Consider the following 288358-nt stretch of genomic DNA (forward strand, 5'->3'; position numbering starts at 1 on the left):
AATCTAATTGCTTGGGGAGCTGCTTGTCATGAAACTGTTCCAAATGGCATCTGTGTAACAAGCAGGAATGGGGGGGGGGGGGTAATTTAAGGCATTTTGGCATTACATTCCTGCAATAAATACACTATGACTGTATAAGATACATTATGCTCTCTGGGTATTATTTTCTAAACATGTGAAATTTCTGCAATTGAACATGGTGACTGCAGCCTGTTGAGAGGCACTGAACATATATTCAAATAAACTCAGTATTAATTGTAACAGATACCTAGATATTACACTTATACAGGGTATCAAATGAAAATGGGTTTCTGATGGCAGCCCTGACCCCCAATCTGTTAACACATGTGGGTGTCAAAGTGCCTAAAATCTCCCCATATGCCATCTCTAATGGGAGTGAGACTTATAGTTCTAAGGCAATGGGTGTTTGGTTTACTTGTTGTTGCATTTGAAGCATTAGACAATTTTTTCTGCCTCTGCTGTAAATGCCAACGGTCATTTGCCAACTGTCATTTTCCAACGGTCGCACTCATCCTAGCAACAGTCAGTGGCCTCACCACTAGAGTAAGTGACAGTTCAGAGAGGTAGAAAGACAAGTAGCACAAATCAGAAGAATAAATGTCTCCCTTAGGATTCCTGGCATTAAGGGTGCAGGGGCACTGATCAGAACACAGCTGGTTATGGGAAGCAGGCACACTAGGTACATGCAGGGGGAAAGGGAAACCAATAGGAATATGGAGATGACCCCTGTATTAATATAACCAAGGATTCATAGAGCATGATGGGATCTCTAGTGCTGTTACAAGCTCACTCTGATCATGACATTATAAGCAATACAAATGCTACCTACCTCTTATGGTCAACCTTTATAGTGCATTGTGGGAGATGATGAAGGCCCTTTCCGCATGCCAGTGATAAAAGCCTACATCCTGATTGCCCAACATTTGTGTTAGCTAAATAGCAAACGCAACAGCAGTCAGGCTCGCTCACTTCCAATTACAGCCTTATAGTGAGTGCATTATGGGATCTGTAGTTTATGCATTAGCATACTATTTTTAATCACAGTGTAGAAGGATAAAGAGCTGACTGCCATTTAGGGCATCTGGGGCTCTAGAAGTGTCAGGGTCCACAGCTCCCATTATACTCTTGCTCACAATGTCTTATTATTTCTCCCCAAAAAGTGAAATATTCCAAGCAATTTGTGAGAGACCGATTTGAGAGAGAAAACGATTGTGAGAGAGACCGCAAAAGAAGAAGAGAGAGAGAAGCAGAGAGAAGACAAAGAAGAAAGAAGACCTTAAATGACCCCCTGCCAGAGATTAATAACATCTTCTCATTTGGGATCCTCTGGACAAAGGTACTGGTCCTGTATTCCCCCCTCTATAATATGCACTTGCAACAGTAAGGTTAGCTTATCCCTTGGCTGTAGGAGTTGCCATGCTGTTCATTATAGATGTAGCTATAGCTGTTCTTCTTTAGTCTCACCTTTGTGTGTTGGGGGATTTATCTTTAGTCTGTCCCTGCAGTCCCCCTTGGTTGGTCCCAACCCACTATTGTCCCTGAAATTCAATGTACAGTCCCCACCCCAGCAATGTACTTTATCCCACTAGTATAAACTGGACTGTATGCTTTTCTATTCCAGGGCACCCCTAACATGGGACTCCCTTGGAAAATTTCTAGGGTGGGGCAAATTATGTATTATGTAATTTAAGGCAGGTGGACAGCCAATCGGAACATTTGAATAGTTCCAGTTCAACAGGTTCAGTAGAAGCACAAAAAAGGGGCATAATATCATGGCAGATAAATAATATTAGTAAACGTGCCTGTTCCTATGTGCTGTCCCTATACATATGGCAAATGTGAAAATTTCCGCACCTCCCTCGCCTTTCCTATGACAATTCCTGCTGGATGGTGCAAAACTCTCTAGACGGTCGGCACACATCAATCATAGTAATCACAGTTGAATGGAAGAGAGCAGCACAACACCATTTTGTTGCAGGTGGGGAGCTTCCCCATTCATTTTTCACCACAAAAAAAAAACAACGTTTCGGGGGGGTTTTCACCCACCCTTCACCTGATGAAGGGTGAGTGAAAACCCCCTCGAAATGTTGATTTTTTTGTGGTGAAAAATAAATGGGGAAGCTCCCCATCTGCAACAAAATGGTGTTTTGCTGCTCTCTTCCATTCAACTGTGATTCCTATACATATGGCACCTCTCCACATTAACTCTAACCTTCCAAAATCTCTATTTTATATTGCAGGGGTGTCGGAGATGGGCTTGTGTTCAAGCAAGGACCGCCTTTACATAAAAGGCTATCGCCAGGTAAGGCTGCTCTCTAAAGTGGCTGCTGACAAAGGTACCCAAGGGGTTAAAGGGACTACTAACCCAATAGATAGATATATAGTAATATAACAGGGTTTAGCTTAGTGTTTGCCCTGAGCATTACATTTCCCATATTTAGTGTTAGAACTTATTAGTGAGAGTTGCCATGTTATTTGCTCTTTCTATAGAGATCAATGTAACAGCTCCCCTAGTGGAAATAAATACTTATTGTTTTGCTTATTGGCCTATGGGAAGAAATTGTCACTTTCATTATTACTGGGGATTAAATACAAACTGCTGGAAACCTTAATGTCTTCTTTTTTCTTACATTTCTCTAGGACTCACAATGGATCTACAGGAAGGAGGAGGGGATCTGTGAGACGATGGATTTGGAGCGCGTGAGGAAGGAAATCATAGGCGAAATCAAATGTACAAGCTATGATTATTGTATGGCCAGAGACTGCCTGGAATTCACACGCTGGTGAAAAATCAAATTGAGGGCTGAGGTCCTGCAGGACAAGATGAAGGCCAAAGCCCAACTGAAATCCCTCTACAAACAACTAGAGGAGATAAACCAGGCAATTTTTAGGAAGTTCATCGATACATATCCAGGTGCAGTATCTAATGAATATATTTGTTCAATTATTACTATTTTGTAATGGAGCTGATGTATTGAAAGCCATTGCAATGCTGCGATTTTGTGTAAAACAACCACAAAAAGAACATATAAATCCTACGCAGCTGAAACCTATTGAGATGTCATAGAAACTAATAGGAAGTGTATCTTCATCATTTTGGCAAGGAATTGGGATTGGGATCAAATAGCTTGAAAATGCAGAGAAACCTGCGATTTGCAACTTGTCCCATAATCACAGAGGGAAATGGTACATTAGCATTTAGTAATGTTAATTTGCATAACTGCCATATTTCTGATTAAAATCCCCCAAAATGTTATAGAATTTCTACAGAGATATCATTTGCTAAGGTAAAACCCTTGGGTACAAGTTTAACGTTATTTTTTTGGTTTTGCAGAGAGCCCACCAGCCACCAGCACCATCGCAGTTTACACGGTACCACGTATCGATGCACCTCTGTGTTGTTGATCTTCATGACACAGAGGTGAGTGAGCCATTCTCAATTCCACCAGCGGTGCCTCCACTCCAATACACCATGATTCCACCAGTGGTGCTCCCCCCTTAAACCTAAAATATGGTTCCATAGACAGGAGCACCCTTAGGCCACTTGGTAGACCCTGCATTCCTTTTCAATCCATCCCTCAAACTGCAGAAGCCGGGTCTGCAGTCTGCCTGGGGTCCAATGGAATGAGGAGGAATGCAGGGTTCACTTTGTAGCTTAATGGTGCTCATGTATATGCAGCCATATTCCCTTCTATTTTAGTTCCCTCCACCGCAATTCCAACCACAGTGTCCCTTATTTCCCCAATTATTTCTACCGTAATCCCACCAGCGGTGCCACACTTACACCTAAAATATGATTCCATAGACAGGAGCACCCTCAAGCCACTCGGTAATTCCTGTCCACTCCATCCCTCAGACTGTAGAAGCCAGGTCTGCAGGCTGCCTGGGGTCCAATGGAATGGAGAGGAATGCAGTGTTCACCTAGCAGCTTAAAGGCGCTCCCATGTATATGTAGCCATGTTCCCCTCTGTTTAAATTCCCTCCACTATAATTTTACCAGCGCTGCCCCCCTTACACCTAAAATATGGAGCACCTTTAAGTCACTTGGTAGACCCTGCATTCCTGTCCACTCCATCCCTCAGACTGTAGAAGCCGGGTCTACAGGCTGCGTGGGGTCCAATAGAATGGAATGTAGTGTTCACCTTGTAGCTTAAAGGTTTCCCTCACCCTGCTTCCCTTAATTTAATTTGGCGCATTGATCCTGGGAGCAAATCCGATCGCTGTTACGGGGTCAGGAAGGAATTTTTCCCTCTGGTTTTTTGCCTTTCTCTGGATCAAATAGCGCAGTTTATCTAATTACTATCAATAAAACTGTGACTTACACAGATTTAACATCAAGTTGCTTTGTGTGTGTCTTTATTCTGGGTATTGGTCACATTTTGGAGGGGTAACATATAGATGGGGTGAGAATCGAACAAATAAGAAACACTAAAAAGTTAAAGAAGAATGAAAGTGAAATCTACTCATGTTCTTGTTTTATAAGAAACCCAATCAGTGGAAACCAAGTGAGCTTCAAAGCAGGAAGTAGTTTTCTGTTCTGTTAAACATGCAGTCACTCCAGTCTTTATACATTACATTTTTGGCTAACCATATTAGAAACATGTTTTTTTTGCACAGCCTATCTATTTACCCAGTTTTTATTTTTATACTGAACAATTCCTTTAAGCTCAGCATAGCAGAGGAATTCAAGCTGCCGTCACCTTTCTACTATGGGGCACTTTGGAAGTCAGATTCAAGCTCAAGATTTTTTTAAAAAAAAATTAGAGTAAACCTGACCTCGTACTATAGCTATTTGAGGATGAATTAGGTGTTAAAAAATGTTGGTGTTACTGTTCCTTTAAAGATAAGTTCTGTCATCCCAGTGACTTTACTATAGAGACTTGACAGGGCTGGTAAACACTTGTAGGCTGCAGCTACATTTATATGCAAAATGTTTTTCAATAAGTGGGGAGAAATTATTGTGGAAAGGGTTAATACACAGGTCAGGATATGGTTAAAACTTAGCTGCACAAGGGCGATGAAGGCAAATTATAGACTAAGAAAACTGAAGGGAAAGGATAAAGTGAATGTATGTGTGCACTTTGTGGAGAACATGAGATAACATGATATCTTTGCCCTCCTATAAGTGTAATGGAACACCAAAGGTTTTGTTGAGCAAAATGTTTTTCAATTCATCCTTATGGGAACAGCTTGCAAGTGCTGGCTAATGCAATAATGTATTTACAGGCACAAGCAATTTCTACAGAAATGAATTGGGTGGGGGAGGCAATTTGGAGTGGTTTGGTGTATGTTCACAGCACTGAAAACACTCAATCGGCAAAATGCTGGGTCCATAAAGAGGGTACACATCAATGAGTGTTCCATTAAAAGAGGCTAGTATGTGTATAGGATATATTTCATTCTTTAGGCTAATCAAAAGGCTGAAGAATTTGTTGCAATTTCCCATTGACTTAAATTGGAAGTTTGTGGTCTAGGGGCACTACCAGACATGTTCTTCACACTGCTGTTACTTCATCTACTTACCTAAGAGAGCTGCAAAAATTGGAGAGTGGCTCATCTTTTAGGCCAAACTGCTTGGCAACTTCCTGCATTAGAAACTGATTGGTGGTCAAATTCTTCCGTTTGAGGGCATGGGAGCTGTAGTATGAGGGGATGTTACAGAGGGTTTACTCAGAGTCATGAGCAATTAGTCCATGAAAACTATTCTCACGAAAGAAGGATACTACCTACAGGTGATGGTTCTCCAAGCTCTGAAATACCTGGAATGCAGAAAAGAAGTTTCTGTAAAAATATTCAATACATGTTATTATATTTTAAGACTAGAAAGTCTCTGACCCTCTCCCCACTGAAGACATAAGCCTTCATGCACATGATTGACACGTTTCTCAGAAAGCACCAGCGGCCCTGTACAAGTGGAGAATGTGGATCAGCTTGTAAAATCCTGCATAGTTCACACCTCTTATCCCCCCTGCACTGTTCACACCTGTAACCCCTCTATTGTTCACACCCCTAAAGCCCTTTACTGTTCACATCTCAGACTGAAAGTGCCCACACTGTTCACACCTAATGCAAACTTCTGGAGGGGCACCAGAATTTAGTCACTGTATGTAGCACAGTATGAACTGCCAGGGCTGGATTTATAATGCAGGTGCCCCTGGGCCTGCTGCCGCTCATCACCCCCATCCCCTCCCCTTCCTTTGTGTACATGCGGAAATTTTCAGCATCGGGTCTGGAGTACTGGTGATTGGTGCACATGGCACCAATCTCCTGCAAATTCCCAGTGTATCTCCTGCAAATTCCCAGTGCTTCTGAACCAATGCGGGTGTGGTTGGGCGGCATGCCGCCCTCTAAAATTGTACCACCCTAGGCCCAGGCCTTTCTGGCCTTTCCACAAATCCGGGCCTGTGAACTGCTCATATTAGAGTCATCCTGATAGGTTTCCCTGTCTCCAGCTGTAGTCTGCCTTCCCTATGCTCCCTGTATTTGCTATACTCTGCCTGCCCCATGCGTGTCAGAGCTATGTGTCATACTCTTCTTGTAATGTTCCCACCATAAAACCCAACTAGAGCTGCCACAGATATGGAGAAATGTTTTGTGCAACAAAGTATGTTTTGTGCAACAAAGTCTTGTAAGTCTAGTGATTGTGAATCCCACTTTGGGTTGTTTGCCTTAAAGGGGTTGTTCACCTTTAAGTTAACTTTTAGTATATTATAGAATGGCTTATTCTAAGCAACTTTTCAACCTTTATTTTTTTATAGTTTTTGAATTATTTGCCTTCTTCTTCTGACCCTTTACAACTTTCAAATAGGATCACTGACCCCACGTAAAAACAAATGCTCTGCAAGACTACACATTTATAGTTATTGCCACTTTTTATTACTCATCTTTCTATCCAGGTCTCTCCTATGCATATTCCTGTTTCTTCTCTCCGGGACCTAGGGTTTTCCTGATAATTGATCATTCCGTAATTTGGATCTTCATACCTTAAGTCTACTAGAAAATCATGTAAACATTGAATAAACCCAATAGGCTGGTTTTGCTTCAAATAAGGATTCATTATATCTTTGTTTGGATCAAGTACAAGGTACTTTTTATTATTACAGAGAAAAAGGAAATTATCTTTAAAAATGTGGATTATTTGGATAAAATGGAGCCTATGGGAGAAAGTCATTCCGAAATTTGGAACTTTCAGAATAATGGGTTCCCGGATAAAGGATCCAATACCTGTACAAGTTTCTGCTATAGGTTGTTTCCCATCACCCAGTATATTTACATCCAGTTAGTAGTTAGCCAATCACAGCCCTGCAGTCACACAAGCAAAGACTGGCCTTAGTCCCCTACCAGGTCAGCCCAGCTGCTGATCCCCCAGTATCTGTCTATATTGCACTTGAGTACTTGTAATGTACTTGTAAAGAAGAATTATATCCCCTCGCAAGTGTGTTACCCCCCAAGATAAAACTGACACAATAACATTCTGCCCTCATAATTTAAATCTTCCACCAGTTTAGTTACGTACACATCTTTGCATTTTCTCCAATTATTTATATCCTTCTTAAAGGGGTGGTTCATCTTTAACTTAACTTTTGGTGTGTTATGGAATGGCTAATTCTAAGCAACTTCTCAATGGGTTTTCATTGTGTTTTTTTTTTTTAACTTATTTGCCTTCTCATAACTTTCAAATATGGGTCACTAATCCCATCTAAAATCAAATGCTCTGTAAGGCTACAAATGTATTGTTATTGCTACATTTTATTACGGGTATGGGATCCGTTATCTGGAAACCTATCATCTAGAAAGCTCCAAATTACGGAAAGGTCATCTCCCATAGACTCCATTTTATCCAAATAATCCAAATTTTTAAAATGATTTCCTTTTTCTCTGTAATAATAAAACAGTAGCTTGTACTTGACCCCAACTAAGATATAATTAATCCTTATTGGAAACAAGACAGCCTATTCGGTTTATTTAATGTTTACATGATTTTCCTTAAGGTTTGAAGATCCAAATTACGGAAAGATATCCAGAAAACCCCGGCCCCGAGTATTCTGGATAACAGTTCCCATACCTATAGTTTCCTACTGTTAGCATTATTATGGTATATTGATTTACTCATTTTCTTATGTTTTATTTTGTTTAGATTACAACCATTTCTTTTAGCCAACACTGAACTGACTGCAACATCTTACACTGATAACAATTCTTATGTTAACGCACTTTAATCAAAAGGATTGTAACTTAATGTTGCAAAACCAATAAAAATACTGAAAAATATAGTAACGAGAATAACCCCTTGCTAGCCCATTAGTTGGCATCAGAGATCAGAGAAAATCTCGAAATAAACCAACAGAGAAAGTGCCTTCAAGCAAACTTTACGATATATTTAAATTTTCCATTATGCAGAGTGAAATGTATTCAGGTGTGGAATCCATTATGGGGAAACCCGTTATCCAGAAAGCTCTGAATTACGGCAAGGGCATCTCCCATAGACTCAATTTTATTTAAATAATGCAAATTTTAAAAAATAATTTGCTTTTCCTCTGTAGTAATAAAACAGTACCTTGTACTTGATCTAAACTAAGATATAATTAATCCTTATTGGAAGCAAAACCAGCCTATTGGCTTTATTTAATGTTTACATGATTTTCTAGTAGACTTAAGATATGCAGATCCAAATTACGGAAAGATGTATTATCCACAAAACCCCAGGTCCTGAACATTTTGCATAACAGTTTCCATACCTGTTCTGGTTAATAGGTTAATAGGTCCCAAGCATTCTGGATAACAGGTCCCATACCCGTACTGGATCAGAGGTGGATAACAGGTCTCATACCTGTACTGGATAACAGGTCCCATACCTGTACATCATTTGGATCTTAATACCTACTAGAAAACCATGTAAACATTAAATAAATCCAATAGGCTTTATTATTGGATAAATGATATATGAGTTTGGATCAAATACAAGGTACTGTTTTATTATTACAGAGAAAAGGGAATCCATTAAAAAAATCTGAATTATTTGTATAAAATGTAGTCTATGGAAACGGCCTTTCTGTAATTCGAATCTTTCTGGATTTTTTTTTTTATGGCGATGTCGACCAAACGAGCGGATCTTTGCTTCTATGGCCACCTTAAGGCTGAGGGATTGCTTGAGTCAAGGAGTTCTAGTCTGCCCTGAGCCATGTCGATCGGTTGTCCACACTGAATTCAGTATCAATACAGTGTTTCTGGGGGAGCTTGGGATCACCAGGTTGTCTAATGAGGGGTGAACTGATCCAGGTTGGAAACGGAGAAGATCAAAGCCCCCATGCTGTTCAGTAGTGAGATAGCACCTGTGAATGGTCAGTGCAGATGAACATGGGTGATAAAGTGGGTCCCAACCTCTTTGGATTAATTTTTATTTCTGAACCACATAAAACCTTTTAATTTCTTATGGGGTTTCTTACTAAAAAAAACAAGTTCTCTCCTCTCTTTAGTATTTAAATTTGACCTTATCTAATAATATCCAGAATTGCCTATGCATGTGACTCTGACTCCTGCATATGGACAGAGAGAGTTTGCTGAGAGGACAATCTTTAGTGGGATAGCGCCTGTGAATGGTCAGTGCAGACCAGCCTGGGTGATAAAGTGAATTCATTTTTATTTCTGAATCGTATTAACAATTTCATATTTTTTTTCTAACAAAAATACAAATGTTTATCTTTTCTCTCTCTATAGCATTTTCATTTTACCTTATCTAATAATAACCAGAATTGGCAAAGTATGTGACTCCTGCAGGGAGCAAGTTTGCTGAGAGGAGAACACTGAAGAATAACTTGATTAATTTCAGAAAGTATACAGAATTATTAATTGATTACTGGGCCGGAACTAGGAGTAGGCAGAGGCAACTGCCTAGGGAGCAATGATAGGGGGGCAGCTACCTCTAAAATTGTCTTCTGCCTACCCCTAGTCCGTGTTCGCACCCCTCAGTCTTACTCCCCTTCCTTCCCTCTGTCACCCACCCCTCTGTTGTTCTCCCCTCCCTCCTGTCACCCTCCCTTCTGTCCCTCTTGTACCATGAAAAATTTAAATAGGGTTCTGCCAAATCACTTTATTCATGAAGAGAGTGCTGATCCTTGAATAAAATATATTAATATTTTCATCTTGCGCCTCAAATTCAAGCAAAAATAGTGCAGGCACTTTGGGACTAATATATACATGTATATTCACAGTTGTCTTCAGTCAAGGGACAAAATGTCAAACCAATGATCCTTTATTTTGCAAATGCGCAATGCTCTGTATGAAATTCCTGCATGTAGGGAGCGAGTTTGCTCTGAAAATAGCTTCATTATTTTCAGAAAGGATACAGAATGTTTAATTTATTATATTTCAGTATTTCCCTATATTCAGTTTTTCCCTGTAGGGGAGACCAAACCAGCACATATCCTTTGTTTTGCTATTGCACAAGGCTCTGTAATTCATGCTTTGGTCAGCAGGAGTCACTCGATTACCATAATGACAGAATCCACACCCATATGTCCAGATTCTAGTCACAATGAAAAGTTTTGTGTTCCTGCCGGGCACAGTGGCGCTTGCCTGTAATCCTGCTGTCTGGGAGGCTAAGGCTGTGGGATTGCTTGAGTCCAGGAGTTCTAGTCTGCCCTGAGCCTAGTTGATCGGGTGTCTGCACTAAGTTCAGTATCAATATGGTGTTCCTGGGGGAGCTTGGGATCACCAGGTTGTCTAAAGAGGGGTGAACCGATCCAGGTCGGAAACGGAGCAGGTCAAAGCCCCCGTGTTGATCAGTAGTGGGATAGCGCCTGTGAATGGTCAGTGCAGACCAGCCTGGGTGATAAAGTGAGACGCAGCCTTTTTGGTAATCACTTTTATTTCTAAATCATTTTCACCCTTTATTAATGGGTTCTTACTTTTTTTTACGAAAAAAACACAAATCTATATCTCGCCTCAGGCGGTAGCACCCCGTTGCTTAAAAGGGTGACGAAAATGCAGCTTCAGGTAATGTTAAGAGCTGAATTTCCATTTTTCAACCCTCTTTAGCACAGGGAGCAGAATTGTGCTTCTATGCACTAGCTTCCTGCCCCCCCCCCCGACCCCATCCGGTGCCTAAAAGGTAAGCACAGGTGGCTTGCTGCTGCCTACACTCCCTGTGCTTACCAGCAAAGGGACCAGGATCGCCCCTGTAGTCAACCATAAATCATACTATACTGGATCTAGTGATATCTAATGTTCCAAAACATATAGCAAATAGGCAAATAATTCAACTCCTGGGTAATATCAACCATAATGTTATCTCATTTAATGTTTGGTGCAAAAAACAAATATACGCTGGGGCAACTGAAAACCATGAGTTTCAGAAAAGCTAATTTTAGCTCCTTCAGGGCTGCTCTTCAGAGCATAGATTGGGGCATTATTTTTCCTGCTAAACACACAGAAAAGAAATGGTTGTCAATTAAAATGATATTGCATCATTACTGTTCTCAATTTATTAACTTAATAAGTAAATGTAGCAGAACCACCCTATTTGGCTTAACAGAGTAGAAAAGAAGTTAATAGGAATGAAGAGAACATTTAAAAACTACAGGTTTTCCCTGTGGGAGAACCAAATTTGAAACCAAATCCTTTCTTTTGCTAATGCATAATGCTCTATAATTCATCTTTTGGTAAGCAGGAGTCTGTCAGCATAAGGAGTTAAGCCATAATCCACCAGAGGCTCTAGTTACAGCAAAAAGATTTGTGTTCCAGCCGGGCACAGTGGCGCGTGCCTGTAATCCTGCTGTTTGGGAGGCTAAGGCTGAGGGATTGCTTGAGTCCAGGAGTTCTAGTCTGCCCTGAGCCATGTCGATCGGGTGTCTGCACTAAGTTCAGTATCAATATGGTGTTCCTGGGGGAGCTTGGGATCACCAGGTTGTCTAAAGAGGGGTGAACCGATCCAGGTCGGAAACGGAGCAGGTCAAAGCCCCCGTGCTGATCAGTAGTGGGATAGCGCCTGTGAATGGACAGTGCAGACCAGCCTGGGTGATAAAGTGAGACGCAGCCTTTTTGGCAATCACTTTTATTTCTAAATCATTTTCACCCTTTATTAATGGGTTCTTACTTTTTTTTACGTAAAAAACCCAAATCTATATCTCCGCTCTCTAATATATTTATTTGGCCATCCTATATAATAAAGTTGAAGTTTCTCTGCGTCCAGTCCCTGTTTCCGTGGGATTGCGCTACTGCGCATGTGCCCCACGGACCTTCTCTGGCGAAGCTACTGCGCATGTGCCCCACGGACCGTCTCGCGCCCGTTAATTTAACGGGCTTAATGTCTATCTAGTATTTAATAATAGCCAGAGATTGCTATGTATGTTCACTATTAGCAAAGTGCAGGTTGACAAAAATTCAACCTCCACCTGGCCCTAAGTGCCATTTGCTCCTTGCACCCAACCCAAACCTGGAGAGTGTCCATATTTATAGGCCGCACCTGCCACCCTGTGATGTCACAGAAAGGGTGGGGCACACAGATGTAAATCTTTAACAGGTAAAGCCTGGAGGCGGAAGTGGGGCGTAGTAAGGTCCCCGGAGCAGAAGGGGTGCATTGAAGGTTTCCGCCTGCAATTTCCCGCAGCATGCAAAATTTATGTGGATGTTGGCCTAAACCCGCCCAACCCATGGGTGTCAGGCCAGTATGCAAATCACTACTGATTATATATGTGTGACTCTGACCCTGCATGTAGAGAGAGTGAAAGATCACTGTAGAGGGAATACAGAAAAGTAACTTATTTTCATAAAGGGTATAGAAAGTGTAATTGATTATATGTAGAAACTTCCTTATTTCCATGAGATGAAGCTCATATTCAGTATTAAAGGAGAACTGTCTGTATTTCTGTTTGTTCGGCAGGATTTAAAAGCCAATAAAAGGGGGGTGATGTTAGAAAATGAGGGGGCTGAAGCTTCAAGAGTGGAGCGCTTCACTGATTGTAAAAGTACAGCATATTAACTGCAGGAGTATGTTGTAGACCCCCTACTGTAAGTGAAGTTCCTGATGCAAATAGAAAAGGCTGCTAGTTTGGGAAAAGTAATGATAAATCTGGGTCATTAAAAAACCCCAATTGACAAGAGCATCAGTACTGCCAGGACAGTTAATGGGAACAAGTTTATAAACTTGCTGCATGACAATTTAATGGCACAGTTTGTTGAGGAGCCAACCAGGGGCGCTGTGCCAATGAGGCGAGTTAAGCAACTCGCCTCAGGCGGTAGCACCCCGTTGCTTAAAAGGGTGACAAAAATGCAACTTCAGGTAATGTTAAGAGCTGAATTTCCATTTTTCAACCCTCTTTAGCACAGGGAGCAGAATTGTGCTTCTATGCACTAGCTTCCTGCCCGCCCCCCTGACCCCATCCGGTGCCAAAAAGGTAAGCACAGGGGAGTGTAGGCAGCAGCAAGCCACATCAAGCAGCAAAGGGGCCAGGATCGCCCCTGGAGTCAACCATAAATCATACTATACTGGATCTAGTGATATCTAATGTTCCAAAACATATAGCAAATGGGCAAGTAATTCAACTCCTGGGTAATATCAACCATAATGTTATCTCATTTAATGTTTGGTGCAAAAAACAAATATACGCTGGGGCAACTGAAAACCATGAGTTTCAGAAAAGCTAATTTTAGCTCCTTCAGGGCTGCTCTTCAGAGCATAGATTGGGGCATTATTTTTCCTGCTAAAAACACAGAACAGGTAATAAGTAAATGTAGCAGAACCACCCTATGTGGCTTAATACAGTAGAAAAGACGTTAATAGAATGAAGAGAACATTCAAAAACTACAGGTTTTCCCTGTGGGAGAACCAAATTTAAAACCAAATCCTTTATTTTGCTAATGCATAATGCTCTGTAATTCATCTTTTGGTAAGCAGGAGTCTGTCTATCAGCATAAGGAGTTAAGCCATAGTCCACCAGAGTCTCTAGTTACAGCAAAAGGGTTTGTGTTCCAGCCGGGCACAGTGGCGCGTGCCTGTAATCCTGCTGTTTGGGAGGCTAAGGCTGAGGGATTGCTTGAGTCCAGGAGTTCTAGTCTGCCCTGAGCCATGTTGATCGGGTGTCTGCACTAAGTTTAGTATCAATATGGTGTTCCTGGGGGAGCTTCGGATCACCAGGTTGTCTAAAGAGGGGTGAACCGATCCAGGTCGGAAACGGAGCAGGTCAAAGCCCCCGTGCTGATCAGTAGTGGGATAGCGCCTGTGAATGGCCAGTGCAGACCAGCCTGGGTGATAAAGTGAGACACAGCCTTTTTGGCAATCACTTTTATTTCTAAATCATTTTCACCCTTTATTAATAGGTTCTTACTTTTTTATACGAAAAAAACCCTCTCTCTAATATATGTATTTGGCCATATTTAATAATAGCCAGAGATGGCTATGTATGTTCACTATTAGCGATGTGCGGGTTGACAAAAAGTCAACCTCCACCTGGCCCTAAGTGCCATTTGCTACTTGCACTCGAGCCATGTTGATCGGGTGTCTGCACTAAGTTCAGTATCAATATGGTGTTCCTGGGGGAGCTTCGGATCACCAGGTTGTCTAAAGAGGGGTGAACTGATCCAGGTCGGAAACGGAGCAGGTCAAAGCCCCCGTGCTGATCAGTAGTGGGATAGCGCCTGTGAATGGTCAGTGCAGACCAGCCTGGCCAATAAAGTGAAACACAGCCTTTTTGGAATTCATTTTAATTTCTAAATCATATTAACCCTATATTAACATTTTTAAAAATAGTTTTCTTACTAAAAAGCAAATCTGTATCTCTTCTCCCTCTAATATATTGATTTGACCTTAGCTAATATTAACCAGAGTTGGCCATGTATGTGACTTCTGCATGTAGGGAGTGAGTTTTCTTGGAGGGGAATACTACTTGATTTTTAGAAAGGATACACAATTTTTGATTATATTTAGAAATATCCTTATTTCCATGAGATGAAGCACATATTCAATTTTAAGTTTCACGGTTGTCACCCTTTAGCCCTACAACAGCTCTCACAGACACAGCTGATGGAGACAAGAGAACACTGTGTCAGCAACTGAAAACCCATCAGCATGTGGGAACACTAGGGGCCGTAACATGATCAGTAGACACACACTTATGTGAATGTCTCTTTAAGTTATAAATGGTACTTTTAGACACTAGAACAGGATGTTTATAAGAATTTAATTTATAATATGGTCCCGTTGAACATTACTATACTGTAGATTATATATATACAGTATAATACACAAAAGCCATAAATATCCTGTAAATGATATCCTTATAAACGGTGAGTTCTGATGTCATCAGTTATAAACGGTGAGTTCTGATGTCATTTCTGTCACATGACTCACTGAAACTTGTGTTTTATAATAAAGTACCCCCAGTTGAAAAATATGAGGATATTAGAAGTTACCTTGGAGTTCCATGACCTGTATATAAACACTCGGCCTTCGGTCATGAAACTCCTCGGTAACTTATGATATCCTTATATTTTACAAGAGGGGGTACTTTATTCACTATATATTTTTATTCATTTTTTCCCTGTGGGGAGAAAAAAGTTAAACCAATACATATCTATTGTTACACTTATGCACAGTGTTCTGTAATTCCTCCTTTGGTCAGCAGAAGTCACTCAATCAGCATAAGAGAATCCATATGTCCAGATTCTAGTTTCAATAAAAAGGCCTATGGTCCTACCAGGCAAAGTGGCGTGTGCCTGTAATCCTGCTGTTTGGGAGGCTAAGGCTGAGGGATTGCTTGAGTCCAGGAGTTCTAGTCTGCCCTGAGCCATGTCGATCGGGTGTCCGCACTAAGTTCAGTATTAATATGGTGTTCCTGGGGGAGCTTGGGTTCACCAGGTTGTATAAAGAGGGGTGAACCGATCCAGGTTGGAAACGGAAGAGGTCAAATAATGGTTAGTGCAGAACAGCCTGGGCAATAAAGTAAGATGCAGCCTTTTTGGCATTCACTTTAATTTCTAGATCATTTTAACCCAATGGGTACTTATTGTTTCTTACTAAAAAAAAAAAGGTATATCTGCTCCAATATAGTAAGTTGACCTTATCTAATATTTTTTTTTTTTTTTATAAAAGGGTTGAATTCTCCTTAAAAGGGGATGTAAAGGCAAAAAAAATAAAATCCAATATTTACTTTCTTTATTAATAAAGAAACGTATCCCCATTATACTTGAATTAAAAAAAATCTGTACCGTTTTTATGAAAAATCCAATTGTAATCAGTGAAACCCCCTTTCGCTTATTTTGCTCTGACTGCTGCGGATATGAATCTCTACAGAATCGCCAGCTGCTCTACAGGGAAACAAACAGAGTGGCACATTGTTTCCCTGCTGTTCGAAAGTATGAATGTTTCCCTGCTCAAAAGTACGATCTTTTCCCTGCAGAGCAGCTAGGGACCGTCTAAAGTTTCCTATCCGCAGCAAGTAAAACATAGGGGGAATTTCACTGCATACAATCGGGTTTCTTATAAAAATGGTACACAAGTTTCAATTAAAGTATATTGGAAATAGGTTTCTTTTTCATTAAAGAAAGTAAAAATGGGATTTTAAGTTTTTGTCTTTACATCCCCTTTAGGAGTTTAATGTCACTTTTGGACATAAGAACAGGGGTACAGTTTTCTATATATATTAATATTGCTTGAATCAGTTGGTAATCTGTTGTGCATGCCCTCAGCTCAGAATATACTTTAAGTGGGACAATACAACTTGTTGAATTTTCTTTTTTTACAAGTATATATTATGTATAGCAGTGGTCCCCAATCTTTTTTGGACCGGGGACCGGTGCAAGAAATTATTATTTATTTTTTTTGCAAGGACCAGGGGTGGGGTTGGGGGTAGGGATGCACCAAATCCACTATTTGGGATTCGGTCGAATCCCCGAATCCTTGGTGAAAGCTTCCGCCGAATACCGAACCGAATCCTAATTTGCATATGCAAATTAGGGGCAGGAAAGGAAAAAGTGGAAAAAAATCTTCTTTTGTGACAAAAAGTCACATGATTTCCCCACCACCCCTAATTTACATATGCAAATTAGAATTCGGATTTGGTTCGGCCAGGCACTAGGATTTGGCCGAATCCTGCAGAAAAAGGCCGAATCCTGGCAGAATCCCGAACCAAATCCTGGATTCGGCGCATCCCTAGTTGGGGGTGGGGTCGGCAGGGTCTGGCACAAGTATATATTATATAGCAGTGGTCCCCAACCTTTTTTGGACCGGGGGTGGGGTTGGCGAGCAGGATCGGCAGGGGTCGACAGCAAGTTTGGACGTACCGTGTGGGCTGGGCTCGGCAGCCCAGTGCAGGAGTGTCCGCAGCCCGGCAGTTGGGGACCGCTGATATATATATATGTCACCTTAATGTGGTTAACAATCTTTACTATTATTTTTTAGCGAATGACCGCTTTTAATGAATTCTGATTTTAATCTTAATATACCAATTTTAATCACAGCCATGTTCTCCTTTAAATGAATGTTTAGAATGATGTAAAGTAACAATCTGAGACACTTTGCAAATGGTTTTCGTTTTTTTATTATTTGTGGTTTTTAAGATATGTAATTTATTAATTCAGCAGCTCTCCAGTTTGCAATTTCAGCAATCTAGTTGCTAGGGACCAGATTACCCTAGCAACCATCCACTGATTTGAATAGGAGAAGCCTGAATCGACAGACGAGAGTTTGGGCAAAATTTGGTAAGCGCATTCACAATGACTGTAGCTAAAAACGTAGCCGGGGATTATAGTCAAACGGTAACACAACAGCCCCAGTCGGCACGTTACACTCAAGATTTAACCTGCAACGAATTGCAGATATCCTTCCCATTTGCTGTGAGAACATTATCAGAAGCCTTTCAGTAGCCCCGCCACGGATTGACCTGGGGGGGTTATTACGTCGCCGTTTAGAAACGTGTCAACGTAATTCTCGCTGTGGGCGTGTCTATCTGTGCCGCAACTTCTTGGCTTCCTACTTCCGGCACTGTGAGCGGAACTATAGAGCGCAGGGTTGAAGGTAATTGAAACCGGGCTCAGGCCTCTTACTTGTGGTTATTGGGGTTTTTTTTTTTGGGCGGGGGGTAATTTGCCGTTATTCCGTCCTGAACTGGGGGACTACTTCCTGCTGCCTACACTATTATTTTCCCTGTTAATGGCCACAGAGTTCTCCTGCTGCATCCATAGCAATGCATCAATCTCGCATAGCTTTGCCCTAATGCATTCTCTATCTGCCCTTGGTATGAGTGCGGGCCAGTCCTATGTTTTGTTTTCATACCTTTAAATAAAGTTTCTATTTAAAAGTGCCTCTGCCATAATACACCCCACAGCCAACAGCCCTGTCTCACCTGAGTCACAGGCACATTCTAGTAGTCCTGGGGCTGTAGTACAGGATTCCAGGGACATCAGCCATCTCCAAACACTTCTATTAACAATCCCTCAGTGCTCTTCCTCCCAAGCCTCCACTCAAACATTTCACACTGTGCCACATACTAAATTCATTTGTCTAATGGTTGTGTTGACTCAAGTGTGGCCTATCTGAAGATTAGCTCATTTGTAAGTGTGATGAGTATGGCAGAATACAAGCATGGTTTGTACATATAGGACACTAAACAGGGCCGGACTGGGAGTAAAAAGCAGCCCGGGCAAAATAATCAAAGCAGCCCACATGCAAAGACAGAGGGGCAAATTCACTAAACACCGAAGCGCCTAATAATAGTGTGAATACGCTAGCGTAGTGCATTTTCGTTAATTCGCCGCTTCACTAACGAACGCTGGCGTAAATTCGCTAGTGTTACTTCGCACCCTTACGCCTGGCGAATTTGCACAACGGACGTAACTACGCAAATTCACTGACGCGCGCATTTTTCTGAACGCTACCTTTTATGCCAGACTTCCTTCGCCACCTCAGACCAGGCGAAGTGCAATAGAGTAGATAGGGATTGCTTCAAAAAAAGTTAAACATTTTTCTAAGTCCCAAAAAACGCTGGCGTTTTTTTTCTTTTTTATGGGTGATAGACTGAAAAAGATTGAAAATTTTTTGGGGCTCCCCTCCTTCCCCCCCACATTTCCTAACTCATGGCACCTTAACTATACAGTGGGCACATGTGTAGGGCAAAATAAACATTTTATTTGCTGTTTTGAAGATTTCCCAGGCTTGTGTAGTTCTGCTACATATTCCTCCATTGTAACTTTGTATGCAAATTAACCATCGCTAGCGTAACTTCACTTTGCTTGGCGAATTAACGCTAGCACAACTTCGCAACCTTACGCTACCCCTGAGCGCAACTTCGGATTTTAGTGAATTTGCGTAGCCGTTGGCGAAAATACGCCTGGCAAAGTGTGGCGAAGCGTACGCTGGCGCAACTACGAAGCTTAGTGAATTTGCCCCACTATGTTTTGTACTCATCCACACATACAGTATATTGGGGTAAAACTGCAAAAATGAAGAAAGCACTCACTGAACTAGAACTCATCAAGTCCCCCCCCCCTCAACAGTCCAGATTGTAGCTGGTACCTGCGCAGCACGAAACATTCTTAGCAATAAACAGTTAAACTGAAAAACAAAGCACTTGTTGAACTAGAACTCCCCAAACCCCCCCTCCCCCCTCCCCCCTCAAAAGGTCCAGATTGTATCAGATTGTGGCTAGTACCTGCGCAGCCAAAATATTTTTAGCAATAAAGTCAGTGATCCCTCTCCCAGGCTCCCTTCCCGTGTCTGTAGCTTTAAACTCCTCTACTGAGCAGTACCTCTTACAAGGACCTCACATGCCGACGGATTACAATGCAGAGAGGCAGGTCTAGATGAGGCGAGTCACATGACGAGCTGTGGCGTCTCCTATTCGAGCAAACAGTCCAGCCAGCCCAGCGAAGCTGCGGGGGGAGGAAGGGGGAGCGGCGTCCTGTCACAGAGCACAGCAGAAGAGTCTCTCTCCTAATAATACAGGCAACCGAGCGTTTCAAGCTGGGCCGCATGGAACTCTATTCCGGGCTGCCCTATTGGTGTGCCGTTTTTTCTTTTCTTGCCTTCATTCAAGGCGACGGAGGGGGAAACACAACTCATCTCTCTGTTCAAGAGCGGCCCATTTGAACAAGAAATAGAGAGGCCCCACGGGCAATTGCCCGAGTTGACAGGTTGCCAGTCCGGGCCTGAAACTAAATGAAGAAATATGGTAAAAAAAAAAAAGGAAAATATGATCAATGCACATTCCCTGGTCCCCTGTTTCACAAATTAATGTAGTATCAAACCTAATGCATGTATTTTGCAAAACAGGGTTTTTCTAGTTACAAAATGATCGTAAAATTGATAAGCCACCATACCGCGTCAAGGTAAACCCCATGATCATAATTTTGTAACTAAAAAAAATCCCTGTTTTGCAAAATACGTGCATTAGCTCAGATACTAAATTCATTTGTGCAACGGGAGACCAGGTAGGGTTGCCACCTTTTTTCCTTTGGGAGACTGGGCAGGGGGCAGACCCGGTGCCGTAGGGGGGGCGGGGCCGGTGCCGTTGGGGGATGGGATGGGTGATGTATAAGGCCCGGGATGTGGGGGCAGGACTGATGACTTGGCGATCAGCTATTGGCTGAGCGCCACATCATTCACTTCAATGTCCAGTCTGAATTTCCTAATTTAGAAATCCGGACAGGCATTTATCACCCGGCCAGCCCTTCCAAAAAACCGGGCTGTCCGGGTGAAATCTAGACAGTTGGCAACCCTAGGACCAGGGAATGTGCGTTGATCCATTTTTCCAGTTTTGTATGTTTGTAACTATCCTGGCCAGATCAGCTGCGCTTCCTTTGTATTTTTATTTGGCCTTGTGCTCCCACAATTCCCCCTTAAAAAAATATCACACAAAGTCTTTTTATATGGCTTTCTAGCAGAAATGTTTGTTTACTTTATTCTTCCCACCTTAAACAATCCCTAAGATTTTCATGCAAATTGCTTAGAACAGAAATAATTATGTAGGACCGTAGTAACTGGTTATAGTCTTTTTCATCTTCTTTTTATTAGCTTGTATATGTCTCTCTTCACATTCCCTTGGGCTGTTTCACATAGGGACGTTCACTGCTATAATGTAGTGCTATATTGTTATTATACCCATATCTCAAGAAACAGATTCGCCTGTATGGCATAAACACTATGGGGCAAATTCACTAAGATTCGTAGTTGCGCCAGGCGCAACTTCGCCAGGCGTAGTTTCGCCAGCGCTCCGCAAATTCACTAAAATCCGAAGTTGTGCACAGGGGTAGTGTAAGGTTGCGACGTTGAGCTAGCGTTGATTCGCTAAGTGAAGCGAAGTTACGCTAGCGAAGGTTAATTTGTATACGGCTTCAAATTTCAATGGAGGAATACGTATCAGCACTACAAATGTCTAGAAAACCTTCAAAACATCAAATAAAATTTTTATTTTGCTCTACACATGTGCCCACTGTCTAGGTAAGTTGCCATGAGTCAGGAAATGTAGGGGGGAAGGAGGGGAGCCCTAAAAATTTTTTCGATCTTTTTCAGCCTCACCCATAATGTAGAAAACAAGCCAGCGTTTTTGCGTTTTTTGGGACTTAGAAAAATTTTTGACTTTTTTTGAAGCAATCCCTATCTACTCTATTGCGCTTCGCCTGGTCTGAGGTGGCGAAGGAAGTCTAGCGTAAAAGGTAGCGTTCAGTACACTGCGCGCGTTAGTGAATTTGCGTAGTTACGTCCGTAGCGAAAATTCGCCAGGCGTAAGGGTGCGAAGTAACACTAGCGAATCTACGCCAGCGTTTGTTAGTGAATTTGCGAAGTAACGAAAATGCCCAACGCTAGCGAATTGACGTTAGCGTTCGGCGTTTCGGCGCTTAGTGAATTTGCCCCTATAACTGAAGTTCCAAAATTGTGGGGCTATTCCCATGGCACACCTAATGAAATGGACATGGGGCAGAAGCCTACATTGGTTTGTGGTGTTATTTAGCATAAATGCTTGTCTTAGATAATGTTATTGAAAGAATATCATTCTCACTGCTGTGGATTAATGCAATTCCCTTACTCTTGATTAGTAGTTAACAGTATTATCCATTTATATAAATCTATATATATTATCTGGCTGGGTTGAGGTATTCCATAAACGTATGGGTCTATCAACCCCACAATAGTTTTATAGACTTTTGCCTGCATCTGCTTATAAGTTACAGTTTTTTAGCTATTAGTAGCTTCACAGTAAACTGAAGTAGTTAGAAAATTCACTGTTTTTTTTTTTTTGTTTTGTTCTCAGGATATTAATTACACTAACCGTTCCACTGTGTGGTCTCTGTTTAAGCTGTAAACAGAAACATGGTATCCAAGCAGGCTTTCCTCTTCAGCCTTGGTTCTATCTACCTCTCTCTGCTCTTCATATTTCTCCTTATGGATGTCTATGCCAGACCTGCAAACAACTCTGCTCTTAAGGTAGAAACTAAAGAAAAGGCTGCGGACAATAAAGATGAAAATGAAATTCTGCCCCCTGACCATCTGAATGGAGTAAAGATGGAAATGGATGGTCACCTCAACAAGGAGTTCCACCAAGAGGTTTTTCTCGGTAAAGAAATAGAAGAATTTGATGAAGATTCTGAACCTCGAAGGAATAGAAGGAAACTGGCAGCTATTTTTTCCAAGTAAGTCAACCCCCCCCCAAAGAGGAGTGATGTTATCCTTTCAGGAATAAATTAACATTGATCTTTAGCCTTTCTTTATCATCTTCTTTCTACATAAATTGGTGAATGTTATTCCTAGAGATTCTCATTTATTTCCCTGTGGCAACTCCTTGTAACCCTTGAAAAGTTACTTGGTATATACTGGTGTTCTGGTATACCTAGTGTGCCTATCATGGCTCTCTCTCTCTTATATCGATAGATAGATAGATAGATATATAGATATAATAATGCACATGTTCCGCACTCCGAAATACAAAGGCTCAACCTGGGTGCTAATCCTAATAAAAATGGATACAAATGCAGGGTGGCAGCACTCCAAGGATTTTGCAACAAGATAAGGTGTCAAATATCCTTATCTTGTTGCAAAATCCTTGGAGTGCTGCCACCCTGCATTTGTATATATAGATATATATATAGATAAGTTCTCCCCATTCTATAATGTAGTGAGGTGATCAAATTACATAGGGCTTTGTGGCATGTGACTTTAAAGAGAGAAAACTTTGGTTCAATATTAATTTTGCAGAACGTTGGGCATAGAATATGATTCAAGTTTATACTAACTTCATGTCATTGCTTTATACTGTATTCTACAGCTAGCGACACACTGGTCATTTCTTAGGGATATGTGTGAAATGTAGCTGCAAGTTGCTTGGCCAGATTGCATCTTTCATCATCGGTTTATGATAATTTGTGGGTCATTCAGCTCCATTTAGCCTCGAACTTCCAATGAAGTGATGTTTGGTCCGTTTAGCAATGCAGCACAGGTATGGGACGTGTTATCTAGAATGCTCATAGCCTGGAATTTTCCTGATAACATATCTTAACGTAATTAGGATCTTCGTGCCTTAAGTCTACTAGAAAATAATGTAAACTTAAAATAAGCCCGATAGGTTTTGTTTCCAATAAGGATTCATTATATCTTTGGTGGGATCAAGTACTAGGCGCTGTTTTATTATTATAGAGAAAAAATAAATAATTTTTAAAAAGTTGGATTATTTGGATATAATGGAGTCTATTGTGAGAAGGGCATTCCGTAATTCAGAGCTTTCCAAATAATGGGTCTCCAGATAACTGATCCCATACCTGTTTATTCCCAGGGCAGATATAGCATTTACATCTACCATAGATGCCACCGCATCATTTTTTCCCTGGTGCAGGTATGGGACCTGTTATGCAGAATGATTGGGACCTGGGCCTTTCCAGACTCCCTAGACGTTCCCAGACTCTACTAGAAAGACTAGAAATCTACTAGAAAATCATGTAAACATTTAATAAACCCAATAGGCTGGTTTGGCTTCCAATAAGGATTAATAATATCTTAGTTTGGATCAAGTTAAAGGTACTGTTTTATAACTACGGATGAAAAGGAAATCATTTTTAAAAATTAGGATTATTTGGATAAAATGGGAGATGGCCTTTCCGTAATGTGTATCTTTCTGGATAACGGGTTTCAAGATAACGGATCCCACACCTGTGGTAATTTGCAGAACTGTCAATGTTGTAGAGTGCGGGGGAGCTGTGGTGCATGCCAGAGGAATACCATAAATTTCTGGTTATGTAATGTCAGCGCATGTTCATAATTACTCCTGAAGCCACAGAAACCACTCTGTGCATGCACACATTGCTCCAGTTGAAATCACTGAAATATTCTGCGCGTGCGTATACCGGATTTTCATGGAAAATCAGGAGATAACGATGGAATGTGTTAGAGTGCCAGGAGACTGGGGGATAGACCTCAAACCCAAAAAAATTGAGGGGGGGTGACCGCTCTGAATTTGTGATGCAGACTGAGTCCTGGAAAACAACATGGCAATCTTTATGGCTATAGATCTTATTTTTTAATAACATTAATTATGAAGGTGCATTTTTTTGCCTTTAGTTAATTTCTTGGGCATGAAGATATCGAGAAAATTCTATGGGACATTAACCTTTGCTTCTATTGAACTGATTTACTAGCTCTCTAGAGATAAGGGAGATTTATATTTTAAAAAAAACATCTTCTTCTCACAGTCCTTTAATATCATGTTCCACAAAATAACAAAGCTTGGGTATAAACGTGCGGTTTAGGTTACATGCATCACCTTTTACAGTATTAATAAAGATGACGGGGCATTTTTAAGAAGTGAGATGGTTTTGTGGTGAAACTCAAGCTAACTTGCTTCCTTTAGGTGTACAGTTCCTGTAAGTTTGTGCAAATGTTTTCATAATTCTTAGAGTCACATACCTTGAAACATAAGAAATAGTAAGATGACAGCTAAAATGGGGTTTACTGGGTAATGCTACTTTTTCACACACCCATTTTCATGATGTATGAGGCAAAGTCTGTTTCATTGCAGGTATTCACGCTTGTAATGAATAATATGGGTAAATAATAAAGTCTACACACTATGGGAATATGCTGTCGTAAATGCATTGTTTGGGAGTACAGCCTCTCTTGAGAAATGGGGGCTATTCTCAAATCCTTACTATAGTAAAATGGGGTTTATTCCCCACTCCTAGTATTTAGTTTTGGCAGTATTCTAGCAGAGGCAATAATTTATATAGACAACTTTTGCTAACTAGAGTTCCTGCATTTCCTATCCCTGTATTTTTTGAGGCTGAAAAGTACCAGTTCCAGTTGCTGTTATGCTTTTTCCATTACGAAAAAAAAAGCAAGAAGCATCTATGATTGATTGGAGCTCTTCATTGTATGCTGAAATCCTTAGGATGCTGATTTGGGGCAACTTACAAGTGCTTCTAAATATTGCTTGCAATATACACTCAGTTCATAGAGATGGGACTATATATATGCATTTAATCTGCAAAATTACCAGCATAATAGTCTAAAAGACAGACAATGTTTAGTCATTGTGGCTGATGTTTAATAGGTGCTTGCTCAGTTTCATACTGAATGACTTGTAAGAACAGAAAAAGGTTATAATACACAAAAGCCATGAATATCTTGTAAATTATATCCTTATTATCGGTGAGTACTGATGTCATCAGTTATAAACGGTGAGTAGTGATGTCATTTCTGTCAATTGACTCACTGAAACTTGTGTATTAAATAAAGTACCGCCTGTTGCAAAATATGAGGATATTATAAGTTACCTCAGAGTTCCATGAAACTCCCCGGTAACTTATAATATCCTTATAATTTACAAGAGGGGTACTTTATTCACTATATGATACCACACAGAGTTTCATTGCTGCATGTTTTTTAACATACTTATTGGTACTGCAGAGACAAAGCTGCTAAACTATTTCTTTTTAGAGATTTTATCGCATGACCTTTAATTGATATTAATCCTTCATGACCCTTAAAGGGATCCTGTCATCAGAAAACATGTTTTTTTCAAAACGCATCAGTTAATAGTGTTACTCCAGCAGAATTCTGCACTGAAATCCATTTCTCAAAAGAGCAAACAGATTTTTTTTTATATTCAATTTTGAAATCTGACATGGGGCTAGACATTTTGTCAATTTCCCAGCTTCCCCTGGTCACGTGACTTCTGCCTGCACTTTAGGAGAGAAATGCTTTCTGGCAGGCTGCTGTTTTTCCTTCTCAATGTAACTGAATGTGTCTCAGTGGGACATGGGTTTTTTACTATTGAGTGCTGTACTTAGATCTACCAGGCAGCTGTTATCTTGTGTTAGGGAGCTGCTATCTGGTTACCTTCCCATTGTTCTTTTGTTTGGCTGCTGGGGGGGAAAGGGAGGGGGTGATATCACTCCAACGTGCAGTACAGCAGTAAAGAGTGATTGAAGTTTATCAGAGCACAAGTCACATGACTAAGGGCAGCTGGGAAATTGACTTTGTCTAGCCCCATGTCAGATTTCAAAATTGAAATCATTAGGAATCCCTGTAAGTTTGTGGAGTGAGGAAATTTAGAGGAATCCCACATAGACAATAACATACACATACAAACCCTTTGCAGATAGTGCCTAACTTTAAATGTAATATTGGACACCAGCAAAGCAGCGCTAAATATATGCCTTGTGGCAGGTCCAAGCAAAAAGCTTATTGTTCTAGCAATTTCAAAATGGCTTATGAACTGGCACTATTAATGAAAAGCCATGTGAATAATTTATTTAGCATTTGCTGAGGGACACATTGGTGGAGGTTTTCATTCATTCAGTTCATGATATATTGGACTGTATGCCATGTAAACTATTGGAACAAGTCCTATTGTTTAAAGCAATGTAATTTTTTTATGGCATAAGAATGTGGAAAAAAAATATATATATATATATATATATATTTAATTTATTTCATTTTTTATGTTTGGATCCTTCAAAAGCAAGATTTGTTTCTGTTGCACGTTTTTTTTTTTTTTTCTACTTTCTGAGAAATGTGAACCTACATCTCCAGTAAGGATGAATGAGAAGCCTCTTCCTGCTGGAAGCAGTGATTGATGTGGTACCTTTTACAAGAAGTGACAGCTTGGTGTCAGATCAGACACCCCATCCTGAGCAAATATGCAATGGTGCTTCAAAGCTGAAATTACTGAAAGTTATCCCACGCAGTTTGCTAGGTGTTGTGTGTGTCTGACTTTGTGCTCTGAACTTCCATTGCACCAGTTCATATTGCTTGATTTTCGTGTATAATTTAACGTAAAGTATTCCACAGCTTTGACCTGTAAAAGGATATCTGCTGAAATGGATTTCTTATGAATGTGACCATTTCCTCAAATGGGCTTTTGGGTAACAGCACGAGTTTGCATGCTAGAGTCCTGCACAGAACCAATTTTTGAGACCGTGAACCCGCAGCCCGCTACCCGATGATCAAAAAAGTTTTGTAACATTTTAAAAGAAGTAAAATATAGACAATATAAGATAAGAAATATAGGTCAGACTCGCATCTATACCCGTACCCGAAAATCCTTCCCTCATCCCACAGGGTACCCGCATTTGTTAAGTGTTCTCTGCTTTCTTTTCCACATCTGCCATGTAAATGTTCACTATGAAGGGAGACTCTTGACGACCCCATGGCACAGGTGTGTTTTTGTCTGTAAAAAAAAATCTTATTTTTTAAATAAGAGGTATTAAAACTTAGGTCCAGCAAAGAGCAAACTTGTTCTGGGTTCAACTTGGTTCTGCTGCAGAGGGTGATGTTTTGTTTCAGCCGTTTCCTCACTTTTTTAAATGGACTTGCTCGGAGGTATACATGGAAATAGTGGTGTCTCATCATAGGACACCAGTGTCTCACCAGTCTCCAGTTTTACCTTGTGAACTTTAACAAAGTCCATGGCATTTTGAATGTGATGTACTGTGTTAGTAATTAATGGAGCTAAGTAATTTAACGTAATACGTCACTGAGTTGATGCTGCTGATAATTGGCCTCAGGGGGCTCCTTCCTTGTGTATATTAGGGAGTCCATATAGGCATCAAGTGGCTTTCCCTGGGTAAAGGTGATTGCATAAAGCTCGATTGATGACCTGGTACTTTTCAAGCTGTTGCAAGCAGCCTAGAACACCACTTGTCAGCAACATGCAATGGTGCTTAAACGTTTGTGAACCCTTTTATATGAATGTGACCTAAGCCTCATCTGATTTTCCTGAAACTACATGAGGAAAACCTAGTTAAATAAAAAATTACTATATTTGCTTGTGTATTTATTGAAAAAAAATGATCCAATAACCTATCAGTGTGTGGCAAAAGTAAGTAAAGGTGAAATCAGAGGCTGGAGTTTTCAGTCAATAGGATGACAATCAGGTGCGAGTGAGAGATTGGGGATCCAGCAAAGCCTTTGTGGATGTGTATCATGGCTCGAACAAAGGCGTTGTCTGAGGACCTAAAAAAAAAAAAGAGATGTTGATGCCCATAAAGCTGGAAAAAGTTACAAATCTATCTCTAAAGAGTTTGGAAAATGTTAAGACATCTGTCTGTGAACTGAATCTCAAGAGACAGTGGGTCATGTAGCAAGACAACGATCCCAAGCACACAAGTCGTTCTACCAAAGAATAAATAATAAAAATAATAAAGTGAATGTTCTGGAATGACCAAGTCAAAGTCCTGACCTTAATCCAACTGAAATGTTGTGGAAAGACCTAAAGCGAGAGATTCATGTGAGGAAACCCACCAACATCCAAGAGCTGAAGCTGTTCTGTATTGAGGAAGAGGGAGTGCTGATTTAACATCTTTGCCCCAGCAGTTTACCAACATTTCACACATCATTCCCCATATCATTCCCCATATGTAATACAATTAACTTAAGTTTGCTCAGCAGCAGTAACCTATAGCAACCAATAAGATGTTTGCTGTAAGTACCTCCCACTGAATGGTTGCTATCGGTTACTGCTCCTACACAAACTTAGTGCCTTTTATTTCATAGCCCCCTACGACTTGTAACTTTGCTCCCATTTCACATTTGCTATCTACACAACCGTTCATTATAACTTTTTGATGCCACTTTATGTTACCAGTATTTTCAGATTAATTTTATAAGAATGTAATTGTGGCGCTGTGTGGTCGTTCATTGTAAATTATGCAAAAGCAGATCACTGGTGGGAGGTATTTTCACTTTTACCAGTTACTTTTACTAGCTGTGTGGTGGGATTCATTTTACACTTACTATGAGCAGTATTAGACATGTATGTGGTTTCCTGAAAAGAGATTCTCATCTTTGTTCTAAAATCTAAGAAGTCACTCAAGAAAAGTCATTGACTTTTTGTATTGTGTCCATCAAAGCTGTTGTCTATTCATAAGTCTTGTGAAAGTTTTTACTATATTCAAGGTCTGGTAAGAGATTCTCATATTTGTTCTAAAATCTGAGAAGTCACTCAAGAGAAGTAAATGACTATTTGGTATGCCTCCATCAGAGCTATTGGCTAAGGAAAATCAGTTTAGTTGTCAATAGTCTTGTGAAAGTTAGGTTGTACTAGATTAAAGGGCAGGTCATTTTTTGTTCGTCCTACTAGTCCTGTAATATTTGCTAATTAAGGTGGCCATAAACAGGCCGATTAAACCTGCAGATGGACCACATCAGAAGCTTATCGGACTGTGCATTGGCATCTCTTAGCAGCCCACCCAAACAGTATGTGGCCTAAAATCATCCAGTTGTCAATCAGGCTGCTTTGAAAATCCTACAGGGGCAAGGACTGCATGTGCATCATTTAGATTATGTTGGGAGCCATTTAATGGTGAGTTGCTATGGGTTGTATACATACCAATAATATCATATTAACTGATGTTTTGTGTGATTACTGGTACTTGTATTGCATGAACAATCCGTACAATAGTAAGGTGGCCATACCATGTGTGGCTAGGGTTGTCAACCTTCCTATATATTTATCTTTTTTCCCTATTAATAACATTGGGATCAACCATCATTTTTTCCGGGCAGGTTGGTAAAACACCGGCCAGGTGGCAACCCTATGTGTGGTCCATCCATGTTATCCTCCATTCTGCAGAGAACATCCACAGTTGGCCCGTGTATGGCCACCTTATCTTTACAGGTATGGGACCCGTTATCTGGAAACCCATTATCCAGAAAGCTCTGAATGACGGAAAGGCCGTCTCCCATAGAATCAATTATAATCAAATAATCCACATTTCCTTTTTCTCTGTAATAAAAAACAGTACCTTGTACTTGATCCAAACTAAGATATAATTAATCCTTATTGGAAGCAGAACCAGTCTATTGGGTTTATTTAATGTTTCCATTATTTTCTAATAGACTTAAGCTATGAAAACCCCAGGTCCTGAGCATTCTCCCAGGTCCCATACCTCTGCTAGATCTTTTTGCTTAAAAATGGGCTCTATGGGAGATGGTCTTCCTGTTATCGTAGTTTTCTGGGTATTGGGTTTCCAGAGTACCTGTGCAATATTCTTTTATACAGTTCTGCAATATACAGTATAAATATATGTTAATAATAACTCTAGACTTTCCTATTCAGAATAGTTTGATATAACTTCCCCACTGGCTTCCCCACTGATCCTGCTGTTCATTTGCTGTTTAATTCACTTCCTCGTTCCCTTCCAGTTCCTGACCTGAACCTAAATTATCATCAAAGTATTTATGTCTATAGTTCATATTTCTGATCTACCCTACAGCTGGCCATAGCTGCAAAGATCCGATCGTTCGAATCTTCAAACGATCGGACTTTCCCATCTCCCGACCTGCCACTAACCATTCTGAGGACAAAAAGTATAAAAAGAACAGATCAGCCAACGTTCTGCCCCTGACAGCAATCTTATGAAAGTTATGTCTGACAAAGATAGTGACGGTCTCCCACTGAAAATCGTATGATCGGCAATACACGCAGAGAAATTATTGGCAGCCGACAGAAATTTTCTAACCTGTCCGATCGAACAAACGACCGATCTCCATGGGACAATGTCGGGACTCTCCACACACAATCCAAGAATAGTACAAATTCTTGATTCGTACGATTGGATCTTTGCGTCTATGGCCAGCTTTACAATCAGCCTCTCTGGTTTATTTGCAGTGCAGTTGCATTTCAGGCTGTGAATGATAGTGGGGTCGGGGGATAGTGAGTACTGTGCAGGGGAGTACTGTGTGGGACAACTCAAGGGGATCATTGTGTCATTACTTATGGGGAACCATGGTCCTATTAGTTGCTGAGATATAAGGTTAGCTTATCAAAGCACAATTGATAAAGTTGCTGGGAGCATGAGGAAACAGGTGAATGGCTTGCCGGATACATTCATGTAATTTTTTGCAAAAGAAAATGTTGTTTTCTCTTTTGAATATATGATTTCAGCACAGTTCTATTATTGTGGCATATGGGTAATGTTGGCAGGGCAAGTCCTTGCTAGTTTATTGGATAGTGCAAGACCTATTTGTCAAGCATTGGAGCGCCAGGGTGTGCGAGTGTGAATCACTATTTTCACCATCACTTTGCACAGAGTAAATTTTACCTAAAGTTAGAATTAGTATGTTCCTTTAGCTGATTAAAAATATTGCAATATTACAATTTAAAAAAAAAAAAAAGACGTTGCTAGTCAGCAGGGCCACGTTCAATTTGTAAAAGAAAGAGAAATGTAGTGATAATGCTTAATGACATTGTTCTGTAATAAATACATCAGGAGGGGGTGGTTTCCCTTTAACAGCGCACCATCCGATCTCAGCACCGAATGTGTAGATATAAAGGTGGCTAGTCTGGGCTATAAAGGCACAACACTCTACCTACTAACATTGTGCCTAGAAATATATCATTCATTTCAGTAATCCTTCATGTCAGGATATATTTAAAGCGGCGTTCCACCTTTATGTTAACTTTTGGTATGTTGTAGAATGGCCAATTCTAAGCAACTTTTCAAGTTGTTGTCATTATTATTTTTTTTTTGTTTTTTAATTATTTGCCTTCTTCTGGCTCTTTCTTGATATGAAGTCTCTTCTTAATGTGAAGTCGTGATGTGCTCATCTACTAAAATTCATCCCGCACCTGACCCTAACCCAGCCACTACCTGCATTTATAGACCCACGCCTGGCCGCCCATCTCAGATGTCACAAAAGGGGGCGGAGCACATGTGTGCCTATAAATGGAGGCTGCCAGAGCCAAACACTGGCAGAGTATGGCCGTAGGCAGGGTGAGAATATGAAGAGGCCAACCCAAACTCGCCCACGAGAATGCTCAGAACTTCAGAAGTGCTTAGTGTAACATTTCTAATCTGATCCTTGAGTAAACCACAGGGTCCAGACACAAGACAAATACCATTCTGGCCAGTGGAGGGGTCTGTCTGCCGAGCTGGAACTCATGTGAGTGGCAGTAATGTATGGCAGAATACCTGTTTGACATTGCCCTAAGTATGTTGGAATATTATGAAGCCTACTTGTAATAAACCATAGTGTTTGCTGTTAAGTAACCATTCTGTCCCTAAATTAAACACCTTTAAATAATGACTTCATAAGTGTTATTAACAAGCAGCAGGAGAACTGATAGTGATACCAGCTTTGTGGCATTGGCCCCTTTTTTGTGCTTGTGTGTGTGTGGGCTTTGTGACCCTGTTTGTGGCCATTTGCAGGCCCACAAATAGTAGTGTCTAGCCCTGTCTACAGTTTTTCAATAAAGCTTACATAGTACCGCACTGAACGGGAATACTTTAAAAATAAATCAAGATTTATTGAAAAAATCCAGATATAATATAATATGGTTACCTTCATGGTATAAAACCGATGATATTGTTTATGAGAAACATACATTAAATAAACTCCCACTTTTACTACACAAAATGTATGATTTGTAATTTCCACATGCTCTGGCTATAGTTCATGAAACAGTAAAAAATATGCTTTATTATGAGGTTCTACCTCTGTGAGTAATAAAAAGTAAGTATGCTGGCCATGGACAGTCGCCCTACTTCTGTGTGCCTTTAGCAGAAAGTACATGTCCCGAGTGTAAAGATGACCATATATGGAAACATCCACTTGACTGGTGAGGTAGCCATCAGAGCAGATCTATACACAATTTGGCCACCCATGTTCAGTGCTGGATTAGAGCAATTCAGTCATTGGCTCAGGAGCCGAGATTAGAATTTAACGTGGTTCTATGAAGGTCCGTCAGGAGAGAATCGCACAATGTTCCAATGCAGCCCTTGTCCGATATTTAGGCAGGCTGTTGGAAAGGGACCCCTTTTTGGGCCACTAACTTGGTCTGAAGGAACCAAAAGAGCTTTTAGCAGCCGGTGTATGGCCAGCTTTAGGGTAGTGGCACACTGGGCTATTCGGGGACATTTAGTCGCCTGGCGACTAATCGCCTCGTCTTTGTGGCGACCAATCCCCCCAATGCCTGCCCTCTGTCTTGCGCCGGCTATGATGAAAAGTCGCCTGCGGCATGGCACACACGGTGCTTTGGGGTGAGGCAACTTTGGGCGACTTCGGAATACAAAGCGCCTCGTGTGCCATGCTGCAGGAGACTTTTCATTATAGCCGGCGCAAGACAGAGGCAAGGCGTTTGGGAGATTAATCGCCGCAAAGACGAGGCGATTAGTCGCCAGGCGACTAAATTTTCCCGAATTGCCCAGTGTGCCCCTACCCTTAGGCAGTGGACACTTTAATGTAACTGCGGCAGGGACAATAAGCAGCTAAAGTAGCATATGATGTTTTTGTTCTGCTCAGCTACAATCTGATCAGGGGAAAGCACGTACTGCAAAGAGTGTGCCTACACAAAACCAGCATTTTCATAGTCACCACATTTCGAAGTGAATGTAAAAAAGTAGCTCTGCCGTCTTGCCAAATGCCAACTAAATGTCACTTAACAGTAAAACAACTTCTGCTCTATCTCCCATACAAAATTTACAGCGCGCTTACTCTTTCGACATGAAGGCGGCAGCTCGATAGACTGTAATAACCTGATGAATGTAGATGGCTTAATGCCCGAGTTAATGACATTCTAAAGTATCATAAAAATACAGACTATTACATAACATTGAGAATATACAGAATACATATAGAAAGTTTACAGTGTGCACATGTATTGTATTGCTCATACATGAACTATAATAAAGTGCCTGGGACATGTCTTGCATCACTTAGGTCATTTGTTAACACTGGCAACCAATCAGCACTTAGAATAACAGCAAATCTGTGATTGGTTGTTATGGGGAACTGCAGTAGACAAGTAGATTCGCAGCATCTCATAGAATTGGGATATAACCCGCCTAGATGAGTAGCACATCCATAATAGTATACATAATACTAATTACATAATCCACCACCTCTAATGATGGTGTGAACTTCTTCACTATCTCATAACAACCAATCAGCAGAGTTGGTGAGTTACTTGCTGTTCTATATATATATATATATATATATATATATATATATATATATATATATGTATATATGTGTGTGTGTGTGTTTATATATATATATATATATGTATACACACATATACCACCTCCATCTCTAGTGGCATAAACTAATTTATCAATGCTGGGCAAATTTGCCCATGGGCAGTAACCTATGGCAACCAATCAAAATGCTGCATTCATTGTTCTACTTACAGCTGGCTTTAAAAAGCTAATCACTAATTGGTTGCTATAGGTAACTGCCCATGGGCAAATTTGCCCAATGTTGATAAATGAGCCCCCTTGTCTGAGCTATTCCTCCTGTGCAACTGCAGTGACCAATGGAGAGATGAAGGATAGCTGAGATGCAGTGTGGGCCAGATACACTTCACAGAACACTGCCTGTTTGGCTAATACATGTATGAGATCCATTATCCAGAACGCTTGGGACCTGGGGTTTTCTGGATACGTGGCTTTCCCAGACAATAAATACCATACCCTAATTCTTTTAGAAAACATTTAAAATAATGTTTAAATTATTAGTGCTTCATTTTATTTTCCAGGGTGGATAGAAATGAGGACAAACAAATTAGTGCGAGTGAAATGCAGAGGTGGATCATGGAGAAAACAGAAGAGCATTTCCAAGAGGCTGTGAACGAGAACAAGCTTCACTTCCGTGCCGTGGATCCAGATGGTGACGGTAGGAAAGAGAATCTGTGCTGACATAGAATATACAAACCAATAAAAAAAAAATCTCCTAGTATTTGTATTGTAAGGGGAAGGAATGCCTTCACCAATGTAGTCTGCTGAGAACAAGAATGTTGGCATTCATATTGCCTCCACTCACTTCCTATTTATATGAATGGTAAATGTCTATTGCTGATTGGCACTGGCATGCAACAAGAGGTCCATGAATGTCTGTGTTAGGGATGCACCAAATGCACTATTTTGGATTCGGCCAAACCCCTGAATGCTTCGCAAAAGATTTGGCCGAATACTAAACCGAATCCAAATCCTAATTTGCATATGCAAATTAGGGGTTGGAAGAGGAAAGCATTTTTTACTTCCTTGTTTTGTGACAAAAAGTCAAAAAATTCGATCCCTATTGTGAATATGCAAATTAGGATTCGGGTTTGGCCGGGCAAAAGGATTCAGCCGAATCCTGCTGACAAAGGCCGAATCGCGAACCGAATCCTGGGTTCGGTGCATCCCTAGTCTGTGCCAGATTTTCTTATTTCAATAAAAATATCTCCTATCAAATCTGCGTTGCAATTAGAGATTGAGATGTGTATAATACACAAGAATATCTTGTAAACTATATCCTTATAACCGTGCTCAGTGATGTCACAAGACTCAATGAAACTTAGTGTAGGTTCAGCTGAACCTAACAAATGGCAAAACCCTAGATTTACTGTATTTCTACAGGTAACACTGTATATTAACTGAACACTCGGACTAATTATCATTGCCAGACTGTCATATTACCCTCCACGGTACCCACCAAAACCTTATGCCAACAGTAGACAGGTGGTTGGTCACAACTGACTTCTATCCTGGCACTATGGTCAGACTGTTAACAGATTTCAAGTGTGTCATACACTGATTCTTAGCAGTTTACTATTAAGAGAAAACATATTTTTGCTTACAAATGAAATGGTATCTCATCATTAGAATATTTTGCCTACAATGTTGGTGTTGCTCTGCAGGGCACGTGTCGTGGGATGAATACAAAATCAAGTTTTTAGCCAGTAAAGGCTTCAATGAGAAAGAGGTTGCGGAAAAACTGAAGAATAATGAGGATTTGAAGATTGACGAAGAGAGTAAGTTCCTTGCCTTCTCACCGAATATTCTCACACAGGCCACTTTATCTTCATGTCTTTACCCAAGAGCAGTAGCAACAATAACACACGTGGTGTTTACGTGGGTGATTCCAAGTAACTCACCACCTCTGCTGAAACCACCTTTCCTTAGTCGCTTAGTCGCTTCCTATTTCTTTCATGGTTTCCCATTTCTCAAGAAGTGCAGAATTAGCTGTAACAAACATGTCCAGCATTTATCAGTATAGAGTGTTTTTTTTTTCTAGAAAGATGAATTGATTGCAAATATTTAGAATGTGAATAGTGTATTTTAGTTTATAAGGGGAATTTGTAGTTGCTGATCTGATTTGTGATTGTCTGAATTTAAATAGCACAAGAAGTGCTGGATAACTTGAAGGATCGTTGGTTCCAAGCAGACAACCCCCCTGCAGACCAGCTCTTGAATGAAGAGGAGTTTCTGTCCTTCTTGCATCCGGAGCACAGTCGAGGCATGCTTAAATTTATGGTGAAGGAGATTATACGTGACCTAGGTGAGCAAAAGCAACTACACGGTTAATAAATACTTTTGTGCCTGCATTTTAGGCACAGTACTTGGGATTAATGACCTCGTTTGCTGGAAACAAACAGTGTTATGTCAATATTTCAACATCTTCTAAGGATAAAACTGCTGCGGTTGTGCCATCCATAATTTGTTTAATTTTACTAGATATCTTGCTTTCCCGTGTCTGTGCATTATTTTATGTTCCAGGGAAATACCGAATTACCTACCCAAGGGTATGTTAAGATTTAACATTTTATGATGTAACACTCACCAGCCTGTGTTACCTATGGGAGGGTACATAGATGAACCAATTGGATGCCAGACGAAGCAGCTGCTACTCCATGCTTTTGTACTCTGACTAGTCTGCATTGATGTTGACCTGGTACTAGTATTAAGAACCAGTGCAAATATTACTTCTCTTAGTACTTCTCCTTCCTATAAAAATAGTATATCCCTATTTAGTGCGTCAAACTTAGGTTGACAGGTGCCCCACCCCTAATGGGCAGGGTTACCACCCCTAATGGGTGGGGCTAAGTTTGAGCTGATCTTCGTGACCTGGTATAGCCACGCCCACTGCAGCAAAGCATTCCCTGCCCGCCATTTTTTGAAATGAAGCCGCCATTTTGTAAAATACCCATAAACCTTAGTTAGCCTTTACTGTGAGCACCACCATATGGTATTTGGTATTTTGGTATTTTTATTTACAAGTCCTATTTAGACATATGCTCCAGACTGGTCTAGACATGCCAGGCATGTAGGATCACTTCTAAAGACCTTCCCAGAGACACTATAAAATACCAAAAGTCATGTCTGGACATGTTTTTTTTGGTATTCCGCTGCAGTTATAGCAATAACCGTATGATGGCCCTGGCAGTTACTCTTGACCACAAATGGATCTGGTAATATCAAACATAACCATATGGAAATCCCATAAGGATATCATTTTTAAAAAGTTGGATTAATTGGAGTCTATGGGATACTGCTTTCTGTAATTTGGAGCTTTCCAAATAATGGGTTTCCAGATAACAGATCCCATACCTGTTTATCCCAGGGCAGATAAAGCATTTACACCTTAGATAACTGGGCAGTGAAACTGCTTCAAAATCTGAAAATGCACAAACCTACAGGTGGGTTAAATGGCCACTGATAAAATGTGTTGTGTAAATGTGATAGGGGCCTTAGATTGTAAGCTCCACTGAGGCAGGGACTGATGGGTTTGATGCATAATCAAAGTGCTGAAAATATGTGATATTTAGAGAATAAGTTTAGCTTATGTCAGATCTTAGTAGGAATTTTGTCATACATCTATATTTAACCAATCATGAACTGCAACAACCAGTGACACTTTATAAATGTTTTCTTTTAGATCAGGATGGTGATAAGAAGTTGACTCTGTCTGAATTTATTTCTCTTCCTGTGGGCACTGTTGAAAACCAGCAGGCCCAGGATATCGATGATGACTGGGTACGGGAAAGGAAAAAGGAATATGAAGAAGTCATTGATGCCGACCATGATGGTATTGTGACAATGGAGGAACTGGAGGTAAGAAGACTAAAATAGTGAATTTGAGAAGGCACAATACTAAACTTTTCTAATAGGGATGCACCGAATCCAGGATTCGGTTCGGGATTCGGCCAGGATTCGGCCTTTTTCAGTAGGATTCTGATTCGGCCGAATCCTTCTGCCTGGCCAGACCTAATCCAAATCCTAATTTGCATATGCAAATCAGGGGAGGGAGATTGCATGACTTTTTGTCACAAAACAAGGAAGTAAAAAAGTTTCCCCCTTCCACCCCTAATTTGCATATGCAAATTAGGATTCGGTTCAGTATTCGGCCGAATCCAAGATAGTGGATTCGGTGCATCCCTAATTATAAATAAAGAGGTAAAGATTTTACAAGGTTGTGCCGTTTCGAAGATTAATGTATATACAAGTTATATATATGCACCCCAATATATAAAAATACATTTTGGCCTTTGGAGTGCAAATTAGGGGTGGGGAGGGAAATTGCATGACTTTTTGTCACAAAACGAGGAAGTAAAAAATGTTTTCCCCTTCCCAACACCTAATTTGTATATGTAAATCAGGATTCGGTTCTGTATTCGGTCGAATCTTTCACAAAGGATTTGGGGGTTCGGCCGAATCCAAAATAGGGGGTTTGCCCGAATCCAAAATAGTGGATTCGGTGCATCCCTAATTTCTAAGCATTGATCTTTCATCTTGTCGTTGACTGTAGCCTTTCATTGTATTTAAAACGTTGTCCTTTAAGTGTAGTCAATACATAGAACAGAATTGAGTGGGTCAACTTCGCGTCCCTTTTATACTTTACTTTAAAGATACTCTAGCCGTCACAAATTCTAGCCATTCTGTTGTTCATGCATCACAACACTAAAGCTTGAATTAAGGTAAGGCAGGGATTCTGTCATGATTTTTATGATGTAGTTTTTATTTCTAAATTACACTGTTTACACTGCAAATAATTCACTCTACCATATAAAATGTCATTCCTGAACCAGCAAGTGTATTTTTTTTAGTTGTAATATTGGTGTGTAGGCAGCCATCTCAGGTCATTTTGCCTGGTCATGTGCCTTCATAAAGAGCCAGCACTTTAGGATGGAACTACTTTCTGGCAGGCTGTTCTTAGATCTACCAGGTTATCTTGAGTTAGGGGGCTGTTATCTGGTTACCTTCCCATTGTTCTTTTGTTAGGCTGCTGGGGGGGGGGGAAAGGGAGGGGGGTGATATCACTCCAACTTGCAGTACAGCAGTAAAGATTCACTGAAGTTTATCAGAGCACAAGTCACATGACTGGGGGCAGCTGAGAAACTCACAATATGTTAAGCCCCATGTCAGATTTCAAATTAAATATAAAAAAATCTGTTTGCTCTTTTGATAAATGGATTTCAGTGCAGAATTCTACTGGAGCAGCACTATTAACTGATTCATTTTGGAAACGTTTTCCCATGACAGTATCCCTTTAAGTAAATGTGCTCATTATGTTTTGCTTCCAGGAATACATGGATCCTATGAATGAATACAATGCTCTCAATGAAGCCAAGCAGATGATTGCAGTCGCTGATGAAAATCAGGACCATCACTTGAGTTTAGAAGAAATACTGAAGTACAGCGAGTATTTCACGGGCAGCAAATTGATGGATTACGCCCGCAATGTCCACGAAGAATTCTGAGTCTCTTGTGTCCTAAAATTCACCCAGACTGCACCTCTCCACATAGTCTACAGCAGTGTCGGTTATGATCAACTGATCCCTCTTGCATTGGAACGAGGAGAGGCGCTTGTACCAGTTTCTGCTGCTATTTTACCTGTGTGTTCTTAGTGTGTGTCATTGTGTGGGGCTTCTGCCTTCCCCACCAAGATCTACTTTCATCGCTGGATTTGTACATAATTACTTGCCTTTATTCACCTCCGTTCCAGACATATATATTTTTACATCCGCCGTTCGCACATTTGCGCTTAAATCATATCTATAAAGGAGGTTGTCTAGGACTCCTCTAGATAAAACGTGCCGTCCACGTAATACGTGTTATTAGCAAAGTAATAGCTGCTTCTTAATGGGGGAAGGGGTAAACATTGGCAGATATGCATCTCGGTTTTATTCTGTGGTTGCAGTCGCGGTGCCATCTTATGGCATAATCATGGCATTCATTTGTTTATAAACGAAATTCAAATTTAATACGTGTATAATTCTATGAGCTGAAGGTCTTTTTCTTTGTGGTGAGAGGACAACAAAAAAAGTTTCCAGCGTTTCTTGTTTCCTCTTTTGTTTCCTGAAGTCTAGCCAACAGTGAGCAAAAGCAGTGTTACTTTCCCCTCCATGTACATTTGTTAGGCAGTCCCAGTTTGCATAACTTCGTTTCTACAGGGTAAACTCCTAAGGGAAGTCCCACGAATGACCCAGGCTCTGAGCCACCGTATTTCTCTCATCTGCTGGGATTCTCAAGCCTCATTTACCAAATACTGCCATTTAGGGAGATCAGGGAGGCCGCTCAGGGCTCACCAGTGTTGTCTCTGTAAAGCTTCTCCGTCTCACAGCAGTATCATACAGTATCTGTGTGTTCGTATAAAAGAACTGGAACCCTCAGGTATAAGGCTTAACTGAGAGCAGGTGGAAAACATAAGCATTTGCTAAATATGCTGCAAGATGAATATCCCCAAATGAGCTTGGCTAGAATTCTTTTCACTGTTATTTTTTTTATAATTGTGTAATATTTCATTTCTATGCATAAATATTCTATGTAGGATTACGGATTTAACCAGTATCATATGCTTAACTTATATCCTTGCCATGCTTTGTGTCAAGAGTCTGCTTTGTAAATAAACTTAAATTATTCTGAAACTGTATGCTTGCGATCTATGTAAAGATTCTTTAACAGGCCAGCGCATACGATCTAAACTATCTGTTCATTGCGGGGGTAAAGTTTTCCTTTGAGAGATACCAGTCATACACACACATTCGTTTTACACGTAGGGGGTGTAAGTCCAAATGCCAAAAACTATTCGAATTACTATAAAACCCAAATTTTTAGTTGGGGGGAAAAAAAAGCTGAATTTTTCAAGATTTATTAAACCCCCAAGGATAGAATAAGTCAGAATTGGAAAATCCAGCATCTCGGACCTACCGAAGTTGTATATAAGTCAATGAGAGAGGTCCCTATACTATTCGGAAGTTTCTGTGTTCTGCACTGGAATAAGCCCGAAAATCCGACTATTTTGGACTTTTCGGGCAAAAGTCAGAAAAAAAATTGGGGTTTCAGGAAAAAATCTCAAAAAAAATCTGATTTTTCATGTTTGTCCCCTATCCGATTCAATCGTGATTTTTTTTTTTTAATTAAATGTTTTTTAGCAGCACCAAAAAGAAACATGCTATACAGTCATGAATGGGGTTACATATTTAAATTGGAGTAGGTCTGCACACATTCATCCACCTACCCCAATGGTTAAGTCACACATTAATCTTCAAAACCATCATTAGAGAAGTTCTACTTCCCGCCCCCCGGAGCTACTCCCAGTACCACGTGGATTTACAATAGGATATGACCCAAAACTGTTGAATCAAAGAACAGGACCATAGACAGTGGTAGAGATCTGCTTTTAGGACCCCACTTTTTGGGCAGAGTCAGACCAGCCCACTTTTTTACGCAGTGCAGGGGAGAAGTAGTTTCTAATATATTTAGAAACATAATGTGGGTACAGTAAATCGTGATTTCTTTAATAATAAATAAGGTCCATACATGGAGTCTATTTTGGTAAGACTTTTTTTGATTAAAATAATCCAGTAAATTTGGATTTTGTAAAATAATGCCCCAAATGTAACTGCCAAGACTGAATGTGAAAATAACTTGTTTGACTTGGGAAACGAGAGAGTGAAATGAAGAATACGTTTGTGAGCTTTAGAAAGTCACGCTTCACCAGGCAACCTTAGCTGGGTTTCTCTTTCAGGATTAGCTTTGACTGTTCTACCAACCCAGTCTGGTTTATTGAGCAGACTCTGAGCTAATGACCACTGTGCCTGAATGGAAACTACTCTCATGAAAACAGGAGACTTCTCAGTTTCCATTTCTGGCTGTAAGTTTGAGTTGATTCACTTCTCTGATCGAACGAGTCACCTCTGTCCATTCCATTCTCATGTTTAATATTGAGGGAACTAACGGCTTATTAGAAGGAGTACACTTGTTTCGTTTATTCAAAGCATGAAAAAAAGATCTGGCCTCTTTTGATCTGTAACAAAGCTAGCAGTTTGAATTGCACACTTTTACAGGAGAAGGAAAGGCTCGATTTAATTGGGTGTCAGCAGAAAACTGCACCGGTCCAGGGGTTCTCCCAGCGAGTACCACAGAGCAATCGGCTTCCTCCTTCTTTCTTCATGCAGGTGTGCAAGGCAAGTAGTGCTGAAAGCCAAACTTTAACAAAGAAGTCGGCTATTTCATTCTACTGGGCATGCATCTGCCCAGGGAAATTTGAAGCCTAAAATTTGGCTGCTATTCTGCCAAACCAGTTAACTTTATATAGGGTGTCATAAGATGAGTGAGGTGAATTTCTAGATATGCTAAGGATTTTTTCCCCTCAAAGTTGAGTTGAAGTAGTTTCAATTCTAGCTCGGACATTTTCGGTGGCAGTGCATGTGACGTTGTGGTGTTAATTTTGTACCCGGGTATCCAGTGGAACCGGAGAACCAGGGGTTCCAATTATGGATGGCAAATTTTTTCGCCTTGTTTCGCCTCAAAAATGACGCCCATAGAAAAAAAAAAAGACAACATTTTTTTGACGCCCAAAGACTTTAATGGGCGCCCATCCCTAGTTCCAATGATAGAGCAAATATTAATGGTGACAATGGGCATCCCTGCTGTGTCCCTCCTCTTATCTCAATATGTTTGGATTAGAGACCCATGCTTGAGTGCCTGTGCTTCATATAGTTGTCTGAGTCCCATTAGGAATGGTTGTGGTATTTTCAGTTTTTCCAGAACTGCGAACCTATAGTTCCAGTCTATCCTATCAAACGCTTTTTGCGCATCTGGGCACAGGAGAAGGGAGGAAACCAGTCGTTTTGGTGCCTTTCAGATGCTATCTGCTGCTTGGTGAACGCGGCAGCTTTTAGATGCTGAAGTGTACATTCAATTTTTTTCATAAATAAATATTGTACATTTCCATTTGGAAACGCAGCAAGGTTGGTAAATCATCCCCTTGGTGTATCTTTAGATATTACACTTGAGATTATTGGGCAAGTGGAGGATGTCTTCCAGCTAATGGTTTGGAGTTTAGAGGAGAGAATAAGCAATCTATGGTCATTTGCATTTTTATCTGGTTGAGAAATAGTAACAGTATGGAATCCGTTTTCTAGAAACCGATTATCCAGAAAGATCCGAATTATAGGAAGATCCTCTCCCATAGACTCCATTTTATCCAAAGAATCCATCTTTTTAAAAAATAATTTCCTTTTTCTCTGTAATAATAAAACAGTACCTTGTACTTGATCCAAACTAAGATACAATTAATTCTTATTGGAAGCAAAACCAGCCTACTAGTACTATGTTTAAGTGCCTTTTTTTTAAACAGACAATCTAAATTATGGAAAGGTCCCTTATTCGGAGCATTCTAGATGGAAGGTTCCATACCTGTATTTAGCTTTTCAAGTGCTTTTGATTATCGTCCGTCCTGATCAACCATTGTTCATGGTTTTGTAGTAGGGAGTTCAACTTGTTCTACCTTTTCAATAATTGTCCATTTCAATTTTTTGCTTTCTTGCATTCTGTTTCTTCAACGGGTCTTTGCATTTAAATGGGGAATTTCTATGGGGAAATTCCTCTGTTTTTTACACACTTGTATATTCGGCTGTACTTTGCCGCAACTGACCCTGGTATATAGTAGTTGGGAAACATGTGACTTTCCCTAGACAGCACCAGCTGTGAGCTCCCTTGGGGAAAATCAATTAAAATGAACATTAAAGGATTCCTCTTATTTTAGTTTAGTAATTGTAGTTTTCGCCATCAGGCACATTTTTGTTTTATGGGTAAATCTAAATAAAGAGATGATAAGAAAGACAAACCGAATAAGGAACAATAAATTTTGGTTTCTCTCTTTTAATATTATTCAGAGTTATAACAAACCTGTGACTGCTTTTTTAAAGTCCAAAGAAAAACCTACATTTATATTAAAGCCATTGCTTAGTAACATATTTACCACTATTCTTTGAATTGGGGGGTGTTTGTTTTATTTTACCAAGCCCTCGGCCACTGGATGACTTCCCCCCCATCTGTCTGATGAACCCTTAATAATATCCGGTTTTGTTCAGAATAATAGCAGTTCAACATCACTAACCTGATCAATCACTGTTTTAGGTAGAAATTATATTTCTACATGGCAAATAATTTACTAGTAGGTGTAGTAGAGTAATAGATAACCAACAGACCCAACAGTCATGACATGCTGCTGATTCTGTGTAAGGGCTCTTACACACAGTCGTTTTTTGCTGCGCTCCCCTGCGTTCCACTTTCTTCTATTCAGCCGCAGGGAAGTACAGTAGTAAACGCACTCACACAGACCCTTGTGAGCGCCAAACGCAGGTGGGACACAGTATGTTGTGTGAGTACAGCCCCCTTGACAATAATGGAGTGCGCTTACTCCTGCGCTTATTCCTGCGCTCCCCTGCAGAAGCAACCAGAACGCAGGGGAGCGCAGCAGAAAACACCTATGTGTAAGAGCCCTTAATAAATCATTCATTGAGGCTTGTTCCAAAATAATAGCAGTGTGGAGTTCAATTAGTGACGTCATTTATTCTGGGAAAAAACAGGTGTCAATTACGGACGTTATTTAAGGAAGGAAGGCAGCAAATGTTGTGCATTCTGATTATAGTGTATTTCTCTCTGAAAATCTGCAAATGAGTAAAACCTAGAAATGCAGAAGAATTGTGGAATGTAACAGGTGCCAGAAGTTGGTGGACTCCATGTAACACAGATGTGCAGCAGTTCTCAGAAACACTCATTATACAACTAAATATTAGTTCTGTGATTCAAAGGAAAGCAAAATATTGAGACAGTATACAGTAAGGGGCAGATATATCAAGAGTGGAATTGAAAATTCGAATTCTTTTTATGGTCAAAACTGTCAAATTCGAGCAGGGAGTTTTCCAAATTTGATTTGAGTTTTTCTTAAAAAAATCAAGGAAAGGCCGTCTGCCGTTGTTTCCATTTTATCCAAATTATCCAGATTTTTCCTTTTTCTCTGTAATAATAAAACAGTAGTTTGTACTTGATCCCAACTAAGATATAATTAATCCTTATTGGAAGCAAAACCAGCCTATTGGGGTTATATAATGTTTACATGATTCTCTAGTAGACTTAAGGGATGAAGATCCAAATTACAGAAAGATCCATTATCCGGAAAGCCCCAGGTCCTGAGCATTCTGGATAACAGGTCTCATACCTGTAGTTTGAGCTTTATTCACTTTTTTAAACACTGTAGCTACACAGAGATATGATTATCTGCCGCTGCTCTGCAAAGCAGAACCCTATGATTATGATGGTTATGATCTGGTTTTAGTTTCACCTGTAGCTTGGATTGTGTCTCTGCCATTTCCTGCAGTTATTAGTCATGCGGCTATCAGTCTGAGACGCAAAATCACTGGTGAAATTCCATCTAGTGACAAACCACCACCCCAGCTTCTTTCCATGGATCAATATGCTCTGCAAATGAAAACTGGCTTTACTTAGCAAAATTATTTTTCCCAATAATAAAGAGCTATAGAATTTCTAGGTGAAATAAGAATTTAGAGTATATAAAAGGTTATAAAAATGGTCAAGTGGATTTCAATCTGGATTCATAGAAGGTCTAATACAGTATGACACGTTTTGCCCTCATTACTAGTGAGCTTACATTCTATTCCCCTAGACACATGATTATCCATAATGCTGGAAGAGAATAATGAATTGATTCAACATATTGTGATACAGTAGTACAGGTATGGGCTCTGTTATCTGGAAACCCGTTATCCAGAAAGGCTGTCTCCTACACACTCGTTTATCCAAATAATCAAAGATTTTTAAAATTATTTCCTTTTTCTCTGTAATAATAATGTAATGTACGGCTATGGTTTTCCACAGCGGTTAGCGTCGTGGTTTTAAAAAATGCCAACGGCTGCTTAGTGGTTTCAGGCTTCAGCTATGGCACTTCCACTAACGTATTTGAGCAGTGGTCGGCTTTTTTAAACCCCTACATGTATATATGGACTCCCTAAGATGCACAAGGAAGGGGCCCCTCTCAGACCCATTCTCAGCAGCGTTAACTCTGTGACCTACAACGTGGCAAAATACCTAGCCAAAATCCAAGGGCTGGTACTGGGCACAGAAGAAACAATGGTATCCTATGATGTTACTTCTCGTTTTACGTGCATTCCCATCACAGAGGCAGTTAAAACAGTGAGAAAACGGTTGCTAAATGACAACAGAACGAAGCTTAACCCAGAGCAAGTATGTTCCTTACTGTTCCTATGCCTAAGTACTACCTATTTCAAGTACAAGAATAAGTTCTACAGGCAGAAGCATGGCTGTGCCGTGGGATCGCCAGTTTCGCCCATTGTGGCAAACCTGTACATGGAGAAAGTGGAAAGAAAGGCCCTCGATTACTTCAAAGGAATCACTCCCAGTCATTGGTTCTGTTATGTGGATGACACATGGGTTAAAATACACACACAGGAGGTACAGATTTTTACTGAACACATCAAATTTACACGAGAAGATGTGCAAGATAACACACTGGCTTTTTTGGACTGTTTGGTAAGAGTCAGAGAGGGTGGAAAGCTGGAAATAGAGGTCTACAGGGAACCTACCCACACAGACCAGTACTTGCTGTTTGACTCCCACTAGATCACAAACTGGGGGCCACCAAAACTCTACATCACAGAGCAGACAAGATCCACACCAGCACAGAGGCTAAGTTGAAAGAGAGGGAACATCTCAGTGGGGCCCTGAAGACATGTGGGTATCCAGATTGGGCTTTTGGAAAAACCGGTAGAAAAAGAAGCAATAACACCAAGACTACCAGTGAAGGTGGAAAACAGGACAGGAGAAAGAACTTGGTCCTACCATATGTAGCTGGGGTGTCGGAAAAATTTAGAAGGATTTTTAATTAACACCACATCCCTATCTGCTTTAAACCCAGCAACACACTGAGGCAGCAACTAGTTCACCCAAAAGTCCCAACCCCAAAACACAAGAAGAGTAACATTGTGTGTGTGGTGCGATGCAGTGAGGATTGCTCGGATTTGTATGTGGGGGAAACCAAACAACAGTTACACCAGCATATGGCGTAGCACAGAAGAGCCAGCTCCTCTTGTCAGAACTCAGCCGTGTACCTACATCTTAAAGAAAAAGGACACACGTTTGAAGACTGTGTCCTGTCGGGAGAGCGACTGGTTCAAAAGGGGTGTAATATATGTAAAAACTGAAAAACCAAGTCTGAATAGAGACGGGGGATGCGACATCTATTGTCTGCCACATACAATACTGTTTTGGTACCTCTCCCTGGAAGGTTTAATAACACATCAAAGCTCCAATCTTGCTAATACAATCAACACCTCATTTAATGACATCATTGTGGATTATGATAAACAGATTATGCTGATTGGAGCAACATTGCAGACTCCAAAGGATATATATTCTTAAAGGAAGATTTACAAGTTATTCTGAATTGAGAAAGCCAGTTGGATGACTGGTGAAATGTTTATTTCTACAGATATTGTATGCCATCTTTTTTTATACAATGTATCATTCATACCTCCAAAGTGCTCCACATTGGTCATTTCCAATTCATATTGTTTTCCCATCTCAAACTGGGGTGCCACATTTACTGCATTAGGGTCTGAATCTGACATTCTATAAAATGATTAAGTAACACAACTTAATATTCCTTTTGTTGTTTTTTTTTTACTGCAGAAATGCCTTTGTCTTTGTTAAGCAGGTCTGGATTTTTGGAAAGGCCACCAAGGCCCGGGCCTAGGGCGGCAGGATTTTAGTGGGAGGCATGAAGCCGAACGACACCCACATTGGTTCAGAAGCTCTGGGGCTGATCATGAGATACAATCGTTTTTTAAATTTCCCATGTGCCAATCCCCAGTGCTCCCAACCTGATGATGAAAATTTGTGCATGTGCACAACAGCGGGCCTAGGGGTGCCGCTATGTAAATCCGACCCTGCTGTTAAGGTATTAGGTCAACCACAACATTAAAGAGTTTCTGATGCCTCTCACTCCAGGATAAAATACGTTAATCCCACAGTGAAGGTGCCAATACTGGGGCAGACACTCAACAGAGTCAATGTCGGACTATTGGTCCATGTTTGGGTCAACACAATCCTCTTCCCAATTTATTATCTGTTTGTTCAGACATTGGTCTGTCAACATGAGAAAGCCACATGGCAAACTATCACATGAATGCACTCTAGCTCTACAGCCAATAGTTTTGCACAGCCCCCCTCCCATGTATAACAATAAAATTGGAATAATAACAATTGAAGCCTTTAAGTCAAACTGATTATATCTCTTATCCCCCTTTAGGCTCTTTATGGGGTCTGTACAGCTGGCTAATACCAATATACTGACCACCCTACCTTTGGTTACTCATTCTACAGAGCTCTGTATGTCACAAAAAAAAAGGAAAAACGTTGTCATTGTCTAGGCCATTTTAACATAGACTCTTTACTAGTGCCTCCTACATAGCTCTTCACCTCCGTCACCTTAGTGGGGTATCCAGGAAAGTGACTGTAACTCCTCCCATACTTTATACCCTACCAAGGGCTTGTCTAATCCTCTCTGTCACAACCAAGGGCTGCCCCAAGCACAGGGTATTTACTAAAAATATGTTAGTTACATTTTTTTCTTAGACCAGTGTAAAAAAAACCCTTCCTTTGCGCACGTCCTTCGTTTATGTCACAATCGGCAGGTACTTTTTTCTTTTACATGTCGTCAGTAGATATAAACAATAACCTTTCATGGGCTCCAGAAAATACAGCTCATTATTTCTACAACTGGTTGTTTTTTTTCTTTTTAGGTGAATGGATTCATGGAAAAAGTGCACGCATGAACCTACGCTATATATTTCTGCTTCCTGTGATCAAAACCTACCACAAAATTTCTTCTTTCCGTGCTTTAAACTGCTTCGTAAGCAGAGAAGAAACTTTGAAGAAAACCTTCCCAGGTGCAACTCTCTTGCTGTTGGTGGCCTGTATAGAGACACATCTGCATAGTAGCAATGCACAAGTTCTGCAAAGGCTTTACACATGTTAATGGTTACTGTCGAATGTCCAAAATGGGTCAACTCGTAAATCACTTGGATGTTTAAGAACTAAACATAACCAAGGCCCCTAGGCTGCCCAAAACCACTCTAGACTTTATTGCAAGACATCATTGTTCTATTATAATTCAGCCCACAAAGGTGAAGTAGTGGATAATCAGCCAGTGGCATGGAAGATATATCTATATATATAGACAGCACCAACCTATGGTATCTCTTTGCACATGCTGCATGAACACGTAGGAACTTTCCATGTTATGAGGAGTGCCTGAAACAGGTCTTTCACCAACAGCCCTTGTGAGACATGTGGTGGCTCCTGTACCTTTATTGCCCATGAGCTGTGGAGAGCTACTACTTACTGCACATATTGCATCATCACATTCTGCAAACTAATGGCCTGGTACTTTACTCCCACTTAAAGGGCATGTAAAGGCAAAAAAATAAAATCCCATTTTTACTTTCTTTAATGAAAAAGAAACATATCTCCAATATACTTTAATTAAAAAATGTGTACCGTTTTTATAAGAAACCTGACTGTATGCAGTGAAATTCTCCCTTCATTTACTGCTGTGGATAGGAATTGTCAGACTGTCCCTAACTGCTGAGCAGGGAAACCATCATACTTATGAACAGCAGGGGGAGCCCCCGCCTTACTTCCCAGCCATGCAGAACTCAAGCAGCTTTGTTTATGACGATCCCTAAGCAGCCCAGACCGCACTGAGCATGTGCACAGTCTTAGTCTTGCAAAGATGTTTAATTTGAAAGTATAGGAAACAGACCAGGAACAGGCAGTACTTTAGTCTGCAAGCACCCTTTATTGGTGTATTTTCACTCACGACATGTTTCGGGAACTTAGTCTTGCAAAGATGTATAACAAAGTTACAAGATGGTGACCCCCTGTAGCCAACTTTGAAAGCATAAATTATTTGTTTGATTAGGCTTGTGGTGCAGTAAGTTCATGTTTATATTTAGTATACAAAATACAGCATTTCTAGCCTTATTCTATTTTAGACTTTACTTGCCCTTTAATAAAACATAGGTTGTTGCTTACATAGACTGATACTTCTGCATAGTATTTAGTTGTGAGCTTGATTCAAGAGATGTCCTATCTAGATGCCCACTAAGGGATGTGTGTGTTGGCACCCATGTAGGGAGACGGTTTATGGTGGTATAATATTTTATAATAATATAATATTTTTCCCAGATGTTGCTCAGGTTCAGAAGTACACATGCATGGGGCTTCTGAGATCTATAGGGTTACTGCTACAAATATAGTTTTCAGGATTCTACTACTTAGAATAGTTACTACTTACTGCACATGTTGCAACACAAGGTCCGGATTTGTGGAAAGGCCACCAAGGCCCGGGACTGATGCACAGTATTTAGGATGTGTGTGTTGGCACTCAAGTAAGTAGAAAGTTTATGGTGGTATATTAATATTTTCCCAGATGCTGCTCAGGTGCAGAAGTATACATTGCATGGGGCTTCTGAGATCTATAGCGTTCTTGCTAGGAATATTGTTTTCAAGATTCAAAAAGCATGTGGATGACTGTAAAGGTCAAAGCTATGCAGACATTATCTGCCTAGCTTTCCCTCATTGGTAATAAAAAGAAAAGGCTCGTTTATGGAGCAAATGGAAAAGGCATGACAAAATGTATGCTTTTTTTTACCCATAATGCAGCAGTATTGAGTTCTGAGTGGAGTTGCGAGCAACTGTAGCCAAGGCAACAACCTGCATTTCACTTTGACAATAATTTTTTTCCAAAAACATGTGTTAGCACAAGAAGCAAATAGAGCACTGGAAGTAACACCTCCTCAAGAGTGTGTTTATCCCAGGGTGTGTTCTGACTCATGTACCTTTAATTGCATGCAATTTTGTACTTTGTAACCTTGGGTTCCTTAATGAGCCCCACAGTCCAGATATAACAGAGTTAATTTGTGGGGTATATATTATCGAAATCCCAAATAGTTTTTTTCCCCCTCTTTCTCCATCTTTCTTTGTGGGACATATTTAAAATAGAGGGAATTAGAGCTCATCACAGTCTGCCAGAGAGATTCCACTGCTCTCAATTCTTATGGGATTTTTAGAGGCATATTTATCATTATTAACATCTTCTTTGGACTCTTCCGTCTTTTCTTTGTTCCAGTCCTGGCGGTTGCATGTACAGCAGAGTCAAAGTCAAACTCATCTGTCAAAATGTGACTCTCTTGAGAGCCTATGTCACAGCGATACTCCCCCGAAACGGGTGATCTCTATGATATATGACATGCAAAGACTAGAGGGTGGGAGGAAACAATTTCCTTTTATAAGGGCATGGGAATTAGGCCTAGGTCTAGATATTCCAGAGGAGAATCTTACTAAAGGCATTGCTAACTTATTATTTAGCTCCAGGTGCTGTAAAATGCAGGAATTAAATTATAAATTACTGAGTAGATGGAATTATTAATTTCACAAACTGAAATTGATTTACCCGACCCTGAGCAATACATGCTGGAGATGCAAAGCGGACACTGGCACACTCCTCCACGTTTTTTGGTCCTGCCCGGATCTCAATAGCTACTGGTCAAGAATTCTCCAGCTCAGCTCGCAGACATTAGGTCGAATAATACACAATACTCCAGAGCAGGTTCTTTTGTTCTGGGACAGAGGCCCCATAGAGGAGGTCTCTGATTTGACTCTAGAAAGGCACTTACTTAATGCGGCCAAGATACTTATCCCGAGATTATGGAAGTCCCCTACGGCTCCCAAATTAAAAGATTGGGTAGAAAAAGTAAATGAAACATTTGAAGAACTTTCCTCATCTACAGAAAAGCAACACACCACTTTTAGGAACACGTGGGTACGTTGGTTCTTGTTCAGGGACTCAACTGAATATAAGCGAATCATGAGTTCTTAGCCATCGGGATAATTTATAGGAATTCCTCAGGATACCCTCACTAATTACCTACATATCTGGTTACACTTATATTTACTGCATATCTAGAGATGTATGAATCTTGTGCTAAATGCTATGTATATTGAATCTCCCCCTCCCCCCCCCTTCTTTTCTGTACCCCTTACCCTTTGCCATTTTGAAAACTTTATAAAAATCTATTATACAAAAAAAAAAAAAAAAGTGGAAAAAGAGGCCAGAAGCGGAAAAAGATTGCAGCAAATCAGTTTCTACAACAACAGGGGTTCTACAGGGTCGGAGATTATCATCACGGGCAGGGGGTACCTAAGATTTCTCACCCCCAGTCATTATACCTTTCCTTTTATGTAACGTAAAGGGGCTTCTTTATCAATATTTAAACAAGTTTAAAAAATATTTCATGTGTAGTTATGAAAAGTTTTCATTGAGGAGGCAAAAAACATGATCGCAATCCCATTTTGGATTATTTCAAATCATTTTCAAGCAGGCTGGAAAACACGGCCACCATAAAAATTGTGCAAAAAAAAAGAAGAATATCAACGTGCCTGAATGTAACATATTAATGTCATATAATAGTATTGTAAAATAATAAAATTATATATTCCCATTTTTTGGCAGAAGTTAAGCAATAAAAAAAGGTGGATGAAGAAACAACGCTATTAAAAGCTTATGAATAAAGCGTCACTTGAGAATCAGACGCGTCGCTTTCAGGAGAATATTTAAACATGTTTTATTTTTTTTAAATTTAGCACTTAAAAACATTTCCTTTAATCCACCGCATAAAAAAAGGAGAAAACACTTGATTGGTTGGTGACGAGCTTCTCCCCTCCCCTGAGACATAAAATGGAATGTTTGAGCATGGTATGACTTTAGCAGAAGTGGGTTATTTCTCCTCCCGGATGAATCAAGGCACCAAGACTACAGCTGAGCTCTGCCTCCTCATGGCACTTTGGTATCTAGCGCTGCTCACTACCAGCCATGCCCTGTGTCCAAGTCACCAGAGATCTTACACCCCAGCAGATGGCAAAGAGATCTGCTGTGATTCCTGTGCTGAAGGTAGGAGGGACTGCCCTGAAATAGTGTGTGACACTTGCAGCTTCAGTGTCATTTCACTTGTTCCTTATTTGCCTTCTTCAATTGCTTCCCCATAGTGGAGTTTTATTTCTGGCAGATAGGTACAGTGGCTTAAGTAGATATTACTGGGCCCCACAGAAAATTATTTTTTTAGGCCCACAAAATGCTTAGCGGTTGACTTGTTTTACCAATATTTAATGAAATTGTATATGAATTAGGGCCTCATGGGGCCCCTATACCTCTTGGGCCCTCCAGCAGCCGCAGGGTCTGCTTCCTCTGTCGTTACCCCCCTGCACACTGTAATACAGCTATAATGACTTCTTCAAAGCAGATCAGACAACACAGATCATAACTGAATCCATTACAAAATGCAATTTCCTTACAATTCAAATGAGGACTGACACTTTATTCATTATTTCAGTTATTTCTCAGCTGATTGTGCTAATAGGTGTCGTACTTTCACGTCATATTTAATTAATTGCATTAACAGGGTTGTTCACCTTTAAATTAGCTTTTAGTATGATGTAGAGAGTGATAATCTCAGACAATTTCCATTTGGTTTTCATTTTCTATTGTTTGTGGTTTTTGAGTCATTTAGCTTTATAAACAGCAGCTCTCCAGTTTTGCAATTTCAGCAATCTGGTTGCTAGGCTCCAGATTACCATAGCAACCACACATTGCTTTGAATGAGAAGAAGGAATATGAATAGGAGAGGGTCTAAATAGAAAGAGGAGTAATAAAAAGTAGCAATAACCAAGAATGTGTAACCTTCAAGAGCAGTTGTTTTTTTAGATGGGTCAGTGACCCCCTTCTGAGAGTCAGAAGAAGAAAGTAAATAATTCAAACACTATTAAAAGACCAGTTGACAAGTTACTTAGATGTAGCCATTCTTTAACATACTAAAAATTAATTTTAAGGTGAACCTCCCTTTAACTCAAGGCTACATGTGCCTATAGGGTTATGTCATCTCCTCTATATAACAAGGCTTGGTAGTAAACTATAGAACAGCGCCAAAGTGTTGTGTGATGGTTAAAAAAAGGGACATTTGAATGAAACTCCTACAGTATTTTTATTAATACAGAGAGGATAGAGCCCCTTGAACAGGAGAATGTAGAGCCATTGTCACATATCACTTAGGGGCAGATTTATCAAGGGTCGAATTTCAAGTTCATGGGAGTTTCTAAAAACTCCCATCAACTCCCATAAACTGGAAATTCAGAAAAAAAAACATCCAATCGAAATTTATTTAAAAAATTTGAGTTTTTTTAAATCGGGTCAATAGGAATGACCCTGAAACGTGAATCAAATTCAATTAGAGTTTTTTCAAAAAAAAATTGATTTTCAAAAGTCCACCAAATTAATCCATATGACCCACTTAGGCTAAAACACCAATTTTTAAAGGGACAGTACGTGATAAATTTAGAATTTCTAAAAAAAAATTCCATTGTTGTGCAGCTGCTAAAGAGGGTCCTTAAAGGAATACTGCTGTGGAAAAACATTTTTTCTTTTCAAAATACATCAGTTAATAGTGTTGCTCCAGCAGACTTCTGCACGTTTTTTAAAAGAGCAAATACATTTTGTTATATTTAATTTTGAAAATTGGCACAGGGCTAGACATAAGCGCTTGGGTATTATTCTCAAGTCTACCACTAGGTGGGGCTAGGGAGCAAAACCCAGGACAAGGTAAAATACAATGGGAAGGGAAGAAACAATAGTTGTCTCAAAGCAGTTCCATCCTGAAGTGTTGGCTCCTTCTCAAAGCTCAGAATCAGGCACAAGGCACTGAGATGGCTTCCTCCACACCAGTATTACAGCTAAAAAAATGACCTCTGTTCTCAGTGCTATGACTCAATATTACTCTTAGGGGTTATCCTGTTAATTAGACAGACGATAAGGCAAAATATCTTCTATGGTGATGGTCTGCAGCCTGTGCCTCTCTGGCTGTTATTAAACTACAGCTCCCAGAATTTAAGCCACAGCTACAAGTCAATTATCACTATTAAAGAGCAACAGTACATGTGTATGGATACGGTAACAGTGCATCGCTACCTGTGGGGAATCCTAATCAGCCTTATAAAAATGAATAATTAAATTATATATCTGTCTGGTATTCAAGGGCTAATTCACCTTAAAATGAACACTTAGGGGCCGATTCACTAACTTCGAGTGAAGGATTCAAAGCAAAAAAAACTTCGAATTTCAAAGTTTTTTTTGGGCTACTTCGACCTTCGACTACGACTTTGAATCGAAGGATTCGAACTAAAAATCGTTTGACTATTCGACCATTCGATAGTCGAAGTACTGTCTCTTTAAAAAAAACTTCGACCCCCTAGTTCGGCATCTAAAAGCTACCGAAGTCAACGTTAGCCTATGGGGAAGGTCCTCATAGGCTTGGCTAACTTTTTTTGATCGAAGGATATTCCTTCGATCGTTGGAGTTAAATCCTTCGAATCGTTCGATTCGAAGGATTTAATCGTTCGATCGTACTATCTGCGCTAAATCCTTCGACTTCGATATTCGAAGTCGAAGGATTTTAGTTCCTAGTCGAATATCGAGGGTTAATTATTAACCCTCGATATTCGACCCTTAGTGAATCAGCCCCTCAGTATGCAATTAGTCTTAATTTTTTCATGCCTTTTAAAACAGAATAATTTTGTTCTGCATCGTTCAGGCTTGACATTTCAAGTGCTGTCTGGTTGCTAGGGCACAACCTCCCTATGAACCATACAAGTCAGAATGGAACAGGAGATTTATGACAAGCAATAAAATGAAGTATGACAATAAAATTGAAACTTCCCGGTTGAATGAGATAATCGGTGACCCTACAGCCAGGCATTTGATTTGCAGACTAGAAATTAGAAGGATTAGGGTGTCAATAATTAAAAATCACATACCAAATAAATAACAAAATTTCCCAACTGACAAGTTACTAGACAATATATGTCTATCCATCTATTTTACTAAATGTTAAACAGATGAGGCAACAAATAAATATGATTTGTGTTCAGGGTCATTATCTGATCTTAAAGATGAAATAAACTGACAATCCGATCCCTCAAAGCACTGCAGTTCTTCCATCTGACAGTTAGGCAGTTAGGGCTCAATCACCATCTGTTCACTCCAATAAACAATCCCAAATGTCAGGAACTGCAACAGTAATGTAACTATTGGGGGTGCAGACCCAATGGCTGTGGTGGTACCTTGGGGAATGACCTGCAAATGGGGGTCTAACATTGAATAAATTCTTATGGGGAATCGCAGTCTGGGAGTTGGCGTTCAGCAACTACCTATATCTTACATATGATTACATTAGTTAGCAGAGAAATCCCATCTTTTAAAAACACCTGCAACATGTGTATTTCCCCTTTTTTGCTCCTATGAGAATGAAACAGGTTTTTTTCTGAAAGTGCTCTTTTCCTTTTGAAGGCGATAAATATGTAACATTCGTGAACAGAAGCAGAGAAAGCGTTTACTTCCTGAAGCAGCTGAGACTGCACACGATAGGGGAAATTTGGCAAAGACCTGGGGAGCTGCAGCACATGAAAGCCAAGGAGATGAAAAGCCCATGTCAGGGTTTATGATCAGAAAAGAGCGTCCCAGTCAGTCATTCAGTTATTAAAAGCTACATTTTTACCCTTTAATATGTTTGATTATTTTGGACCAACAACCCAATATCTACTCGACTGGCTCTTCTTTCTTTTCACAAGTGTCCATGTGTTGCCTTGCACTAAGTGATAGCACCAGCCAGAATACCAGTAATGATATGATTCTCAATCACAGGTCAAGACAAATCACCCAAACACCCACTCACTTCTCAACATTGTAAGTGAGTGCTGAGGTGCTACTCTGGAAGGAAAAGTTCAAGCCTGGACAATGCTGCCACTTTATTCCAAAAACAAAAGTGTTAAAATGTTCTTCGGGACAGAATTACCCAACAAGTCTTATGGAAGATGTGACAATAACCGAATATGGAAAACCTGTATGAATACTGCGATAGATTTTGGGACCTTAACCCAAAAACCTCTTAGAGTAAGAACTCTAATCATTGTTATCTACAGCCCTACTGGCTAGATCAGTGATCCCCAAACAGTGACTCAAAAACAACATGTTGCTCCCCAACCCCTTCGATGTTTCTCCCAGTGGCCTTTAAGCAGGTGCTTATTTTTGAATTCCAGGCTTGGAGGAAAGTTTTGGTTGCATAAAAAATAGGTGTACTGCCAAACAGAGTCTCCTGTAGGCTGCCAGTCCACATAGTTGCTACCAATAGTTAATCACATCTCTTATTTGGCATCCCTGGAAATATTTGCAATTGTATGTAGCTCTTCAAATTTTATTTACAACTGGATGTGGTTCGCAGGTCAAAAAAGGTTGGGGATTTATTTGGTACAGATACATGGCTAATCCCTTTACTATATTCTGTCTGGAGAGTACTCTTCAGTTTGAATTTTGAGTACTGACCAGAAACAATTAAATAAAGTGGCAGGGAACAGATGCTGGAACAATAATATTTGGAAACGTTGGAGTGGGTTATCATTAAGAACAGAATTTAAACATGAGCAGAGTATGTACCCCATGTAAGAGTACAGAAACCAAATCTTTCTATATGGTGACCCCTAGCTGTATAAATTTGTATTCATGGTCAAATGATCCTTCAACTGAAGGTCATATATGGGTTGACATTGGTTACCTACTCAGCCAGCAATTTATTGGTCTGTGTATGGGATGTAAATAGATATCTAGTTGATACTAAAACAGATTTCGATTTCGATTCTAGCGGGTGGAAAGGCAGTTCAGGGAGATTAGTCGCCCGAAGAAGAGGATATTTGTCGCCGAGTCTCCACTTGTGTCTCTGCCCTAAAGGTGGTCTTACACAATAAGATTCGCTCGTTTGGCGAGGTTGCCAAATGATCGGATCTTTCCCCGATATGCCGACTAACTGCAGGGTGACATAGGGTTATTCCAAACGTTAGGTCCTAGGGCTGAACGATTGGATTACAAGGAAAAAATGGGCACCGATGCGGTCCTTGATCAAACAACATTTCAAACCTACCCGATAGATATCAAGTCGATTTTTGGCCTGGTATTGATCGGGGAGACCAGCATCTACACATGGGCAGATAAACTGCCAAACCTAAAAGGTCTAAAGGGCCGATATTGGCAGTTTTATGCGGCCACCTTAAGGGTCACGGTGAGCCACGGTTACAGTCCTCTCCCAAAGGAATCTGCACTGTGATCCAGTCTGTTGCTAGAAGCCACAAGTTATGAAGAAGAATGTTCCAGTAGGACTCCAGCAGGTGTTTCTAAGAAGAGTGCAAGCCTACTCACACTTTCTCATCACTCATACAGTAGCTCATAACTGTGTACGAGCAATGTGCTGCCAGGAATGGGGTTTGTGATACGGTCTACAACTGAAGGAAACTGTTGCGGTTCTTGTAACACCTGCACAGCTGAAGCCTTGACTGAAACTCAGACTTTCTGGGTGAATATACCACAACTGCTTAGGATTCTCACCACGCTCAGTAGCAGCAAGAGCTGAACCAACCTAAGCAGGAATAACACCTTTAGTCAAGAAAAAATTGTTTATTATTTTTTCATGTGAAATAACAGACAATGTATCAGTGGCCCAGTTGCATACAAATGCAATATTAAGTACAAAGTGCACTTTTTGTATTCAAATTTTGATTACCCATAATGCCTTAATTTTTTTCCAGAATTCCAGCATAATTGAGAGAACCAGTATATTAGCTCCCAATGCAGCACATAGTGTCAGTAATGGCATTAACTTTTAACCAATTAAATTGCCCACAAGGCAGTTGCATTTATGGGCACCGACCACTAGAAGAACAAAGGAACTACTGGCAAGTCCCAAGTGGTAGTAAGCCCAGGGTTCCCTAGTGTAGATGCACAGAACAAGAACAAGGGGCACATTGGGGCACCATTGTGTGTATACAAATAATGATGGCAATGCAATATTTCCTCTATTTGAAATGTTTAGTAGATTAGAATTGTCTAGTCAGTGTGAATCATTGTTCTCTGCAATTTTTCTTTTTCATTAACTTTGACCTTTTCAGTTTTTTAGCCCGAAATATTGTACTTCCGCATAAACAGGAAAAATTCCAGTTTCCTCTTTCAGCACGGCTCACAGACTTTCTGCAGCGATGTATTGATGTAACCAAGAAATTTTCCCTCCCCAAGATATAATGTTACAAATGTAATTACTTTTGTTATTTCTAAAAGCACCTTTTTTTTCTGCTTTTCCAGGTGAGGAAATGAGAGAACGTTGCACCAGCGCTAATCCTAAACCAACATGTGCACCGTGCCCAGAAGGATTCTATAACCCACCAAGAACAATTTACAAATGCAAGGTCTGCAATCCTTGTGATAAAGGTAAGAGATACTCTGGTGGTGGTGGTGGGAATTTTAATTGGCACGAATACTCAGCGATTCATAAGGAAGCCCAGGAAAAGACAACAAGAAAAAATGATAGAAATATAGTGTAGTATATCTTAAATATATTTGCCACCTCTCTGTGTGATCACTCAGTTTTTCGTGGAATCCACTCCAACATTCACCAAACCGTTATTTATCCTTAATTTTTAGTGGGCCACCATCAAGGGAAGGTGGAAAAATGCAAATCCTTAGCAAATCCGGACTGGAATTCGTACAAGGGCATTGAGAGAACCCCCAGACAGGCGCATAACCATTTTTTAAACGTTTGTGAGTACCCACCTTCCCTTGATGGTGGCCCACTAAAAAAAAATTAAGGATAATAACGGTTTGGTGAATGTTGGAGTGGGTTCCACGAAAAATTGATATCACATCCCTAGTATATCTTATATATATTTGCCACCTCTCTGTGATCACACAGAGAGGTGGCAAATATATATAAGATATACTAGGGATGCACCAAATCCAGGATTCGGTTCGGGATTCGGCCAGGATTCGGCCTTTTTCAGCAGGAATCCGATTTGGCCGAATCCTTCAGCCCAGCCGAACCGAATCCTAATTTGCATATGCAAATTAGGGGTGGGGAGGGAAATTGCGTGACTTTTTGTCACAAAACAAGGAAGTAAAAAATGATTTCCCCTTCCCACCCATAATTTGTATATGCAAATTAGGATTCGGATTCGGTTAGGTATTCGGCTGAATCTTTCACAAAGGATTCGGGGATTTGGCCGAATCCAAAATAGTGGATTCGGTGCATCCTTAAGATATACTACACTATATTTCTATAGTTTTTTCTTGTTGCCTTTTCCTGGCCTTCCTTGTGAAGCGCTTTTTCACCGATTATTGCATCCGTTGCGTGTAACGCACAATTACGGATGCAAATGAGAGTCCATTTTTTCAAATCAAACACAAGTTTTTCCCTGCATTTGTGCTCATGAAGAAATGAGAAAACAATGTGCTGTGATGTTGCGCTGCTACGAAAATTAAAGGGGAACTATCACAAAAATAAAAATGGTATATAAGCTTTGACATATTGAAATAAGAAATAATCTAATAATCAGTTTTAAATGTTGTCCCATTTCTGATATTGTCAAGTTCGTCTACAACATTAACCCCCTCTCAGCATCTGTGACTATTTATTCTCTATTTATACAGGAGCCAGAAGTCGGATTTGATTTACAGGTCTGATATTGCCTTTGGGGGGGTCCCTTTATCTAATAGATGTACAGTATTAGAGCTCACTCTTTTAAAATCACCATAAATGACGTCCCTCTACATGTAGGATTTGTGCCAAAGTTATTTTGTTAGATTTTGTTTGTGCTGGAATCAGTTACAATATTTAAGTTAGAGCTAATACAGCTGCTAGAAAAGGGAACCACCCTAAAATATATTGGATGCACAGTATATCTGACACCCAACTCCTGCATAAAGAGAGAATTAAGAAAAACAGGTTGCTGATAGGGAAACAACTTGGATACCCTGATTATTTCAGAAACGGTACAAAATGTTAAACTGATTAGATTTAGAAAGTTTCTTATTTCAGTGTGATGAAGCTTATATTAAATTCTCCTTTAAAAGGGTCACTGATGATTCTCTGGACAGACAGTGTCGGCAGCTTATTGGCCCCCCGTCGGGCTTCACCGATCGAGATCTGGCCGAAAGTCAGCCAGATCTCGATCGGCTGGGACGAAAAATCCCGTCGGATTGCAGCCGCATCTATTCTTTGGTGCAGTCCCGCGATCCGACCACCCATTATTATTCATTAGGATCCGATTACTAGGGCCCACGATGGGATCAGCCCGATATTGCCCACCTCAAGGTGGGCATATCGGGGAGAGATCCACTCGTTTGGCAACATCACCAAACGAGCGGATCTCTCCGTGTATGGCCACCTATAGCAATATTACAACAAGTTTTGTTTCTCAGACTTTTTTCCTGCCTGTAGGTCATTGGTCACTAAACCAGTAATGTGTTTGTCCACTTTTCAGGAAGCATTGAAGTGAAACCATGTGACAAATCCTCTGATGCTGTCTGCAAATGCCCAACTGGAAGTGAATCAAAAAATAACATGGAGACAGCATGTCTGTGCAAAAAAGGGAATCACATAGTAGCAAATCGTAAGTTCATTTTTAAATATGCCTTGGCTTTTGTTTAACACAACATCCAGTGTCTCATACTGCAGTTCACTGATACAATAAAACTACCAGAAGAAATTATGCATCATTATATTATGAATATACTTCCTGAAGCTAATAATATTTATCAGGGATACATTGAGTTTATTATTTTACAGTTTAATTGAATGCCAAATCACCCACAAAAGACAATTCCATATTAAAAAAATAACCTGCATGTTTCAGTTTGAACAAATTGCCGCAAAAAAAACCCCGGTAGAACAGCCCTATGCCTCCATAGAACAGAGGATGCCTTAGATAAGCGGTCTGTCATCATGGTTTCATGCACAAACTGGTCTTATACATTCAATTACCTTGGATCAAGAGCATGGTATAAATTGTTTGTACCATGCCGGAATCCTCTAGTGGCCAAACAGAGGTATAACTATATATAATACACAAAAGCCATGAATATCTTGTAAATTATATCCTTATAAACGGTGAGTTCTGATGTCATCAGTTATAAACGGTGAGTTCTGATGTCATTTCTGTCACATGACTCACTGAAACTTGTGTATTATAATAAATAAAGTAACCCCAGTTGTAAAATATGAGGATATTAGAAGTTACCTCGGAATTCCATGACCTGTATCGGCCTCGTATTTTTATATGGTCATGAAACTCCTCGGTAACTTATAATATCCTTATAATTTACAAGAGGGGGTACTTTATTCACTATATCTTGACAAATGTTCCCAAGGCATGCTAGTAAGTTAAAATATAAATTTTATTACATGTTATTAAAATTCAAACATTCCCCTCATGGTGCCTAATGCGTTTCATGCTTACCTAGTATTTAAGGATCAAAAAGTAACTGATTTGTTAGAGATTGCCTATGACTAAGTAGTCATAGGCAATCTCTAACAAATCAGTTACTTTTTGATCCTTAAATACTAGCTCTCATAGACCCTCCCCACAATAAAACCAATCACAGTCTACCACATATGTTGCATATAACATTCATTAGAACCAGGGCCATTGGCTCAGTTTTTTTGTTAGTTGTCATAATATGATCTACACAATCCATGTTTTGGGCTATTACAAAAAGATATAAATACACAGTATAAAAAGTCATAAAAAATAGTAAATATCAATAGTAAGTTACATCAAAAGCATAGTTTAATCCAAGTGGCAACCTGGTTTGTAAGTGGAATATCCAGTATACTTCTCTTTTTCACAATTTTGTCACGAAATCTCCTCCTCTGACCCCTATTCTGATCTTGACAGACTAATTGTTTTGAGATAAGGTGATTGTATGAGAAGGTGAGCAGGGACCTTGACTCTGGGATGGCAGTGGATGTGATCTGCATTTGATACAGTGCTGCACAGAAAGTTACTGGTTAAATTAAGAAATATTGGCCTAGAGAACTGATTGGGTTCGATAATACAAGTACAAATATTATGAATAGATTACAAAGAGTGGTCATAACTGAAAACTGTACATTTTTTAATTGAACCAGTGTTGTTATTGGAGCACCACATGGGTCTGTCCTTTGGCTTTACTTTTTAATTTGATTATTAATGGACATCCCATTGCTGGTATAACAGTCTATACTCTTATTAAAAGGTCTTTCACAAGATGTTGGAACATTGTTGGGGGAATGCTTCCATTTTGCCTCAAGTGCATTGGTGAGGAAGGGGAGTCCACTTATTTTGGCCATGTAGTTTAGACCCACACTGTTTTTATTACTCCACTCCTGAGTGGGTGTTCTTGAGATAACATACAGTATATATAAAAAATGAAAATTTAGATGTAAAACAATATCTGAAAGAAAACTGTAACCCTTCCCACCCCATACACCTTTAAAAGTCAATACTGCAAGATGTTTGACCATGAAACAGCATTACAGTGACTTTTCTTATATCTCTATAGAATTATCATGGCATAAAGGCTGAGGCAAATCTGAATATTCTTATCCAATGTCATTTAAACACACAAATTTGGAAAGATATTAACAGTTATCATACATTACATTGACACTGCAGGAGTTCTCTTTGCTGCTGTTGAAGGGCCAAAATATTGCTGTTGTACTAGTGTATAGTGAAAAGAAAATATATTTGACATCTCCATGCCGAAATAGAATGAATCCATTGAAATGTCCATGTTTATGACATTGTGTTGTTGAGTTAACTTGTGCAGAGCTTTTACTTCTCTCCTTACACATTTCAGAATGTGTTCCCTGCCCACAAGGACACTTCTCAAGTGACGACAACAGCAAATGCCGCCCATGGACCAAGTAAGTGAGGCATAACAAGACATTTCCATATAATTAATTGTTTCTTCTATAAAATGCATGATCTTATGAAATGTTATTAAATGTTTATTCATTTTGAATTAAGATCTGTTACATGTTTCTAGGTAGACTTGCTGCTATGCATTGTTAAGGAGCTTCAAGGTGTTCCCCTAAAGAGCACATGATTAGTATGGGGACACCATTCATTATTTTTCCATCTTCTTTAAATCCATAAATAAGCAGAATGGGTAGTGGCTGGGAACAACTAAGGTTTCCACTGCTAAGGTGCCTTTAAGTATAACGTTAGCATTAAGGTCTCTAATTGACCCAGGTCAATGGTGCATAGTAAAGGGAGATCATTTTGCATTAGACAATTGGTCTTAGACTACCCTAATACCCAAACAAGATCACATCCTTTACCTCATCTGTGCAAAGGACTGTGAAATCTAACACTGGATTCCCTAAAGCTAGTGCCATTCCTGGCTGGAAAACAGCCCATCCACTGGCCTCCACATGCTTGTGTGTCTGCATGGACACTGGCACATGGAGTGGATTTCAGTGTGAAAATGCAAGAGTATGAAGCCTAAGGGTAATTTATGGCTAGGTCCGAGACTAGGCTAGATATTGGAAAGCCTCATTTAAGGAAGAACTAAAGCTTAACTAAAGAAATAGGGTAGAAATGTTGTACATTATGTTTTGGGCTTCTGTACCAGCCCAAGGCAAACACAGCCCTTTAGCAGGATATGTGTCTCCAAAGATGCCCCAGTAGCTCCCCATCTTCTTTTTTGCTGATTCACTGCACATGCTCTGTGCTGCTGTCACTTACTGAGCTTAGGGACCCACTCACAATATACAGTACACATAGCCTTGTAGCATCAGCTTATATTCTCAACAGCTGCTCAGAGCCCACTGAGCATGTGAGTGTCGCAGACACTTTCCAAGATGGTGACCCCCTGTGACAAGTTTGAAGTCCTGGATCATTGCTGCTATTGAGAAGCTGAAACTTTAAGCTGGTGCAATAAGTTCAGTATAAAAAATATGGCATTTTTAACCACATTCATTTATATGGTTTAGTTCTCCTGTAAGACAATTCAAATCAGAGGCACTGGTCAATCTGAGAATCCTAGCACATATAGCTGCATCCCCCCTCTTCAACGTCCTACATGACCAACATCAACCTACATTTGCCGAACACAAGGGCTGATTTTTGTTTTCGCCTTTTTAGCTAAATAGGGTAAAAACATTATTTGTGTATGACTAGAGACTAGATGTACCAAATCTTACTAGCATGAAAATAAATCCAAGCCAGCCAACACAATAAAATGGTTCAAGTATACATTTCCCTCTTTAATAGATGATTATCCCTTTATTCATTTCCTTCTTATTTGCCTAATGAACAGAATGTGTTTGGATTTCCTAGCTGCACTAAATGTGTTGCTGACTCAATTCCAATTATGTGGCAAATGTGGTGAGTTAACTTGTTTATTAAAGCAGATGAATTTGTCAATTCATCAGAATGTGTGCAACTGCTCTGAGCAGCCAGACACCAATATACTTGTGTGGCAGCACTGAGCTCTAATAAGCCCCTGCATCTACAATGTGGAGTTTTTAGATGCAGACCGGCTTTTTTTGAGCTGGAAACAAAATCTGAGCAAATCTCTCCATAATGCTGTTATTAATGCTGCTCTCTTTGGGGTGCCAAAAGTGACACCATGACTGCAGCTTCTTGAATTGCATTTATGCTTGAATTTTTGGAAATATGCTGCACAATAGGAAGCCTACACACAGCCTCACTATAGTATTAAAACTCCCTTGCAAAGAGTCAGTAGCACATGACCTAGAGACCTGGGACCAATGGGCAGTGTGATATTGTATTGTGGTTTATAATGCAACACTGCAAGCATAGCACTAGCAAGAACAGCTCTCAGCTGCTAGAACAGTTTTCTGATAGACTGTATAGAGATATTCCATCAAACCTTCCAGTATATAATATTTAAGTTATTTACTAAACAATCAAGTTACTTACAGATTCTCCAGAAATAAGGCACTACAGTGCATATTTCAACCCTTATGGTGCATGCACTAACACGCTGAACCTTGGACTTTGTGGTTTGGGTAGTTTGCACTCTGCACCTTGAGGTGGACATTGGTGCTTCTGGGACTTATTCCACCTTGTACCCCTCAGACAAGTGCTCCCAGCTTGCACATCTGTATAGCATGCAAGCTAGGGGGGGTTTAAGAGGACACCCTTGTGCCACACACTCCCCTCCTAGTATGAATCCCATACTGCCGATTGCAAGCTCTTGTACAGCTCTTTGTGCTTTATTCTTGAGCAAAGGGCAATAAAGTACCTGTTTTTGTTTGTTTCTGCTCATTACAACCTGTAAAGTGTTGAATAACTGAGCCCAAATGCATTTATATCTTCAGAGAATGAAAATAAAGAACAGAATTTTTTGTATTTCCCATTTTCTCTATGTAATTCCTCTTCTACTGATTAAAGTTGCAGTGCAACAGGTGAAGAACAGAAGGAACCCGGTTCCTCAACTAAAGATGTAGAATGCGCCAGGACCAAAACCTCACCCAGCCAAGTTTTTCGAAGCCTTCCGTCAACAATGGCTCCTGTTCCAGGCAATACAACCACTAGTCACCCAAGGGCCACTGAGAGGAAATTTGTCGTTAATAATGCTACACCTGACAATAACAGCTCTGCCAATTGGAGTAAGTTAAACTTTACTAAATTTCTTTAAAACCTCAGTTTTACATATCCTGATTTTAAGTTTCCCTTCATTTTACACTGCTTTTCTGTGGCCTGTCAGTATACTGTATTATGCATAATACTTTTCCTGGATTTTATATTTTTTTTTTTCTGGTCCTCTGAAAAATGCAGTCCCTTTAAACTTCTCAGGCTTTTAATCCTTACCTATTTTTTATGTGTAACGCTCTAGAAATGGAAATGGCTCTTAGAAGTGTTTGTAACATTCTGTACGTTTCAGGAGCACTGTGGTTAAGCACACATTGAATATTAATTCAACCAGGGGTCTACCTTTTATATGGGGACAGACTTCACACACTTTGTATTGGATGCATTGATGCAGGGGGGCTGGAATAGAAGCCTGCATAGAGGAGCTTTTAATTCCGGGGCTTCCCTTTGTATCTATACACACAATCAACTAATGCTATATCTGCTCGCACAAGCATCTCCTTACAATTTGCACACACATTGATGCCAGCAATACATGAAAGCAACTTGCACACCATTTACCTGTGTGTTTGCACTGGTTAATCAACCACAATTTGCGGCATGCGCTACTTAGTGGGGACCTAAAATTAGGAGGGTAGAGGAGGGGGATGCAGGATGTTGCATCATGGGAGGAATAATGGCAGTTTACCTGATCTGTTGATACACTTGGCAAATTGCTCTTGTGTTAAGGTGGCCATAGATGTTAAGATTTTTAAAAGATATTTTCTTTATTGTAAGATCAAGCTCATCTTGAAACGATCATTCCAATGTATGATTTGTCCATCAACTAAAAAGAACATTTCAAGTGATATTGTCAAGTTAAACCTAGGAAAACTCTGGTTAGCTGCCTGTTTGGCCCTGCAAACAATTGGACAATGGACACATTTCACTGTGAACAATGAAAATTTTCTTACCTGCCTGATCGATTTTGTAACTGATGTCGGACGAAAAATTGTTAGGTGCCCGCTAACCTTACGATAATTTGACGGATTTGTTGGATCGCACTAAAATCACCTGTTAAAGGAGAACCAAACCCTTAATAAAACCCCTACCCTACATAGACCCCCTCCCTGCTCCCCCCCAGCCTAGGTGGTACCTTTGGTAAATGCCCCTAACTCTTTACTTACCCCTCGGTGCAGATTCAGGGCGCCATCTTCTTCTTTTTGGTAATCCTCGGATCTTCTTCCGGCACTTCAGCAATTTCTGTGACTTTCAGCGCATGCGCAGTTGTTGCGAGACAGAAAATTGCTCCAACTGCGCATGCGCCGTTACGACGCTCTGTTCCCGAAGATTACTGAAGAGAAGAAGATGGCGTCTGTGAACTCCGATGCCTTGAATCTGCACAGGGGGTAAGTAAAGAGTTAGGGGTCCTTCAGATGTTACAAAGTGCATCTAAATCCTTTGGGCAAAGGACCTCATTTATTAATGTCCCAGATGTAAGTGCTAGAGCAGGTAATAACTGATGACATCACTAAACAATGCTCATAAAGATATCATTCGTTTATGTGGTTATATATATTACAGACATGGCTCTGGTGCGTTATAGAATGTGCGCGGGTGTGTACAATTATTCTAAATGCCCCATTTCTTATTTGTGATACAGAGTTCCTGTCCTTGATCCTCATTGCAGTCATCCTGCTTATGGTCTCTGCCACCGTCTTTTTAATCATGTCTATTCATATGTGTCAAAGAAAGGAAAAGAAAAAATTCAATGGTAAGAATAAGTATTGCTAATGGCAGAGAAATATAAAAAGAGATATGAGGACACGCAGAATGATGATTTTATTGCAAAAACATCTTGATACTCAACAGGGATATTTCATTTCCTGTGATTCCATTTTGAATATTCTTCATCATCCTATTGTGTGTCCCTACCCCACCCCTCCTTTCTGCCATCACCCTATTTTCTTCATAACAGCCTTCTTTCTTCCCCTTGCATATTCTTTTTTTATATCCCTGCCATGCTTTCATCTCTCTCCAGCTCTGGAATGGAGGGTCGGAGACCCACCAGGGCTTCTGCCACAGGGTCCCTACCCTCCTCTATAGTTATCTATAGGTCATGTTGATCGTTTTTTCTCTGATAGATCTACTTTTGTAAGTATTTGTTAGTTTAAGTTTCGAAACCTGACTGTTTTGCCAACCTGACTGTCCCTTCTTAAGCTGTCAGTTAGAGTTTCTAAAACAGACTCCTGCTGCACAAATATGGCAGCCCCCTCTTAAAGTGGGGGGTAAGAAAGCTAATGTAAAAGCATCAGGCAAATACTTTTATGGCAACATTTTAAATAGCATTCAAAGATAATGTTATGATAGATATTAAAAAAAGGTTATTTTCTGATGTCAGTATCTCTTTAAGGCAACTTTTAGTATGATATAGAATGGCCAATGCTAAGCTACTTTTCAGTTAGTTTTCATTATTTATTATGTATAGTTTTATACTCTTGACTTTTTGTAGCTTTTAAATGGTCGCCATTGACTCCCTTCTAAAAAGCAAATGTCAGTAAGGCTACAAATGTATTATTATTTCTACTTGATAATCCTGATCTTTTTATTCAGCTCCTCTCCTATTCATATTTCAGTCACTTATTCAAATCACTGCATGGTTGCTAGGGGAATTTGCACCCTAGCAACCAGATTGCTCAAAATGCAAAATGAAGAGCTGCTGAATAAAAATCCAAACAACTCAAAAACCACAAATAATCAAAAATGAAAACCAACTGCAAATTGTCTCAGAATATCACTCTCTACATCATACTAAAAGTTTTCTCAAAGGTGAACCACCCCTTTAAGAAGAGACAGTCCGGTTGGCAAAAGAGTCAGGTTTATGAACTTCAAGTGACAATTACTTACAAAAGCAGAACAATCAGTGATAAATGATCAGCATGACCTATAGGTAACATTTAAGGGCACATTTACTAAGCTCGAGTCAAGGATTCGAATGATAAAAAATTCGAATTTCGAAGTATTTTTTTGTGTACTTCGACCATCGAATTGATCGAATTCAATCGAATCGAATGATTCGAACGATTCGAAGTAAAAATCGTTTGACTATTTGACAGTAGAAGTACTGTCTCTTTAAAAAATACTTTGATTACATACTTTGCCACTTTAAACCTACAGAGGTGTAATGTTATCCTATGGGGACCTTCCCCAGCACTTTTCTAAAAATAGTTTGGTCAAAGAAAAATCCTTCGATCAAACGCATAAAATAGTTTGAATTGTTCGATTCGAAGGATTTTATCGTTCGATCGAACGATTTTTACTTTGATCGATCTGCGCTTAATCCTTCGAATTCGATATTCGAAGGATTTAACTTCGAGGGTCGAATTCGAGGGTTTATTAACCCTCGAAATTCGACCCTTGATAAATGTGCCTCCCCATGTAGATTAATATGAAAATAATTTTTTTTTAGCATCAGTTTAACTCACATATAGGGAAAAAGTAGGATTTCACAGCAGAAATTAGTCAAATATAAAAAAAATCTGCACCATGCAGGTCTGAATATCAAAATAGGCCCTGGCATTTCAAGTACACAGAGGCCCAAACATCCTCCTACCAGCCTAATAAATAGTGACTGTCTATGGCATCTTACAGCAGTCTCTCTGGCATTCGCTAGAACCCACCAATTGCCAGTTGGGGTCTGGCACCATGATTGTGATTAGGGGGATCTCAAGGGGGCATTGTTATCAAAAAGTGGAATAGAGCAGAGATTGTCCGAGGGATACTTCATTGCTCTCGATCACTTTTATATTGGCAGGTTTATCAAAGGCTGAGCTCTCACTGTCACTGAAGCTAAAATTCTGAACGTACACAAGCTAAACAAAGGCAAAGCAAATAAAGTTTGACCATATGTACATCACGAAAACTAGATTTATTGTGTAACGGAAGAATGAACAGCATTTTTTTTTTACCAAAAATATAAAACAAATAGAAACGTTTTTCTTTGTATCTCCACAGGTTGCAAAATTCCTATACAAGAGGAGACGGAACCCTGTCTTACCAAGCAAATCACAGTGTAACGGGCAGCTGGGAAACCCATACCCAGTGTTAAACACACACTATAAATACCTGCTGGCATCCAGCAATACTTTAATATATTAGGACCCGACAAACTGCTGTCTCCTTTGCAAGATGCACCTGTAGAGAAACAGACAAATGGGTTCGTGAACACAGAACCTCAGCTTTTTCTGCCGTCTTTATTCATGAAGAACTCAGACTTTTTTCCGTTTACAGACATTTACACTTTTACTGGCCATTCTGGGACAAGATTAAGGAGCAATGTCTTGCACAATAAGGGTATTTGTTTCACAGGTTATATTTGTTTGACCCCACTTCCTACACGACTATGGGCAATAACGCTGATCACATTTCTATTTTAAAAGAAAAGAGCAACTGAGAAAATGCATAAAAAATGTGTTCAGATATATGGCATGTAATAAGCACTAAGTAGGAAAAAAATGTGTAATATGTTGTATATACCGTATATACTCGAGTATAAGCCGTCCAGAGTATAAGCCGAGGTACCTAATTTTACCTCCAAAAACTGGGAAAGCTTATTGACTCGAGTATAAGCCGAGGGTGAGAAATGCAGCAGCTTCTGGTAAGTTTCAATCAAAAAATTGAGGGTTTCTGCTCCCATTGGAGGTGCCGGCGTCTCGTTTTTGGATGCCGGCGAATATTCTTGGAGACTATTCTTGGACGCCAGCGACTATTCTTGGACGCTGGCGACTATTCTTAGGCGCTGGCGACTATTCTCAGATGCCGGCGACCGTTTTTGCGCTTGACCCGCGTATAAGCTGAGGTAGAGTTTCTCAGCATATTTTGGGGGCTGAAAAACTCGGCTTATACTCGAGTATATACGGTAATTTAATATTCACTGCATTTACATGACATTAGCATGACTGACAGGGACCAATTTAGCCAAGAGTATCTAATTTTTTTAGGGATGCACTGAATCCAGGAATTGTTTCAGGATTAGGCCAACATTCTGCCTTTTTAAACAGGATTTGGATTCACCCGACTCCAAGTGCCTGGCCAAACTGAATTCTTAAAATCACATGACTTTTCATCACACAAACACTGTGCTAACAGTTCTCTTTCACCCTCCCTGGGCCAAATTTTCATATGTAAATTAGGGTTCAGTATTCGGCCAACTCTTTCACAAAGGATTTGGAATTCGCCCAAAATCCCAAAATAGTGGATTTAAGCATGCCTATTTTTTTTTATGATTTATGGAAGTATGAAAGCATAGGTTAATGTGTGCATAGAACATTGCCTCTCTCAACATTTACATTTTGGAATGGGCAGGACCATAATGGGCACCTTAGCTGAGCCATGCTACAGAGTAATAGGACCACATGATGTATATATGATGCAGTTTATTGACGACTATAACAAAAGCCTCTTCTGGTGCTAGTAAGTCAATAGTTCCCTCTACCTCATTATAAAAATATATCTGCAGAGCTGATCTGTGCATATAGTAAGTTACTCCTTAATGCAGTCTACTTAAGGAAAATAAAGAACGATAAACAACACTTGTAAGGTATGTGTTTCCTTCTTACGACAATAAATTGCAAGTTTGTGCTTATGTATTACTGATAACGTAGTTTATGCTCTGGGGAATTGCACCAAGTAAGAGATTATTTACCCCCATAACTTTAATGAAGGGGTCCCCAACCTTTTTTAACTGTGAGCCACATTTAAATATGAAAAAGTTGGGGAGCAACACAAACATGAGAAACGTTCCTAATGGGTGCCGCTTTTGGTAGCCCCTATGTGGACTGGCAGCCTACAGGAGGCTCTATTCAGCAGTACACTTGGTTTTTATGCAACCAAAACTTGCCTCCAAGTCAGAAATCCAAAAATGAGCACCTGCTGTGAGGCCACTAGGAGCAACATCACAGGGCTTGGTGAGCAACATGTTGTGGATTTTTTAACCTGCCCAGACATCGGCCAAGCAGGCCATCATTCATGACAACAAGCAGTTGGCCTGTTGTGGTCAAGTCAACATCTTAAGTTGGTTCTTGGTCAGCTCCAAGTTTCTGTTATGCATCCAGCAACCCATGGCAAAAAAAGCCATGCCAAATTTTATAAGGGCACTTCTACATTTAAAGGGCATCTATCACAGCCAAAATCAAACACATATTAACAATCTGACCAGTACAAGCTAAACACATTTAATCAAACTACATATATAGTTTTTTGAAAAAACTGCAGGTTTTAAAAAAATCCCTTACTTTGTCAAATGGGTTCTTTCACTGAGGGAGACCATACTGTGACTATAACAGAGACTATAATATGCAAATTTCAGGAGCATGCTCAGATTGTAACACTGCTTTGAGTATTCTACCCAGAATGCCTTGTTTTAGTAAACTCCTCCACTAGAAGTATCAGGAGATTTCCCTATCTTGTCCCCGGCTGGTGATGTTATTATGCAAATGAAGGGCACACAGTAACTTCCAGCAGGTGGCAGCACTACTGAACAGCAGCTAACACAGAGGTTTGGCTGATATGAAAATAGCTTAGAAGGGTTGATCAGCAAGCAAGGAATTTCAACTGAGCATGTGCGAGATTTCAGAGCTGCAGTTGGCTAGGAAGATATATGTAGGAGGAGCCAGTGAAATCCAAGATGGCTGCCTCAGATAGAACTGCAGGGGAGATCTTGCAGAAGGTATAGTGAGCTGATCATTTACATTATACAAACAATTCTAACTGTTTTAGAAATTGGATCTCTTGAACTTTCACATAGTGCATTTACTTAGTAAATGATTTTGGTCATGATCGGTGCCCTTTAAGAATGTGCATCTTAAACCCCATCTTATAGTGTGCCATAGGTCTTGCTTAGTTGATAAGTATAGCTTATTTGACAAACTTTGCAGCAGTTATAACATTCCCAACACTGACTACTATGAAGTATAAACTGCTAATATTCTAAGATGTATATCCACTACCTTCAGTCTTTGGCCAGGGCCAGAAGGGGCTAAAACCAGTCTGATGAAATCCACAGTCTGATTTCAGCCCCCTCACCACAAGCAGTATTTTCTTTCTTCTTTGTGTCTGGATGCCATATGTCAGCTCTGGGGTAAACACACTGGGCGAATTTCATCATGAAATGCAAAGTGTTGCATTTCTTCACTAAAATCCCCCAAATGTGTTTGCGTTGGAGCTGACACAAAGCTTCCGGACACAAAAGAAGATACTGCTTGCTGCAAACTGATTTCTGGCCCCATCTGGCCCTAGCCTTAGGCTAATGCTAGACATGTAAGATTATCAGCCTGCAGATACACTATGATTGAGAATCAGCCCCTTCCTTGGCTGCAACTGGAAACGCAGTGTCGGCCCTGGTGCAAACACTTGAAGCAGATTTTGGTGCCAAAAAGTGTGAGTAGGCATCCAACCGACGTAGTGCTTCAGGGTGCAGACAAGGAAGGGGCTGATTTTATCTACAAGCCAAGCTAAGCTATGACACATCTCCAAACATTTGTCTAGGTGTAATCACTTCTGTGCACATTACTGTGAAGTAATAAACCAAAGCAAGCATGTTAAAAAGGAAACCTCCACATCCCTGCCGAAACCCGGGATCGAACCAGGGACCTTTAGATCTTCAGTCTAACGCTCTCCCAACTGAGCTATTTCGGCTGTGGTTAACCATTGCCCCTCCCCCCTGCATACAATCACTTCTGCTCCAAGCCATGCAGACTGAGTGAAGGTCGGTATTGCGTTACATGGCAAACACTTTAATCCTTTCACTGCCAGACAAATTTCCCCTTTAGTTACACTTACCGAGTGACAATTTTTGACCATTTTGTGTTCGTTTTTAGATTACCTGGGAAAATATCTTTCTTTCTCTTTTTTTGGACAATCTAAGATATCAAAATCTTCTGGAATATGTTGGGCTTATTTACTGTCAGTCAGTAGAAATTAAACTACATATTATGTAGTACTGAGGGAATGACACGATGATTGACGGGGTTCTCCAGTTAAATTTGTGCTGACTTGTAAAGTTTTGGTGGTCCGACTGTACCATTTCTCTGATGGAGATAAACAAGCTGAATTTTGGGAGTGCATCACCAGGTTTGCAATAAGACCTTATTTACTACCAGTGCAATTTTGAGTGGAATTACCTCTGGTAACAGCTTCTTCATTCTTCTTTGGCGCATATTCTTCATTCGTCTCCAGTGATGCTTGCTACTTCCTTCTCTGTCGATTCTTGCTTTATCCTACTCAGCTGACACTAGCTTTGTTCTTTTCTGGCTGCTTATCTGTCAGCAGATTGTCCTACTCCTGGAAAACAGGGCCCGGCTAATCCATTAAGTACAGCATGGCCTGGCCCTGCTTAAGACCCCCAGAAAACAATTAGTTGTAGATAGGAGTTCTGTTGGTCCAATAGCAAAAGCTGATGATCCACAGGTTACTGTTATTGTTAATTCCAAATTAGCAGAAGTGAATATTTCAGGTGCTGCCCAATTATCCTAAGGCAGTGATCCCCAATCAGTGGCTCACAAGCAACATGTTGGATGTTGCTGACAGTGGCCTCAAAGTAGGTGCTATTTTTGAACTGCTGTTTAAAAGCAAGCTTTAGTTGCATTAAAAATCAGGTGTACTGCCAAATAGTCCAATAGCCAATCACAGCCCTTATCTGGCATCCCCAGCAACTGTTTCCATGCTTATGTTGCACTCCAGCTTTTTTTTCATTTGAATGTGGCTTAGTGGTAAAAACAAAAAAGGGTTGCGGACCCCTGTCTTATATAAGGAATACACCCCCATAGACCTAAAAAGTATAGAGGGGAGCAAACAATATATAAGACAATAGACGCCTCCCAGAATTCTACCATCTATAGTTCTGGATTGATATAAGAAATACCCACAACTGCAGTTCAGTGTATGGTCCTTAGGTAAGTAAGCTGACCAGTCCATTGGCGAGATGATATAACTACATTTTAAGGGTAACCAGCAAAAATTATGCCTCTAGCAAAGGCTCAAACAAAGGGCTTTGAGAACCATAGGAAGATCCCATGAAGGAGACAAAGTCCTATTCGGAGGGCAAATCTTAATCATAGCTGAAAAGAAACATTTCACTAATGGATCTTCTGCCCATTTTATCTCTGTCATAGCCAAGAGTGCTGAGTCATGAACTTTAAGAGTTCTGTATTGCAGCCCTTTATTTAACCCTTCCTGCAGGAATTCCAGAACCTGAGGTAGAGGTGGTGGAAATATGGGAGTTGCCTTCTCAAACTGCCATAGCAGAAATTTTCCCCAAATTTCATAGTATGTGCTGGACGTGGAGTGCTTCCTTGCTTTAAGCAGTGTAGCCCCCCGTCTGAGAAAAACACAAGACTACAAGTCTCTTGCACTCAGTCTCCGTGCCATCAATGAAAGAGGGTCCAGATGCAAAAATGGGCTTTGGGTCAGTAGACTTTCCTTCACTGGAATCGGCCACGGGTCCGCTATTGCCATTCTCCAGAGCTGTGGAAACCATGGGCAACGAGGCCAGCAGAATCACATCAGTTTCCTCTTGGACTACCTTTAGGAGGTAGTGGCTGTGCCTGGTACACTAGAGATTGAATCGGCTGCAACTGACTTTTCTCCCAGTTGACTAGCCAACCATGTGATTGAAGAAAAGAAACAGCAATTTCTCTGTGCACTTCAGAATCTCTGGAGACTTTGTGGACAGAAAAATATTGTCCAGGTAATGCCAGATAGCCAAACCTTGCTTTCTTAACTTTGCAATCAAGGTGACCAGAACCTTGGTAAAAGTATGTGGAGAGGTTGAAATGGCAAATTAAAGGGTCTGAAACTGAAAATGTCTGTGGCCCACTGCAAATCGTAGAAAACGCTAAAGCCGCTTCACATTCAGGAGGTGGAGATATGCATCCTTCAAATTGATTGATAAGAGCCAGTCTCCTACCTGTACGGCTGCAATAATGGTGTTGATTGACTCCATCTTGAATGTTTAACGGTGCACAAAGGTGCAGTTTCTTTAAATCTAATACAGTGGCCTCAGCCTACCTTTGGTGGCAACATAGCAAATATCTGTGAATATCGAGGTGGGTACATAAGCAGTATAAAGATATATCAAATTATTTTTAAAGGGCGTCTGTTACCTTTAAATATTTTCCCCTACCAGTTGGGGGTAGCAGTGTTTTAAAAACAAAAACAAAACAGGCCCTGGAGATAGGAGCTCCCAGTGAAAGTAGCCATGTTGAGAACATAATGACCGTCTGACATTACACGCATGTGCATAAAGAGCAAATTGCGGGATTTGCTTATTATGTGTATGCATGTGCCCCAGCATGGCCGCTCATTACCCCCCAATCGGAGTGCAGCTCTATTAGCCCGCACATTTGGTGGAGAATAATATTTTAGTCTTTATCAGGAACATAAGTAAATTCAAATTAGAAATTATTAATGGTACTAAATAATGTTGGGCGAATGCGACACATTTCCCTTCACGAAAAACTCGCAAAACGGTGAAAATTTAGCCAAATTCACTGTCGTGCAGCAATTTTTTTCACCCATTGGCAGGGTCGGACTGGGAGGCATGGGGCCCACCGGGGCTACTGCCCCAGGGCCCCCTCCAGCCGCCACTGCCGCTCCGGAGTGCTGCAGGCGGCTAGTGCGCATGCGCGCGGCGCCGCGTTTGTGCGCATGCGCGCGGCGCCGCGTTTGTGCGCATGCGCAGCCCTTCTAGTCTACCGCGACCCCAAACAAAGTGGGGTCGCGCCGCCCCACTAAGTAGCGGAACTGGGCCGGCGGGGCCCACAAGAGCCCGGGGCCCACCGGGGTTTTTCCCGGTGTCCCGCCGGCCCAGTCCGACACTGCCCATTGGAGTCTATGGGTGTCTTTTTGCAGAGGATCCTGGTGAAAAAATTTCGCTCATCACAGGTACTGAAAATGCCTCCTGATCATTAATGGCTTCAATCTCCTACAAAAGGGGCTCCTCTCCCACTTGCCTCTCAAGATAAGTGGTTCAACACTAGTTTTGCTTTATGAACCCCCCCCCTCCTTTCAGTCACAATCAACTCACTTAACTGCATTGGAAATAGCTCATAACATGTTGAGAAAGGGTCAATGTTGTGGCAGCTAGGTTCAATATCTGAAAATAAAGGACAAATGTGCAGAATAATCATAAAACAAACACCAACCACCCCAGATGGGACTCGAACCCACAATCCCTGGCTTAGGAGGCCAGTGCCTTATCCATTAGGCCACTGGGGCTGCTCAGCAAATACTTCCCTAAACACGTATTTCACGTCCATTGTTAACACAAATAGCCAAAACAAAAGAAGTATGTGAAAGCTAGCTAGGGATAAGTAGTATACAGCTTCATCTTTTTTTCTCCTCTGACATATTCAGGAATAAAAATAAATTATTTCCAATATTAAACATTACATTTAAATGAGGATAGTACATAACATATGGGCAATTAGAATCCACTAGGAATCGCGACTATTGCCATTATTAAAGGGATTCGGTCATGATTTTTATGATGCAGTTTTTATTTCTAAATTACACTGCAAATAATTCACTCTACCATATAAAATGTAATTACTGAACCAGCAAGTGTATTTTTTTTAGTTGTAATATTGGTGTGTACACAGCCATCTCAGGTCATTTTGCCTGGTCATGTGCCTTCAGAAAGAGCCAGCTGGAACTGCTTTCTGGCAGGCTGTTGTTTCTTTTACTCAATGTAACTGAATGTGTCTCAGTGGGACCTGGATTTTACTATTGAGTGCTGTCCTTAGATCTACCAGGGAGCTGTTATCTTGTGTCAGGGAGTTGCTATCTGGTTACCTTCCCATTGTTAGATTTCAAAATAAAAGATAAAAAAAAACATCAGTGCAGAATTCTGGTGGAACAGCACTATTAACTGATGCGTTTGACAGTATCCCTTTAATCATATTTTATATTATTTACTTAATGCATGCATTAAGAACTGCAGGATGAGAATTATGGAGTTAAATTGTCAGAAAACATCGTTACTCCATTTTAATGTTAAAAAAAAGAAAGTTGGTGTGAAAAATCTGGAGCTAGCATTAAAATGATAGTTGATTTGTTGTTAAATATGGTCTGGTTTTGACTATTGTGCAAACGCAATTCTGGCTTAACTGCACTTTTGTGGATTTCCCCCATGCTTGCCTTTTGACATTCTTATAAATTATACTTCATCTATAATTTATGTACACATTTATGTACACAGGACTTTTGGGTGCAGGCCATGCCAGTAAAACTCTGGTTCATTGACTCATATCAAATAGTGACTTTGTTAACTGGCCTTCCCCCTTCAGGGACTGTAACCTCTCCAATCCATAATTACAGGAATTGTTCAGTGTAAAAATAAAAACTGGGTAAATAGATAGGCTGTGCAAAATAAAAAATGTATCTAATATAGTTAGGCACAAATGTAATGTATAAAGGCTGGAGTGATTTGATGTATAACAAGCCAGTCAGAACACTACTTCCTGCTTTTCAGCTCTATTGGTTTACACTGACTGGTTACCTTGGTTACCAGGCAGTAACCAATCAGAGACTTGAGGAGGGGCCACATGGGTCATACCTGTTGCTTTTGAATCTGAGCTGAATGCTGAGGATCAATTACAAACTCACTGAACAGAAATGTACCATGTGGCCCCCCTTCAAGTCGCTGACTAACTCAGAGTTATAGAGCTGAAAAGCAGGAAGTTGGATTCTGGCTGTTTTATTAGACATCTGTTCACTCCAGCCTTTATATATTACATTTTTGGCTAACTACCGTATATACTCGAGTATAAGCCGAGTTTTTCAGCCCCCAAAATATGCTGAGAAACTCTACCTCGGCTTATACGCGGGTCAAGCGCAAAAACGGTCGCCGGCATCTAAGAATAGTCCCCGGCGCCTAAGAATAGTCGCCAGCGTCCAAGAATAGTCGCTGGTGTCCAAGAATAGTCTCCAAGAATATTCGCCGGCGTCCAACAATGGTCGCCGCATCCAAAAACGAGACGCCGGCACATCCAATGGGAGCAGAAACCCTCAATTTTTTGATTGAAACTTACCAGAAGCTGCTGCATTTCTCACCCTCGGCTTATACTCGAGTCAATAAGCTTTCCCAGTTTTTGGAGGTAAAATTAGGTATCTCGGTTTATACTCGGGACGGCTTATACTCGTGTATATACGGTAACTATATTAGAAACATTTTTTATTTTGCACAGCCTATTTATTTACACAGTTTTTATTTTCACACTGAACTGTTCCTTTAATGTGGCCACCAGCTTCACAGCATTGTGAGTGTACTCTGTCTTACCTCACTCTACCCTGCTTTCGGCTACAATTCAGGATAAAATTGAAACCAATGACCCTCCCATTCAGTGCAATTCACAACTCTGAGAGTGGTAGTACACGGGAAGATTAATCGCCAATTGACAAATCTTCTCTACTGCAGATGACTAATCTCCCCGAGATGCCTTCCCGCCAGCAAAAATACCAATCACCGCTGGCAACTTTGGAAAACTGAAGCTACGTGTATGCCACCCTGCCGGCAATTCGTATTCTTGCCCTCGGGAAGGCATTTGGGGAGATCAGTCGCCCGTAAAAGAGATTTGTCGCTGGGTGACTAATCTCCCTGTGTGCCACCACCCTGATGAGTACCTGGAGATCATCCCAAAGATACATAGAGCTTGTTACAGTGTTTTGTGTTCTATTAAACTACTCAAAGTGGACCAGATTTTTGCGTCTGGTCACCCAGACACAAAAATCTGTATAATAAAAGTCCTTTTCAAATTAAACATGAAATCCAATTTCTATTTATTATTAAAGTATTCATAGCTGCTGTAAGCTCATTTAAAAATCTCAGTTGTCAATCAAATATTGTCTGCCCCTCCTCTATGCCCTGGGCATAGAGGTGGGGCAGACAATTATTTTCATTTTCCATTCAGCACTTCCTACATGTCACTGTTCTCCCCAAATCCCACGTTCTCTTTACCATTTCATTGAGTAGCCAGGACATGGGGATGGACATCAGGTCCCCCATTTTGGTGCACAAACAATATTTTGAGATGATGGAAGGCTTTCCTTAAAAAGTGTCCACAATATGGCTCCTGCCTGCTTGCTAGAATTTTGAATTCCCAGACTGAAGGAAACAGGATTCAAATAATTTATATAGTGTAATTAAAGTTCATTTTGCTTGACTCTGATAATATAGGATTTTAAATATTTAGCCAAATTCACTGTTGTGCAGCAATTTTTTTCACCCATTGGAGTCTATGGGTGTCTTTTTGCAGAGGATCCTGGTGAAAAAAATTCGCTCATCACAGGTACTGAAAATGCCTCCTGATCATTAATGGCTTCAGTCTCCTACAAAAGGGGCTCCTCTCCCACTTGCCTCTCAAGATAAGTGGTTCAACACTAGTTTTGCTTTATGAACCCCCCCCTCCTTTCAGTCACAATCAACTCACTTAACTGCATTGCAAAATAGCTCATAACATGTTGAGAAAGAAGGGTCAATGTTGGGGCAGAGAACGTGGGAGAGCCAGTGCATGGGGATGGATATCGGGTCACCCATTTTGGTGCACAAAAGATGTTACAAGACTTGTCTTAATAACAGTGTCCACAAAATGGCTCCTGCCTGCTTGCTATAATTATGAATTCCCAGACTGAAGCAAACAGGATTCAAATAATTTATATAGTGTAATTAAAGTTCATTTTTGCGTGACTATGATAAAATAGGATTTTAAATATTTTTTGGGGTGACAGGTCCCCTTTAATACAGCTCAACATAACCACCATCAAGACTTTGTTTGAGCAGCAGATCTAAAAAACCCTGTGTTTCATCTGACTTTCTACTATCACTTGATCTTGGAATTAACCAACCATAGGAGCTACCATTTGCATAGCAAATAAGTTACGATGTTTAAAGGGGAATGCCACAAAAACAAATTAAGCTTTTTGAAAAGTAAACAATTTCAAGTAACTTTGCAATATACATCAATTAAAAAAAAAAAAAGACCATGATTTTAATGGTTTCTGACAGTTGCCTAAGCCTAGCCCCCTGCTCTGCTGCTGATCTTTCTTACTACTTTGCTGAGCTGGCTGACTACTGTTACTTTGTATCAACAGCCATCTGTCCTTAGCCTGCATCCTCCAAACCCCACAATTCCCTGCACATGTGATTTCAATGAGGTACGGAACATCACAGTGCAATGCATTGTGGGTTATGTAGTTCCTACACGCCGTCTGTAAGCTGTGGAGAAATTGTTACAATCTGTAACATCAGTGTTTACTCTCCTTCCCTGCCAGGATTTCATATGATGCAGAAAGAGAAGAACTATAAAACCAGCTGAATTTCAGCATAGAAAATTCATATTTTTTGAAGAAACAGGTAACGGCAATGTGTATATCAGGGTTTTCTGTATTATGTGGGCCTCTATCAAATTTTGGTTTGGAAGTTTCAAAATGTCTGTGGATAAAAAGAAAACCCACACACCCTTATGTACATATAAAACCACATGACTCAAGTCATACCAAAGTAAAAAATCTTTATTCAGTAGAAAATGAGAATTAATACAAAAAACAAACATTTTTCAATGGGTAGAGGAATAACCGGAGAGAGAGATCAAACTTGAAATACCTAGGAGAGGGGAGAAGAAAAGAAAAGTGAAAAACTGCAAAGTACAATGCAGATAAATAGACAGAATAGAGATAAAACTGCTGGTGAGGTTGGTGGTGCCACACCTCCAATAAACCGTCCAACTTTAACCCCTTAACTCCACCCCCAAAAAGCTGGTATTCGCCTCTGTCTGGACTCCAATACAGATATACCCTTTGATCTCTTCACCATAGCCCTAAAGTCAGCAGGATTTTCCCAGAAGTCTAAGCTGGGGATGTGTGCAGTAGTATACATGAGCATCAGACACTGGGAGAAGCTCACACCTGTATCTGCACAGGCAGCTCATGGAAGAGTTCAACCTGGTGCTTTCTCTAGGTCTGGGAAAAGCACATTTGGTACAGACTGACAGACACTGAAGCTGCAGAACCAAAGAGCTAGACCCGTGACCAACACTTGCTGAAGATGTGATCCAAGATGCATTTCATAAACTGCCATATCTCACCTTTGTGTTGTGAAGGCAACAGAGGATACTTGGACCTAAAAGAATAAAGCAACGGGATTAAAATAGAGTTGAGCAAGTTTAAACATGTGACTAAAGAACACCAAAACCTGCTGGATTGTAAGATCTCAGACAGGGACATGGCATATTTACAAACATTGGAGATAAAAATCTGGAGATGTTGCCCATGGCAACCAATCAGCAATAAGATTTAAACAGCCACTTATAAACCAGAAAACAAAAGCAAAGATCTGATTGGCTGCTATGGGCAACATCTCCAGAAATGTATACAGATAATTTTTCTCCAGTACTGAAATGCAGGCAACTCACTGGCACCATCACTCTCCCACCACGTGTGTGCGCCATACATGATGTCATTTATAGCCTGTAATGGAACAGGAGTGATGGGGAAAGCGCTACTGTACAGCTGCTGAACATACACGCACGATACCAGGGATAATAGAAGTATTCAACTTCATAAACAGCAATTTAGAGCGCAAAAATCACATCCTTGGAGACAAGACTTCCTTACCCAGAAGGCTAAGCAACACACGCAAGAAAAAGGAAACAGTGGGTGTTAGAAAACAACAAAGTGCGCGGGTCGAAAGCTTTAGTTTAAGACTCCCAAGCGCAGCACACTCTTCACGTTAGTTAACATAGCGCAGAAAACCACTCACTACCACACGGCCCGCTTTCCTCCAAACAGGCCGCAGCCTCGCAATGCCTTCAATGGATGGCTTTTGGGATCCGCCATCATAGGCCTCATCTCGCGAGATATTGGCGTCGCAACTACATCTATATAGGCGCGGTGACGCAATACGTAGTCGTCAGGGGAGTGGCTCCCGTAGTCGTCTGGGGAGTGGCTCCCACCCCCCCCTCGATTGTACATAGTCTGCTTCCTCGCAGTGTTTTTTTTTTAGTTTAATGGAAGAAATAGAGAAACACTTGTTTCTTGCTGATTATCAATAAAACCACAAATATTTGCAGCCACCAAACACTTTGCTCCTGATAAGGCTGACAAGTGCCTGGTCAATTATTTATCTAGTTAATGTGTGCTCTGAGCGGTCCAGTGCATACCTCCCAACTGTCCCTTTTTCGGAGGGACAGTCCCTCTTTTGACAGCTCAACCCGCAGTCCCTCATTTGTACTGGAAAGTCCCTCTTTTCTCTGCACTGAACAGCCAGAAAAAGAAACAAAGTTTCTCACTTAATTGGCTTTTAGCAGAGAGCCCAGAACAGCTAACAGGTGCAAATAAGATACTTTGTAACAATTTTGAGACACAAAAACACATTTTAGATAAAGAGAAATATTTTCAAACTTTCATAACCTGCCAAATTTTGTAAAACAAACATGGTAATTAAGGGTTGTGGCCACAGAAAGGGGTGTGGTCAAAAAATTGCTGCGCTATGTGCGAAAAAAAAACTTTGTCCCTCTTTTTACTTCCAAAATGTTGGGAGGTATGGAGTGGTTTCTTCATGCAGTCAGATTTATTTGTTCACAACTTGGCTGCAAAACAATGGCTAATTTAGTACAAGGCAAACGTAATCTTCATTTTTTTAGGGATTATTGTTTAAATGTGACGTCAAAAGGCGTCAGTATTTTATACAGGGCAGATTTTATACAATTTAGGGACATAAATGCTTATTTAGGATTATATGGTTGAAATGTACCAGAAATCTTGTCTTTTGACTGGGCCATAACTATGAATAGACAGGAGCCTCTGGTATGTTTAGAAGGAGCACAGTTTAGCTATGGTCTTTTTCTGGTATCAGTCAAATAGAATCCATAGGAAGCATGGATATTGTGAATAAAGGGACAAGCTTTCCATGTTGGGTCCAGGTGCTCATGCCCCAGACCTTCAGCGAAGGGGAGCAACACACAGAAAGCTTAAGTAGCGGACAGGCACCACTCCGGAACACCAAAAATCAGTCAGTCAGTAGAATCCAGGAGCCCAGATTTTTGAAATAGTACAAAAAGTCTTTATTTACATCATGTATAAAAGATAAAAGCCTGACGCGTTTCGTGTCCCCCAAGGATACTTAATCATAGGCTCAAATTTTGGATATTTGGCTAATTTAGTAGAAATCAATTGGTTAAATTGACCAAAGGTGAAATTAAGTTTATTGGGTTTTTTTCTTTGCTCATTGTGCCATCAAAGGGTGCCAGGGATTTTGTGTTTCACAGTTTAGGGGCAGCTTATTTAGAGGCCTGGGTGAAATCGACGAAAACGTATTATTTAGGCTGCTCTTAACTTAAGATTTTAGGTTCCCTATCGGTCTCAGCAGAAAGTTCAGGAGCCCCAGCTCTCATCCATAGTTACCGAAAATAGTGATGTAGGGGCCGACCCTACAGGGGCGGGTTTGGGTCAACTTCGCACTGTTCCTCGCGGATGGCGGACCACCTTCAAATGGCGGCTTCTGACTTCCGGTTTTATAGTCTCGCGTCTGCTCGCCCCTTTTGTGACGTCATCGGCCGGGTGGCGCAGGTCTATAAAAGGACCCCGGAAGCGTGGGTGCGGGCAGGCTGGAGCAGGGCGGATTAGGGTCGGGTGCGGGTCCCAAAAGGGCATTTGTGAAGGCGACACCAGCCATTACCCACAGTTATTTCAAAAACAGACATAAAATAAAGTATGACCTAATTTAGGAGAATTTAATGGTGGAATATACAAACAGCAATCTCTAGTTTTTAGAGGCAAGCTTTATTGTCAGTTCTATGTCATCCATGATTACAGGGTTTCAGCTCTGTAAAAGGGAGTCAGTAGCTGCATATACTAGACAGTCTCTACTGTGCGATTGTTTTCTGGTCTGTTTGCAGCCATGTTTTATTGTATGTTAGAGTTTATTTTAGCAATGAGCTGTTCGTATGACGAGATACCTGTTTTTTCCCCATGTTCTGGCTATTGATCTCTATTAAGACCTAGTGGTTCCACTATTAAAACAATCTATTACCATTAAGTAATTGCATAGTTTTCCAAATTTCTACCATTTATGAAACATTGTCCTTTGTTCATACATTTTAGTAGCTCCCACTCCCAGTCATACAGCTGTTTATCTTGCAGGGGTGCACTACTGTACAAGTAGTCTGAGTATCATTTGTTTCTCATCTCACTTTAATATCTCTCCAAATCTCCACTTTCTATATTACACACCCATACATGCAGCAACACTGGGTAATTGTCCAAAATTATGCAAGGAGGTATTTTTAAGTAATTCCCAAGGATCTCTGGAGGAGAGAATAGATTTCCTTCCAGACGGTGAAGCATCTTGTGTGAAACAGACTGAGAAACAGCCCCTGCACTAGGGTTGCCACCTGGCCGGTATTTTACTGGCCTGGCCAGTAAAAATTATACTTGATGCCAATGTTATTAATAGGAAAAAACAGCACGAATATAGGAAGCCCAGTATTTTTTTTCCCAGAAAAGGTGGCAGCCCTACCCTCCACTCAGGGCTGCCATCAGAAATCGCAGGGCCCCATACAACAAAATTTCCTGGCCCCACCGCAAGCCCCACCTACAGGTCCACCCCCCACAACAGTTAAAAAAAGAAAACATTTGTTGGTAGGGTTCCCACATGTTTATAAAATATAAAAAAAACAATTGTGGTCAGGGCCCCCCCCATTAAAAAAACATTTGTGGTCAGGCCCCCCCATTAAAAATATTTCTGGTCAGGCCCCCCCCATTAAAAAAAACATTTGTGGTCAGGCCCCCCATAAAAAAAATTGTGGTCAGGGCCCCCCATTAAAAAATATTGGTAGCTAGGACCCCACATGGTAAAAAAGAAAATTGGTGGCCAGCCCCCCCCCCCCCACATTATAAGAAAATTGGTGGCCAGAGCCCCCCTTAAACGTCCATGTAAAAAAAACTTGCCCCAGAAGTTTAAAAAAAATTGGTGCCCAGCCATCCCCACACAACAGGGACCACAAAGGGTTACCTTTAGGGGGCCCTGCATGTTACACTTTCTTCATTAGTGTGGCCCACCTGCTGTAAGTGAGCCGCCAACTACAGAAGGGAGGAGGGGAGCATAGGTGGCTGCATCTTCTTCCCTTATTGGTCACAGAATTTCAAGTCCCGGTAAAGCTGCATGGTGATTGGATGAGCTGGAGGGGAAGTTTCAAACCTCAGCTATCCAATCCCTGAGCAGCTCAACCGGGACTTAAACTCTGTGACCCATAAAAGGAAAGTAATGGACAGAAGATTCCTCCCCCTGTGCTCCCGCCATGCCTTCCCAAAGGTGGCAGCTCTCAGAAAGCAGGGGGCCGGCTAATCAAGTAAGTGCGGAGTGGCGGGGCCCCCCTTACCTCCGGGTCCCATACAACTCTCCCCCCTGATGGCGGCCCTGCCTCCACTCATATCTGCTCTCTTCTGTGTCTGTACTAGCCTTAGAGTTGGCCCGGGTGCAGACACACTGAGTGGATTTCAGTGCCAAAATGCCTACTCACAGATTGGACGGCATCAATGAGTTGATATTGTTCTTGTCCCAACAGGAATTTTAAATCTGCCCGATAGATATGTGGCAACTAACTATATTAGAAACATTATTTATTTTGCACAACCTATCTATTTACCCAGTTTTTATTTATACACTGAACTGTTCCTTTAAGAAGCAACATATGGATTCCCTTAACCAGAAACCTGTTATCCAAAGAGCTCCAAATTACAAAAAGGCCATCTTCCTTAGAGGAAATTATCCAAATTATTTAAATGTTTTCTGTTTTCTTTGTACAGGTAATTGTCCAACATTTACCTTGAACTTGTTGGTAACTAAGCTGTATGAATCCATATTGATGGAAAAACAATTACTATTGGGTTTATTTAATGCTGAAATGTTTTTTTAGCAGACTTATAGTAGGATTATGCAAATTACAGAAGATTTTATGACCAGAAAACCATAGGATCCAAGCATTCTGCATAATAGATCCTGTATAATATGAGTAAAGCTCCCCATAGACACGACGATTCTTCTTGCCGAACGACCGATTTTAGGGAAGTCCAACCAGTCCTTCGAAATTATCGTGCGGATAGTGGGATTCGAACGATCGAACATCTTAAGATTTTTCGGCCGACATCTGTCAGGAAATTGATCGGCCAGGTCAAAAATTCTTTGTCGGTCTCAGTGCAATGTATCTATGTTTGCAGGGCCAAGCAGGCAGCTCCCCTTTATTTTCCTGGCAAATTGGTCTTTTTAGTTGATGGTAAATTCGTACGATCGTTCTGAGAAGATCGTGGTCTCACGATCAGGATCTGATCTTTTAAAAATCTCAACATCTATGGCCAGCTAAAGTTGGAGAGAGTTGGGGATCTGTTCCACCTGCACCCACATGTTAGTGTAACCTTGCACCAGAGCATATATTAGGAGAAATGTGCAATAAATAAACTTTTCTATTTTTTTTTTTTTAAAAAAAGCATCACCGGAAGGTTGGTTGTAGTGTCAGGATGGCCGAGCGGTCTAAGGCGCTGCGTTCAGGTCGCAGTCTCCTCTGGAGGCGTGGGTTCGAATCCCACTTCTGACATCTAATTTATTTTTTTATTTTTTTTAAAAAATGTATTTACCAGTTGACACTGATTATGTTAAAAGCTTTACAATTCCAGTTCGTACCTATATTGTCCTGATAGCAAGAGCTGAACACTATAATTAGCATTTTTCACTTATTAGCATTCTAAGTATGTAAGCTGATCCCCAACCAGTAGCTCGTGAGCAACATGTTGCTCTCCAACCCCTTGGATGTTGCTCCCAGTGGCCTCAAAGCAGGTGCTTATTTTTGAATACCAGGCTTGGAGGCAAGTTTTGGTTGTATAAAAACCAGGTGCACTGCCATACAGAGCCTCAATGTAGGTTGACAATCCACATAGGACTAATAAATGGCCAATCACAGCCCTTATTTGGCACCCTGGGAACATTTTTCATGGTAGTGTTGCACCCCAACTCCTTTTACTTCTGAATGTTGCTCACGGGTTCGAAAGGTTGGGGATCCCTGATGTAAGGCAACAAATGGCAAAAAAGCCTGCCGAAACCCGGGATCGAACCAGGGACCTTTAGATCTTCAGTCTAACGCTCTCCCAACTGAGCTATTTCGGCCTCCCATATTTGGAGGGGTTGTAAATATTTACTGATAGTAATTTCTTTAACCCTCTTAGATAATCAAGAGTCAACTAAACATGGTGGTCCCCGACTATTTACCTCCAGTCATAGTCTTCAAAGGCTGGCACCTACCAGCTTGCTAGCATTTCTTGGGATGTGTCTCCTGACCTAGGCATTGGTTTCAGTCAGAGGGCTTAAGGTGGCCATAGACGTAGAAATCCGCTTGTTTGGCGATGTTGCCAAACGAGTGGATCTCTCCCCGATATGCCCACATTGAAGTGGCCGATATTGGACTGATCCGATCATGGGCCCTAGGGCCCAACAATTGGATCAGAATGGAGGCCAAACGGGCAGTCGGATCGCGGGACCACATCAACGAAAAGATGCGGCCACAATCCGACTGGATTTTCTAACCTGCCCAATCGGCATCTGCCCGACTTTCGCCCAGATATCGATCGGGAAATCCCTTAGGCGGGCTCTACACACGGGCTGATAAGCTGCCGACTTGGGTCTGTCGGCAGCTTTTATCAGCCCCTGTATGGGGGCCTTTAGTGCTCTCTCATCTAATAGCGGGGAGGACTAAGCCCTCTGAGTGAAACCAATGCCAAGGTCAGGAGACACTTATCCCAAGAAATGCTAGCATGCCGGGAGGTGCCAGCCTTTGAATACTATGACTGGAGGTAAATAGTTAGGGACCTCCACATGGGGTTTACCTTGGTGTGATATGGTGGCTTACTAATTTTATGACCATAACTTTTTAATGAAAAACCCCTTTTGTAATGCACTTCCATAGATACTAGATTACTTATGAGACAGGGGACAAGGGAATGTTCATTAATCAATTGTTCCTCCTATTTGTATGTTTGTAGTTAATCTCACTTCCATTATATTTATATATTTTTACTTGGCTTTGAAGTGCTCCCACAACCCTTCTTTTTAAAACTAAAAAACCCTGTGTTTCATCTGACTTTCTACTATCACTTGATCTTGGAATTAACCAACCATAGGAGCTACCATTTGCATAGCAAATAAGTTACGATGTTTAAAGGGGAATGCTACAAAAACAAATTAAGCTTTTTGAAAAGTAAACAATTTCAAGTAACTTTGCAATATACATCAATTAAAAAAAAAGACCATGATTTTAATGGTTTCTGACAGTTGCCTAAGCCTAGCCCCCTGCTCTGCTGCGGATCTTTCTTACTACTTTGCTGAGCTGGCTGACTACTGTTACTTTGTATCAACAGCCATCTGTCCTTAGCCTGCATCCTCCAAACCCCACAATTCCCTGCACATGTGATTTCAATAAGGAACTGAACATCATAGTGCAATGCATTGTGGGTTATGTAGTTCCTACATGCTGTCTGTAAGCTGTGGATAAATTGTTATAATCTGTAACATCAGTGTTTAGTCCCTCCTTCCCTGCCAGGATTTCATATGATGCAGAAAGAGAAGAACTGTAAAACCAGCTGAATTTCAGCATAGAAAATTCATACTTTTTGAAGAAACAGGTAACGACAATGTGTATATCAGGGTTTTCTGTATTATGTGGGCCTCTATCGAATTTTGGTTTGGAAGTTTCAAAATGTCTGTGGATAAAAAGAAAACCCACACACCCTTATGTACATATGAAACCACATGACTCAAGTCATACCAAAGTATAAAATCTTTATTCAGTAGAAAATGAGAATTAAGACAAAAAACAAACATTTTTCAATGGGTAGAGGAATAACCGGAGAGAGAGATCAAACTTGAAATACCTAGGAGAGGGGAGAAGAAAAGAAGTGAAAAACTGCAAAGTACAATGCAGATAAATAGACAGAATAGAGATAAAACTGCTGGTGAGGTTGGTGGTGCCTCACCTCCAATAAACCGTCCAAATTTAACCCCTTAAAGGACCAGTAACATCAATTTTTTTTTTACAAAAATTCATTAGTAAACATCAAAAAATAAACACAAATTAAACTTTTAAATTGTAAAGCCTTTATTATAAAATAACTTACTGAAACTCCACTTCCGTTCTTCTGGAGAAAAGGCGAAAGGGCGACCATCCGTTCTGCAGCAGTTGATTTCTCCTCCCTGGCTATCTCTCCCGGCCGCTCTGCCGGCAAGATGGGGCAGCAGTTCTAAGCGATACACATACATGTATCCTCCAGCCGACGTCGCCATTGCCTGCCAGTTGCTCCACACCACTTCACAGTATTGCTCCTCCGTCTCACCCTGACTTTTTTTTCCCCGCACCTTGCAGCTTCTTGCCTTGCCGCTCGACCAGCCCGGCTCCGCCTCCAGGAAAGAGCTGCAGTCATTTCCCTGCACCTGCCGCCCTGACATTTGCTCGTCTGCCCGCTGAAGTGAAAAATCCTTGTTGCTAATTGCCAACTTTTGCCTTCTTCTCCCCATGCTGCCTACACTGCTCCAGGGGGGCAGCGCAGTGCGGGGCTGGGGTGCGGGAAGAAAATGAAAGCGCATTAGTGTAACTGCACTGTATTGAGCGCTATGTTGTGCTGGGGAACTGCGCTTTCAGTACAAAGACATTTCTACCTCTGTACCTTCTGCGAATTTGCCTCTGAAAAGTTTCCAGTATGATTGGCAAGAGTCGGAACTTGCAACACGCACTAGTCATGGTGCGATCGCGCACAGCACTGCGCACAGCATCTACTGACACGGGTGTGCACAACTTGTTGAGAAGCAAGCCAAGAAGCTGCAAGGTGCGGGAAAAAAAAAGTCAGTGTGAGACGGAGGAGCAATACTGTGAAGTGGTGTGGAGCAACTGGCAGGCAATGGCGACGTCGGCTGGAGGATACATGTCTGTGTATCGCTTAGAAGTGCTGCCCCATCTTGCCGGCAGAGCAGAGCGGCCGGGAGAGATAGCCAGGGAGGAGAAATCAACTGCTGCAGAACGGATGGTCGCCCTTTCGCCTTTTCTCCAGAAGAACGGAAGTGGAGTTTCAGTAAGTTATTTTTTAATAAAGGCTTTACAATTTAAAAGTTTAATTTGTGTTGGTGTTTATTTTTTGATGTTTACTAATGAATTTTTGTAAAAAAAAATTTGATGTTACTGGTCCTTTAACTCCACCCCCAAAAAGCTGGTATTCGCCTCTGTCTGGACTCCAATACAGATATACCCTTTGATCTCTTCACCATAGCCCTAAAGTCAGCAGGATTTTCCCAGAAGTCTAAGCTGGGGATGTGTGCAGTAGTATACATGAGCATCAGACACTGGGAGATGCTCACACCTGTATCTGCACAGGGCAGCTCATGGAAGAGTTCAACCTGGTTGCTTTCTCTAGGTCTGGGAAAAGCACATTTGGTACAGACTGACAGACACTGAAGCTGCAGAACCAAAGAGCTAGACCCGTGACCAACACTTGCTGAAGATGTGATCCAAGATGCATTTCATAAACTGCCATATCTCACCTTTGTGTTGTGAAGGCAACAGAGGATACTTGGACCTAAAAGAATAAAGCAACGGGATTAAAATAGAGTTGAGCAAGTTTAAACATGTGACTAAAGAACACCAAAACCTGCTGGATTGTAAGATCTCAGCCAGGGACATGGCATATTTACAAACATTGGAGATAAAAAATCTGGAGATGTTGCCCATGGCAACCAATCAGCAATAAGATTTAAACAGCCACCTATAAACCAGAAAACAAAAGCAAAGATCTGATTGGCTGCTATGGGCAACATCTCCAGAAATGTATACAGATAATTTTTCTCCAATGCTGAAATGCAGGCAACTCACTGGCACCATCACTCTCCCACCACGTGTGTGCGCCATATATGATGTCATTTATAGCCTGTAATGGAACAGGACTGATGGGAATAGCTGTACTGCGGAACATACAGCACTATAATAGAAGTATTCAACTTCATAAACAGCCATTAAGAGCGCAAAAATCACATCCTTGGAGACAAGACTTCCTTACCCAGAAGGCTAAGCAAGAAAAGAGAAACAGTGGGGTATTAGAAAACAACAAAGTGCGCGGGTCGAAAGCTTTAGCTCAAGACTCCCAACCAATAACAAAGCGCAGCACACTCTTCACGTTAGTTAACATAGCGCAGAAAACCACTCACCACCAAACGGGCCGCTTTCTTCCAAACAGGCCACAGCGTCGCAATGCCTGGGATCCGCCATCATAGGCCTCATCTCGCGAGATGTTGGCGTCGCAACTACATCTATATAGGCGCGGTGACGCAATACGTAGTCGTCAGGGGAGCGGCTCCCACACCCCCCCCCGTCGATTGTACATAGTCTGCTTCCTCGCAGTGTTTTTTTTTTTAGTTTAATGGAAGAAATAGAGAAACACTTGTTTCTTGCTGATTATCAATAAAACCACAAATATTTGCAGCCACCAAAGACTTTGCTCCTGATAAGGCTGACAAGTGCCTGGTATTTATCTAGTTAATGTGTGCTCTGAGCGGTCCAGTGCATACCTCCCAACTGTCCCTTTTTCGGAGGGACAGTCCCTCTTTTGACAGCTCAACCCGCAGTCCCTCATTTGTACTGGAAAGTCCCTCTTTTCTCTGCACTGAACAGCCAGAAAAAGAAACAAAGTTTCTCACTTAATTGGCTTTTAGCAGAGAGCCCAGAACAGCTAACAGGTGCAAATAAGATACTTTGCAACAATTTTGAGACACAAAAACACATTTTAGATAAAGAGAAATATTTTCAAACTTTCATAACCTGCCAAATTTTGTAAAACAAACATGGTAATTAAGGGGTGTGGCCACAGAAAGGGGTGTGGTCAAAAAAATTGCTGCGCTATGTGCGAAAAAAAACTTTGTTCTTCTTTTTACTTCCAAAATGTTGGGAGGTATGGAGTGGTTTCTTCATGCAGTCAGATTTATTTGTTCACAACTTGGCTGCAAAACAATGGCTAATTTAGTACAAGGCAAACGTAATCTTCATTTTTTTAGGGATTATTGTTTAAATGTGACATCAGAAGTCGTCAGTATTTTATACAGGGCAGATTTTATACAATTTAGGGACATAAATGCTTATTTAGGATTATATGGTTGAAATGTACCAGAAATCTTGTCTTTTGACTAGGCCATAACTATGAATAGACAGGAGCCTCTGGTATGTTTAGAAGGAGCACAGTTTAGCTATGGTCTTTTTCTGGTATCAGTCAAATAGAATCCATAGGAAGCATGGATATTGTGAATAAAGGGACAAGCTTTCCATGTTGGGTCCAGGTGCTCATGCCCCAGACCTTCAGCAAAGGGGACCAACACACAGAAAGCTTAAGTAGCGGACAGGCACCACTCCGGAACACCAAAAATCAGTCAGTCAGTAGAATCCAGGAGCCCAGATTTTTGAAATAGTACAAAAAGTCTTTATTTACATCATGTATAAAAGATAAAAGCCTGACGCGTTTCGTGTCCCCCAAGGATACTTAATCATAGGCTCAAATTTTGGATATTTGGTAGAATTTAGTAGAAATCAATTGGTTAAATTGACCAAAGGTGAAATAGAGAATTTTACTTACCTACTTGACGTAAATTCCTTTTCTTCTAGTCCCGACATGTCAGTATACATGGGGCATTGCCCCTCCCAGACCTGGAGGTAGGACCTATAACATAGCCAATCAAAATGAATCATGACCTATAAGACCACATGACTTCCTCCTCACCACAGTTATACTTTTGCCATAGCAGTACAGTAACCAAAATAAATAATTGGGATGGGAAACCCTGTACTGACATGTCGGGACTAGAAGAAAAGGAATTTACGTCAAGTAGGTAAGTAAAATTCTCTATTTCTTCTACGTCCCTCCATGTCAGTACACATGGGATCTACCAAGCCATGCACCGAAAACAAGGGGTGGGAATAACCAACATAATGCAAAAACCAAACTGATGCTAAGGAGGCCCTGAGAAAAGGCCAGCATCACATCCATCCAACAGGGGAGCTGATAAAATGTATATCTCCTGAAAAGGGTAGATAAAAGGCACAAGAACAACATGTCCTAGGACATGGTAAACGATTAACAAGAGCTACAAAATCAACCACAAAATTACAGAGACCGGTACTTGAGGATCAAGCATTGCAGATTAAGAATAAACATATTCTGTTTAAAAAGGTTCCCTCAGTGACTAGAGGGATACCTGCAATATGGTTATCTGACAAAACCCCACCTGGGGAAGAACAAAAATCCTGAAACTGTTAAAACAAAAAAGGTGCCTTAGGACAAAACCAGAATGATGGCAATAGCCATCTCAGAACTAAAACACCCTAGAAACCACCAGGAAATCAATCAGATCAGAAACTAAACACAACTTGAATGCATCTATCACCAGTGCTGGAGAAATACACGATCCTCAGCAATAGCAAGTGGCCCTAAAAAGACTTGGCCCACATTAGCCTGGTCCTGCATCTTAATGGAAAGCAGCTCAAACCAGTGCTGACCGGAGTCACCTCTACACCAGAGATCAGTCCAAGATCCACTAACTCCATGCTAATAATACCTAATGAAGACTTAACTAAATGAACACCCAACTCTGGGTTATCATAAATCATGCTGGTACAGCCCAGTAGCTCCACCAACCACCAAATCTAAACTGGGTATACAACAGCACAAGGATAAGCTGCTGAACCAACCAATGTGACTTAAGCCATTCTACCAGTAAGCTATGCTGTTGCCCCAGCCAACTGCTACACAAGCAAGCAATGGGACCCAAGCCAATTACAGTTCTAGAAAACACCCACAAAAGCCGAGGCCACTACAGCTCAAGCTGCACAATGCTACTGAACCAAACCTGTGACCATACATAGAAGCTTCTGAACCAGCCAACAGCTGGGATCACAATCCAAAATCAGGCATGCCAGAACCTTATAGCCTACAAAAACTGGTACCAACCAGCAATGATCCCACAATCCACTGGCAGAGAGCCAGCCACCATACATGCAACCAGTGGTGGACCAGCCAGCTATTATGTATTCCAACATAGATGTGCAAGGCCATTGTCACACTAGCAGGCCAAGATGCCCGTCAGCTGAAGTGTTTGCAAAAAACCAGAGTGGAATTCGAATACACAAGCAATAGTAAATAAGCCAGCTATTGTGAATGCCACCCTTTAGGGACAAGGTAACCAACTGCACTGGCACCTGACACAAAAGTCAATTTCCAAACATGCAACAACGGAGCACGTCAGTTGTTGAACTTGCAAAACCCTGGTCCACAAGCCAGCCTTATTGATAATAAGCAGTGGCATACAAGACAAAAACAATGCATGTAAGGCAGAAGAAAAGGTTAGCTGTAAGCCAACATATGACCAACATCAGCTGCTGAATACTAATCAGCAACAAAATTAGCTATGGGCTGTGAAACTCAGAGCAAACACCAGCTGATGGTACAACCCATGCTAGATCCAACCAAATAGTCAATTATGCCTACTGCTGGTGTAACCAGAACCATACCTGCCAGGATTGCAGACAAGACAATACCAATGGCTGTTGTCCTGCCAAAGATTTCCGCAAGGCAAACAGACATGCCCACCAAGAGCCACAGCAAGAATAGTAACCATGCCTATCAGCCGCCACAGCCTGGCTGGTGACCTATGCACCATAGGTCACAGCCAAGACTGGCAGCCAACAAGCCCACAAGGACTATAATAAAAAACTAGTGGCCACCTTAGCCAGGGGCCATGAAGTTAAGGGCCATGAAAACAGGCCCGCAGCCATAATAACCCAGGTAAAAGGACAACCAAACAAATGTGCCAAGGGTAAAAGACCACATGAGCCAAAGGCTCATGCAACAGGCCAGCAGAACAAGGGCCCTTGTAAAAGGCCAGCAGACCAGGAGCCGAGGACCATGGTAAAAAGCCATGGACCAAAACAAGACTCTAACCCAAGCCAAGGGCCATATTGAAAGCCAGAGGCCACACAAACCCAGCTCCCTGGCGAGATGCCCGAGGCCACACAAAGTGCCATAGACTACAAGCTGGCTTCAAGCATGTTAAGGTGCCAATAGACATAACAGTAAGTGCCCTTTAATCTACCAACAATTAAAGAAAGGAAACCTACAGTCACAAAAACTCAGTAGATGTAGTATAACTACAACTGAGGTCCCAACAAAAGCCACCAGATGGGAATAGAATATCTAAGAGAAGGCCTACATCACACACCATATAACTCGGAACACTGCCTGTTAAGTGTGGAAACATCATAGGAAAAAATGGGGCACAATGCTGCTAGAGCAGAACAAACCCCTAGCCAGTCCTGGAAATACCAGGTGTAATAAGAGCACACTTGCCTACCGAGGAGGGAGATCCTACCTCCCTGTCCAGTAGGACAAAAAATAACTGTGGTGAGGAGGAAGTCATGTGGTCTTATAGGTCATGATTCATTTTGATTGGCTATGTTATAGGTCCTACCTCCAGGTCTGGGAGGGGCAATGCCCCATGTGTACTGACATGGAGGGACGTAGAAGAAATTAAGTTTATTGGGTTTTTTTCTTTGCTCATTGTGCCATCAAAGGGTGCCAGGGATTTTGTGTTTCACAGTTTAGGGGCAGCTTATTTAGAGGCCTGGGTGAAATCGACGAAAACGTATTATTTAGGCTGCTCTTAACTTAAGATTTTAGGTTCCCTATCGGTCTCAGCAGAAAGTTCAGGAGCCCCAGCTCTCATCCATAGTTACCCAAAATAGTGATGTAGGGGCCGACCCTACAGGGGCGGGTTTGGGTCAACTTCGCACTGTTCCTCGCGGATGGCGGACCACCTTCAAATGGCGGCTTCTGACTTCCGGTTTTATAGTCTCGCGTCTGCTCGCCCCTTTTGTGACGTCATCGGCCGGGTGGCGCAGGTCTATAAAAGGACCCCGGAAGCGTGGGTGCGGGCAGGCTGGAGCAGGGCGGATTAGGGTCGGGTGCGGGTCCCAAAAGGGGCATTTGTGAAGGCGACACCAGCCATTACCCACAGTTATTCAAAAACAGACATAAAATAAAGTATGACCTAATTTAGGAGAATTTAATGGGTGGAATATACAAACAGCAATCTCTAGTTTTTAGAGGCAAGCTTTATTGTCAGTTCTATGTCATCCATGATTACAGGGTTTCAGCTCTGTAAAAGGAAGTCAGTAGCTGCATATACTAGACAGTCTCTACTGTGCGATTGTTTTCTGGTCTGTTTGCAGCCATGTTTTATTGTATGTTAGAGTTTATTTTAGCAATGAGCTGTTCATATGACGAGATACCTGTTTTTTCCCCATGTTCTGGCTATTGATCTCTATTAAGACCTAGTGGTTCCACTATTAAAACAATCTATTACCATTAAGTAATTGCATAGTTTTCCAAATTTCTACCATTTATGAAACATTGTCCCTTTGTTCATACATTTTAGTAGCTCCCACTCCCAGTCATACAGCTGTTTATCTTGCAGGGGTGCACTACTGTACCAAGTAGTCTGAGTATCATTTGTTTCTCATCTCACTTTAATATCTCTCCAAATCTCCACTTTCTATATTACACACCCATACATGCAGCAACACTGGGTAATTGTCCAAAATTATGCAAGGAGGTATTTTTAAGTAATTCCCAAGGATCTCTGGAGGAGAGAAGAGATTTCCTTCCAGACGGTGAAGCATCTTGTGTGAAACAGACTGAGAAACAGCCCCTGCACTAGGGTTGCCACCTGGCCGGTATTTTACCGGCCTGGCCAGTAAAAATTATGCTTGATGCCAATGTTATTAATAGGAAAAAACAGCACGAATATAGGAAGCCCAGTATTTTTTTTCCAGAAAAGGTGCCAGCCCTACCCTCCACTCAGGGCCGCCATCAGAAATCGCAGGGCCCCATACAACAAAATTTCCTGGCCCCACCGCAAGCCCCACCTACAGGTCCACCCCCCACAACACAGTTAAAAAAACAAAACATTTGTTGGTAGGGTTCCCACATGTTTATAAAATATAAAAAAAAACAATTGTGGTCAGGTACCCCCCATTAAAAAACATTTGTGGTCAGGCCCCCCCATTAAAAATATTTCTGGTCAGGCCCCCCCATTAAAAAAAACATTTGTGGTCAGGCCCCCCCATAAAAAAAATTGTGGTCAGGGCCCCCATTAAAAAATATTGGTAGCTAGGACCCCACATGGTAAAAAAGAAAATTGGTGGCCAGCCCCCCCCCACATTATAAGAAAATTGGTGGCCAGAGCCCCCCTTAAACGTCCATGTAAAAAAAACTTGCCCCCCAGAAGTTTAAAAAAAATTGGTGCCCAGCCATCCCCACACAACAGGGACCACAAAGGGTTACCTTTAGGGGGCCCTGCCATGTTACACTTTCTTCATTAGTGTGGCCCACCTGCTGTAAGTGAGCCGCCAACTACAGAAGGGAGGAGGGGAGCATAGGTGGCTGCATCTTCTTCCCTTATTGGTCACAGAATTTCAAGTCCCGGTAAAGCTGCATGGTGATTGGATGAGCTGGAGGGGAAGTTCAAACCTCAGCTATCCAATCCCTGAGCAGCTCAACCGGGACTTAAACTCTGTGACCAAAAAAGGAAAGTAATGGACAGAAGATTCCTCCCCCTGTGCTCCCGCCATGCCTTCCCGAAGGTGGCAGCTCTCAGAAAGCAGGGGGCCGGCTAATCAAGTAAGTGCGGAGTGGCGGGGCCCCCCTTACCTCTGGGTCCCATACAACTCTCCCCCCTGATGGCGGGCCCTGCCTCCACTCATATCTGCTCTCTTCTGTGTCTGTACTAGCTATAGAGTTGGCCCGGGTGCAGACACACTGAGTGGATTTCAGTGCCAAAATGCCTACTCACAGATTGGACGGCATCAATGAGTTGATATTGTTCTTGTCCCAACAGGAATTTTAAATCTGCCCGATAGATATGTGGCAACTAACTATATTAGAAACATTATTTATTTTGCACAGACTATCTATTTACCCAGTTTTTATTTTTACACTGAACTGTTCCTTTAAGAAGCAACATATGGATTCCCTTAACCAGAAACCTGTTATCCAAAGAGCTCCAAATTACAAAAAGGCCATCTTCCTTAGAGGAAATTATCCAAATTATTTAAATGTTTTCTGTTTTCTTTGTACAGGTAATTGTCCAACAGTACCTTGAACTTGTTGGTAACTAAGCTGTATGAATCCATATTGATGGAAAAACAATACTATTGGGTTTATTTAATGCTGAAATGTTTTTTTTAGCAGACTTATAGTAGGATTATGCAAATTACAGAAGATTTTATGACCAGAAAACCATAGGATCCAAGCATTCTGCATAATAGATCCTGTATAATATGAGTAAAGCTCCCCATAGACGTGACTATTCTTCTTGCCGAACGACCGATTTTAGGGAAGTCCAACCAATCCTTCGAAATTATCGTGTGGATAGTGGGATTCGAACGATCGAACATCTTAAGATTTTTCGGCCGACATCTGTCAGGAAATTGATCGGCCAGGTCAAAAATTCTTTGTCGGTCTCAGTGCAATGTATCTATGTTTGCAGGGCCAAGCAGGCAGCTCCCCTTTATTTTCCTGGCAAATTGGTCTTTTTAGTTGATGGTAAATTCGTACGATCGTTCTGAGAAGATCGTGGTCTCACGATCAGGATCTGATCTTTTAAAAATCTCAACATCTATGGCCAGCTAAAGTTGGAGAGAGTTGGGGATCTGTTCCACCTACACCCACACGTTAGTGTAACCTTGCACCAGAGAATATATTAGGATAAATGTGCAATAAATAAACTTTTCTATTTTTTTTTTTTTAAAAAAAAGCATCACCGGAAGGTTCGTTGTAGTGTCAGGATGGCCGAGCGGTCTAAGGCGCTGCGTTCAGGTCGCAGTCTCCTCTGGAGGCGTGGGTTCGAATCCCACTTCTGACATCTAATTTATTTTTTTATTTTTTTAAAAAAATGTATTTACCAGTTGACACTGATTATGTTAAAAGCTTTACAATTCCAGTTCATACCTATATTGTCCTGATAGCAAGAGCTGAACACTATAATTAGCATTTTTCACTTATTAGCAATCTAAGTATGTAAGGCAACAAATGGCAAAAAAGCCTGCCGAAACCCGGGATCGAACCAGGGACCTTTAGATCTTCAGTCTAACGCTCTCCCAACTGAGCTATTTCGGCCTCCCATATTTGGAGGGGTTGTAAATATTTACTGATAGTAATTTCTTTAACCCTCTTAGATAATCAAGAGTCAACTAAACATGGTGGTCCCCGACTATTTACCTCCAGTCATAGTCTTCAAAGGCTGGCACCTACCAGCTTGCTAGCATTTCTTGGGATGTGTCTCCTGACCTAGGCATTGGTTTCAGTCAGAGGGCTTAAGGTGGCCATAGACGTAGAAATCCGCTTGTTTGGCGATGTTGCCAAACGAGTGGATCTCTCCCCGATATGCCCACATTGAAGTGGCCGATATTGGACTGATCCGATCATGGGCCCTAGGGCCCAACAATTGGATCAGAATGGAGGCCAAACGGGCAGTCGGATCGCGGGACCACATCAACGAAAAGATGCGGCCACAATCCGACTGGATTTTCTAACCTGCCCAATCGGCATCTGCCCGACTTTCGCCCAGATATCGATCGGGAAATCCCTTAGGCGGGCTCTACACACGGGCTGATAAGCTGCCGACTTGGGTCTGTCGGCAGCTTTTATCAGCCCCTGTATGGGGGCCTTTAGTGCTCTCTCATCTAATAGCGGGGAGGACTAAGCCCTCTGAGTGAAACCAATGCCAAGGTCAGGAGACACTTATCCCAAGAAATGCTAGCATGCCGGGAGGTGCCAGCCTTTGAATACTATGACTGGAGGTAAATAGTTAGGGACCTCCACATGGGGGTTTACCTTGGTGTGATATGGTGGCTTACTAATTTTATGACCATAACTTTTTAATGAAAAACCCCTTTTGTAATGCACTTCCATAGATACTAGATTACTTATGAGACAGGGGACAAGGGAATGTTCATTAATCAATTGTTCCTCCTTTTTGTATGTTTGTAGTTAATCTCACTTCCATTATATTTATATATTTTTACTTGGCTTTGAAGTGCTCCCACAACCCTTCTTTTTAAAACTAAAAAACCCTGTGTTTCATCTGACTTTCTACTATCACTTGATCTTGGAATTAACCAACCATAGGAGCTACCATTTGCATAGCAAATAAGTTACGATGTTTAAAGGGGAATGCCACAAAAACAAATTAAGCTTTTTGAAAAGTAAACAATTTCAAGTAACTTTGCAATATACATCAATTAAAAAAAAAAAAGACCATGATTTTAATGGTTTCTGTTGCCTAAGCCTAGCCCCCTGCTCTGCTGCTGATCTTTCTTACTACTTTGCTGAGCTGGCTGACTACTGTTACTTTGTATCAACAGCCATCTGTCCTTAGCCTGCATCCTCCAAACCCCACAATTGCCTGCACATGTGATTTCAATAAGGAACTGAACATCATAGTGCAATGCATTGTGGGTTATGTAGTTCATTCATGCTGTCTGTAAACTGTGGATAAATTGTTACAATCTGTAACATCAGTGTTTACTCTCCTTCCCTGCCAAGATTTCAAATGATGCAGAAAGAGAAGAACTGTAAAACCAGCTGAATTTCAGCATAGAAAATTCATACTTTTTGAAGAAACAGGTAACGGTAATGTGTATATCAGGGTTTTCTGTATTATGTGGGCCTCTATCAAATTTTGGTTTGGAAGTTTCAAAATGTCTGTGGATAAAAAGAAAACCCACACACCCTTATGTACATATGAAACCACATGACTCAAGTCATACCAAAGTATAAAATCTTTATTCAGTAGAAAATGAGAATTAAGACAAAAAACAAACATTTTTCAATGGGTAGAGGAATAACCGGAGAGAGAGATCAAACTTGAAATACCTAGGAGAGGGGAGAAGAAAAGAAAAGTGAAAAACTGCAAAGTACAATGCAGATAAATAGACAGAATAGAGATAAAACTGCTGGTGAGGTTGGTGGTGCCACACCTCCAATAAACCGTCCAAATTTAACCCCTTAACTCCACCCCCAAAAAGCTGGTATTCGCCTCTGTCTGGACTCCAATACAGATATACCCTTTGATCTCTTCACCATAGCCCTAAAGTCAGCAGGATTTTCCCAGAAGTCTAAGCTGGGGATGTGTGCAGTAGTATACATGAGCATCAGACACTGGGAGATGCTCACACCTGTATCTGCACAGGCAGCTCATGGAAGAGTTCAACCTGGTGCTTTCTCTAGGTCTGGGAAAAGCACATTTGGTACAGACTGACAGACACTGAAGCTGCAGAACCAAAGAGCTAGACCCGTGACCAACACTTGCTGAAGATGTGATCCAAGATGCATTTCATAAACTGCCATATCTCACCTTTGTGTTGTGAAGGCAACAGAGGATACTTGGACCTAAAAGAATAAAGCAACGGGATTAAAATAGAGTTGAGCAAGTTTAAACATAAGACTAAAGAACACCAAAACCTGCTGGATTGTAATATCTCAGACAGGGACATGGCATATTTACAAACATTGGAGATAAAAATCTAGAGATGTTGCCCATGGCAACCAATCAGCAATAAGATTTAAACAGCCACCTATAAGGGCTAGTCCACACGGGGAGATAGCCCTGCGTTTGCGGTCGCGCTGACAAAGCGCCGCGCCAGTCGCCGCGACCGGCGCAGGCGACAGTTTTGTATGGGCGCCTATGTAAAAACGCCTGTGCTAACCACACGAGGCGATGCGCTTTTCAACAGTCGCCTGAAAAAGCCTGGCGAAGCATTTTCAGGCGACTGTTGAAAAGCGCATCGCCTCGTGTGGTTAGCACAGGCGTTTTTACATAGGCGCCCATACAAAACTGTCGCCTGCGCCGGTCGCGGCGACTGGCGCGGCGCTTTGTCGCCGCGACCGCAAACGCAAGGCTATCTCCCCGTGTGGAATAGCCCTAAACCAGAAAACAAAAGCAAAGATCTGATTGGCTGCTATGGGCAACATCTCCAGAAATGTATACAGATAATTTTTCTCCAATGCTGAAATGCAGGCAACTCACTGGCACCAACACTCTCCCACCACGTGTGTGCGCCATAGATTATATCATTTATAGCCTGTAACGGAACAGGACTGATGGGGAAAGCGCTACTGTACAGCTGCGGAACATACATGCACGATACCAGGGATTATAGAAGTATTCAACTTCATAAACAGCAATTTAGAGCGCAAAAATCACATCCTTGGAGACAAGACTTCCTTACCCAGAAGGCTAAGCAACACACGCAAGAAAAAGGAAACAGTGGGTGTTAGAAAACAACAAAGTGCGCTGGTCGAAAGCTTTAGTTCAAGATTCCCAACCAATAACGAAGCGCAGCACACTCTTCACGTTAGTTAACATAGCGCAGAAAACCACACACCACCAAATGGGCCGCTTTCCTCCAACCAGGCCGCAGCCTCGCAATGCCTTCTACGCATGGCTTTGAGGATCCGCCATTATAGGCCTCATCTCGCGAGAAGTTGGTGTCGCAAGTACATCTATATAGGCGCGGTGACGCAATACGTAGTCGTCAGGGGAGTGGCTTCCCCCCCCGTGGAGTGTACATTGTCCGCTTCCTCGCAGTGTTTTTTTTTTTAGTTTAATGGAAGAAATAGAGAGAAACACTTGTTTCTTGCTGGTTATCAATAAAACCACAAATATTTGCAGCCACCAAACACTTTGCTCCTGATAAGGCTGACAAGCACCTGGTCAATTATTTATCTAGTTAATGTGTGCTCTGAGGGGTCCAGGGGTTTCTTCATGCAATCAGATTTATTTGTTCACAACTTGGCTGCAAAACAATGGCTAATTTAGTACAAGGCAAACGTAATCTTCATTTTTTTAGGGATTATTGTTTAAATGTGACGTCAAAAGGCGTCAGTATTTTATACAGGGCAGATTTTATACAATTTAGGGACATAAATGCTTATTTAGGATTATATGGTTGAAATGTACCAGAAATCTTGTCTTTTGACTGGGCCATAACTATGAATAGACAGGAGCCTCTGGTATGTTTAGAAGGAGCACAGTTTAGCTATGGTCTTTTTCTGGTATCAGTCAAATTGAAACCATAGGAAGCATGGATATTGTGAATAAAGGGACAAGCTTTCCATGTTGGGTCCAGGTGCTCATGCCCCAGACCTTCAGCAAAGGGGAGCAACACACAGAAAGCTTAAGTAGCGGACAGGCACCACTCCGGAACACCAAAAATCAGTCAGTCAGTAGAATCCAGGAGCCCAGATTTTTGAAATAGTACAAAAAGTCTTTATTTACATCATGTATAAAAGATAAAAGCCTGACGCGTTTCGTGTCCCCCAAGGCCACTTAATCATAGGCTCAAATTTCAGATATTTGGCTAATTTAGTAGAAATCAATTGGTTAAATTGACCAAAGGTGAAATCAAGTTTATTGGGTTTTTTTCTTTGCTCATTGTGCCATCAAAGGGTGCCAGGGATTTTGTGTTTCACATTTTAGGGGCAGCTTATTTAGAGGCCTGGGTGAAATTGACTAAAACGTATTATTTAGGCTGCTCTTAACTTAAGATTTTACAGGTTCCCTATCGGTCTCAGCAGAAAGTTCAGGAGCCCCAGCTCTCATCCATAGTTACCGAAAATAGTGATGTAGGGGCCGACCCTACAGGGGCGGGTTTGGGTCGACCTCGCACTGTTCCTCGCGGGTGGCGGACCACCTTCAAATGGCGGCTTCCGAATTCCGGTTTTATAGTCTCGCGTCTGCTCGCCCCTTTTGTGATGTCATCGGCCGGGTGGCGCAGGTCTATAAAAGGACCCCGGAAGCGTGGGTGCGGGCAGGCTGGAGCAGGGCAGATTAGGGTCGGGTGCGGGTCAGGAAAACCCTGACCCTCCACCACTAACCCAAAAACAGTTCTGAGTTCTGGTGCAGTGTTTTATGTGACGGCTAGGGCAATATTTTTCACAATTTAGGAATACAATGGACTAATATAGGAAAATATAGTGGGAGAAATATAGCCTAAATCTTTAGTGTTTAGGCTATTTTGGTAATAATAGAGTTGAAGGCTTCCAGAGTTTCAAACCAGGGCCAGATACTTCAGAGTTTAAGGATAAAACGAGGGCTAATTTAAGAGAAGAAAGATTGCAATCAAGCAAAAGTAATATTTGACACCTTACTCTCATTCTAAATTTGGATTGTGTTGGCTCTGCAGCAAAAAAGTTATGGGGTCCCAAAAGGGGCATTTGTGAAGGCGACACCAGCCATTACCCACAGTTATTCAAAAACAGACATAAAATAAAGTATGACCTAATTTAAGAGAATTTAATGGGTGGAATATACAAACAGCAATCTCTAGTTTTTAGAGGCAAGCTTTATTGTTCTATGTCATCCATGATTACAGGGTTTCAGCTCTGTAAAAGGGAGTCAGTAACTGCATATACTAGACAGTCTCTACTGTGCGATTGATTTCTGGTCTGTTTGCAGCCATGTTTTATTGTATGTTAGAGTTTATTTTAGCAATGAGCTGTTCGTATGATGAGATAGTTTTTTCCCCATGCTCTGGCTATTGATCTCTATTAAGACCTAGTGGTTCCACTATTATAAAAATCTATTACCATTAAGTAATTGCATAGTTTTCCAAATTTCTACCATTTATGAAACATTGTCCCTTTGTTCATACATTTTAGTAGCTCCCAGTCATACAGCTGTTTACCTTGCAGGGGTGCACTACTGTACCAAGTAGTCTACTGTACCAAGTAGCATTTGTTTCTCACCTCACTTTAATATCTCTCCAAATCTCGACTTTCTATATTACACACCCATACATGCAGCAATACTGGGTAATTGTCCAAAATTATGCAAGGAGGTATTTTTAAGTAATTCCCAAGGATCTCTTTAGGAGAGAAGAGATTTCCCTCCAGACGGTGAAGCATCTTGTGTGAAACAGACTGAGAAACAGCCCCTGCATTAGGGTTGCCACCTGGCCGGTATTTTACTGGCCTGGCCAGTAAAAATTATGCTTGATGCCAATGTTATAAATAGGAAAAAACAGCACGGATATAGGAAGCCCAGTATTTGTTTTCCAGAAAAGGTGCCAGCCCTACCCTCCACTCAGGGCCGCCATCAGAAATCGCAGGGCCCCATACGTCAAAATTCCCTGACCCCACCGCAAGCCCCACCTACAGGTCCACCCCCCACAACACAGTAAAAAAAAAACATTTGTGGGTAGGGTTCCCACATGTTTATAAAAAATAAAAAAACATTTGTGGTCAGGGCCCCCCCATTAAAAAAACATTTGTGGTCAGGGCCCCCCATTAAAAAACATTTGTGGTCAGGGCCCCCCCATTAAAAAAAACATTTGTGGTCAGGCCCCCCCATAAAAAAAATTGTGGTCAGGCCCCCCATAAAAAAAATTGTGGTCAGGGCCCCCCATTAAAAAATATTGGTAGCTAGGACCCCACATGGTAAAAAAGAAAATTGGTGGCCAGCCCCCCCCCACATTATAAGAAAATAGTTTATAGAGGAGCAGTGACCAGCTCCATGTTGTAGCTCCCACCCTTCCCAGCTATAGTCAGGTGATCCCACTGGTGTCTAATAAAAGGGCAGCCAAGTATGGAGGTTTACTTTGAAAGCAGCAAGTAAGTTGCAGGTAATACCTAGTCCCTTTGTAAAATGTATAATTAAGCAATTGAATTCTTAATGAATCAGATGAAAATTAAGCATAGGACTGGCCAGATATGGGATGACTTTGACGTAGTTGGCCAGCTTAAATATATTGCAATATATGGACAAACAATCCCTGTGTTGTTTAAAGGGTAAGGCATTTTTTAGTAGCAGTATGCACAAAATGTCGCTGTCTTAAATATATTGATAATGGGTTGAGTGCAGAGGACTCTTGTAGTTGACTATATGTATTTTGTGGTCACAGCCTCATTGCACCCCCGCTTAATGGTTTTAAAAAATAGTGGTGAGCACAACTTTCCCTTGTTTGTTACAGGGCCCCCCTTAAACATCCATGTAAAAAAACTTGCCCCCTCCAGAAGTTTAAAAAAAAATTGGTGCCCAGGCCCCCCCACACAACAGGGACCACAAAGGGTTACCTTTAGGGGGCCCTGCCATGTTACATTTACTTCATTAGTGTGGCCCACCTGCTGTAAGTGAGCCGCCAACTACAGAAGGGAGCACAGGTGGCTGCATCTTCTTCCCTTATTGGTCACAGAATTTCAAGTCCTGGTAAAGCTGCATGGTGATTGGATGAGCTGGAGGGGAAGTTCAAACCTCAGCTATCCAATCCCTGAGCAGCTTAACCGGGACTTAAACTCTGTGACCAAAAAGGGAAAGTAATGGACAGAAGATTCCTCCCCCTGTGCTCCCGCCATGCCTTCCCGAAGGTGGCAGCTCTCAGAAAGCAGGGGGCCGGCTAATCAAGTAAGTGCGGAGTGGCGGGGCCCCCCTTACCTCTGGGTCCCATACAACTCTCCCCCCTGATGGCGGCCCTGCCTCCACTCATATCTGCTCTCTTCTGTGTCTGTACTAGCCATAGAGTTGGCCCGGGTGCAGACACACTGAGTGGATTTCAGTGCCAAAATGCCTACTCACAGATTGGACTGCATCAATGAGTTGATATTGTTCTTGTCCCAACAGGAATTTTAAATCTGCCCAATAGATATGTGGCAATTTTTATTTTGGCCAGATATCTGTTGAGGATGGCCCATTTAAGAGCAATAAGTTGCTGACTTGGTCTGTGCTTCAGAGTGAGACAAAATTGAATTTTGCAACATAGGTGTATGACTTTGCTCTTCTAACACTGATTGGTTACTGCCTGGTAACCAATCAGTGGAAACCAAGAGGGCTGAAAAGCAGGAAGTAGTGTTCTGGCTATTATGTTAGACATCCAGTCACTCCAGCCTTTAAACATTCAATTTTTGGCTAACTAACTATATTAGAAACATTATTTATTTTGCACAGCCTATCTATTTACCCAGTTTTTATTTTTACACTGAACTGTTCCTTTAAGAAGCAACATATGGATTCCCTTAGCCAGAAACCTGTTATCCAAAGAGCTCCAAATTACAAAAAGGCCATCTTTCTTAGAGGAAATAATTCAAATTATTTAAATGTTTTCTGTTTTCTTTGTACAGGTAATTGTCCAACAGTACCTTGAACTTGTTGGTAACTAAGCTGTATGAATCCATATTGATGGAAAAACAATACTATTGGGTTTATTTAATGCTGAAATGTTTTTTAGCAGACTTATAGTATGATTATGCAAATTACAGATTTTTTGACCAGAAAACCATAGGATCCAAGCATTCTGCATAATAGATCCTGTATAACATGAGTAAAGCTCCCCATAGACGTGACTATTCTTCTTGCCGAACGACCGATTTTAGGGAAGCCCGACCAATCCTTCGAAATTATCGTGCGGTTAGTGGTATTCAAACGATCGTACATCTTACGATTTTTCGGCCGACATCTGTCAGGAAATTGATCGGCCAGGTCAAAAAATCTTTGTCGGCCCCAGTGCAATCTATCTATGTTTGCAGGGCCAAGCAGGCAGCTCCCCTTTGTTTTTCTGGCAAATTGGTCTTTTTAGTTGATGGTAAATTCGTGCGATCGTTCCGAGAAGATCGTGGTCTCACGATCAGGATCTGATCTTTTAAAAATCTCAACATCTATGGCCAGCTTAAGTTGGAGAGTGTTGGGGATCTGTTCCACCTGCACCCACACGTTAGTGTAACCTTGCACCAGAGCATATGTTAGGATAAATGTGCTATAAATAAACTTTTCTATTTTTTTTTTTTAAAAAAAAAGCATCGCTGGAAGGGTGGTTGTAGTGTCAGGATGGCCGAGCGGTCTAAGGCGCTGCGTTCAGGTCGCAGTCTCCTCTGGAGGCGTGGGTTCGAATCCCACTTCTGACATCTTTTTTTTTTTTTAAAAAAAATGTATTTATCTATTGACACTGATTATGTTAAAAGTTTTAAAATTCCAGTTCATACCTATATTGTCCTGATAGCAAGAGCTGAACACTATAATTAGTTTTTTAGATGTATGCACTGCATTTTTCACTTATTAGCAATCTAAGTATGTAAGGCAACAAATGGCAAAAACGCCTGCCGAAACCCGGGATCGAACCAGGGACCTTTAGATCTTCAGTCTAACGCTCTCCCAACTGAGCTATTTCGGCCTCCCATAGTTGGTTAGGTTGTAAATATTTATGGATAGTGATTTATTTAACCCTCTGAGATAATCAAGAGTCAACTTAACATGGTGGTCCCTGACTAGTTAATCTCACTTCCATTATATTTATATATTTTTACTTAGCGTTGAAGTGCTCCCACAACCCTTCTTTTAAAACTAATCTTGCCATAAGAGTAAATAAATCTTGTATTGTGCTACTGCATGTTTTCGGCCAACAGCCCTTTTTCTCTTGAGAATGGGCTGTTGGCCCGAAACATATAGCCACAATATGATACTCTTTAAGAGTCCAAGCCACAATCCCCTTATATATTGATATAGTACTATACATCAGGATGGGCTAAAGCCATGTGCCTAGCAAGCCCCAAACAATGGATGTAATATCAATGGTGTGTCTTTAATATCATAAAATCGTTCAAATGTTTTTGTTGTAGAAAAAACTTTTGCAAGAGTGGTAGCGTGGCCGAGCGGTCTAAGGCGCTGGATTTAGGCTCCAGTCTCTCTGGAGGCGTGGGTTCGAATCCCACCGCTGCCATTAATTGTTTTCCTTCAGTTAACTAGATGTCATATCTTAGTTTTCCACTAGGTGGCAGTCAATTCTCTCTTAAACGATTCTACGTTATTTATGATAGATTTGTATAAAGTGTTTTGGCACTACACATCTGTTCAGTATTTTCTAATATAAAGAAATATCACTTTTTTCATGTGCTAGTGATACCACACACATGTGTCACTTATAAAGTGTTTCCACATTGCCCATGTTTTGCTAACCTGCCTGGTGCCAGCACTATGATAGAACCTGGTGAGAAAAGTAATGACATTTAGGGGGCATATTTATTATGTGATGTAAAATTATTGATATAAAAATTGTGTAATTTTTTTAATGTGCGTTTTCGTTAAGCATCTTCTCGTCAGAACTTACTTACAAAGGTCTGAAGCAGTGTAAAATAACGTCAGAAAAATCTGGCGTTCGTATGACCAAAAAAAAAAAAACACCTTGATAAATTCACCATTTATTTATATAAATCACTGGTGGGATGGCACTCGGCGCGATTCGTTTTCCGAAGTTTCCTCGTGAGGTGACTTTGGAAAATGAAGTGCCGCAAGTGCCATCCCACCGGCGATTTTTCATTATAGCTGGCGGGAAGGTAGGGGAAGGCAATTCGGAGAGATTGTCACCCCAAAGAAGAATCTCCCCCAATCTGCCCATGTGTCCTTACCCTTAGAAGAAAACTGATGAATCATGGTCACATTGCTACTTCCTAATTACTCTTCCAGACAGAAGGTGATTAGTATTAGTACCATGGCTGAAGCACTGGTGCACAAATTGCTAGCTTTTCCATGGACACCATAGCTTCTTGGCTTGGTTTTGACAATAAGTAAGCATACTTGCTAACATAGCCATGGCTGTTTTTTTGTTCTTCTCTTTTCATATTATAGAAACTCTGAGTGTGCCATGCGCTCTCTCTTTAAATATATACACACACGCGCGCTAAAGGACAGCTGATAACAATGAATGTTTAGATTCCATTAAAGAGATACTGACACCTGAAATTAAACTTTTTTTTACATCTATTATAATATTGGCTTTGCAAGCTACTTCTAACTTTGCATAAAGTATTTGCATGATGCTTTTACATTACCTGTCTGATCCCCCATGTTCCTGTATGAGGGGGCTGCCATATTTGTGCAGCAGGAGTCCGTTAGCATTAGAAACTGTAACTAACAGGCTGAGATGGGACAGTCAGGTTGGCAAAGTCAGAGTGTCAGAGAGTCAGGCGTAGGAACTTCAACTAACAATTATATACAAAAACAAACCTCTCAGCAAAAAATGATCAACATGGCCTATAGGTAACATTTAATGTACATTCATATGCTAAAATTCATTTTTTAGTGTCAGTATCACTTTAAATTAACACAAATGAACTGGAAGCACTAACAATAGTGTTCAGCTTTGGACATGCTCACAGCCGAAATAGCTCAGTTGGGAGAGCGTTAGACTGAAGATCTAAAGGTCCCTGGTTCGATCCCGGGTTTCGGCAGATTGTTTTTCTGCCACTACACAAAATTGTAACGAGGGAAATTTCTGAAAATGTCTTTGTTATTAATATATGAAATAACATTAAGAAATAAGTTCTTAATTCCCAAACCTTATACATTTAAATAAAAAAAAAAAAAAAGACAGAAATAGCTGTTCTATACTATTAGTCAACAATAAATCATTATCCCCCATATGTAATAAAAGGCACTAAGTTTGCCGAGGAGCAGTAACCCATAGCGACCAATACAAAGTTTGCTTTTAAACAGGTGACCAGGAAATCCTACTTGCTGATTGGTTGCTAAGGGTTACTGCTCCTGGGCAAACTTAGTGCCTTTTATTACATTACCCAACTCCTGGCAGAAATGCAGTCACTTCCACAAGTCCCATTAAAAAAAACAATTCCCTGACTTTAATTAACATATTGTATAACAGATTTATTCATATAAAAAATGTACAGATTAAGTATGACACACAGAAGTGGCTGATGGGAGAATGGAAAATCTGGTTCTGAAAAACCCACTGACTCTGGTGAATATCCGCACTCCAAGGGCCAAAATGTATTTTTATATATTGGGGTGCACAGCTGTAACTTGTATGTAACATGTAACTTGTATATACACATTAATCTGCGAACATGGCACAACCTTGTAAAATCTTTACCTCTTTATTTATAATTAGGGATGCACCGAATCCACTATCTTGGATTAGGCCGAACCCCCGAATCCTTCACAAAAGATTCAGCCGAATACCGAACCTAATCCTAATTTGCATATGCAAATTAGGGGTGGAAGGGGAAAACTCTTTTTACTTCCTTGTTTTGTGACAAAAAGTCATGCGATTTCCCTCCCCACCCCTAATTTGCATATGCAAATTAGGATCCGGTCCGTCCAGGCAGAAGGATTCGGCCGAATCCTGCTTGAAAAGGCAGAATTCTGGCCGAAATCCCAAATCGAATCATGGATTCTGTGCATCCCTATTTATAATACATTGTATAAGAGTCCAATGTTTCTGTCCTCATTAGGACCTTTCTCATCCTTGAGAAAGTTCCTAATGAGGAGCAAAACGTTGGACTCTTATACAATGTATTATTAATGAAGAGGTAAAGATTTTACAAGGGGGTGCCGGTTTGAAGATTCGTATACATTATACATACATATGTATGTCTGATCAAGAGACATATTATAGACTACCCTCACATTATACTTCAGTGTATGAATGCACTTTGTAACAATCTTTAATATAATCAACATTCAAGAACTAACAAAGTACAGAAAGCGCTGTATATATATATATTAAAAGAGAGTTGTCAGAAGTGGGATTCGAACCCACGCCTCCAGAGGAGACTGCGACCTGAACGCAGCGCCTTAGACCGCTCGGCCATCCTGACAAACATACAGAAGTTGCAGCACAGTTATGAGAAGTAGATATGCATTTAAGACTATACTTTTCATTTTAAATCTTTACTTCTTTTTACTGTTCATCTGATTCAGCAGTCATTCTGTCATTCTGCCATTGCACCACACGGTTGAGACGTTTTGCAGCACAGCTAAAATAAATCATGCCTAATTGGTTGTTGCAAATGCCATTCATTCTCATTCAATGTATGCCAGTGTAAAACATTCCACATATTTATAGCCTTATTTCACATTTTATTTCTTTCACTGCGGATTGCGAAAGGACACAGACAAGTATTACATCTCAGTAATAAAGGATTACATTCCAGTCCTGCCTCAGAGACACAGAAGGAAAACTTTGCAGGATTACCATTAAGCAAAGCCACATTACCTCCAGCCTAATCAGCACCTGGTATATATGCTCATAAGAACACACGTAGTTTCAAATGGAGAGGCCTCCGTATATGATCTTGGACTCTAGGCTCCCAGAACACTTTGCTTCTCCCATACGTTCCGTGGAACGTGCTTTTCTGGAGTTTATTACAACGGCGGCTGCTTATAAAAGTACCTCACAGAGAGGTCATATCCAATGAAGCGGCGCCAGGGAGAGCTGGGAACATGGCTTCGACGTTTCACAAGCAAACGACACAGTCTGGTAATTGGGGTCCAAGTTCAGTTATCGAAGCCCTGCGATATCTTGAGACTTCCCACTGTAGTCACATACCTCCAGCGACTTCACATTAGCGCGCCTTTTTTTTCCTCAGCCTATTTAGCGACACTTCCGGGACGGACGCGCAGTTACACGCAATTCCTTCATATATCTCTAGCAAGCAAAAACTTAATGGTGTCGTCATTCCTATCGGAGAAATCAAAGCGTGTAGCTGCCAGAGGCTAAGCCTTTCATAAGATTGGAACGAGCAGTTTAATCGAGTATAAAAGAATCTCCACACCCCAGATGGGACTCGAACCCACAATCCCTGGCTTAGGAGGCCAGTGCCTTATCCATTAGGCCACTGGGGCAGCTGTGAACGTCATCTATCAGTATTTCAGCTCATCTAAATGCGCGTGAAATGGCTCAGAGAACAGACGTGCTGCTTTGTACAGTCATTTGTGGGCGGAAGAGGCAACAGAGGAAGGAGCGCTTAGCAGTTGTTACGTTACGCACGTGCAGGTGACAAGGAAACATGACGCCATAATGGAGCGCAGTGGCCGTGGTATTTTACACGTTCCCTAGAAATGTGAATGCGTTAGTATATTCGGAGGCATCTAGCGCTCTTATAGTAGGCGGCCTGAAACACCATTTACACTAATGAAAACGGAAACCAAACTATAGGAAACAATTACATTTTACTAATAGCAGGAAGGTAATACAAGTAGTCAGGATGGCCGAGCGGTCTAAGGCGCTGCGTTCAGGTCGCAGTCTCCTCTGGAGGCGTGGGTTCGAATCCCACTTCTGACACAACTACTTTTCTTGCCCAAATTCGTCCCTTTTGTTTTACAGGCTATAGCCATTATCATTAAGATGAGGCAGCAATTAGAAAATCGCCTATGTGCATTTATTTTGCACTTAAACCTGCCTGCTGGTTATTTGGAAACACATAACATGTAGCACTGACCTCATATAAGGATTCTCCATAATAAAGATCCATATCTCTATAAGGTCTTCATAAAAACCCAACCTTTTTGAAATCCAACATTCAACTCAGCCCTAACACATTTGGGTGCAGTTAGACTTATTCTGAAGCCAAAGTGTCCTCTGCAGATGCCACGCCAAGGGGCCCCGTGGAATAAAAAAAATGTCCCTCGTATGTGGAACCATATCTTGCTTTAGTTAATCATCAGGTAGAACCCAGTTACATTAAGATTCCCTCTTTCTCCTGGGCCCTTTGAGTTAAGTGGTGTTGTAGAACTACAATTCGCAACTGCACAATCAGGATTTTAGGACACCAATAGAGGACAGGGAACCACTCTTAATCCTCACTAATACATAGGTTACAGTGCTTACAATAGTTACATGCCTTGTGTGACAATGCACTCAGTGCAATATGTTGTAATCTACATGCGTGAAGCTCTGCCAGGGTGCCATGGAATCCTACACACAGACAGGGGGTGTATACAATACACAGGCGGGAGTACATACAATATACAGAGAGGGATGAATATTATTATTATTAACATATATTTATAAAGCGCCGACATATTGTGCAGCACTGTAAAGTATGTGTTTATGCAGCTAAATCACATGAATTACATACATAGAACATATGGAGTTACATACATACATCACAACCAGTACCGGTACAAATTGTGATGAAGGCCCTGTGCAAAAGAGCTTACAATCTAAAGGGAAGGGAATAAGACACAAGGGGGCATATTTATCACAAATTTAGCAGGTTTTAGATGACTAATGGTCGAAGTAGAATTTTTAAAGAGACACTACAGGATACAGTAAATTTCTATATTCAAATTTTTTGCAAATTCGAATAGAATTTGGACTATTCCCTAGTCGAAGTACTCAAAAATAGCTCAAAATTCAAATTTTTTCAATTCGAAAATTCACCTCGACCTTTGATAAATCTGCCCCAAGGTGTGGGAGTGGGCAAGATCAGAATTGGGTGAGAGAGCATGTAGTACTGTATGTGGTATTGCATTTGGTAGTTAAGCAGAGTGAGGGTAGGCTTTTCTAAAGAAGTGCGTTTTAAGAAATCTTTTGAAAGCAGAAAGGTTGGGAGAAAGTGGGAGGAGAGTTCCAGAGGAGGGGTGCAGCCCCTGCAAAGTCTTGAATGCGAGTATGTGAAGAGGTAATGAGAGAAGAGTTGAGTAGCAGGTCAGTAGAGGAGCGTAGTAAGTGGTTGGGTGAGTATCTAGAGAGGAGTTCACAGATGTAGGGTGGGGCAGAGTTATGAAGTGCTTTGAATGTCAGGGTCATTCATTTGAATTTTATTCTGAAAGGTAGCAGAAGCCAGTGTAGGAATTGGCAGAGTGGTGTGGCAGAGGAGGAGCGGTTGCTGAGGTGTATAAGCCTCGCAGCAGTGTTCATTATGGACTGGAGAGGTGTGGAAGGCAGAGAGGGGTGCATGCAATATGATGATAACTAAATGACAGTCTTATGCTAAACAAAAGACATTCTGGAATAAAATATAAAAGAAAAGATCTTGAAGCAACATCCCTTCAGATCCCATGACAATCCAGACAATTAAATCCTATTTCTAAACAGAGTAATAACTGGGGACCTGTCTGCTCCTAAGTCTCACGGTCACAGTTATATGTACAGGGTTTAGGCAGAGGGCACACAGTGTTGACTCCCCACCTCTTTGCCTGCATTTTTTTTGAGAGAAGCAGATCCGCTCTCTAATGCACCTCAGTAAAACTGCACTAAGTACAACTTCCTCCTCCACTTGGCTGCATGAAGCGGAGCCTAACGAGGATCGACAGCAAAATGCTTTGGTTTTTTGGGCTGATCTCCATTTGGCTCCAATTCAAATCTGCTTCCCTCAGCCTGCAAAAAGCCACAGAGGGAGATCAGTGAAGCCAACACGGAGGAAACACTGAGATGGACTAATGAGCCCCCCAGTTCCTAAACTGAACAGGACATTAGTGTAGCAAAAGATTCAAACAATTTTTTTGACTCGGATCAGGCCCAGACTAGCGATCTATACAGTCACTGCTGTGTAGATTGCATTAGACAATCACTATGTAGTGAGCCTAAGAGTTGAATGTAGGGAAAATTCGCATCCAGGATTCGGTTTGTGATTCGGCCTTTTTTAGCAGGATTCGGATTGCACCACATCCAGGATTCGGGATTCGGCCTTTTTTAGCAGGATTCAGATTTGGCCAAATCCTTGTGTCTGGCCAATCCGAATCCTAATTTGCATATGTAAATTAGGAGCAAGTAGGGAAATCACATGACTATTCGTCACAAAAGAAGAATTTTTTCCACTTTTTCCTTTCCCGCCCCTAATTTGCATATGCAAATTAGGGTTCGGCCGAATCTTTCATGCAGGATTCAGCCGAATAGTGGATTCGGTGCATCCCTAATTGAAAGCAATAAAAACGATTGGTGCTGCAGGTATTAGGGCAGAGACACGCTCAGATTCGGGGAGATTAGTTGGCTGGCGACAAATCCCCTCTTCCTCGGGGCGACTAATCTCCCCGAACTGCCTCCCTCTGGCGATTTACATTTCCGAAGGTGCCTGAAGATGCCTCACGAGGAAACTTCGGAAAATGAAGCGCTCAGAGTGCCATCCCGCCAGCGGTTTACATTCTAGCCGGCGGGAAGGCAGTTTGGGAAGATTAGTCACCCCGAGGAAGAGATTTGTCGCCGGGTGACTAATCTCCCTGAATCTGAGCATATGTCTCTGCCCTTAAAGAGCATGGAGGGTGCCTCAGCCAAGCCAAATAATATGGAATGTGCCACTCACATGTATACAAAATATAGCCAGAGAAAAGATGTTGTGTGTGAAGAGAAAGTCATAACAGCATTCTGAATGGAAAATAAAAAGTAAGCAAAGATCATACTTTTCCATTATTGCTGATGGGGAGGAACTTTCTGTGGAATGTATGAACTATAATCCCCTCTGCACATCCAGTCTCTCCCTGGCACACAAACAAGGACACAAAATAGCTGGAAATATTTTATTCATAAGGTCACATTGTTTATAACCGGCAAACCATAATGCTATGCATTAAACACATTAAATACTGAATGCTGCTGCACTGTCCTCAAAATGCTGTACAATATTTATATATTGTCACCCTAAACTTACAATATACACATTTTACATAAAAGTGAAGAGCAGATCAGTTCTATAATTGTAGATGAATTCTGCAGATTCCCAGAGTCCCTTGCGTGTGTGTCCAGGCGATGGGAGGCTCTATAGTCTGTAAAAGGCCACAGCATAGATCACAATACACAGTCTAATGGGTCATTAAAGTGGTAGTTCAGCTTTAGCTTAACTTTCAATATGATGCAATATTCTGGGACAATTTGCAATTGGTCTTCTTCTTTCTTTTTTTACTGTTTTTGAATTTAGCTTTATGTATAGCAGCTCCCCAGTTTAGAATTTCAGCAGCATCTGGTTCCTAGGACTCAATGTACCTTAGTAGCCAGGCAGTGGCTTGAATGAGGGACTGTAATATGAATAGTAGGTGGTTTAGATAAAAAGTTAAAGGAGTAGGAAAGTAGTTAACCACTTGGGGGTGCCAAATGTTAGGCACCCCCAAGTGAATGTTTTTACTTACCTGAAACCCCAGGCCGGTGCTCCTATTAGTGCTTCTCTTATGGCTTCTTCTATCTCCAAATTTACAGCGGCAGACGCATGCGCAGTAGAATGAAAAAGCCGAATTTTTAGCTAAAGTTCGGTTTTTAACTCTAATGGAAATGCGCAGCCGCGGGAAGACAGAAGAAGAGGATCACTCCGTGGTGCTCACTGGTATAACCCCAGGCCGGTGCAGTTTTCTGCTGATAGGAGCACCAGCCCGGGGTTTCAGGTAAGTAAATACATTCACTTGGGGGTGCCTAACATTTGGCACCCACAAGTGATTAACAACTTTCCTTCTCCTTTAAGCAATACAAAGTTGCAATAACTTTGTAGCCTCACAGAGCAATATTTTTTTGCCACCAGGGTCAGTCTGAGAGCTAAAATGAGGCAGAAAAGGAAAAGAACTCAGAAACTATACAAACATTGCTGAGAATTGGCCATACTCTTATCATACTAAAACTAAATGTCAAGATGAACTACCGCTTTAATAAATAATTAAACAGGTATTTATAAATTGGCAACATATGTGGAAGTGCAGTACAATCGGAGGGTTTCACCAAACATGCGCATTCTATACAAGCACTGACTGATACAGGCAAGCTCTGCTCACTAGTCACCTCAGTACAACTTGCAGGGTCTGTTAAAGAAACTACATGCATGAAAATCCAACCACACATTAAATTCCAAATGCATTATTGTTTTGCATGGGAGGGCTGTGCAGAACACTGGGGGGCTAAACAAGGCAAGTGCGGCTGCCTGTAGCAATCTATTATAAGTTCTGATCAGTCTCCTCCAAGTTAGAACATAAGAGCAACAATCTTCAGATCGCTTTACTTAGGGAGGAACTCCATGATGCGTTTAGTGCCAACACGTTGCCATGCGACGAAACGAATGAATGAAAAAACAGGTAGTGAAGGAGAATCACATGTAACTACTAAATGTAGTTCTTACATGCGATTCTCCTTCACTTCGGGTTTCTTCACAACATCCGACATGTCGCATGGCGACGTGCCGGCACCAAACGCATCGTGGAGTTCCTCCCTATCGTGCAGATGTAAGAAGGAGATGATGAAGGCATTACACACATTATTTTTTGCCAAAAAAACCAAAATGCTTAATTAAAAAATGCAAAGGCGAGTTACAGATGGTACTGAACACGTCATACTAGGCAAACAGCAATGGCAAAAACAGCGTTGTACCAACTATGCACCTAGCCCCCCCCCTGCAAAAAAAAAAACTTAAGAGGGGCCCGGCACCAGCAGTAACCTACCTGCCCCCATGCTTGCTTATGCATGCACCCATCTGCTTGCTGGAGGGGCCTGCAAACGTCTAGGAAAGAGAGCTGCTATAGAGAAAGCAGACCATGAAGTCCAGGTCCCCCACAACAGCAGGGTCTGCTTCCTCTAGTTACACTACTGGGTATCAGGGACAATTTTAAGTGTTGCCCCACACAGATTAGGAGATTAGTATCTGTATGGGCAAGGGACAAGACATATGAAATTGGAGCTGGTTTGTTCCTAGGGAACATGCCAGTCAGCATTATGTTTTTTGTGTTATTTGACTTTTTATTCAGCAATCTGGTTGCTAGGGTCCAAATTTCCCAAGTAACCACATATTAATCTGAATAGGAGAGGGCCTGAATAGAAAGATGGGTATTAAAAAGTAACAATGAATCTGGAGCAGGCACTCAAATAAAGGCAATCTTCCATCAAATAGTTGAAATCAAGTAAAAAAGATTTATTGTGTCCTCTGCCTTACGTGTTTCATGTTACAAACACTTCATCAGAGGCTATGATTAAGTGTTTGTAACACAAAACGCGTAAGATTGCCTTAATTTGAGTGCCTGCTCCAGATTCATTTGCAGTTGTCCGCTCCCCATGCTGAGGGCTGAGGGCTCGGGGCGGTGCACCTGGGCCACTTCCCTAATGTGGTGAGTAAAACATTCTACTTTATGGAGACCCCCTCCTTCATCTAATTATAAAGTAACAATAACAATACAACTGTAGCCTTACAGAGCATTTTTTTTTTAGATGGGGTCAGTGAGTCCCATTTGAAAGCTAGAAAGAGTCAGAAGAAGAAGGCAAATCATTTAAAAACTATAAAAAAGAAATAATGAAAACCAATTAAAACGTTGCTTAGAATTGGCAGTTCTATAACATACTAAAAGTTAACTTAAAGGGGGTTGTTCACCTTCCAAACCCTTTTTTTCAATGCAGTTGTTTTTAGATTGTTCCCCAGGAATAAAGACTTTTTTCAACTACTTTCCATTATTTATTTTAATCTGTATCTCCAAAATCTAAGTTTAAAGTGTAATGTCCCTGTCCCTAGTGTTTGAGTCTGGCAGCTCAGTAATTCAGGTACAGACTCTAAACTGTTACAATTTTGCTACATTTACTTGATACATTTCTCAGCAGCATCTCTGGAATATTAGCAACGATTGTATCAATTCTAACAGCTGTCTTTAATGAAAACCAGAGATGGGACAAAGATAAGAAATGTATCAACTAAATGTATTCATTTATAACAGTTTACAGGGTCGACGACCCCCCCTCCAAGAGCTGCTTTAGAAGGTGAAAAAATTACACTTCAATATTAGAAACACGGTCACACATAGAAAATCATTGGACCAGATGGCTTCACTGGCCTATACTATAAGAAACTGACAACCTTACTAAGTCCACACCTCACCGAAATGTTCAATTCGATCAGATCAGGGGAATCCTGTAACGAAGAGTCGCTGAAAGCTCAGCTTTCATTTATCCCCAAACCAAGAAAAGATCATTTAGATTGCTCAAATTACCGACCCATTTCGGTTATGAATATCGACATCAAACTCCTTACAAAAATTCTAGCAGACAGGCTTAACAGGCTCCTCCCTGATCTGATCGAACCAGATCAAACGGGATTTACCCCTAACAGACAAGCCACAGACAACATTAGGAAAACCCTACAGCTCATAGATATATTACATAAAACTAACCAACAGGGGATGCTACTATCTATAGACATACATAAGGCCTTCGACTCTATTTCGTGGGACTATTTGTATTTTATACTAAATAAATGGGGCATCGGACCCTACTTCATTAAGATTATACAGACTCTGTACCATTCCCCCAAGGCAATCCCCAAATGGGGGTCGTACACAGCTGAACCCATTCACATCGAGCGAGGGACGAGACAGGGGTGCCCTCTATCCCCTATACTATTCATTTTGGCCATAGAGCCCTTGGCGGAACTCATCCGACAAGACAAAAATATCTCAGGGATCTCTCAACAAGATCATACTCATAAATTGGGTCTCTATGCCGACGACATTCTAATGACCATAACAAGACCTCTTACTTCCTTACCCAACTTAATCCATTTATTAGACACATTTGGGAAGATTTCCGGACTCACAATAAACCATACTAAATCAGAGGCCCTTAATATCTCATTACCCCATCATACAGTTAAGTTACTACAGCTTAACTTCGATTTCAAATGGCAAGACGTAGCCATCCATTACCTAGGAGTAGATATCCCTCGAGACACCAGCAGGTTGTATCGCCAGAACTACCCTAGATTATGGACAATGACAGAGGAAACCTTACAAAGATGGTCGAAAATGGACCTCTCATGGTTCGGTCGGATCCAGGCATTTAAAATGACACTTTTACCTAAAATTCTCTACTACTTTAGGGCACTACCCGTTCCCGTACCAGAAAATGTCCTTCGAACTATACAAAGGAAGGTTTTCCAATTTATCTGGGCAGACAAACACCCCAGGATTCCTCGACGAACCATGTACAGCCCCAAAACTCAAGGAGGCCTAAATGTCCCCAATCTGCGCTATTATTATGCAGCAGCTCAACTGGTGCCACTTATCCATATGCATGCTACCATACCACCCAAATGGGCTACAATGTTGAAACATCAATTAAACCCGGTCACCCCACAGGCGTTGGTATGGTGTCCCCCTGTATTACGTCCTGACGCCATTGACCCTTCCTTGGCCCACTCCCTCAAAGTTTGGGACAGATATAAACATCCAGCTAAACTTATTTCATCTACACTCCCAGCAGCCCCTATATTGGGGAATCCATCCTTCCCCCCTGGCTTATCGGCTAAACCATTCCACAGGTGGTCATCCAACGGCTTCCGATATATATATCATTTCTATTCCATCTCGGGACTCAAAAGTTGGTCCTCTATACAGGAATCTTTCCATTTCCCATTGTCTGAACAGTTCAGATACCGGCAGATATGCCATTTTCTCCATTCGCACAACAAAGAAAAAATATCCTTGACTACTACCTACTTTGAAAATGCCTGTATTAAATATCCATACTCACGAGGATTGATTTCCTATCTATATCGTCTCCTGCTAGATATGGACTCCCAGGTCCCCTTGTCATATACGACAGCTTGGGATAAAGATCTCAATGTTACCATTGACAAGGAAACCTGGGACAAGATTTGGGAAACTACAGCCCACTGTTCCAGAAATGTCTCGTTACTAGAAACTGCCTATAAAGTCCTTACTCGATGGTACATGGTCCCGACTCGTTTACATAAAATTAATCCTCAATTTAGCCAGGATTGTTTTAGGGGCTGTGGTCAGAGTGGGACCGTCATGCATATTTGGTGGACCTGCCCTCATGTTCATAGATTCTGGATTCGGATCTATACTATTATATATTCAGTGACACGGGTTAATCTTAAGAAAGATCCGATTCAGGCTTTATTGAACCAGAAGATCTCCAATGTTCATAGTAATACAAAGTCCCTAATTACTTTTATGTTCCTTGCTGCGAAAATTACAATAGCCAAACATTGGAAATCGTCTCAGATCCCAATACTGCATTTTAAAGAGAAACTAAATTGGATCATGGTCAATGAAAGGTTAACTAGCATACTTGTGGACAAATATCAAAAATTCAAGGAAATCTGGGAACCATGGTACAGATATTCCTTTCCATTGGCAGAAACCCCTTCTATTCTCTGGTAATCCCCTCTGAATGTAAAGTGTTTATAATCATTAGACAGTACCTGACGTGACCTGAGGTAATGGGCACTTGATACTATTGTTTGGATAAGCATTGGTTTTTTCCTGAGCCGTGAGCCAACGAAAATGAATCCATCTCATCAAGATATTCTACATAGTCAAGGGACCCCGCTGAAGTCGCCAACATCTCTGCTTCACATATACAGTTAAGCATACGTCAACTGTACCATGTCATCTAAAGTTAGTACTATCATTGTTGTAGCTCGTCTCTTTCCCACTTCTGACAGAGTGTCTGGAGGGGGGGAGGATGAGCTCGTTTCATTATCTTTCTCTCTTCTCTGTTTTCCTCTGTTTGAAAATACCTGACGACACTGCTTGATTGTATAACCTTTTTCTTTTCTTGGAAAATCAATAAAAAACTATTGAAAAGAAAATCATTGGAAAAAGTCGTTATTTCTGGTTATCTATCTGAAAACAACTAGTTTTTTGGAGGTGAACCACCCCTTTAAAGGTGAACTCCTTTAACAGAATTATTTTATAAATAATGACTTTGGAGAAATCTTAGTTACTATTCATACTCTTTAGAAAGCAGCATTCTCTAACAAGTTAGACTGTACCATCAGCCTTTTAGATCTGCATATGTATACTTATTTGGGAAGCAGATGCCACACTTCTTGCTCTGATGGGATAAATGCCATTGAAACATTGTTCAATATTTTTCATTTTTTAATATGAAAACTTCCCATACTGTTAAATCAGTAGATGACTGAAATGCTGCCTAGACGACGAGAAGAACTGAACTATGCAGCATCCAGAAGTGGGAGTGCCAGTGTTTGATAGACGTAGAAAAAAAAAAAAAGGCAAATATAACTTCTATTGTTTCCAAAATCCATAAATATTTAGTATAATGTACCATAAAAGCATCCAGTTTGGCACTTTATTCAACACACTCAACATAATAGCACGGATATATCATAGAAGATCCAGGTATTGTTCGTCAGTACCGCTTGTATCATCTGTTTTAGTCACTCCCATGGTTACAAACTCAGTTATTTACGATTTCAAAACTATATTTAATCTTTTTACGTGGTTCCATGCATGTAGGAGGCAGCGTATCAGTAAAATGCAGACACATTTCTTAGTTGTAGATGTGAGGATTGTGATAAGATACACAAATCCTTTTAGGACCACTCTAAATTTTAGGAATAAGACATTAACGATTAAACTGCCCAATGAGGGCTGTGTCCTTCAGAGCTACGTCCCTGATTTTGATACCCATAAACTGCCATCTGACTGTACATGACTTATTACTGTTGTGAGATTGGCTTGTGTTACTGCAGTTCAATTTATTAAAGCAGCTTCCAATAAAAGGAAATGTAGTCAATATCCTCAGCAAGGCGACGTTTAACCGAAACCTGTGCAAATATCTTACATTAACAATCATATTTTAGCAAGTGTGTCTTAAGGCGGGGAGCAGCATCCACGTAACACCCCAAAAGCAAGGCTCATTGCTTCTCAGAATTTGTCTTCCCGCTCTCTACAGGGTCTACTTTATGAACTCGTTTGTGCTGAATGAGACTTGTGTTATAACTGAAGCTTTTGCCACATTCTACACAGATGTACGGCTTCTCCCCTGTGTGTGTGCGGTGGTGCCTGACTAGGTTGGAACTGTTTGTAAAGCTTTTGTCACAGTAACAGCAGACATATGGTTTCTCTCCGGTATGAATGCGCTGATGCTTCATGTAAGTAGCATACTGAATAAAACCCTTTTCACATATGGTGCATTTGTACGGCGTCTCGCCTGTGTGTATTTTCTGGTGGACTTTTAAATTCCAGTTGTCACGAAAGCTTTTCCCACATTCATTACACTGATATGGTCTGACATAAGTGTGCGTTTTCATATGGACGTTAAGAATACCTATGGCTTTGAAAGTTTTTTCACATATGTTACATCTGTAGGGTTTGTCTACTTCATCAATGGGTTGGAATCCGGGCATAGACTTCACCGACTGAAAACTGCTAAGAATTTCATTACTTTTTGATGTCTGCACACTTGACACGTTAGTACTGCAAAACGTCTCTTTTTCAGCAATTCTTGGGATGCCTTTGATGTATTCGGAGCATTTATAGTTATTAAAATAGATGTAATTTGGTGGATATAGACTTCCTGCATTCGCCCTCTTAAGCACGATGGAGAGAAGGCTTTCTTCCCCTTTTGTATTGCTTTCTGGTCTGTTAACTGTAGGAAGATTTTGTTGTCCAAACAGCAACTTGTCCTCATTAGAATTTTCCTTGTTTGAGAAGTAGGTTTTCTGTATTGGCAGCTTGAGTGAAGCTGTTGTGCCATTCCCCTCTTTTCTGATTGAATCATCAACTCCTGCAGGACGAAAGCACATCTAATTATACGCCGAAAAATATCTACCCATTTTCAAACAATAAAAATAAATGATTATTACTTTTTATAAGATGTTTTAATATAAAGGCTGCACTTATGTCACACATCTGTATAGCAGGTCACATAGTGGGGTTTATATGACATTACAGTCACAGACTGTGCACCTCTCTTCTTGCTTTACAATACATATTGGAAGGTGTAAAACTGCTAAGTTGACTATTTCTCCCTTAGTAGGGACACGATCTGTCATCTTACAAGTAGCTGAAAAGTTGTGTAGAAGAGTATAGAGAGGTCTCGGGCCTGCACCAGGTATATTGGATGAGGTTGGGTGTAGTAAAAAGGCCAGTGCACAGCCTAAGGGGTAAATGGTTGGGATTGGGAAATGGTTCATATGAGAATCATAGTTGTTCAATCTGTGGAATAAGGTATGTCGTGTAAAAAACACATTAATATGTATGTCTGGAAGTTCAGTTAGTGTTTTTGCACCTGTTCTATGTAAGCCCAACTGAATGAGCTAATTATATATATTTTTCCTTTAAGTCTGGGTAGAAGGTAAAAGATAAACAAGGGAAAGTTGTTCTCACCACTGATTTTTAAAAACATTAAGCAGGGGTGCAATGAGGTAGAAAAATACAAGAGGTCCTCTGCACTCCACCAATTATCAATATATTCAGGACATTGAAACATGTGGTGCCTTCTTTATCCATATATTGCAATATATTTAAGATGGCCAACTACGTCAAAGGCATCCCCGGTATGGCCAGTTCTACGCTCAACTTTAATCTAATTCTCTGGAGTTTCAGCAACTATTGTATCAAGTCTAACAGCTGCCTGTAATGAAACCCAGAGATTCTGCTCAGCAGGGACAAAGATAAGAAATGTATCAACTAAATGTATCAATTTAAAACAGTTTACAGGGTCAGCGACCCCCCCTCCCAGAGCTGCTTTAGAAGGTGAAAAATTACAATTTACACTTCAATATTAGAAAAACGGTGACACAGAAAATAGTAAGTAATGGGAAAAAGTCATTATTTATGGTGATCTATCTGAAAACAAATAGTTATTTGAAGGTGAACTACCCATTTAAGGCACAAAATGTTTCAATGTCCTTAATATATTGATAATGGGTTGAGTGCAGAGGACCTCTTGTAGTATTCTGTATAGAAGGTAAAAGAGCCTATTTTTTTGTATTGTGTTAAAAGCAAAATCACATTTACAAAAATAACACACTGGTGTAACTGGTGTAACACCACAGCCACTGCTCTGACTAGACTAGTGTTCCCAGTTGTGATGTTGATAAATAAAATGTAATTTAATAACAATAACACCATGTACATCAAATCTAACAACCAATAGCATCCAATAAAATGTTTCAAACAGAAAAAATGAAGCACATCACCTGCCAGATACTTAGGCCCCTTAAAATTTATCTCAAACTTGTTTTGCTTGGTAATATCTATAACTTACCGACACAAGAATTTTGTAGATCTTGGGATTCTGAAGGCTCATCCACATGTTTTATCCAGAGAGATAAATTTGGATTGAAGATCAGCTGATTTACTGGAAAATAATTCATACTTATAATCCACAGCATAAATAATGGCATTGACCATAACCCAAAACGCAAGATAATAATACATACAGTCTCCTGCTTTGGAATTAGCACTTTCTTCATCATCATCTTTGCCATCATCATCACGATTTTCCTGGTCACTGTTATAGTCTTCTTCTTTTACAGAAATGGTAGTATTTTCCATCAGAGAGCCTTCTATAAAGACAATTATTTGTGCTGTTGTTTTTTTTTTGCTTATTTACACATTGTACTGTATAACATCAAAATCTCTTTTGCTGGATTCTCACCAAAACCAGGAGGGATTTCCTTCATGTTTGGCAACTTCTGGGCAGATACAGGTTCTTCTGATACTATATAAAAAATAACATATTTATATGTTACATAGAGCTTGGATCACAGTACATTCTTAAAAAGTTTTATTCAAGTGCAGCTTCTGAATTATGCCTCTCAAAAGCAAAGCTATGGCCACATTAATTATCATTTATCATTTGCAAATGTATTGCTTTTTAAACCTGAATAACTAAACAGTACAACCATATTTGTGATTGTAAACACAGGCACTCATTACATTGTCTTTCAGACACCTAAATCCACCAATAAAAGGTGGATTCAATATAATTCCAAATATATCAATGCCATTTTTCCATATTTTACCCTAACTGCTTACATGTGCTTACATAACGGAACACTACTTCCTGATTTTCAGCTCTCTAACCTTGAGTTACTCAGCGACTATAAGCGAGGCCACATGGGACATAACTGTTCAGTAAGTGTGCTTTTGATCCTTAGCATGCAACTCAGATTCAAAAGCAAACAGTTATCACCCGTATCACTGATTGGTCACTGACTGGTAACCAATAAGAGTGCTGCAAAGCAGGAAGTAGTGACATCTGGTCACTCCAGACTCTAAAGATTACATGTTTGGCTAACAAACTGTTTTGGAAACATTTTTCATTTTGCACATCCTATGTATTTACCCAGTTTTTATTTTTATACTGAACCATTCCTTTAAACCATTCTGCTCCCCCGTATCAGAAAAAAACACAGGATCCATGCATTCCAAATATTAGAACCCATACCAGTATTTGAATATAAACCCACACATGCGGTGTAGGAAAACATTCTGGTTTTCTTACTTGTTTTATACTCATCTAAGTCAACAGATAAAAAAATTGAGTCATATAACACACACATGCATAACTTGTACATATGCAAATAAGAACTGACAGTAAACAAACTCTGTGCATGAAAACATGATATGATAAGAAAGAAGACACCTATTGACATTTACATTGTAGCAATGTTCAATAAACTCATATTTACTAGGGTAAGTTTCTGTTGCATTTTCATCTTCAAAGCAACTAGGAACTTCATTATACTTGATCCTGAATAAGATGTCTGGACTAAGAACCGAAGAACCTGGTGTGAACAAAAGTAGTGTTTAAATGCAATGAGCCATTATTTTTTTTATTTATTTAAAAGTTGATTTGTATTATTTATTAATACACAAAACAAACAGTAAAACAGTGGTTTCCAGGTCACAGTGTTATATAGTGGGTAGAGCAGGGTAATACAGAAAGTTTTGTACATACTACAGAGTGTGGAAACTGGTGCAGATGAGGATAATGCATTGTTATTAAAGCCCCAAATCCAACCATGATGTCCAAATACATAAAAATTTGGTCTGAGTACCTCTGATTTCTGATGTAAGCTTAATGTGGGGTATTGCTTTATTGACCAACTGTTGCCAAGCAGAGAAGCTAGGTGGGGTTGCCCCCATCCAATGCATTGCTATGTATTTTCTGGCATAAATAGTAAGGAGTCCAATATCGGTTATTGTGTGGATAGTAGAAATGATGTCATCTAAAATGCACAAGAGGCAAATTTTTGGTAACATAATATTAGGGAACTCTAGTTTGTTTACCAGGACATTGATGACATTTCGCCAAAAGTTGGCTGTTGGCTGACAGGCCCAAATCATATAAAACAAAATTTGCATTTGCTTGACCACAATGGGGGCAAGAGTCATCTGTCTTTCTCCCCATTTAAAAGGTCTACTGGGAGTGATATAGATCTGGTTTAGGATTTTGTATTGAATAAGCCTATCCTTGGTGGAAATTAGGAATTTGTAACAATTTTCTGTTGCTTTCTCCCAGTCCTCCGAATCATATGTGGTATCGCCTGGAGCCATTTGTCCATCATGAGGGCAAAGGGTTAGGGGACAAGGTTAAGGAGAATCTGATATATCCTTGAAATCAGTTTAGAAGTTTCAGGTGAGTGTAATGTGCCTTCTGGGGCTGTGGTATATAGTGTAAGTTGAAGTGATGAAAATTGTGCCCAGAATGCAAAAACTCAAAAAGATGCGCCTTTGGATCGATTCATCAAAATACTCAACCAAATTTCCATAAAGATAGGTGAAACTTTATTATTCAATTTAAACACATACAACACATACAAATGGATGAAGCGGGCAGGGGAGAGCAAGGCTTTACGTGTTTCGTGAAAGTGAATGACAATGAAGGAAAAATAGTTTGGAGAGTGGGCCTATGGCCATTGGTTTTCTGGTGGGCCCCAGGCATCCCAGTCCAACACTGACCTCTTGTCTCATACCCTTCTATCTTGCTGCTTCTTACCTCTGGAATTCCATCCCTGAATTTCGCAGCAAGGAACCCTCTCTCAATCACTTCAAGAAAAAACTAGGCGTCTACCTTTTGGATCACTAGAACACAGGTCCGGACTGAGCATTAAAATAGGCCCTGGCATTTCAGGTACACAGAGGCCCAATCAGCCCACATAGTGGCCCAAACAGCCCCTACCAGCCCACTAAATACTGACTTTCTATGGGACCTTATAGCAGCCCCTCTGGCATTTGCCAGAACCCACAGATTGCCAGTCCGGGCCTGCTAGAACATTAACCTAGACCTGTGCCTACTGACTATGCCTTACCTTGTGCACTTTTCATCTCCAATTTGTGCCTGTATGTTAGCTTTTTATCCACTTAAGACTGTAAGCTCTGTCTAAAGTTACTAATCTGTCTGCTGTTTATAGACTAAATGCTACTATGGCTCACCAACATCACATAAAAAAAATACTAACTCTGTTTGTCAGACCAACCTGAACAATTATTTATACATCTACATTGAGAGATAAGGTGTGATTTACTAATGTACTGACTATAAAATGTATCCAACTGTATCACCCAATGCCTGTAGCAAAGGTATGCATGCACAACCATATAAATATATGAATAAGCATCTGGATTTAACATGCATTTCATACATACTAACCATTGAAAATAATGGAGTGCAGTATGCACTGCCTATACCAGGGATCCTCTGTCTGTTTATCTCTGTTTGGCTGCCTCTTAAAATTAATTGTAAAATACTTACATTTGGTAGAGCAATCACCCATAAGGCTTTCATTATTTGTGCTACAAGAATCATCATCAGGTTTGATCCTGCACAGGATGTCAGAACTCAAAATGGAGGAACCTGGTGTGAAAATGGAATAAATGGCAGAATTAACTTAAAAATGAGGCGAGGGACACAAAAATAACTTTTATTTGGCATGAAACCAAAGTGTGTTGTATTTGACAATACTTCAGAATGGCTGTTTTACACTGCTAGACCTACAGCAAACATTGTCCCTTAGATCTCAAACTGGCCTGCCAGTCAGGGTCCAGCACAGCATTAAAAAACAAGGCAGGATATTTACTAAAGTATGAAATTTTAAAATTGACAAACTATTAGCAAATCGAAAAATTCACCAAAACATTGTCCAATATTAACATTGCATTAAAGAACTTTCTTTTCTTTTTTGCAAGGCATAATTCTGCCATTGTGAAACTTAAAATTTTGGACATCAGCAGTAATACAGGTAATTAAAAACATGGTTCTTACTGGTAGAGGGAAAACATGATGTTTTCCTTTCTTCTTCCAGGCTACTTATATATGGATCTTGATCTTTTCTAATTCGGCAAAGAACATCAGGATGATCAATAGTATAACCTGTAATGAAGATGTTCATTGCAAACAACATTACATATATCTATTACCATTACAGTTTTTAAATCAACGGCATGTTTAACATTGTTGCAGCTGGAAAAATGGGTAAGAATAAAAAAACCTAAGGATCAGAGTCCTAGCTAATGGTAAAATATACTCTAGGGCTGTCCAACAAAACAAAGCGATACAGTAAGGATTGCATAGACTTACTAATATAACCGTTCTTTTGACATTATTTGACCTTTTAACATGTGTACATGGGTATATTGCATTACTGGCATACTAAACTAACTAAACCTGAGCATATAAACTACAGGTATGGGATCCATTATCCGGAAACCTGTTATCCGGAAAGGATGTCTTCTCTGTAATAATGAATCAGTATCTTGTACTTGATCCCAACTAAGATTTGATTAATCCTTATTGGAAGCAAAACCAGCCTATTGGGTTTATTTAATGGTTATGTGATTTTTTTTAGTAGACTTAAAGTATGAAGATCCAAATTACAGAAAGATCCTGTATCCGGAAAATCCCAGGTCCCGAGCATTCTGCACAACAGTTCCCATACCTGTATAAGATCCGTTTGCTTGGTGAAGTTGCCAAACCAGCAAACCTTTAACAAATGGCTTGGACACAGGACAAACAACTGGATGACAACAGAGACCTAGGAATACCCATTGGAAAGAACCACATTAAAATGTCAAGCAAAAGGATTTTTTAACCTGCCTGAAATTTTGGACCAGATATAGGCTGAGCAGGACGTCAAGAAGACCCCATACATGTTAACTTGGTCAACAGCATTTATTGTCAATAAATGTCCAACTTAAAGGCATTCTGTCATGATTTTTATGGTGTTGTTTTTATTTCTAAATTAAACTGTTTACACTGCAAAGAATTCACTCTACCATATAAAATTTAATTCCTGAACCAATAAGTGTATTTTTATTTAGTTTTTTTGCCTGGTCACGTGCTTTCAGAAAGAGCCAGCAGGATGGAACTGCTTTCTGACAGGCTGTTGTTATTCCTACTCAATGTAACTGAAGGAGTCACAGTGGGACCTGGATTTTACTATTGAGCGCTATTCTTGAATCTATCAAGGAGCTTATATCTTGTGTTAGGGGGCTGCAGTTCAAAAAAAAACCCGTTTTCTCATGACAGTATCCATTTAAGTTGGCCAGGACTGATCTACTCTGTCAACAGCATTCATGAAAAATGTGGCGTGAATTTGAAACAGTGCTAGAGACAAATTAGAGATTGGCAGACAGACTGCAACTTTTAGTTTAAGGCAGAGCTGATTATGGAAATCCATAATGAACTTACGAGTATAAGAAGGTGTGGTAAAAAAATCAGTGGTCTCCGAGACATCTATCCTTCAGGTATATCATCCAAACATGCAGTAACAAGGTCAGCGTATCCTTTCATCCACACAGCAGTGTCTATATCCTTTAGCCTTTTTTTAGCTAGTAGTGGGTGCCTCTAAGCAACTGATATGCCACTGCATTCCCATTCATCTCACTGGATATGCATGCCATTGTCACATATGCTTAGTCACATATGATCATACAATTTCCTTTTTCCCTGTAAGAACTGGATTATATGCAACTAAATAAAAAAAAAACAAGCAGTTATATTATATGACTATACCTAGTGAGATTAGAGTAGTGTGAATTTCCCTCATCACATTGCTGTACAGCTCTTTTTGCCATAATTCTAAATTCCTCCATTCCTCTTCAGAAAAGTAGACGGCAACTTCATTAAAACCGATTGATGTCTAAAATGAGATGATTAAAAAACTATTATTTAAGAAGTATGGATCTTAAAAGATCACATATTAAAATAAATGTTCTATTTTTCTATTTTTAATATCTTTAAAGGGGTGGTTCACCTTTAAGTAGACTTTTAGTATGTAATAGAATGGCCAATTCTAAGCAACTTTTGCATTGGGTTTCATTATTTATTTTTTATAGTTTTACAATTATTTGCCTTTTTCTTCTGACTCTTTCCAGCTTTCAAATGGGCGTCGCTGACCCCCATCTAAAAAGCAAATACTCTGTAAGGCTGCACATTTATTCATATTGCTAATTTGTATTTCTCATCGTTCTAGTAAGGTCCTTTTTATATTCCAGTCTCTTATTCAAATAAATGCATAGTTGCTAGGGTATTATGACCCTAGCAACCAGATTGTTGAACGTACAAACTGCAGAAATGCTGAATAAAAAGCTAAATAACTCAAAAACCACAAATAATAAAAAATGAAAACCAATTGCAAATTGTCTCAGAATATCACTCTCTACATTATACTTAAAGTTAACTCAGAGGTGAACAAGCCCCTTAATATAATTTTAATATCTTCCTTCAATCTCTTGCATGAAATGAGCTTTACTATGGCTTGTCAAGCGACTATCACAAAACAAAAATTTTTTTAACTAGAAAATGCAAACACTAGTAAGCTATAGAAGTAAATCATATTTACCAACCGTTGCCTCAATCATCACAGGGGAGGGACTCCGCTTTACTGACGCAGTACAAGTCTTCATTTTTCCTTTGATCTAAAATGACCCAACAAAAACCTATGATGATACATTTAAATAAACAAAGCAAAGAGATGGAACATGCAGCAGACATTTTTTAACTACACTGCTATAAGTTGAGCCAACAAAAAGTGTAACAGAAACGGTGGGCATATTTATAATTATGTATTATTAATTGATGTATTATAAGGCGTATTTGCTTACATAAATGAGCAGAGTTTGCCAAGTTCAGTTTTCATATGCAAATCACCACTCCCCCCCAACAAACTTTCCCATAATTTTCCCATAATTCTAGTGTCACCGAAGCCTCTTGTTGGTTTGCATCAACTACAGTTGCGTGTGATGCTCGAAAACAATAGCTTTTGCACTTAAATGTGTAAACTGTGAAGACGTCCTTGAGCTATATTATTCAAAACAACAAACACTTGTACTGCCAGTATTCAGAATATCACACTACCTTATTTCTTTTAGAGATTTCTCTGCTATCCATAGTCGGTGCCATGTCTTAATTGCTAGATGTGTTACGGAGTCTGTTTTTCCTTTAAATAAAAAGGGTGAAATCAACATATATATATAAATGTACATATACAGTACATTTACAATAGCAAAGCAATAACCCAACAACAGTTAAGCTGGCCATACATAAGCGCTTCTGATGAGCTTCTTCAGACCAAGTTAGCAGCTTATTTGCGCATGTAAAGGCCCTCCCCAACAGACATCTGGCTCAGTCAAAAAATTGGACCAGCCTTATAGAGCCCAGCACATACTGTAGGTGAACTTGCCTAATTTCTTAAACAGTTAACAACATGAAGCTCTGGAAGGGGCTTATTCTTATACAGGCGACCAAATGTGCAGGGAATGCTTTAGGTGGTGTTCTTAAATTGGACCTTATTGTGGGGGGGGGAGGATTTTATTTTTTTTCTTTTCTTAAAGGGATAATGTCATGGGAATAAAAAAATTTACAAAATGAATCAGTTAATAGTGCTGCTCCAGCAGAATTCTGCACTGTAATCCATTTCTCAAAAGAGCAAACAGATTTTATTATATTCAATTTTGAAATCTGACATGGGGCTAGACATTTTGTCAATTTCCCAGCTGCCACATGTCATGTGACTTGTGCTCTGATAAACTTCAATCACTCTTTACTGCTGTACTGCAAGTTGGAGTGATTATCACCCCCTCCCTTTTTCCCCCCAGCAGCCAAACAAAAGAACAATGGGAAGGTAACCAGATAACAGCTCCCTAACACAAGATAACAGCTGCCTGGTAGATCTAAGAACAACACTCAATAGTAAAAACCCATGTCTCACTGAGACACATTCAGTTACATTGAGAAGGAAAAACAGCAGCCTGCCAGAAAGCATTTCTCTTCTGAAGTGCAGGCACAAGTCACATGACATGGGGCAGCTGGGAAATTGACAAAATGTCTAGCCCCATGTCAGATTTCAAAATTGAATATAAAAAAATCTGTTTGCTCTTTTGAGAAATGTATTTCAGTGCAGAATTCTGCTGGAGCAGCACTATTAACTGATTCATTTTGAAAAATTTTTTTTTTCCCATGACAGTATCCCTTTAAAGAGACAATATACTGGCCAAGAAAAGACTATTTAACAATACCTGTTTTGCCGAGTTAAAGTAGAACTAAACCCTAAAGTTTTAAAAAAAACCCCTACCCTACATAGACCCTCTCCCTCCTCCAGCCTAAGTGTTACCCCTAAATGCCCCTATGTCTTTAATAACCCCTCTGGGCAGACTCTGTCCAGCGGAGTTCACGGGCGCCATCTTCAGCCGCTTTGGTAATCTTTGGTATGACAGCAGCACTTCAGCAATTTCCGTGAGTTTCAGCACATAAGCACGAAACTAAAAATTTTCACCAACTGCTCATGCGTCTATAGGCCAGTCTCATTCCGAAGATTACCAAAGCGGCGGAAGATGGCGTCAGTGAACTCCGCTGGACAGAATCTGCATGGAGGTGTAAGTAAAGATTTAGGGGCATTTAGGGGTAACACTTAGGCTGGGGGGGAGGAGGGAGGGGGTCAATGTAGGTTAGGGGGGTAGGGGTTTTTTAACTTTAGAGTTTGGACCTACACCAAAGTAAGATTTTCAGTATGTATACAATATGTATGGTGGCTTGCCCAGCCTGAACATTTTTTATGTACAGGTATGGGATCTGTAATCTGGAAACCTGTTATTCGAAAAGTTCCGTAAAGCCCCCGTGGGGGGGCTACTATAGTAGTCTTTCTGAAGCAAACACAGAACCTTTACCAGCGCAGGGTAACAGTACATTATATTTGAATTACTTTAAAATACTTTCTTGCTGTTACAGTTCCTTTAAGTTTCACTTAAGCTTCAAGAAAAATATAAGTTTTTTGTTTATTCTTGACCTATACAGGGCAAACGAGATCACTAAAGTCCCAGTGGACCAGAACTAGGGGTAGGCACAGGAGACACGGCCTAGGGAACAACACAGGGGGGAGCAAGGCACGGACCTCAACTACCTCTAGTTTGGCTCATCAACTGAACTAGAGGTAGGCAGGTAGTTGAGGTATGTGCCTAGCGCCCCCCTGTGTTGTGCCCTAGGCAGGTGTCTCCTTTGCCTACCGATTCCTGACCATTGCTCATTGCCACTCCTGTTTGTCAAACCCCTACCCTTGTCAAGTCACTTCCCCCCCCCCATCTCTTGTCACCTTGCTGTGGCTGGCGAGGTGATCAGCAGCAGGGCTTGCCCAGGGCATCCAATAGATTTGGCAGGCTCTACTTCTGCTTATCTGTATGCCTAAGCTGTAACAACAAAGTTGTTTAGTAGCATTATTATTATCATTTCACTAATTATATACTCCAAAAGAACCAAACACAAGAGTACCTTCAGTTTCCCTGTTTAAATATGAGAGGTGAAGCCCAAAGTAAACATTGTGAAGCAATCCAGTGTAGCTGGAGCACATTTAAAGTAACAGTAATATCAAAAAATGAAACTGTTTTAAAGTAATAAAAATATAATGCAGCATTGTCCTGCACCGGTAAAACTGCTGTGTTTGCTTCACAGCAGCTTGTTCATATAAACTGTAGTAATGTTTCTGAAGCAAACAGATCAGTTTTACCAGTGCTGGGCAACAAACAGTTCATGATATTTTCATTACACTTTCATTTTTTGAATGAACTAGTGATTACTTTAAAGGAGAAGGAAAGCTCCAAGACAGTTTATTGCCAATAGAATAGCCACAATAGTGCAAGCTAGAACGCTATATTTATTCTTTAGAATGCTTTACCATACAGAGTAAACAGCTCTAGACACTGTCTCTGTTTGTTTAGGATAGAAGCTGCCATATAAACTTGGTGTGACATCACTTCCTGCCTGAGTCTCTCCCTGCTCACTTACAGCTCTGAGCTCAGATTACAGCAGGGATGGGAGGAGGGAGGGGGAGAGGAGCAAACTGAGCATGCTCAAGCCCTGCCCTCAAGGTTTATGCTGAAAACAGGAAGTCTGATACAGAAGTCCATGTGTACACAATAGAAGGAAAGAAATGTGGTGTTTCTTTTGACAGAGGACTCAGAGCAGCATTACATTGAGGGTTTACTGGTGTATTTATATAGACCTTTCAGATAAAGTTTACTTAATTTTAGCCTTTCCTACTCCTTTAAGACTTCACCCATAACAAAAGAAGATGTACTTCTAAGCAACTTCCCAATACACAAATATTTCATATTGGTAAATGCAACTGTATTTGTTTACCACCAAACAATTGTGCATTCCTTTCTGGTCTGACTTCTACATTGTTTCGGGAGCTAGCCAGAGACTGCTTTTTATAGCAATTGCATTTACAAGTACCTTCACAAACCACTGAAAATGAGCCATGAATGTGTACTGGAGAGTAGCTTCCCAGGGGAATGTCATTTTCTTTTGTCATCGGATAAAACAAAAATCAGCTTTAAGGAAGATCTCCTTAAAGCTGCACAAGGAAGCCAGAGTACATGGAAAAAGAAATGCACAACAAGCAAAGCTACTGAGCACCTAATTTTTTTTGTATTTTGTATAGTTTTTGAATTATTTGCAGTCTTTTTCTGACTCTTTTCAAAAGCCAAAAATAACTGTTATTGTTATTTTTTTTATTACTTATGTTTCTATTTAGGCTCTCTCCTATTCATATTCCAGTGGCTTATTCAAATCAGTGCATGGTTGCTAGAGTAATTGGTCGCTAGAGTAATTTGGACCCAGTGTCGGACTGGGCCAACGGGAAAAAAACAGGTGGGCACCAGCACTTGTGGGGTCCTCTGGCCCACATAGCCTGAGCTCTGAACACTTCAACCCCGTCTGACACGCACTGGTACATGCTTGCAGGGGAGGCGGCAGGGGGATTCGACAGAGGGGCGAACTTGATTTACTGCTGGGGAGGGAGGCGAGGGCCTTGTTCCGCCAGCTCTCCTGGCCCAGACCCATCCAAACAGCATGTGCTCTGAACACTTCACCCCCGCCTGACGCGCACTGGTATGCGCTGGAGGGGGGGCAGATGTGATTTACAGCTGGGGAGTGAGGGCCTTGATTCGCCAGCTCTCCTGGCCCAGACCCACTTCTCACAGCCTGCCTGCCCCCCCCTCCTCCCCGCCTGATCGAAAAAATAGCGTGCACAGGTGGGCGGGGGTGATTTTCAGCTTAACAGGGGGGCCTGAACGGGTCGGGGGGCCCTGATGCGGCAGCCCCAGTGTGCCCAGACCCCCCAGTCCAACATTGTTTGGACCCTAGCAACAAGATAACAACATTTCCAAATTTGTGAACAGAAAAATCAAAATAATTCAAAAATAAATATGAAGCTGAATTGCAAATGATCTCAGAATATCACTCTGTACATCATACTAACAGTTAAGACAAATGTGAACAAGCCCTTTAGTGACAGGCCAGCAGTGCAGCACTATATCCAGCAGCAGCCTATAGAGCCCCTGTACTGGAGCCTGGCAGCTGCCTGAGTCTGACCTTACTCACAGTGTCTGTGTCAGGATAGGAAGAGGGGGAGGGACTTCTTTCACAATCTGCCCTGACATTGAGCTGCACCAAAAGGGTGGCTCCTTCCCAGTCACACAGTTGTACTTGAGCGGCAGCAGACAAGGCAATCCCATTGCAGTCACGTCCCTCCACACAAAAGCCTTACACCTGTGTCAGTGCGCAATGGGCATTACTGTGTATAGCGGGCATAGGCCAAAAAGTGCTCCCCACCCCCGTAACACTCAGATTCAGCGACAAAACTCACCCACAGACTCCTTTTGGGCGCTGCCAGTGCGGCTGTAACCCCGTCACAGGTGACTGCTGTAAAGACAAACAGCGCGCCAGTTCCACTAGGTCAGGAGTCTAACAACTGACAGGACTACACTGGAACAAAACCCCCCGAAATCCATAGAACTACAAATCCCGACAAGCCCCGCGCGACTGCTTTGCTGAACAACAACTTTATTGCGCATCAAATCTCACACTCGTCACAAAGCTGATTGCGCCATCTTGTGGTGGAGGTGTAAAATGGCTGAATCTTATCCGGCTCCTTGTGTTATTCCTTGCTAGCGTTCCCTTCTGTAAGCCCACTCGTTATCCAAAAGAATGAGTCTACAGTCGGCTCACTGACGTAACGACGGAGCTCTCGACGCAAAGTATTTGCTGCAAAGGATTGTGGGTGAGTTGATATCTGCTTACGGGCAGGTTCATTCCGTGTATCATAATAAAAGCTTCCTGATAGTGCTGGTAGGGGAGCTGGTACAGGTTCTTCTATGAACTGTGTTGGTACCGAGTATTGGACCGCTGTACAGCAGGAACACGCCTCTTGTGTGCTTAAATGGAAAAGTGTTGCACAGATGTGTGCTTTGTGTAGTTCTGCAGCACCAGTGCTTTTATGGGATGCCAATTTTTACTTTATTTAAAGGGATACTGTCATGGGAAAACATGTTTTTTTCAAAACGCATCAGTTAATAGTGCTGCTCCAGCAGAATTCTGCATTGAAATCCATTTTTCAAAAGAGCAAACAGATTTTGTTATTTTCAATTTTGAAATCTGACATGGGGCTAAACATATTGTCAATTTCCCAGCTGCCCCAAGTCATGTGACTTGTGCTCTGATAAACTTCAGTCACTCTTTACTGCTGTACTGCAAGTTGGAGTGATATCACCCCCCCCCCCAGCAGCCAAACAAAAGAACAATGGGAAGGTAACCAGATAACAGCTCCCTAACACAAGATAACAGCTGCCTGGTAGATCTAAGAACAACACTCAATAGTAAAAGCCAAGTCCCACTGAGACTGATTCAGTTACATTAAGTAGGAGAAATAACAGCCTGCCAGAAAATAATTCCACCCTAAAGTGCAGGCACAAGTCACATGACTGGGGGCAGCTGGGAAACTGACAAAATGTTTAGCCCCATGTCAGATTTCAAAATTGAATATAAAAAAATCTGTTTGCTCTTTTGAGAAATGGATTTCAGTGCAGAATTCTGCTGGAGAAGCACTATTAACTGATGTGTTTTGTAAAAACATGTTTTTCCATGACAGTATCCCTTTAATGAGAAAGAACTCTATCTCCAATATACTTTAATTAAAAAATGTGTACTGTTTTTATAAGAAACCTGTATGCATTGAAATCCCCCTTTGTTTTACTTGCTCTGAGTGCTGCGGATAGGAAACTTCAGACAGTCCCTCACTGCTCTGCAGGGAAACAATCATACTTTCAAATGGCAGGGAGGAGCCGTTCCACTTTACTTCCAAGAAGTCTCGCAGCTTAGTTTGTTTTCCTGTAGAGCGGCCGGCGACTGTGTAGAGATTTGTATCAGTAGACCCAGTGCAGTCTGTATATTGTGATTATTAATCAATCTTGCTGTATCGGCTTGTATGGCAGAAATTATTTGACTTGTGCTGTTTTGATACTTTATGACGATCCCTAAGCTTAACCTCCAGACGGAATCCCAGACCACACTGAGCATGTGCGTCGTCTTGGTCTTGCAAAGATGTTTAACATTGTTACAAGATGACAGCCCCCTGCTGCCAACTTTGGAAAAATAAATAATTTGTTCAATTGGGCTTCTGGTGCTGTAAGATCATGTTTATGTTTAGTATTCAAAATACAGTATGTCTAGCATTATTCTATTCCAAACTTAAGTTCCCCTTTAAAGCACCAGTAACATCAAGATTTTTTTAAAAAAAATAGTTTGTATAAAACAAAAAAAAAACCCACAAGACATATTTAACTTTAAAATCGCAAAGTCTTTATAAAAAAATTACTTACAGAAACTCTGCTTGCGCTCCTCTTCAGAAAAAGTGACAATCCATCATGCGGCGCTTGATTTCTCCTCCCTGGCTATCTCTTATAGAAGGCAGGGAGGAGAAATCGAGCGCCACACAATGGTTCATCGCCCTGTCTGCTTTTCTGAAGAGAAGCGCAAGCGAAGTTTCCGTGAGTTATTATTTAATAAAGACTTTGTGATTTTAAAGTAAAATATGTCTTGGTCGGTTTTTTGACGTTACTGGTCCTTTAAGGATTTGGAGGTTGCTGGCTGGCAGATTGCTCTGGACTGGGGTTCTAAAGAGACCCTGGCATTTCGAATGCAGATTGCATCATTTCTATGTGTAGTTGCCCTCACTAGTGGTACCACAGATCCATTGTGCTTAGCAGGAGCCGGTCACATTGAGGTAGTTTGCTTAAGAAACACTACTCTGTGGGAGCAGCACAGGTTACATAGCGGATAACAAGGGAACTCTGTGGAGCACCATTGTATTCTATTATAGAACTTATCTTTTTTTTGCTAAGTATCCTGTGCCTTTTCTCCTTTCTCCTCCTCAGCTTGAGTGACTGTTCCTATCGCTACACGGCAGCCTATTTATATAAACTACAGTAGTGTTTCTAGAGCAAACACACACTAGCAATACAGGGCAACAGTACATTATAGTTTATTTTTTTTAATGCTTTTATGTTTTGGTGTTACTGTTCCTTTTAGCCCACAGGGCCAATGATTATAATGGGTAGCCTACAGCAACATGCAAACATGATCAAACTTGATTTCAAACTTGTCTAATAGATATCTTGCCAATTTTGGATCACATATCTGTTGGGCAGGCCATTTTAAGGGCCCCATGCACAAACTGCTTACTTAGTTTTAAAGGGAAAATAATACCCCTGAACACTGTATGTCTCTATATAAAGATATTGCATAAAACATCTCATATGTAAAACCCTGCTTCCTGTTAATAAACCATTTTCATAATAATATACTTTTTTTAGTAGTATGTGCCATTGGATAAATCCTCAAAAGAAAATTGGCATTTTAAAAAATAAGGGCCACCCCTGGGATCATAGGATTCACGGTGCACACAAACAAACGATACATGTTAGGTCACACGAGCCAACTTCATCCAGTTACCGATAGAGTTGTAGTATTTCTGGACAGGTGATCTCTGAGGCAGCACAGAGACAATCACGAAATCGGTGTTCAAAGCAAGAGATGTAAAGGGAGATATATATATATATATATATATATATATATATATATATATATATATATATATATATATATATATATATATAAATATATATATATATTTATATATAACTGTTGCTCAAGTATTCATTTTGGGGGTACAGTTTTCCTTTAAGGGACTGGGTGGCATATTTTTTGGCCAGCTTCCTTGTCTCTCCCAGTGACTTGTATTGTGTTTATCTACCCGTAGACTTCACTTAGGGCGAAGGTGGTTCCTGCCAAGTACTCGTTCATAACTTTGCTGGTCAAATTACAGTTTCAGAAAGCCATGGCTGAAATTTCTATGCAGGTATCACTTTTCAATTACAATTTAAAATAAAGTTCTTGTTGGTTTGATATATCCCACTTGAAGAAAAAACAGAGGAGTTTTGCTTGCAAGAAAAGAGAATAAAGTCAAATTCAAATACAGGTATGGGATCTGTTATCCAAAGGCTCCATTTTATCTCAATAATTCACATTTTCCTCCACAACTCCTATCTAACCCCCGAAAGGCGCTATAAAATGGGTAGTCTCCCCTCAGACAGTTGTATTCGATGTCAAGGCCCCAAAGCGGATCTCTTACACATGTTTTGGTCTTGCCCTAAAATTTCTGACTTTTGGCGTGATGTCTCCTCTTACTGGACGCAAATGACTAATACATTGATTCACCCTACTTTAGAATGGGCACTATTTAGCTTGGTGAAATCTTTCAATACCTTTACTAAAGAGGAGAACCATTTGGCGACCCGATTGGCAGCGGCGTCTCGAAAGGCAATCTTACATCAATGGCTCTCTGCGGACAGCCCGTCCCTTTTATTGACCAAACAAAAACTACATTACATTTTTCACATGGACTGGCTCGAGGCCATGACCAAGAAAGAACGACAGGTAGACAAATTCTTCTCTATTTGGGGCGCATATATCAATAGCCTTCCATCTCCACTAAAATATTTGACTACGTATACCTTTCAACACAGTACTTGGTACGATTTAGAAACGCTTAGGGATAATCCACTATTACGTGACACTTTTCAGTACATTCAGACCACTCTCTGTGGTAATACGGCTGTTCCAACTTCGCCCCCCAGGACTCGGCAAACCAACCGGCTTTTAGCCTCTTATATGCGGTAATTGACCTTGACCTAAGGAAATGTTTGGATTTTGTTTCTATTTTCTTATCTTTTATTTACTTTTCTCTATCAGAGCATATATTCCCTGCATGTTAGTTTGTTTTTTCTTTTCTTTTGGTTTGTCACTGATTCTTCGTTGATGTTTATGATATGCATACATGTATCTATTTGTTACTCTGCTCATTAACATGGGCCTCTGGTAGGCCCGAATGTTTTCATGCTTATACATGTTTAACTTGTAATAAAAACAATTTGAAAAAAAAAAAATAAATAATTCACATTTTCTAAAAATGATTTCCTTTTTATCTGTAATAAAAAAACCAGTACCTTGTACTTGATCCCAGCTAAGATATAATTAATCCTTACTACAAGCAAAACCAGCCTATTTGGTTTAATTAATGTTTACTTGATTCTCTAGTAGACTTAAAGTATGAAGATCAAAATTACGGAAAGATCCTTTATCTGGAAAACCCCAGGTCCTGAGCATTCTGGATAACAGGTCCCATACCCATACAGGGAAAAGAGTTCTGCTCAACCAACAAAACATTTATAAACTAACCTTGGAAAAGCCCATTTGATCATACTTGTTATTTATCATTGTGCTTATATAGATTACCGTATATACTCGCGTATAAGCCGAGTTTTTCAGCCCCCAAAATATGCTGAAAAACGCTCCCTCGGCTTATACTCGGTTCAAGCGCAAAAACGGTCTCCGGCGTCTAAGAATAGTCGCCAGCGTCCAAGAATAGTCTCCAAGAATATCCGCCGGCGTCCAAGAATGGTCGCCGGCATCTAAAAACAAGACGCCGGCACCTCCAATGGGAGCAGAAACCCTCAATTTTTTGATTGAAACTTACCAGAAGCTGCTGTATTTCTCACCCTCGGCTTATACTCGAGTCAATAAGCTTTCCCAGTTTTTGGAGGTAAAATAAGGTACCTCGGCTTATACTCGAGACGACTTATACTCAAGTATATACGGTATATATTAGAAATCAGGTCCCCAGAAAAAAAGACTCATCAACTCCCATAGGAGGCTATGGGTAATCTTGTTTTCCAGTTCATTTTATTAGTAATGAATTGATATTAATTGGGCTAAACCTCAGACACACTTCCCTAGGTGATCAGTCTGAATCAACTATATTCTTTAAATAGTCTGATACATTTTAGTACAACCTTATGGGACTTCAGGACATTTATATGCAGATATATTTTTCCCTTAAAGAGGTTGTTCACAATTGACTATGATGTAGATTGATATTCTGAGACAATTTGCAATTGGTTATAATTTTTTATAATTTGTGTTTTTTTTAGTTAACGTTTTATTCAGCAGCTCTCCAGTTTGCAGTTTCAGCAATCTGGTTGCTAAGGTCCATAATACCCTAGCAACTATGCATTGATTTGAATAAGATACTTGAATACGAATAGGGGAGGCCTGAATCAATAGAGGAGTAAAAAAAGTAGCAATAACAATAAATATGTAGCATTTGTTTTTAGATGGGGTCAGTGACCCCCATTTGAAAGCTGGGAAGAGTTAGAAAACAAAGGCAAATAATTCAAAAACTATAAAATAAATAATGAAGACCAATTGAAAAGTTGCTTCGAATTGGCTATTCTATAATATACTAAGGGGGTTATATAGTCCAAATTTATCTATAAAAATATTTTCTGAAAAAAACCACGACCAAATCTGCAGTTTTTTTGGGCTTATTTATTAATACACTTTTCCGAAAATTTTGTTTGCGGGAAAAAATCCACAAAAATTGTGAAAAATCAGATTTTCACGATTTTTTCGGATTTCACGATTCTTTTGGATTTTTCACCCGAAAACTGATATTTTCCAGAAAACTCTGAAAAGTTTGGGGTATTGCCAAAAACCCAGCGCACATCAAAAAATCAGTGGGACTTCTCCCATTGACTTATATGCAACCACAACAGGTCTGAGATACCGGATTTTCTGATTCAGACTTTTCCATCCTCTGGGTTTAATAAATTCCGAAAAACTCATGATTTTTTTTAAAAGTCCGATTTTATTAAAAAAAAAAACCTAAAAAAAACACAATTTTTTTGTGATTTTTGCATTCCGAGTTTAGTAAGTAACCCCCTAAAAGTTAACTTTTATTTTAACAATAAATATACTATAACAAGACACCTATACAAGTGCTGAATTTGACTTCCATATTATATATGATGTTTTGTAGGTAGCTATGAAGTTGCACAGATATGCTTATGTTTGCATGAAATCACCCAGTTTAAATAAGAACATTCATGTCTTTTTTTCAGACCTTCGTGACATTTGATGATGTTGCAGCGTACTTCTCTGAAGATGACTGGCAATGTCTAGAAGAATGGCAGCAAGAACTGTACCAAAATGCCATGCAAGAAATTCATGGAGTTCTTCTTGCCATGGGTAACTGCCATCTCTAAACAAATGTGGACATGTGTGGCTATCACTAGGTAGCTGCTCCCTCCTCACTCATGTCTGTATGCTATAAAGGAAAGAAGTAAGGTCTAGCGTTCAAATCCAACACATGAAGTATGCTTTGTTTTTTAAAGGGGATGTAAAGGCAAAAAAATATTCTTTAATGAAAAAGAAATCGAGATAGCAGCCCCCTAACACAAGATAACTGCTCCCTGGAAGATCTAAGAACTGCACTTAATAGTAAAAGCCAAGTCCCACTGAGAGTGATTCAGTTACATTAAGTAGGAGAAATAGCCTGCCAGAAAGTAATTCCATCCTAAAGTGCAGGCACAAGTCACATGACATGGGGCAGCTGGGAAACTGACAATATGTCTAGCCCCATGTCAGATTTCAAAATTGAATATAAGAAAATCTGTTTGCTCTTTTGAGAAATGGATTTCAGTGCAGAATTCTGCTGGGGCAGCACTATTAACTGATACGTTTTGTAAAAAAACCCCATGTTTTTCGATGATGAAAAAGAAACCTATCTCCAATATACTTTAATTAAAAAATGTGTACCGTTTTTACAAGAAACCTGATTGTATGCAGCGTACATCCCCCTTCGTTTAACTTGCTCTGACTGCTGTAGATCGGAAACTTCAGACGGTCCCTAACTGCCCTGCAGCGAAAGGATCATACTTTCAAACGGCAGGTACTTCGCAGAACTCGAGCAGCTTGTTTGTTTCCTTGTAGAGCAGCCGGTGACTGTGTAGAGATTTCTATCCGTAGACCCAGTGCATATTCTGATTATTAATTAGTCTCGCTGTATAGGCTTTTATGGCAGAAATTATTTGACTTGTGCTGTTTTGATAATTTATGACGATCCCTAAGCTTAGCCTCCCAACAGAAGCCCAGACCACACTGAGCATGTGCATAGTCTTGGTCTTACAAAGATAGTTTAACATAGTTACAAGATGATGACTCCCTGCAGACAACTTTAAAAGCATAAATCATTTGTTTTATTAAGCTTCTGATGCAGTAAGTTCATGTTTATGTTTCTTATACAAAATACAGCATTTCTAGCATTATTCTATTTTAGACTTTAGTTTCCCTTTAAGTACAGTTTAAACCCTTTTATATTTCAGAGTAACATCAGAACAGATCTGTTTTACTGAACATATCTATGGCTTACATTTTTTTCTGACTCTTTCTGACTCTTTCCAGATTTCAGATAGGGGTCACTGACCCCATCCAAATAGCAAATGTCCTGTAAGGGTATACATTTATTGTTATTGCTACTCTTTATTTCTCATCTTTCTGTTCAAGTTCTCTCTCCTATTCATATTCCAGTTTCTCATTCAAACCAGTTACAAACTGGAGAACTGCTGAATAAAAAATGACTGTTATGTTTTGGTAGCTGAGGATGAGTAGAGTATAAAAGTGCCTTATTACAAGTCCTTTATAGCAGTAAGAGCAGTTTCATAAGTCTCATCAGGTAATGGTAATGTAAAGAATATACGCTGTCCCTCTGCTCCCAGGCAGTGAATAAGTAAAGCACGCTTTCTAGCAGCAGAAATCTCTCCTTGGTCAGCAGCAATAATGTTGTTTTCAAACATATGAATCCAAGCAGTAAAAGGTATGGTAGGCTCACCAGGGTTTGGAAGAAAAACTGCAGGCTGCTGCAGAGGCAGAAGAGACATCTTGTCGCCAATATGTTATGTTTTGGTAGCCGAGGATGAGTAGAGTATAACAGTGCTTTATTAGCAGGTTCATGCAGCCATTACACAACAGTAAGCAACTCTAACGCCACAAGCTGTATAGAAAGTATGCACAGTACAAGTCTTGAGCACAGTGACATCTACAGGCCATTTGTATAAACACCACATGCATAACTTGATAACCACAAATAAAAAATGAAAAACAATTGCAAATCGTCTCAGAATATCACTATCTACATCGTACTCAAAGTTAATTTCAAGGTGATCAGCCCCTTTAAGGTTTACTTATCCTTTAAATAGCATAGTACAAGGGCATGCCATACACTACACCTGCTGATGTGTTTTTCCCACAAACATTCATTTAATAGCACCCACCAGAGGTCATCATTTACTATGGATGCACCGAATCCAGTATTCGGTACAGGATTCGGCCTTTTTCAGCAGGATTCATATTCGGCCGAATCCTTGTGCCTGGCCGAACCGAATCCTAATTTGCATATGTAAATTAGGGGCAGGTAGGGAAATCACGTGACTTTTCATCACAAAAGAAGATTTTTTTTCCAATTTTTCCTTCCCTGCCCCTAATTTGCATATGCAAATTAGGATTTGGTTTTGCTAGGCACAAATAGTAGATTCGGTGCATCCCTATCATTTACAGTAACTTATTTACAGTTCTGCTTAGTTCGGTGGTGAGTGGTTTGACCAAGGGCAACACTGTGGTTCTTTATACACAAAATATTCTGTTATTTTTACATTTACCACCCTAGTGTATAATAAAATAATCTTGCCATTTGTTCTTTTTAACAGGTTATACTATCAGTAACCCTGATGTCCTGGTTAGGATCAAAAATGTAGGAACATCTAATTTCAGTGATAATCCAGATTCATCTAAAAGTAAAAAGTGTTGTAATTTCACTCATGGTGAGTAACTGCGATCACAATTATGTGATGTGTGGGAGGGTAGTACAGGTATAGGACCTGTATCCTGGAAACCCATTAACCAGAAAGCTTCAAATTATGGAAAGACTGTCTTCCATAGACTCCATTATATCCAAATATTCCAAATTTTAAAATATGATTTCATTTTTCTCAACAGTATATTGTACTGGATCCAAACTAAGATAATTTATCCAGCCTATTAGGTTATTTTGGACATGTTTATCAAGGGTCGATTTACGAATTGAAAAAACTTAAAAATTCGTATTCAAAAAGACCAATCGAAATTAAGTCGTTTTTTTTTTTTTTTTGGTCGAATAGGTGCGTTTTCAATCGAATAGGTGCGTATTCGGCCGAATTCCAATCGTATGAATCGAAGGAATAGCGCATTTGATCGAATTCGATTAGAAGTTTTTCCCAAAAAAAACGTTGATTTTTCAAAGTCCACCAATTGACTCCAAATGGGTTCTAGGAGGTCCCCCATAGGCTAAAACAGGAATTCGGCAGGTTTTAGATGGTGAATGGTCGAAGTCGAATTTTTAAAGAGAAAGTGCATGATAAAATTCGATATTCGAATTTTCTAATTTTTTTCAAAATCGAATCGAATATGGACTAGTTGAAGTAAACAAAAAATAGCTTGAAATTCGAATTTTTTTTCACCTCGAAAATTCACCTCGACCTTTGATATATCTGCCCCATAATGTTTATAGGATTTTCTAATAGACCTAAGGTATGAGGATCCAAATTACGGAAAGATCCCTTATCCGGAAAACCTCAGGTCCTGAGCATTCTGGATAACAGGTCCCATACCTGTATAGTAAAATGGTATAAAATGTTTCAAAAAATGTTTTAAAACATCAGTTTCACTGTTATACCTTGCCAAATGAGCAGATTTTTATTTGTACTGCCATCTTTAGAGGCCCCCCCGGTTATCATAATGTGCTAACCCCTTTCCTCCCACAAAGCCTCAAAGAAAAAGAGAATTAGGGCACATAGCATTCTCCATTTGCATATGCAGTGTTTTATGTTACTATTGTCCTGGAATTTGGGAACTGCATAGGAAAAACTCTAATAATATCCCAAAGATATCAGAGAATTTGGACTCTAATGCTGTTTGTGATACCAATGGGGCACAAATGCATTTGGAAAAACAACAACGAAGCATACAACTTAAAGTGATTTGGCAAAACTAACGATAATTTGAGTCCATTGGGCATATTTATCAAAGTTAGTTACAAATTAGAGCTCACCACAGTAAAATTCCACCACTTTTGGGGGCAGATTTATCAAGGGTCGAAGTGAATTCGAGGGAATTTTCGAAGTAAAAAAATTCGAAGTAATTTTTTGGATACTTCAACCATCTAATAGGATACTACAACTTTGAATTTACTTCGAATTCGATTTGAAGTAAAATAGTTTGAATATTCGAATATTCGGTAATCTAAGGGGCAAATTCATCAAGGGTCGAATATCGAGGGTTAATAAACCCTCGATATTCGACTGGGAATGAAAATCCTTCGACTTCGAAAATCTAAGTCGAAGGATTTTGCGCAAATACTGCGATCGAACGATTCGTAGGATTTTATTCCAATGATCGAAGGATTATCCTTCGACCAAAAAAACTTAGCCAAGCCTATGGGGACCTTCCCCATAGACTAACATTGAGTGCGGTAGCTTTTAGGTGGCGAACTAGGGGGTCGAAGTTCTTTCTTAAAGAGACAGTACTTAGACTATCAAATGGTCGAATAGTCAAACGATTTTAAGTTCGAATCATTCGATTCAAAGTCGTAGTCGAAGGTCGAAGTAGCCCATTCGATGGTCGAAGTAGCCAAAAAATTCAACGTTTTTTTACTTCGAATCCTTCACTCCAAGTTAATGAATTGGCCCCTAAGTATTGTCTCTTTAAAAAAACTTCGACTTCAATACTTCGCCAAATTAAACCTGCTGAAGTGCTATGTAAGCCTATGGGGACCTTCTATAGCATTTTTCTATGTTTTTGAAGTCGAAGTAAAAATCGTTCGATCGTACGATAAAATCGTTTCGATTGTTCGATGGCCAAATTCGGTGAAAAATCCTTCGACTTCATTATTTTAAGTCTATTGTCAAATTTCGAAGTATTTTTTACTTCGAAATTCGATCCTTGATAAATCTGCCCCTTAGAGTTTTCATAAGCCAACCTCAGTGACTGAAAAGAAACTGCAGGAATTGACAAGCGATGATAAATTCATGTATACTAGAGAACGGCAAGTAGAATATATTTGATATGGTGCATCAGGATACTGTTATCTAATTCCATGTGCTTTCCCTCCCAAGATTTTCCTTCACATCATCCGGATATTCTATTACGAGTTAAGCAGCAGACACACACTCTATCAAGTGATCAGCTTGAACTTCAAGAACAAAGCTGTACAACATCCACATTAGGTATGTAATGCATTAGGTATATATACTGTATATGTTATTTACAGGTTATTGTTTAGGTGAAGTTTCTACTCTGCAATGTTTCTTTTTTATATTTGGTATGTTAATTGTACACAATTACTTATTTACACGTAGGTGGTGGTTTTATTTTATTCTACTTTGTTTGTGGCACGTCACTTATTTTTGTTTCCAGCACTGGTTTTCCAGCCAAGACACTATTAGAGCGGGGTGATATTCACTTTGAGAAAGGCTGGTGTTCCAGCCAAAACGTGTTTTTTTGCCTACTATTAAAGTGCAGGTATGGGACCTGTTATCCAGAATGCTCGGGACCTGGTGTTTTCCGGATAATGGATCTTTCCGTAATTTGGGTCTTCATGCCTTCTAGAAATTCCAACCCAATCGGCTGGTTTTGCTTCCAATAAGGATTAATTAGATCTTAGTTGGGATCAAGTACAAACTATTGTTTTATTATTACAGAGAAAAAGGAAATCATTTTTAAAAATTCGGATTATCTGGATAAAATGGAGTCTATGGGAGACAGCCATTCCGTAATTTGGAGCTTTCTGGATATTGGGTTTCCGGATAAGGGATCCTATACCTGTATTTATTTTTTGATATAAGTCCTATATATATATATATATATATATATATATATATATATATATATATATATATATATATATATATATATATATATATATATATATATATATATATATATATATATATATATATATATATATATATAATACACATTTTTTTTTTAACTTGTCTTTCACTGGATGTTACTGATACTGACTACCAGCAGCCTCAGCCAGCCACCCCCAACCCTCCAGTGAGTGACTCCAAAGTCTGCTTGTTGAACACTGCAAACATTAACTTGTCACTGAGGACAGCCTATTGGATTTTCTAGTAGCCTTCAGGTATAAAGATCCAAATTACAGAAAGATCCGTCCTGAGCACTCTGGATAACAGGTCCCATACCGGTTCTTGAAACATATCATTGATGACATTATTTTTTTTTAAAGAAAACTAAATATTTAACAATAAACTGCAAATATTAGAAAAAAAGACATATATATTGGTATAAAGCCCCCTCGTTGGCACAGCATTTTCTCCGGCTCATAACTAAACATAAAATAAAAACTTGGTCAAAACAGTAACCCTACTGTAGTAGCCAATACAACAAATAAAATAGTCTTCTTGTACTGGTTACAGTACATATAGATCTCTTGTATTTGTCTATATGAATTTTGTAGTCACAACCTCATTGCACCCCCACTTAATGTTTGTAAAAACTAGTGGTCAGCACAACTTGTTTGTTATAGAATTATTGGTCCAGGAGCATATAGGGGAGTAAATTAAAAGTTAACCTGGCTGGTTTTGCTAAATCTCTCATTAATTGCAGTGCTAGTTTGTTGTTCGTTCCAATGACTGTATAGTCAATAGCATGTAATTCCGTAGGCTAAATGAGCACGTTGGCATTCACTGTAAAGAGTTAAAGAATGTATATGTAAGGTCCTATTTTAGTGTCCATTTTTAAGCTTATTTGTAAATAAGGCTTCATATATTCTAATACAAATGGTTTTCTATAGAACTAAATAAAAAAATGGCAACAGTCTTTACCCTGTATGTTTATCTTTATTCATTTATGAAACTGCTATATACGGTATGTAGATGTCATACCAAGGAGTCAGACTGGACACCATATAATACCATGGAGGGCCATGACTTTATCATGTAATCCTTATATTTTTATATTATTAAAGATGATGACGATAAATGTTCCAACAACTCCTTGGCCTCTACCCATCAAGAAAGCACAAGCTCTTCCAAGTTGGGTAAGAAAAACTGTTTTATATGCTTTAGTGTACTGTTGGCCTGCCCACTGGTGGTATTTATTTTTACAGACAGTATTAAAATACCACAATTGTAAATTGGCATGTTGTGAACTGTTAAAGTATCTTAACAGGTGTGCTAGACATTGACGCAAAATGTAGCTATGTTTTTTTTCCCCAAAACGCATCCGTTAATAGTGCTACTCCAGCAGAATTCTGCACTGAAACCTGTTTCTCAAAAGAGCAAACAGATTTTTTTAATATTCAATTTTGAAATCTGATATGGGGCTAGACATATTGTCAGTTTCCCAGCTGCCCCCAGTCATGTGACTTGTGCTCTGATAAACTTCAGGCACTGCTGTACTGCAAGTTGGAGTGATATCACCCCCTCCCTTTTCCCCCCCAGCAGCCTAACAACAGAACAATGGGAAGGTAACCAGATAGCAGCTCCCTAACACAAGATAACAGCTCCCTGGTAGATCTAAGAACAACACTCAACAGTAAAATCCAGGTCCCACTGCAACTCCTTCAGTTACATTGAGTAGGAGTAACAATAGTCTGAAAGCAGTTCCATCCTAAAGTGCTGGCTCTTTCTTGAAAGCATTTGGCCAGGCAAAATTACCTAAAATGGCTGCCTACACACCAAAATTACAACTAAAAAATACACTTGCTGGTTTAGGAATGAAATTTTATATTGTATAGTGATTTATTTGCAGTGTAAACAGTGTAATTTATAAATAAAAACAACATCATAAAAATCACAACAGAATCCCTTTAAACTGATTGGAAGCAGTGAAGTAGTGTTCCATGGCCTTCTCGAATTAACTACTAACTTATTCCTTACATAAATATAAGTGCTTGTAGGTCAAGCTTCATTCAACATCTATGCAAGGATAAGATTTCTCTTCAATAAATCACATTATTAATATAAATGTTTTCTTAGCTTTTTTCTTTAAACTTATTCCATTCCACTCACAGTAACATTTTGATTTAACAGGAGACAGAGCATCAGGAGATACCTTGGAGGATCATAACCACAAAGAACAGCTGCCTGAAAAGGTGAAGCACAATATTGTTTGCTGGGAAGACATCGTTGAAAAAAATGAACCAAAATCTGTTCCAAAGGAGAGACCAAATGAAAGTGAAAGAGATGACGGAGTGGCTTCTACAAATTCAGCTGAAATGGATGAGAAAATATCAGTCTCAAAGGAGAGGCTATTTATTTGTTCTGTATGTGGAAAAAGCTTTGGTGGCAACTCGCTGCTGGTCAGGCACATGAGAATCCATACAGGAGAGAAGCCATTTGCTTGTAATCATTGTGACAAAAGCTTCAATGATAAATCTTATCTTCTCCGCCATCTAAGAACCCATACAGGAGAAAAACCCTATTCCTGCTCAGTGTGTTTGAAATGCTTTAGTCAGAATTCCAGTGTCATGGCACACATGAGAATCCACACGGGGGAAAGGCCTTTCCAGTGCCCAGAGTGTGAGAAACGATTTAGCGATAAATCCTATTTTGTACGGCACATGAGAACTCATAGCGGAGAAAAACCCTACAAGTGTATTCAATGTGAAAAATGCTTCAGCCAAACCTCAAGCCTCACTTCCCACATGAGGATCCACACAGGAGAAAAACCATATAAATGTTCTGTTTGTGGTAAATGTTTCAGTCAAAATTCAAGTCTTGCTATACATAAAAGATTACACAAACCAGAAGATCTGCTCTAGGACAATGGTTGTCAGACTTTTTTAGTCAAAGCCTCTTTTTAAGGTTCAACATGTCAGCCCCCCAGGGGCGATCGTGGGGCTCCTGCTGCCTGAAGATTATAACGGTCACATTCTGCAGCCAAATATAATAGAATTATTAAGGTATTTATGTTACACTGACCTGATCTACTTTAATCTCTTTGTACTAAAGGCAAGAGCTCATCATTGTCTGCCTTCACCACAGACATCAAAAATGAGCCCATGGCTCAAGTACATATAATATAATGTAACATACCTTGGTGGTCTAGTGGGCCGGCGGGGACGCCTGCCGTGCAGTGCCTCTTCTGTGGTTGCCGTTGATTCCTAGGTGCGAACGTCCGGGTTTTACATGCTATGCGTGTGATGTCATCACACCCTGTGGCGTGAAATTCGAATATTTAAAGGGGCTTTGAGCCCAAACTCATTGCCTGTTGTTAGGTCTAATTCGTTCGTATCTGGGTGTGATTTTGTCTTGTTTTGATTCCGGTTTTGATCCTTGTCTTGCAAAAGTTAGGAGAGACATGGTGCTCCAGAATAATTTGTAAATGACTCACCAAGTAGTGAATGTGGTCCAGGTGCTCCAGCCCCAGACCCCCAGCTTTAGGCAACGGTACAGCAAAGGATAAGTAGGAACAGGGCCGACCGGCACTCAAACGGATCCACAAGACCAGAGAGGATTAGTTAAATATTAAAAAATATTACAAATATTTTTTAACTAATCCTCTCTGGTCCTGTGGATCCATTTGAGTGCCAGTCGGCCCTGTTCCTACTTATCCTTTGATCCTTGCCTGCCTGACTATTCTGAACTCTACTGATATTGGCCCTGCCTGCCTGACTATTCTTTGAACACTGCCTGTACCGACCACTGCCTGTCTGACCCTGCTTGAACTCCACCTGTACTGACCCTGGCCTGCCTGACTACACTTTTCATCTACTCCCTGAGCTGTTGCCTTCCATCCAAAACCTTGGAAACGCACGTGCCCCTTTGCTTGTTCAGAACATAAGCTTTGCTCCTCTCAAGTGAAGACCTGGCAGCATCTGAGTAGCTGAGGGCTCCTCCCGAGGCCAAAGGCGGCTGCTACAGGCGGAAGATTGTGCCATGACTAGGGAGCTTAGCACTTGTTCTTAATTGAGGGAGCCGTACGTAATATATACCTTGGATTAATATGCTCTGTATTTCATGCATGTTAATTTAAGGAATACTCCGGTCACATTTTATCATTACTTTTAATTCCATTGTAATTTTATACAGGCTTTTCATAATGTTGTGCAGCTTTCTATGCGAATTAAAACAACATTGGGTCTATTGCTGTTTCGTTTGTTTAACTTTGTTAACTTTCCCACTGTATTAAGGCAGTGCATTAGAAACATTGATAGGGCAAATTTTGAATGCCCCAAGCACAAGTGTTAAGTCACTAAGGGGTGCAAAAATCCCACCCGTGAAAATCCAGAAACAGCTGCAGAGAGCAGTTCTGTCAGGTTCAAGGAAACTCTCTCTTTACTGCTTGTCATGGAACATGAGGTAAGGACAAGGCTTCTTTATACCCTGCACCAGAGCTCCCTAACTTGTATGTCTGAATGATACGCAAGTTCTTATCCCTGACAGACCCTTATAAATACAGTGCTGACAAACACAGGAATACTGTATTCATCCAAAAACTACAGGTCCTTGCACAAAACATGGCAACTTTTTGAGCCATTGAAGCTTTTAAATTGTGGCTTCTTTATTTTTGTGATTTGGAGAGATCCTTTCTGTCACACGGATCACCTACCGCAAGTAACTATCCAGTCCATTCACCGAACAAACAAAACAGTCACTCATATACTGATGACTGGCCTAATAGTTTTTTGAAGGACTCCAAACAGGGACCCTATTTTTGCACAGTGAAAGAAAATGCTATTCTAAGCAACTTTTCAGCATACATTAAGGGGTGATTCACTAAATTCGAGTGAAGGATTCAAAGTAAAAAAACTTTGAATTTCGAAGGTTTTTTTGGGCTACTTCGACCATCGAATGGGCTACTTCGACCACGACTTCAAATCGAAGGATTCAAGTAAAAATCGTTCGACTATTCGATAGTCGAAGTCCTGTTTCTTTAAAAAAAACTTCGACCCCCTAGTTCGGCAGATAAAAGCTACCGAAGTCAATGTTAGCCTAAGGGGAAGGTTCCCATAGGCTTGCCTAAGTTTTTTTGATCGAAGGATATTCCTTCGATCGTTGGATTAAAATCCTTCGAATCATTCGATTCGAAGGATTTAATCGTTCGAATGAAGGAATAATCCTTCGATCGAATTTTCTGCGCTAAATCCTTCCACTTCGATATTCGAAGTATTTCAATTCCTAGTCAGATATTTGACCCATAGTGAATCAGCCCCTAAGTGGTTTAAGATTTGCAACTAGAAGTGCTGCAGCTTGTATTGGCGCATTTACACGGCTGCAGTGATCCATAGGAACAAATCAGATGTTTTCTTGTATTATTATTATTGCATTATTTTATGTAATTTAGTCTGATCAAAGCAAACTGATAATTGGTTTGCACAAGTAACTGGAGGAGATTATGGCATATCCCATTCATTTTCTGAGTATGTAGGAAGTTATACGCTCATGTTGTACTTTAAAAGGTAAGAATACGATATGTCCCAGTCATATGCACAGGTCAAAATATATTAAAATTCTCTGCACACAATTGAAATCTGGCCTAACATCCATTTTATAAGACCACCGGCAATCTTGAATGATTGTACCAGTGCTTATCCAAAGCCAGTTAGTGCTTCAGTATTCTATTCAATTTGAAGAAATCACCACTTTTGTCATACAAAACAATGAAAGATGGCACTTTTACTATAATATGCACACAAACACATATGTATTCAGATGAATCCCTAGACCTAGTTTTCTATCACAAAATAAACAGTCAAGAAAGGAGAATGTGTTTTATTAGTTACAAAAGTTTTCATCAAAGATATATATATTTAAAACACAAAAGAACCACTAATCCAGTGCCATGTCGGAGGCTGCATAATCGTAAATCTTCATGAATCCTCTATTAATTTCTTCGGGATAAGGTAAAAAGGTTCGCACAATGTTGACCACACATGCTGGAATGGGCTTACCTTTTGGAGGGTGCAAAGATCCATGTGCCCATGCTATGAAGGCCCTGTATGCAGTCTTTCTTAGCTGACTGCAAGGAAAGTTGAAAAACAGAATTAAATCCCAAAAGGGACAGGCCTTAAACATAAATCGGTTAACATAAATAGCTATCAATCACAGATGTACAAAATAAATTCAGTAATTGTGCCCTTCCAGTGTGACAGATACACTACCTACACCAGCATTGAAATCAGTCACTAACAAAACGATATACATGATAAACAAATTGCACGTACAACAAGAACAACTGAAAGCACAGATTTTCTGTTTAATGTGCCAATATGGCAATCACAGCCATCATGAACACAAAAGTAAACAATAATAGTGCCCTTCAATGCATAAGATCCTCAATTCAAAAATTATTTCTTACAAAGCCATATTTCAAACATGGGGGTGTCACTGCTTATTTGGAGCCTTTGTTTATTTCAGAAGAGCATCAATACAAATAGAATTTCAAATATGTAGCCTTCTTCTTCTTAGAATTCTTAATTTTTTTTTTAAAACAAACCTGTATTTATTAAAATTATTTTACATTTGGCCTCTTCAGCCAATATGTGAATATATATCCTTTCAACGCTTAAACCAAACAATGTCTCACAGACAGAAGTGAGAGGCATTATCATAACGGAGTCTTCGCTTAGTTTGTTTCCTAAGCTGATGTACCTAATTTTGCGGTAAATGAATCCACATACAGCCAAAAATGATACTATTGTAAAATTTAAAAAAAAATCAAAAACACAATACTATCAGAGATGACTTACTGAATATAGTCAAGGTATGCTTCTTTTTTTGTAGTGCGTCCCCCTAAAAAGCGATACATCAAATCAAGGCGATCATCATCCAGACATAGTTGATGGAAGATAGGGTGGTTTATAATGCAAAAACAGTCACTTCCTAGGAGCTTATTTACATTTGGAATCTCCTGGCAACAAGTACACTCCTCAATGGTTGGCAGCACACAGCAGTGTGTACATGTACACCAGGCAGTGTTTGCAGAACGCAAGTGGGCTTCTTCAGAGATTTGATCATCATCTTCCTGGACATCAGAAATGGGATCATAAATGAACGATTGTGCCATTTCTTCTAGCTTGGGTCTCTAAGCAGAAGGAAAAAACATCTTTTAGGTTTAATGCCACACTAAAAACCATCAGATAGAGAAATAGACATGCTTCACATGATTAGGATTATAAATATATAATGTAACATCTAAAATTGGCAATAGGCAGGCAAAAACCTGTTTGGACAGTATGCTTTAATGGGACAGTATTCCTCTTGTCAACACGAGTTTAAAGGGATACTGTCATGGGAAAAAACATTTTTTTCAAAATGAATCAGTTAATAGTGCTGCCCCAGCAGAATTCTGCACTGAAATCCATTCAAAAGAGCAAACAAATTTTTTTATATTCAATTTTGAAATATGACATGGGGCTAGACATATTGTCAATTTCCCAGCTGCCCCAAGTCATGTGACTTGTGCTCTGATAAACTTCAATCACTCTTTACTGCCGTACTGCAAGTTGGAGTGATGTCACCCCCCTCCCTTCCCCCCCCAGCAGCCAAACAAAAGAACAATGGGAAGGTAACCAGATAACAGCCCCCTAACATAAGATAACAGCTGCCTGGTAGATCTGAGAACAGCACTCAATAGTAAAAACCCATGTCCCACTGAGACACATTCAGTTACATTGAGAAGGAAAAACAGCAGCCTGCCAGAAAGCATTTCTCTCCTAAAGTGCAGGCACAAGTCACGTGACCAGGGGCAGCTGGGAAATTGACAAAATGTCTAGCCCCATGTCAGATTTTTAAATTGGATATAAAAAAAATCTGTTTGCTCTTTTGAGAAATGGATTTCAGTGCAGAATTCTGCTGGAGCAGCACTATTAACTGATTCATTTTGAAAAAATTTTTTTTCCTGTGACAATATCCCTTTAATGAACTGGGCTTGTGCTCAATATACTTTAGAGGTAGATACTTAGATTACCAGTGCATAATGGACTCCTGCTTATCTGTGTACAGGTCGTTGTACAAAAAAAAACCAAAACAGAGTAGCTTTAGTTTCCCCGTTTTTCCTGATTAAAATAATAGGAAGAAGGTATGCTCAGCATATCTTGCGGAAAAAGCAAACTGCTAATTTTTTATACTTAGCAGCTTTAGGGTATTGTGCATAATAGTTATGGAGAGACCCATCTTATCGAGAAAACTTCAGGATCTAAGCATTCTGGATATTAGACCTCATACAGGACTGATCTAGCAGTTTCCATATGATGGATAATTTAAAGAACTTGACATGCACACAAAGCAGTGAACAGGAGCACAAGCACTACACCGCAATTCTGTGCACCCTCACAAACAGGCCAATAAAGTAGATATAATGCTGAAGGGGAACCCTCCTGTTCACTATTCCTACACATACCATTAATTCTGGATGCGGAGGGGATTACTACTTAAAGGGTACTACAAATAAAAACAATTTTGGCTTAGTGAAAGAATTCTAAGCAAACCTCCAATATGCACTGATTAAATAGGTTATTGGTTGTAAAGTTATTTGTAACTGCAATGAAAAGCAGTATCTGTCCAGCAGTTAACATTCACTGCTTTGCTCATTCTGAATCCAGAATCAATTTTGCATACCAGCTAATTAAACTGAAAGACCCATAGTAGACCTGATTCCTTAATTCAAGCTGAAAGACAAAGAAGAGATCTGACTCTAATTGCATTGTTGAGTTACACCTAAACAGAAGGGGATATACATTTGCTGCTTTCAGATGCAATGACAATGTACAAATAACAGAAATGGCAACATTTTTAATGAATATTGGAAAGTTGTTTAGAATAACATTTCCTTTCATTATGCAAAAAAATTTTTTTGAATCACCATCCACTTTACATGCACAAATATGGCATCTAGTCAGTATAAGGTATGTCACCTGCATGTTATCAGTAGGGCAGTAGGGTTGCACTCAAACTTAAAGGGGACCCGTCACCCAAAACAATTATTCAAAATCCTATTTTATTACATCGGTCAAGCAAAATGAACTTTAATCACACTGTATAAATTATTTGAATCTTGTTTCCTTCAGTCTGGGAATTCATAATTACAGCAAGCAGCCAGGAGCCATTTTGTGGACACTGTTATTAAGACAAGTCTTGCATCATCTCAGAATCTTGTTTGTTTATCAGAATGGGGGACCTGATGTCCATTCCCATGCCCTGGCTACACAATTAAATGGTGAAGAGAGAGGGGGGAATGTGGGGAGAGCAGTGACATCTAGGAAGTGCTGAATGGAAAGTGAAAATGAAAAGCTGAGATTTTTAAATGAGCTTACAACAGCTATGAATGCTTTAATAAAAAATAGAAATTGGATTTCATGTTTAATTTGAAAAGGACTTATACAGATTTGTGTGTCTGGGTGACATGTCCACTTTAAATAGATAAACTAGATTTGAATTAATGTCCTTTGGCTACCTGAACGTCTGTCAGTGTCAAATAGGTGCTGTAGGTGTAGCAGTTCAGTAGTGGGGTAAGATCTCAAGGATAACACGGGATTCAAATAACCAATGTTCCTAAAATCTTTCTTCTGGGCCCAAGCTTTTAGAGAATAAATTAATTACAGGTTTCACTTCTTTGACTCCACTCCTGAATTCAGTGAACACTTGTCCAGAAGCAGAGTATTCTTTAAAACAGGGATTCCCACTCTTATTTAATGGGGAGCCATAATCAAATGTAAAAAGATTTGGGGAGCAAACAAGTAGGAAAAAAGGCAATGCCAAATAATGGCACTGATTGACTATTTGGCAGCACCATGTGGACTGGCAGCTTGTAGAAGGCTCCGTTTGGTAGTGCACATTGCCTTTGCGCCTTAAAACCTTGCCTACAAAGCATGAATTCAAAAAAAAGGAACCTGCTTTGAGGGCCCTGGGAACAACATCAAATGGGTCGGTGGGCAACATGTTGCTTATGAGCCACTGGTTGGAGATCACAGATATTTATGTTTGGCTAGTACTCGGTCTTGAATTTCAGCAAGCTGCCTTTATCTCCCTTTTATGTACATATCCCAAAAGTAGCCTTACTAACATAAAACTTTCAAATAAATCAATATTGTTAAAAGACATATGGCTGACTGGATTTAAAAGCAAGTATCTCATTTTAATGACTTTCCACAGAAGTCAGCAAAACTCTTTATGTAATGTAAGGCAATGCAAGTAAGACTGCTGTATAAAAAGTAAAGAAAAAAATCAAGAAGGCTATACAATATTTGGCTATACAATATTTGGCTATACAATATTTAGAAACAGACAGGACTAGAAAATATGCAAAATGGAAATATAATGTATCATTAATCCATACAATTGTACTGGCAGCAAGAACAGATGATTAAAGGAATACTGTAATGACTTGACAGCAAGCATTAAGGATATTCTACATTACTAAAGTGTTTCATGCTTCATGTATTTTTACAAACATTGTGTCTTGTAATATTTACCTAAAAATTCTGAGAAAAAATAAATACAAACATGCCTTATAATTAGCATATTTTATTAACCAATAAGAGAATTATTAAAACATCTTATCAGGTCAGATGTTAATCAGAGTCCGAAACACACATAATTTTAGCGCGTTTGTTTGGTGGTTCATTTGTAACCGACTCACTATAAACTTTTAATGCCGTTTCGTCCGAGTCAGAAGTAAAATTGTGTCCAACTATGGAGTCCAGCATAATTCTACCGTTGATATTTTCTTGTACATTACAAAACAGCGTTGGTGCTGCAGCACCGCCAGCGGATGTGGCAGTTTCAAGTTGGTTTTCACTGTCGTTTTTGAAATGATATAACAAAGTTTGTTGTATTTGTTCACTCACTACAGAGTAGTTGTTTATGCAGTCAATATCCACGTGTCCACTCAGTTGCTCAGCTTCTGTAAGTGATAATTGATGGAAAGTCCGATTCTGCAGGATTGTTTCTCTGATTAAATTGCTTTTCATTCTTCTAGATTCTGGCAGTGAGGCCTTTATTTTCATACTGGTCATCATTAATCTCATTTTGTGGATTCCAATTTTCATGGCACGGTACCAAAGAGAATATCCTGGGTTGTATTTTGTGTTCAGAGCCAGGTAGAAGGGGGAATCCGGTGCCAACATTGAAGGTGGTCGGTTGTTTTTAAATTTAATATATGCAGTGATTGGATCTCGTTCAGGTGGTTCTGGTGTACCATACATCCGTGGCTTGACCACCTTTACATTTTGGGGGTTTTCTGCAGTCATGGCTCGCCTTTCGTTGTACTCTAAATACTGATTGCCTTTATTGTCGATTTTCAGTGTAATGTCTCCCCATTGTAGATCATATTGTTCTTTGGTTCGGAGTGCAAAATGGATGCCATTGTTAAAAAACAGTACGTTTAACAAGCTTGAAGGGTTGTGCAAGGACAAAATTTCTGTTTTATAGAGATTTTCTATATCTTCGTCTGTTAACGCTTCCCCCTTATTAGGGCGATTGCTTTTACCTTGTTTCTTAAGGTATTTTATCTTTGCAGAAAGAGTTTTATTAGTTAGTGGAAATTCACGGTTGTTTCCATGTAATATCGGCTGATGGTAATTTTGATCTTTTAGGTATCGGTCAATACTACCTATTAAGCAGCGCACTGTGTGGGCTTCATATTCTTTGCCATCTTTTCTTTTCAATGCAAGAATAAACTTCGACAGAAGTAAATCAAGTTCTTCATGAGGGATATCTTCAATTTGTCTTTTCTCCTTAACCTGCAGAGTGAAGCTTAACAGAGTAGAAATATCGGATTTTGTTTTCCTCATAGTATTCTTGTTTTTTTGCTCTTGAATAAAACTATCTCGCTCTTCACATGTGGGTATTCTAAAGCGTGGTAAAAAGGTTTCCTTTTTATTTATTGGGGAGACCTACATAAAAAGATATTACAAATTAGTAGTAGTCTGACAGACTAAATCGACTATTTTGTGTTTTATTGGTAAACAAATGGCAACTTAAGGTGTCAGAAAAAAATACTTTGATGCTTTTATACAAATGCATTTGGCTTTGTAATATCATTTAGAAGGTCTGAAGAGGCACTACAGTGTGTATTGTGAGTTTTGTTTAGTTTTTGTCAAACTTTCATTTTTGGGGTCAGTTCAGTTAAATTCCAGGATGTTTGACACTTTGAAGGCGACATCATTGTCCCCACATATTTAGCGGCCGATTCACTAAGGGTCGAATATCGAGGGTTAATTAACCCTCGATATTCGACTAGGAACTAAAATCCTTCGACTTCGAATATCGAAGTCGAAGGATTTAGCGCAGATAGTTTGATCGAAGGATAATTCCTTCGATCGAAAAAAGTTAGCCAAGCCTATGGGGACCTTTCCCATAGGCCAACATTGACTTCGGTAGCTTTTAGATGGCGCACTAGGGGGTCGAAGTTTTTTTTAAAGAGACAGTACTTCGACTATCGAATGGTCGAACGATTTTTAGTTCGAATCCTTCGATAGTCGTAGTCTAAGGTCGAAGTAGCCCAAAAAAAACTTCGAAATTCGAAGTTTTTTACCTTCGAATCCTTCACTCGAAGTTAGTGAATCGGCCCCTTAGTGTCATGAGACGCAGTTGACAAAAGTTCGTAGGGCAAATGAGACTTTAGGTTTGATGTGATTTTTACATACTAGGCAAGAAACTATTTTATTATATTGTTACTGTATGTTGGGACATGGTCAGCTCTTTTTGCAACATTCTTTTCTTCACCGTGAAATACTTGTTTGTAAATGCAATTTCAGATTACAACATTTTATCATACCAGGAAAACAAGAGGAAATAAGTGACGTATGCACAAAGCAGTGTTCATTGTATTAGAAGTGCATGCTTTTGCACCAGGTGCTGTCAAAACTCTGTTATCACCCAAAAGTAACTATTGCAATTTATTAGATTCCAACCAGTGTTTACTTTACAGTAAAACAAATACAAGATCACTTACGAGGCTCATCCTCACTAGAAACTTAAGAACATGTGATACATTCAAATGTAAAAGTAGAAACAGCCTTAAATATTAAAAAAAAGCACTGTTACGCTAAATCTCTTTAATTTTATGTAAATGACTGGTTTTGTGTTGATTCAAAACACAAATGCAACAAATTGTTTTGTTTACATGAAACCTTATTGAGATACCCACGGCATAAAGGCATACATACCTTAGCAGCAATTGCTTCCACGGTAAGTTGATCTTCATGTACCTCTGAAGCAATATTGCTCCATTTGGGTACAATAGCCTATATAAAGTAAGGAAAACACAGATTACTTTATATATAAAGAAACATTTGGAAAATAAAGCTGCAAAAAGGAAAACTATAGGTATATTTACTGTAAAATATCAGGTTATAACAGAACATGAATGAACTATAACAATTAAATGCATAATGATTTGTTTGTAAAAACAACTTTCCCTGTTAAGTACAGTACTATGTTGTTTGCATGGCGGTTAAATTCCTGCCAACAACATGGAGTCTTAAAGGGAGTCATGGGGAAAAACATTTTTTTCAAAATGAATCCGTTAATAGTGCTGCTCCAGCAGAATTCTGCACTGAAATCCATTTTTCAAAAGAGCAAACAGATTTTTTTATATTCAATTTTGAAATCTGACATGGGGCTAGACATATTGTCAATTTCCCAGCTGCCCCAAGTCATGTGACTTGTGCTCTGATAAACTTCAATCACTCTTTACTGCTGTAATGCAAGTTGGAGTGATATCACCCCCTCCCTTTTCCCCCCCCAGCAGCCAAACAAAAGAACAATGGGAAGGTAACCAGATAGCAGCTCCCTAACACAAGATAACAGCTGCCTGGTAGATCTAAGAACAGCACTCAATAGTAAAAACACATGTCCCACTGAGACACATTCAGTTACATTGAGACGGAAAAACAGCAGCCTGCCAGAAAGCATTTCTCTCCTAAAGTGCAGGCACACGTCACATGACATGGGGCAGCTGGGAAATTGACAAAATGTCTAGCCCCATGTCAGATTTCAAAATTGAATATAAAAAAAAATGTTGGCTCTTTTGAGAAATGGATTTCAGTGCAGAATTCTGCTGGAGTAGCACTATTAACTGATGTGTTTTGAAAAAAACATGTTTTCCGATGACAGGATCCCTTTAAGCTGGCCATAACTGGTACAGATTTCACCCTTGTATTGGTCGATCATTGTATCGGATGTCCCAATCTTCTGACCTGCCACTAACCATTCAAATTAAATAAAGTAGTAATATAACAAATCAATATTCTGGCTGTGACAGCAATTGTACAGAAGTTATGTCCAACAAATTCTAGTGAAAGTCACCCACTGATATCGTCAGATAGGCAATACACGCAGAAAAATTATTGTTAGCTGAAAGAAATCTTATAACCCGTCCAATCAACTAAATGACTGATCGGCATGGTATGGAAATATTGAGACGATCCACAGACTGTCTGAAAATCACCGGAAACTTTGATCTTTATGACTATATCTTTGCGTCTATGGCTAGCTTAAGTCTTACTCCCTGTTCTATGCTATAGGAAGAAAGGCAACACCATGCTTCTGGAGTGGTGTAAATGTGGACAGGGAAGAAGTCAAATGCCACATTTTTGGCATTTACTACACATGCAAAGTATAAAAAAATATATATTTAGTCTACCGTTTTTTTTTTGTCAGCCACCACAAATTGGGGCAAAATGTTACACCTGAAAATATAAGTGAAATAAATGTAGGGGCAGTTATTAAATGGTGCAGAATTTCCATCATGACAACAATGGCATCATACAAATGAGACATGGGCCTGTAATATTTCTTTTCAGAATTATACTCACTACAGAGACCCCTAATTTTGTGTTCAATCCACTGTTCCCATCAAGCTACATCACCCTCATCAAACTGGAATACCATACGACAGAGCAGTATACTGCAGAGTAGTGTTTTTCAAATAATGTTTTTATTTACCTTTGAATTGCAAAATAATTACATGTAACAACAAAATTAAACAATTGTCAAGTACAAGTCAAAGAATGGAAGTCAAGAATAAGACGTAGCAGTTCAAATCTTATCAAGTTAGCCATCAGAACTTTTCTAGTATACCTCTAAGTTCTTGGAAATATGACCATCTTTGGTTTGTGTAAAATAGGTAGTATGCAGAAATAACTGGAATCCTTATTGTAACATGGGATGACTAGTTAGCATTCTATTGAGGTAGTGACTCCTGGGGGGTTCCACTGTATTTGATTGTAGATTTTCTATATTCAAGAGGGATTGTTCCGCTTCCAGGACAGGTCCAGTGCCCCTCAATAATTCAGTTTTGTACCACATGGTTTGGTGAAAGATTTGTATGGTTAGTTTTCTAGTTGTAAGTGGTAGAGGGTTTATAGGTTAGCCAGTATCAAAAATGTTTGTGTTTTTTTTTCATTAGTTAAAGGGGTTGTTCACCTTCCAAACACTTTTTCCAATTCAGTTGTTTTTAGATTGTTCCCCAGAAATAATGACTTTTTTCAATTAGTTTCCATTATTTACTTTTTCCCATTATTAGTTTTTCCAAAATCTAAGTTTAACGTTGAATGTTCGTGTGTCACTGGTGTTTGAGTCTGGCAGCTCAGTAATTCAGGTGGACTCTAAACTGTTACAATTTTGCAACATTTAGTTTCTCAGAAACATCTCAGCAGTATTAGTAACTATTGTATCAATTTTAACAGCTGCCTATAATGAAACCCAGTGATTATGCTCAGCAGGGACAAAGATAAGAAATGTATCAACTAAATGTATCAATTTAGAACAGTTTACAGGGTCGGCGACCCCCCCTCCCAGAGCTGCCTCAGAAGGTGAAAAATTACACTTCACACTTCAATATTAGAAAACGGCCACACACAGAAAATCATTAGAAAAAGTCTTTATTACTGGTGATCTATCTGAAAACAATTAGTTGTTTGAAGGTGAACCACCCCTTCAAAGTTTCTATCCAGTCTTATTGTCTACATCTATTGTTGTTCTGATCGGTCTGTAAATTTGTGCGGTCGATTTAACGGTGTCGTGTCTATAAAGAGTCTATGGGGTTGTTTTTGTCCTTTTCTGTAAGTTTAGCTAATTGTTGGTTGATGAAATGCATTAATTGGTTTAGGGAAAATTGCTGAGTTTGTATGAACGGATATTTTTGTATTAAGTCTGAGATTGATTGCGGTGTGTGTTTGTCTGTGATGATGTATTTTATATTCCGTATGCCTTGTGTCTGCCATGTTTGAAATATTGTGTTATTGAGACCTGGGATAAAATTTTTGTTTCTTATCCACGTTACGTGTATGGAATTAAAAGGAGATTTTAAAAGGAGTCTTTTAGGATAATACAGGTAACATATTTGTTATGCTAGCAGCAACCTTTGGTGGGTTAGACATGCAAAAGATATTTACGTTTTTATTATTTATAGGTTTGCATTTGTCCGAAAAGTAATTTTTCATTCAGTGCATCTTGATTTTAACATCAGCTGGAGGCTGCTTTTATACAGCAAAGTGTGATTTAAAGCACATTGCCTAGAGAGGTATCTTAAAATATTAGGTACATGCACTTTAAGAGACCGTTACTGTTGCATAAACATTACATTTATAAAATGTAATTTAGTTTAACCGTATAGCCACAGAGTATTTAGGATAATGGCACTTTCTCCATCAGAGACACAGCCAGTGTGTGCACTAACAGCAAAAATGCTAAACCCTTAATTGCTGCTGCAACACAGGGTAGATTTGAGACTGAAGTCCTGCATTTCTTCATGATGAATGAAAACATGCAACTCTGTGTTATTGCCTGCATGCTTAACTTGAACTTCCTGCATAGTTTGGAAGCAGCCTAAATACCCAAATTAAGTACTGTGGGTGCGGTGTTATACTGTGCTTGTTATAAGTCTGGAAGTCTGTCCAATCATTTTTATTTATTTATTTACATTTTTTCTGCTGTATGCTTTTTTTTTAACCTCTCTTCTAATGACCTAAGATAAATTCAAACTATGCTTTTACTTATAAATGAATGGACTGTTTAGTATTACTGAAAAATGAGTTCTTATTTCATTGCATTGTCATACTGCATAAAAATACTGCATTATCCATTCCCCTGTAGATTGTAGTTAGTAGAGGGGAATACTTATTTTATGATATTTCTCTGTGCAAGCTATTATAAACACAGCCAGGGAATTGTCTTAGCTAGGGTGAGGTCCAGTTGTGGACTGGATTACATGGCAACAGTCTCAAGATGCCAAAAGCACGGATTCTGAATGGGTATGTTTTATCAATTTACCATTTTTAAACAAACCAGGAAGGTGTGGAAATAGGAAAATATTGTCAACTATACCGTTAGATACAAAGAAAAAAAAATAGTATATGGTTTAAGAAGTGCTGTTGTGTAGTTTTAAAGAGAAAATAGGCATAATCAAATAAAGGGAGTAGGGTGTTCTGTCTTCTTAACTGTATCAGACTAGAGAGAATTAAATAATGAAGATACATACTGTAAGCTGTAAAAAACAAAAGTTGACAGACTATTATTTATATATTTATCATTTTTATTAGAAAAAAATAAATACATTTTTATGAAACACAAAACAGAAAAAAAAACACTGATAAAAACTATTTATATATCAGCAGCCATGTCAATAACACAGTACTCGTCAATTTTAATAAAAAATGGCCAAAGCGTGTACTATAGTAATGTGCTGGCTGGCCCAATACCCACGGGTTTACCTCCCCCCGCTATTCGCAGGTGGCAGGCGGGTCTGAGTTGAGCCTTTCCCCGCCCACCACCATACACTGCCTGCTTCCAAGCTTTTCTTTTATAGACGCGCGCCTGCTCACCTCGTCCTGCACTTTTTGTGACGTTATCAGTGGGGCGGGTCAGCGAGGGTCTATAAGAAATCCAAACGAGTATATATATATTTGCAAAGAAATATATATAGGGAGATCAGCGGGTCTATAAGGAAGCCAGTAGGCGGGCACGGGTGGAGGGTGGGTGCGGGTCTGGAAAAACCCAACCTGCACATCATTAGTGTACCACACATGATGGAATAGGTCTTCTGCTTCTCTTCCCAAGAAATGCATGCACCCAAATGATTAAAGCATGATAGGCAGTCATCCTCATATCAATCAAAGATGTTATTCCATATATACAGTAAATAATTGACCAGGTTTCTTTTTGGTACAAAAGAAATAAGTTCCTGTTGTGCTGTGCCTCCCATCTCTGCAAAATTATGGAGTACAATCGCAGTTGAATTAACATCATGTAATCTTGCTCATGCACACGGAGAACCGAGAGGGAAGGACTTTTTCTCAGGTATTTCTCAAATGTATTAAATGTGCTATATGTAGAATTATTCAATGCCCAGGCGCTCAAGTTAAATATATATTGCTCACTTGGAAGTGATTTTGGCCCATTATGCCACCTTCATATACAGGACAATGATATGCAGAGCCCTTGACATAGTTGACCAGTATCTAAAGTGGCATACAGTGTGGGTTTATCATGCTGTGGGGTGGCGATTCAGCAGTAGGGAACGGCAATATGAAAATAACCCAAGTCAATCCTGATCTCAGCCAAATGAAACACTAATGGGTTTATTTATCAAAAATCCAATTTGTGAGGGTTTTTTTCTTGCAAGTTTTTGTGCTTAATAAATACCAAACACTCGAGATTTTGAAAATAGAAATTACATTTGTGAGTTTTTGTGCAAAAACTTGAATTGTTGCACAAATGCAAATTTGAACGTTGATACATCACCCCCTAAATACGTGACACAAAAGTGAAATAATGTTAAATCTCTATATGTTTGATTTATTTACCTTATTATTATTCAAACATGAACAATGCATTTCTCAGCAATACACTTGCTACATCTGTGCTCTGACATTCTAAACTTCTGCCCAACATCGCAGTTCACCAACAAATGACAATAGAATCCGTGGCATAACTAGATGTTATTGTGCCCCACAGCAAAATAATTTAAGAGCACCCAAATAAGCAGAGGTTGTCCTGTTTTACCAATATATATTAAAACGGCTCATTAATTAGGGTTTCACGTGGCCCCCTATACCTCCTGGGCCCCCCAGCAGCCGCAGGGTCTGCTTCCTCTGTAGATACACCCTTGAATGCAATGCAGTAGCCACGAGTGCACCATTTGGTATTTTCCATTATTAGATGTTCTTCATGGCTATCATCATCTAGTTTACAGGTATTTGACTCAACCGTTTCATTTAGTCTGCAAAAAAAAAAAAATATTAAGGATTAATTAGTACCAGCTCTTTTAAAAGGAACAAATGCTTCTTGGTATTTATTAATATGTAAAAAATCTTACAGTTATACCCACCTTTTCTTTATTTGAAAGTCCAAACATCTTTCTTCTTAAGTTTGGATTGTGATCCATAATTGCCAGGCATTATCTTATATTAAAAATCACAATTGGTGAAATAATAAAACCTTGAAAAATTAATATTAAAATAGCTGACACATTTTTGCAAGGCTTTACATTAAACTGAATTAGTTGAAGCAGGAGGGTTTTTTTGTACGTCGTAATTTAGTTAAAATACAGAACCAGACTATCCTGTCTGTGGTGTGTAGACAGAATAGTAGTATCAACTTTAATTTTAAAGGGTCAGTAATGTCCAATCTTCGTTTCATCCTATGTAAGAAAGTTGGTTGGCAGCATATTAAACCTCAATTTCTGCAGAGCAAAATCTATTACTATCACATGCCCCTTAGTGACATTAGATTGCTATGCATAGCATCAAGAGAAAATCAAAAGAAGCGTGTTAGCCTCTCCTGACTAGTACTGTCATAATTATGATTGATCCTTCCCCTGTTGTTGTCCAGCACATAGCTGCTGCAGGGACATGTTGCACACTGTTGTTGCTGTAGCTGTTTTAACGGTCAATATGTTGCTCTCTTTTTGTGCTGTGATTTAAGCCTTTATTAATGAATACAATTGTATTTTACAATAACATTAAAGGAGAAGGAAAGTATTTTTGCACTTGGGGGTGCCAAATGTTAGGCACCCCCAAGTGATTTTATTGACTTACCTGAAACCCCAGGCCAGTGCTCCTATCAGCAGAAAACTGCACCGGCCCGGAGTTATTCCAGCGAGCACCACAGAGCGATCATCCTCCGACTCCGTCTCTTCCCGACAGAAGAGGAGCGCTACTTGGTGCTCACTGGTGTAACCCTGGGCCGGTGCAGTTTTCTGCTGATAGAAGCACTGGCTTGGGGTTTCAGGTAAGTCAAAACAATCACTTGGGGGTGCCTAACATTTGGCACCCCAAGTGCAAGAACACTTTCCTTCTCTTTTAAGGTTTGTTGAATGTCTATCTAATTTTTCATAGGATATAAAATAATGTGAATTACTGGTACCAATCTGACAGATTATGTTTGCATTCTATTTTTTTAAAAAAAAGAAGTCCTAATATACATATATTTGCCACAAAGTCTTACTCTTTAATACTTTTGAGCATTATGAAAGTTTACACATATAAATAATTTGGGGCTCATAGATTGAACTGGATTATAGTGTTACACAAAAAATGTGTATTTAGGTTTGTGTGTCTATCTTTTTCCATTATATCTGCAAATTCAATTGAGTGGTTATAGATGCGGTTTGTGGGTAATGCCAAGGGGCCCTAAGAAAACCTCCAGTCCTGTAGCATTTACGGTTATGTGTGAATGATGCTCTTATGATTTATTTGGATATATTCCAGCGGTCGATAATGAAGTACCCCCGAAATTCAATAAAAGCCAAAAAAAAATAAAAGTGCAGATTTTCTTGAAGTCTGCATAGTTATTTTGTTTGTATATATTAACACGAGTAACAAGCTTTTTTTTTTTGCTTAAATGTTGAATATAACTTTTTCCTTCTTTTCCGGCATCAAAAACATCATATAAACATGAGCAGTCACAGAGTCGAACACTCTGTGAGAGTTTTTTTTTAGTAGGGATGCACCAAATGCAGAATATAGTTCAGGAATGAGCCAAATCACATTTGGTGTTCAGCTGAAATCATAAAAGTTATGTGACTGGATAATTAAAAGTAAAATCTAAATTAGAATTTGGTAAAGCATTTAGCCAAATATTTTGTAGAAGGTTCCAAAATTATGCATTTGGCTCATTCCCAATTAATTGATTTTATGATGGCAGAGTGTATAAGGGGATGCGGAGATGGTTTTGGTTAACCATTTGGTAATCATGTGACATTAGTGGGGTACTTTAACAATGGCTTAAGCTGGAGAAAAAAGGCTTTTGATGTACACCTAAACTGTATAGTATCCAAAACAGATACTGTAGTGTGTGACGTTTAATGTACCCCAAATTAATGTGGGTTACATTATGAGCATTCTCAAGTTGAAAGTACCAAATGTATTTAAAATTATCTTGATACATTCAGGTAACGTGTGTGTTGTAATAGTAATGTTTATAAATTTTAGATATACACCAATATGAATAATACTTCCATAAAACACATTTTTAAAAGCAGTAAAGCTAACAGACCTCTCAACATAAGATAACCAAAAAGCTAGGTTAATTAAAAAAGTAAAAACATTTGATCAGACCAAAAATTTGTTTATTTCGCTTCAATCATGTTTATATATGCTAGAGCCAAAGACGCAACATCTTCAACTGCACTTCTGGCTTTGTAATGTTCAAAGGCTTGGTTTGACTACACTGAATTTCACACAAGAGCCGAAGTCATCATCGTTTATTTATATAGTGCAGGCAAATTACAATACATTAAATTAAAGCAATTCTGACACCCTTTAAACCTCCCATTGTGTTGCTATTGCTATTAGCTTTTAAACTGTGGTGTAAAAAATTCCTAACAATAAGTTGCATAACCAGAACGATGCACATGAACTTTACTTCAACGATGCAGCCATCTTTGCTCTTCACTTACGGCTACTAAGCTTTGTTAATCAAATGCATTTGAGAATATTAGTTTCATCATACCTGTCCATATAGACTATTCAATTTTCATGATAGTCCCCCCCCCTTAAGAATCTTCGAATGGTTTTACTTAGAAACACAGACATGTGTCAACTAACGTGACATATAGATTATTTCTCATGTAGATCCGTATTTTGATTAATAGTGGTTTGGGTGCAAGTATCACTTTGATGTTTGTGTGACCTTTAAACAAAACAGGAGTGGTGTACACTTTCTAATGTATTCCACAAAGGAACCTGAGAAGGTATGCCCAGCACAGAATGTCACCACCCTTTTCTTCACAATTCATTAAAGGTATAGCTGTGCATGTCAAACAGGCATAGAGTTTTAGATCTTATTGGTCTTTAATAAATGTCTAACATTTTTCACAAATATATTTGGCACAAATATTTAATCCAGTATTGGAACCATGGCACTTCAATGGCAAAGTGTGCAGCTCCTAAAAGGAGCACATTTTCTTGAGAGTTCACAGTAGCCCATTGAAGAGGTTAAACTTCGTCACATAATGACAAATGACCCCCATTTCAAAATTCTGCTCATCAGGTGAGAAAGTGGGTTTAAGATGAACCCCACTGAAAGCCTTGTAACACCCCAAAATGCAAGGCAGGCGATAAAGGTAGTTAAAGGTTTACCCAAACAATATTTCTACTCTGAGATTCTGCCTTAAGCTTCTGTTAAACAATAAGACAGTCAGTAATATAAAACCTCAACTTCAAAATCAGTCAGGATTAAGATAGATACAGATATTCTAGAAGCTGTAAATATGAGCGTGAATGAGATGCAGTAAAGTCAATATTCTAAACTTAAAGTGCTCAAAATACTGACCAAACTAAAACAAACCCCAAAGTATGTTTAACAGAAACAAATACAGGGAAACCTCAATTACATTGCCTGATTTAAGTTCTCTCATTTATACACTGCTTTTTTGAGGTCCCACCTCTATATTATACATAATACATTGCCTTAATTTTACATTTTTCCAGATTTTATACCTTTTTTTCTGGTCCCCTCCTGAAAAAACTAAAATGCGGGGTTCTACTGTACTATAATGGTTTAGCAGACAAATGAGGTTTATGGTCATAAAAATATACAGTAGTTTCTACCCTGTAGCAAATGAAATAGACTAATGATTTATTTAAGCCTCAGATATAAAACTCACCATGTTTAATGTTGGGCCTTGCTGAGTTCCCTCACTATTTGCTTGGTCACCTGAAAGAAGCATTCTATTTTAGAACATATACAAGTTATGAAAATAGGTTTAAGATGGTGAAGCACAGATTATTTGTTTGGATTAACTGACAAATAACTTCTCAGATAATCATGTTTTACACATCAGAGCACCTCTGTTTTTTGTCAGCATGAAAACATATTTTTTGCTTTCAAAATACAGTGCAATACCTCTTAAAGATTGCATGCAATGACGAGCAGTAATAAAGAATAGGAAAATATACGTACATAATCTATAATATCCTACAGGTTCTGTATCCTCAAATGCATGACTGCTGGAATCATCTTCTTGCTTTACCACAACTGGAACTGTGAAAAAATACAGTATATTTATTACACAGTGTAGTGTACATTTCAAGTAGGGATGCACCGAATCCACTATTTTGGATTTGGCCAAACCCCCGAATCCTTCACGAAAGATTCGGCTGAATACTGAACCAAATCCTAATTTGCATATGCAAATTAGAGGCGGGAAGGGTAAAACATTTTTTACTTCCTTGTATTGTGACAAAAATTCACGAGATTTTATTCCCCATCCCTAATTAGCATCTGCAAATTAGGATTCTGACAAAAATGTCAATCTTGCTGAAAAAGACTGAATCCTTGCAGAATCACGAACCGAATCCTGGATTCGGAGCATCCCTAATTTCAAGTGGACATAAAAAGATGAGATTTTAGGCTTAGCTTGCCTTAATAACATTGTTCACAAAATGGCTGCTGCCGGCTTGATGTGATTGTGAATTCCAAGATTAAAGAAACAAGGTTGAAATAATATATATACTGCAAGACAAGATTATTTCTATTCAGGCCTCTCCTATTCATATTCCAGTTTCTTATTCAAATCAATGCATGGTTGCTAAGGTAATTTAGCAATCACACTACTGAAATTGCAAAAAAGAGAGCTACTGAATGAAAAGCTAAATAATTTAAAAAAAAACAATAAAAAAATGAAAATCAATAGCAAATTGTCTAAGAATATCACTCTCTACATAACACTAAAAGTTAATGCAAAGATGAACAACCTCTTCAAGAAAATAATGAACGCTGTGCAAAAAATCCCTTTTCCGTTGAAAGGATCCTTCCATCTTCATATTGGCAAGCTTTGTAAAGTATAATGTCTTAAATAGCAGGGGCTTTATACACTATTTATATTTTATAAGTTTGTTGATTTGTGCTCCTTATGTTTTGTTACACTTTACCCAGTGCCTTTAGTCCTTCACAAGAGAACCTAGTTTTAATATTTATTAAATTGTCTGCATAGTTTCTAGTGCTTGGAAAGTAAATTCTATACTACTAGGGTAAATGATTAACTTAATAAGTATGCATAGCAAGCAAACCTGAATTTACTGGCAAATCCAAAGCCATATTTACAATTTGCCCCTTAAATATTGTATACAAATACATTACTTTGCTACTTGCCTTTATTGTTACTTAATCAGAAGTTACATTGGTATAGTAGTAGTACAGATATGGGACCTGTTTTCTAGAATGCTTGGGACTTTCAGGATAGATGGGATTTCAAGATAATGGGTATTTCCATAATTTGGATCTTTATACCTTTAGTCTACTAGAAAATAATGTCAATAATAAATATTAAATATTAAAAATAGCCTGGTTTTGCTTTCATTAAGGATACATTATATCTTAGTTTGGATCAGGTAGAAGGCACTGGTTTATGATTACAGAGAAAAGCAAATCGTTTCTAAAAATTTGGATTATTTAAATAACATCGAGACTACGGGAGACGGCCTTTCCATAGTTCGGAGTTTCCAGGAGAACAGGTTTCCGGAAAATGGATGCCATACCTGTACTGTCTATTCGGCATGGGGGGCTTATATCTGTATCTTTTTTAGGAGCCTAGAAAACGCCAGACTGTATCAGCAATAGTTTAAAAAATATCTTGGAATGCAAATAAGCATTAACCCCAATATACTGGAGTTCCAGGAATATGTATAAGAGCCAATGGCAAGGTCTTCTAGTCTCAAGCTAACTGGATCTCAAAGACTGCAACCTACTGATTAACAGAATACATTTTAACTAGGAAATGGAGACATACTTACTTATATTGTCAAAATTGTTAGCATCATCACTTGTGTGTTCAGATTCCTGCTTAATTTCCACTGGCCCTGTCACAAAAAAAAAAAAATAGACCATGTGTGAGCTGAACCAATGTATTACAAGAACATTAAATTATTTAAAAAAAACATGCAGGGACCAGTTTTAAAAATAAAGCACAAACAATATTATAATGTAAAGTTGAAAATACATCACTAGTAAAGTCAGCCAATATCGTGGATGTTGATAGGTTAAAAACAGTAACGACTTTTCAAAGCAATATGACACTTTTCAAAAGAAAGCTGGAAGATCCAACACATTCTTGAACACAATATATGACATATGTATGACTAACATATTTGATGTCAACATCATTATAACATTTTTGACATGCATTAAATATATTAAATATACTCCTAAGCAATCTTTAAAACTATATTACATATATTTATTTAAAGCCACCATTAGGCAGAGGTTAATTTTACTTAATAAAGAATGCTTTATCTAGCTACTTTATATTTATCAATAGAAATATTAAATAAAAAAACAGCCCAGTAGCAGCCATTGATAAGAGTCTCAAGGCTATAAATAAGATTTGTTTTGTGTTTATCACATCTTACCAGCAGTGGAGCCATCAGATTGAACAAATCCAGAATTATAATGGTCTATCGAATAACTTTCTTCTTCGGTTTTAACAAAGATCGGATTTCTACCACCAATATCTTCTTGAGAAGCTGCAACAATATAAATATAAATTATCTTTAATTCAAGAACCATTTCTCTTCTGTGATGTTGAAATAAGGCTCATAATCAGAATCATTCTGCCATGCTCTTTACAACAGCTTGCCTATTATATTCACTACCAATGCTTCTTATTTATTCATTTTTACTAGTGTTTTACATATCACTTTGCATCAATTTTGTGATAATACACAAATACTTTTAGCAATCAGAATCTAAAAAAAACAAAACAATACAGTCTTCCTACACTATACAACACCTACCCCATCACACAACAACATTCTTAAAGGAACAGTTCAGTGTGAAAATAAATACTGGGTAAATAGACAGACAGGCTGTGCAAAAAAAAAATGTTTCTAACATAGTAAGTTAGCCAAAAATGTAATGTATAAAGGCTGGAGTGACTAGAGATCTAACATAATAGCCAGAACACTATTTCCTGCTTTTCAGCTCTATAACTCTGAGCTAGTCAGCGACTTGAAGGGGGCCTCATGGTACAAATCTGTTCAGTGAGTTTGTAATTGATCCTCAGCATTCAGCTCAGATTCAAAAGCAAAAGATGGCCCTCCCTCAAGTCTCTGATTGGTTACTGCCCGGTAACCAGTCAGTGTAAACCAAGAGAGCTTAAAAGCAGGAAGAAGTGCTCTGGCTATTATGTTACACATCCAGTCACTCCAGCCTTTATACATTACATTTTTGGCTAACTAACTATATTAGAAACATTTTTTATTTTGCACAGCCTATCTATTTACCCAGTTTTTATTTTTACACTGAACAATTCATTTAACCAGTTCTAATTCCAGATTAACATCTGCTAAACTTACTTTTATGGATTCATTGTAAGCAAGGAAATCTTCCTAGAAATTCACTTTCAAACCTGACACCACAACAGGTGAAGAATATGTTTGCTGTGCACAGAATGTCAGTCTTTCAGCTTCTCATCAATTAACAGGATTTTCTCTAGTAGCCACCTATCTATAGCTGGCACTTTCCAGTATTTATAAAACACTGCCATACTACATTTAATCCAATTAACAGATCTTTAAACAAGTAAGATGTGCAAAACCATCTCCTTGCTTGATTAATGCTTCCTTAAAAGAATAATGCTACAAATGTGATTTGATAAAATAATATAAATGAAGAGGAAAACAACGTTTACTGTTTACACCTGTCTGACTTTTAGGGTAATGTCACACAGAGATTTAGTCGCCCGCAGAACTGCTTCCCCCTGCTAGAATGAAAAATCGCCTGCAGCATGACACTTGCGGCACTTTGTTTTCCGAAGTCGCCCGAAGTTTCCTTGTAAGGCAATTTCGGAAAATGAAGTGCCGCGAGTGCCATGCCGCAGTCGATTTTTCATTCTAGCAGGCAGAAGACAGGGGGAAACCGTTCGGGGGGGATTAGTCACCCCAAGGAAGAGGCGATTAGTGGCCAGGCGACAAAATCTCCCCGAATCTCCCAGTGTGACCTTATCCTTACAAGATGGAACTTCAGTATGAGGCTGCTCCTCCTTTATGTTCAAGGAAATAGCTGATGTGATTAAAAGAAATGCTGTAATACAGAAAAGTAGAATCTTAAACATAAGAAGATACCAAAATAATAATAATTATAATAATAAATAAAATGCAACTGGTTGGATTGGTAATAGAAATAAGCCACCATAACATATCTGTATTTGCTTGTGTGAAAGAGAAAGGGGAGCTTTTGCATTTCACAGGTGTGAAACTTTGACACTAAAACATTCTCACATTGGGCTGGTGAATCTGTATTCTGGTTCTCTTTGAAACTTTTTCTCTCTTTGGTGCAAGGAAGCAGAGTTTGCTCTTTTATTCTTACTACTACATCAGGAAGATCTGCAAAAAATAAAACCACACATTTTTTCACTTAGTAAATTAATGAAAGTTTAAGATATCATAGACACGAATAAAAACAAGATTTTTTTTAATCAATCGTGTTTTTTTCAACGGCTACAAAAAACAAAATAAGGCACGTATGGACTGGGTCAGCAATAAGACTTCATTATATAATATGCTTAATCCAAACTAAAATATAATTAATCCTTATTAGAAGCAAAAACAGCCTATTTGATTGATTTAATGTTTACATGATTTTCTAGTAGACTTAAGGTATGATCCAAATTGCATAAAGATCCGTTATCCGGAAAACCAGCATTCTGGATAACAGGTCCGATACCTGTACTTTGTTATGAACAGAGATGGTGAATTAAATCATAAATTGCATCAGGCAAATTATTTAGAAAAAAAAAAATTCTTACCTTTACTTTTAATATTTTCTCTTTCTTGGGAATTAATATCAATGCGCACACAAGTTTTATCTGCAATTTTGATTTTGAACAAAATTTCTGGATTTTCAATTTTGTAACCTGATAAAAGAGAATTATTAGCACTAAAATTAAATTTACATTTTAAACTCCATCCATTTGTATCAATGTTACATGTAAAAAAGAATTGTGAAAAAAGATGCTTTAGTTATGGCACTATTTTATTACACTGGTGATAAACATTGATATATAAAAATGCCCAAAATTGACAAATGCATAAATTACAAATTTAAAAGGCACGGATTACATAAAGACTGCTTCCCCCACCGTCAGTTATTAGAAATAATAGTATTTCTTCAAGAAATAACCCCTCACAAGCATCAGTGTGCAAACACTTGCACATGCATGGGCCACAAAATGCTGCCTGCACTAGAAGCTTTTCCCCAAGGAAAGAAATATTTTTGTTTCTCCCAACTGGAGTGCAGACACTGTTAGCCCACTCTCCAGTGGGGAAAATGTAGATGGGATAGGTGCCCTTTAACGTGTGTAAAATACTGTCAAGCTTCCCTTACACATAACTCTTTGGGTAAAAGCACTTTTGCATTCCTGCCAACTGTCCTGTTTTTAGAGGGACAATCCCTCTTTTGACTCAACCTGCAGTCCCTCATTTGTACTGGAAAGTCCAGTTTTTCTCTGCACTGAACAGCCAGAAAAAGAAACAAAGGTCAGAATTAATACAACATTTTGTGTTTTCAGACAAAATTCTTTGTGCGCACCACAATTTGTTGTATGCGCTGGCCTCACAATTTGAGCACAGGCACACACCTTAGAGGGAACATTGCTCAGGGGCGCCAATCTAAGTACCCCAAGCCAAACTCGGGGTACTTAGGAAATGTATCAGACATGGCAGTGTAGTGCTTCAGAAGAAAGTAGCAAGATTGGTGAGATTTTTATGAGACATCCACTGGTACCAGGAGGTTAGAGATTTTCTGCAGGGGGGGGGGGTGTCCAGCACATGGGCAAAACCCTTGGCCTTCTTATTTTCCTTTTAATTAAACAGTAGGGAGACTTAATTTGTTTCCCTTTATCACCCTTGACATACTGTATAATCTGGGGTTCCTATGGCGTTGTGTCTGAAAGTGAGATAATACATACCGTAGTTACACAATTCTGACCTGAACACACAGTTTTTAAATACTGCATGCACAAGTATAAAATGTGTGCATAAAATAATTTTTTTGCTCATGTAGCCGAGAATGCATTCGAGAGAATCTAACACAATATAACACCATGCAATGACACTAATAAAGAATTTTTACCTAGTGTAGTTAAAGCTCCATGGAGTTCTTTCATCACATTTCGATAAAGCTCTTTCTGCCAAGCCTCCAATCGGGACCACTGCTCCTCTGAAAATGAGGCAGCAACGTCGAAAAATGTTACAGGCATCTGAAAAGAAATAATTGTACAATCACAGTTCTAGTATTATATTAAGAATATTTTACATACTAAAAATATATTGTCTTCACTGTTGACAAATTTTACAGATTTAGTTCACAGAACAAACATTAAGAAAGGTCAAGCTTCAGCTTAATGCAATGAAGAAACATTTTTTTTTTTTTTTTTTTTTTTTTTTTTATATCAACCCAGCACAGAAGGTGGTAGACCCAGATATCTTAAATTGAACTTACCTGATAAAACATTTCTCAGACCTATCCAAGATGTTAGAGGTCGGTTTCAACAGAGCTCATTTAGGTGAAACAAAAGAGCCGATGAATAGCTGGAGCTTGAAATGAACGATCCAGGTTCAGTTTATACTAAAAATAAAAACAAATAGTTCCATAATTCAACTGTAACAAGAGTTTTCAGATGTATATTTTCCGCATGTTTATACAAAATAAACATAAATGTAGTTCAGTATTTTCCTCTAGCTGGGTGGGGAAAACTCACCTTACCTGCCCTAACAGAAAAGGTTTTACAGAAGCAGATACTGTATGACGGTGTTGTTTGGCTAATACAGAATGCAGTTCTTTTAGGTTCTGTAAAAAGTATTGTATTATGGCATTGCTATCCAACTTCTGTGGTACTGAGGGCTGGAATTTTTCTGGTGTACATGGTGGAGGGATGATGATGGAAGCCAGTGTTGACCATTCCCTGTTTTTAAAACTACACCTACGTTAGCGCAAGAACTTTTAAGACCATGTCCGTATTAATGGTGTTAATACATCAAAAATCCAAATGGTTCATGCTCACTGCAGGGATATCACTTATGAGTCATTTGTGAAAATTTCAAGTCATATTAAAACACACACTTAAATCCATATGCCTCCTCCTCCCCTGTGGATAACACAGCACCCCCAGCACATGATTAACACCTTTGGAGCCCCTAACAATAATTTCCAAATGCTAACAAACCCCCAGAACAAACCCTACCAGACTGGTGTCGAATGGGTAGAAGGCAGAAGGAGCATTGGGCAGACAGAGTATGGTACACACAGGGAGCATAGGGCAGGCAGAGTATGGTACACACAGGGAATATAGGGAAGGCAGAGTATGGTACACACAGGGAATATAGGGAAGGCAGAGTAGGGCACATGCTGAACTCAAACCATCTGATTTGATTTGTCAACAGAATTGGCCCAAACAAATGCAGCAGAAACAGTGCCACATACAAGATGCAAATATTTAGAAGTAAAAGGCTATCTTTATTACCCACAATGGTGTTTTTTTCCCCAGAAGTGTTCCTGTGGTTCCAGTTTGGCACACAAATGCAGACACACATTAGCACCTATTTTGGCAAATCAAAAGCAAGTTGCTGCACACTACTATAATTGTGCTGGGATGGTGATATGTCTGGCACATGGTTTAAGCAAATACATTGACATTCTATTCACTTGATACAAGTCAGTTGTGGCTATGAAAATAACTGCTAAGCAGGGTCACCAAGATTTTTTACCCATTAAGCTACATTCAGTTCCTGGGTGGAGCAAAATACGGAGGCTCTGTTTGGACGTATAGTTATGGGATATGGGGATTCCAAATTACAGAAAGGCCGTATTAATTAAACAGTACCTTGTACTCCAAACTAAGATATAACGAATCCCAAGGCTACGGACACACATGCAGATCTTCACATTATTTTCGGCGCGGTTTACACATGGTTTTAAAAAAAACGAACGCCGCATAGATACAGCTAGTGGTTTAAGCTAAGGCAATGTTAAGGCTATGGCAACTTACGCTACAGATACGCGGTGGTCAGCTTTGTTAAAAAAAAACTCGGAGTGAACCGCGCCAAAGATCCGCATGTGTGTCCATAGCCTTATTGGAAGTAAAACCAGCCATTTGGGTTAATTTAAAGGAAAACTATACCCCCCAAACAATGTAGGTCTCTATTAAAAGATACTGAGTAAAACAGCTCATGGGTAAAACCCTGCTTCATGTAAATGAACCATTATCATAATAATATACTTTTCTAGTAGTATGTGCCATTGGGTAATCATAAATAGAAAATTGCCATTTTAAAAAATAAGGGCCGCCCCCTGAGATCGTACGATTCACTGTGCACACATACAAACCACATGTAAGGTCACATGAGCCAATTAACAGACAGAGTTCTGCCTTTTGCTTCCTCACTTCTTCCTGTTACAGTTAGTGTTGTAGTATTTCTGGTCAGGTGATCTCTGAGGCAGCACAGATAGAGTCACGAAATGGTGGTTCAAGGCAAGAGATGTAAAAGGGCAAGATTTATGGAAATATATATTCCAGTTTGGTAAGATTCTTTAATATGTCATTCAATTTGATATAAACTATCTGTTGCTTAAGTATTCATTTTGGGGGTATAGTTTTCCTTTAATGTGTATACAATTTTCTAGCAGACTTAAGGTATGAAGATTCATATTACCGAAAGTTCCATTATCGGGAAAACCTCAGGTCCTGAGCATTCTGGATAACCGGTCCCATACCTGGTTTCTATGCAACCAAAACTTGCTTCCAAACCAGAAATCTAAAAATAAGCACTTGCTTTGAGAAGAAACATCCAACAGGTTGGTGGGCGACATATTGCTCACAAGCTACTAGTTTGGGACCTACTGATGGGAAATCAAGGGTCATCAAGGCATGCACTTGCACACTATTCTTACAGCAGGTTGGGCAGATGCACTGGTGCTAGGAGCATTTACTAGCACAAGTACCTTTTTATGAACAGAACCACTGTACACTATTAATATTTTAATATTCATCAATTAGCTCAATCACGTATCTTGCAATTTAAAGGATACCACTCACCAATAATTACTGCTACATTACTATTCTGAGAGAAAAGAAAAACTATTTTTTTTTCCTTAGGGAGCACAACCGTGCCAATCACTCTGAGCTACATGTGCTTCACTTGTTAATAGTGCCTTTTAAGCAAGGGAGGGAATACAGGGTTATGGAAGAGAGCTCATAATACAAATTGATCCAGGGACTGGTCCAATTGCCATCATGAAGTTAGAAAATATATTTTTCCCCTCTGAGACAAATTGAAGAGGCCTCTGGATCAATTAGCGGTTAGGCAGCTTATTATAGAAATAAAAGTTTGAACTTGATGGACTTGTAGCTGGCTTTAAAAAGCTAATCACTGATTGGTTGCTATAGGTAACTGCCCAAGGACAAATTTGCCCAGTGTTGATAAATGAGCCCCACTGTGTCTACAACACTCCTGCATATTTATTTTTTTTAATTAATGAATGCAGGTACGGTATGGGACCTGTTATCCAGAATGCTTGGGACCTGGGGTTTTACAGATAATGGATCTTTCGTTAATTCGGATCTTCATACCTTAAGTCTACTAGAAATTCATTTAAACATTAAATAAACGCAATAGGCTGGTTTTGCTTCCAATAAGGATTAATTATATCTTAGTTGGGATCAAGTACAAGATACTGTTTTAATATTACAGAGAAAAAGGAAATCATTTTTAAAAATTTGGATTATTTGGATAAAATGGAGTCTATGGGAGACAGCCATTCCGTAATTCGGAGATTTCTGGATATCGGGTTTCCGGATAAGGGATCTTATACCTGTACCACTGTATCAAGTCAAGCACCCCATCAGACTTAAAGGAAAAAGAGTCCTACATACTGGTGAGAATTAAACAACGGGTATCCAGCTAGGAATCAATGCATCCATAATAAGCAAGAATTTCTTCCCGGAACTGCAAAGAATACAATTTGCATTTTTACACAGTACATTTCCTACCCATGCTCCCATCCGCTATGTACATAATCCTTCACACAATATTTTGTTCCTGAGTAGTTATATTCCATTTCCAATATCATTTTTCCCCCCCCAATAACCAACGTAGTGCCTCAATTCTAAAGACTATAGCCATTTTTATTTTGAACACTATTTGGAACATCATATAGGAAATAAAAGTTCTTAAAAAGTAAACCCTTAATCACAATCATTTATCCATTCAGACAATAATATAATAATTTAGCTACAAAAGGCTACCTTATACAATAGCGGGAGATAATAGCAAAAATATTCATGATCATTTTAGGATTTCTTTAGGCACAACACAATGAAAATGTGTGTACTTAGGCTGAGAAAGACAAAAAGAGCCTGCCTGAATGCAGGGCTTTATTTTTGTACCCAGAATTATGGATTATTATGGAATTATGTTTCAGCTCACTCCATTTAAGGAGCAATGCAGCGCAATGAATGGGCACCAGACATACACACAGGCCACAGACACAGCATTACAGAAGCATGAAAATTACAGAACTTTGAGATTCTAGCTATGGGATATCTAATGAATTAGTAATTAAAATCAAAATGACTGCTGGTAAAAAAGGAAGCAGACTTGGCTGCATAACAGTACAGTAATTTGTGCATGCAAAATACATATACAGTAGATTACACATTTTACGTTTTTCAGGAGTCCAGGAAAAAATTTAGTAAAATCTGTGAAAATGTAAAATCAGGGAAATGTGTTAAAGTAACTTTTTCTACTAGTACTGAAAGGATATAAGCATAGGAGTCCATTTTACTTACAATATTTACTGTGTTAATAAGGATTAAATTAACGTTAATGTTACACTATGGGGGGGCATGTGCAAGGCCTATCTGTTAGTCACATACACAAGCTAAAGCAATAAGTGATTGGTGCAGGACTGTATAAGGGGCAGACTAATTGGAATTGACCATTTACAGGCAGAACCATGGCAAAATATACATCTGGTTAGTATTTTAAAACTTTTTATTTCACTAATAATATCATTCATGGAGGGAAACAATGCAGTTTAAATCATGTACAGGTATGGGATCCGTTATCCGGAAACCAGTTATCCAAAGAAAGGCTGCCTACCATAGACTCCATTTTATCCAAATAGTCCAGTTTTTTAAAAAAATATTTCCTTTTTCTCCGTAATAATAAAACAGTACTTTGTAATTGATCCCAACTAAGATATAATTAATCTTTATTGGAAGCAAAGACAGCCCATTGGTTTTATTTAATGTTTACATGATTTTCTAGTAGACTTAAGGTATGAAAATCCAAATTATGGAAAGATCCATTTTCCAGAAAACCTCAGGTCCCGAGAATTCTATATAAAAGGTCCCACACCTGTAAATAAAACACTAGGGCCCGGATTAAAAACAGGCTGCATTTATTTGTCATAACAATGGGAAATGGGACATTCTCTACTTGGAGTAAAATTCTTAGTGGGGTCCCCCAGGGCTCAGTATTGGGTCCACTTTTATTTAACTTGTTCATTAATGACTTAGGGGAGGGTGTTGTAAGTAATGTATCAGTGTTTGCAGATGACACAAAATTATCCATACGTTAGAAAAATAGGATGGCACTCACATTTGCAAACGTGCTTGAATTAAAGTGCTTTTATTGTGATCTCAAACACAACGTTTCAGAGGCACAACCTCCTTTATCAAGTGTTCTCTAAAGGAGGTTGTGCCTCTGAAATGTTGTGTTTGAGATCACAATAAAAGCACTTTAATTCAAGCACGTTTGCAAATGTGAGTGCCATCCTATTTTTCTAACGTATGGATATTGGAACCCAGTTGAGCAGCAAGGTTTCTGGATAGAGCACCACAGCGATACAGCTGCAGTCTTTCGGACTATTGTATGTCACAAAATTATCCAATTAATTCCATCCAGGATGTGGCATCCTTGTAACATGATCTTGACAAACTGGCAATCTGGGCAGCTAAGTGGCAAATGAGATTCAATGTTGCTAAATGTAAAGTCATGCACCTGGGATGTAAAAATATCCAAGCCACTTATATACCCTTAATGGGACTGCACTAGGCAAATCCATTATGGAAAAGGACCTCGGAGTCCTTGTAGATGATAAACTTGGCTGTAGCAAGCAATGCCAGTCTGCAGCATCAAGGGCAAATAAGGTCTTGAGCTGTATTAAAAGGGGCATAGAGTCACGGGAGGAGGGGGTCATTCTTTCACTTTATAGAGCACTGGTAAGGCCCCATCTAGAATATGCCGTACAGTTTTGGTCTCCATCACTCAAACAGGACATTATTGTATTAGAGAGGGTACAGAGAAGGGCAACTAAGCTGGTAAAAGGAATGGAAATCTTAGCTATGAGGAAAGACTGGCCAAATTGGGGATGTTCACGCTGGAGAAGAGGCGCTTAAGGGGTGATATGATAACTATGTATAAATATATAAGGGGATCATATAATAATCTCTCTAATGCTTTATTTACCAGTAGGTCTTTCCAGCTGACACAAGGTCACCCATTCCGATTAGAAGAAAAGAGGTTCCGCCTAAATATTCGGAAGGGGTTTTTTACAGTGAGAGCTGTGAAGATGTGGAATTCTCTCCCTGAATCAGTTGTACAGGCTGATACATTAGATACATTTAAGAAGGGGTTGGATGGTGTTTAGCAAGTGAGGGAATACAGGGTTATGGGAAATAGCTCATAGTCCAAGTGGATTCAGGGACTAGTCCGATTGCCATTTTGGAGTCAGGAAGGAATTTTTCCCCCTCTAAGGCAAATTGGAGAGGCTTCAGATGGTTTTTTTGCCTTCCTCTGGATCAACTGGCAGATAGGTAGTTAAAAAAAAAAAAAAAGTTGAACTCGATGGACGTGTCTTTTTTCAACCTTACTTACTATGTTACTTACTATGTAATGCGTAACAAGTTCTCTGAGGCAGTTTACCATGAATACTTTATCGTGCTATGGAATATGCTGAACAACAAGAATAACAACATTGTTAGACAAATCAATTTAGTGGCATTTTTATAAGGGCTCTTACACATGAGCGTTCTGACCTGCGCTCCCCTGCGTTCCGTTTTTTGGCGTTCAGCCGCAGGGGAGCGCAGGAATAGACGCAAGTCATTATTTGAAATGGGGCTGTACTCACTCAGGCGCGTGTAGGCGCCGAACGCAGGTTCATACGCAACATGCTGCATTTTTCCTGCGTTCGGCGCCTACACGCGCTTGAGTGAGTACAGCCCCATTTCAAATAATGACTTGCGTCTATTCCTGCGCTCCCCTGCGGCTGAACGCCAAAAAACGGAACGCAGGGGAGCGCAGGTCAGAACGCTCATGTGTAAGAGCCCTAAGTGTGTGTAAAAAGACTTGTGCAAAAGTGCCAAAATGCCATTTAAAACCATGCCTTGCGATTGTGAAAAAGAACATTACAAAGAGATAATGACAGTATTTATAAATAGCATTTATTTTACATCACAAAACAGCTTCATTTAGAGCATGACTTGAGACTTCCTAAGATCTTATGTAAGACAAATTCAGGAGGCACAGAAATTCTGTTGTAAAAAGTGACAGCTTTTTCTAAAACATTTTTCTCCACCAGAATATCAAACCCTGTTACGCATATAACCAAATGAACTACAGATTTACAACTACGTGTGAATATTGTAGCATTAGGGACAACATTTGGTGTATTTCAATAATTCATTTATAAGCAAATCCTCCTAGGCACCTATATGGGCCAAGCATAGTTCTATGCAGCTTGACAGTGGAGAGCCACTGGCTTCACCAACAATGATCCAACTGTACAGGCTGATATTTGGACCCTGTGGTCAATAACACACGTGGGGGAATGTAATATTGGTCACTAACACAAAAACCATTGCAATTATTTCGCAATGCAAATAGTGAACAATTTTGGTTTTGAAAACACTTTGTCCTTCACACGACAGTAGGATAGTGATCCTGAATGTTATCGTTTGCAATAGTGCACAGTGTATAAAATAAAACTTCTTCATAAAAAAGTGGTCTGCTCCAAAAGTTTACGCCACCTTCTAGCAGGTGTTAAAGGTTCACAAAGCGCCATTTCGTTTTGCAATGCAATAAAAGCCTGATAAAAGAATATTACATTGCAACATGCAAATTTTTATTTGCAAATTTGTTCTCTTTGCAAATTGTATTACATTCCCCCCCCCCATGGAATATATAGCAGCAAACTGTGCATACACTTAAACGGCACCTGTAGGCCACAAATATTATCCCCAACCAAAGGTGTTCACCAATAGATCCCGCGCTCCGGGGGCATCAGTAGTTTTTTTTGTTTGTTTTAAATTGCCTCCTGCCTGCACTCCCTCCTGGTGCAAGTGGCCATATCGTGTGTAATGCATTAGCATAATGCACTTCTGACATCACATGCATGTGCATAATGAGCAAGTTGCGACATTCTCTCATTATGCGCATTCCCAAACATGGCCTCTCATACTGGGAGCTACCTCCTGGTGCAGGTGACCTAGCGCTGGTGGGGGCAATTTAAAAAAAAGAAACTACTGTTACCCCCAACTGGAGTGCAGGCTCTATTAGCCTGCAAATTTGGTTGGAGAAAATGTTTTTTGCCAACAAGTGCCCTTTAGGACCTGCTCAAATATCAAGGTCTCCAAATGAGTGGACACAGTCTGGCCAACACACACATTCTGGGTGAAATCAGGATCATCTTGTGGATTGGCCCCTAAGTCTATCAAAAGAGGACAACAGGAAGCCTAAATAGACCTTGGGACAGAGGAATACACCAATGTGCTGATAAGGTCCTCATAGAATGGGATTTTCTTAGCTGCCTCATCAATATCTGCTTATTTACGGCAACTTTAAGGGGAGAAAGGGGGCCAGATCAGCAACAGCCAAAAGGTCAAATGGTGAAGATCATAGAACCATGGAAGATATCATTAACTGCAATGTGCTGCTGTATATAGAAATTAGTAGTAGTAACTAATAAGAAACTGTAAAACAATCATTCTAGTTCCAATGTACATTAGAGAGTTAATCAAGACAACATATCCATGTTCGTACTCTGGCATCACTGTACCATTCAAAGAAAGTGGTTGTTTATCAGTCGCTCTAAGTTACTGCACTTGCTCCATTTTGCACTTCTGTTAAGAACCAAATCCAGAATATGTTTAAATCATAAGAATCCATTTAAGTCCAACCACCACGGTCATCATTAATTTACATAAAGTCAGCAAGTTATAGAGCACTTTAAAGTAACAGCCAGCAAACTAGAGTCTTACAATAATAATAAAAAAAAAAAATACTAGGGTTGCAGAATAAAAATAAGAGAATGTCTTTGCTCCTTTCAGTTATATGGAAAGATTGGGGCTACAGAGGCAGACACAGTGTTTTAAGTGCTTTTACAATCGAATGGTCACCCACTAACAGCTGCATGGAGGGTAAATATGTCACAATAACATTTATCCAGAAACCGCTTAGCCAGAAAGCTCCGAATTACAGAAAGGCTGTCTCCCATAGACTACATTATAATCAAACAATCCAAATTTTTAAAAACAATTTCCTTTTTCTCTGTAATAATAAAACACTTTATACTTAATCCAAACAAAGATATAATTAATCCGTATTTGAAGCAAAACCAACCTATTGGCATTATTTAATGTAATTTAACAGTAGGCTTAATGGAACAGTTCAGTGTGAAAATAAAAACTGTGTAAATAGAGAGATAAAATGTTTCTCATATAGTTAGTTAGCCAAAAATGTAATGTATAAAGGCTGGAGCGACTGGATGTCTAATATAATAGCCAGAACACTACTTCCTACTTTTCAGCTCTATAACTCAGAGCTAGTCAGCGACTTGAAGGGGGGCCACATGGGACATATCCGTTCAGTGAGTTTGCAATTGATTATCAGCATTAAACTCAAGATTCAAAAGCAACAGATATGACCCACGTGCCCCCCCCCTAGTCTCTGATTGGTTACTGCCTGGTAACCAGGGTAACCAGTCAGTGTAAAGCAAGAGAGCTGAAAAGTAGGAAGTAGTGTTCTGGCTATTATATTAGACATCCAGTCACTCCAGCCTTTATACATTACATTTTTGGCTAACTAACTATTTTAGAAACATTTTTTATTTTGCACAGCCTATTTACCCAGGTTTTATTTTTACACTGAACAATTCCTTGAAGGTATGAAGATAAAAAAAGATAAAGTAAACGTAAAGATCGGTCAACTGAAAACACCAAAGCCCTGAGCTTTGTGGAGAAAAGGTCCCATAGCTGTACATTATGGTAAAAGTAAACGTCAGCAATAACAGAAGTATTTGGCCAAAATTGAGTGTATACTACTTGTTTTCTCTACATGCAACTGTCACTGAGACACATTCTGGATATACTATGATGGACCCGAGTTATTCTAGTATTCCATTTACATTTATATCACACAGAACACCTCCTGCCCCGTAAACAAGTGCCCATTTGTACATGTCTTTAGAGTTGGACTGTCCTTAGTAGATGGAGCCCTCCAGCTATTGCTGAAATGCATCTCTCAGCTGTGGCTGAATTGCATCTCTCAGCAGTTCGTGGAAGAGAAGAGTTGCAGTTTGCCAATACAGAGGTCAAGGACACATAGACAGCAACTAGACAAAACACAAGACCTTGCCTATTAGCTAATGTATCAGATGTAGTGCTCAGCATGGCAGTGTCACCTCATATGTATATATGAAATACACAGGGGAATCAGACACGTGACTTGCCTCAGGTTGGGCGCTCACATTCTAGATAAAAGCTGACAGGAAATATAAAACAGAAATCCTCGTTAGATGTCGGACACAGTTCTCTTTGTTCCACCACAGATGCATAATTGAAGGCTAGTCCCTACCTCATCCAAATGGCTTGTGGCCCACACGTCGCTCACTCGCGGTATCTCCCGTTTCTTTCCTACTGAGCCCCAAGTTCACGGGCTGCTATTCCAAACCAACCCCCGACACACCCACTTGGAATCTTCTCATCAATAAGGCCTAGTTCGCATGCGCAATAGTGCAACAAAAACTCGCAGCGATTTGCGCATGCGCACAATGAGGCCCAGTGATTGCGTTAAGTCTTACAGTGTGGGGAAGTAATTCACCTGAATAACGTTGTTCGTCCTTTAGCGAACACAACCAAATTCTCCTACTCCGCTTTCCATGCTGTATCTCGCTGTCCCGAATTGTTCTGTAGATTTCTAGCTTTTCGGCTCTTCTCAGCCTCACCAATCGGCTTTTTCCGTAGACAGTCTCGCGAGATGAGACTGACGTCACGACGAAATATATAATGGTAGCTTTCCTCTGAAAGGACTTGACGTCACGGTCATGTGATCCTACCATGTGATCGCTCTACTGAAGATTATCTATTAGTGAGCGGCAAATTCAAACATGGGAAAGTGTTAATGGGTTCTAGTGGGTGGCTGTGGACTCTTGACAGGACCTGCAACTAAATTCCCAGGGTCGCCAACTTGTATTGTAGGTTTGGTACAGGTTCTAACCTCTACCTCAGGTTTTGGGGCAGTTCATTGTGTCTCTGGATGATTGAAGGGATCACTGCCTCTGAATTTCTGTGGAGTGAGGGGGGATCACAGTAAATTAATGTCAGCTAGACTCTATTCAATATTTACACACCCAAATGCAGCTACAAGATTGTTGTTGGAGCTGGGGTTTTTTTTACCATTACTCTCGCACAATTACAGTGCAACAATGGCAAGATAAAAATGAAAGGCGAGACATACTGACACAGCTATAATAATATCATATTCATTAACCATAAACAGCTTTGCTTTTCTACCAGGCACTGAAAGTCTCCCTTAAAGGAGAAGGAAAGCCCCAGGGCGCAAAACCCCTCCCCCTCCCCTGTGTTGCCCCCCTCCCTCCTCCCCCCTGGCCTACCTGTCCCCCTGGGCAAATGCCCCTAACTTGTTACTCACCCCTCTGCGCAGGTTCTGTCCACGGAGTTCACAGTCGCCATCTTCTCCCACGCGCGTCTTCTTCCTGCTCTGACCGGCGTCTTCTGGCGCATGCGCAGTAGGAACAGGTACCGGTACAGCTCTACTGCGCATGCGCCGAATGTCACGAAGTTTTCCAACTTTTTCCCTTCCTGCTCCTAATTTGCATTTGCAAATTAGGATTCGGTTTGGTATTTGGCCGAATCTTTCACCAAGGATTTGGGGATTCTGCCGAATCCCAAATAGAGGATTTGGTGCATCCCTAATCAGAACACAGCTGGTTATGGGAAGCAGGCACACTAGGTACATGCAGGGGGAAAGGGAAACCAATAGGAATATGGAGATGACCCCTGTATTAATATAACCAAGGATTCATAGAGCATGATGGGATCTGTAGTGCTGTTACAAGCCCACCCTGATCATGACATTATAAGCAATACAAATGCTACCTACCTCTTATGGTCAACCCTTATAGTGCATCATGGGAGATGATGAAGGCCCTTTCCACATGCCAGTGATAAAAGCCTACATCCTGATTGCCCAACGTTTTTGTTAGCTAAATAGCAAACGCAACAGCAGTCAGGCTCCCTCACTTCCAATTACAGGCTTATAGTGAGTGCATTATGGGATCTGTAGTTTATGCATTGGCATACTATTTTTAATCACAGTGTAGAAGGATAAAGAGCTGACTGCCATGTAGGGCATCTGGGGCTCTAGAAGTGTCAGGGTCCACAGCCCCCATTATGCTCCTGCTCACAATCTCTTATTATTTCTCCCCAAAAAGTGAAATATTCTGAGCGATTTGCGAGAGACCGATTTGAGAGAGAAAGTGATTGTGAGAGAGACAGCAAAAGAAGAAGAGAGAGAGAGAAGCAAAGAGAAGAGTGAAGACAAAGAGGAAAGAAGACCTTGAGTGACCCCCTGCCAGAGAATAATAACATCTTCTCATTTGGGATCCTCTGGAGAAAGGTACTGGTCCTGTATTTCCCCCTCTATAATATGCGCTTGCACCAGTAAGGTGAGCTTATACCTTGGCTGTAGGAGTTGCCATGCTGCTCATTATAGATGTAGCTATAGCTTATTTAGTCTCACCTTTGTGAGTTGGGGGATTTAGCTTTAGTCTGTCCCTGCAGTCCCCCTTGGTTGGTCCCAACCCACTATTGTCCCTGAAATTCAATGTACAGTCCCCACCCCAGCAATGTACTTTATCCCACTAGTATAAACTGGACTGTATGCTTTTCTATTCCAGGGCACCCCTAACATGGGACTCCCTTGGAAAATTTCCAGGGTGGGGCAAATAATGTATTATGTAATTTAAGGCAGGTGGGCAGCCAATCGGAACATTTGAATAGTTCCAGTTCAACAGGTTCAGTAGAAGCACAAAAAAAGGGGCATAATATCATGGCAGATATATCATATTAGTAAACGTGCTTGTTCCTATGTGCTGTCCCTATACATATAGCACCTCTCCACATTAACTCTAACCTTCCCAAATCTCTATTTTATATTGCAGGGGTGTCGGAGATGGGCTTGTGTTCAAGCAAGGACCACCTTTACATAAAAGGCTATCGCCAGGTAAGGCTGCTCTCTAAAGTGGCTGCTGACAAAGGTACCCAAGGGGTTAAAGGGACTACTAACCCAATAGATAGATATATAGTAATATAACAGGGTTTAGCTTAGTGTTTGCTCTGAGCGTTACATTTCCCATATTTAGTGTTAGAACTTATTAGTGAGAGTTGCCATGTTATTTGCTCTTTCTATAGAGATCAATGTAACAGCTCCCCTAGTGGAAATAAATAAATATTGTTTTGCTTATTGGCCTATGGGAAGAAATTGTCACTTTCATTATTACTGGGGATTAAACACAAACTGCTGGAAACCTTAATGTCTTCTTTTTTCTTACATTTCTCTAGGACTCACAGTGGATCTACAGGAAGGAGGAGGGGATCTGTGAGATGATGGATTTGGAGCGCGTGAGGAAGGAAATCATAGGCGAAATCAAATGGACAAGCTATGATTATTGTATGGCCAGAGACTGCCTGGAATTCACACGGTGGTGGAAAATCAAATTGAGGGCTGAGGTCCTGCAGGACAAGATGAAGGCCAAAGCCCAACTGAAATCCCTCTACAAACAACTAGAGGAGATAAACCAGGCAATTTTTATTAAGTTCATCGATACATATCCAGGTGCAGTATCTAATGAATATATTTGTTCAATTATTACTATTTTGTAATGGGGCTGATGTATTGAAAGCCATTGCAATGCTGCGATTTTGTGTAAAACAACCACAAAAAGAACATATAAATCCTGCGCAGCTGAAACCTATTGAGATGCCATAGAAACTAATAGGAAGTGTATCTTCATCATTTTGGCAAGGAATTGGGATTGGGATCAAATGGCTTGAAAATGCAGAGAAACCTGCGATTTGCAACTTGTCCCATAATCACAGAGGGAAATGGTACATTAGCATTTAGTAATGTTAATTTGCATAACTGCCATATTTCTGATTAAAATCCCCCAAAATGTTATAGAATTTCTACAGAGATATCATTTGCTAAGGTAAAACCCTTGGGTACAAGTTTAACGTTATTTTGTTTGGTTTTGCAGAGAGCCCACCAGCCACCAGCACCGTCGCAGTTTACACGGTACCACGTATCTATGCACCTCTGTGTAGTTGATCTTCATGACACAGAGGTGAGTGAGCCATTCTCAATTCCACCAGCGGTGCCTCCACTCCAGTACACCATGATTCCACCAGTGGTGCTCCCCCCTTACACCTAAAATATGGTTCCATAGACAGGAGCACCCTTAGGCCACTTGGTAGACCCTGCATTCCTTTTCAACCCATCCCTCAAACTGCAGAAGCCGGGTCTGCAGTCTGCCTGGGGTCCAATGGAATGAGGAGGAATGCAGGGTTCACTTTGTAGCTTAATGGTGCCTATGTATATGCAGCCATATTCCCTTCTATTTTAGTTCCCTCCACCGCAATTCCAACCACAGTGTCCCTTATTTCCCCAATTATTTCTACCGTAATTCCACCAGCGGTGCCACACTTACACCTAAAATATGGTTCCATAGACAGGAGCACCCTCAAGCCACTCGGTAGACCCTGCATTGCTTTTCACTCCCTCAGACTGTAGAAGCCGGGTCTGCAGGCTGCCTGGGGTCCAATGGAATGGAGAGGAATGCAGTGTTCACCTAGCAGCTTAAAGGCGCTCCCATGTATATGTAGCCATATTCCCCTCTGTTTCAATTCCCTCCACTATAATTTTACCAGCGCTGCCCCCCTTACACCTAAAATATGGAGCACCTTTAAGTCACTGGGTAGACCCTGCATTCCTGTCCACTCCATCCCTCAGACTGTAGAAGCCGGGTCTACAGGCTGCGTGGGGTCCAATAGAATGAAATGTAGTGTTCACATTGTAGCTTAAAGGCGCTCATGTGTATGCTGCTATATTCCTCTCTGTTTCCCTCACCCTGCTTCCCTTGATTTAATTTGGCGCATTGATCCTGGGAGCAAATCCGATCGCCGTTAAGGGGTCAGGAAGGAATTTTTCCCTCTAGTAAGCCGATTTTTCCAAGCTTGCCAGAGGTTTTTTGCCTTCCTCTGGATCAAATAGCGCAGTTTATCTAATTACTATCAATAAAACTGTGACTTACACAGATTTAACATCAAGTTGCTTTGTGTGTGTCTTTATTCTGGGTATTGGTCACATTTTGGAGGGGTAACATATAGATGGGGTGAGAATCGAACAAATAAGAAAAACTAAAAAGTTAGAAGAAGAATGAAAGTGAAACCTACTCATGTTCTTGTTTTATAAGAAACCCAATCAGTGGAAACCAAGTGAGCTTCAAAGCAGGAAGTAGTTTTCTGTTCTGTTAAACATGCAGTCACTCCAGTCTTTATACTTACATTTTTGGCTAACTAACCATATTAGAAACATGTTTTTTTGCACAGCTTATCTATTTACCCAGTTTTTATTTTTATACAATTCCTTTAAGCTTAGCATAGCAGAGGAATTCAAGCTGCCGTCATCTTTCTACTATTGAGCACTTTGGAAGTCAGATTCAAGCTCAAGATTTTTTTTAAAAAAAATTAGAGTAAACCTGACCTCGTACTATAGCTATTTGAGGATGAATTAGGTGTTAAAAAATGTTGGTGTTACTGTTCCTTTAAAGATAAGTTCTGTCATCCCAGTGACTTTACTATAGAGACTTGACAGGGCTGGTAAACACTTGTAGGCTGCAGCTACATTTATATGCAAAATGTTTTTCAATAAGTGGGGAGAAATTATTGTGGAAAGGGTTAATACACAGGTCAGGATATGGTTAAAACTTAGCTGCACAAGGGCGATGAAGGCAAATTATAGACTAAGAAAACTGAAGGGAAAGGATAAAGTGAATGTATGTGTGCACTTTGTGGAGAACATGAGATAACATGATATCTTTGCCCTCCTATAAGTGTAATGGAACACCAAAGGTTTTGTTGAGCAAAATGTTTGTCAATTCATTCTTATGGGAACAGCTTGCAAGTGCTAGCTAATGCAATAATGTATTTACAGGCACAAGCAATTTCTACAGAAATGGGTGGGGGAGGCAATTTGGAGTGGTTTGGTGTATGTTCACAGCACTGAAAACACTCAATCGGCAAAATGCTGGGTCCATAAAGAGGGTACACATCAATGAGTGTTCCATTAAAAGAGGCTAGTATGTGTATAGGATATATTTCATTCTTTAGGCTAATCAAAAGGCTGAAGAATTTGTTGCAATTTCCCATTGACTTAAATTGGAAGTTTGTGGTCTAGGGGCACTACCAGACATGTTCTTCACACTGCTGTTACTTCATCTACTTACCTAAGAGAGCTGCAAAAATTGGAAAGTGGCTCATCTTTTTTGGCAACTTCCTGCATTAGAAACTGATTGGTGGTCAAATTCTTCCATTTGAGGGCATGGGAGCTGTAGTATGAGGGGATGTTACAGAGGGTTTACTCAGAGTCATGAGCAATTAGTCCATGAAAACTATTCTCACGAAAGAAGGATACTACCTACAGGTGATTAAGAGTCTCTGACCCTCTCCCCACTCAAGACATAAGCCTTCATGCACATGATTGACACGTTTCTCAGAAAGCACCAGCGGCCCTGTACAAGTGGAGAATGTTGATCAGATTGTAAAATCCTGCATAGTTCACACCTCTTATCCCCCCTGCACTGTTCACACCTGTAACCCCTCTATTGTTCACACCCCTAAAGCCCTTTACTGTTCACATCTCAGACTGAAAGTGCCCACACTGTTCACACCTAATGCAAACTGCTGGAGGGGCACCAGAATTTAGTCACTGTATGTAGCACAGTATGAACTGCCAGGGCTGGATTTATAATGCAGGTGCCCCTGGGCCTGCTGCCGCTCATCACCCCCATCCCCTCCCCTTCCTTTGTGTACATGCGGAAATTTTCAGCATCGGGTCTGGAGTACTGGTGATTGGTGCACATGGCACCAATCTCCTGCAAATTCCCAGTGTATCTCCTGCAAATTCCCAGTGCTTCTGAACCAATGCGGGTGTGGTTGGGCGGCATGCCGCCCTCTAAAATTGTGCCACCCTAGGCCCAGGCCTATCTGGCCATTCCACAAATCCAGGCCTGTGAACTGCTCATATTAGAGTCATCCTGATAGGTTTCCCTGTCTCCAGCTGTAGTCTGCCTTCCCTATGCTCCCTGTATTTGCTATACTCTGCCTGCCCTATGCGTCCTGTGTGTGCAATTCTCTGATTTCCCTATGCTCCCTGTGTGTGCCATACACTGCCTGCCCTATGCTCCTTGTGTGTGCCATACTCTGCCTTCCATATGCTCCCTGTGTGTGCCATACTCTGCCTGCTCCATGCGTGTCGGAGCTATGTGTCATACTCTTCTTGTAATGTTCCCACCATAAAACCCAACTAGAGCTGCCACAGATATGGAGAAATGTTTTGTGCAACAAAGTATGCCCTTGTATTTCAAAGTCTTGTAAGTCTAGTGATTGTGAATCCCACTTTGGGTTGTTTGCATTAAAGGGGTTGTTCACCTTTAAGTTAACTTTTAGTATATTATAGAATGGCTTATTCTAAGCAACTTTTCAACCTTTATTTTTTTATAGTTTTTGAATTATTTGCCTTCTTCTTCTGACCCTTTACAACTTTCAAATAGGATCACTGACCCCATGTAAAAACAAATGCTCTGCAAGACTACACATTTATAGTTATTGCCACTTTTTATTACTCATCTTTCTATCCAGGTCTCTCCTATGCATATTCCAGTTTCTTCTCTCCGGGACCTAGGGTTTTCCTGATAATTGATCATTCCGTAATTTGGATCTTCATACCTTAAGTCTACTAGAAAATCATGTAAACATTGAATAAACCCAATAGGCTGGTTTTGCTTCAAATAAGGATTCATTATATATTTGTTTGGATCAAGTACAAGGTACTTTTTATTATTACAGAGAAAAAGGAAATTATCTTTAAAAATGTGGATTATTTGGATAAAATGGAGCCTATGGGAGAAAGTCATTCCGAAATTTGGAACTTTCAGAATAATGGGTTCCCGGATAAAGGATCCAATACCTGTACAAGTTTCTGCTATAGGTTGTTTCCCATCACCCAGTATATTTACATCCAGTTAGTAGTTAGCCAATCACAGCCCTGCAGTTACACAAGCAAAGACTGGCCTTAGTCCCCTACCAGGTCAGCCCAGCTGCTGATCCCCTAGTATCTGTCTATATTGCACTTGAGTACTTGTAATGTACTTGTAAAGAAGAATTATATCCCCTCGCAAGTGTGTTACCCCCCAAGATAAAACTGACACAATAACATTCTGCCCTCATAATTTAAATCTTCCACCAGTTTAGTTACGTACACATCTTTGCATTTTCTCCAATTATTTATATCCTTCTTAAAGGGGTGGTTCATCTTTAACTTAACTTTTGGTGTGTTATAGAATGGCTAATTCTAAGCAACTTCTCAATGGGTTTTCATTGTGGTTTTTTTTTTTTAACTTATTTGCCTTCTCACAGCTTTCAAATATGGGTCACTGATCCCATCTAAAATCAAATGCTCTGTAAGGCTACAAATGTATTGTTATTGCTACATTTTATTACGGGTATGGGATCCGTTATCTGGAAACCTATCATCTAGAAAGCTCCAAATTACGGAAAGGTCATCTCCCATAGACTCCATTTTATCCAAATAATCCAAATTTTTAAAATGATTTCCTTTTTCTCTGTAATAATAAAACAGTAGCTTGTACTTGACCCCAACTAAGATATAATTAATCCTTATTGGAAACAAGACAGCCTATTCGGTTTATTTAATGTTTACATGATTTTCCTTAAGGTTTGAAGATCCAAATTACGGAAAGATATCCAGAAAACCCCGGCCCCGAGTATTCTGGATAACAGTTCCCATACCTATAGTTTCCTACTGTTAGCATTATTATGGTATATTGATTTACTCATTTCCTTATGTTTTATTTTGTTTAGATTACAACCATTTCTTTTAGCCAACACTGAACTGACTGCAACATCTTACACTGATAACAATTCTTATGTTAACGCACTTTAATCAAAAGGATTGTAACTTAATATGTTGCAAAACCAATAAAAATACTGGAAAATATAGTAACGAGAATAACCCCTTGCTAGCCCATTAGTTGGCATCAGAGATCAGAGAAAATCTCGAAATAAACCAACAGAGAAAGTGCCTTCAAGCAAACTTTACGATATATTAAAAATTTCCATTATGCAGAGTGAAATGTATTCAGGTGTGGAATCCATTATCGGGAAACCCGTTATCCAGAAAGCTCTGAATTACGGCAAGGGCATCTCCCATAGACTCAATTTTATTTAAATAATGCAAATTTAAAAAAATAATTTGCTTTTCCTCTGTAGTAATAAAACAGTACCTTGTACTTGATCCCAACTAAGATATAATTAATCCTTATTGGAAGCAAAACCAGCCTATTGGCTTTATTTAATGTTTACATGATTTTCTAGTAGACTTAAGATATGCAGATCCAAATTACGGAAAGATGTATTATCCACAAAACCCCAGGTCCTGAACATTTTGCATAACAGTTTCCATACCTATTCTGGTTAATAGGTCCCAAGCATTCTGGATAACAGGTCCCATACCCGTACTGGATCAGAGGTGGATAACAGGTCTCATACCTGTACTGGATATCAGGTCCCATACCTGTACATGATTTGGATCTTAATACCTACTAGGATTAATAAGGAGTAATTATATCTTAGTTTGGATCAAGTACAATGTACTGTTTTATTATTAGAGAGAAAAGGGAATTCATTAAAAATCTGGATTATTTGTAAAAAAATGGATTCTATGGGAAACGGCCTTTCCGTAATTCTAATCTTTCTGAAGAATGGGTTTCCGGATAACTGATCCCATAACTGTACCATAATTATAGTAACTTAAAATTCAATGGAGCACTTACATCTTACTATTATCTGTAACTTGATGTTATATCTGCAGAAGCCCCCCCCTAAATGCAATTTCAAAACTCATGAATACCCAGGTATAACCCAAAAGACCAGGCCTAAACCTACACAAACTAGAGACCGCGTTACTATACACCAGGCATATGTAGCAAATATATTCCATTTCAATGTAGTGTCTTTGCTTTATTCGTATTAAAGTATAAGCTTATGGGAACATGACTTGGGGCAGCTGGGAAATTGCCAATATGTCTAGCCCCATGTCAGATTTCAAAATTGAATATAAAAAAATCTGTTTGCTCTTTTGAGAAATGGATTTCAGTGCAGAATTCTGCTGGAGCAGCACTATTAACTGATTCATTTTGAAAATAAAATGTTTTTTCCCATGACAGTGGGATACTGTCATGGGGAAAAACATTTTTTTTCAAAAAAAAGATCCATTATCCGGAAAACATCCGTTTTCGACTATTCTGGATAACAGGTCCCATACCTGTACCTTGCACTTGATCCAAACTAAGATATTATTAATCCTTATTGGAAGGAAAACCAGCCTATTTGGTTTATTTAATATTTATGTGATTTTCTAGTAGACTTAAGGTAGGAAGAACCAAATTAGGGAAAGATCCCTTATCCGGTATACCCCAGGTCCTGACCATTCTGGATAACAGATCCCACACCTGTACCTTGCACTTGATCCAAACTAAAATATAATTAATCCTTATTGAAAGCAAAACCAGCCTACTCTGTTTATTTAATGTTTACGTGATTTTCTAGTAGACTTAAGGTACAAAGACCCAAATTAGGGAAAGATCCCTTATCCGGAAAACCCCAGGTCCTGAGCATTCTGGATAACAGGTCCCATACCTATACTTTCCCTTTAGAACACCAACACAATGAATTGTGAAACACTAAATATTTTATGTAGGGGGAACCACTTGCTAAAATATGCATAGGGCCCGCAGCAATACAGAGGGTTGTACCGGGTATTCTACTCAGGAGGCCATATTCATGGTTACAAGGGACAGCTGCTAGTGCCAGTCTGATAAGAGACTCATCAGAAAACTCATATGAAACAGAATATCTATGTTTTACCTTTAGTACAAAGCAGCACTGCGGTGCGGGATTTGTGGTCGTCTCTCAGGCATGAAACTGGCCCATAAAACATGTATTATTGCCTAAATCTATAAGCTGGTCACAATAATGTGCTTTAATAGTTTTTTATATGACCCATGTAGGATAAGTCGCATTGCAGGGTGCTGGCCTGGTTAGAAAAAGCTCTCAGCAGTGATTATGAAATGAATAAAGGGGAAATAAAATATAATATAAAATATGTGAAGCAGAGCACATTTCATTTCATTTGGGGGCTTATTGAAAAAATAAGTGTTAGCAAATAGATCCGCTACACAAGCCAAGGGCAACAGCACATACATAACAATATCAAGTGCAGATTGGTCACTAAGAGGTTAAAAAAAAAATATGATTGACACTCAGGGTAACCCTTCCCCAATAATGCCGAATGAGAAAGTGCATCAGCTCTTACAGAACTAAAACTGAAGAGGGTGCAGCAAGGCTGACGGGCCCCAATTTTGAGTCTCTGCAGAGCAAGAGGACAGCAACAACAGTGCCAATATGCCCTTCCGTGGCTATAAAGGGTGCACTGCTTTTTTTTTTTTAAACAAGTGCAGGCCATTTGCCCTTTCCTTAGTAATTAGATGCAGCCTATTTTGCTGTTCATGAAGCCAGTACATTGCTAATCAGCAGATACATTTTTGAAGGCACAGAATAGATCTGGCAGCCCATTTCTGGCTATGTAGAAAATTAGCCGAACAACACAAGCTAGTATAGCGGGGATCTCCCCTGCACGTTTATTAGGTCAAGTGATGTAACGTTTCGGGGGCGTGCCCCTTCATCAGACATGTCTGATGAAGGGGCACGCCCCCGAAACGTTACATCACTTGACCTAATAAACGTGCAGGGGAGATCCCCGCTATACTAGCTTGTGTTGTTCGGCTAATTTTCTACATAGATACGATTGGGAGAGGTGCCGACCCCTCCAGCCAACACCGGGCTTCGACTATCAGGAGAGACTCTGGGGAAATTAGGTAATTATATTCGCTTTCCGAGCCCATTTCTGGCCCCAGCATTTAAAGGTGTTGTTCACCTTTAATTGAACATTTAGTATGATGAGAGATATTCTGAGACAATTTGCAATTGGTTTTCATTTTTTATGATTTATGATTTGTGGTATTTTTTTAGTTATTTAGATTTTTAGTCAGCAGCTCTCCAGTTTGCAGTTTCAGTAATCTGGTTGCTAGGGTACAAATTACCATAGCAACCATGCACTGATTTGAATATGAATAGGAGAGTGCCTGTATAGAAAAGAGAAATAATAAAAAGCAGCAATAACGGTAAAATGTGAAGCCTTGCAGAGCATTTGTTTTTTAGATGGGGTCAGTGACCCCTGTTTGAAAACTGGAAAGTTTCAGAAGAAGGAGGCAAATAATTCAAAAATTCCCCTATGGACCTATTCCTTTCCCATGAGCCCCTACATGTTACCCAGCTCAGCTTCCCCCTATAATAAAGGGCTAATGAGTTGTACTCCGGTAACATCCGGGTCTCATGGTTACCAGTGAAGGGACCTATGGGGAGGCTGGTGGCGGGTACTAGAGAGTGGGGGCCCTGTGTGAGAGCGGATTTGGGGCCCTGTGTATGAAGGCGGGTATGGGGCCCTGTGTGAGAGGGGGTACTACAGAGTGAAGGCCCTGTGTGAGGGTGGGTTTGGGGCCCTATGTGAAGGTGGGGTTGGGGCCCTGTGTGAGGGCTGGTTTGGGGCCACTGCACAGTCCTGGTTACCTTCACACGGAAGCAGATCATGGCCAGGCGGATGCAGTGAGTGAGACATGCGGGTGGAAAAAACCAGGCCAGGGGGGCAGGGTGCGCTTGTTCCCGACATGGCTGACTATAAGCTGAGATGTCTGCCTCTCTCCTTGCACTTTTCGTGCCCATTCTGGTAGCCTTTCTTTTGGTAGCGTGCCATTGAACATGGCTACCAACTCTAGGCCGTCCTGGTGCAAACATGCCTGAGACAGCACTGCCAAGTAGCCCAGCATGGCGTTGCACTGCTCCCTACACACCCAGTCAGTCTGGTAGCCACCATAGAGATGCTGCAAGGAAGAATCCGCGTCCACCAAGACTCGACAGAGCGGGGGAGCAGCCGGGGAAGGGGGATGTGGGGGAAGCGGCAGAGGAGCAGGTGGGTAACCCCTGGGCGACAGGCCGGCCCTGTGCTGTTGTCTGGCTACGGTCCTGGCCAACTTCAACAAGTCCACGGGCACCACGGCCCCCGGGCAGTGCTTCTCCAGGAACTCCTGCACCCCCGTGATGCTGCTGGGGGGTGAAGAGAAGCACTGAGACAGCTGGGGGGGGGGCAAGAAGAAGAAACCTCTCCTCAAATTGTGCGGAAATACAGAAGGGGTCCTGCTATGGACTTGTGGATCCTTCCTCATAGTAGTCTGACAGTGGGTGAGGGTCCCTGCGCGGCATAGGCCGCCATCTTAATTGACGTCTTCTTCAGTAGCGGCTAGTTCCTATCCTTGGAAATTACCTGACGTCATGGTCATGTGATCTTACCATGTGACCTTTCCACTGTGGATTACCTATTAGTGAGCGGCGATTTCAAACATGGCAAAGCAGTAATGGGTTCTAGTGTCGGGCTGTGATTGGTGTGGTGGAAATATGGCTGAATGAGTCGCATGACTGGGCAGTAAATATCAGTGGCTATACTATGTTTCGGAGGGACAGAGGCAATAGAAAAGGAGGAGGGGTATGTCTGTTTGTTAGGCAGGATTTAAAAGCTTATATAAAGGAGGAGGTTATGTTAGAAAATGAGGGGGCAGAAGTCTTATGGGTGGAGCTCTTCACCAATTATAAAGAGTCCAGCAAATTAATTGTAGGAGTCGCTATAGACCCCCCTAATGTAAGTGAGGAGGAAGAGACAAAGCTCCTGATGCAAATAGAAAAGGCTGCTAGTTTAGGTAAAGTAATGATAATGGGGGATTTTAATTACCCAGATATTGACTGGAGCAACAGTACTGCCAGATCAGTTAATGGGAACAAATTTATAGACTTGTTGCATGACAATTTTTTAGCACAGGTTGTTGAGGAGCCTACCAGAAAAAATGCTATTCTTGATTTAGTGATCTCTAATGCAAATGTGCAAGTCATTGTACCCCTGGGTAATAGTGACCATAATGTTATATCATTTAATGTCTGGTGCAAAAAACAAATATACACTGGTGCAACAAAAACCATGAATTTCAGAAAAGCTAATTTTAGCTTTAGCTTAAGTTCACCAGTGCTTGCTTTCTTTCTTTCTTTCTTTCTTTCTTTCTTTCTTTCTTTCTCAGGATGTACCAGACTGTAGATGTTGCCACTCCTAATATTGTAGCAATTTCTTGGATGGGTTTTTTCTGTTTTTGCAGCTTAAGACTGGCTTGTTTCACCTGCATGGAGAGCTCCTTTGATTGCATGCTGTCTGTTCACAGCAACATCTTACACATGCAAGCACCCCCCCCCCTCAAATCAACTCCAGGGCTTTTATCTGCTTCATTGATAATGACATAAAGGAATAGCCCACACCTGCCCATGAAATAGTCTTTGAGTCAATTGTCCAATTACTTTTGAGCCCCTGAAATGAAGTGATTGTGTTAAAAAAGGCTTTAGTTCCTCACATTTTTATGCAAACTTTTTGTTTAACCCACTGAATTAAGGGCTCTTACAGACAAGCGTTATTACCTGCGCTCCCCTGCGTTCCGTTTTTCTCCGTTCAGCCGCAGGGGAGCGCAGGAATAGACGCATTACATTTTTTCCAATGGGGCTGTACTCACACAGACACGTGTAGGCGCCGAACGCAGGTTGAGACGCAACATGCTGCATTTTTCCTGCAATCGGCGCCTACACGCGCCTGTGTGAGTACAGCCCCATTGGAAAAAATGTAATGCGTCTATTCCTGCGCTCCCCTGCGGCTGAACGCAGAAAAACGGAACGCAGGGGAGCGCAGGTAAAAACGCTCGTCAGTAAGAGCCCTAAAGCTGAAAGTCTGCAGTTCAAGTGCATCTGAGTTGTTTCATTTAAAATTCATTGTGGTAATGTACAGAACCAAGATTAGAAAAAAGTTGTCTCTGTCCAAAGATTTATGGACCCAACTGTACCGTCTCATGTTATTATTATTTAAATCTACTGTTGCGCACTAAGACATAGTCAGTATGATAGTTACATGAACGATGTTAGTGCAGAAAGAATAAATTGATAATAGATATATTGTCAGTGTATTTCTATAAATGTTTTTAATCAGATCCTATTTCTGGTTCATTAGTAGCAGGAATTTGGAAACCACTGGTGACTTGAACACATGCTCTTGGGCTTTCAATTTCTCAGTGGGATGCTGCATAATATTATTTTGTAAATATCGACAGAGAAGTAGCCTCATCATTAGAGAAAAATGTTTACAAACATCACCATTTCCAGAGAGGATTTCATTCATTAGAAGAGACCATGTAACATTAAGATATCTTGAGAATTGTGCATTCATTAAATCATAATCCCTGTTAGTCCCAGAACAAATTGAAATTGGTTTTGCTGTCAGTAACAACCTATTATGTTTCATTGTATTGAATTGTAGAGCAATGTACAGATACACCTTCTGCAGCAAGATGTTCTTGCAGGTCTTTGGAGGTGATCTTTGGGTTTTCTCTCTCACTCTCACAATCCTCCGCATATGGCGCTCCTGTATTTTTCCTGGTCTGCCAGACCTGGGTTTTACAGCAACTGTGCCTGTGGCCTTCCATTTCCTGATTACATTCCGTGCAGTTGAAACCCCTGAGATTTTTGTAGCCTTCCCCTAAACCAGGATACTGAACAATCTTTGTTTTCAGATCTTTTGAGAGTTGCTTTGAGGATCCCATGCTGTCACTCTTCAGAGGAGAGTCAAAAAGAAGCACAACTTGCAATTGGTCCCCTTAAATACCTTTTCTCATGATTGGACACACCTGCCTATGAAGTTCAAGGCTTAATGAGCTAATCCAACCAATTTAGTTTTACCAGCAATCAATATTGATGCATTCAAATTAGCAAAATGTTTGCACAGCCAGTTTTTCCCATTTGATTTAATTTCATACAACGGAATACTGCTTCACTAAAAATCTTTGTTCAGAAAACACCCCAGTACTCAGATATTCCTGGGAAATGAAAGACATACCACGGTTATCTTTTTTGTTGAAAGTGGAGTAAATTATTATGCAGGCTGAGATGGGTTCTCAAACCTTTTTATTTGACTGTGTATAGCTTAAGGAACAATTACATTTAAAAATATCTAAACAAACATGCATTTTCTCATTATTCAGTTTTAGGTTTACATATTGTTCTGAAATAATTTAGTAAAGTTACAAATAAAAAAACAGAAAGCCAAGTTATCAATGAATTTCAAATGAAAAGGTTTTGCGTCTTTAGCATTTTTCAGACATGCAAGAATTGATGTAAAGGTATGCTAAATCATCAAGCTGCAATATAGTAATGCATATTAAAATGTTATAAATAAATTAGATGCAGTTTGCATCGGAGCTCATTGTGCATTGGGTGCGCTTGACTTGCGTATTTCTTGCCTAGATACTCGGTACTTCCTCAGAGACTCAGGCACTCAAAAATTCCACAGAGCCACAAAAGTAAAAAAAAAATCTTTATTGGAAGTTGAATTAGCCTTATGCATTTTGTGCCTCAATGGCACTTAATCATAGGCTGTGATTATGGGCCATTGAGACACTTCAGCTATATGCAGCTGCGCAAGTAGCCCAAGCTTAATCCTCCAACAAGCATATCAAGCTTGATGCTACTACACTGTAAACCAGCCTACAACATAAAATCATAATCAGTCTCCTTTTTCCTTTATATCAAACATTGTGACATTGTGCAACCAGAAATGACTTCTCTGCCAACATAAATGGTCACAGACAGGGCTGCCATCAGGGGGGCATAGGAGGTAAGTAGTACCAGGCCCGAACCTAAAGAGGTCTGGCTATACTGCACTTTCCGTATTAGCTGTGCCTCCTTTAACTGCGTGCAAACTGAACCTGAAGCGTCAAAATCCCGAATTGCAGAAGGCCCACGGCCACCAATGTGTTTTAAAAATATTCTATGGGACCACTTACCACTTTTCAGAGGGGGCCCTGGCCACCAATGTTTTTTTTAACTTGTATGGGGGGGGGGCTAGCCACCAATGTGTTTTTTATACCTTGTAGGGGGGCCCCTGACCGCCAATTTTTGTTTTAACTTGTAGGGGGACCCTGGCCCACCAATCATTTTTTTTTACTTGTGGGGGGTGCTTGCCACCAGTGCATTTTTGTTTTTTAACTATTACGGGGGGGGGCATGACTACCAATGGGTTTTTAGGGTCCATGTTTGTGTGACTTTTCTCTTACTGTGGTGTGGGGTCTAGGGCGGACCCAGAAATTGTCATACAGGGGCCCTGCGATTTCTGATGGTGGCCCTGGTCACAGTCAGGACAGCTCAGATTTAAGCCAGGAGCACTGGAGGGGAAGAACAGCTCCGCCCATCAATCAAAAGAAAAACATATTCAGTATCAAATTTCTCTGTTCCTATGACTCCAGAAAGGCTCCGCTATATGAATCTGTTAAATAATGGCAAGTACACTAGGTGCAGGGGACACCCTGGTACATGGTTTCATATTATTCGTCTGGGACTGTGCAATTATTGGACAGATTTTTTACTTTATTTCCGAGGTCATAGCGCTCCCATTGCAAGCTGACCCAGTCATGGCACTGTTGCTATGGATGTGCGGGTAGACAAAGTCAACCAGCACCCAATCTGTACTCGACCTGAACCAGCCCTTCTATTTATAGGTCTGCCCACCTCTGATGCCACCGGTGGGGAGAACGGAAAGAGTTCAACCTGAACCCGTCCAAGACCCGCAAACTTTTGAGGGGAAGCTGGCCCAATCTGTGGGTATACTTGCGGGCCCCATGTGTTTCGGGTCAGCTCACAAATCACTAAGGGGCATATTTATCAAGGATCAAATTTCGTATTGAAAAAACGTCAAAATTCGAATTCAAAAAGACCAACCGAAATTAAGTCTAAGTTTTTTTTTTGTCGAACAGGTCCATTTTTGATCTGTATTCGGCCGAATTAGAATCGTACGAATTGAAGGAATATCGCATTAGATCGAATTCGATTTCCCATAAAAACTTTGTTTTTTCAAAGTCCACCAATTGACTCCAAATTGGAGGTACCCCCATAGGCTAAAACAGCAATTTGGCAGGTTTTAGATGGTGAATGGTTGGTTGAATTTTTAAAGAGACAGTACATGATGAATTTCGATATTCAAATTTTTGATTTTTTTTCAAATTTGAATTGAATTTGGACTATTCCCTAGTCGAAGTACACAAAAAATAGCTCGAAATCCACCTCGACCTTTGATAAATCTGCCCCAGCTATCAGGTCTTGTGGAACGGTAACTTCCAAAGAAAGCAGAACTGCACTAATACCGTAATACTGTATTATGCCAAAAAACAGATAATTATCAATTTCTCATAGTTTGGAGGACTGGGAATATTTCCTTCTCATCTCAATTCTCCTTTTTATGTTGGTTTTCCTGGAGTTGTAATGCTGATCTTATACTGTACACTGAAAACTTAAAATCCAGTGACCTAAAAAAAAAAAAAAAGATGGCCAGTGCCAACCTCAAATGTACCATAACAGTGAAACATTGGTGGACCTACTGTACTTGGCTTTTAGGAAGCAATGATTTCTATACTCCTACCTCATACTGTATCAGTTGTACATTCAGAGTTTTTTTTCACAGCCAATTACCAGTTTTAAAGCAAATTAATGAGGAGTTTACCACTTTGGGAAATTATGTCCCAAATTCCCACCTCTAAACGTATTTAAGAAGAGAAATATTCAATGTTCTATGCAGCAACCCTGCTACTAACAGAAAGGTACAAACTTGCTGCTATGCACCATGCCGGATTAGAAATAGAAATGTAGCTGGCGTCTCAAACATGCATTATTTTCATGGCACTTCTTTAATTATAATACAGTGGAACCTCAATTTTACATCCGCTGATTTTAAGTTTCCCCTCATTTTACATTGTTGTTTTGTGGTCCCACCTAAATATTATGCATAATACATTTTCCTGGAAAGTTATAGTTATACAGGAGCAGTGACCAGCTCTATGTTGTAGCTCCCACCCCTCCCAGCTATAGTCAGGTGATCCCACTGGTGTCTAATAAAAGGGCAGCCAAGTTTGGGAGTTTTACTTTGAAAGCAGCAAGTAAGTTGCAGGTAAAACTTAGTCCCTTTGTAAAATGTATAATTAAGCAATTGAATTCTTAATGAATCAGATGAAAATTGAGTATAGGACTGGCCAGATATGGGATGACTTTGACGTAGTTGGCCAGCTTAAATATATTGCAATATATGGACAAACAATCCCTGTGTTGTTTAAAGGGTAAGGCATTTTTCAGTAGCAGTATGCACAAAATGTCGCTGTCTTAAATATATTGATAATGGGTTGAGTGCAGAGGAATCTTGTATTTGTCTATATGTATTTTGTGGTCACACCCTCATTGCACCCCCGCCTAATGGTTTTAAAAATTAGTGGTGAGCACAACTTTCCCTTGTTTGTTATAGTTATACAGGAGCAGTGACCAGCTCTATGTTGTAGCTCCCACCCCTCCCAGTTATAGTCAGGTGATCCCACTGGTGTCTAATAAAAGGGCAGCCAAGTTTGGGAGTTTTACTTTGAAAGCAGCAAGTAAGTTGCAGGTAAAACTTGGTCCCTTTGTAAAATGTATAAGCAATTAAATTCTTAATGAATCAGATGAAAATTAAGCGTAGGACTGGCCAGATATGGGATGACTTTGACGTAGTTGGCCAGCTTAAATATATTGCAATATATGGACAAACAATCCCTGTGTTGTTTAAAGGGTAAGGCATTTTTCAGTAGCAGTATGCACAAAATGTCTCTGTCTTAAATATATTGATAATGGGTTGAGTGCAGAGGACTCTTGTATTTGTCTATATGTATTTTGTGATCACACCCTCATTGCACCCCCGCCTAATGGTTTTAAAAAATAGTGGTGAGCACAACCTTCCCTTGTTTGTTATATATATATATAGTTATATATATATATATATATATATATATATAATACACAAAAGCCATGAATATCCTGTAAATTATATCCTTATAAACTGTGAGTTCTGATGTCATCAGTTATAAACGTTGAGTTCTGATGTCATTTCTGTCACATGACTCACTGAAACTTGTGTATTGGAGTTCCATTACCTGTATAAAAACACTCGGCCTTCGGCCTCGTGTTTTTATATGGTCATGAAACTCCTCGGTAACTTATAATATCCTTATATTTTACAAGAGGGGGTACTTTATTCACTATATATATACCTTTACATTCCACTTTTCCTTCCATGTCCCGCCCAGACTTTAATAGTGCAACTACAATATATTTAAGGATGGACCAAGCTCAAGCACCAATTTACTGCAAAGCGATTTTATTCGCACAACATGTTTCGGGTGTAGAACCCTTTTTCAAGTGTTTCCAGCATTCTGTAGAAACTTGGTTCTACTGTTAAATCCTTTAAATGGCAGAATGGAATCAAGGCAGCCATTGTGGCACTTTTATCTCCCAGTATAGGGTTTTGGGTGGCAAGGATTATATACATGATGCACAGACTAAACACAAGAAAGCACAAGAGAGACTGATTGTGTTAAGGAGGGACTGCATATTTAAATCTATTTATGCATTGGAATAGACTTCATCTGATCCGCAAAGCTTGTAATGAGTAGGGATGCACCGAATCCACGTTTTTGGATTTGGCCTAACCCCCGAATCCTTCTTGAAAGATTCGGCCAAATACCAAACCCTAATTTGCATATGGGAAGGGAAAAACATTTTCTACTTCCTTGTTTTGTGACAAAAAGTCACGCAATTTCCCTCCCCGCCCCTAATTTGCATATGCAAATTAGGATTTGGATTCAGTTCGGCTGAGCAGAAGGATTTGGCCGAATCCTGGATTAGGTGCATCCCTATTAATGAGTGGAACCTTAACATTCTAGCTTTCAGTTGTAGGATTTGTCTAGTCAACTTTAGCTGGCAGTTTAAGTTCAGATAAATCGAAGGCCTATGTCTATTACAGGGCTCCGTCTTTGTATGATGGAAGGTCATGTGTAGGTATTCTCCTTTAGTCCCAATAACTCAGCACACAGTAAATACAGTGCAGGAGACAGTTGACCAACTGTTTTACAGTAGATGGTAACAGGGCACACAGATATTATTAGAAGACAACACAAATTTTTTTTCCCCTTACAGGGTATTATTTCACCTGTGTCCTATTTTTTATTTCTGCAGTGTGAAGATCTACAATGGGGTTGAATAGTTCAGAGAGATCAGAATTCATTCTTGTCGGCATATCTGACCACAAGAGCTACCCCATGCTCCTGTTCCTGGCATTTGCTACAATATATACGGTAGCCCTCGTGGGGAATTCTCTATTAGTTGCAGTAACCATATTCACATCTAAGCTTCACTCTCCAATGTATTTTTTTTCTTTGCAACCTCTCGCTTGTGGACATGTGTCTGACATCTGTGGTGGTGCCTCGCGTGCTCTTCAACCTGCTGCTGAACAAGCAAAGCATTTCATTTGCAGGCTGCATCGCACAAGTCTATTTCTTTATTTCCTTTGCAGGAGCCGAGTGCTTTCTCCTTACAGCAATGGCCTATGATCGATACGTAGCGGTGTGTAAACCTCTGTATTACATGATAATAATGAATAGGAGAATGTGTATTTCGCTGGTAGTTGCTTCCTGGACAATAAACTTCATCAATTCTGTCCTGCACACTCTGCTGATCTCTAGACTGTCTTTCTGTCGCAGCCGCACGATCCAACACTTCTTTTGCGACCTTACTCCTCTCTTTAAACTTTCCTGCTCAGACACATCTCTCAATGAGTTGTTCATCTTTACAGAGGGATCACTGGTTGTTGCATTGCCTTTTCTGGTGACCTTGGTTTCTTAGGTTCACATTATATGTACCATACTGAAAATCCGCTCTATAACTGGAAATAAAACGGCATTTTCCACCTGTTCAGCTCATGTGACTGCAGTGATACTCTTTTACGGGACAATGATTTGTGTGTACTTTCGCCCATCGTCTGCCTACTCCCTGACTCAATATAAACTTGCAGCTGTTATGTATACAGTCATCACCCCTATGCTCAACCCCTTCATATACAGTTTGAGAAATAAGGACGGGAAGAGGGCATTCAATAAAATAATGTATTCTAAAATGTTTGCATGAATGGTCTGAGTGCTTTAGTTATTTTGGATATAGACAATGTCAGTCTTGTTTCTTTGTTTTCAGTTCTGAAAGTGTATCATCTCTAGAAGAGTATTTTATTTCCCCTCACTTAACATAACCAGGTATCAAGACCAAGATCAACTAAGCTCTTAAAGAAACACAATATAACCAATAATATTCAGATTGTAGCTTTTCTAACATCTCCTTATAAAAACTAGGGGTATTAATGTGACCTTAGCCCTCCCTTTACCTCTGTAACCACCTCTACTCTTCTGTAAAGACTTCCCATTTGATAATAGAATGTTCATTTACTGAATTAGTAATCACAATTAGGCTTGCAGGCAGCATTGCCTTCATCTCATAGGTGTTAAGCTGGGCCAAGTCTGGCTCTGTTCAGAACAGTCTAGTCTAGTGTGTCTAACTTAATCTCAGCAAACCGATTCTGTACAGACCTTGATTGTGCATGGGGCATTAAAATGCTGAAATATGAACTTTCCTTCCTCAACATGTTGCCACAAAATGGAAAGCACAGGATTTTCAAGAATGCAATTTCAATGTAGTAGAAAGATTTGATTTTACTGGAACCAAGTGCCATATTCAGGTTTTAGATTCTGGCAATGTCAGATGAGCTGCTGTTACATGCCGTAGACAGTCATTGGGCCTCTGTGTACTTGAAATGTCAGGGCTAATTTTTAATCTCAGTCTGGATCTTGTCATAGCCCCAACCATTCTTTTTTGTATTTGCTGGGAGCTTTGGCTAAGCTCCATGTGGTTTGTTGCACCCTCATACCCACCCTTTTAGATTTTTGGTGGTCCTATTGTCCCTTTAACATTGTGCTTTGGTTTGTGCAATCACTCTCCCTTAAAAGCCGAAAATGCTAGCGGCATGGGAGGATCTAGCCTGATGGCAGTCTCTCCCACTTAAAAGCCACATAGCAGTTGGCGGCGGAGGATTTAGCTCACAGTTTGAAACCAAGGCACAGGAGTTTTTCATATAAATGCTATTAAGAAGAGAGGTAAGATACCTATTTTACTATGATTAAAGGTAAACAAGTTAGGGACCACCGTATGGGGTTTACCTTGACGCGGTATGGTGGCTTATCAATTTTATGATCATAACTTTGTAACTAAACAACCCTGTTTCAAAACTATATGCACTAGCATTTTTACTTGAATTACTGAGACAGGGAATTAGACTTTTTTGAAATTGGCCTCAGGTGTGCACCCACAACCATTCTTTTTTGTATAGCCCGAACCATGACAAACAGATGGCATTACACCTTTAGATAGCAGTACCACTCTCCAGTCCCACTACAAGATAATGAAGGGGGATTCATCACTCCAGAAAAAGTATTTCTGGGACCTTTACTCTTCTCCAGTCGATGATCAGTTTTGGACATGGTGATATTAGGCTTGGGTGCGGCTGTACTTATTGCCATGTAGTATATATGAATCTAAAAGGAAAATATTAAGTCGTAGAGCTGATGTAATATTGGGCCGATCAGAGATACCATATTGTAGTAAATTATTCAGCCTAACCCCTTCCTAGTCTTTAGGTATGATACAAGAAAAACTCTTTAACATATAGTTAAAATACAGAATGCTCTTATTTTACAAAAATTTTGATCATACTCCCAAAAGTGAACAATTCATTCATTAACTGAAAATTTAAATACAAGGCGTATGACAGGACATTATAAAAGGATGACTGATTGTGTTTCAAACAAGCATAACAATGGCAACATTACCAATAAAAGGTGCACCATTCTGCTCATTCATGAGGTTCTTCTTTAATATCTTTATAGATAACGGGGGCACACACATATTTTTCCTAATGCGCATATCTGCCATAAAGATAGAACTCTCTCGTTAAATAGAAATATATACATTTTAATCATTTCAATATTATTTTATAGACTACTTCAATGCTTCAGAATAATGTGAGGGCATAATTACATAACAGTACTAGGACTCGTTCATTAATGCATAATTGTAACAAAAACAATTATATCCTGTAAACAGATTTTTTTATTATGCAAATTAAGTGGCATATCGGAGAGGCCGCCTAAAACACTGAGAGCGGGATGAAAACATTATCTAGGGCACTATATTGTACTCTGTGTGATGTAAAATCGATTCAATTTGGAAGAGCTGTGTGTAGGCAATACCTTGACTATGCAGATCATTCTCACTTGTAGTCACGTGAACAGGTCACTTTTTTGGTTTTCAGTTTCTTTACAAATAAATAGAGACGTATTACTTTAAAGGAGAAGGAAAGCTCCAAGACAGTTTATTGCCAACAGATCAGCCACAATAGTGCAAGCTAGAACGCTTTATTTATTCTGCAGAATGCTTTACCATACCTGAGTAAACAGCTCTAGACACTGTCTCTGTTTGTTTAGGATAGAAGCTGCCATATAAGCTTGGTGTGACATCACTTCCTGCCTCAGTCTCTCCCTGCTCACTTACAGCTCTGAACTCAGATTACAGCAGGGATGGGAGGAGGGAGGAGCAAACTGAGCATGCTCAAGCCCTGCCCTGGAGGTTTAAGCTGAAAACAGGAAGTCTGATACAGAAGCCCATGTGTACACAATAGAAGGAAAGAAATGCTGTGTTGCTTTTGACAGAGGACTCAGAGCAGCACTACTTTGAGGGTTTACTGGTGTATTTAAATAGACCTTTCTGATAAAGCTTACTTAATTTTAGCCTTTCCTTCTCCTTTAAGAGTGTCAGATATAGCCCTTTCTTTTACAAAATCAGCTAAATTTGCCAAGGAAACTGAAAAATACAATTAAAACGGTATATAAGCTAGAACATAAGTGATGTCTAATATATGTTATTTTAACTTATTTCTAAATCTCAAATGAACACAAAGTTTTTCCGAAGGAAAGAGAAATGCTTAGGACGGTGGTTGACATCCATGAGCTGTTTCACTCTAAGCTAAACAATGAGATATGTGAACTTTACTTTGTGCATTTTTATAGACTCTTCTGTGTATTGCGTTACTCCTCACAGAGGATTATTAAATGACTGCTGCAATGATAAAATAAGTACCTATTTTAAAATGTGCCTAAACATAGTGCAGAGGACAAAAAAAAAAAGTTCTATTTTTGTTTCATCCAACTTGACCATGTGCAGACTCTTGCTTGGAAAAAGAAAAATCAGGTACAGGGACCAATCCCCATAAAAAAAAGTAGCAAATTTATAGTTAAGGGGGGAAAAAAATCAATAACGATCTCAAATTGAAATTCTAAGAAAAAACAAAACAAAAAAACAAGTGGCACGGCAATGAATCAATGCTCTGCAAGTGGTATAAAAGTAGTCCAGATCTGCAATGTGGATATATTACATTTATCCTAACTTTGAGTTCTTTGTGGTAATTCTGTTACTGGATCTGAACAAATTAGAGTGACTGTACCATCCAAAAAGTCCTCCATGCTGACAGCTACCAGTTCTGTAGTCGTCTGATTGACCTGAGTATCTGGTAGAGCTACTATCACTTGGGAACCTGCCAGATGAGATTCATCCAAAGTTATCACTTGCTCTGCGGACGCTGCTTGGTCCTGTGTCTGAATAACCTACAGAAATGAGATTTAGAAACATCAGAGTTGCTAAGATCTAAACAGCATTTCAGCACATTATTCCAAGTCAACCAACTTATTTTATTTACATTCAAGGGAAGAAATACTGGCTTATAACTATTTTTTTCAAGAGTTTTAAGAGTAATACAGAAACCGATCCATACTGGTCCTGTGGAATCCCGACATATTTTAAAGGGATACAGACTTGATATCAATATCTGAGCAGTGTCTTTCTCAAGAAGATAATTTTGTAGATATAGCAGCCCATACATTCTAATCAACTACTTAAAGGAAAACTATACCCCCCAAACAATGTAGGTCTCTATTAAAAGATACTGAGTAAAACAGCTCATGTGTAAAACCCAGCTTCATGTAAATGAACCATTATCATAATAATATACTTTTTTATTAGTATGTGCCATTGGGTAATCATAAATAGAAAATTGCCATTTTAAAAAATAAGGGCCGCCCCCTGAGATCGTAAGATTCACTGTGCACACATACAAACCACATGTAAGGTCACATGAGCCAATTAACAGACAGAGTTCTGCCTTTTGCTTCCTCACTTCTTCCTGTTACAGTTAGTGTTGTAGTATTTCTGGTCAGGTGATCTCTGAGGCAGCACAGATAGAGTCACGAAATGGTGGTTCAAGGCAAGAGATGTAAAAGGGCAATATTTATGTAAATATATATTCCAGTTTGGTAAGATTCTTTAATATGTCATTCAATTTGATATAAACTATCTGTTGCTTAAGTATTCATTTTGGGGGTATAGTTTTCCTTTAAAAGAACAGTAACATCTAAAAATGAAAGTGTTTTAAAGCAATACAAATATAATGCAGTGCTGCCCTGCACTGGTAAAACTGCTGTGTTTGCTTTAGAAACACTATTATTGTTTATATAAATAAGATGCTGTGTAGCCATTAGGGATGCACCGAATCCACTATTTCCTTTGCGAAAGATTCGTCCGAATACCAAATCGAATCCTAATCTGCATATGAAAATTAGGGGTGGGAAGGTGGAAAAAACATATTTTACTTTCTTGTTTTGTTACAAAAAGTCACGCAATTCGGTTCGGCCAGGCAGAAGGATTCGGCCAAATCCCGCTGAAAAAGGCAGAATCCCAAACCGAATGCTGGATTCGGTGAATCCCTGGTAGCAATGGGGGCAGCCATTCAAAGGAGAAAAGACTTGGGTAACACAGCAGATAAGCTCTGTAGAACATAATTTCTGCCATTGCTACACAGCAGCTTGTTTATATAAACTATAATAGTGTTTCTGAAGCAAACAAATCAGTTTTACCAGTGCAGGGCAACAGTACATGACATTTTCATTACTTGTTTCTTTAAGGAGCCTTTTAGGCAGCCAGGTAACTCCATGCTCCGGCATCAACCCTATTTTTGCTGAGCCATAGTCACTGTGGACTGACTGTAGGCTATGAGTTTAGGGGTGTCATCCCTGAATATAGGGCATTTTTTAACGGTGATGTTCCTCCAGAGAAGTTATAGCAGAACCCGTGATAGCATGAACATCAGTTGATGATTTTATCAAATCAGTTGATCTTATGTATCTTGCAGGAGACATAAAAATACATATTTCACCCCCTTTTATAAGATTAGTTGACAGCTAAAACATATGGAAACACTAGGTAAGGCTTGGTGCACAGTGATGGAGTATTCGGCAACATCTTGAAACTTATGCAATAAGAAATTCACTGGTACACAAGATTTGTAGTTGCGGGGCGAACCCTTGCTAGTTTATTAATGCAGAAGTGCAGAGTTTCAGGGGCAACGCCCCTTTGTCAAGCATCGTTTTATAAAAATATTGACATTGCTCTCCAATGAAAAGAATGACTAATAGTAATTAAAGATGCACCAAATCGACTATTTTGGATTCGACCGAAGCCCCGAATCCTTTGCGAAAGATTCAGTCAAATACCAATCTGCATATTAGAGGTTAGAAGGGGAAACACTACCTTGTTTTGTGACAAAAAGATACGCAATTTTCCTCCCCGTCCCTAATTTGCATATGCGAATTAGGATCTGGATTCGGTTCGACCAGACAGAAGGATTTTGTTCATCCCTTACAGTAATAAGTCATATCAGTCGCTCAGCAGGACTGTTTGTGGACCTAGTCCAGAGTGAAACACTCCAGTACATAGAAAATAAAAAGGAAATTACCTGTACCATTTGTGTATCAGCTGTTTGAGTTTCTGTGAGCACTACTTCAGGGTGATCCGTTTCATAGTGTCTTTCTAGCTGAGAGTGAACGGTAAAGAGCTCCCCGCAAATTTCACAGCCAAACGTGTTTTCGCTCTCATGGAAATGTTCCGTGGCAACATGGTGCTGTAAGGCTCCAGGGAACTGAAAACTATCAGTACAATAAAGGCACAGGAATGGCTGTGTCCCTGAAAGGTGAAAAGATTAGGACATAGTAGGTGAGAGGATGATAATGAAAGGATAGGGAGGGGGTTTGTATTGGAGCAAAGTATGGATCTCTGCATGGAATTTTATACATTTATAAGTGATATATAACTGGTAGCCCAATCTGCTGCACTATCCTTGTAGGACAGCTGCCCTGTGACAGTACAGAAATAGTACAAAAGTCATATGAACAATGTATATGAATAGGAAACATATTGTTGAAGCTTAACCTAGCCTTTAAGTACCCCCTTATCATTAGCTCATGGAACATTTCTGCCAGCAAACCATGTCACATGGAACCCAAACTATAGTTCACTTTTTCGCTCATTTCAATTCTGTTTCTTTGCTTTGCACAAAGCATGGGGTTGCCAAGTCCTCCGTCCTGCCACATATATTTGTGTTTTATTCCTTAATTACAGGGATCCAATAAAACCCTGTCACATAGAATGGACATGGCCTCCAATGATCATGCACACATCTTGCTGAATGTAATGGTGCTTGATGAATAAACGATAGTACCAACGATAGTTATTACACTACTTACCTGAGTGTTTGCACTTGATGTGTACTTGCAATGCTGCAGAAGTTGGGTATGTCTGTTTGCACTTATCACATTCATATACTTTACCATCTACAACCAAAGATAGGAAAATAAAAGCAGAAAACATCAGCTATAACAAATACCACAACAAAAAGAAAACAAATCCACTTATCTAGTTACCATGATTAATTATGGGCAACTCCGACCTGTTAGCTACTCTGAAAATTTGCGGCAATGGCAAAAATTCACAGACATGCATTGAAGTTTATGGGCGACAAATTGCATGTAAAATTTTTGACGCACAACAATTTATTTTATGAAACTTGGCGAAAATTTTCGCTCATCGCTAAACCATCATCAAACACATTGTTGTCACTTTGTAATTTCTCTGCATTTTATGGCTGCAGCTGAAGCATTATTTTAAAGGGACATTTTATTCTTGCAGAATTAACATTGGAATACCTATGCTGGCATAGCTGTATGGTATCTCTATGTAATAGAGATTCTGTTGGTGGCAGAATCAATGTTTGCTATCTCTATGTACTGGCTATGGAAGTACCGTGTGCCCTTTTATTCTGCAGGTACTTTCTAGCTGACCACTCCCTGGTAACAGAAGATTAGCCCCCTTCTTGCTGCATACATCTAAGGAGATAGTGAGACTACATACAGAAGGGATATAGGGAATAATGCACCTCTTATTGTAAACTATAAGGGTATTCAAGCACATTAAGGAGTTCCATAGGGGTAACCTATGTACCCCTCTGCAACAGTGAAAGTGAGGCCATTCTTGCACAGGTTCTAATATTAGTAGTATTGTGTCCAGAGCAATGTCAAAGAATCATGTGCTGGGAATATAACACAATGTGGGATCTATCTCAGTATGAATAGACAAATACAATATATCAATATATTTAAGACAGAGACATTTTGTGCATACTAATTTAAGCTGGCTAACTACGTAGTTGTTGTATATTGCAATATATGACAAACAATCCCTGTTTTGTTTAAAGGGTAAGGCATTTTTCAGAAGCAGTATGCACAAAAATAATGGGTTGAGTCTTGTATTTGTCTATATGTATTTTGTGGTCACACCCTCATTGCACCCCCGCCTAATGATTTTAAAAATTAGTGGTGAGCACAACTTTCCCTTGTTTGTTATAGCTATCTCAGTATGAGACCACCGTGATATTTTCTGCTTCCCTCTTTCAAGACTGCACTCTTGTTACACAAGGTAGAAAAACAAGCTTTGTGAACATCGGTTGTGAGATCACCTGGCCCTGTATACCCACCGGGATGCTCAGCTTTCATATGTTTCTGTAGTAGTGCTGTGTTTGGAAAGGTCTGGTCACAGGAACCGCACTGTGTTGAGAATTTGTAGGAACGATGATTCTGAGCAGCAAACAGATCCGGATGATGGGTGCGATTGTGATACCACAAGCCAGACAATTGCTGAGCAAAGTAAACATGCCTCAGGTTAGCATAGTAATATCACAAGTACATGTGTATGAGGTCTTGGCAGGACAAATTAAGGTACCTGATAAGCTTTATCACAGATCTCACAATTATAGGGTTTCCCTCCTACGTGGGAGACAACATGACGCTCGAGCAGGGAAGGAGCACTGAAGATTTTATCACATGTTGGGCACGGGTGGTACTCCTTGGAATGCACAACTTGTATATGTTGCCTATTCTCTTCCAAGGTAGGAAAACTCATTCTACATTTCTGGCAGTCATAAGGATCTTCAATATCTGTGGAAAGCAACAAACTGGTTGATATACAGGCATGGGAACCGTTATACAGAATGCTCGGTACCTGAAGTTTTCTGGATCACGGAATCTTTATGTAATTTGGATCTCCATGCCTTAAGTTTACTAAAAAAATTATTTAACCATTAATTAAACCTAAAAGAACGGTTTTGCCTCCAGTTAGGATCAATTATATTTTAGTTGGGTTCAAGCCGTTTTATTATTACAGAGAAAAAGGAAATCATTTTTAAAAATTATTTGATTAAAATAAAGTCTATGGGAGATGGCCTTCCAGTAATGCGGAGATTTTCATAGAACAGTTCCTATACCTGTATATCTAGACAAACAGTGAAACAACAACCGAGCAAGAAAAACACACATTTTTTACATATTTGTATCAAAAAAATGTTTATGTATTTAAGGAGATTAGGTGGAAAGTAAATGAGGACAGAATCTTATGCACACAGTATGTAACTGTAACAGGTCATAGGAGAACAAGGAAAAGAAAGAACAGTGTAGTAAACAGAAAAAGAAACAGGACAAGCTCACACAGACCTGCCTGACAAGGCTTGCAATTAAGTGGCATGGCACAGAAGTGATTAATGGGCTACGGGTTTATGGCAGCGTTGAACATTATTATGCAGTCTTACACATTATTATATACAATATTATCAGAAGTTTGGAAACAAGACACTTTCTGAAAAAAACAAGTACAAATACTTCTGAAATACTGCAGATTGTTAGTAACCCTATACAAGAATTTAGAGAACAATAATACAAGGTACAGTAAACAGGTAACCAGACCAGTTAAAAAAAAGAATAAAAAATAATTAATTATATTAAAGCGATACTTGAACATTTATGCATATAACGAAGCCTGTATAAGTAGTTAAAAAATCACTTTATTTAGCATAAATATTAAAAAGTAGGCATACAGACCAAATGATGCTCCGCCTTACGCGTTTCGCACCCACAGGCACTTATTCATAGGCATTATATGAATAAGTGCCTGTGGGTGCGAAACGCGTAAGGCGGAGCATCAATTGGTCTGTATGCCTACTTTTTAATATTTATGCTAAATAAAGACACTTGTTACTCAGCTGCTGCAGTCTACACAGGCCTGTCAAAAAAGGGCCAAAAATGCTGCAATATAGCCCCCAACTCCAAAGGGCACCCAAATCAAAAGTCCAAAAATATATTCCTAGTCAATACTCTCAAAGTTAAAAAATCACTCTTTTGTATAAGTAGTAAGGCTGGAAGGGGCAGCCAGTTAATTTTACTTTCGTTTTTAAAGGGGAGCTATCGCAAAAATGAAAATTTCATACTGAAATAAGAAACTTTGTAAATACAATCAATTAAATATGCTGTATCTTTCTGAAATAATCAAGTTTAGGTTCACTATTCCCCTCTCAGCATCTGTTTCTCTTCTTTCTGTCTTCATGCAGGAGTTGGGTGTCAGATATTCATTGACAGTTAGATCTAATATATCTTATAGGGGGACTTCCTTTCCTAGCAGATGTATTACAGTAGCTATTCAAATAACGGATTCCAGTACAAACAAGATCTAACAAAATAACTGCCTTTTACACAAATTCTGCATGTAGAGAGACAGGATTTTAATCCGACACCCAACACCTCAATGAAGAGAGAAACAGATGCTGAGAGCGGGATAGTGAAGATAAACTTGAATTTTTCAGAAACAGTACAGAATTTTTAATTGATTGTATTTAGAGAGTTTCTTATTTTGGTATGCTGAATGCTCCCTTTAAAAGGTATCCTGTTAACTGCTATTTGGACTTGCATCATTAATCCATGCCTGCTGACAGACTGACCAAGCTGAGAAAACCGTAAATGCTACTTACTATGGAATGTTCTTAGGTGTATAGAAAGACCATTGGCTTGGCTAAAACCCTTCCCACATTCTCGACAGACGTATGGCTTGTCTCCTGTGTGTGTCCGAACGTGTCGGGTGAGTTCAATGGATTGTGCAAAGACAGCATCGCAATATTGGCACGCATACATCTTTCCTGTGAAAATAAAAAGCGGTATTACAACAACTACTAAAGAAAAACTCACAGGCCAAATGGTCAGTAATTGTGCTTTGTAAACAAATCGTATTCAAATAGTAGGGATGCACCGAATCCAGGATTCTGCCTTTTTTGGGCAGGATTCAGATTCGCCTACCAGGCTGAACCGAATCCTAATTTGCATATACAAATTAGGGGAAGTAAAAAATGGTCTTCCCCTTCCCACACCCAACGTGCTTTAGGATTTGGCCGAATCTTTAGAGAAGGATTCGGGGGTTAGGCCAAAGCCAAAATAGTAGATTCAGTGCATCCATATTAAATAGATATAAGTACTCTAGGCTAAAACATATCACTTAATTTTTATGTATTGCAAAAAAGCTTTGTGTTTGTCACTGTTAAAGTAGATGTTAACTCATCTAGTAGTGGTAATTTGAAATCAGCTGACCATGCTTAGTAATTGTAAAGGTATTTACTTATTTATTGTGTGCAAAGTTAATGTCCACTTGCTGATGTTAAATATATATGTATTAACAAGTGTGTACACTGAAGAATGTTGCATTATTACAAGTGCAGTTTTTAGCAGGAGCAAAACAAAGTTCTTGAGCAGAATTTAAAATAATGAAGACACATTTAAATAATGTTCACCTATTTATATTGCACCGATCTGCCATGCAGCACAGAAATTAACTATAATTTAGTCATTCATTCTCATTCCAGTTTGCTGCAGAAAAAATCCTTTTTTTCCTCTACACCTTTTCAGTGTAAAACTACTTTATTGGGTACCTTCAGAATGTTTCTTCTTTGTATGGTAGGAAAGTGCAGCTGCCTGGGTAAAGGTCATGTGACAATGTTTGCAGACAAAAGGCCGCTCCCCTGTATGAAGACGTTGATGGTTTTTAAGTGTGGAATTGGCAGCAAACTTGGCTCCACATTCCTCACAGGAGAAAGGCTTCTCATCAAAATGCTCCGTCCTTTTGTGATACTGAAGCCCTGTAAGACACAAATATTTTAAGGACAAAGTAACTAAGATTGGACTAAAATTAGCTCTCACTGCTTTAAGGAGTACAGCAGAGCATAAAATCAATCCTTTAAAGGAACAGTAGAACAGTAGAAAAAAAAAGTGATTATAATATACTGTACTGTTGGCTTGCATTGGCAATAGTTATGCGTTTGCTTCAGAAAGACTATTATAAGTTTATAAACAGGCTGCTGTGTAGCCATGGGGGCAGTAATTTAAGATGGAAAAGGATAAAAAGGTTACGTAGCAGATAACGGATAAGCTCTGTCATAGAATACAATGATTTTCTACAGAGTGCATCTGTTATCTTCTATATAACCTGTTCCTTGAATGGCTGCACAGCAGCTTGTTTATATAAACTATAGTAGCGTTTCTACTTTTACCTGTGCTAACAGTACATTAAATTATAATCATTTTGAAATGCTTTTATTTTTTAGTGTTACTGTTCCTTTAATACACTGTAAAAGGTAAGCAGCTTTTTTTCTATAAAGAATCTTTTTTTCCTGGCAATCATGAGATTATATACAGCCCCATTCATATTTCATCCAAGAAAAGACCTGTGGCCTCAAAAGCGAAAGAAAAGCAGGTAAATACAACAAAACTTCACCGGGTGCAGCTACAGATTAAAGGGCACCTGTTGGGTAAATATGATATCCCCAACCAAAGGTGAGGGCTAATAGAGCCCACATTCCGGTTGGGGATAACAGTACTATTTAAAAAAAAAAAAAAAAAAGCCCCCGCCAGGAGGGAGCGCTCGGTGCGAGCAGCCATGTCTGGTCACACACATGCGCACGTGATTGCCTTTTAACCCAACAGGTGCCCTTTAAGAAACATTTGTTTTGCGTTCATTTGGTGCACTAGCATTTAAATCAATAGAAAATGTTATGATAATGGACAGCATAACTCAAATGATATGACGACACCCTAGATACAGGTACTTTCTGTACATTCATGGACATCCTAGGCTAAGTCTGAAAATATAATAAAATTAATTAATATCTTTTGGAAAGAAGATGCTACACGTTGGCCTGGTCTGCTCTTTCGTCCCCCACTCTCAGACATGACCTAGGATTTGTATACGGACTAAACCAAATTGGTTTGGAAAAGCTTTTCTTTCCCTGTTGGTCCAGTGTGAAACTACTCAATTTGTAAGGCAAGTCCTGAGTGTCCTGCACCCTGGTGTACACAGACTGCATTGCTGCAAGATTAGTTGGTGAGAACGTCAGATAAAGCGGTAGTTTACTACATACAAGGCTTTAACCTGTTTTTCACTTAAAGGCACAGTAACACATATTTTACATCACAAATATTGCTTCTAAACACTTTAATTTGTGTGTATGTATCTCATATAAAAATTTCAATATTATAAGTAGATTTTTAAATAAATAAATAATATTAACTTGGATTAATAAGGCTCAGGCACCAAGTCTCAGCCAGCATGCTCCCTTGACACAGACTTGCAATTGCAGAAACAGCAGGAGATAAGAAGGCCTCCATCACCCACACCACACCCTGAACCGACAAGAAATAAATGCCATTTATCACTTGCAAACAGACTCTGAAGAATGCAGATAGGTCAATAGGTTGCCACATGGCCTTTTTTCACTTTGCCCTGTACATCCATGGTAATGTTATTTTTTCAAAACCCTGTTATAATATTGCAATTTCTAGAATATATATATATATATGTGTTAAAGATGTCTAGAATGGATATATTTAATGCTAAATATTGGTGTTACTGTTCCTTTAAACAGCATGAAACAAAACATGTTTGAGCCAGGACTTGAGTCCTGCAGGGTTTCAGCAAATGGAACCACATTATTACGAACACACTGCCATTTAAATGAGAGAATTTGACATTTTAAAGATTCTGCAGTTAGGCCACTGCCATCATGATGCAAGGCAGGTAAATGTTTAAACAAACACAATCTCATAAAAAAACTACAAACTCTGCAGCATAACTATCAGCCCAGCAATGAAAATAAGCCCTTTCCCAGACAAGCAAATCTTTGGAGCCTGTAATATTTAACAGAAAATGCCAGTTTTACAGAATCTTCACAACTATTGCACAGCACATTTTAGGGTGGTGGCACACGCTGCTATTTAGGGAGATTATTCGCCAGCAACAAATTTCTTCTTCTTCAAGTGACTAATCTCTCCCGAAATGCCTTCCTGCAGGCAAGAATGTGAATCGCCGGTGGGATGGCACTCTGATCGCTTTGGCTTTCCAAAGTCGCCTAAAGTTTACTCATGAGGCAACTTCAGGCGACTAACCTCCCCGAATAGCAGCGTGTGCCACCACCCTTAGTGTTTCATGGCCACACAATCCTGCATTATATTACTACATGTTACCTGAAGGATGTGCAAACTCTTTGCCACAGATATCGCATGTAACAAGCAATCTCCTCCTTCCTTTATTTGTACGAGGAGATACCAAGCAGCCATGGGCGACTTCTCGATGCTGGTCGAGTTCCTTTCTAGAAGACTGAATCTCATTACAATCTTTGCATTGTAAAGGATTTCGCTTTGCCATTCGACATCGCTTCATGTGCACTTCAAGACGGCAACGGAAAAGGAAAATCTTGCCACAGGACTTGCAGATAAAGTTCTTTTTGGAGGAACCCTTTTCCTGCACAGAGTCTTTGCTTTCCTTACTGGAATCTCTTTCCTCATTTTCATCATCTTTTGTCTCTTCTTCTTCTTCTTCATCATCATCATTTCCTTCAGCACTACCATCAACAACTTGCTGGCATTCACTGTTAACATTCCACCTGCTTACATCTTGGAAATCTTCTTCTTCTTCTTCTTCCACAAGTATTTCTGAGGAGAGAAACAGACCTAAAGTTAAGTTAGTCTTATAAAAGACAGGTAGCTGTAAGAAAGAAATTTAAAAAAACCTGTAGTTTAGAACAGTTGCATATACTGTTGCTTGCTGCAGATGGATGTACATTTTCAAACTGGGCAGTGCAAGTTAGCTACGAAACTTAGCTGAAAGTGTCTCTCTATTATTGGTATGTGTTTGGGGCCACACGAATCCCAACCAATGGTGATCGGGATTGTATGATTAATGTGCTGATGAACAATGTTAATCACTGCATTGGCAGATGAGAAAGTAAAAACGTAAAACGTATTCGTCCCTTTTATAAAATGTATAATTAAACCATAGAATTCTTAATGAATCAGATGAAAATTGAGCATAGGACTGGCCAGATATGGGATGACTTTGACGTAGTTGGCCAGCTTAAATATATTGCAATATATGGACAAACAATCCCTGTGTTGTTTAAAGGGTAAGGCATTTTTCAGTAGCAGTATGCACAAAATGTCTCTGTCTTAAATATATTGATAATGGGTTGAGTGCAGAGGAATCTTGTATTTGTCTATATGTATTTTGTGGTCACACCCTCATTGCACCCCCGCCTAATGGTTTTAAAAACTAGTGGTGAGCACAACTTTCCCTTGTTTGTTATAGTTCTACAAGAGCAGTGACCAGCTCCATGTTGTAGCTCCCACCCCCTCCAACTATAGTCAGGTGATCCCACTGGTGTCTAATAAAAGGGCAGCCAAGTTTGGGAGTTTTACTTTGAAAGCAGCTAGTAAGTTGCAGGTAAAACGTATTCGTCCCTTTTATAAAATGTATAATTAAACCATAGAATTCTTAATGAATCAGATGAAAATTGAGCATAGGACTGGCCAGATATGGGATGACTTTGACGTAGTTGGCCAGCTTAAATATATTGCAATATATGGACAAACAATCCCTGTGTTGTTTAAAGGGTAAGGCATTTTTCAGTAGCAGTATGCACAAAATGTCTCTGTCTTAAATATATTGATAATGGGTTGAGTGCAGAGGAATCTTGTATTTGTCTATATGTATTTTGTGGTCACACCCTCATTGCACCCCCGCCTAATGATTTTAAAAACTAGTGGTGAGCACAACTTTCCCTTGTTTGTTATAGTTCTACAAGAGCAGTGACCAGCTCCATGTTGTAGCTCTCACCCCCTCCAACTATAGTCAGGTGATCCCACTGGTGTCTAATAAAAGGGCAGCCAAGTTTGGGAGTTTTACTTTGAAAGCAGCTAGTAAGTTGCAGGTAAAACGTATTCGTCCCTTTTATAAAATGTATAATTAAACCATAGAATTCTTAATGAATCAGATGAAAATTGAGCATAGGACTGGCCAGATATGGGATGACTTTGACGTAGTTGGCCAGCTTAAATATATTGCAATATATGGACAAACAATCCCTGTGTTGTTTAAAGGGTAAGGCATTTTTCAGTAGCAGTATGCACAAAATGTCTCTGTCTTAAATATATTGATAATGGGTTGAGTGCAGAGGAATCTTGTATTTGTCTAGATGAGAAAGTAAAGACAGGGGAATGATCAGAACAACAGAAAAGCAGTCATACTGTTTATGCACTGCCAGAGAGTCTGTTTCCAGTCACCACACATGGATGCCACATTTAGAAAACAGTACCATTTTGTATTAAGTGCTTATTTATTTATTTTACCAACAGGAGTGCTAAATACTGCACCTTTTAAAATAAAAATAATCAGATTGGATGCACTGGGTAACTGCCCTGCGCAAAACTACTAGTTAATAAATCAGCCCCATGTTAGTACGGTTTACCTCTGTACAGTGAAAGCTGGATTTTAAGTCGCCTGATTTTAAGTTTTCACACATTTTACATATATTTGTGGTCCCAACAATTTATAATGCATTTCAATGGGTGCATTTCCCGGATTTTACAACAAATTTTTGTCATGATGTTCCCAAAAAAACTTCTTTTTTTCCTCTATGGATGTTATTATTTGTGAAATACAGAGGTTTAAAATACTAACCAGATGTATATTTTGCCATGGTTCTGCCTGTAAATGATCAATTCAAATTAGTCGGCCCCTCATACAGTCCTGCACCAATTACTTATTGATTTAGGTTCTGTATTTGACTGGCAGAAAGGCCTTGCATATGAACCCCATAGTGTAACTATTAAATTTATTAAAAATAAAAACTGTTTCTAATATAGTTAGTTAGGCAAAAATGTAATGTATAAAGACTGGAGTGACTGGGTGTCTAACATAATAGCCAGAACACTACTTCCTGCTTTTCAGCTCTCTTGGTTTACACTGATTGGTTACCAGGCAGTAACCAATCAGTGACTTGAGGGGGGCCACATGGGTCATAACTGTTGCTTTTGAATCTGAGCTGAATGCTAAGGATCAATTACAAACTCACTGAACAGTTATGTCCCATGTGGCCCCCCTTCAAGTCGCTGACTGACGAGTTAGAGAGCTGAAAAGCAGGAAGTAGTGTTTTTTTATGTTAGACATCTGTTCACTCCAGCCTTTATAAATTACATTTTTGGGTAACTATATTAGAAAATTTTTTTATTTTTAATTTTATCTATTCACCCAGTTTTTATTTTTACACTGAACTGTTCCTTTAATGCTGCAATGCTTAATCCTTGTTATTAACATAGTAAATATTAGGGATGCACCGAATCCAGGATTTGTTTCAGGATTCGGCCGAATCCTTGTGCCTGGCCGAACCGAATCCTAATTTGCATATGTATATTAGGGGCGGCTAAGGAAATCACGTGACTTTTTGTCACTAAAGAAGAATTTTTTTCACTTTTTCCTTTCATGTCCCTAATTTGCATATGCAAATTAGGATTCAGATTTGGTTCGGTATTCGGCCCAATCTTTCACCTAAGTTTCGGGGGTTCCGGCCGAATCCCAAATAGTGGATTTGGTGCATCCCTAGTAAATATTGTATCTCAAAGTAAAACAGACTCCTGTGCTATATCCTTTCAGTACTTGAAGAAACAGTTACTTTAACACATTTCCCTGATTTTACATTTTCCCGTATTTTACAGAATTTTTTCCTGCTCCCCTGAAAAACGTAAAATGATGGGATTCTACTGTATTGTACATAATTCCTTCATTGAGTTTTGTTTTTGCTGTGATGTTTTTCATCTCCTTTCTTGTAGTGCGGGTTCAGGGTTACTATTTGAAGAAGCGCACTTTACATTCATGGGTATGGACAGCTGTGTGTGGCAACAAGCCATGTTTGATATTTAGCCTGTTCATTCGGAGAATATATTTTACAGCTTAACCATTTGGTCCATAAATAGAATAAGTACATTACAAAAGCCACACATATAATTTAACTAGACTGACACATAATTACTCAGGTTTTACCTAGCTGCTTTAATTCCTTTATCACTGGCTGAAGATGTGGAGAAGAACTTTTAACAGCGCAGAGCAAACTGCAGAATGACATGGCAGGTACAGTGTGCTCCAGTGCTGAACTCAAAAGCGTCTTTGAAGGCAGCTCACAGTCTTCACTCTGCTGTGGAACCTTTAGAAGCTGAATAAACTAAAAGATTAGTATTCATGAAATATAAAACATACTATTGACCACATACAGATGTGGCTATGAATTATAGCAATATAAAGCACAACTGATGTGACAGCTATTTATCCATGCAAAAGTCACTGCAATAAACTGCCTTTATTTGAGGATGACTATATTTCTATTCTCACTGATCAGTAATAAAAAGTAACACTAAGCCTGTAGCCTTACAAGGCATTATTTTTTTTTAGAAGGGAGTCCGCGACACCCATTTTTTTTTTGCAAAACTAAATTATCAATAAACTGTGTTGGAAAGTATGTAATGCAGCATAGTGAAAAGTGAAATAGGTTACCTCCTTAACCAAATTTGTCAAAGCGGAGTCTTCTGGGGGTACATTACTGAGAATATCACACTGTCCAAAGGCCTTTGTGATTAATTCACTGTAGCGCACTAGTACTTCTGCAGTTTTATTTCCTCTGTTGATTACTGCAACAAAATTAACAGTACATGCATGTAAGATAGTTTTTGACTCAATGACATAATATACTTGTCCCCTTATTACATTCTAAACCCGCTGATACAGGGACAATTTCTACAAAACAGACAATCTATTGAAAATGCATCAAACTTCTATAAGAAATAATTGTTCTCAGAGTATTTAAAGCACAAATCCTAAACTATACGGTGGAACCTCAATTTTACATCCCCTGATTTTAAGTTTTCCCTCATTGTACATTGTTGTTTTGGGATCCCACCTATATATTATGCATAATACATTTTCCTGATTTTACACTATTTTTTATGGTCCCCTGAAAAATTTAAAATGAGATTCTACTCAAAGGCTCACTGTTTTTAACTGGAGGGGCATGAGCACTATGACAAAGTCTAAAGCTGCACTGGTATCAGTGTTACAAATGGTTTATTTGTGTCGGTTCAGAATACACAAATTTCAAAAGTTAAAAAATATATATTTTTTAATTTATATTGTTATTGGTCCTTTAAATCTCTGAACTACTATAATGGTTCCTTCCAATGTGCAGAAAGTGTTTTGATCAGAAGTTGCAAATGTGCAGTAAACTGAGCAGACATCTATGTGGCACTAGCAAAGCAAATGAAGAATGTTGCACATAAAGAAGATACAAAAATGAAGATGAGATTAATAGTGTGTAATAAGGTCTTTATACCCCCATGGACACACACAGCAGCAATTTGGCCATAACTTTTGTCTCGTTTTAGCTTATTGGTCCATATGGCCATATATCTATCCGCCAGGTTGAAAATCCTACTGAAAAAATGCTGCATAGGTGCATTCTGTATGCTGATCGCTGACCAAAAATCAGATCAGTCAGATTTGGCCCAGTGCACTGGCGGCCAAATCATGCAGAGATATGAAATGAGCAGATCTCAGTGCGCATGATTTGCCCTGTTTGGATCTTAGGGGAAAAAAAAAAATTAAAAAAAAAAAGTTTGTTGAGTCTGAATATTACGAATCCTGAATTAGGTGCATTACAAAAAGAGCAACTTTAGTCATATACATTTCTTTGAAAACAGATTTTACAAATGGCTTGTGCGTAGTTTTGCTCTCATATACTTACCACTCTGAAAGAAAACATCTGCTCCAGGCTCTTTGCGAATCTCTTCCATCAGTGACTTCAGAGATGGATTGGACTCTTGCATTGCTAGGAGCAGCAGCCAAAGAGCAACGACTGCCAACGTTTGCTCATCCACAACCATGGACGTAAGAGTGCTAAATATCTTTGAGGTGGTATTTTTCTTCACAACCTGTTCCATTACCTTAAAATTAAAGGGATACTGTCATGGGAAAACATGTTTTTTTTCCAAAACGCATCAGTCAATAGTGCTGCTGCTCCAGCAGAATTCTGCACTGAAATAAGTTTCTCAAGAGTATTTTTTTTTATATTCTTTTTTGAAATCTGACATGTGGCTAGACATACTGTCAGTTTCCCAGCTGCCCCCAGTCATGTGCTGAGTCACTCAATGCTGTACTGCAAGTGGAGTGATATCACCCCCCCCCCCAGCAGCCTAACAACAGAATAATGGGAAGGTAACCAGATAGCAGCTCCCCAACACAAGATAAAAGCTGCCTGGTAGCTCTAAGAACAGCACTCAATAGTAAAATCCAGGTCTCACTGCGACACATTCAGCTACATTGAGTAGAAGAAACCACATCCTGCCAGAAAGCAGTTCCATCCTAAAATGCTGGCTCTTTCGGAAAGCACATGACCAGGCAAAATGACCTGAGATGGCTGCCTACACACCAATATTACAACTTAAAAAAAAAACCCCTTTAAATGATGCACAAGCATTCTTCATCAGTTTTAATGCATTGTATGTACAAAGATATACCAATTTACCATACCTCTCTTTCATGGGTAGTTAAATTAACAGCTGTTATGATGGCACTGAGCATTAACTCAGAATCTGTTACCACCTCAGAGAAATTTTCCTGATATTGTCTCAATAACTCTGCTCCATAATCAGTTCTGGTCAATTTGTCTGCAAAGGTAAAAAGCACTTATATCACAATGAGACTTAATAATGAGATACTTTACTTTGCTGGTCACTCATGCTGGGGGATACATTAAAGGGCTGAACTTGATGGACAACCCAAATCAACTACGTAACTTTAAAGGAAGATTTTAGGGGACATAAAAGGGAGATTTGGGTAAATACTTTAGCATAACATTTTGCAAATAATTTATTATAACGATCATAGGAGAAAGTGCTCAGGTAGATTGCCAATAAGTCATGAGGATTAAGCTTTTATCAAGGGTTTTATGATGACAAGGTATTTAGTCCTTGTGGATGCAGACAAGACTTTTTTTTTTAGGTTAAAACAGGAGCGACCATACTTTACTAATGCGTTGTCTACTTTTAGTAATTATGTCCCATTATGATCTACATCCATAAAAGCAGTTAGCATTATGTTCCATGGAAAATGTTACTTAAATATTATATTGATTTGAGAGAATTTATATTGATATACTTAACAAAGCTATTTCTAAGTAACCGTAACATAATAAATATCTGAATGAAAAGCATGAAATAAGACAGTGATTTAGACAAGCTGTTTGTTGACAGTGTCTTGAGATCTACTGATCACCAGCTAAGGGCACACGGGCAGATTTGGGGAGATTAGTCGACCCAGCGACAAATCTTCGGGGCGACAATCTCCCGAACTGCCTTCCCGCCAGCTATAATGAAAAATCGCTAGCGGGATGGCACTCAAGGCCCTTCTTTTTCCGAAGTCGCCCTGAAGTTTCCTCATTGTCGCCCTGAAGAAGAGAGGATTTGTCGCTGGGGCGACTAATCTCCCCGAATATGGCCATGTGCCCTTACCCTTAACGTCTACTGGTATATCCCGATCTACCTCTTAGGCACCCCTGGGTTAAAACAAACAAGAAACATGTGTTTGGGAGTTCACTTGAAGGTCGTAGCACAAGTTTCACTTTTTTCGGCAATTGTTTTCACTATTTTCTGCTAATGAGACTTTTCCTTTAACTTAACCGCAACAAGCATCCTTTTAGTTTTTAGAGGGGGGTATTTTCACCCTGATAATCCAAAACATTTGAAGGTTTTGTATGTACCGTAGTCAAGAAAAAATTTACCATAATGGAAAAATAAGCAAACTTGGGAATTGCTTAGTTTATGAAGCTGAGAACTAGATTGGTTGAAGCCCATTGCAATCAATTACTGTGACTGGTCTGAAGTCACTGAGGCTGGCAACTGTGGTTTTCCTGGATATTGGGATTATTGTGAACCTTTTGTAACTGTGTGATACCATTGCTTTTGCCAGTGACACAATGAACATGGCTGAGTAGACCTCTGCAACATTTTTTTTTGCTTTTAAGACACCATGTGATCATCAACTTTTGGGACTTGATATATTCCTTCATCTGGTTCCATGTTAAGGCCAATGCCAGTATCATATTTTTTTTACACGTCAAAAATTAAGCTTGACTGGGAGCAATGTGAATTATAGCTATACAGGAGAACAAAATGACCATTGGATATTGTCCAAATAATTTAAATAGGCACTTATCAAAATGTTAGAATGTGATCATTTAAATAAAAAGGATTAAAAATTAATGCTCTACAAATGTAAGATTATAAAAACTGGGAATCCAATAGGCACAAACACAAACTGAAAAAAATGTCAAATAAAATCTGAAGAATATGTGGTAACTAATCATTTTTACACCTATTAATGGTTTAACCTTAAGTACCTCCTCTCGTTATATAAACAAATGCATAGTACAGAAGTCCTAGCTTTGAATCTACAGCTAATAATGTTCTCTTCATGTCAGTGATTTTGGTGGCACAAAAAGGATTCAATTAGAGAGAAACTTTTGTACCTTTTAAACAGGGATCTCTACTTTGTGGCTCCAGCATCTCAAGCAAAGCGTGCAGATCAGGAAATGCTTCCCTCACAGCTTGTAGAAGTTTTACCAGGCTATTAGGACTCAATGTCTTTGTTTCTGATGCTTTCCTCACTAGCCTCTCCATGGCTTTTCGATGTGATCCACCTTCACAGCAATCAAGAATCACCTTATTAAACAAAGGAAAACAAGCAATCAAAAAAAAAAATAAATAAAAAAAAATCAGCTGCAAACCTCACTCATTTTGCAAAAAAAAAATTCAAAAACAAAAAACTTTTTAACCCTAAATGGTTTAAACTCTTTGTTGTGAAATCTAGTAATTCCGCATTATTATGTAGCTCTAGAAAGCGTTTTGGCTACATTGCCATGCATTTCCCACGCAAGCCAATAGGAGTTGCTGATGAGTGCTAGACACTTTTCCGCAGGCACAACTAAGCATCTTTGTAATTGATTTGTTTAATTAATACATTTTTAGAAAACACGGTCGTAAAAGCTTATCTTTTTCAACAGCTTAAGCAGTTATGAAAGGCCACTGCAGGGAGGGTAGTACAGGAGTTATTTTGCTATACAGGATGCTTCTTAAATCAGTAGCTTTCAGACACAGAACAGGCCCATCTAGTCTATTTCTCAGAAGGCTAGGTCAGAAGGCTATTACAAGTATTTCCTTGGATTGAAGAGACCAAAACATAACTATTTGCTTTGAATGAAAAGCGTTATACTAGAATGCAGTTTTTTTGCCTTTCACCAAATATAAGAACCTATCCCACCTATAAGGGTAAGGTCACACTGGGCGATTCGGGGAGACCAATCTCCCTGAACGCCTTCCCTCACTCTGCGCTGGCTAAAACAAAAAATCGCCGGCTCTAATCACACGCGGCGATTCATTTTCCGAAGTCTTCCGAAGTTGACAGGCGATTAAATCTCCACGAATCGCCCAGTGTGCTCTTACCCTAAGGGGGTTATATATTAAAAACTGATTTTTTCTGGTCGGCCTTTAAGAGAGGAAAACACGTTTTTTTCATTAAATAAAACTCAAATTTTTTGTGATTTATTAAACCCTGATGGTGTTAAAAATCCAAATAAAAATGTACTCCAGCTCAGATCTGTCAAATTAATGTAGAAGTCAAGGGCAGATGTCCTGTTGACATTATGATGATATCCTGATCTGCGCTGGGTTTCGTTCAATAATCCAAAGATTTTGTGGGTTTGGGTGTCAAATTCGAAAAAAATCATACGAAAATCATGATTTTATCTAGTCTTTTCCAGCACAAGAAATTTTTGTGAAATATTGATAAATGGGGGGGGGGGGGGGGGGTCGGGAAGGCAGTGTGGATTTGGTTGCAGTGGTTTTCAGAAAATAGTGAGAAAATTTGTGATTTTGATAAATAACCCTTACTTTCACAGGAAATCAAGATGATTTTCCTCAATAAAAGAACAAGCATTATGTTTTTATGCTTGATCACATTTACATCATTTTGATGCAGAATTAGCAAAAGGATTTACAAACTGTCAATAGCAGTGTATGTGATCATGCTTTTTGAAAGTGGCAGCATCCCTTTAAGTAATACCACTCCAAATAGAATTTCTTTTTAATTCTTTCATGCAGTGGGTTGCTAATACTAACCTCCATGGGTATGCTTGGGGCCATAAAATTCCCTTGAAGACTACATTTAGTTTGCAACCTTTTTTGGACGGGCACTTCATCTTAGTCAACAATAAGACCCATAGAAGTCTCAACCAACATATACCTGTTTCTCAAGTGTGCTGATAAATCCTTCTTCTGCTGTGTCCAAACACTCAATAATAGGACTAAGCTCTGTAATGCACTGTATAAGATCTTCTTTATGTTCCAACAATAGTTCAAATAAAGATTTTCCCTTTTCTTCAGTGACAGGTGCTGTTAAACAAAACGTCAAAGGGGAAAATCAATACTTCTATCCCTTGAAGGAAAGAATAATCAAATGGGATATGGTCATCACATTATATTTGCCTTTTAATATAATATTACATTATTTTTACACAAGCTTTCAGAGCTATGATATATTCAGTCCAGGGGTTCAGATATAAAAAACCACATACACACAAATCCATTTACTCTGCATCAGCTAAGTCTCCTAATCTCCTCCACTTTCACTTACTTATGCAGTGCAGTAAATGTTAAAGGGATACTGTCATGGGAAAAAATTTTTTTTTTCAAAATGAATCAGTTAATAGTGCTGCTCCAGCAGAATTCTGCACTGAAATCCATTTCTCAAAAGAGCAAACAGATTTTTTTAGATTCAATTTTGAAATCTGACATGAGGCTAGACATATCAATTTCCCAGCTGCCCCAATTCATGTGACTTGTGCTCTGATAAACTTCAATCACTCTTTACTGCTGTACTGCAAGTTGGAATGGTATCCCCCCCCCCCCCCTCAGCAGCCAAACAAAAGAACAACGGGAAAGTAACCAGATAGCAGCTCCCTAACACAAGTTAACAGCTGCCTGGTAGATCTAAGAACAACATTCAATAGTAAAAACCCATGTCTCACTGAGACACATTCAGTTACATTGAGAAGGAAAAACAGCAGCCTGCCAGAAAGCATTTCTCTCCTAAAGTGCAGGCACAAGTCACATGACCAGGGGCAGCTGGGAAATTGACAAAATGTCTAGCCTCATGTCAGATTTCAAAATTGAATATAAAAAAATCTGTTTGTTCTTTTGAGAAATAGATTTCAGTGCAGAAGTCTGCTGGAGTAGCACTATTAACTGATGCGTTTTGGAAAAAAAAACATGTTTTCTGATGACAGGATCCCTTTAAGGGAGAACTAAACCCTAGCCCATCCACAGCCCCTCCCCACAACATTTATTCTGTTGAAAAAGAACAAAAATAAAGTGTCCATGACCTTTACAACAGTAAAAAAAACAAAAAACAGTATCCGTTCAATGGAAATTTTCACAGACACACAGGCTTGTTATTTGCTATATTTACCTTCTTTTACCAACAATTCTTTTTGTACTGGTTCTTTCTCTAAGAGTGCTTTATTAACACTTGGATTTGTATGCCTGCACAATTTCAGCAAAGCCAGAACGGTATCGACAACAATGCTTTGCCCATCTTTAACTTTTTCTAAAAGCTTTGCAAAAGTTGAACTACCTTCTTCTGCTTGGCAACACTCCATCACTGCCTACAAAACAAGAAGGATTCAGAATGCAGGAAAAACTTGAGCAATAAAAGTTATTTAATAGAAAACAAAATAAACTGTGAATGCATAGGGGGTTAATCACGGTTACTTGAGATTGTAATACTTCACTGGGGGTTGAGACTGCAGCATATATTATAAAGAAAAATTATCGAGCTGCAGTGTACATTGCACAAGTCTGACCAAAACTTCCTGCCACTTCATAAAGGTAGATTTCTCTGCACTATTTACCAAAGGAATATCTTCTGGCAAGAGTCATTAAATACTTTAAAGCATGCACAATCCATATGGTTTAAATAACCTGAAACATGGATATTGTACCTACTGGCACAATAATTAGCAACCAATGTGTAAAAGAAACGGATCCGCACATACACCGATTAGTGCAGTTGGGGATTATCCCCTTTTATTCAGCCACCAAACATCAACGTTTCGGGGGGGAACACCCACCCTTCATCAGGAAGAAAAACTGTTTATAACCTTCTTGCATGTTTTTATTCATTTCTTACAGATAAGAACTGCTGAATGATCACATATAATGTTAAGGGTTATTAGAAAATCCCAAGGGCAGTAAGGTATTATAATACAACACATGGATTTTTGCAATATGGTGTTTAATGTATGTGGTTTTTTAGAAAAAGTTGTTTAAAATAATGTTTTGATACCATATTTTATAATAATTATTGCACATGGGCACTTTGAGAAAGAAAAAGATCATTTTGTGGACTGTCGTACCAAATTGATTGCTTTATTGTATGTAACATATAGGTCGAATTTCCTGTATCCCACATAAGGGTTAATTTTTATGGCAAATTGCATGATGGGAAAAGAAGGCGTGGGAAGTTGGGTTTAAATGGGTGACTGCACAAATAATTGTATCCTGATGAAGGGTGGGTGTTTCCCCCCCGAAACGTTGATGTTTGGTGGCTGAATAAAAGGGGATAATCCCCAACTGCACTAATCGGTGTATGTGCGGATCCGTTTCTTTTACACATTGGTTGCTAAGGGACCCGGCCGGGTCAACGGAAGGAACGCACCACCAGCTTGCAGGATTGGTGAACTACAGGTGTGCAGTAGGATAATTACATTACAATAATTAGCAAAACATTCTTTGTACTGAACAGTATTTCGCTGGTTAACTCCAGCACCTGAAATTGCATTAGCGAGTAACACTAGGTGCAAGGAAGATGCGTGTCTAGTGAAGCCTGGAATTAACACTTAAAGGAGAACTAAACCCTAAAAATAAATATGGCTAAAACTGCAATGTTTTATATACTGAATTTATTGCACCAGCCTAAAGTTTCAGCTTCTCAATAGCAGCAATGATCCAGGACTTCAAACTTGTCATAGGGGGAAGTGTCTGTGACACACCTGCTCAGTGGGCTCTGAGCAGCTGTTGAGAAGCTAAGCTTAGGGGTTGTCACAAATTATCAAGCAGAACATTAGCTTGGACTGTAATATAAGCCGATGCTACAGGGCTGATTCTGATACTAGTTGCACTGGTTTCTGTGCTGCCATGTAGTAATTATCCATATTAATTACTAATCAGACTTATATTGTGACATTTATATTCTATTTGTACTGTATATTTTGAGTCTGTCCCTAAGCTCAGTAAGTGACAGCAGCACAGAGCATGAGCAGTGAATCAGCAGAAATGAATATGGGAAGCTACTGGGGCATCTTTAGAGGCAAAGATCTTCCCTGCTAAATGGCTGTGGTTGCCTTGGGCTGGTACAGAAGACCAAACCACAATGTACAACATTTCTAGCTTACTTCTTTAGTTTAACTTTCCTTGTCCTTTAAGGCAGGTATTCATTTTGCACAATTAATTAAAGCCTGTTAAGCCAGGGACCTGGCAATAGGTGCAATTTTTAATATGTGTGTATAGGCATAAATACCTAGGTAAACCACATTTAAATGTGTACAATTATGAGCTAAAAAGCTCTCATGTATAGCATGCCACAACAAACTAGAGAAGTGTTTTTGCTGTTGTGGTTATCAATATCGCAGCATGTTTAAAAAAAACATTCCTCTGGAAGTGCCTTCAGCTTAAATATGGCCCACTAATAATTTTTTGAGATAAAGTGCAGAGTTTTGATAATGAGGGGATGTATGCAAATATTACATTTATCAAAACACTGCATGTGCCAAAGTAGTCCAATCGCCCACCCAAACTGCCTGAAAAGAAGAGAACTGGACAGCCATAGATATAAGGGGTAGGTGGTAGAGAGAAAGTAGGTGGTAGAGAGAAACAAAAATTGTATTTATAAGCATGGAAAGTTGGGTGGGTTCAACAGAGGTATAGAGCATTGTGTATTACTCACTATCCCTTACCGGTATAATGTGGCGAACTATGGCCTAATGCAAAAACATCTTTTAAGGCTCTTAAGGTGACCACATGTTGATGATGTCGCCAAACGAGCGGATCTCTCCCCAATTTGCCCACATTGAGGTGGGCGATATTGGGCTGATCCGATCGTGGGCCCTAGGGGGATGCCAGTCGGATGGCCCCACACACGAGCCATTACACATAACTGCACTCCTGTGAAGTATATATAGTTGTTCCACCGCAAAGGGTAGTAGATTAACTGACCTGAGCCTTCAATATGGGAACTATATAGAAGGGAATTCATGAGAATGCTAAATGCATATAAAATTGGGCATGTAACTGTATCTGAATTTAATAGTTACATGCATTCCTGTGCGTACTTTTTGGATCATGTTAGTTAACAGATTTCCAGAAAAAAGACTTGGGTCTGTATAAAACACTGACCTGTTTTTCAGCTTCTTTAATTTCTTGACACCGTTGGAGATTTTCTATTACACTCTGAGGGTCTGAAAGGGCCTCACTGAAGATACTTTCATAGCGTATTAGAAAATCCAATTCATCAGAAGTTCCATCTGTTTCTGTATTTGCAAAAGAGCAGATTGTCAACACATTCAAAGTAGTTACACATTATGTTTTGTCAAGTAAAAACTATTCTGTACATATAAAGATATCTTAAATGGTGTCTTTCCGCTAGAATCTGATTTTCCAGACAGAGCATAGAGCACATGGGAATCAGTGCAGTCTCTTCTACCTTAGAACACACTTAACCCCCCCCTTAAACTTACTGAAATATTACTGATGTAATTTGTATCATGACTCAGGGAAAGTTGTGTATTACAAAAAAATATAAGGATTTTATCAGTCACATCAGTCACACTTGGCCTTCAGCCTCAGGCTTTTTTATGGCCATGGAACTCCTTAGTGACAATAGAGGTTAAATGATTCCCTACTACTATGAAGCATTATGAATTTAGGGAGTCACAGGCAATACATCAAAAAAACCAGAGCAAATATGGTGTCTACCTGGTTCATTTAATCTTCTTTTCTTCATAGCAGGTTCAGCTTCCTCCTCTATTTCAACTGGTTTATCAGTTTGGATAGGGGAGCATAACATTGCTGTGATGCAAGAATCCTTTGATATTAAGTCAGACTCTGTAACCTTTTCTTTACTTTCTTCCTCAACACTTTCAGGACTGTTATCTTGCACTTCGGAAACAGATGATACAATTTCAGTTTCCAGAAGGCTTGCTATATTGTCAGCTCCATCTGTATCGGAAACTTCAGCTAATTTTTCTGGAACATTCTCAGTTTCGGGAGTTACGGACAGACTCTCTAATATCTGTGAGGAAATATTGTTTTCCAAGATTTCTGAAGAAGACGCCATCTCGGTGGTTGTTTCAGCAAAAAAATTGCTGGCTGTGTGCAAATCAGCTTCAGTCTCGAGCTTTGTTGCAACTGGGGGGGTGTCTGGACATTTGTCCGGGTTTGATTTTTCAGCAGGAGAAACAAAAGGAGCGGCTGTTGAAACTGGAGAAACTTTATGCTCGGCAGGTGTAAGTTCACTAGAAATATTTTTTACATTCAAGGAATTCTGTTTAGAGTAAATTTCAATTTTATTTACAGTTAATGACTGGACTGAACTCTCTTTTAACTTCTGACTTTGAGTGGAGTGACTCATAAGTTCGGTCAGGAGGTTTTTACAGCTGACAGCCACATCGAACATTTGCAGACTATCTGCAACCGAAATGATTTTTGTCAAATTGTGTTTTCCAGGAGGCAGCTTCCCTGAGTACATCATTTCCATTAGTAAGGAAAATTCATCTGCAGTCACAACTGAAGCATCTATGGATATAGTGTCAGTACTTTCCAGCAACGACTTAAACAGTAAGCTGGCAGCAGCGAGCACAAGCTTTTGAGCTCGGAACTGAAAAGTACCAATAAAAATTGTGCAGTCGCAGAACTTTTGCTCTTTACACAATGTGTGTAGTTGCAGAAGTAACTGTCTGCTGTAATTTGGAAGCTCCATTTCATAAATAGCAATCAAAAGTAATCTGACTGTAGGTTATTCTCTCTTTACGGAATACCTGCAACAAGACACAATGAAACAATTAATACCTTGAGGTCAGTCTCACCACGGTGTAGATGATTTTAAGTTCTTATTTTATACTTGGCTGAGGTTGGTGTAATGCGGTTTGCATTGCAATGTATCTCCAGCCCCAAAGTGGCAACAACACCAGCATAAAAAAACCCCATAAAAATTACATTTATCATAAAAGGGCACTGATACCCAGAGATGAGCTTAGCCTGTAGTGAGGGAAAGAGGCAGTAAAGAAAAAACAAACAAAACTAAATCAGTTCTGAGCAGTACTTAACTATAAGTGCAATGGCACACCAGGAGATTAATCGCCAGCGATAAATCTCTCCTTCTCCAGGTTACTAATCCCCTGTAAAAGCTTTCCCACCAGCTATAATTTGAATCACTGGTGTTAAAACTCATGTGTTGATTCAGTCTCCCAAAATCTCTTTGGGTGGTGGCAACCGAAGTCGCCCGAAGTTGCCTCACAAGGAAACTTCAGAATTCCGAAACTATACATTTGCTATTCCAACGGCGATTCACATTCTTTCTGGCGGGAAGGCATTTGGGGAGACTAGTCGTCTGCAGTAGAGAAGATTTGTCGATGGGCGACTAATCTCCCCATCTGCCACCACCCTTAAAGTTGCCTCAAGAGGAAACATCAAGCGATTTTTGAAGACTGAATCGACAAATGGGTTTTACCATCAGCAATTCACATTATTGCCGGTGGGGAAGCTTTTACAGGAGATTAGTCAGAAACAGAGATTTATCGCTGACGATTAATCTTCTGATGTGCTATTGCCCTAAGGGTAAGGGGAACACCTGGCGATTCGGGGAGATTTAGTCTCCTGGCGACTAATCGCCTCTCTTTTGGGGCAAATAATCTTCCCAAACGACTTCCCCCTGTCTTCCACCGGCTATAATGAAAAATCGCCTATGGCATGGCGCACGCGGCTCTTCGTATTCCAAAGTCGCCAAAGTTTCCTGGTGAGGCAACTTCGGAAAACAAAGCGCCAATGAGTCGCCCCAAAGAAAAGGCGATTAGTCGACAGGTGACTAAATCTCCCCGAATCGCCAGGTGTGCCCCTTACCCTAACATGAGGCATACTTATCAAACAGTTAAACTCAGCAGAAAGATAGCCGGAGAGCACGTGATTCTTCAGTTAAAGTCATCTCTTTATTCGCAGACATTTACTGCACATGTGCAGTAAATGTCTTTGACTAAAGAGATGACTTTTTAACTGAAGAATCACGTGCTCTCCGGCTATCTCTTTTCTCATTAGTAACCTTTTGCACTCCAGCACGGGATTGCAGCGAGTTGAGAAGCACATTCACAAGGATGAATACATAAAGGACTTTTTCTATTTATAGTTGGTAAACTCAACAGACTTGTATATATCACACTGAGCATCACAGCAGTACATATTACACCATGATCCCAGAAACGTAACTAGAGGGGGGCGGGCCCTGGCGCAGGACGCGCAGCCGGGCCCCCTCCGTACACCCGGAACCGGCCGTAGCAAAGCGGCGTGCAAACTGCCGGGGGGCCCTGAGGGGGTGCGGGCCCTGGCCTGCTCGCACCCCCTGCTCCCCCGGTAGTTCCGCCACTGCATGATCCCCCCCAGCAGACTTGCATATATCACACTGAGGATCACAGCAGTACATATTACACCATGCTCCCCCCCCCAGCAGACTTGTATATATATCACACTGAGCATCACAGCAGTACATATTACACCATGCTCCCCCCCAGCAGACTTGTATATATCACACTGAGGATCACAGCAGTTCATATTACAACATGCCCCCCCCCCCAGCAGACTTGTATATATCACACTGAGCATCACCAGTAACCTTGAACACATCACATTGTACTCCCAAAGCAGACTGACAAAGATCACACTACACTTCACAGAAGCACTGTATAAGTGTATATATCACTGCTATTTATTGCTCGCTTTTACAGTCAGCACCATCTCACACCATAAGGAAAAGTCTTTGTCCCAGACACGCAGGCTGTGTAAGGACAACATCCCCACAGGAGCACAAGTCCCTTCCTTCTCTAGATGAGCCGCAGCTGCAACATAGAGTGGCTTTGAGAAAGTCCTGAAGTCACAGCCATGCGACCAAAATGTGGGCGGGAGGTTGTGAAGTCACACATGGGAGTGTCTAGCTCGTACGCCTGCTAAAGAGAAGCCCCTGGCATGTCACAGCAGAACATGTTAGTAAAGGGAAAGAGTTACTATCCAGTGTGTAGTGGCAAGAATGAAGTGCTTCAAGGAGGTTCTCCCTGTTGGGCAGTTTGTAAACTGTGGTATTGGCTCCCAAGGGTATACAATTTGCAGAGTGTCTATATGTTCTCTTACATATTACTGCAAGCACAGCCTGAAGGTCATGAACAGCGAGGTTTGTGGTGAAAGTCCAACTATCACTGCTGTAAAATGAACGCAACACTCAACGGTGTACAATGGAGTTTTAACTGCAGCCCTTTCTATTTAACTCTATATAGGACAGGATACAGTGGAGTTGTCAGACACAACAGATAACCCTTCCCACAGCCAGCAGCCCTATACACATCTCTGAGCTCCCCTCATACATAATCCCCAACATCAGCCCTGTACAAATCTCTGTGTTCCCCTCATGCACTCCCCCCCCCCAAGCCCTTGGAACAGCCCTTTGGACCCTGTAGCAGCGGCCCAGTGCAAATCACAATGTACTCCCGTGGCAGTTCTGTAGATATCATATTGTAGCACCCACATCAGCCATAAGCAAATCACACTTACAGGTTGTAGGTCCTGTACAAGTCGCAACATATCTAATAAGCATAAGTGTCAGTGTCACTATGCGGAATTACAGTGTCTGAGAGTAAAGATTTCCTGCTCCCCTCAAACACAGCCCTGCCCCCTCACCTCTTGCAAACCCTTCCTTGGGTAGTGCTACAACCTTCTGGCATTTAATCCCTGTGCCAGCACAGCTCTACATGCGCATCTCCTGCTTCCGGCTTTGCTTGGGCCGCAGCAGCTTCACAGACAAGCTTTCCGGAAGTTGTAATATCACAACCATGTGACCAAGATGCGGGCAGGAGACCGTGATGTCACGTAGGGGAGTGTCTAACACATCACGACTAGGGGAAGGGGGGATTGGCTGCTGGTGTGTTTGGAAAGAAGCAATGTTATTGGTTAAGGCAGTTTGGCATTGCACTGTGTCAGTACAATTTGGCTGCTATAAGTATTCCATATATTATGTCAGAAGAGCAGGAGTTCTTTGTCAGGGAACACGAGATATTGCAGTGTTACACTTTGCCAGGCGTAGATTCGCCAGGACAACACTAACTCACTAAAATCCGAAGTTGTGTCCAGGGCGCCGACCGCTGACGAAGTTGCGCTAAGCTAAAGTAAATTAAAGGAATTTAAAGTACAATGGACGTATATGTTGCAGCAAATACATTACACTACACAAGCCCGGGAAACCTTAATAAAATAAAATAAAGTTGTTATATTGCCCTATACATGAGCCCAGTGTATAGTTTATGTGCCATATGTAAGGAAATGTAGGGGGGGAAGCCGGTTATCCCCCCAAAAAAAATTTACGATCTTTTGCAGCCTATCACCCTGAAAAATGAAAAATCGCCAGTGTTTTTTGGGACTTAGAAAAATGTTCAACTATTTTTTGAGGAATTCCTATCTACTCTATTGCACTTCGCTCATGTTGTCACTTGCAAGAAAAAAAATATCCCCAAGAAAAAAATATAACTTTCCTATACTTATTATCAGAATATATGTCTTTCAGATGAAATACTTTTTCTACAATTTTTTTTAATTTTAAATATTGAAGAATGCTGGCAATCTTGTTATTGTGTTTTCCCATCAGTTCTAATGCTTAATGCCAACTCAGAGCTTGAAAGCACACATTTTATTGTTTGTGGTTTTTTTTTAGTTGTTTAGCTTTTTATTCAGCAGCTCTCCAGTTTGCAATTACAGCAATCTTGTTGCTAGGGTCCAGATTACCCTAACAACCACGCACCAATTTGAATGAGAGGTTGGAATATGAATAGGAGAGGTCCTGAATAGGAAGATACCTAGATGCCTAGAGTCGGAAGAAGAAGGCAAATAGTTAAAAAAACTATAAAAAGAAAAAATAAAGGCCAATTGAAATGTTGCAAAGAATTAGCCATTCTATAACACTTTTCAATTGGACTACAATTGGAGCCAATCAGATTGAACTCTGTGGGGAAAAAACTTGAAATGAATTTGGAGAAAAGTGTTTTCTCCTCGAATTGAATCTTGTTCATGAGTATTCATGTGATAATCAATGAGTACTTTTTCTCACTGAATTGAATCTGGCCCTGTATTTTATATACTGTACATATTATAAAATATAAAGAAATTTGCCAAAAAATGTATTGTTTGAATAAACATTGTTAATCCTTAGTTAAGATGGTTACAATCATTTTTCTACTTTTTTAAATCATTTTAAACTAATACTTGATAAGTAATATACTGTGGTTATCACTACATTATGAGTGTCAGAACTAGGTCACATGCTACAGTATGTTTGTGCCCCCCAAAAGGTAGACTTTGGGGCATACTGTATATTTCAAAGTGTGAAATTAGTGAATCACCACATAAAACTCACTTTCTATTCATTCGTAATGGATTTTTTTTTTGAATTGTATGTATCGATGGGTGAAAGTTGAGTGGTAAATGGATGTAATGGTTGATAAATATACTTCTAAATATCCCATGGGAATGAATAGAAAGTGGGTGACTTTTTCTGTAATGAACTTCATTTTTAAACATTAAACCAGCCCCTTTGTGTTTACTTTTATAGTGATTGTGTAATGTGTTTCTCCAGAGGAATTCAGGGATGGCATTCCCAATGCAAGAAGCAGCAAGAAGTTCAGTGTCTTGTTCAGGTGGGAAACAGCAGTAGTAGTGGAGGGTGCAACCAAATATTGCTCTGAGAGGAGCTGAGGATATGACCAGGAACACATGGAGACACAAAAGAAGCAATGTAGTTGGGTGCATAGAAAGGGCTTTGAAGGTTAGGAGAAAGACTTTATAAGCAATGAATTGCTTTATGGGAAGCCATGATGAGGACTTCAGCAGTGGATGAGCCTGTACCATGTTGGATGGGTCGGACTGGAGCATTGGAGGCCCACTGGGGCTGCGACAACAAGGCCCTCCTAGCAGTCACCCGGGGCCCCCATCCGGACATCCAAACTCCTGTGCCCCCCCCCCAGTGGGAACGCTGGGCTGCCATGTGCATGCATGAATGCGGGCACATTGTTGCTAATCTTTTCCTTTAGGGGGCTGCAGTGCGGGAGAGCAGGTCTGGGTTGGCAGGGGCCCACCGGTTTTTCCTTGGATGAAAGGAGGATAATTCTGGCAACAGTATTTAATACAAACTATAGTGGGGAGTGATGGGAGTTAAGGAGGCCAGTTAGAAGAAGGTTATAGAAGTTGAGGTAAGATAGGATGAGAGCATGCATGTGCATCTTAACTGTTGCTTTTTAAAGAAAGGGATGGATTTTGGCAATATTGTATGTATTGTAAGAAGAAGACACAGATTTTGAGAGTTGTGTGAGAGGAGTTAAAAAGGATCCCAGACAATATGCTAAGTTGACAAGTTTGAAAAGCATGCTATCAATAGAAGTAGTAAAGGGGAGAAGGACCAGGATTAGGTGGAAAGGGGAGTTTCAAAAACACAAAAGGAGGCATCTTCGGTCTGACCTCAGCTTTAGGAGACCTGCTCCCCTGATCTGCCGAGCCAAAAGAAATACTGCACGGTGCGCGTCGTTGTTTGCTCATGCGTGGTTGCGCTCTGCCCCCCCGGAAGTTTGGAACCCGGTGGGCCCCAATTGCACCAGTCTGACCCTGTTTAGCTCTGCTGTGTGCATTCAAATAATTGGAGCAGGGGCACTGATCAGATCTATTTCTCTCAGCAGCAGAAATACACAGGCTGACAGTGTCAACAGGACCGGATTTAGGGAAAGGCCCCCTAGGCCCGGGCCTAGGGCGGCAAGATGTTAGGGGCGGCACGAAGGCGCCCCCTAACATCTTGTGTAAATCGGCTGTTCCTGATAGATCCGGCTGGCTTTAGGACCGCTCCTCCAGCTGTGGCTCCGCCCCCTCCCACTCCTCTCTGTGCTCGTGCTGCTGCTGCCTCTGCTGTGCTGCGTGTGTCCCAGCAAGGTGATCTGTTCCTGGTATGTACATTTAATATTTCCCCTGCAGATCTGCTGTATATCGGCCATGTAGAGAAATATGTCATAGTCAACTTGCAGATTTGCTGGAGGTGCAGAATCACAAGTGTTCTAACTTATAAACCTGTTACAGATTTTTTTATGTCCCTTTCGTGCTTCCTACAAAATGAAAACCATTTCAGTTCTTGTATTATAAGGGATAATGTACCCCCTACTGTAAATGATAAGGATATTAGAAGTCACTGAGGGGTTCTATGGCCATATAAAGGCACAAGGCTGCAGGCTGAGTTATACAGGGAACTCTGAGTATCACTTATGTATTATAATGGATAATGTACCCCCTACTGTAAATGATAAGGATATTAGAAGTTACTGACGGGGTTGTTCTGTGACCATATAAAGGCACAAGGCTGCAGGCTGAGTTATACAGGGAACTCGGAGTATCATCATGTATTATAAGGGATAATGTACCCCCTACTGTAAATGATAAGGATATTAGAAGTCACTGAGGGGTCCAGTGACCATATAAAGGCACAAGGCTGCAGGCTAAGTTATACAGGGAACTCGGAGTATCACTCATGTATTATAAGGGATAATGTACCCCCTACTGTAAATGATAAGGATATTAGGAGTCACTGAGGGGTTGTTCTGTGACCATATAAAGGCACAAGGCTGCAGGCTGAGTTACACAGGGAACTCGGAGTATCACTCATGTATTATAAGGGATAATGTCTGCTGAGAAATAGGAACTACAAAGATTATGATGCTGCCAAGATTTGACTTTTTTATTTTATAATAAATATTTAACTGATGCTGCGGCTGCCCACTGTAGCACAATTGACAAACTTATCAAAACAAGGGACACATCTCTCTCTGCATCTATGTATAAAAAGGTGTCTATATATAGAGAATATATATAGATATATCTCAAACAAGCCTAACTGCTAGTTGATCCATCTGATCCACTTTTGCATAAATGTCCTGATTGGAAAAAGATTCACATCCAGAAAATGCGTGCGGGGGGGCGGCACAGTAGCTGGGCCTAGGGGGGCAAGGAGGGTAAATCCGGCCCTGAGTGTCAAGTGTAGCCTGCTTACATTTTCATTCAATGAAACATTGTCAGACAAAGAGAGGTTGTGTGAATGTATATACATATACAAATACACCTTCTGTGACCTTATATTTATATTATTTTGTTCAATTTGCTAGTAAAGAAAACTCACTCTCTTTCTTTTTTGGTATTACCTGTATGGCACCTTTTATCAGGAATGCTCTGGACTTAGGGGTTTCCGGATAACGGATCTTTCTGTAATTTGGATCTTTATACCTTAAGTCTACTAGAAAATCATGTAATAATTAAGTAAATCAAAAAAGGCTGGTTTTGGTTCCAACAAGGATTAATTTTATCTTAGTTTGGATCAAGTACAAGGTACTGTTTTGTTAGCACAGAAAAAAAGAATCAGTTTTTAAAAATATAGATTATTTGGATAAAATGGAGCCTACTGAGCTTTCTGAATAGCGGGTTTCCGGATAACAGATCCCATACCATGTTACTACTATTCTTACATTAAAATGATTTGCTTCAAGCTGGAAGACTTTAGGCACTAGAGTGCTATATTCTTCATGAGGGTCACAGTGTAAGCTAAAACTTGCTGTACATTTTTGTTAGTTATCACATTAGAATGATGTACATTTACTGTGTAAATGTTTCTTTGTATAACAATTGTGTCTTTCTGGATTGTATCACAAAATGTGTCTTCCTCTGTGCATAAATAATTTGGAACAGCAGAGGGCAGTATTGACATGTACAAAGCACAAATACAAAATTGCCAATGTCATTATTCTCAATACATTAACATATACTATATCGGGATACTATCTGAATATATATCACTTGATGAACCAAATTAATTTAAGCAGTTAAGTATGAATACCATACCATTATAATACTGTACGGTGCAGGAAATAAATATATATATATATATATAAATATATATATATATATATAAATATATATATATATATATATATATATATATATATATATATATATATATATATGAATCTGCATGTTTTTGCATTATACTAGTATATGTATTATTATTATTATTATTATATGGTCCCAGGTATGGGATCCATTATTTAGAAACCTGTTATCCATAAAGCTCCGAATTACAGAAAGGCCGTCTCCCATAGACCCTATTTTATCCAAATAATCCATATTTTTAAAAAATGATTTCCTTTTTCTCTGTTATAATAAAACAGTAACATTATACAAAAACCCGTTATCCAGAAAGTTCCAAATTATGGAAATGCCATCTCCCATAGACTCAATTTCATCCAAATAATCCAAAATTTTCGGCGCATGCGCAGTTGCTGCGTACGGGAAGATTGCTCCAACTCCTCCTACTGGTGACTGTATGATCAAATGTGATCTTCTAATCATTTTTATGACCACTAGCTTGTCCACAGATGCCATGTATTTCGTCTTATGCTATAACCCTTTTTTTTAATATAATCTGGCCCCTTATAATCGGTAAAATACATAACTACAAAGTATGTAAAGTTAATAAAAGGCATGCCATCAAGTTCAACATTTTGCCTGAAGCCTACATAATTTCTATTTGAAAAAGACATGGAAAAAGATAGGCAGCATTGAGACAGAGATTGTAACTGATTGCTCTGATGGACCAGTGTAAGCACATGCAATTTAATTCACTTAATAACAATTTATTAAAATTTCCCCCTTTAAGCATACACATTTAGTGCTTCTACTGGTAATTACTCAAACAAGACTTTCAGTGCAGTTGCCTCCAATTCACATCCAAACCAAAGCACAACTGTATAAATCGTGATGCATCAGCTTCAACTTGATCAGACTCATCTCCCCCAGTGGCCAAAATTATGCTGGAATCATGGAGGGGAAATGCTGCATTGGGGGTTTAAAACATGTTGATTACTCATTTCTTTGCACTTAGCCCACTGCACTTGTGTTAGTAAATGACCATTTTCTTTCTGTTTTTCCAGCATTCAGTTGCAGTTGTCATATTTTGATCACCAGTTGATACACACTGACATTTAATTAATGGTTATGTGTATGTTTCTCTAGTGGTCATCAGCTGGCAGGAAATTTGGTTCTTAGATATAAATGGTGAAAGTGGATTTTAGTTGTTCAGGACTGATACTGTCAGAAACTGTGTAGAGAGGAAGCCTATAGACTGCTAATAGCAACCTCTCCTCCAACCTGTTACCGGCGTTTTTAGCCCCCCCCCCCAAAACATTTTTGTGCAGGAAAGATAGAGATTGTATACACGGCAGAGGTTGTTCCAAAATTGCAGTACAGATAGGAATCAGGCAGAAGCAAAGTCAGGGTCAGACAAAGGGTCTTGGATAGAAGAAAATTATCAGCAGCACACTGTTAAACTTGCAAAAGTGCTCAAATGCAAAATTTATTCAGCCCATAGCATACAAACAGGCAACGTTTCGGGCCTACTGGGCGTTAGGTAGGCAGCAAATATTCAAAGTCAGGATCAGGCAAGGAGTCAAAAACGAGAGTTTAAATCACTTAGAAAGGCTTGAGCAAGAATCAGACCACACTGAGCCACCTTGGGCACTAAAAACAAGCAAGAACACCTATTTATTTAAACCATTTTCACCCCAAAGGTGACGTCACAACTGGGCACATACCACACCAGGACATTCACCAGAGGGATCAGGGGAGCAGGCACACCTGGAGGTAAGAGTGTGTGCTGACAGATATGCAAGGGTCCTACATAGGCAGTATGGGTTGATCATTCCTAGTAGTGATGCGCAAACAGCAGGGATAGACCTTCATAGTTATAGGAAATCCTAGGGATCTCTACATTTAGGGGCGGATTTATCAAAGGTCGAGTTATAGAGTTTTTTTTAACCTTGAATGAACTCGAATGACCTCAAAACTTCAATAGTATCTTATTTAAGAAAAAACTTGAACGTCTATAACTCGATCAAATATTACCGACCCAAAAGCTCAAATCAAGTTTTTCCTCCGAAAAAAACTTGAATGTCAGGAAAGCTATTAACATTGAATTTGAGTTGTTCCCAATTTGTTGGTCAAGATATGATAAATCTCAAATTTGAATTTGAGTTTTGTTTATTCCCTACTCAAATGTTTTTTGACCAAAAATGCAACTCAAAAATTTTAATTCAAATTCAAATTTACAATTCAAACCTTAATAAATCTGCCCCTTAATAAGTAGTAACCCCAAAACCATTGATGATGGTGGCTATAGTTATTAATAAAAGCTTGATTACCTTCAGGAAGATGCGTAGGGAAAGTTATTTTAAGTCCCACAGTTGCATTTATAATGGCTAATCTTGTCTTTGTGGAATATTACTTTATTATAAATTGATGGACTAAATTCATACAATATGTGGTTGGCACATTGACAGCTGTAAAAGAGATACTTTGTGCTGCTTTATAAAATAAGTGCATCATTAGTTTTCGAATAGTTAGAAAATAATTATCAGACTATCTCGCCTGCAAGAAATGTACAGCTTTATCTTCAAATGACTTTCAGTATGTTTAGGCAGAATTCTTCTTTATTGTTTGGAGCCAACGTCTAAAAAGACATTTTCCAATCACACAACAGGGGAAACATGGAAAGCATGTTTAAAAGCTGTTAAGTTATTTCAAGTATTTTGTGTCTTGAAACGCTATTCATTCTCAAGCATTATTTAACTCATAAATTCTTCTTCAGAATATATCACTTTATGAATATCTGGGGAGAGGCTTAGTGAGGTAATGTGATTTTTCAGGAAACACAGTTATGTATATCACTTATGTTTAAAATAATACAGACATATCAAATTTTATAAATGTACAAAATATTTCATGCAGATCATTATATTCCAAAATGAAGCAACAGATTTATATGTTTAGCTGAGTGCCCTCATTATATACACATTTTAGGAGAGGGGTTATGACACATCTTATGCCACACTAAGGGGGATATTTAGTCAGGCTTTTTGTGCCAAAATTAAATTTTTTTGTTTTTTTTAAGAACTCAAATTTTTCAAGATTTATTAAAGTCCGATGTAGCAAAAAGCCCAAATCCGAAAATCCGCTATCTCAGACCTGCCTATATTGTGTATAAGTCAATGGCAGAGGCACCTATCTATCTTTGTAGTTTCTGTGGGCTGCACTGGAATTAACCCAAAAATCCAAACTTTTCAGGCAAAAATCTGAAAAATTTGGGCTTTTCGGGGGAAAAATCGTGAAAAAATTGTGCAATTCAGGAAAAAAGCTCTGAAAAAAATCATACGATTTGGGTTTGCGCTCGTTTTTACCTGAACCGATTAAATCAAGCTTTTTAAATAATAAATAAGGTCAAATCGTGGATTCTAGTTTGGTCAGAGTTTTTTTATTTAAAAGAATCAGAAAAGTTCGGATTTTGATAAATAACCCCCTTAATTGTAATGAGCTTTAAAACAGATGCACATTACCCCTTATTGTCTTCGAGTAACTTTTGTTGTAAGTGGGTCCCTATTTCTTACCACCTCTTTGACAGGTGGACTGGAGGCAATACAACAGAGTTTTTGGTGTACAAAGATTCAGAATACTTGTTTCACATTTTAATATCCAGGCCGCATCATCAAACTTCTTCTTAGGTTGTGACTGAAAAATAATCTTATACCTCCTAATGGGACTGGACCGCAACATTGGAAATACTAACTGAAAAGTGGGCAGAATTTAGGGTGGGTTGGGGTCTATGAATTGGATAATGGTGCACAACTAATATTGTTGAATTACCTGCATATTAATCACATCACACCACAATATACAGAATACTGAATGGGATGCTTAACAAACTAAAGAAGCATTAAGCACTTGTCCTAAACCCCTTAAAAGGGAGCACAGTGACAACTACAAGGTACAGTATCACTTACTGGCTTTCCCAAAGCAAATATTTTGTAGCAGCAGGTAGTCGTGCACTGTCAGCTTCCAGGAAAATGTAGTATGAAATGCCTCCATGCAGCTTGTTATATCTATACATGTGTAAGACAAAAAAAACCCCATATCTTCTGTGAGTAATGATGTGTTTAGTTTAAGTGAACAGCAGCTGAATTTCATGTTTATAGTTGTAATCCCATCATTTTATTAACGGGAAATAAAATTTGATAAATCAAGGGATTATTTATAATGGATTACATTTAGAAGAAAATATATTGGCTGTTATAGTTATTGCATGGAAGTATGAGCTTTTATTGAAACATAAATTATGAAGATTATTTTGCTGTACAACCAAAAAAATGAAAAGGCATGAGAGTTACTGATTAAACTTCAATATAAAGACCAAAAGTACAGAAATGCTGCCTGGTTATTAACTTTCCATCTTGGATTATGTCTGCATACAATGTTATCAAATAGGAAAAAAATAAAAGAGTTGATTTTTCACATTTCAGTCTGGGAATCCTGCAAGTGTCAAATTTTGGTGGAATCAATCCAAATGACTGATATAAGTTATGATATATATATAATTGTCGGAATCTTCAGAATTCTTTATCTCAAACAACCAAAGTGACAGCTGACTTGTGCTGCTGAAGGCAGTAGAAGGGTCTGTAAATGACTTTTTTTCTAGAAAACTTTTTTCTTTTGAAATTGAAAATGATCAGTATTGATCACTATTTATCAAATTAAAGGTCTTTCAGAGATTTGTTTTGAAACAGACAAACGCATTATTTGGTATTTATAATTATTAATTTATAATGATTTGCAACAAGTTGGGAATGGGTTGGCGGAACACCAATTGGAGCAATGTATATGCTATTGCATATATATATCTATATATATATATATATCTATATATATATATATATATATATATATATGCAATACATAATATATAACATTTAAATGTACTTATTTTTTTAGCTCCATAAAAAAATGTTAGTACAGGTATGAGATCCGTTATCTGGAAACCCATTATCCAGAAAGCTTCAAATTACAGAAAGGCCGTCTACCATAGACTCCACTTTATCCAAATTTTTAAAAAAGATTTCCTTTTTCTCTATAATAATAAAACAGTACATTGTACCACCAAACTTTGATATAATTAATCCTTATTGGAAGCAAAACCAGCCTATGGGGTTTTTTTAATATGTACATGATTTTCTAGTAGACATAAGGCATGGAGATCCAAATTACGGAAATATCCAGGTCCCGAGCATTCTGGATAACAGGTCCCATACCTGTATAACAATTGAATTGAAATATTATATCTTTGAAACAAACAAGTGCATTGTTTCAATAAGACAAGAAGTAGACACTTTAAGTAGTTATATCTACTGCCATACAAGGCGAACAAGTTGTCCATTAAACCTTTCAAAAATCAGCAAGCACCTCCCAATTGAGGCTAGCCTAATAGTTCAAGAAAAACTGGCTTATGTGTCAAAATTTGTTGTTAAAAATGTGTAGTAAGGCAGAATAGCCATAGCACAAATGATCACCCTTGTCCAACAATATCTATTTGTGACGCGACCAGGTATTGATCTAGCTGACTGGAAAATTCCATCAGGCTAGAATCACATCAGGTAGTGGATATAGTCCTCTTCTGTGCACATGAGCCCTGGAGTCCTTATTCCTGTCTCACTGCAGTCCTCCTGTATAACTGGTTTAAGTAGCAGATGGATACAATTATTTAGTTAACTACTCCAGTAGTTACTACTAACAGTTTAAAATGACATTTTATAAAAACATGGGCATATTTAGAGACATTAAATAGCAAAGTACTAATTAGGAGTACATAAAAAGGGAATAGAAATCTTAAAAGTGGGTATTATTTGATGATCCCATGCTTCTAATCAGCAGAATTTGTGAAGACTATAAAAATTACTTGGCATGAGAAAATGAAAATATGAGATTCCAGTATCCCTAATTCCTAATTAAGAATGTGATTGACATCCATATGCTTCTTTATAATAAAACCAATGTGTGTTTTGCTTATAATTCTTAAAAGAATTGCGAGGAAGCTAGAAATGCTAAATGGTTGGAATTATGAACTGTAAATACTTGGTTCCCAAGCTTTGTCTCTCATTTATGTTTTCAAGTGCGGGGAACTGTGTGTGCTTTCTGTGCCAGTATCGATGCGTGCATGTAACAGAGTGCTCAACACTTACATTTTTGTGGCGTCTGCTGCAGATTTAAAATAAAAAAAAATAAGAGAACAATAAAATGTTACCCTTTGCAGGCGCCAGTGCAGACGATGAAATTGCTAATGAGAAAAATGTTTCCAAAATGCCTTGCCATTTAATTCAAACCAGATAGATAACAGCCATCATCTTCTCTAAAAGAGTTGAATGTGTTCCTTATCTGCTACAGCTATGGTTAAAGGTTGAAACCCCTAAAGAACATTATAAGGTGTGGTTCCAGAAAACAATAACAACTTGAAAAAAAATCTGTACTGTGAAAATATAAATGGAAAGTAAAATATGATTTTGGCTGCTTTTGCTTAGTTTATTATTGAAATATTTCCTATCAGTGCTCCCTCTTGTATGCCATGTGCACAAAATGTATCTTTTGGACACACTTTTTATAAACTGTGCGCACAGTTTGGTGGCTACTTCCAAGTCAGTATTGTAAGCATACACATTTTTGCTGGTTTCATAACTTTTATGCACATACACAATGCCAAGTCTTGGATGAAAGACTGACGATCTTCTTTTTTTCATGTGTATAGTTACAATCATTTTTTGCATTGTCGTATACCTGCAGCTTTTTTGTTAGATACATACTCATGTGTCAGGAGCTACTGATATTGTTCTATTGTTGTTTATAGGAGACAATCCATGGCAATATTTTAAGTTTTGATCGCTTGTACTTAGTTCCACCAACTAAGTACTACATGTTCCTTAGCTGTAATGGGCAAATTATTAACTATTGATGCAATCAACCTCAGAATGCTGTGAGCATGGACTTTGTGCAAGCCCTTTGCTAAAGCACTGGTCTGAATACTGACATGTTTAACATACAAATGATGCTTTAGTCAGTTTTTTTACCTCAATTTTTTAGGCATATTAGCACACAATTTATTCAATTAAAAAAACAGTAGGAGGGACACATTTTTGTTTGGGGAAGCTAATCTTTGAGAGATTTTAATTACTAAGAATAATTAAATGCATCATCATTTGTTGCCCACAGGAGATTGCTGGTTCTGAAGGATACACATTGCTGGAAAATCCTTTGCCATCTAGATCCTTTAGAAATGCTGCATGTAAAAAAAAGTTTCAACTAAATGCAAAAAATATGCAAACACAAAAGTGCAAACATGGGCACTAATGGGTACTTAACTTAGCCTTAATAAAGGCTAAGTCCGAATTTCTGGGTTGCCTGGCCAAAAGGTGCAAAGTGAACCAGAGTCTTGGACCTCCTTTCTCCAAAGCTAAGGTCAAAAGGCCCCAGGCAAGGGTCTTCAGACCTCCTACACTGCAAGGCTAGGAGGCTATCTTTCTCCCTTCCCCTCCAGCCGAAAAAGCCTACAAGGGGTTGTAATAACCAATGGACCTCCCAAGAAAGTCTGAATAACTTAATGCACCAGGTTTCAGGGAGGTGAAGGAGCCTAATGGACACCCTCCCCCCACAGATCTGTGCATTTCCCAGGATACTGTACCAGATCCAAAAGTGCTATAGTGACTCCATAATAACTAAATAAAGATTTAAATTAATTTAAAAAGTTAATAATAAAGACGCAATAAAGTGCAGTAAAAAGTGTCCATCAAGTGCCATCTGTGCTTCCTACTCCGGCTACCCCAGGTGCAAATCCTCAGGTTTAATTTAGCAGCTAACCCCTGGCCACAAAAACAAGTGCCTCTCTGTCTCACCAATGAAAAGCCAAAGACATACCCCCTTAGCTAAAGGGTACCCCCTCCAATGAGAAGAACAGAGACTACACTTGATCTTAGCCAAAAGGCTGACAAGCCCTAAGTCAATTGGTCTCTTTTCAACCATTTTAAGGATTCATTCTTCTTTCATTGCTTAAAGTGGGAGCTGGTGGAACTCCTTGGATTGACAGTATAAGTTGTAGCAGGCCATGAGCCTAAAGACATAAGAGACATCATCACAGTATGTATCTATGAATGTATATGTGCTATGAATGTGTAAATGTCCTTATAGTGTTACTGTCTGCACAAAGCTGTGCATTTTTTACAGTACAGTCATAGTATAAGCAGAGAAACATTTAAATACATATGAATAAATAAACCCAGTAAATATATATACAAATATAAGGTGACACATATTATGGGACAGATGAGGCAGGTGGTTTCTGACCTAAAGATCTTACCATCTAAATGGCTTAGTGAATGATACAGGGGTGTCATCATAGTGGAGGGATTTATATGTAGAAATGGGATTAAGCTATTTATTTTCCACAAGCTATTTTATCTTCAGTTAATCAACCAGAATTGTGGAATTACTACAAATCTACAAATTACATTTGAGGGAGGGAGATGATCATCAAAAATAAAATGTATCTGAAAACGATATATTAATGTTTAGTAGACAAGAATATTTTAAAAAAATGTAAAAAGATAAACAGTGGAACCTGATTTTAAGTTTTTCCTCATTTTACATTATTGTTTTGGGGTCCCACCTACTGTATATATTCTGCATAATACATTTCCATGATTTTACATGTTACTACATTTTACACCATTTTTTTTCTGGTTTTGTGCATGCACACAGAAGTCTCCTTCCTATCATTGCTGCAGTTCAGTTATGCTTTATGGCTAATATTCTACCTTTGTTGCAGAGCTAGAATCTTTCTGCAGATTAGTTGCTGTAGGGTAATGCACCTAGAGCTACTTTGGGCTCTTTTATTACATTAATAATTTCTGTGTTACAGAAAACAAATTTGGTTCAAGCTAGAACATTTCATTGCTTCAGCCAGAGTGTTCAAATCAGAGATTAGTGATCTTGTGGTAATTCATTACATATCTTGATTCACATTAATGTAAATCTCATATTATGAATTCACCTACTTTAAATGATGGTGGTAATAAATCACATCTCTAGTTAATAGTTCAGTGCAGTTGCCCATGACATTGATCATCAACTCATTTTGATCTGTCCACTGCAGGTTTGAAGGTGAAATCAAAAACCTGATCATTTGCTATAGGTAACCACTATTTAACATCTGTGTTCAATTCTGCCATCCTAATTTCTTATTAAACACTGCTAAACTATATACAAATCATTCACTTGTTGTATCTTTGTGGCATGCTAGCTTAGTGTGGATGATTTTATACTTTGGGGCCCCTTTGTGGTCCAACATTTGTTTGGTCAAGCCGATTTGTTATAACAAATGTATTAAAACATGGTCTCAATAATGACAAGTTATAGATGCACTAAACAAGCGTTCAATCCCAAAACTCATCCTACAGGATTATCTCCCTTTCTATGTATTGTGTCCCACCCCTTAAGGTTTAGGGTCACTTGCCCAGATCTCTTTTTTTTCAGACATTGAAAACTGAGTCAGGTTTGAACACTTTGATAGCCACTTAACTGTTTTCTGAATCTCAGCTTGCAAATGCATTATACATGAAAAGCCATAGGCATTAGATCATGACATTTAGATACTTTTGTTTATATGATCTGCATGATGGGCACTAAGTGTATGAGGAGGCACATTGTTATCCCTGTTTTTTTTGTACATGAACTCTTGTATTCATGGGGTTCAAATACATTTTGTGGTATTACCTCATTCATTTCAACGCCACTGTAACTTAAACCATAGCCACCACACGGACACAGGCAAGAAATGCACTTATAGTAATTCAATAAGTCATTATGATCATTATTTGACACAAGACCACACACATTGTAATCAACTCAGTAGATAGAAATACCAAATCAACATATTTCTTAGATCATAAAAATTCTGGTAGTATCTGTATTGACATTTTACATGTATATGTAGGAGAGGCATTGCGTGGAGAGATTAATTGACATCAGCAAAACAATTCTGGTATCTCAAACCACAGCTGGAGAGAATGTTGCCTGTTAATTTTATTAGCCAGACTGTTCCTTGTTCTTTCTTTAGCTTAATAAGTAAGATATAAAAATCCTGAACTGATTTATTCTATGAGTAAGGCTAAGTGCATAAATCATGAGTATTCCTTTGTCCATCTTGCACAAGAAGGTCATAGGGTTACTGAAAAAAATCTATCAAACTGAAAACTAAAGATCAGTACTGCAGAATTCATAAATAATAGGATTTTGATGTCCAAACATTCAACAATTGTATCCAAATATTATCCATCTCCATCTATTTTGGATATGGTAATCATTAACTTAAAGGAATTGCTTAAAACAAAGAATTTCCAAATTGTAACAATATTGTACAGTATTATCTGAATGCTTTGTCCCTGTCCAGAGAGTATTATAGAGACCTGATCTATGTTTTAGAGAGTTCCGTTGCCCTATTGCCTTGCTGAGGGCTCAGTGCCATTTTGTCAAGATCATATGAACCTTATACTGTAGCATATGTGTAAACTGTGGAGAGAGAGCAAAGTTATTGGTTCTTATGGTGCAGCTGTTCACAAGAAGGGCATTGCGTAAGGCTGCCATAGCTGACTTATCTGACCAAATCTTTTGAGTTCATTAAAAGCCTCTAACATGGTTGATTCAGAAGTTACTGCAGAAATAATTGTTGGCATTATCAATAGTGATGAGCAAATTTTTCCAGTTTGGCTTGGCCAAAAAAATTTGTGAAACACTTGAGAAAAAAAAATTAGCGAAACACATTAAAATGAGCAGAATATATTGTACTCTATGGGGGAAATTTACTAGGTATAACATGGAGAGACAGGATCTGGTGAAAAGGGTACCGTATTGTAAAGTTTGCGGAGTAACGATTGTTTGCCTGATCCAAAATTTGCCTGGTGAAAGGGCATGAAACTTAGTTAGCAATGAACTCTTTCACTAGCAAATTGTCCTCTACACCAGATGTGAATTAGTGATAGCCCTGCAGATTGTATTTTTGATGAATTTTCGCTAGTGACGGCCACTTTGCCCTTTAGTAAATTTGCCCCTATGGGTGCTTTTTCACAATGGCTCTTGTTTTTTTTGTGCAGAATACATTGTGGGTCTATGGGTGTGTTACTGCCATGGTTTTCACAGCAAAATATTGCCCCGGTTTAATGAAAATGATTGAAAATGATTCTATTTTCGGTCTGATTTATGCTCTTGTGCTTAAAAAATTACTTTATAAAAAGTTATTGTCACTTGTTATGTTTTCATGGAGAAATCAGTTTCCCGGTATTTGTGTCACTATTCCTATACATTGTCTGGCAAACAAAAGAATCCCTGTTTTGTTGTATAGCAGGCATTTTAGAAACTCTCTCTCTCTTGGTGTCAATGACTCTTTGACATTTACTACTTTATCGCCCAAAGATATTGTTGCTGATTTAACAGGAAGGAGATAGGAACTATTCGCTGATACAAAGATTAGATGTGCTAAATTTTAAAATTTTATGAAAATATAAATGCTAAACCTCAAATATGAAATAAATAACACAACACTATTCATTAAAAACAAGATGGTGTGATATAGTGGCTTAACAATATGTCCCTGCAACTGCCAATTGGAAACAAGACCTCTTGCTACCAGATAACAAAGGATAGTGCAGCCTTTGATAGTGGGATGATGAACTTGAAACTTGATTAGTGTGGGTCATTTGCCCATAATTAATTAAATAAATCTGAATTTATGAGGGATGTCAACATATTTAGTAGAAAGCACCTTCCTTGATTTAATTTCCCATTTACATCATGCATAATAAAACATGACCTCTTCGGTCAGAAGCCTCCTATGTAGGGACACGGTACTTGCAATAGCACTGCACCCATTTTAGACAGGCCGATGATACAGTAATTTCCTATGGAGGAGACTTCTATAGTCAGAAACCTCCTATGTAGGGAATAGTCCTGCGCCAGATAAATATTGAATCAAGGACATGGTACTAATGTAGTGATGGCCTGCAACAGCTGTCTTAACAATGAACTGTGCTCAGGGTTGCTGCTCAGTTCCTCCAAAGACCAACACAGTGAACTGACAGTGCTGGGACAGATGCATTCTCACTGGAAACACCCCATTTATTAGGAATTAACCTTTGTACTGTCCTGTTTGTAGCAATCATTAAAATATTTATCATAACCTGTTTAGTTAAGAAAATTAAAATACATATCAGAAGACCTCAGTTGAGCATTTTTCTGCATTTATTTCCTCTTGAATGTGTTACATGTGATAATACTCATGGTTTTTAATTAAAATGCTGTGGCGAGGTAGTTGACTGATATTTTGCCAACAATGACTAGAGGAAGTGAACTTCTGGTCAAGCTGATAGTTGCAAAGTTTAGGTCAGCATCAAAGATAGAAGGAAATACATCATCATCAAGGGGCCACTTTGTGATTCATATATGGGCACTGATACAAAATGCCATGAGAAATAGAGGAGCACCTAACGAATCTTTTTGTAAATATTAATCCAAAGAACTAGGCAGGCAGTCTTATCGTCCAGCATAAATTGGCAGTTTATAAGCCATAAACTGCAATTGCTCATTTCTACAGTTTCATCTATTTAAATGCATAAGACAATAATCATCTCGGCCTTGAATTAGGATTTCCCAAAAACTAGGGATGCACCAAATCCACTATTTCGGATTTGGCCAACCCCCGAATCCTTCGCGAAAGATTCAGCCGAATACCGAACCAAATCCGAATCCATATTTGCATATACAAATTAGGGGTGGGAAAGGAAAAACATTTTCTACTTCCTTGTTTTGTGACAAGAAGTCACATGATTTCCCTCCCCACACCTAATTTGCTTATGCAAATTCAGATTCGAATCGGCCGAGCAGAAGGATTTGGCCGATATGAATCCTGCTGATAAAGGCCGAAACCTGAATCGAATCCTGGATTCGGTGCATCCCTACCAAAATCTGCAGTCAATAAAAGCCTTTATTTGAAATGTGAACTGGATCACAATAATGCTCCATTTTCCATCATACCATTGCATAACTGTAGTGTAGAGTTAATTAATACTTTCCCTTCTGCCAAATTTCAGACCACTTTTCTCTACCACTGACATAATGATGGCACAAAGTTTATCTAAAATTTACACTCCAACATTTACGACGTCAGTTTTATACAGTGCATGAAAATGTAGTATCTCATTCAAAGATGGTGCCTAGCCGTTGCACATATTTGTATTGTGTATGGCGCTCATAAGGATTATTTTAAACTTTAACCTATACAATAATGGATTTTCTTGCCATTTATTAATCTACATAAAATGTGACCTATGGACGTCTGCTGCTCGATCATCATTAACACATAATACATCTTGACATGATGTCGATGTGACTGCATTACATGAGGTAACAGGAATGCCGCACGTACTTAAAAAAAATGATAGAATTCTGGAAAGAAGACTACATGGAAATGCATTGATTCAGCAAACTTTTAATATGCCATGTATAGAAGAGGGAAATGCCTGAGGTAATATGAGCAGAACATTTATTCCAATATCACATAAATCAAGCTTTCATCATTTAAGTACAGATCTGTTTTAAATGTCATTTCGCTGTGTTTATGCATGCATGCCCAGCCTTTTAAAAACAAACTTTGAGCGCCTTTGTCCAAACAAGTTCTCCACTACAGAGTTTGTTGGACGGTCGGTATGGAACGTACATTCCTGCAGTGATCTTAGCCTGGAGAGATTGAACTTGGCTTTAGACACCAACATACTTGTGGCACTTTCCTGCCAACTTAGGTTCTAGCCACTGGCATTTGACCTTGTGGTGTAGGGAAATCTTTTGCCACCTGATCTGTCTCCTGCCAAGAAAAGGTTACACAAGTTTAATTACATAAATTATTTTTGATATAGAGACATAGATAAACACAAGGACAGAATGCACCATAGTTTTGCAGGATGGAATTTTCGAAGGCCAGGCCGAGGAATAAAGAAACAAATTACCCTGCTGATATCCAGTACATATCAAAGTAATGGACTTCACTTTAAAATGATAGAACAAACTGAAGATAATTTAAAAAAAAAAAACTTGCATTGTATGAACCCAACAAATCACAATAAATATTGAGGTGGAAAAATGCTTCCACTTCTATATTACATGAAGAGCATATTAAAGGGATCCTGTCATCGGAAGACATGTTTTTTTTCAAAACGCATCAGTTAATAGTGCTACTCCAGTAGAATTCTGCACTGAAATCCATTTCTCAAAAGAGCAAACAGATTTTTTTATATTCAATTTTGAAATCTGACATGGGCGAAGACATTTTGTCAATTTCTCAGCTGCCCCAGTCACGTGACTTGTGCCTGCTTTCTGGCAGGCTGCTGTTTTTCCTTCTCAATGTAACTGAATGTGTCTCAGTGGGACATGGGTTTTTACTATTGAGTGTTGTTCTTATATCTACCAGGCAGCTGTTATCTTGTGTTAGGGAGCTGCTATCTGGTTACCTTCCCATTGTTCTTTTGTTTGGCTGCTGGGGGGGAAAGAGAGGGGGTTGATATCACTACAACTTGCAGTACAGCAGTAAAGAGTGATTGAAGTTTATCAGAGCACAAGTCACATGACTTGGGGCAGCTGGGAAATTGACAATATGTCTAGCCCCATTTCAGATTTCAAAATTGAATATAAAAAAATCTGTTTGCCCCTTTGAGAAATAGATTTCAGTGCAGAATTCTGCTGGAGCAGCACTATTAACTGATTCATTTTTAAAAAAATTTTTTTTCCCATGACAGTATCCCTTTAAACATACATTATTCGAGTGCAGGTGGGGCAAGCAAAGTGAAGTGGGATCGCTTATCTGGGGACACAATATCCACAATGCTCAGAATTACAGGAAGGTCATATAAATAACATTTATTTTAAGCAAATCGTTTTTGTTATTATTTCCTTGTTTCTATATCTTATACTTAAGATAACTAAGCTGCATGAATTCATATTGAAGCAAAAAATTCCCATTGAGTTTACAGTACAGTAGATTTGAGGTATAGCGATCTACATTATCCACTTGACCAGAAAACTCCAAGCCCCAAGCATTCTGGACAATAGATCCCATACCTGTACTGAAATCACAGCCATTCTTTTCTTTTTCTCAGCCATTATCCCTATCTATACTAGAACATGCCAAGCTTATATATCATGGGGAGGCACATTTATTAAAAATTGTTTTTTTTAAACTCTATTGAATTTGATTTTACTCGAAATTCAAATGGAGGATTATTTATTAAAAAAATTGAATTTCTAAAACTTGGATGAATATTTCCTACCTGAAAACTCTAATCGAATTTGATTCGAATTCGACTAAACTCGATTCGAGTTTGTTCTCCGAAAAAAACTTGAATGTCAAGATGACTACTAATAGCACCCCATTGACTTTTACACAAACTCGGCAGCTTTTAGGTGCCGAATAGTCGAATTCGAGTTTTTAAAGGGCCAGAGTATGATAAACCTCAAAAATTTGAATTCAAATTATCAATTTGACCCTTAATAAATCTGCCTCTTCAAATGTGTGGGTCATGTCCTATATATCTATATTTGCCATGTCTCTCTACAGGCTCAAAATGGAACTCTGCAAGGCTTAACTGTGGTCCATAAACTTTGGCCAACATTGTCTTCATATGTAGGTAAGCTTCTAGTATTTATGGGGGGACATAACTTATCATTTACAAAATCTTTAGTTTTAGTTTTGTATTTTAGTGTTTTGAGAGTTGTTGTTGTTAGAGAGCTATAACTGCTTCCAATTGGTCATAGTTCTTGGATAGCAACATTTTGCTGATGTGCTTGATGGTGAAGAGATCTATCTGCCAATGCTGCATGTTTACACCTATATGATGGCTTGCTGACAAGACATAATAAAGACATTTGCATTCTAAGCTGCTCCTTGAACACATTTAGTAGTTGCACTTTCGCCGATGTGCATGTTCAGCCTACTGTTGCAAATAACGTGCAAATTCTCCTATTGGCACTTGGGAACACCAAATCTACTGTCACCTCGAGTTAATAGACTCAGCATACTTCCCTAAATAATCACATGCACATAACACAACACAATTTTCAGCACAATTGCAATTTATGTTTATTTGCAATTATCCATTATCCATTATTATTTGAAGCATTGAACGCAAATACTTGATGAAGTGCTTACTGCATTAAATGGAGGGTCCTGATGTTCATGTCCCAGACCTTCAGCATAGGGAGTAAACAAATAGAAAATGTGGTAACAAACAGGCACCAATCTGAACCAAAATGTGGAATCCAGGAGAAAAAAATTGTAATTTCAAAATAAAATTTTACTTTACATTATGATTAAAAAAAAACAACAGCCTTACGCATTTCATATCAACAGGCACACTTAAAGGACATGTCAACCCAAAAATAATGTTAGCAACTTTGCAATATACATTCATTACAAATTTTCTATTATTTATTTGTATATGTATTGCTATTGAATGTAGTGTTTATCTGTATCTCTGCCCCGGTGGCTCTGGTTTTTGAAAGAATGTAACACAAGCCAAGGGACAGACAGACCCGTCTTGCTGGAGGAGACTGGATTTTGTTTAAAAAGTAACAACTAGGAGTTAAGCAATTGCTGCTTTCAATAGCAATTGCATTTACAAATGTTTTTTTTTATTTTGCAAAAAAAATATTTTTTGGGTTAACATGTCCTTTAATAATAGGCTGATCATACTTTTTGGCTCCTGACTTCCACATTTTGCTTCTCATTGGTGTCTGCCTGTTACAACATTTTCCAGTTGTTTACTCTCACAGTGGAAGTTCAATATAATGTCCGTATTGCATTCACACACATAGGGGCAGATTTATCAAGAGTCGAATTTCGAAGTGGAAAATATTTCGAAATTCTTTCCACTTCAAAATTCGACCATCGAATTGAATACTACGAAATTCGAATTCATAGGATTTTTTGCATTGTACAATCGCATTCCGACAGTAGTACGATCGTACGATCGTACTTCGAATCGTACGATTTTCCTTCGAATAGAAAAAAACTTAGAAATATGCTCTGGAAGGTCCCCATAGGCTAACATAGCACGTCGGCAGGTTTAAGTTGGCAAAGTATTGAAGTCGAAGTTTTTTTTAAAGAAACAGTACTTCGATTATCGAATGGTCGATTAGTCTAACGATTTTACTTCTAATCGAAGGTCGAAGTGGTAGTAGCCTATTCGATGGTCGAAGTTTCCAAAAATTACTTCGAATTTCGAATTTTTTGACTTTGAAAATTCCCTCGATTTCACTTCAACATTTGCTAAATCTGCCCCATATTGTGGTCAGAGTTGTCAGGGGTTGATCAACCTGCCTCTATTTTGCTAAAATGTTTAAGGGAATTGGAGTATTCAGAGATTACAATATTTTACCTATATGAACATATACACACAAGTATTTGAAATATTGACCTCCCCAAGTTTTATGGCAGATTTTTTAGAGGTATCACTCCCTTAGCCAAAACACTTGCTTGGAGGCACTAACTGCACTTATTATATTATAATTATATAAATTTTTATTAAAAGGAAAAGATGTGAATTATTGTATGTTATGATTGCACATCCCAAAGGTTTTTTTGGACACCAAACTTTGTAGTGTGCACTGCCATCACAAGCCCATAGTACAGAGGGAAGAGGATTAAGTTAATGAGAGATACATGAAGAAGTTATAATATGCAAGGGTAAATTTTGTGCTCTTTAATTTATACCTAATTTGGGGATTTTTAGATACGATAAATACAAATGAGAAATAATAAAAGTAGTTTTGATGGCTGAATGAAAGGATTTTATCAACTTGAGTCACGGTAAAATTACTGTGGTGGGAAAGCATTGTAAGGTTTGAAATATGGGATGACGTATGACCTTTCAGGATAGCGTGTAAAATAAATTTAGAGTGAATGATGACCAAGGTGAAGCCGGATTTGCAGATTGTTTCCACATGTAAAATATTCCATCATATGTGCTTCTATCAAGCTTTCATACTATTCTTGATTGGTTAATAAATCAAAGAAACAAGAATATCGCATATTCAAACAAAAAGCCTATAATGAAGATTGTGACCATTAATACCGAGGTGCCAGTGCCTTCAAGAATGAAAATCTTAGCACTGCCAGTCGTATATGCTTAGTAAGAACACTTTTTCATTATTTTTAATATTTTTTTGGCAAATTTCAAATTTAATACATTCCTGCATATTAACGAAAATGAGATTTTCAGGATTTCACGTTTTTGTCCTTGATCACATAAATGGTTGCTGCCAAAGCAGCGAGAGAAGGAACTTGATTAGGAAAATAGAACAAAGCGTAAGGAAAGAGAATTGCAACGGCAAAAGTTTACTGGACTGGAAACAGAACTGGAAATTTGGTACCGTATGCTTGTGGATTAGGCAAGGCAGTATGCAGTATAGTTAAAAGCAGCTCTTTGTCCTAATGGGGAAATGGACACTGTAATTCAACCATTTTCCTTATCCATCTTGATGTTCAATGTTGATGGCCATATGAGATATCGAGAAACACTCAGGCAGTGGGAGAAGAACCTTCCATGATTGGTAGTGAAGTGACTCTATAGTTAAGTTTTTGGTTTTTGAAGTCATGAGACCCCATTCTGCAGTGACTTCTTATTCAACTGCTTTTGACCAAACTAATTCTAGATAATGATTTAGATGTTCTATGAAGCAGCAGCACCTGGAATTCAAACCAAAGGAGATAGAAAGTTCACCTTTTTCAGGTTGTCAGAGACATCTCATTTTCCTGCAGAGGTTACCTATGTTACCGAAGTCATGAAAAAATTAGTAGCAGATGCCTCTTTACAATTGGAAGATGTTTTGCCTTTATGATCTTCGAATGATTTGGGATGTTTGATACAAGGTTTTTCGGGCGACAATTCAAGAAGGTTGCATGATTCATATTGTTGTACAATTCTGCAGAGACTTTTCCCGCACATACAATTTTTGTTTGGATTTTCTTGGAAATTAAGCCAAATCGTGGTTGGGAGTTTGGTTAAATTTTTATTTTTAAAATAATGAGAAAAAATTGAGTTTTAATAAATACCCCTCTTAATATTGCTGTTATAGTTACATAAGTATTTACATTGAGGAAACGGAAAGTCATTCAAGTCCAACTTCTGATTTGGGAAGTCACTTATTAATTATTCATCTATTTGTTTGTGTTGTAGTAACTTTGTCGTTTAACCTTTAGGGGCACATTTACTTAGGGTCGAATATCGAGGGTTAATTAACCCTCGATATTCGACTGTCGAAGTTAAATGCTTCGACTTCGAATATCGAAGTCGAAGGATTTACCGCAATTCGTTCGATCGACCGATTTTTCTTCGACCAGAAAATTGTTAGAAAGCCTATGGGGACCTTCCCCATAGGCTAACATTGCACCTCGGTAGGTTTTACTTGCCGAAGTAGGGGGTCGAAGTTTTTTCTAAAGAGACAGTACTTCGACTATCGAATGGTCGAATGGTCAAATAGTCGAACGATTTTTAGTTTGAATCGCTCGATTCGAAGTCCTAGTCGAAGTTCGAAGTAGCCAATTCGATGGTCGAATTAGCCAAAAAAATCATTTGAAATTCAAAGTTTTTTTATTCTATTCCTTCACTCGAACTAAGTAAATGTGCCCCTTAATGAACAAAAAAAACCCATTCACTTTCCTTTTTTGATTTTTCTAAGATAAAATGTATTTTGATAAATTCATGTAACCCTAAATAGCCTGTTTTTCCAAAAAGGTTTCCAGACCTACTTTAAAGGAATTTAAAGTATATGCCAACACAACCTATCTGCCAATTAATTCCAAAATTTGAACTCTCTGTGTGAATAACTTTAGCAAATTTGTTGAAATCTCCTTTCTTCACATCTTCCAGGTTGGCCCCTTGTTTTCTAGATGTACCCCAGATTGTGAAACAAATTCCAAGATTTTGTATTGATGCTGAATAAATTTGTAAATGGTTATCATCACCCTTGAAATCCTTTCTTCTCTAAAGAGGAAAGAGGGTTGACTGTAATGTACGATTCCATATTCAATTTATATAATTGCAGGGCACTGTTTCATGTAAATAATTTTAAAGAGGGACATTATTCTTTAGTTACTTGACTGCTTATCCTTTTTTTATATACATCATTTATAGCAGTTAGGCATAAGTTAGGCATAATTTCCAACTTAAAGGTCTATATAAAGCAAAAAAAAATATAAATCAACGTTTTCAGTTTAAGATCCCTTTGAAGATCAACTTTTTAGCTGGGTCCGACTTGCAGATTCAACCACCAGCACTTCTTTATCTGGGTACAGATATAGGAAAATATGGGTGTATCAGTTATTAAGCCACAGCCCCAAGAATTTTTTAGAAAACAAAAACATATTCATCTCAAATCTCACCCTTACTGACCTTCAAGATTGGTATTTGACATGTATGTAGGAAAGCAGACATCTTGCACATTGGAACATATTTATTAAACAGTAGAAATTAAAAGTTGATTTTATTTTTCCACCGAAAACGAAACTTCCCCAGAACATCAACAATTTACTATAAGCAGAGTATTACAAGTTTTGACAAATTATCTTTGTATTGGTGAAAGTTTTCTTTGGAAACAATTGACATCTCTTTTTTCCAGGTGAAATTCCTCCTGTTAATATTGACCAATTTACCAAGTGCACAAAAATTAGTTTTCACCAAAAGAAATTTTTTCAAGTAAGTTCAGGCTGGAAAACTACCATTTCTTTTGCGTACTAACAGTTTCCTGTAAATATGAGATTATTGCAAAAATGCACTTGACCAACTGAGTGGAAGTTTATGGATGTGAAAAGTCACATCCATAATAATGCCCCATTGCTTTAAAAGTAATTTTTATTCATTCGGATGAATTATTGCCGCAGTGGAGCTTACAGTCTCTCTTCAATGGGCACACTCATGTACTCACAAAGTTTCATCAGAGAATATAAAATTATCAGTATGCTTTAGGATTGTGAAATGAAGCAAGAGAACAGAGGAAACGCACTAAAACCAGGAAGAACATCCAGGGCCTTCTCTATTAACAGAAGCAACCAATTAGCAATTTGTTTTAATCAATGGGGCAAATTCACTAACCTCCGAAAATTTGCCAGTGACGGCTTTGCTCACAGCGCAACACTTTGCCAGGCGTAGATTTGCCAGGACAACGCTAATTCACCAAAATCCGGAGTTGTGTCCAGGGTGCCGAAAGCTGGCGAAGTTGGCTAGTGTTACTGCTTCAAGCTAAGCGAAGTTCCGCTAGCGTTGCCTAATTTGCATACGGCGGGAAGTTAAAATTCAATGGACGTATATGTTGCAGCCAATACATTACACTACACAAGCCCAGGAAACCTTAATAAAATAAAATAGAGTTGTATTATTGCCCTACACATGAGCCCAGTGTATATTTTATATGTTAGGAAATGTAAGGGGGAAGCCGGTTACCCCAAAAAATGTTACTCTCTTTTGCAGCCTATCACCCTGAAAAAAGAAAAAGACACTATTGTTTTAGGAACTCCTATCTGCTCTATTGCACTTCGCCTGGTCTGAGGTGGCGAAGGCAAGGCTGGCACAAGAGGTAACGTTCAGTAAAATCCGCATCTTAGTGAATTTGCGTAGTTACGTCCATTCACCAGAGCGCAAATTCGCCTGATGTTAGGGAGCGAAGTACCGCTAGAGTCTATCTCCTTCGCTAGCGAAGTTAGTAAATCGGCGAAGTAACAAAATGACGTCACACTGGTGAATTTTCGCCAGCGTTAGTCATTTTGCCCCAATATTTTGCAAAAACTGAAACTGAGAGCAAAGATCTTATTGGTTGCTCTAGTTATCAGAACTTGTGCAATTTAGAACCTAGGTTAATATATCAAGCTCACAGCCGCCCACCACACACATAGTTTTCTGGCGTGGCTGCTCCCCTTAATGCATTTTTCCTACCTCACATGTGAGTCATGTTGTGTGCATTATCATTATCCTATATATTCTTAAACCACTGCCAAAACATCTGTTCCATTTCTAACAGGAATCTCATATTCTGTGCGATAAGTTTGTGAGCAGGTATTACTGGAATCTCCAAAGATGGAAATCAGGTTTACTGGAATGTTCTGATTCAAAGCTGCGTCATGGATTCCAGTTTTGTTATTTTTATGCAATGCCATATGATAGTTGGCTAGTCTAATGAGATACATGCCTGTATTGATTTGTTATGTATTTCACAGAATATCGAAACCCAAGTGGAACAGTTTTAAAGTACCCATTGTTTTTTTTTTACAAGAAACCGAATCATAGAGATCAGTAGAACAACTCTGTTACTAAATATAGAAGAATTATATCTCTGTAGGATTGCCCTATTTTAGCCTTGATAACTATATCCAGATATATCCCAATTTACTTCTGAGTGTAATTGAACCGGGCAGCTTCAATACAAAAACATTAATGAATGAAGTTTGCATTAGCATTTCCAGAATTACATGGCCAATAAAGCTCAGAGAGATAACCTAGCAGATTATCCATTCATTTCACGCTATTTTGTACTATATGTGGGAAAAAATATTTGGAAGCCGCCTGCCATAATGAACAAAAGATGTTCTAAACAAGACATGCTGATATGTTATCTTGTCCCCTAAGAATGCAAGATCAATTTTGCCTTTGCATACCAAGCCATAATGATGAACAACTGCGTCTTAGCAAAACTCAGTATAAGTTATACAACGGCATTCAAAATCCGGATAACAAAAGACTTTGCCAGAGGTCAATACCCTTTTTGTATTTATGGTATGTGATCTATACAGTTAAATCTGGAATGTATATAACAATTTGACTACGACTAATCTTTCTAGCTGGGAACCTGACATGTTGTAATGTACTGCAACTGATAAAGAATAAAATGAAAATTGCCTGTCAAAAGTGATCAAAATGCCATTGTGAAAAAAGCCTGAGAGAACACAAAAATTTGCAAGAGCATTAAAGATTTCATGCCGACTGTACATATAATGAGATTCCTGCATAATGAGTGTGGTGCTTTTTATTAAGTCAGAGCTAAAAGGTGAACCAGTTACATTGCTCACTCAATCAGATTCCCTTCCCATCTACAAAATCCAGTTGTCAAATCCCACGTTAATTACAGTTACTTCATTACAAACTACTTTATCTTTATAGCCACATTCTATCCTGTACTTTAAATGATGGAGGACAGGGATGGTGAGATACAACAGAGAGCTGAAAACTATTAGATTGTGCTTTGACCTACACCAGAGATCCGTTATGACTCCTTATAAGCCCTATTGTGATATACATGGTGCCTTTTCATTATGACTAGGTAAATTAGTACTGGTGAGTAAAATGGTCTTTATGACTATTAGTCAGTTTTGTGCAGTTGTTCTGGTTTTAATGAAGGACAAAGAGAGTTTCCTTTGGTCCCCACAGTAAGTTTCTTTCATACGGCTTCATGGGTACCTCGCCTTATACAAAAAACTGAAAACACCTAAAATTAGTACCGAAAAAGCCCCTGACCAGCCCAGTTTAATTCAGACCCTTACATGGATAAGAATGGGTTGTGATGAACATTTCATGTGGCAGAATAGCCTTAACCACTCCTCAATTTTTGGTACAAAGATATAAAAGTCCATCTGAAGCTTAAATCAATATACAGTAGAGCCACAATTTAAGGGGTTTTTATTAAAGTCCAAATGCAAAAAACTTGAAAAATTCAATTTTTGGAATTTATTATACCCCAATGATGGAAAAAGTCAAAATCTAAAAATTCTCCACCTCTTATGCATTATATATTAGGGGGGGGGGACCTTTATAGAAATAATGTAAAATGAGGGAAACCTCAAAGTCGTGGTATGTAAAATTGAGTCATGAACACTGGTAGATGATGATTTGCAGTAAAATTCTTAAGTCTCAAAGTAAAGACTCACAAGTTTGGAGATGGGGTCCAAATTAAGTATTCTAATGGTACAAAACGTGCAAGACTGTATCCTAGTGCACTGAAATAAAGTACTTATTAACTGACAAGTCTGTCTGGAAGATTGGACCCCTTCTCCAAACTGGTGAGTCTTTACTTTGATACCTAAGAATTTTCTGTAACTCTGGGGCAAGTACATACAGGTAAAGTTTACTCAATGTCTAGTATTCCTTTGCAACCAATCAGATATTTTCTTTGAAACAGCAGACCCAGATATACAAATATATAGAATACTCTGCATGGGTGATTGATAAGTTGCTTGGTCATATTCCATGTGGTTAAACAGACACAGGAAAACAGCAGTGTACAACTAAACACATTTCTAATTTAAATAAAAAAGTCAGACCAAACTGGACCTTATTTATTATTAAAATAAGAACAATTTAATCGGATTTAATCAGATTCTCAGAATCTCTTGTTTTTCTCTGGCTTTTTCCCAAAAAGTCAGAATTTTTCGGATTTTTGCCCAAAATAGTCAAATTTGTGGGCTAAATCCAGTGCAGACCACAGAAACTTCTGAATAGGATAGGGACCTCTCTCAATGACTTATATATAACCTTGGCGGATCTGAGATGGATGATTTTCGGATTTAGACTTTTCCCATCCTCAGGGTATAATAAATCTCAAAATATTCAAGTTTTTTCCACTAAAACTTTGGATTTTATTGTTAAAAAACTCAAATTTTTCGCATCATTTCCTTTCAGATATTAATAAATAGCCCTCTAAATGAACTGCATGAAATGGAGCATATACAGTATGTGCAAATATACGATTAACAGAATTGAAGTGAATAAAGATTGGACTGCCTAGGCAACTATGAATTCAAATAACTATGGGAAAATCCCTTTTTTACTTATATCCTAACAACCAAAATAACATTTAAAAATTAAAGCTATACATGACTCGTACTCTCCATGCCTGAATAAATTTAGTGTACAAACACTAACTGAAATAATTACATACAAATAAAAAAAAATTATAGTAAAGATGGGGCGATATAAACAGAACATGGGTGGATCATCTATTATAATATTATATATGCAATATATTCTTTATACATGAATAAGAATCCAACAAAAACATATATGCATTATTTTTACTCCTGGAGAACCATTTTTGGCCTTTCTACAGGCTTTTGGATATTTATCTCTGAGGTCAAATCTGCTCACAAATTGTTTGGAATTGTATTCATGAGAGCAATGGCATAGGAGAATAAAATCTGGCCAGTTGGCATACAACTATGCCATGCAGACTTAAAACTATTCTTGGAATCTGTTTTACTCTACTGTCCACATGAAGTTTCCAAAACACATTTGATGATCATAGGACTGAGAAATCTGCCTATTGTGATGTCTTTGTGGGTCTAAAGAATCAAACATAAGTAATTTAATATTAGGCAGCCTGTTTTTAAAGGATAAAATAGTGTTTAATCTACCACAAAAAATAATTTTAGCAAATACCAGTTCATCATGAAAAATAACTTACACATTAGATATGAAACATGATTAGAAAAGGCAAGTTGGTCCTTTAAACTTTATTTTTCAGTAATAACATGGGGGATCTTCTGTTATTCATTAAGCAAAACAGGGTGAAATCAACAGCATATAGCAATACAAACTTAACTCCGGTAACATCTTTATTCACTTAATCTGGGATTCAGGAAATTCTCATGATAGCCAGTTTTATTGGGTGGTTTAGAGAAAGCTCTTAGTCTCCCAATCAATAACAGATGAGCAGTTCTCTATCACATTTTTGTTCATCCTAAATGCAATTTCTGTAAAGCTTCTGTCATTGGTTCTATTCTGGCCATTCATAATTTGTGAAATTACTGCAATGATATATTATAATCCATTGATTTTAAATGAAAGACATTCAACCCGACACCAAGAGAAAAGCCAGCTTTAACCCCATTGCTTCTTTCTTATGTATCACCCGGGTTTTACTTTTTAAAAAGCAATTACTGAAACTGTCAAGACAGGTTAGATTATTTTAGATTATTATAAAAATTATACATGTGAAAGCTACGAGGACGCGTCATTCCTGGCCTTTTTTAATTAAAAAGATATTTTGAAAACGTACATACAAGTAGGTTGTTACAAAATTTTTCACAAATATTAAATTAACACAAGAAGTGTATATCCAGCCTCCTGTTTGAGAGGCTTCCCAAATGGGCCAGTTTCTTTGCTTAAGGTGCATATGTAACATGTAGGGGATTATTTACTAAACTCTGAATGCCGAAAATTCGAATTTTTTTTAGAATAAAACCTTAATTTAAAAAAAACACACATTTTTTGGAATTTATTATACCCCGAGGATGGAAAAAGTCCAATTTGAGTTAAAGCAGTCCAATAAGATCAGCGCAGCTCTAATTGCTTTATAGCACCTTGACAACTTTTTCTTGGCGTTAAAGTTTTCTGTGGTTTTTACACTTAAAATATTTTACATTTTTAGAGCTTTTTAGAAAAATAAGAAAAACCACAATTTTTTCAAGATTCATGGAAAAATCACAGTTCTATTGTTAGTAAATGTTTAAAAAACACAAAAATCTTTAATAGTCCTATTAAAGTTTATGGGAGCTGCGCTGATCTTATTGAACAGTTTTTAATCAATTCAGACTCTTAAAGGTTTTTGGATTTTTTTTTGCTAGTAATTGCCAGAAAAACTCAAATTCTTAGAGGTTTTAGAGGTATTCATATCTTTTTTTGGATTGTTCAGCACTTATTTTCATTTGTGCTTTTTAAATTCAAAATTTTTAATACATTTCATGACATTCATGGTTTTAGAGAAAGTAAGTTTAGTTGTGGTTTCAAAAACCTCTAAAGTTGTTACGGTCCGATAGAAGTCAATGGGAGTTGCGCTAATCCTATTGGACTTTTTTTTAATCAATTCAGGCTTTTATAGACTTTCTGGGTTTTTTTGTTGGCTAGGAATTGTCCAAAAAATTACATTCATGGTTTTAGAGAAAGTGAGTTTATTTGTGGTTTCAAAAACCTTACTAAAATGAGACTGTTGAGAAATAGGCCTCCCCCTCATGTTCTCTCTAAATAGAATTTTTGTACAAAAATTTGAAACCTCTAAAAACCTTGGCTCGATTTTGCTAAAAATTTATATAAGAAACAGATGAGCTATTGAAGTAAGTGAAATATTTTATATACTATTATTGTCACAATATTCTTATTTCAGATGTGTTTGTTCCATTTATGGATATTCAATAAAGTCATTATTTTCAGTCTTTCATACTTTATGGAACAAGTTTTACTAAAAACATTAACACGCACAACTAAAAATATCACAGGGCAAAATAATGATCTTAATCTCAAATATTGTTTTAAACATGTCAAATGGCACCAAAGCTCATTTGATCCCAGTTTATCCCCATTTACAGCATGCTATATAGTCATATTAATCTGTTTATTGTACTGGGTCCCATATGTCCAGGAATACTCTGTATTGTGTCTTGTGTATCAATGTTCATTTTAACTTTTTTTTAAAATAACTAAAATGTGTGATACCAAATAATAAAACCTTATTGACTATTGTTAGGGTGTTAGCATCGAAATTCCAAATATATCTGTCACTGGAAAAAGCTCAAACCAGAGCAAAGGAGGGATAAAATGAAAATAAAAAACAATTTCACTAGAATTTACTATTCTATATAACACTTTGTTAAAGTCAGAATGCTAAAAACTCCAAAAATTTGTTTTTACTATAAAATCTGAATTTTAAGTGGAAAAAAAACCCCTTAAATGTTTCTAGATTTATTGTACCCCAAGGATGCAAAAAGTCTGAATCCGAAAAGACTCCATCTTCAACATGTGGAGGTCCCGTAGAAGTCAATGGCAGAGGTCCAATTTGAAGATACTATTGTCTGTGCTGTGTTTCGTATGATAATCCGAACATTTCAGACTTTTCGAGCGCCAAATCCAAAAAGATTTTTTGTGCGACAATCCAAAAATGTTGCATTTTTCATGCGACAAAAGTCATGGCTTTTCCCGATCCGAGTTTTTTGGGTTTTATTATTGATAAATAAGGGCAAATTGTGGATTCTAGTTTAGTCAGACTTTTTTTTTTATCTAAAACTTTAGAAATGTCCAAAGTGCCCACTGTATTAAAACTACCATATCAGTGATAAAATTGTAAAGTGTAATAAAAAGGAGTGTTAGCATGCCTAGGTCTGTGGCTGGCACTTAGTGCTACTAATATTGTGACCCTCTGTGTTGCACTTACTGCCCTTTTTTTCTCAGTGCCAGAGTTTTCTGATCTCAGCAAAAACATGGCAACAGGAGAGGAAGAGAGAATTTTGGGTTGAATTAAATGTGGTTCATAAATACAGTACAGGTGTGGGACCTGAATGCTCGGGACTTGACATAATATGGATCTCCATTCCTTAAATCTAGTTAAGAATAATTTCAACATTTAAATAAACCCAGTTGGACTGGATTGCCACCAATAAGGATCAATTAAATCTTAGTTGGGATTAAGTACAATGTACTACTTTATTATAACAACATATAACATATGGCCTTCCCATATGGAGATGTTTTTCCTATAATTTGGAGCTTTCTGGATAGTGGATCCCATACCTACAGTATATTGGTAAAAAAGTGCATAAATAAGCCAAATGGAGGTTTTCTGGATTTTTTTAGCGGCTTTAACAAAGCAAAATTGCAAAGTGCTGAATACATTTCTACATGTTTTTTGCCCATAATACAGTGTTTTCCCCAGGAATTCCAGCTTTATTGCTGATGAACATTAAACTGTGTGTACCACAACTTGTGTGTGATTCATCAATGCAGACACTGCTTTTTTTGCTTACAGGGCATAGATACTATGATTGACTGGATGCAGGCCAGTTGAGTGTGTAAAGAAAACAACCTGTGGTTGTAAGGGAACAGTACACTTACAACAACTCAGTTCAATACTTCATCAATGCATTCACATGCTAGAATAAGAAATACATAGCTAAAGATCTAAAATACATGGAAACTAAGGACATTAAAGCACAACATATAGGAAGCGTTTAATGCTATTATGTTAGTATTAAAGGAGAAGGAAAGTCTTCTTCCACTTGGGGGATGCCAAATGTTAGGCACCCCAAGTGAATGTATTGACTTTACTGAAACCCTGAGCACCGCAAAATGCTTCTCTTCCAGCTTCTTCTTTCTTCAAATTTCCCGGGGCAGGCTCATGCGCAGTAGAATGAAAAAGCCGACTTTTTATCAATTCGTGGCACATGTTTGTTTTTTTTGCTGAGAAAAACCCCAGAAGTAAATTAAATATTTACTAACCCCTAAAAATAGGGGTTGTTCACCTTCCAACACTTTTTTCATTTCAGTTTGTTTATCCAACTAAATAACGACCTTTTCCGAATGCTTTCTATTTTCTATGTGTGACCATTTTCCTAATATTGAAGTGCAAAGTCTACTATTTCACCTTTCTAAAGCAGCTCTGGGAGGGGGGAAGGGGTCACAGACTCTCTAAACAGTTTTAAATCGATACATTTCGTTGAAACGTTTATCGTTGTCTCTCCAGAGTAGAATTCCTGAGTTTCATTAAGTTAGAATTGATACAATAGTTGCTAATATTCCACAGATGCTGCTGAAAATGGTATCAACTCAGAGGGTTATTTACTAAAATCCAAATTTATCTCATTATTTAAATAAAAAAACCACGACCAAACTCCCGTATCGAATTTTACCTCATTAAGCTCAATTTAATTGGTTCGGGTAAAAACTCGATAAAATCAAGCGAAAACCCGAATCGTCCGATTTCTTCACAGTTTCTTCCCAAATCACTTGTTTTTTTCGGGCTTTCTCCCGAAAAGCCCAGATTTTCAGACTAATTCTAGCTCAGACCACAGAAACTTTAAAATACGATAGGAACTTATACACAACCTCGGCAGGTCTGAGATGGTGGATTTTCAGATTCAGGCTTTTTGCTGCATCAGGCTTAATAAATCTGATATGAATTTAAAATTTGCATTAAAAAAAAAAATCTGGATAATTAGAGTTTTTCCCCCCAAAAAGCCAGACCAGAGTTTAGTAAATAACCCCAATATGTTGTTTAATTGTAGTAATTACTGAGATGCCAGAGTCAAGTACCAGAGACAGGAACCTTGAACTTTAAACTTAGATTTTGGAAAAACAGTAAAAAATCAAAAATGGAAAGTCTTTATTTGTGGAGAACAATCTGAAAACAACTCTACTGAAAAAAGTGTTTGGAAGGTGAACAGCCCCTTTAAGCGAGAAGAGATAAGTCTGTTGCCTTCTCATTTTATTCTTCATCAGGTCGTTTGCCAACTCATTTTATAGCAGAATGGAAACTAGGCATCGGAGAGAGACAGTTTCACTAAACTCTGTGCTTTTCACATCCTCGTTCAGATGAAGCCAGACACGACTTGCGCATTGGGAAATGTACGTGAAAGCTTCCCAGAACATTCAGGCAAATGTCTTTTGGTTCATACAAGATGGTCATTGCATTCATGTGGTCCAAATACTTTGCATTACGCTTTCTGTCCTACAAGGATATTTTTCCAGATGATTCCCAGAAAAGGACACATATTTTTCAATGAATCTCTTGTATCTGCATTTAATAGGATAGAGATAGCTGCAAATCTATTTTTTTAACCCACACGGTTCTATTAAGAAATGGAAAAGAGAATGCATAAGGGTAGCCGCTGATGTGAGAGGGTTAAGAATTGTACTAAAGTTATATTACTCTATCGATATTTTTGCGGTCTAAGATTTATTTGCTTTCCCCTGCGCTCATCATACTTTCCCTGTTAACCATTAGCCCTTTTTATTCTAGAAATCTCATTTTTAACAGCCTAACATACATTTACAAATACGCCCTTGGTGATTTTCAGGCATGAAATCTATGAAAAATGTCCCGTGGAGCTGGCTGAAAAATATTTATCATTTCCAGCGTAAAACAATGATTTATATGTATGAATTCTGATCCTGTAGCATACCCACGCAGTACCAAGGATAGAATGTCATTTGATTCTCTTATTCCCACCTACAGTTTTACAATAATGTTCACAGTTCTGTGCCTTGCTGAGTCTTTAAACAGAACTATGATTACGTGATATTCTAAAAATAATAATATAATCAGGGGTTATTAGTAAATAATTACATTGATTCTGAGAGCTGAGCCAAATAATATTGGCATCCAAGGCAATACTTCTTAGTCTGGCAACTCACCAGCCTGCCACATGTCCACTTGCATGCACCAGGACAGTCGCTCTGCACAATTGCACCACCCCAAAACTGGGCCCTAGGCATGTGGTTGCCTATACCTTTTTTCCCTCTGGTGATTCCTATACTAACTACTGACCATAGATTTGGAGCAAATATTTGATCAAAAGAAGAAGAAGCCAAAAGGCCTCATTTGCAAACCCAAATACAGTGTAGTGTTGAATCCAAATTAGCCTAAGGCCCTCTCTTAGGGGCAAATTCACTATCCTGCGGAGTTTCGCTAGCGCAGCCTTCACCGCACTTCGCCAGGCGAAGTTTTGCCAGGGCGCCTCTAATTCACTAAAATCCGAAGTTGCGCTCAGGGAGGCGAAAGGTAGCGAAGTTGCGCTAGTGTTAATTCATCAAGCAAAGCGAAGTTACACTAGTGATACCTAATTTGCATACGGCGCCAAGTTAAAGTACAATGGATGTATATGTAGCAGCAAATACATTACACTACACAAGCCTGGGAAAGCTTCATAAAATAAAATAGAGTTGTTATTTTGCCCTATACATGTGCCCACTGTATAGTTTAGGTGCCATATGTTAGGAAATGTAGGGGGGAAGGAGGGTACCCCTAAAAAAATGTACGATCTTTTTCTGCCTATCACCCTTAAAAAGACGCCAGTGTTTTAAAAATTTAAACTTTTTTTGAAGCAATCCCTATCTACTCTATTGCACTTCGCCTGGTCTGAGGTGGCGAAGGCAAGTCTGGTGCAAGAGCTAACGTTCAGTAAAATGCGCTTCACCATAGCGCAACTTCACCTGGCATAAGGGTGCGAAGTAGCACTAGAGTAGGTCCACTTCGCTAGCGAATTTTCGGCAGCGACCGTTAGTAAATCGGTGAAGTAACAAAATGACATCACGCTGGCGAATTTGATGCCTATCTAACCTTTGAACTCTGGTTAATTTCTATACAATTTAATATCTCTTATGAAGTATCTATTTTCTTGTAACAGTAATAATTTATAGGATGCAGCTACGTGCAATGTAACAGCGGACCTAATGGCAAACACCTAGCTAGCTGGTTATTATGAAATTGCTTGTGGTCAGGTGAATAAATAACTGTACCAAGGACAAAGTTTATGTCCATATAAGAATATTTTTGCTTAGCCTTGTTACATACATTTGCAATGGTATTTTAACCAATCATGAATAACACAAAGCTTTTGATACTATACGAAACCTAATAAATATGTGTGTAAGGATCGGGATGGGCAGAACGTTCTCCTGAGTTGCTGAATGCTTCTGTATTCTGTATCTCAATAAACTTCTTTCTCTGATTGAAACTTTGAAAAGGGTGTTGGCTACATCATTGGAAAAGACTCTCACCAAGGCCCAGACCCAACAGCCTCTAAAGATACAGATCTGATCAAATGGGGCATTTAGAATATTCAAAGACACTTAGGGGGGTTATTAATCAAAAGTGGAATTTAAAATTTATCTGAATTTTTTTTCACTCTAACAAATTCAATGTACTCACATCTCGAATGGAAGGTTATTTATGAAAAAACTCGAATTCGAATCAAGTTTTCCGGCAGGAAGGCAATTAACATATTCAAATGGTTTTGACATCATTTTTTTTTTTTCGAAAACTTGAATTTGAATTTACCATTTGAACCTTAATAAATCTGCCCCTTAGAGCAGCTCTTGAATAAATGTTTTTATGTAGAATACTGTTTTGTAATTGTGTCACACACATCATTTTAGAACCAAGCAAAGCTATAAATATCACACCATGTGAACATGTGCTCCAGATACTCCATCTGAATCTGTGCGAAGTGGCAATATCTGTTGATAAATATGGCTGCCACTTATGATTGCTGGGTTGCATGCTCTCTCAAGTTGGTTTATTAAAGGGCAAGTCAACCCCAAAAATAAAAAACTACCTACCGTATATACTCGTGTATAAGCCGAGTTTTTCAGCACCCAAAATGTGCTGAAAAAATTGACCTCGGTTTATACGCGGGTAACCTCTTTTAGATGAAATACGGTAGAAGGCAGAAGAACAATGGCGGAGGCCAAATGGTGTCGCCGCCTCAGCAGCAGATGTTTCCGCCCGGCAAAGGCAACAAGCGCACTTTTGAGGTGTCCGAGGGGGACCCGTCTCTGATGCCTCCCAAGATGGAGGATGTTGAGGAGGAAAGAGGAGGGGGGGGAGCTTTCTGAAGCCCAGCGTGAAGAGCTACACGCAGCGCTGCCGTCTCTTTGTGGGGAACCTGCCCACCGACATCACCGAGGGGGAATTCAAAAAGACGCGCTATCCTCCACTTCCAGACCAATCAGGGCCCACCTATCAGGGCCCGCCTAGCTGAAGCCGGGCGGCCGGCACAGGATGGAGAGTAACATCACCTGCCCCCAGCATCTCCTGGGTTCTGGGCCCCTGCACACTTCGGAGGTAAAGTGAAGTGGCCTGCCGTACCTTCCGGGTTCATGCGCATTTTGAGGTAAAGTCAAGTGGCCTGCCGCGCGCGCTCTCTCTCTCTCTCTCTTTCACTAAAACTTGTTGTTGAATATTTTTTTGCTGCAAAAATGAATGTTTACTTTGGCCATATTGACTAGTTAGACTGTCTGCTGTGGTGCAAGGATGCATTGTGCCTGGCTACCCACCCATTCTCTCATGCTACCCACCCACTCATGCCACCCACCCACCCATTCACTCATGCCACCCACCCATTCTCTCATACTAAACATTCATTCACTCATTCTACCCACCCATTCACTCGTGCCACCCACCCACCCACATACCTATTCACTCGTGCCACCCATTCACTTATTGTGTGGGGAGTGTGTGTATATAGTGTATGATGGTGTGGGTAGAGAGTTTGTGTGTGTATATAGTATATGTGTGGGGAGTTTGTGTGTATAGTATGTGTGTGTGATTATTTTGTGGGAAGAGTGTGTGTGTAAAGTATATGTGTGTCTATGTGTGTATAATTGCTAGTGGAAAGTATATTTTGTCTCAGCTGAAAAATATCTGTAATATAAATCCACTGGGGGGGACCAAATTTTCAGTGATTTAGTTTGCGCTGTAGTGATTGTAGCATAAAGGGTCTTAGTTGTGTCTAGGCTTATACGCGAGTCAATAAGTTTTCCCAGTTTTCTTAGGTAAAATTAGGTACCTCGGCTTATACACGGGTCGGCTTATACACGAGTATATACGGTAATAAAAGAAAACATAAATCTATGCAACAATTGCTACTGGAACAGCATTTGCTTAGTTCCTGGCTGTTATTTTTTAAACAACTTTGCAGCAGTGTTATGTTTTCTTTTATTAGGTTTTTTTTTGTGGTAACGTTCCCTTTAAGCAATATAACCAAGTCTGCTCTGTTTAAACAACCCATGGCAGCCAATAAGAGGGGTTCTAGTAAAATGCGAATAATTAAACCAAAGATCTGACTGCTACTGATTACTAAGCTTTGGGAAAAATGTACTTACCGGTATGTTCAAAATAAGAGTTTAAGACTTATTAAAGTAAAATGTGGGGTTAATGCTCATTAGCAGGGTGTCTGTTAAATAACATTTTGGTGGTTATTTATTAAAGTAGTATGCCAAAAATGCAAAAAATTTTTCATGGAAAAAACTCAAATTTTTCAAGATTTATTAAATCACGAGGATGGAAAAAGTCAGAATCTGAAAATCGGGCATCTTAGACAGGCCAAGGATGTAGATAAGTTAATGGGAGAGGGCTCTATCCTATTTGGAAGTTTCTGTGGTCTGTGCTGGAATTAGCCCAAAAATCCGACTATTTTGGGCTTTTCGGACAAAAATCTGACTTTGCGGGAAAAAGTCCGAAAAAAAGTGTGAATCACATTTTTGCTAGATTATTTCATGTTAGTTACCGATCAGATAAAATTGTGATTTTTTGATAGTAAATAAGGTCAAATCGTGTATTGTAGTTTGGTCAGACTTTTTTCATTAAAATAGTCAGATAAATTCGGTCTTTGATAAATAAGGCCCTTTATAAATAGTGATGAGCAAAACAACCCATTTCAGTTCACCAAAAATAAAACTGGGACAAATTTTACCTATGTTCCTACAAATGTTACGGCATGCAGTAGATAGGGAGCCAAATAGAATAGAGTGAAAGGTGGGGTTAATGCTCATTAGCTTATTAGCATTAGCTTATTACGTGTCTGTTAAAATAATGTTTTATACAGTAAATAGTGATGAGCAAAGCCAGACTACTTTGGTTTACCAAAATTAAAATGAGAAGATCAAATGGCTTTACAGTTAGCATTATCAGCTCTGCAATAGCATATACAATGAGAAGCATTTCCACTACTCTACTAATTCCAGCTTTATAGAAAAAATGATTCCTATGTTGCTAATTTCTTCCAAAAACAGCCTCTTAGACAGACAGAGGGAGGGATCTGATGTTACTGGTTGAAGCAAAGGGTGCATTAAGCAGACCTGCCACCCAGACATAAAA

The 288358-nt window shown here is 39.3% G+C and overlaps 6 protein-coding genes, 3 long non-coding RNA genes, 13 other non-coding genes and 2 pseudogenes across 28 annotated transcripts; 10 read left to right on the forward strand and 14 right to left on the reverse strand.

Moving 5' to 3' along the window:
* The first annotated feature begins 17892 nt into the window (after positions 1 to 17892).
* On the forward strand, positions 17893 to 41126 carry sdf4.S (stromal cell derived factor 4 S homeolog). Its single transcript, XM_018227900.2, has 7 exons — positions 17893 to 18031; positions 22263 to 22641; positions 34977 to 35113; positions 36120 to 36233; positions 36602 to 36760; positions 38138 to 38313; positions 39783 to 41126. The coding sequence occupies exons 2-7, from the start codon at positions 22322 to 22324 to the stop codon at positions 39957 to 39959; spliced, it is 1083 nt and encodes a 360-aa protein (XP_018083389.1). The 5' UTR covers positions 17893 to 18031; positions 22263 to 22321; the 3' UTR covers positions 39960 to 41126.
* Positions 41127 to 53139: 12013 nt separating this feature from the next.
* LOC108697652 (tumor necrosis factor receptor superfamily member 4) lies at positions 53140 to 71671 on the forward strand. The gene is made up of 7 exons (XM_018227901.2): positions 53140 to 53539; positions 59819 to 59944; positions 61993 to 62121; positions 64349 to 64415; positions 66913 to 67130; positions 68756 to 68866; positions 71107 to 71671. Exons 1-7 carry the CDS (start codon positions 53332 to 53334, stop codon positions 71166 to 71168), a joined length of 921 nt encoding a protein of 306 aa, XP_018083390.1. The 5' UTR covers positions 53140 to 53331; the 3' UTR covers positions 71169 to 71671.
* A 3043-nt stretch (positions 71672 to 74714) lies between these two features.
* trnaf-gaa lies at positions 74715 to 74787 on the reverse strand. Its single transcript has one exon. It is a non-coding gene; the product is annotated as a tRNA-Phe (tRNA).
* A 3506-nt stretch (positions 74788 to 78293) lies between these two features.
* Positions 78294 to 78366, reverse strand: trnar-ccu. Its single transcript has one exon. It is a non-coding gene; the product is annotated as a tRNA-Arg (tRNA).
* A 4275-nt stretch (positions 78367 to 82641) lies between these two features.
* Positions 82642 to 84362, reverse strand: LOC121396501. The gene is made up of 2 exons (XR_005963072.1): positions 83232 to 84362; positions 82642 to 82750 (listed from the first exon to the last, which is right to left on the reverse strand). It is a non-coding gene; the product is annotated as an uncharacterized LOC121396501 (long non-coding RNA).
* Positions 84363 to 88653: 4291 nt separating this feature from the next.
* trnal-cag lies at positions 88654 to 88736 on the forward strand. Its single transcript has one exon. It is a non-coding gene; the product is annotated as a tRNA-Leu (tRNA).
* A 493-nt stretch (positions 88737 to 89229) lies between these two features.
* trnaf-gaa lies at positions 89230 to 89302 on the reverse strand. The gene has a single exon. It is a non-coding gene; the product is annotated as a tRNA-Phe (tRNA).
* Positions 89303 to 90953: 1651 nt separating this feature from the next.
* Positions 90954 to 93532, reverse strand: LOC121396502. Its single transcript, XR_005963073.1, has 3 exons — positions 93380 to 93532; positions 92720 to 92754; positions 90954 to 91062 (listed from the first exon to the last, which is right to left on the reverse strand). It is a non-coding gene; the product is annotated as an uncharacterized LOC121396502 (long non-coding RNA).
* A 7519-nt stretch (positions 93533 to 101051) lies between these two features.
* On the forward strand, positions 101052 to 101134 carry trnal-cag. The gene has a single exon. It is a non-coding gene; the product is annotated as a tRNA-Leu (tRNA).
* A 181-nt stretch (positions 101135 to 101315) lies between these two features.
* trnaf-gaa lies at positions 101316 to 101388 on the reverse strand. The gene has a single exon. It is a non-coding gene; the product is annotated as a tRNA-Phe (tRNA).
* Positions 101389 to 103037: 1649 nt separating this feature from the next.
* On the reverse strand, positions 103038 to 104958 carry LOC108697654. Its single transcript, XR_001932464.2, has 3 exons — positions 104502 to 104958; positions 103628 to 103662; positions 103038 to 103146 (listed from the first exon to the last, which is right to left on the reverse strand). It is a non-coding gene; the product is annotated as an uncharacterized LOC108697654 (long non-coding RNA).
* Positions 104959 to 110083: 5125 nt separating this feature from the next.
* On the forward strand, positions 110084 to 110166 carry trnal-cag. Its single transcript has one exon. It is a non-coding gene; the product is annotated as a tRNA-Leu (tRNA).
* Positions 110167 to 110359: 193 nt separating this feature from the next.
* trnaf-gaa lies at positions 110360 to 110432 on the reverse strand. The gene has a single exon. It is a non-coding gene; the product is annotated as a tRNA-Phe (tRNA).
* A 464-nt stretch (positions 110433 to 110896) lies between these two features.
* On the forward strand, positions 110897 to 110978 carry trnal-uag. The gene has a single exon. It is a non-coding gene; the product is annotated as a tRNA-Leu (tRNA).
* A 1434-nt stretch (positions 110979 to 112412) lies between these two features.
* Positions 112413 to 112485, forward strand: trnaf-gaa. The gene has a single exon. It is a non-coding gene; the product is annotated as a tRNA-Phe (tRNA).
* A 1303-nt stretch (positions 112486 to 113788) lies between these two features.
* Positions 113789 to 113871, reverse strand: trnal-cag. Its single transcript has one exon. It is a non-coding gene; the product is annotated as a tRNA-Leu (tRNA).
* A 954-nt stretch (positions 113872 to 114825) lies between these two features.
* trnar-ccu lies at positions 114826 to 114898 on the reverse strand. Its single transcript has one exon. It is a non-coding gene; the product is annotated as a tRNA-Arg (tRNA).
* A 356-nt stretch (positions 114899 to 115254) lies between these two features.
* trnal-cag lies at positions 115255 to 115337 on the forward strand. The gene has a single exon. It is a non-coding gene; the product is annotated as a tRNA-Leu (tRNA).
* Positions 115338 to 125052: 9715 nt separating this feature from the next.
* Positions 125053 to 140012, reverse strand: znf177.S (zinc finger protein 177 S homeolog). 2 transcript variants are annotated; one of them, XM_018227906.2, is made up of 12 exons: positions 139873 to 140012; positions 137320 to 137413; positions 135090 to 135171; positions 134579 to 134650; positions 133746 to 133872; positions 131997 to 132104; positions 131487 to 131588; positions 129421 to 129516; positions 128385 to 128447; positions 128167 to 128292; positions 127992 to 128084; positions 125053 to 126506 (listed from the first exon to the last, which is right to left on the reverse strand). In XM_018227906.2, the coding sequence occupies exons 3-12, from the start codon at positions 135132 to 135134 to the stop codon at positions 125635 to 125637; spliced, it is 1704 nt and encodes a 567-aa protein (XP_018083395.1). In that variant the 5' UTR covers positions 135135 to 135171; positions 137320 to 137413; positions 139873 to 140012; the 3' UTR covers positions 125053 to 125634. The 2 variants fall into 2 exon arrangements, with proteins under 2 accessions (XP_018083395.1, XP_018083396.1); XM_018227907.2 differs by lacking the exon at positions 137320 to 137413 and having other exon boundaries at positions 139873 to 140008.
* Positions 140013 to 140164: 152 nt separating this feature from the next.
* On the forward strand, positions 140165 to 155950 carry LOC108697657 (zinc finger protein 570). The gene is made up of 7 exons (XM_041571445.1): positions 140165 to 140286; positions 143323 to 143421; positions 146522 to 146648; positions 149165 to 149278; positions 151607 to 151717; positions 153484 to 153555; positions 154550 to 155950. Exons 2-7 carry the CDS (start codon positions 143401 to 143403, stop codon positions 155278 to 155280), a joined length of 1176 nt encoding a protein of 391 aa, XP_041427379.1. The 5' UTR covers positions 140165 to 140286; positions 143323 to 143400; the 3' UTR covers positions 155281 to 155950.
* Positions 155951 to 158218: 2268 nt separating this feature from the next.
* Positions 158219 to 193221, reverse strand: MGC115716.S (hypothetical protein MGC115716 S homeolog). 5 transcript variants are annotated; one of them, NM_001096096.1, is given in 12 exon segments: positions 158219 to 158480; positions 159211 to 159545; positions 165631 to 165708; positions 175575 to 175624; positions 175871 to 175951; positions 177703 to 177768; positions 178318 to 178431; positions 180187 to 180291; positions 180714 to 180821; positions 182039 to 182165; positions 182408 to 182533; positions 193066 to 193120. In NM_001096096.1, coding segments are annotated over 11 exon segments (1266 nt in total). In that variant the 5' UTR covers positions 182420 to 182533; positions 193066 to 193120; the 3' UTR covers positions 158219 to 158290.
* An 11333-nt stretch (positions 193222 to 204554) lies between these two features.
* On the reverse strand, positions 204555 to 205903 carry LOC108697242 (annotated as a pseudogene).
* A 7909-nt stretch (positions 205904 to 213812) lies between these two features.
* LOC108697658 lies at positions 213813 to 215139 on the forward strand (annotated as a pseudogene).
* Positions 215140 to 217394: 2255 nt separating this feature from the next.
* zbtb40.S (zinc finger and BTB domain containing 40 S homeolog) lies at positions 217395 to 247525 on the reverse strand. Of its 2 annotated transcripts, none has more exons than XM_041571444.1 (18): positions 247376 to 247525; positions 243416 to 244476; positions 242837 to 242970; positions 239853 to 240048; positions 238629 to 238777; positions 236857 to 237049; positions 234861 to 234997; positions 234076 to 234274; positions 232833 to 232966; positions 232326 to 232494; positions 228476 to 228943; positions 225889 to 226095; positions 224941 to 225105; positions 222867 to 223081; positions 222622 to 222781; positions 221336 to 221422; positions 220555 to 220775; positions 217395 to 218365 (listed from the first exon to the last, which is right to left on the reverse strand). In XM_041571444.1, the coding sequence occupies exons 2-18, from the start codon at positions 244416 to 244418 to the stop codon at positions 218144 to 218146; spliced, it is 4059 nt and encodes a 1352-aa protein (XP_041427378.1). In that variant the 5' UTR covers positions 244419 to 244476; positions 247376 to 247525; the 3' UTR covers positions 217395 to 218143. The 2 variants fall into 2 exon arrangements, with proteins under 2 accessions (XP_041427378.1, XP_041427377.1); XM_041571443.1 differs by having other exon boundaries at positions 220549 to 220775.
* Between the last annotated feature and the right edge of the window lie 40833 nt (positions 247526 to 288358).

This window comes from Xenopus laevis, chromosome 7S (genome assembly GCF_017654675.1).
Source record: "Xenopus laevis strain J_2021 chromosome 7S, Xenopus_laevis_v10.1, whole genome shotgun sequence".
NCBI lineage: Eukaryota > Metazoa > Chordata > Amphibia > Anura > Pipidae > Xenopus > Xenopus laevis.

Coding starts and splice junctions, on each gene's coding strand:
- sdf4.S (XM_018227900.2), top strand. CDS start 22,322: ATGGTATCCAAGCAGGCTTTCCTCTTCAGCCTTGGTTCTATCTACCTC. Junction 22,642..34,976: donor CTGGCAGCTATTTTTTCCAA/GTAAGTCAACCC, acceptor TTTATTTTCCAG/GGTGGATAGAAATGAGGACA. Junction 36,761..38,137: donor GGAGATTATACGTGACCTAG/GTGAGCAAAAGC, acceptor GTTTTCTTTTAG/ATCAGGATGGTGATAAGAAG.
- LOC108697652 (XM_018227901.2), top strand. CDS start 53,332: ATGTTTGAGCATGGTATGACTTTAGCAGAAGTGGGTTATTTCTCCTCC. Junction 53,540..59,818: donor CTGTGATTCCTGTGCTGAAG/GTAGGAGGGACT, acceptor CTGCTTTTCCAG/GTGAGGAAATGAGAGAACGT. Junction 59,945..61,992: donor CTGCAATCCTTGTGATAAAG/GTAAGAGATACT, acceptor TCCACTTTTCAG/GAAGCATTGAAGTGAAACCA.
- znf177.S (XM_018227906.2), bottom strand. CDS start 135,134: ATGGCACCGACTATGGATAGCAGAGAAATCTCTAAAAGAAATAAG. Junction 134,651..135,089: donor AAATCTCTAAAAGAAATAAG/GTAGTGTGATAT, acceptor GGGTCATTTTAG/ATCAAAGGAAAAATGAAGAC. Junction 126,507..127,991: donor TCTACAAAATTCTTGTGTCG/GTAAGTTATAGA, acceptor TTCGTCCTGCAG/GAGTTGATGATTCAATCAGA.
- LOC108697657 (XM_041571445.1), top strand. CDS start 143,401: ATGGCTGAAATTTCTATGCAG. Junction 143,422..146,521: donor TGGCTGAAATTTCTATGCAG/GTATCACTTTTC, acceptor TCTTTTTTTCAG/ACCTTCGTGACATTTGATGA. Junction 153,556..154,549: donor CACAAGCTCTTCCAAGTTGG/GTAAGAAAAACT, acceptor TTGATTTAACAG/GAGACAGAGCATCAGGAGAT.
- MGC115716.S (XM_018227037.2), bottom strand. Junction 180,822..182,038: donor TGGAGCTTTAACTACACTAG/GTAAAAATTCTT, acceptor CTCTTTTATCAG/GTTACAAAATTGAAAATCCA. Junction 175,625..175,870: donor TGTAGGATATTATAGATTAT/GTACGTATATTT, acceptor TGCTTCTTTCAG/GTGACCAAGCAAATAGTGAG.
- zbtb40.S (XM_041571443.1), bottom strand. CDS start 244,418: ATGGAGCTTCCAAATTACAGCAGACAGTTACTTCTGCAACTACACACA. Junction 225,106..225,888: donor AAAGAAGAAACATTCTGAAG/GTACCCAATAAA, acceptor TTATTTTCACAG/GAAAGATGTATGCGTGCCAA. Junction 221,423..222,621: donor TATGAAAGCTGAGCATCCCG/GTGGGTATACAG, acceptor CTTTGGTTGTAG/ATGGTAAAGTATATGAATGT.